The sequence below is a fragment of the Aphis gossypii genome, chromosome X, assembly GCF_020184175.1.
Source record: "Aphis gossypii isolate Hap1 chromosome X, ASM2018417v2, whole genome shotgun sequence".
NCBI lineage: Eukaryota > Metazoa > Arthropoda > Insecta > Hemiptera > Aphididae > Aphis > Aphis gossypii.
The window spans coordinates 21,514,259-21,802,616 of NC_065533.1; the positions used below are offsets into that span (position 1 = coordinate 21,514,259).

The 288,358-nt window shown below is 28.4% G+C and overlaps 17 protein-coding genes and 1 long non-coding RNA gene across 41 annotated transcripts in view; 10 read left to right on the forward strand and 8 right to left on the reverse strand.

The window, feature by feature from the left end:
• Positions 1–679: 679 nt before the first annotated feature.
• LOC114119699 (uncharacterized) lies at positions 680–7,193 on the forward strand. Of its 2 annotated transcripts, XR_003592059.2 has the most exons (3): positions 680–848; positions 6,087–6,903; positions 7,007–7,193. XR_003592059.2 is itself a non-coding variant. In XM_027981367.2 (2 exons), exons 1-2 carry the CDS (start codon positions 789–791, stop codon positions 6,849–6,851), a joined length of 825 nt encoding a protein of 274 aa, XP_027837168.2. In that variant the 5' UTR covers positions 680–788; the 3' UTR covers positions 6,852–7,193. The 2 variants fall into 2 exon arrangements, 1 of the variants encoding a protein (XP_027837168.2); XM_027981367.2 differs by having other exon boundaries at positions 6,087–7,193.
• A 2,908-nt stretch (positions 7,194–10,101) lies between these two features.
• On the reverse strand, positions 10,102–23,629 carry LOC114119685 (synaptosomal-associated protein 25). Of its 6 annotated transcripts, none has more exons than XM_027981344.2 (8): positions 23,366–23,629; positions 18,583–18,744; positions 18,445–18,486; positions 15,012–15,060; positions 13,850–13,967; positions 13,642–13,770; positions 13,197–13,341; positions 10,102–12,939 (listed from the first exon to the last, which is right to left on the reverse strand). In XM_027981344.2, exons 2-8 carry the CDS (start codon positions 18,700–18,702, stop codon positions 12,877–12,879), a joined length of 666 nt encoding a protein of 221 aa, XP_027837145.1. In that variant the 5' UTR covers positions 18,703–18,744; positions 23,366–23,629; the 3' UTR covers positions 10,102–12,876. The 6 variants fall into 6 exon arrangements, with proteins under 6 accessions (XP_027837145.1, XP_027837144.1, XP_027837139.1 ...); XM_027981343.2 differs by lacking the exon at positions 15,012–15,060 and adding an exon at positions 15,768–15,816 and having other exon boundaries at positions 23,366–23,623; XM_027981338.2 differs by lacking the exon at positions 15,012–15,060 and adding an exon at positions 16,670–16,718 and having other exon boundaries at positions 23,366–23,620.
• A 733-nt stretch (positions 23,630–24,362) lies between these two features.
• Positions 24,363–29,723, forward strand: LOC114119704 (probable serine/threonine-protein kinase DDB_G0288147). Its single transcript, XM_027981376.2, has 6 exons — positions 24,363–25,012; positions 25,353–25,550; positions 26,446–26,631; positions 26,759–27,412; positions 28,295–28,445; positions 28,513–29,723. The coding sequence occupies exons 1-6, from the start codon at positions 24,931–24,933 to the stop codon at positions 28,694–28,696; spliced, it is 1,455 nt and encodes a 484-aa protein (XP_027837177.2). The 5' UTR covers positions 24,363–24,930; the 3' UTR covers positions 28,697–29,723.
• Positions 29,724–30,878: 1,155 nt separating this feature from the next.
• On the reverse strand, positions 30,879–43,448 carry LOC114119700 (modifier of mdg4). Of its 6 annotated transcripts, none has more exons than XM_027981371.2 (8): positions 43,334–43,448; positions 35,285–35,541; positions 35,073–35,222; positions 34,795–35,004; positions 34,614–34,733; positions 34,387–34,489; positions 34,097–34,316; positions 30,879–34,037 (listed from the first exon to the last, which is right to left on the reverse strand). In XM_027981371.2, exons 2-8 carry the CDS (start codon positions 35,453–35,455, stop codon positions 33,656–33,658), a joined length of 1,356 nt encoding a protein of 451 aa, XP_027837172.1. In that variant the 5' UTR covers positions 35,456–35,541; positions 43,334–43,448; the 3' UTR covers positions 30,879–33,655. The 6 variants fall into 6 exon arrangements, with proteins under 6 accessions (XP_027837172.1, XP_027837171.1, XP_027837170.1 ...); XM_027981370.2 differs by lacking the exon at positions 43,334–43,448 and adding an exon at positions 42,790–42,917; XM_027981369.2 differs by lacking the exon at positions 43,334–43,448 and adding an exon at positions 42,607–42,767.
• A 5,556-nt stretch (positions 43,449–49,004) lies between these two features.
• On the forward strand, positions 49,005–61,843 carry LOC114119679 (serine/threonine-protein kinase D1). Its single transcript, XM_027981330.2, has 17 exons — positions 49,005–49,172; positions 52,257–52,419; positions 53,099–53,237; positions 53,359–53,499; positions 53,770–53,933; positions 54,019–54,268; positions 55,892–56,031; positions 56,128–56,186; positions 56,277–56,403; positions 56,474–56,609; positions 56,676–56,858; positions 58,900–59,019; positions 59,110–59,378; positions 60,509–60,692; positions 60,756–60,938; positions 61,042–61,127; positions 61,716–61,843. The coding sequence occupies exons 2-17, from the start codon at positions 52,294–52,296 to the stop codon at positions 61,839–61,841; spliced, it is 2,433 nt and encodes an 810-aa protein (XP_027837131.2). The 5' UTR covers positions 49,005–49,172; positions 52,257–52,293; the 3' UTR covers positions 61,842–61,843.
• On the reverse strand, positions 58,901–68,974 carry LOC114119680 (WD repeat-containing protein 13-like). Of its 3 annotated transcripts, XM_050207598.1 has the most exons (12): positions 68,641–68,974; positions 68,286–68,539; positions 67,431–67,486; positions 67,231–67,350; positions 66,656–66,826; positions 66,446–66,599; positions 65,092–65,258; positions 64,877–65,020; positions 64,627–64,808; positions 64,433–64,560; positions 64,168–64,360; positions 58,901–59,033 (listed from the first exon to the last, which is right to left on the reverse strand). In XM_050207598.1, the coding sequence occupies exons 2-12, from the start codon at positions 68,356–68,358 to the stop codon at positions 58,997–58,999; spliced, it is 1,425 nt and encodes a 474-aa protein (XP_050063555.1). In that variant the 5' UTR covers positions 68,359–68,539; positions 68,641–68,974; the 3' UTR covers positions 58,901–58,996. The 3 variants fall into 3 exon arrangements, with proteins under 3 accessions (XP_050063555.1, XP_027837132.2, XP_050063556.1); XM_027981331.2 differs by having other exon boundaries at positions 68,286–68,974; XM_050207599.1 differs by lacking the exon at positions 58,901–59,033 and having other exon boundaries at positions 64,034–64,360; positions 68,641–68,973.
• Positions 68,975–70,289: 1,315 nt separating this feature from the next.
• LOC114119703 (saccharopine dehydrogenase-like oxidoreductase) lies at positions 70,290–75,132 on the forward strand. Of its 2 annotated transcripts, none has more exons than XM_050206712.1 (10): positions 70,290–70,512; positions 71,230–71,501; positions 71,861–72,051; positions 72,305–72,434; positions 72,504–72,565; positions 73,119–73,249; positions 73,793–74,045; positions 74,399–74,581; positions 74,673–74,767; positions 74,830–75,132. In XM_050206712.1, exons 2-10 carry the CDS (start codon positions 71,258–71,260, stop codon positions 74,936–74,938), a joined length of 1,398 nt encoding a protein of 465 aa, XP_050062669.1. In that variant the 5' UTR covers positions 70,290–70,512; positions 71,230–71,257; the 3' UTR covers positions 74,939–75,132. The 2 variants fall into 2 exon arrangements, with proteins under 2 accessions (XP_050062669.1, XP_050062670.1); XM_050206713.1 differs by lacking the exon at positions 70,290–70,512 and adding an exon at positions 70,610–70,909.
• Positions 75,133–79,558: 4,426 nt separating this feature from the next.
• Positions 79,559–122,977, forward strand: LOC114119693 (E3 ubiquitin-protein ligase mind-bomb-like). Of its 2 annotated transcripts, none has more exons than XM_027981356.2 (14): positions 79,559–80,174; positions 80,299–80,440; positions 83,133–83,668; positions 83,736–83,912; positions 84,019–84,396; positions 84,541–84,658; positions 85,314–85,684; positions 85,773–85,973; positions 86,858–87,420; positions 118,424–118,673; positions 118,773–119,270; positions 119,353–120,419; positions 120,699–120,981; positions 121,080–122,977. In XM_027981356.2, the coding sequence occupies exons 1-14, from the start codon at positions 80,094–80,096 to the stop codon at positions 121,227–121,229; spliced, it is 4,815 nt and encodes a 1,604-aa protein (XP_027837157.2). In that variant the 5' UTR covers positions 79,559–80,093; the 3' UTR covers positions 121,230–122,977. The 2 variants fall into 2 exon arrangements, with proteins under 2 accessions (XP_027837157.2, XP_027837156.2); XM_027981355.2 differs by having other exon boundaries at positions 79,561–80,174; positions 120,696–120,981.
• Positions 122,978–125,511: 2,534 nt separating this feature from the next.
• LOC114129341 (uncharacterized) lies at positions 125,512–132,691 on the reverse strand. Of its 3 annotated transcripts, none has more exons than XR_007606148.1 (4): positions 129,943–132,691; positions 129,362–129,714; positions 128,593–129,304; positions 125,512–128,182 (listed from the first exon to the last, which is right to left on the reverse strand). It is a non-coding gene; the product is annotated as an uncharacterized LOC114129341 (long non-coding RNA). The 3 variants fall into 3 exon arrangements; XR_007606149.1 differs by having other exon boundaries at positions 129,362–131,030; positions 131,807–132,689; XR_007606147.1 differs by lacking the exon at positions 129,943–132,691 and having other exon boundaries at positions 129,362–129,528; positions 129,598–129,710.
• A 226-nt stretch (positions 132,692–132,917) lies between these two features.
• LOC114119689 (acyl-coenzyme A thioesterase 13-like) lies at positions 132,918–180,087 on the forward strand. Of its 3 annotated transcripts, XM_027981350.2 has the most exons (4): positions 178,276–178,422; positions 178,505–178,621; positions 179,190–179,398; positions 179,762–180,087. In XM_027981350.2, exons 2-4 carry the CDS (start codon positions 178,535–178,537, stop codon positions 179,913–179,915), a joined length of 450 nt encoding a protein of 149 aa, XP_027837151.2. In that variant the 5' UTR covers positions 178,276–178,422; positions 178,505–178,534; the 3' UTR covers positions 179,916–180,087. The 3 variants fall into 3 exon arrangements, with proteins under 3 accessions (XP_050064023.1, XP_027837150.1, XP_027837151.2); XM_050208066.1 differs by lacking the exons at positions 178,276–178,422; positions 178,505–178,621 and adding an exon at positions 132,918–133,145; XM_027981349.2 differs by lacking the exons at positions 178,276–178,422; positions 178,505–178,621; positions 179,190–179,398; positions 179,762–180,087 and adding exons at positions 132,924–133,145; positions 134,599–134,807; positions 135,106–135,506.
• On the reverse strand, positions 137,334–140,156 carry LOC114119698 (uncharacterized). Of its 2 annotated transcripts, none has more exons than XM_027981366.2 (5): positions 139,982–140,156; positions 139,613–139,910; positions 139,205–139,475; positions 137,897–138,224; positions 137,334–137,833 (listed from the first exon to the last, which is right to left on the reverse strand). In XM_027981366.2, exons 2-4 carry the CDS (start codon positions 139,846–139,848, stop codon positions 137,934–137,936), a joined length of 798 nt encoding a protein of 265 aa, XP_027837167.1. In that variant the 5' UTR covers positions 139,849–139,910; positions 139,982–140,156; the 3' UTR covers positions 137,334–137,833; positions 137,897–137,933. The 2 variants fall into 2 exon arrangements, with proteins under 2 accessions (XP_027837167.1, XP_027837166.1); XM_027981365.2 differs by having other exon boundaries at positions 137,893–138,224; positions 139,982–140,155.
• LOC114119686 (methyltransferase N6AMT1) lies at positions 146,286–150,212 on the reverse strand. Of its 2 annotated transcripts, XM_027981346.2 has the most exons (6): positions 149,849–150,212; positions 148,794–148,849; positions 148,511–148,721; positions 148,359–148,438; positions 146,853–147,118; positions 146,286–146,777 (listed from the first exon to the last, which is right to left on the reverse strand). In XM_027981346.2, exons 2-6 carry the CDS (start codon positions 148,809–148,811, stop codon positions 146,498–146,500), a joined length of 855 nt encoding a protein of 284 aa, XP_027837147.2. In that variant the 5' UTR covers positions 148,812–148,849; positions 149,849–150,212; the 3' UTR covers positions 146,286–146,497. The 2 variants fall into 2 exon arrangements, with proteins under 2 accessions (XP_027837147.2, XP_027837148.2); XM_027981347.2 differs by having other exon boundaries at positions 148,359–148,721.
• Positions 151,077–153,091, forward strand: LOC114119687 (DNA-directed RNA polymerases I, II, and III subunit RPABC5). The gene is made up of 2 exons (XM_027981348.2): positions 151,077–151,293; positions 152,906–153,091. Exons 1-2 carry the CDS (start codon positions 151,199–151,201, stop codon positions 153,012–153,014), a joined length of 204 nt encoding a protein of 67 aa, XP_027837149.1. The 5' UTR covers positions 151,077–151,198; the 3' UTR covers positions 153,015–153,091.
• On the reverse strand, positions 154,328–176,021 carry LOC114119678 (dedicator of cytokinesis protein 9). 2 transcript variants are annotated; one of them, XR_007606384.1, is made up of 34 exons: positions 175,649–176,021; positions 174,762–174,878; positions 174,461–174,636; positions 174,307–174,376; positions 174,087–174,232; positions 173,191–173,293; positions 172,938–173,106; positions 171,536–171,726; positions 171,271–171,429; positions 170,520–170,717; positions 170,112–170,281; positions 169,882–170,043; positions 169,736–169,815; positions 169,166–169,410; positions 168,856–169,097; positions 168,690–168,777; positions 167,839–168,027; positions 167,363–167,548; positions 166,373–166,570; positions 165,068–165,586; positions 163,547–163,677; positions 163,388–163,473; positions 162,425–162,833; positions 161,601–161,869; positions 161,124–161,399; positions 160,765–161,049; positions 159,186–159,394; positions 158,660–159,079; positions 157,676–157,822; positions 157,303–157,525; positions 157,050–157,222; positions 155,963–156,081; positions 155,733–155,874; positions 155,110–155,247 (listed from the first exon to the last, which is right to left on the reverse strand). XR_007606384.1 is itself a non-coding variant. In XM_027981328.2 (33 exons), the coding sequence occupies exons 1-33, from the start codon at positions 175,745–175,747 to the stop codon at positions 155,004–155,006; spliced, it is 6,498 nt and encodes a 2,165-aa protein (XP_027837129.2). In that variant the 5' UTR covers positions 175,748–176,020; the 3' UTR covers positions 154,328–155,003. The 2 variants fall into 2 exon arrangements, 1 of the variants encoding a protein (XP_027837129.2); XM_027981328.2 differs by lacking the exon at positions 155,733–155,874 and having other exon boundaries at positions 154,328–155,247; positions 175,649–176,020.
• Positions 180,088–212,938: 32,851 nt separating the features above from the next.
• Positions 212,939–216,655, forward strand: LOC126551885 (uncharacterized). Of its 2 annotated transcripts, none has more exons than XM_050206265.1 (9): positions 212,939–213,416; positions 213,517–213,738; positions 214,046–214,188; positions 214,783–214,849; positions 214,963–215,134; positions 215,281–215,468; positions 215,572–215,752; positions 216,019–216,170; positions 216,237–216,655. In XM_050206265.1, exons 1-9 carry the CDS (start codon positions 213,339–213,341, stop codon positions 216,570–216,572), a joined length of 1,539 nt encoding a protein of 512 aa, XP_050062222.1. In that variant the 5' UTR covers positions 212,939–213,338; the 3' UTR covers positions 216,573–216,655. The 2 variants fall into 2 exon arrangements, with proteins under 2 accessions (XP_050062222.1, XP_050062223.1); XM_050206266.1 differs by having other exon boundaries at positions 213,547–213,738.
• A 16,258-nt stretch (positions 216,656–232,913) lies between these two features.
• Positions 232,914–233,714, forward strand: LOC126552414 (uncharacterized). The gene has a single exon (XM_050207116.1). The coding sequence runs from the start codon at positions 232,914–232,916 to the stop codon at positions 233,712–233,714; it is 801 nt and encodes a 266-aa protein (XP_050063073.1).
• A 2,484-nt stretch (positions 233,715–236,198) lies between these two features.
• Positions 236,199–236,858, forward strand: LOC126552415 (uncharacterized). Its single transcript, XM_050207117.1, has one exon. It carries the CDS (start codon positions 236,199–236,201, stop codon positions 236,856–236,858), a length of 660 nt encoding a protein of 219 aa, XP_050063074.1.
• A 48,377-nt stretch (positions 236,859–285,235) lies between these two features.
• LOC114131101 (hormone receptor 4) overlaps positions 285,236–288,358 on the reverse strand; it is a 3,960-nt gene continuing 837 nt past the window's right edge. The window contains 2 exon segments of the mRNA XM_027996242.2: positions 285,236–286,723; positions 286,726–288,358. The exon segment at positions 286,726–288,358 is cut by the window's right edge and continues 837 nt beyond it. Of these exon segments, the coding sequence (XP_027852043.2) occupies positions 286,280–286,723; positions 286,726–288,342 (2,061 nt within the window). The 5' untranslated portion in view covers positions 288,343–288,358 and the 3' untranslated portion in view covers positions 285,236–286,279.

Sequence of the window (288,358 nt, forward strand, 5' to 3'; positions counted from 1 at the left end):
TATTTTAAATTATTGTAATAATCAATAAAATTTGTGAACTAAAACTTTTAATTAATTTTTATTCTAAATATCATTTAGATATTATTAGCTTAATTTAGTTAAAATAAACTTTAATTCTAAGTATATACCATGATCATATATAATATATTGCATATAAAAAGTACCTAGGCGCTAGGTTGTTGTTTTATTATTTTGTCTTTAGAGTGTTCATTATATAAAGCACAAACATAATTTAAATATAATAATAGGTAGGTACCTATCTTAATATTTTTTAGAATTTGTAGAATTATAATTCATAACTATCAATAATGAACATGTAAATATATATAAAATGATATTTGTTTAATCATTATATACTCACATTATTTTTATTTTATAGTTACCTACAAAAATTGTTATTTTTTAAAAGTATACTTTTCTATAGTATAAATTCATTTAGTTATTTGTATAATTGAGGTTAACAGGTGGTATTCAGTATTTTCTCTTAAAAAAAACATGGGTAATTATCAGCATATAACAAATGCTTATAGTAATGAGGTAATGCATTGAGTATGTCAATATAAATACTATTATTCTAATATATTAAAATAAACAATGATATTTGAATGTTTTATGTAAAAATAAGAACATGCACATATTTTTTGGAACGTTTATTTCTATGCAATTATCTTCATATATGGGGTACCATATAAAAGTATGTGTTGTTGATGAAATGAAAATATTGTATCAAGAGTTTTTGTATTAGTGAGTAAAAATATAAATTACAAATCTACCCCGGACTTAGCAAGATGAAATTGAACACATCACTTTTTATATGTTTATTTTTTTCTGCTATAATTGCCATTAAGGTAAATATTAATGTTGACATTGTTTTTATGGAAATATGGAATTAAATATTAATATATGTAATTAATTGGTACCTACCTATATTGCGTATTATACTTATAATATTTTAATCGTCTTTAGATTATACTATGAACCATTAAAAATTAATAATAGGTACATGGTAGGTATATAATATTATGTATATCTACTGATTATTGTATAGATATCAGTAAATATATCATATATTACTGCTAGACGTAGATTTCCTTTAGATTTGGAAATGTTGTATCACTAGTATTTAATACGTCTAAAAATCCATAAATTTAATATACATACATACAATTGTTGATATTGTTATTAAAGCTTATCTATATTGTTAGATATAATTTATTATATACCTAATAAAATAATTATAGTTATATTATTTTTGAAAAAAGTGTAGCTCCCTTCCCATCGCAATTTCAGTTCTAGTATACTTGTCTATGGTTATGTGCACGAATGTCCGCAGTAGGTGATATGGTGAATTTTAACATCAGTCACTTTTTACCATTCACCGATGATAGGTATTAGGTATGTTATCGTTTACAAAAAATGTTAATGTTGACCAGTTATTCATTAAATGTGTACTATTTACATGGATCTTATACTATATTAGTATGCTTCATTGTTATAAGATCTATGACTATTTCTAGCTAATCAGTTATCACTAGTGATCGATGAATGTTGATATTTACGTTATGTCATTTTTATGTCCGAATTTTTGAGTTTTTCAACATTTTCCAATTTAGGACGAGTGTGTCGATTATCGACATTCAATGGGTGACTGTCAGCTTTCATAAGTTCCGAACTCTATAGATATTCACGGTAATATACTTATACTGGCATTGACCTAAATATTATATTTAATCAAACCGCAAACTACTTAGGAATTCAAAGTCTATGTCAAGGTGTTAGCAATGCAGTAAGTGCCTGGGTAATTTAATTTAAGTATAAATAGTTGTGATTAATTCTACCGTTTAATGAACTTAGGTACTTTTGAATACCTACTAAATATAATAATAGTATCTATTAATTACCTTCTATAAAAAGTAGATTATAGATATTTATAGGTACCTATCTAAGTAATAAATTAATCATTGTAATATTGAAAGATAAATGCGGGCGATTTTTTGTTTTATTTGTAATTTTCAAATGCACATCAATCATTATCTCTTCGTTCTAACAAAAATGATCTTAATAAAACATGAATGTTAATGATAATTTAAAATACTATTGATAATTGTAATTTTTTGGCTGTAGTATTTTTTATTAAATTGTCATATAGCTATTTTTTAGTTAAACAAAATACAAGATACCTATATAGCATTACTGTAATTTTTCTTTGAATAAATATCGATTATTCATTGGTATTATAATATTTAAATTTTAAAGATGTAATATGTTAATATATAAAATACTTAAGTAGAAACCTACTACTTGGGTAGGTACTAATTATAACTACTTATAAGTTAATATAATATCCTTCTATTTGGTTTGTCTATATTTGTATAACTTTATACCTAGTAATCCGTACAACTATTGGTTATAAGAAGTTGTATAAAATATTATACTGTGTTAAATATATAACCTAACCTATGTAGGTACTTAGATCTTAGAAATTCGATTTATTAGGTTGATGAGTAGATAATTACAGGTGGGTGGTGAAGGGGGCTGCAGTTGCCGCTTCCGTAAATAATCTCTTTCAGCTTTTTGTATTGAATGATTTCTGATTACGTTAATAATATTAATACAATTTTAAATGAATAATTTTAATTATTTATTAATTAATGAGTATTGATAATACTTATTAATAACAAGTTAAATATTTACATTTTGATACATTTATATATTATATTACCTATACTTGTTTATATTATGTGGTTAAAACTATTTATCCATAACCTCTTGAGAACGTAGTACCTATACTAGTACCCATATTAAAAATGGATTATTCTAAATCCAAAATTGTTATGTTATTAATTATAGTAGAGACAACTTATATAAGTATACGCATTTTTCAAAACATATTTATAAAAATAAATATTATACTTAATAATACGCAATTTAAAATTATATTTATAGTAGGTATATAAAGATCGAGTTCATACACATATATGTTTTCACTTTTCAGTTTTCACCCCTTTTTACAAATAGGTTTAGAGACGCATCTACGTCTAAAGTGAGCAAATTCTAAAACTCTTTAAATAAGAAGCCTCTAAAAAACAGGTTCATGTATGACGAGTATTGTTATTTTATGACATTATGTAATAGAAGTATAGAACGCTATATTTAATATTATAAGGCTTTTAAAATTATTTATATAGGAATTAATTTTTATTTTGGTCTAATGTTTGAGCCAATAGTTTTAATCATTATACCACACTCTTATTATGGAAATTAAAACATTTTTTTTTCAGATAAAAATTAAGAAATTTAAATAAAGGTCACAGCTTATTTAATTTATCTATACTTTTATGTTTATTATTACTAAAATTTTAAGTGGAACGACGAATTGATTTTAAAACGCGCGTGGTGTATTTGATTACTGATTACGTATTTTATTTATTTGTTGTGTATGAAGACTTTTTATAGTTGAAAAAATAAATGCTAAAATCATTAACTTTTATCTTTTCTGATAAGAAAGTGAATATAGTTTGTACTTTGAGGTAGCTAGTCAAAAGTAAAAATAAATATTTTTTTAATTAATGGAAAAATGAATACAAATTAAGGAAAAATATAACTTTTTCAAAAACCAATTTTCTCATTTTTTGTAATAATTATAAAGTGAATAATCGTGGATATTAATATTAAAATTGTCTCTTTTTTAGTTATTTATAAACTTTTAAAATTATTGATTTTCTTTTTAAATTTAAATGTTGATGAAAAATGTAGGCCAAAAAGCTTGAAAATTTAGTTGAAAAGTACCTCATAAATTTTTATTGCTTGGAAAAAAAGATTGAACGTGATTCCACAATAAATTGTTTGAATTTAAATCTTAACAAAATTAGATATTAACATGATTAATAACGATTTCTCATAAAATAATTTTAGCTTTAATTTAAAAAATATTGATCATAGAAACTTAAAACTTACTACATGCCACTGTTAATTAAATTATAATTTTTTAAACTCAATAAAATTCTAAAAATATTTATACTAATTTTAAATACTTTTAGGTATTTCTAGGAATTTGAAATTTTGAAATTATTTTAATTATATATTTTAAAAAGTTTGTAAAAATGTATAAGTTCAAAAAAAAGAAAAACTAAATATTTAATACAGTATCTTAGAGAAGTCTTTTTTATCAGAATTTAAATTCAAATTTTATAAGCATTTTGTAAAACCATGAAATTCTACAAATTATATTGTAGTTCAAAATATATAACAAATATTATTAAAAATTTAATAGTTAAGACTTGAAAATATAATACAAGGTTCCTCAGTACTTTTGAGTTATAAATAGTTTATACTGAAACCTAAAAACTTGTATGAACCTACGTATATTATATTTTCTTATAAAAATTTTAAATTAAAATTTTTACTAAATTGAATATTTTAACAAAGAATAATATTTATTTATTTTATTATTGCTTAAAAATATTATTTTTGGGTACTTAAAGCGTTTAGATATTTATATTAATTTAACATACATAATATGTATTATATTATAGATTATATTATCTTCTACTTATTGTTATTGTGATATATAATCTGTAACCAATAGTAACGATTTAAATACACAAAAAAAATTCGAATTTCGTGAGCCAAAACTAAATTCATGCTTAAACCTTTCTATAGCATCTAATAGTGGTTAAAAAATAAGCTATAAACACCCCCAAATTGTCCTATCATAAGAATCTATCTATTATATAACTGTTGTTGAAAATTGTCCATTAATAGTGTTTGATGATATGAAGTACTAACAAACAAACAAACAAACAAACATTAGTTTGTATATGTATTAATAATATACATATTACATATGTATGTATTTATATATTACAAGGATTTGAGATAAGTCTGGGTACATATATTTGTTCAAATAAAAATAGTTTATGGATTTGGTGTTATGTAGGGATTATAGAGACATCATAATATCGAGAAAAAGACTAGGTCAGCTACTCCTGGTCCTGGATCCATTTCTGGGAATACAATTACTGGTATAAATAAGTATAGTAAAAATTCATTTTTACACAGACTATGCGTGTAGAGATACACAAAAATGAATATCGTGATATATACTTACTATATATTGACACTTCAACACTTGTCTTAGAAGTATCACGATAAGTTAGGTATATATAGATACTCGTTAACGGAATTTTACAATACTTGTGGGTAGGTGGGATCTCACAATTTCATTGATTGAATATTTAATTAAAACTATTAACTATAAAAATCAATTTTAAAATGCAATCAATTAGCTACCTAATGATTATTTCTAAACTAGGTACCTATTTATTTGTTTTGTGTGCAAAAGGTTATAAAGATATTTTATTTAAACAGGAGGTAGGAAGTCCAAATAAAATGCAAGCACGTTCATTATCTGGATTTAACGATATAAGTAATTACAACAATTGAATCCCTAAAATATTTCAGTTTATGATAATGAATTACGACAAAAGCTAGTAGGCCATAAGAATGCTTTTAGCAAGTAAAAAATAAATTATATTATTTTGGTAAAAATACTATAATACAGAATTTAATAAGGTATAAAAAATAGTTTTCTAGTCAAATTTAATAAACACATAGTTTTTTAAATAATATTTTTGGAATAGGTACCTACTGAAAACTCAATAGGTACACGGATTAATAAATTGTCTCGATACAATAAACGAATAAAGTACTTACTATTATGCTTATGGGGTAAGCACTAATAAGCATATAGGCAATAACCCGTTAAATTTTTTATTTTGTATGTTTTAAAATGTTTGAGTACATTATGTACGTTTTTAATTTCATTATTTTAACTGACAACTGCCATATTATGTTTAGAGATTTTTAATACGCCCAAGTTCGCACTCTTTAACTATACAATAATATGTACCTACCTATAATTGTCGTTCTCGTGGTAAAAATTTGAAGTTACGCCACAGCCCATTTTATTACACGTACATTATACTCATAATAGATACACCTACACCGATACCGCGTACTGAATCGCAACTATAACCGTACATGATGGCCCGCATGTACTCAATCGTTCCGTTTATGATTTACAGGCAAATGGAGACGACTACGAAGAATACGACGAAGAGTACGACGACGGCGAAAACAGTGAGAACGGGGTATTGTCGGAAGGGGAAGAACAACAGGAAGCTCAAAACCAAGCCGACTACCAGGACGAGGAAGAACCCCAAACGTACGAATTTCAGTACAATCCCAGCCAGCGGCTGGCCGAGATGGAGCAAAACCTGCCGAGTAGCGCTCAGGCGGTCATCCCGGACGGCAAGGTGAAGGAGACCTTTACCGACATGTTCACGACCGCGATGAACACGGACGTGGCCAAGACCGGGCTCGCCAACGTCGAACACGAGTGGCGGCTGATGCTCGACGGTCCGGAAGCGTCCCGGGTGATCGGCACGGTCGGCCAGAACGTCAACAAGATCTTCACGTCCGTCGAGGGCGCGGACATGCTCAACATGCTGGCCACGACCGCGCGCGTGCTGCTGGCCAGGTCCGGAGAGCAGAAGATGTGCCCCGGGCTGGCCACCATCGTCGGGTTGACGTACTCGCTGTTGACGTCGGACATCACGCCCGAGGTCGTCAACAAGGCTGGCGGGCTGACCATCACGGCCGTGAACAAGCCCAGAGCCGCGTTGTTCACCAAGACGCTGTGGGACGAGATCGTTAAACTCGTGAACGAGAAGAACATCAGCGAGAAACTGAATAAGTATTTCAACAACATAGTGTCCATGATGAAGTCCATGGGCGGAATCAACAATCAGAACGGCAGGCAGTTGAGACGTCAACGTAGTTATGCGTAGTCGTAATAAAATGATATAATATATCGTTCAAGTACATACAATTTTATAATAGGTATACATTTTACAAACGGTATATACTTACCTATGTATATATATTTATATGATTTATAATTTATATGACGGTGTGACATAATTATATATTTTGATCTATTTAGATGTCATCGAAATTTTATAAACACAACATCGCGGCACCATCTACACACACAGACACATATACATTTCAATAAGTCATCACCGTTTGTACTTTGTTATAATAATGCAGAAATTATGACTATTGTTATTATTATGATTACCTACTACTATTGTTATGATACAAAAAAAAATATAACATAAGCTATTATACACATGTATTTATATACATTTATACGTATATATTTATTTATTTATTTAATGATTTTTACGACTGTGGTAAGCGTGAGTACATATTATATAATATTATGAAGTTTAGGTATTTAGGTACCTAATATAAACAGGTATATAATATATATACATATATATATATTAATATGTAATATTAAACCCATATCGGAGGGGGGCGTAATTTCAGTACATATTGGTTCAAAAATAATGTCTGCCGATCATTTTTAAATCGTCATCAAGCCATAGATATTATATCGTCTATAGGTAAGCAATCATATACGTATTATATTTGATTGACTAATAATTATTAAGTTTTACGAGATGAAACCTGCAATTTCGTATACACCAAACCGTGCAGCTGATTTTATAAAATAAAGCAATGATATTAGTTCGGTATTAGGAGAATAGTCGCAGAATTATAACTAAAACGTCTTGTTTGTATGTATATTCGGACTATTTATATTATAGTTCTGTAGTGACCTCTTGGTGTCCCAAAGTCACTCGACGACGAATATTTAAAAAAAACTACTCCGGCAGCGGCGAATCGTGTTACGTTGGATCTGTAGAGTGTGTGTGTGTTGAAGGTGAAACAGAATGGAACGCAGTGGTAGAATTTATTAAGTGTGTTTTTTTAAAATAATATATAAAAATTAATTACTTACCTATAAAAATTTGTGGATATAGATTTGTACACAACTCTACCCGAGAAATTAGTTAAATAAAATACTGTTACTAAGTCCTACGGCTTGCAGGTTAATCAGACTAATTCTAATTTAACAGTGCCCCCGGAATCATATTTATATGAAGTCCTAGTCGGAAAATGCACGGTAAAGAAGTACACGCCACACGGGTAGTGGACAAAAATGCAAGCGGCATAGGAGATGGTTGCTCTCGGTGGTTTGATGGGTTTGTTTACCAGTCCCAAATGTCAACGGGATTAGAGTAATATCTGGTTCAAAATAATCCGAGTTAGTATTTCCAAGAAATAGCATAAGGTCCCGAGAACGAGTTATCTACTAGTATTATACGCTATAGAATATTATCTAATATTAATGTGTAGAAATCGAATTAATCGTCTTGTTAAACGGACCCGATGACGAGTTAGCTATTTCTAAGAAATAATATTATATTCTAGTAAGTAAATTTAGTTGTCGTATCACATATATCAATATATATTATTATGTATGCGGAGAAGCCGGTTTACTACCTACAGTTCGATTAGTTCGTGTCTCGCGGTTGCAGTAATTCTGTACAGTACAAACACAATACATACAAATCACGGTTGTAGACAAACAGCCTGACGCTAGTCGTCATAAATGTCTCAATATCTGTCGCCTCTGATACCTAGTAGATTCCTACTCCATAAACTGTGATGGGTTTAAAATTTAAAATATATAAATAGGTAGGTAGGTACTAGGTACTTATATAAAACATACAATATGACTTTTTAAAGACATATCGGTATATTATCGTTTTATAATAAGTTTATTGCGAATACACACCGCATACTCCTTATATTCATAAATGACACCTGTGGACCTATGGCGCACAAATAGGCATAATATGCTATACGTGCATTGTCCTATATATCTACCTATACATATAATATAACTACGCCGTAGACATAGACTCAATTTTCTAGATTTCTTCCTACTTCCCCTGTTACCAACGATGTTATCATCATTATTCATATTTTATTATATTGTCTTTAATCAGTTGCTTAAGTGTATTATTATCCATAATGTGTGTGTGTGTGTGTGTGTGTATGTGTCTAATTAGTAATTAAGTATTTGATTTTAGGTCATTGATAATTGCGAGTTTCAATAATGTTAGAGACATTGAAGTATTTAGTCTTTTACACTAGGATCAGGGCCCTCACAATTTTATGATATTTTAATAAAAAAATATATTTTCTTGTTTATGCATAAGGGGCCCCCACAATGCATTTCGCCCACGGGCTACCACATATACCTAAATCCGCCCCCTGACGAGGATTCTACCTCGTTATAATAACTTAAACATATTATTTAATTGAGCTGTGGGCTTAAATTTAGTTTATAGTTTTATTCTAAATCAGTCTATTTTACATCATTAATTAAATTTATTCCATTGTTATCTTACAAAGTTTAGGCAGACCTTTCTAAAGGTAGGTATATTTGTTTTTTTATCAGATCACCTATGCACTTCTATTGTACTTTTTTTTTTTTTTTTAATGTTTTAGTTTTCGGAAATTAAACGAAAAAATGTTCAAGGCTTATTAAATGGTTTTATTGTATAGTCTATTTTGTTCATGTACATAATATAAGAAAGGTCGTTTGGTTTTAATTAGGTATCCATTATTCATTAAGTTTCTTATATTGTATTATTTGTATCTGTTTTTTAATGCATTATCCTTGACTACACTATCTGCCCATCTAGGCTGATAATAATCAATATTCCCATATTAACCATTCTATAATTTATACACAAAGAATAAATACATCAAGTCTGGATTTTAATGACACCCTATTGTTACCTATATAATACATTGATGCGCAACTTTATGAATACATGATGGTCAATTAAATTAGTTTTATACGTCACTTGAAACCTATTGTACAGCTGAGCCTTGAGTTACCTATTTTCCCCTCTTTTTCCTCTCTCAATAATTGTCTAGATTCAAGTTGCTACTAGACACCAAATCATCTTAAAAGTTGAAGTATTTAAACTGCTATTAAAGGTGCACAAAAAAACAGAGAAAAATATGAATCCTTCCTAAATCAATACTTTAATTTCTCTACTCTAAAAATCTTTCCATTTCACATGATCTTGATAATTATACTGTTATACCTAAGTTTAGTTACAATAATTAACTATCATAAGAAGAAGAAGGAAAAATTGATACTCTAAATGAATCAATAGATGCACATGTACGTTTATTGTTTGTGAATAGGTGACATTTTTATGCTACCTACATAATTTCTGTCACCTGGAGGACCGCCTCAAACACATATTACACACTCCTACTTTCAAGCAATAGCGCAAACTAAAAAAGAAATGTATAAATACTAAATAGATTGCTTTATAGATATAATAATGAAATATTGCCTACATTTTTATTCATGCATAGTATAATGGTTTACGGAAAACGGAAATATGTTAGTTGTGTGTTTTTTTATAAAAAAACCAACAAATTAAAATTTATAACACAATAAAATAATGTAATTAATTTAAGATTACATGCATATTGCATACTGCATAATATAGATGATAAATATAAGATATTGAAGTTATTACACACTCAAAGATAGATAGATAAAAGATAAGTATATAAGTTACAAATGAAAATTTCATAGTAGCATAATAATACAATATTACACATCTAATAATAATTGTTTTAAATAATATTTTACAGGTATATTTAGATAAAAAGATTATAATAATATTTTAATAGAATATATATTTATACTTATACAATCAAACATATCAGTGTCCTAACATAGATTATGAAAAGTATATAATAATGTGTGAAATAAAATGTGTTTTTGATAAAATTAAGTATAAATTAAAAATAGTATTAAATTACATTTGTTAACAGTCGGTACCTACACAACAATGAAAATAATATGTACTATTTGTTTAAATTTTAATGCAATCAACTCGTTTTATGAAATAATTTGTGAAAAGTTTTAAATACCAATTGAAGAAAAATTGTGTACACAATAGTTATATATTCAGGTTTATACCAGTCTAATTAAATATATAAGTTTTAGTCAATACAACTTCTTAGAAAAACAATAGAATCCACCACGAGTATCAATTACTTATTTTCCTAATAGACTAAAAAAAAAACAATTGTATTAAAATACCTACATTTGTAACTTTATGTATTGTAAAATTTAATTGGCACGCGTTTAAGTATATTCATTTTTTTATTTTTATAAATTGATTATTACTCAATACGTGAATAAATATTTTTAAATATGATATTGTTTTAAGTTTATTTAAGTGATATTATGTTTATAGATAAGAATTTAAAAATAAATACTAACAAGTATAATAGATTTTAAAGTGTAATAGTACAACAAAGCAAGTTGAGTATTAATTGAGAAAACTGCTACTACCTATTAATTAATATTAATAATACATGGGAAATAATATTTTAATCATCTTCAACTTAATAATATTTTGAAATTAGAGGGTAAAAATGTACACAGCACTTAATACATACTAATCTTAAAAAAAAAAAATTAAATAACAATATAAATAATTTAAGAAGTAATGCATGTTATTGAAATACCTATTGTTTGTAAAACTGATGGATATTAATATCATGTAAATGAAGATATGTTTTTGAATAAATTTTATAAGGAAATGTATGTACCTATATTAAATACTTATCATTAAACGTTATAATAATCAGTTTTCATCAAATATAACCAAATTTTTTTGATAATAAAAAATTGTAAATGAAATAGTTTAAGAGAAAGTTGGTAAAAATCAATAATTAATTTAATGGAAATTAATTAATAGGTTCAACAACAAAAATAATTAAATTTAGTCTAGTTTATTATCACTTTTATTATAAAGAAAAATGACACTAACAATTTTAAATCTATTTAAATATTATTTATACAAAATAACAACGTTTTTAACCATATCATAACTGTGTTATAACAATCGGGCAAACCAATAACCTGAAAATCAATAATTATTGAACTAAGAATTAATTTTAATAACAATGTACATAAAGCACAATGTGGTAATATTTTGAGCTATGACAAAAGTATAAAACAAGTATTGCACTTTTCTAAGTTAATAATTATAATAATAATACGCAAGTGCACTTTCATTATGTAGTCTAATGTAAACAATAAATATTATACTAGATGTATTATTTTAGTAATAAAATACACAAAAATGTTATATAATATAAATATGCGAAAAAAATATTTCAATTGTTTTAATAATATATCATTAATAATTTGGTGTATAATTATGTATATTATGTAGAGAATAGACAACAAATATTAATTTTTTTCTCATAAATTAAAATTAATTTTATATCACGCTATGAATTAATGGTTTGATATTTGCTTCAAGAATCAACAATAATACATATTAAATTTATAAATATCATTAATAAAAATAATAATATTTTGGTTAATTGTTTAAATACCTTAAAAATTTAAATGTTTACATAAATGATGATAAGTTTAATGAGAATTACCAAGGTAATTTGGATCTTTCTAAATATATTATTGCTGTATTTAATTCTAATAATAATATTTATATAAACGATGGTTAAACTAAAAAAAAATTTAACAGTAAATGAAAATTTAATTGTTGGACCACATAACACAGCTATTTATCTCTGTTACCAAATTTGCTGCCAGCCTTTTATTCTTAAACAATATTAACAATAGTAAAAAAAAGCTAAAAATTATTAAACTAACTAATTTTATATTAATCAATAAGACATAAAAATGTATGTAAAATATTTATAGCTATAATAATACATAACAATAATTCACGATAAATAAATTATATATATTTTTTATAAATACAATTTAAAGAATTATCAAATAAAAAAAAAGTTATATTTCTGATAGCTGTAGCAATAAATTAAAACAAATAGCTGTAGTAGTATAATAGCTGTTGTCCTAGCTATACTTTGCATATCAAATTACTTGAGCAGTTCATGTGCTCGTTGATTTGCCACTGAAATTCGCGTTTCATTAGATCCAGCCTAAATAAATACAAATCATCAAAATAATAAAAAATATTAGCAATTATGAATACTTTATATAGTTTTATTTATAAATAAATCTTATTGATTTGGACAATTTTGAAGAGAGAAATTTAAAATGTATATTCTTAATAATATACAATCTATTCTATATAGGTTTGCTAAAAGTATATCAATAATATAATTTTTCCTAAGCAGTAGTTTTTTTTAGACAAAATTATGTTAATTCCAAATAGGTAATACAAATCAAAAAATACCTTCATGTTTATTCGTGAAACTTGTCTATTCTGGTTTTCCAATTCGCTTCCCATATCCAATGCCATATTACGAAGATTTCCAATCATGGTATTAACTTGACCCATATTTTCTTCCATTTCATTTTCTCGAGCGTCATTTGTTATTCTATTAACAATAGAAACATAAAATATTTTAAATAATATATCCTAGCATATTTACAGAAATTAATTATAAATACAAACATAAATAATATCAAAATAAATGGTGTTTTTAATTGAAGATTTAATTAACTAATTAAGATATGTTAATTTTTTTTTTTTAATTTTAAACAATGTATTCATTTATACATGACAAACTATATGAGTATAATTGTACGATTTGAATAGAGTAATAAATTGTGGTAGTAAGTAAATTATAATTTTAAATAGTTTTAATAATTTCTACCAATACTAAAAAAAATCATACTTTGCTATATAACCTCCTTGGGCACCCATTCCATTACGTTCATCCATTACACGCTGTGGTTGGTTGTTGACCACTTTACCATCATCATTACCTCGCCACGTACCTTCATCTTCTTTAAATGAAGCTGACCTTTTAAGTATATATTGGCATGATTAAACAAATAAAACATGACATATATAAAAATATGAAATATAATTATCTAACATACTTGTTACAAGGCAGCACACATATTCCACAACATTTTTCCATGCCAGTTAGGTTCTTTTCTGCCTCTTTCATGTCAGCATTAATTTGATCCATACCTTCTTCAATCCTGTCCAATTGTTCTATGGTTTTTGAAATTTTCACACACATACACACATGTGTAGAACACACACACACACGCACACACAAATAAAAAAATATATTAGATACAAATAATAATATTTAATTTGAATAATAGAGTTGTACAAAAGTGTATATATTTATTGTTTCTGTGTGTAGTGATTTCTCCTATAAATGTGATAATTAGACTCTGAACTAAACGCGCAATGCTTACATAAATAAAATGTTAAAAATATTAAGTTGAAATTGTTATTAAAATTTATGAATAAATAATAATCTGCTATAAAAATAGAATGTTCATATCAAAGAACATTACCGGCAGTATTATATTATTAGATAATTATTATATTGTTTTAATTTTGCATTTAAAACGTTTCCTCAGATTCGCATTTGTATTTAGTTATTACATTTTTTTGTTTTGTTCAAATTATGTTGTTGTTTCGTTAATTTTTGACATCAATAGGTTATAGTAATAGCTCAGTGACGTATGTGATGTTTAATTTAATAAATTTAATTAAAATGATTTTCAATAAAAAAACATTAATTACCTTCAAACTATTTTTGTTAATTTTTTTTTAATTCAACATACTAACATGATATAAGTACTATTTTTAAGTAATAAATATAATTTATAAATTGTTTTAGATTTATTGATTCAAAATTATTTTTAAAAATTTCCATAATATGCCCATGTGAAAGGTCCTAATACGCCACTAAAAAATTAAATTAAAACTTACTATTATACATTTAATTTTCATCAAAATAAAGAAATCTAGTAGTGAAATGTAAAAAGCCTTAAATGTTCTATTATATATTAGCAATTAAATAAGTTTATTAAAGTAAATCATAAATCAAAATTGTTTATTATTTTTATTCCATCGACTACATTAAATTAAATTTAAGGATGATAAAAAAATTACAAATATTTTTCGAATAATAAAATCCAACTCGATAGCATTTATCGCGTTTCAGATTTTAAGATAAATATTATTGTTTTTATAATTTGTTTGTTAACTCGTTTTTTTTTTTTATTTCATAGCTCTTACCCCCTTGTTCATCCAACATCACAAGAGATTTCATCCCGACTTCATGGCTCTACACAAAAAAAAAAACAACAACAACAATAATCACCGACAACAAAGCCTTTGTTGTAATGATCAAGATAGTGTGTCGATGTATATTTAATATTTAATGTCTTCTATCTAAATATATATATATATATATATATAATATATATACATATAAAAATATGTATAAATATTAAAAGTATTTTTAGCTTCTACGGGGATTTATATCTATCTATTTTTTTTATAATATTATGTCTAAGACGATTGAATTAAAATGATATACAATATGAATTAAGTAATTTAAATATAACAGGATAAATAATAATCAACATTAAACAGTTAAGGTTTTATAAACAAACAAAAATAATGATGCCGAATTCATACAACAACAAGTCAACAATAACAACAACACAACAACTTAATTACTACTATAATATGCTATGCAAAACGAGGAAAAACGTTAAATATTTAAATCTTAAGGAATGAAATATACAGTGGTAAAATAATGAAAAAAGTTATTTGTAATTCAAACTTCTACAAACAGTTACATACATATCTTAGATTTATTATATGATTTATAAATCCCTGAATAGTATTTTTGTTTTTCAAATTCCATATGCTATCATAATATAATTTGGCTTTGAGATATATTGTATAAAAATCACAATTAAGGGAGTTTATGCAGGATGAAATTAAAAGCAATTTAATAAAATAACCTTAGGCAACATGTCTTACCGCCTTGTATGTGCAAATTTTCTACGGTTTTTGTGCCAACATCTACACTCTACAAATAAAATATAAAAATCAAAATAATAAATAACAGTGCTAAAAACATATTTTAGAATAAAATAAAAATTAATAGTTATGTATAGAAGCAAAATAATAAAATAATATAAAAATATTATTAAAGCAACAAATAAATTACCATTTTTAATTACTATTACCATTTATTAGTATTAATATTTATCACCAAGAAATATAAATATTACTATAGATCTAATAAAAAATAAATTTTTCTGTATCTAATAAAAATCAAGCTTGTAAGACATAATTATAAAAGGTAACTTTATTAAGCAAATACACATTGTATTGAACTGTATAAAAAATCATTGAACAGCGCCCTTGCTTTTAAGACAGATTAAAAGCCCATAAATGCAAAATTTTTCCTTTCATATTTTAAATTTTTTCATATATTAGTGTTATTACTTATTAGTGTTTGTGTAGTGATGGTGTGATTAATGATATATGTATATATATATATTAATAATTATAAATTTATCAGTTATGTTATTTCATTAATATCTGTGAATCTGTGATTTTAGTGCTTAGTGAAACACGGTCGGTGGATAAACAAAAATTACCACCGCCGGTAATGCTCATAATTATTTATCACCATTAAGTTTATTTTTAATAACTTAAAAATAAAAACAAGTTGACACACAATGTGAGTAGCGCGCGTGCACTATGGAGTGAACCATTATGATATATATATATGTGTACAATGTATATTTGGGTGTAATGGTGTTTATGTATGTATAATGTATATATGTATGTGAGTATATGAGATCATGTCCTTTAAAAGTAGACAAGATTCCGTAGTAGCGGCAACGGCAGCAGCAACAAGAACATCAACTCACCTCCCTGGTCATCGAGTGCAACTAATGTCCTTATTCCAGCCTCCTTGCTCTATGATTGTAGTATTTGAAAGTAGAGTGGTAGTAGTGATGGTGGTGGTAGGTGGTGGTGATCGTGTGGTGTGCGTGTGACAGAAAAAAAACCAATAATAATAACATTATATGAGAGATAGTGTAACCTATTTATTTTTGTATATATAAATTCTGGTGTGTATTATTTTTAATAAATTTTAAATTTTAAAAGTATTTGAACATACTTTTTATTTGCTTGTGTATAATTAAGTTTTTATTAGTTTATTTCTGTTAAATGTGTGTAAATTGGTTCTTACAGTAAATATCTGTAATAATATCTGTATTCATACTTGCTAATTGATAATTTGGAAAATTGAATAGTACAAAATGGAAAGTTTATACTTATTTTTCTTATAAATATACATAAAACAGTATAATATAATGAACATTATAACTTAGATAAATATTTATGATAAAAATATTGTTTATGTGTACAAATATATATTTTTTGTTGTATGTTTCAAGTATATTGTATATGGCTAATTTAAGTTATTTATCTTTGTAATAATGTTTATTATACGACATTGTATAGAGTATCTAAATAAATGATTTTATACTATATATATATATATATACAGGTGTCAGTCAAGTATCAATAACTCAGATTGCCGACATAAAGTACTAACATAGTGGTCACTTATTAGTCCTGTCAAGTGTTATGTAATTAACAATTGCAGTTGAAGAGTATCCACTTTTAAAAAGCTGCTATTTTTCGTAATTATTTTGGTACCCGTTGTACAGAACTTTCACTATACGCCGAAAACATTTTATATTGTATTTCAACCAAAAAAAAACTTGTTACAAATTATTTTTAAAATTAATAAATTAGTTAATACAAAGACCAATACAAAAAAAAATTGAATAAATAAATGTATTTAAATAATGTAATATGAAATTATTTTAATGATTTAATAATCAATTCATAAAAAGTGTACACAAATGTTTATACATTTTCTTCAAAAATGTGTAAACATTTTTTTTTCTGTAGGCTTCTGAGTTATTGGAACTGTATTATGCTTGTTAAGAAATATATTATATGTTTGTTTCAATAAACTGTTGAAGTAGTATTATTTTACATTTTATATATTAGCATGTATTTTTATGAGTTGGCATTTTGTGAAATTGTATTTTACTGAATATTATTGTTTTCTAAATAAATAATTCACATGTGTTTGAAAATTGAAGAATGAATCTTATCAATTTTTAATTTGAGAATGTAACAAGCAAATAATGCACAAGACAAACACACACCGACATGCAGCAGCAGCAGCAGCAGTAAGCAGCACCAGTAGCTTTATTATTATACAAAAATATAATATATGTTATATTTTACACTCACACCTATAAACACAATTTTATTTATGATCATGTTAGTATCGGATTTAATGAAGGAAAATGTACGAGAACAATATTTATAATATTACCCTCGTAATTTAGTCAACATATTGTTTATTATTAAAATATTTTATTGTAGTACTATAAAATTCAAAAATAGTAAATATTTTTTATCAACAATATTTTTGTTTCAGAAAATTGAGTATTATAATTCAATATAAATATTTACACTTCTGAATTTTGTAGGTCCCCACAAGTAAGAATTAAGAATAAAATAATGATTAATGCACAATATTAATATATTTTAAGTAGTTATTAAGTTAAAATAAAGGTTCATTAAATTATACTAAATAGTTTTTAAACAATCTTACCTCTTCGCATAGAGCTAACATTCTTCTGGTACTTTCGAGTGACTATAGTTATAAATGGTATAAAAAAATTATTTAAGTATATTTTAGTATAATATTATATTGATAATAGGGTTAGAAATAAAGGAAAAATTAACTTACTTCATCTGTTACTTCACCAGCTTTCATTTGTAGTTCTTGAAGTTCAGTTTTTGGTACAGCTGGTTGTGGTGCTCCCCCATCTGGTGACATCGCTGCGTTTGATTTTGTTGGTGCAGGCATGGTTGGATTTTTTATAAGGTAGTTTTTTTAGTTTTGCTTCAGCTATTAAAAAAAAATATAATACATTTAATCATGCTACATTACATTTTAAATACAATTTATTGTTTCCCAATAAGGCAAATGAAATAAGAATATTACATTGAATTAAATATTTAAATGATTTCCCCGACCACTAATGAGTAATTTGAAATTTCCAATTGGATATCTGGATGTTCTATGTTTATTTTAAATAATAGAATGTATTGATAAATGTGTATAAATGTCACCATTTAAATATTTTAATTGCCGCCATTAAATTGCTATTTGGTAAATAAACACTGAAGTAATTTAGTAATTATTATTATTAATACATCAGTAATGGAAACGTCATCGAATAAACACAGTCACTAAGCACTGTCTACAAAGAATTAGGATAACTAGAGTAGGTAATTTACCTACTTAAGTATCTATGATTGCTATCGTACTATCGCAGTATCGCTGATACCACTATAGGATATTGTATGATAACGATATAACCGATTAATGAATAGGTAATGAATTATGATTTTCAATTAGTATAATGAAGCCTTTGATTCTAGTTTTCACGGTTTGCATTGTTCCTATTAAATTGTAAATATTGTAGTCGAGATGTAGAAAAGATCGACGACGGATTTATAAAATTCTTCATTTTCTATGGTTTATGATAATAATTTATAGTTATAAGTTATAACATTATGTGGGAAATTATAGAAAGTTGTTAGGAACGTATATTATATTATATAAATATATAATCGATACACTACGTATATTTTTAATAACTTTCATTTAAAAACCATGCAAAAATATCCAAGCGAAATGAAATAGACTTCATTTTCAGTTAAAATATACCTACGTTAAAATATACAAATATATACTTTGTAGCCGGTATAAGGTTTGCTTACCGATAAATAGTAAATAGGTACCCCAATGAATACCTACGAATAAAGAATTGAATTCAAGTTTAAATAAACGAATAATATGTTAACTATTTCAAATATTAATAGTATTTAATATTTCTGTTGACAAATATAGGTAACAAAAATTTGTTTTCACGTTTTAAGAATATGAATAAAATATTTAAACTCGAAGGTTGATTAGCAAAATCGTACTATACAAATATTTACTCGGTAAAAAAAATCTGTGCCGAATATGTTGTATCTGTTTGTCCCCACTCGAAAAATTACATTTGTTCTGGTCATATAATATTATGATGGCTGAAGGTTAACACTTGTATACATCGTTCAGTTTAGTGTGCTCCAAAAATATTCTGTTCTATTAATTATGATTTACGAAACATTCATTCCGAATTAAACTAGTTTTATGGCTGTTTTTAAAATCGATAGCCATATTATAATATATATATATATTATGTACCTATATCGATTTTTGTGATATTATAAACCTACTATATTATGATGTAGAAAGTAGATAACTACAGCTATATTATTATCGGTAAAAGCTAACGTTATTTGAAATTTTTAAATTACTATAATAGGTCTATAGAATTAATTATTTTTACTTTGATAGTTTGATTAGTTAACTACAGGTACTTGAGGTACTCGAGTAAACGAGAATAGGTATTTATAGAGTAAAGGCATATTCATACGTTTAATTAAAAAAAAAATATTCGATAGATATTAGATACCTACCTGTATATAATAAAATTCAAGTACTTTATTGCCGAGAACTCGTATTTAAATAGTCGAAGAGAGGTGGGAGGGAAGAATAAATAAAATGGCAGAAATATCGGTCCACTTTAAAACAAACAAAAAAAATCTTAGATCCGAGCTTTTACCGTATTAAAACGACGTCACAATTGTTTAAGGGCGAAAAAAATGTTTTATTAGCAGGATCGATTCCAATCTTCTTATAGTGGCTTAGTCCCTTGATACAGCCATTATAAATGGCCGGTGTGCGAAGTATATCTACAGTGTACACTGAGCGTCGGTGGTGGCGGGGGCGTCGCGCAACCTTGACCCATAACCGCCGCCGCACCCTTCTATGTTTGTAAGTACCTATATTGCACGTTATTGTTGCATTACGTTGTCGGGATAATGAAAACGGCAAATGTAAACGAAAACAAATTGAGAGACGTTCACGATAAATGAATCAGACGCCTACTACAATGTAATAATGGCTATAATGAGTAATGATTAATGATTGCAGCTTTATCTCCATAATTTCCGGATAAGTGTAGAAAATACTTAGCATTTATACACATTTAGTAATAATGAATACACCATGTAGTTTGACGAGTTAACTGAACCGATAGCGAAATCGGAGAAAATAATTAGATAATTTTTTATTAATATTGGCGCCGGAAAAACTACAAAATATTTATCTAATGTTTATTACTCATCAAAGATTTATAAATAATAATTATGCAAATGTCATTTTAGATTTACGTATATTATACCATATCTGATGTCTAACTAGCATCACAGATAGTTGAGTAAATAAAAAGTAAAATTGTAATTGAAAAACTCGACAATATACCGTCTAAGATATTTATAATAAATTGTCATCATTATAATTTGTACTTATCACAACATTATGAGCGGTAAAATTAAAATTAAAAATATATATACATGTATAATTTATTCGTTTGTTTATAAACATGAATTCAAGATAATAAATGTATGCATGAAGTCACATTAGTATTGGTATTTAAATTTAATAACATTTAAAAATAATTTTAATCTATATTAAATAGATAATATAATAAATAAGTTATGTTATTAGTTTATTAAATAATTTTAAAATCGGATGTCCACACTAAATAAATCGCAGACGAATGTTTTCACAACTATGTGGGAGAGCTGATTATAAACCTAAATAAAAAATTATGAAAATTGATTGAAAAAATCAACGTTATTCAATGTACGTTTATGACGTGTGAAATAACCCAACACATTGTTAGTGCACCCAACAATGTCGACATCTTTATTGCATAACCTTTAATTATATATATAAAAAATGAGACTAATGTGAATATTAAAAGTATAATAGTCATAGGCGAAACAACGGATCAGGCCATGGCCTGACCCAATATTGGCTGGACATCATAGTAGAGTTTTAAATTTAAATTAATAACTTCGATTTTTTTTTCATATTTATCGCTTGGTCTGTCCTAATATAAAATTGTCTTGTTTCGCCTATGATGATAGTTATATCGTATATATTATAGCATGTAGTGGGAGTGTAATAGTATGAGACTCCGAGATTTAAAGGCCCGAGGGTCTGGATTTTGAAGACGAAGGAAAAGATAGAGATATCGGTGAAGTTTTCTATTTTCTATTATTATACGACTACGGTAGAAATTAAATTTGTTCGGTCGGAGTCGGGAAAGTGCTAAACGCTAGTCAATAGACTGCACGAGTCTGCTGCTAATGGCATTTTTGCAAGATAAACGTATTACAGTAGGTACAGAAAGTACGTGACATGAATACTACGAACGATTTTACACGCCGGACGGCGGTTACATCTTAAAATGTTTAACACAACGACACTTTTAACGATACGTTATCAATTTTACGATACACTTTCTCACCACCTATCTGTTCTGTAGGTATTTATAGTGATATTATACACCGCATAAAGGAATTCATTTATTCATCACAATTTACGTAACGCGTGTCTATCTATTTTTTTTTCAACTCGACTACGGCACGTATAGAAAGAATAAAATTCGTTCGGTATCTACGAATATTATATATAGCGCGTTCCGCCAGCCACCGTCGAGTTAATTCATCGCGGAACGGGAATAGAACAACAAAAGAAACAATGAACGTTATACGAAATTTCCATCCACGGACCGCTGCCTACGCACGCCAGATGTATAAAATTAACAATAATAATAGTGTAATATTACGTTATCGTCTACAGCAGGTTACTGCGATGACACACACACAATGTGTATTAATTGGACGAATTTTTGACAACAAACAAATATATATGAAATAATAATCTGTCTGACTATCGTAAAAACGTACACCCTATAACGTACACGACGCACGTGTACACCAAACAAACCATTCAAAAACCATATATACAGCTATATGAGCTATGGTGTATATATTTTACAGAATCGATGCAATTATAACGATCCGTACAATTAGGTATAATTGACAATCGCGTAGGTATAATATAGTATTTCATTGTGGTGCGTGTATACGACAATATTAGAAACACGAGTACCTAGATAATAATATGTGAAGGAAAACTCGAAAAGCAGAACGCCCCAGACTGAAAATTGAAATAATAATATTGTCGCGTTGTTATTGTGTTTACAATCGGTCCCCGCGCGCGCGACGCTTAGGAAAACATTCTATCACCTGCGGTACAACCTGTTCGTATAGAGTTTCGGTAGTATTAAAATAATATTATAACATATAGTATTATTAAAGCGTTTAGGTACAGGAAAACTATACGAGTGCAAAATGCAAATTTAAAACAGTGCTAAAGCGACGGACGTCTGCTTCACGCGAACGTGAAATTAAATCCACAAAACGGATCGTCTTCGTACGAATACATCTACGTGTCCGTAACCAAATCTGTTAAGCGACTGGCCACGAGATGTTTTTCGGCCGAATCAATTAAGTATTTAAAATCTACGAAATGTTTCTGCACAAAATTCGTTACTTACGACGACGACGAAGTCAGATATCTGTCGATCCGCTGAGACACCACCGCTGCTGTGCCGCCGAGTACGATATATATATATAGGTAGAGGTGCTGAGAGACGAGTATTTCGGAAACGAACGAAAGTGGCGAGATGAGTTTAACAATATTATTCGTTTCGTTTCGTTTCTCCGTCCGGCGTCCGTCTGACACTACAGCGAAACACCACCTCGGTCGGTCGTCGCCCAATCGTACTGGCTGGTGGCTGGTGCCTCCCGCGCTAAGCTCATAAATCACGGGCGGCCGCCTGGCGCGTGCGCCGCCTCCAACCGGCGGCGGCGGCGGCGTACAGCGTCGGCGGTTTATCGCCATGCGCCGCGGACGCGCATCAATATAATATTCGGGTGCCGCCGACGCCGCCGCCGCCGTCTTGGTTCAATATTTTCCCAGTATCCCACATTCCCACGCCCGACGGGCCGTGTCGCGTAGACCGTGTAACGCGGTCGGCGGCGCGGCGGACGTACCGTCATCCTTTCACCCCCCCCTCCGCCAACGACGTCTATGCGTATTTCCGCGTCTACGACTACCACAGACAACACCCTACCCGATTTCCCTCCTATAGTAATAATATAGTACAGTACTTACGATTATAAATCGCACGAGCGTACAATAATAATTGCGCGTGAGCGCACGATAATAATTGTGTACGTGTCGTACACAGACGGACGGCGTTTCAGTAGTTCAGCAGCAGCTGCACTTACTGCACTATATATCATCTATGTCTATATATTATCTATATCTGTATAATATTATCTTTATTCTATGACTGCAGCCTTGCCAGTCGGTACTCGGTAGTCGGTAGTCGCCGATAAATGCGATTCTCGTATTTTACTACAGTGATATAGGACATTATCTAGATTCACAGACTTGCCTCGAATTGAGATAATAATAATTAATAATATTATATTAATCCCCGGGGGCTAATAAAGTAAAATTGAATTCCAGATCTGGTATTAATAAAAATTAAAAACATTATACCGTGCTAGGACTCGAGCGGCTAGTAAAACAGCCGTGTTTTTACTACCAGACGAGTAAATAGCTAAATAGTAATAAATAATAACAATTGCTGGTAAAATAACGTCATTGTGCATACGACTATCGCACCTACACGACCTGTGTGGAGGTAGATACAACGTTTTCGAGTATTCGACACGATCGCGTATCGCCGCATCGCCGAACGAACGTACCGGCACGTTCGTTACGCACGCGCACGCGCATCTCCACAAAACACATTTTTTTTGTAACGGACCGTATTGTTTTGCCGCAGCGGCCCACTGTTTTGAGACCTCCTAACCGCTTATTGTGAGGTCTGTGGCGTTCGATCTATCGAAGTATCGAATCAAACACGTTTTTCTTGTTGTATTGTTACTTTTTTTTGTTGTTCAGTAATCCACGATTACTGTAGTTTGAACGACGTTTTTTGTTTTTCAACTCCCTTGGTTTGAAACTCGTTTTTTTTATTGCTTTAAAGTATTGTTTATTATAATTTTTCGGTACAACGAACAGCACTTCTAAACAAAGGAGTAAATCATGGAGACATCGGAAAAGTCGGAGCCGTCGCATCTCGGCGTAGACGAAAAAGATAAAGCTACAACTTCTAGTCCATTGAGGAGTATGTTCCAGGCGCATGTTATTAAAGGCAGCGTCCTTTTTTGTTACAACAACCATCCTTAAGAGTCAAAAATTCAAATATTTTAATCCCATAAATGTGTGATTTTTCTATAGCCTAATACTCATAAGTCTCTTTAAAATTTGAGGGTCAGTGCTAATTGTGCCCAGGCACACAACATTAATATCCTGTACGATCGACTTCTGATTAGGTTGCCATAATATATTATGTTATTGCTATTTTATGTCTGACGTCAGGCGACGGAGATGTATCTTGGTCTTTTATTATAATTTTTTCATTGTCCTTTTATCTAACATGTATTTTATTTTACTGTGTTGATTAGCGTTACCCAGTCCTAAGACACCAGTCCGATCAACATTTTACAGCGATGATGACGATGAATCAGATGAAATGGAAAGCCCAAATTTTCCACATCTTATCCCAGTTTATAGGAGGACTCCTGATGAATATGATTTGGGAGGAGTGCGTATTGGTTGGGATGATGGATTTGGCAGTCCTAATCTTCAAGATGATGATCTCGGTAAGAATAATATTTGGGAATTATCTAATTTAAAATAACCAGGCAGTGTAAGCAGTTTTATAGTCTATACATAATACTGTACGTATTCTTTTTGAAACTTTAATTACAATTGATGGTAGAATTTGATATTTAATAAGTTATTACCAGAGCTCATAAGATCGTGCTTTTGCATATCAATCTTTTTAAGTCATATATTATGTTAGATGCCAGAAATCTATTTTGAGGTACCATGATTAAGTATGTGAATTTTTTTTGGCATATTTATACGTTTTTCTATTTTATTGGATGTATTTAGTGTATTTTTAGCCAACATTTGATGAAAAATACAATAATTTATATTTCTGCATTGTATAAAATATAATATGAGATTTGTTACAACGTAAAATTATTAAAAATAACGCAATAGTCGTTATTTTTATTTATTGTCAATGTATCATGCCTACATAACATTTAATATTTTATATGAAAAAGTTGTATTTTCTTAATACTTTTATGACGGTTTATTCTTGAGTTTCGGCTATTTCAATTTTTATTGTGAAGTGTGTTATTCTATATTACTCATGATTTTTTCTTTTTTTAATCTGCATAATTTTATATTTTTAGTACATAAGTGCATGCTTATTTAGGCATCTTTTAGGGCATGGATTTACCAGCCTTAGTTATTACTTTTATTTTATAACACATAAGTTTTAATATAAAAGTGAAGTATACAAATTTGAATTATTAAGTTAATAATTTTTTCTTGTTTAAATCAAAGATCAATTGTACACATTCTAAATAAATACAATAGAAACATCTCTTAGATGTACACCTACCATATTAAAGCATAGCTTGTGATGATAGAGTTAATATTAAAATAATTTATTTTAATTTTGAATTTGATTTGATTCTTTAGTTAATGATAAGAAGTCAAGGAGGAAAAAAAACCGATTATTCTCTGAACGCCGACATCGATCATTCCTTAGATCAAATCCCTTTCATTCAACCGCGGATTCACCTCCGAAGAATTTCGAAAGTCCAAATCATACAGCTATTCAAGAGGAGTTGAATAATTATCTTGAGTGTATATTAAATTGTCTCAGTAAGTAATACAGCCAATTTTAAGCTTTGTATTTTGTATGTATGCATAGGATTTTTTTTTTAAATTTTAAAATTAAATCAAATAGTAAATAATATATAATAAAGACTTTGGTTATGTTGTATTATAGGTGCGAAAAAGAGAAAACGACAGTTATTGAAAGCTCAAATGGAAGCTAATTCTTCTGCAAATAGTTCAACAGAAAATAATAATGTTACAGAAAATAATAATGTTGGTTGTTTATTAGATGACTCTGCTGATGATGAAATGATGATGTTGTGTAGTCAAGCTATTGAACAAAAAATAGCTGCTGATGCTAGTTATAGTACCATAAATAAAACTACTAAAATAATTGTATCAGATTCTTTGTCAATTAATGGTATAAGTCCATTGAAAGATACTAACAATTCAACAAATAATAATGTATATTACCATGCTTCCAAAAAGTTCAAACCAGTACAGAGCAGACTATTTGGCGAGGAGCAAAAAGACAATTATTGTAAACCAAAGTGTCACACAGTAACTTCAAGTACAGCAAACAAATCAGAAAATAATAACTCATCTTCAGCTACTACAACTGTTATAAATTGTAAAAAAGATGATTCCTCGTCATCATTCTTAGATACTTTTGCCAACGACGATGATTTTTTTTTGGGTATTGATTTTTCGGAAATTGAGAAGCAAATTATGGCTGATGTTAAAAAAACTACTACTGTATCAGTGACTCAGAATAATTATAAACAGCCAAACGAAAATGTTGATAAACAATTGGAAAATAAACCAGGTATTATGATATGTTTATTATAAAAATTACTATTAACCGTACTATATTTTTAATTTAAGATTTTGAGCCAATTTTTAAATGCAAATGTAAACAACTGAGGCCATGTTATTATTTAAAAACTTGATACATATATTTTTGTTATGGTGTTATTATTTTAAGTTAATTACAAACTGACTTATCTGGCTTTACCCTGTTGAATGTTATTATAGTACTCTTATAAAATTTTTAAAAAAAATATCTAAATAATCATATTTATTCTACTTTTGTTTATTTATGTCTCAAGACTCTGGATAACTCTCAATATTAATGTAAAACACTAAAAATATAGGAATAGAATATTTTGATATTTAATGTGTAATAAATTATGTATGATACTTGCTTATTACACATTTGTATAACTAGACAAATAAGGAGGACTTGTAACTTTTTATGACCATTTAAAATGTATTTTTCTTTAATTAAATAGGTGGATTATATATTAATAATATATTATATTAATGTGGTTTTCACTTATTTAACACTATAATGTAATTTTAAAATATCTTAAAAATCACAAAACATGACGTATAACAATTTAGTTAAATTTTATTCTGTTACAAAAAAATATTAACAAATGAACAAATATGCTTCATGGTTTTAAATTTTATTAAAATACATAGTAACTGGGATAAGAAAATTTTGGATGCAGGGTAAAAATTGATCTAAAATAATTATAATTTAGAGTTTCAGCTTGGAAGCTTAGTACACCAATGTCAAGTTTCAAGTGATTAACTTGAAAAGTAGCCCATTTAAAATAAATGTGGATAGTTCAATTTTCATAATTTTAATTATAAGTAAAGTAATGTATTTTAATATATTAATTATATCATTTGTTTTTTCTAGCTTTAAGCAATCATGCTTCTACCAGTAACTCAAGTCCTAGTTCTGTACTTTGGCGTAGATCTACTTCAACATCATCAATTGTTAACAAGCAACAACAATCTATACAACAACCTAAACAATTCAGCAGTGTTATTGGGACGACAAATAACTCGTAATAACTTGATATCTTCTTGATTTCAATACATTTTTTCTTATTATTGATTTTTATTTATATTTAGTGTTAATGGTGGTAATGCCAAAGCTACAACTACAGCTTCTACTGCTACTACTACTACTATTACTTCTACTACTACTACTACTACTACAAGATATTGCACACCAGCTGAAATAGAAGCAAAACGTGAGCGGGCTCGACGCACTCTTTTACTTAAATTCAAATCCAAAAATAGAAGTGTTTCATAAATTACTATTATTATTTGAAAATGTACAGTACTTCTTAATGAATGTATAATATCTTTGCATCTATGCATTATTTAGAACTGATAATATTAATATTTTTTTTTCTTGTTTGTAAATCAGATTTAATATTATTTTTATTTTATATCTGTGTTTATAATATATAATTTAAACATATATTAATATCTGATTTATAAAAACTTAAAATATGTAAAATTACTGTTTTTTATTTTACATACGTTGTAACCATTTAAGTCTCATTTGTATTTTAACAAAAAATGTTGAATGGAAATAATATTAAAATTGACTAATTAACTCAATTAAAGTCTATAAGAAAAACGTGTCCTAGTTAAAAATAAATTTTGATTTTTGATGTAAGTTTAATTTAACTATAATAAGTTTTAAGGAATACTTACTAAGTAATTTTAATTATTCTAAATATTATAGATTCATAAGAAAACAATGTGATAATATACAGTTTATTTTAACTATTGTGTTGTATATTTAATGAGATGAGTGGATTAAACAATTTTGACACTAACTAATTTATTATAATGCTTTAGTGTTGTATCCATTCTTGGATTAAATGAATGATACTAGTTGAGTGACAAATTTTTTTGTTTTATATCAATAGAAAAATTTAAAAAATGTATAAGTTATTGAAATTCAATTTAAACTGTAGAAATTCTAAAAGAACCTTTATGTCATATAAACTATGTTATATTTTACCTACATTTTAAGTAGATTCGTAATAGTTATATGAGCTGATTAAAAACAGAACATTAAATATTTATTTTTGACTAAATTTTAAACAGTTATAAATACAGTTTTATTAGCTCAAGTCTTAAATGTCTGATCAATGACAATTTTTATTAAGAAATTAAAAAGTATGCCAATATATTACTTGTAATGAAGGTTGGTGTGTGAAATCCTAAGAGAATGTTAGTGAACTATAACTTCCATCAATTACTGTATATTTTTTTTAGTCTTAAATTGTATAATTATATAATATTTGTATTATTTTGAAAAATTACTTATCTGCTTTTTTTGTATCTATGTAAAGTATAAGTTATTAAACTACATTTAATGTATTACTTAGGCAGAAAAATCAATCAAATTCAGAATTATTAAGACCTAACACGACATGTTTAATGAGTTTGACTATTATTTATTAATTTGTACACTAAATTTTAATTTTAAATTACAAACCCCAGATTTGGCAAGAAAACTACCAAGAAAATTTCAATGGGCTACTTAAAATATAAGCTAGTTATGAGTGATTGGTCTTAATTTTATTTTTTAAGACCAATGACCATGATAAATTAGTATAAGCATCAATGGGAAATATAATATAATTGAATTATTAAGCCAGATAGTAGCTGTAACTGTAATCAATTGTTAGTCCTAAAACTCAGTAGGTCGATGCCTTGCTAATCAATTAACCATGAAAAACATTATTGCAGTATTTATTTTACACATACCTCTTAATTGTTAAACATAAATATAAAGTGTACATTAGTTGCCTGTTTCTCAGGATACTAATTAGTTATTACTCATTCAGGCAAGGTAAATTTCTACCATACATATATAGTTGAAAATATTAAATAATCAACTAAAATTATTATTAATTATTTGTGGAGTAATTTAAGTTAGTCGATAGAATCAACCAGCATAATATATTACAATAAAATTATTATTTTAATTCCATTTATTTTTAACTTTATAAGAACATATCAATAGATTTATAAAATTATAAATATCTTGCATACAAGTTACAGTTGAAAACGAGTTTCACTTAACATTTTATTTAATAGGTACAAAAAAATTTCTTTTACAATATCATTAAATGAAGTTGCAAATATTGAATTATAACTTAGATATATTATGTAGTTTTCAAATATATAACGTATCTGTATTATATTATAATTTATTATTTCTGTAAAATATGTGCGTAATAGAATAAGTTGTTGGTAAATTGTAATTTCATAATGTTATATAAATTAATATATGAATATGGTAATGTGTAATTTTGAAGTAACATAATTAAAAAATAATAATAATAATAATAACCAAAAATTCTATTTTATAAGTAGTGAATAATAGATTTGACAATTATAAACAAATATTTGAATACATTGAAAATATAAACAATTTTAATATAGGTACATATAAAATTAGATGCTCAGACTATTCCACTGTAAAAAGTAATTATTATTATTTATTGAAAATTAATAACATAATATAAAATAACCCAGTTATTAAAATAAAATATTTTTAAATAAATAAAGAAAATTTATTTAAACATACCTGACACTTACAAAAGTTGCTTAGTGTTTTCTTACTGTTAACTATTGTCAGTTAAAAAAAAAAAAAATAATAAATAATAATAAAATAAAAATAAATAGTAAAAAAAAAATCACACCTTAAATAACAATATTTTTGAAACAATATAAAACATTAATAAGTTAACTAAAAAATGCAGCTGAATAAAATCTTTTTTCTTGATATAATAAATATTAAGTAATAGTCTGATAAAAATTGCAGTTTTATGAAAATAGATTATTTATTTAGTGTGAAAATGTGATAATATTCAGCCACATAGTTAATTATTCCATAATAAGTTTATTTTAACAAAATAATAATAATTAAATTCTAGGAACGCGTAAAACAATAAAAAAACTTTATATGCATGTATTGTATATTGCAAATATGGTTGTGATTAATTAAAAAATAAAAGTGCAAAAAGGAAAAGGCTTTGTTAAATTATGTAGTATGATTATAACAAATTTAGGTGAACCTAAAGTCTATTATAAATACGTAAATATATATACACAATATATTTAAATTGCTTAAATATGTATTTTATAGTACCATTGTACTATGGAACAGTACCAATAAAATAAGTAAATAAATTAGTGTATAAATATAGATATCTAGATAGTACATTTTCAGCTAGTCTTGGGGTTTCAAGTCTTCAATAAGATATATATATTTTTTTAAATTACATATATTTTAATTAATATTAATTATATTATTTTACGATTATAAACACTGATACTGTTAATATTACAATAATAATTATAATTGCGATACATAATATATTTACAGTAATAATTGTAATAATAATTATTTTTATAATTATAAAAATCATATATTAATATTCTCGCTAATAAGTAAATAATATATTTTTATATTCTTGATCAGACTTAACAACTATTATTTAGGACTATGATTGATATTGCACAACAAAATTCCTATAGTATTTTTGTCCATTAATATTATGTTCTTTTCTATTAAGTTACATGAATAAAATTCTCGGCATTGATGTTCAATATAAATTAACATTATATAAAAAAATTTATCTGATTTTAAAACAATCTAATATTTGATACATCACGATGATAGAATCAAAATAATGAAACAATGTTACCATAAATATAATTTGTTAAATTATTTTAAAATAGGTTTTATATATATATATATATATATATATATATATTTGTACACATTTGTAAATATTTTGGTATTAATAATTGCACAATTAAAAACAATACCTAAACCTTAGATTTGCAGTAAATAAATATTTCATACATTGAACAGCAAATATTAAAAAAAATTACTATGTGTTAAATTAATATTTTACATAGAAAATAACATGATAGGTTAATTTTTCAATGTGAATTAGCATATATATTTAATACATTAATATAAATTATTAAAATATTAAAACAAAATATAATATTATACCTCAAGACCGAGAATTTCATATCATTCAATTATATTAAAAATGTGTCTTGCCAATAAATACATAAAATATTCAATTCATGTATAGTTTTACATACTATATATTTCAGTATTTTTTAAACATACTTGATTTCATTAGGAGTATTTATTTTTAAAATTAATTATAAACAATCAATTTTCACAATTATAAACACTAAAGCCCACATTACATTATATATGTTAACTAGTTTCTTAATGAAACATCTTAAATGTTATTTCCGTGTTTGATCAATATTAATTGTAGTGTAAAAAAAAATAATAATAATGTTACAAACATAGTTAGAAAATATTTTATCTAGGATGTATCTATGTATATTTTAATTTCTTATTGAATACTTGAATAATATTAGAACATAAATGATAAATATACATAAAAAACTAACACATTTCATTTAGTTCTATAATAAACACCCAATAAAATCACAATATATATAATAATAATATTAATATCGATAATATCAAATTTTTAATTGCATATTCATAAAGATTTTAGTTAATAGAATAACTACTATCTAAATAACTATTTGTTCAAACTTAAAATATTACTCTTAAACTCCAATCTTTTATTTAATTACACAAACAATAATATGTTTACTATAATAACATTCATGATTATGACCAAAAAATCTAAGGGTTGAATTTAAATTGTGATTAGAAAATCACACACCAGAAATTAATAATATTTTTAAAATATTTTTTTGAAATTAAGGAATAATATAAATTGATGTTTCTATAAACTTAAATATTTTTATAGGCGTACAACATAAATAAAATATGTAATAAAAATTTAAAAAAAAAAATAATAATAATTTTAATAGAATAATTTGACACTAGAGAGCTAAATGGAAGAATGCATTATAGATTAGCACCAATTTGAGTAATATTGTAACTTATTTTAGTAACAATAGTACTATTATCAGTTAATTTAGAGTAAATATTTTCTAACAGCGGTCCGAATGTCAAGAAAATAAATATACTAATTAGGTGAATGTAAGTATATATGAATAAAAATAAAAACAATAGATAAATAATAAAAATAAAAATAAAATAAAACAAACAAAAACAAAACAAAAACAAAAAATAAAGAAAAAATTGTCGTCAATAGAACCGCCGTTATAATTATAATTTAGAACAAGTTTAAGGATTTCTACTTTCTAGCCAATAATTTATTTAGGTGTAGCGCTAGTTACCATTTAGATTGTTCACTTTAGATATTGAACCTGGCGATGTAACAAAAGTGATGTCTGGTTTATTTTGTTGAGATTGAGTGGTACTACTTGTTATAATATTATCAATTTCATCATTGTCATCTTCGTCTTCATCAGAACCTTCTTCTCTATCACTTTCAGACATAATATCTCTAAATGTTGTTTTATCAGTAGCACTAACAGTAGTATTAGCTACAGTAAGTGAATTATCTCCTTGTCTCATTGTTGACAAGTAGTTTGCCAATGTGGTTACTGTGACATTTAATATTTCTGCTGCTCGGAATAGAGTTAATTCTTTTCTTTGTAATTTAGCCAATACATCAGCTGGGCCTTGTTCCAACCAAAAATCTCGAACTCTGTATAATATAATTCCATTCAGTAACTTTTAATTAAAGAAAAAATGTTACTACTATACCTGTAAGGATGTTTTAAACAACCATAAGCATCTCGATATCTACCATAAAGGGTTCCATAAGATACTCCCATTAACTCTGCGGCCACTTTCATTTCTAGTTCTTTATTTTTAATTGCTTCCATAAGTCTTTTAGTAAAAGGTTCTTCCCAAAATTGTGGACGGCGTCCACCTGATTCTAGATAGTCATTCATTTTCATTACATCAGAAAATTGGCTTAAATCTATTAACACAGAAATAATTAAGTATAAATATAAATAGTACAATAACAATATTATAATTATGGATTATACCCGGAGCATGTGCTGGTTGTTCACTGAATCCTTGGCTAACATTAGTGACACTACTTGTTCTTTCTTCTTCAGATGGAAAAGTTGTTACATTTACTGTACCAGTCTTAAAAAAGTCATATAGATGTTATTATATTTTATAAGTATTATAGTATATTATGTATTTATAAATAATATAACATTTTTATTACATAAATATTGATATAAAAAAAATTGTTAAACAGACTCACTGTTGGTTTAGGTAGCTCTACGTTGTCAGTATCAACAACATGTTGCATTTCTGGTTCCCATATGGACTGATCAGGTTCAGACTCATCTTCTACATCTGCTCCATCCATATCATCATTTTCCTAAAAATTATTATCATAATTAAACAACAATATTAAACACTTTTATCTCAATTACGAGTACATTTACTAGGTGTTTATCTGTAAATTCTTTTTTTATATTAGCAGTAGTTGCTAATGTTGAATCTAATTTTCTCTTCTTGCTGATATTTGCCTCATCAGCAGTTACATTAAAACTTTGATTTTGCTGTTCTTGATCTGATCTCCACGATACTTCAGCCAAGCCTTTAATCTTAAGTTCTTCTGCAGTTTTTAACAAAGAAGAAAGCTCAGTCTGAAAGACAAATAAGTAATATAATAAATGAATGATATTTATAATAAAATATAAATCTTAAAACTTACATTTTCAACATTAATTTCTCCTTTATACATAAAACTAACTAGGGCTTGAATATCAGAGAATTTAACATCTTTGAGAATAACTATTGCTTTATTCTCATCATGCTGTGATAATATAGTATCAAAATAAGTACTACAAGCAGAAAGCATAACCTGAAAATATATATAAATATAATTTATGTTAAAATGTTAAGTTAGTTGTATGTAATATATACCTTATGAGCTCTAAGGGTTTTTCCCTCGCAAGCCAATGTAACATCACAATAACTCTCCCGTTCTAAAAGTTGGGAAAACATTGCTTGTAAATTTGAGTGATGATACTTCCACCGTAAACAATATTGTTGTGGTGCTAATGAGTTCATATTGTCCTCAGTTGTGGGCCGCATTGATATTCTCAAAAATGTCTGGTTTGAGAACAACCTGACAAAATATTTTAATCTACCATAACCCTATAAATACACAAGGTAGAAACCTGAAAAATTAAATATATTATTAAAATTTGAATATTTTGATTTAAATAAATCACTTATAAGTTATATATTTTTTACAAAACGACTGCTTTATATTAAAAAAATATAAATACATTATAGGTTTTTCTCTAACCCGTACCCAATACAACAAAGTTTACCTTTAGTTGAACTAATCTTGTGTTATTAACATAAATTTAAGAGTGAATTAAATGATTATCAAATTAAGGTCTACAAAATTATCTATGTTTGTACATAAGCTTTTTTTTTACAATATTTCAATTTATACCTAAATTATGATTATATGAAATACTTAAATTAAAAAAAAACATTGTACAAATTAAAATATCATAAAACACAAATGTGCAAATATAGATAATTTTTGGAAAAAAATCTTAAGTTAATGTAAATTAAATAAATAATAATCATAGTATATCGTATAATAACAGAGTTGAAAAACTCTTTTATACAGTGCCATATTTATAAGAGGGTGTAAAAAGGATCATTCTTTTTTCATTGATATGAGTTAATACTTAATTTATATTTTTTTTCATTTTAATAATTCTAATGATTAATTAAATTCAGTATCTTAAATATTGTAAAATGTATCAATTTATTCTAGACCTAATCAATTAGTCCTAAATAGGTCAGATTCTTTTTAAGTTTAAAGTATAAAACTTATTAAAAAGAAAAAGAATGTCAAAGTTAAAACATTAGTTAGGTATAAAAAGTTATTGAAACTAAATACTACAAAATAATGATTAATATCAACATATAGGGACTAAATAATTAATACTTAAATAAAAAATCACTTGGATTTAAATTTACTACATATAGACATAGAGTATCTCATATTATACTAGTATTATAATGTAAGATGTTTAAACAACGATGAAGGTTCTTAATAATATTAGTGAAAACCAACATCAAAAATTAACATGTTATATAATATAAAAACTGAATTTGAATGACTAAAATAAATAAATTAAAAATGTAATGAAGGCACAAGAGTGCTAAAAGTATTTAATATGCAAAACTTAATACTATATTATAATCTCAACAATAAAATAATTTATTTAAATAATTTTTTAATAGAAAAAAAGACTATAAGTAATGAATCATAAAAATTTGCCTTACATAATTACATAGCTTTTGCCTTTCATATTAATGTGTATTACATTATTAATAATCTCATTTCAATGATGAACCATCATAATTGTAGAAAACTAATTAGATAGCGCTAGGACTTCTGATACACCAACCAATTTGAGCAAGGATTTATAATTCCAAGTTAATATAAAATATGAAGGTAATCAAAAGAAATTCAATAAGCAATAAGGATTTATTATGTTAATTTATAAATTGCAACAAATTTAAATTTCATTAAATAATGATATTTTGTAATCAAAACTGTACCAAAATTTATAATTTTTAATATGTGAAGAGTATAATATAAACAAAAATTTCTGTATTGAATTTCCTAATTTATTTACAACACAATATACATTTACCAATTATTTTAATTATATTGTCAATTAAACTTAGACAGAACACAATATTCAAATAATATAATTTAAAAAAATACACATATCTTAAATAATATAACTTGATAAAAACAAAAAACCTTTATACCATAAAATAAGAAAAATATTTTGGAATTTTAATAGCTTTATGTTTACTGCCAAAATATAAATGAATAATGACTAATTTAATTATTTGGATGTCATTTATAATTTAAATGTCAAGTGTATCAGTCTACAATATTATTTAATTTAACATAATTATGAAAAAATTCTTAGTTAGTATCAATTAATTTAACTGTATTCATCTCATATATCATACCATTATCCTTATTTATATTTGTTATTTAATATCTCTTTTTTGTATTAAAAATATCAATATTGGACTGAATAATGAATATTAATCATTTAGTATCATTGAATTCACGCAAAACAAAATTGTTAATTAATTTTCAAAATATTTAATATTATAAAAGCTTGTATAATTGTAAATTATACAAAAAATAGCTTTATATTTTTAATTTTTTCTATTTAATTGGGAATACTTTATTTTTATAATTTACTTGATTATTCTATAGATAATATTTTAAACTTTTAGTGCACAATGTAATATAATTAAATTATTGAATATTAGATTGAGTAGTAAGTAGATTCTAACCTTACCATAATATATTTTATTTTGAAAGGAATGATGGATAAATTAGATCAAGATTATCTAAAAAAAAAAAATTGAGAAATAAAAAAATAATTTAAAATTCTTTAAGATACCACTTGTAATATTTAAGTAGTATTTAATTATTCAAATATATATTACTTTTTTGTGATATATTTAAATTTTAAATATTGTTCTAAAACTTAAAAAAAACTATTACGAATCTTTTTATCAATTAGTAAATTACATAATACAAATAGATTTTTCGTTATTTATGAATTATAGATATCAATCAAGTTTTATTTGAGACTTTTTTTTTATGACCAAATTTAAATTATTTACACAAAATAGTAGTTAAACGCAATTATTAATTGTAGCTCTATATGGAAACTTTTTGTTGATATACCTCATTATTTATTAACTATTAAAATACCCAAATTTAAAATACTTATCAATATGAACACATTTTATTGAAGAAACTTTTATTATTTAAAATAAATCAAAATTATTATATATCATATCCATTTTACGATATAATGTTTGTTACATTTCAGAAATATTGTTTAGTATTAGAAAGCTGACAAATATTTTGGTGATAGTCATTTATACAATTTCAAATTTTTTTAAATTTTTTTTTTAAAAATGTATTTGAAAAACTATTCAATAAAAATACATAGTACTTAAAGTTTTTGACTACTAATATTCAAATACTATACAACACTGCTACACCTTCAACAATTAAATAATAATTATTAATTAACTAAAGAAGTTTAAGATAATATATAATATTATTATATGATAAATATAATTGTTTTCTTGTTCTTTATGTTTATTGAAAAATATTTCTAAATATGTCAAATCAAAAATTTTCATATTATCTTAATTAATAATGTAATAATTTTTATTAAATAGTTTAATAATAATAAGCTTATCAATATTAAATTATATTTGTTAATATACAGAGTATTTAAAAAAAATTTTATTCTGAAACACTTCAAGCAAATATTTAATGAGATATGAAATAAAAATGCAATCATAATGATTTTATACTTTAAAGTAATAACCAGAAATAGTTAAAATATGGAAGAAAAATAACTTAATACATATATTTATGATTTTAGACATAACATATGATATTATGATTATGATAAAAGAAGATGGATAAAGATAAAAACATTTTGTCAATTATTATTTAGTAGTTTAGCTCATGATTGATTTATCTTCCAAGAATGTTATTTAATTGTATACAAAAATAACTCATTTAGTTAAAATGATTATTAAAAAACATAAAAAAAAAACAATACATTCTATCCTCTATATTTTCTTTGTATCCCTATAAAGCCAATATAGATACCAGAGAGACCTACCTTACATGATAAAAACTATCATAAAGATAATTTAATTATCAAAGCTCCATATTGAATTTCATAAATATTGATGTGTTGTACTATTAATATTTATTAATATCACAACTAAGAAAGCGTACTATATACCAATAATAAAAAAGTGTGAGTAATGTAAATAAAATATAAATAAAACTTTTGTATAAGGTAAAATATAAAGAAATAACAGTTTCCATTATCCAAAGTCAATTAAAAATAGTTCATAGTTTAAAAATTCTATTACACAATTATTTATTTAAATTTGAATATCACAAAATAATATTTAATAATTTTATAATCTTTAATTAAATAATTTTCCTGTAACAGGATTGTATTAATACAATTAAGGGTTTTGACTAAAAATGAATTTTAGTATTCACACCTCTTCACAATTTTTCTTCTCAGTTTACAACAAGCCTTGAAATTTGTTATCTTATAAAATAGAAGTTCTATTTACCATACAAATAAAGTGTTTTACAAATCAACAAATTATTACACAAACTATAGTTTATCAGCTGTGTCAACATTATGCTTGATACTTTGATTAAATATATACTGTATAGTAAATACTATATACTGTGCTTAATCAATGGTTGATAACTATTTTTACTTTTATGAATCTTATACTACAATTCAGTCTATTAGAATCACAAATAACTAATATACTTAATCCATGTTATAAAATATATTATGTTAAATATCAATTTAATAGAGGGTAAAATATTAAATTAGTATAACTTTAATCCTTAAAATAAAAAATAATATTTTTTCTACATAAGTAGTTTTCCACACAACAATTAATTGATACATTGATATTAATTACACATATAATGTCTTGGAAAAAAACTTAGTTGATAATAAAAACTTTTAATTTCTTCAGCATCCCTAAATCTGTTGTTATAGAAACATCTTATAATAAATACCTGCAAACTTAACCAGATTTCTCCAAATAATTAACTAAATTGTATTTATAAAGGGAATAACATTTAAGATTTGAAAAAGTGGATAAATATTATGTATAATTATTAGTTATTCATTTGTATTATCATATTTGTGGAAATATAAATAAATAAGAAAGTAATGAAAAGTTTATAAAATACACAAGAACCTACTAACATAAATAAAGATTGTGATTGAATAGAAAAATTACTGATTTACATAGGTACATAATATTACAAATTTAAAAATACACTTTTTTTTGTTATTAAAGCATACACCAATTTGTAACATTTTAAGGTGTTTTAATTTTTTATTTCTTTTTATTAAATTTTCAAGTCTAATCAAAGATATCAATGTTTTAATTATTATTCTTTTAAACACTAACAATAAATATTTATCTACTAATTTACTGTCATATATTTCCAGTACCCACATTTATAGATAAAATTAATTTAATTATAAAGCCCAAAGCTATATCTACTCAATATTATAAATATAATCTACATAATAATCTTATTTTAAAGGATAATTTATTTCAAACTAAAAAGTTCACATTATTTTAAATACATATAAAATTGTATTAGGTATTGGCTGTATCTAATTGTATTATGAAAGCTGATTATAAATTACTCTAAACATTGTCAACTATTGAACAAAAAATTTATATTATATGTTTATAATTATGTCAAGATAATTAACCCAAACACTATTTTTCAATTTAATATTTGAAAATACTTATTTTTAAGAATTACTAATTTTAATTTTAAAAAATTTGCTAGAAAAAATTTAATTTGGAAAGATATAATAGTATATTACATTTTTATACTCACAGATATTCTTTAGTAATTTTGATAATGCACACATTTTTCTTAATTATACTAAGTTTAGTGGGGAAACTTATAAAATGTGTAAAATATTTGTACCTATATACTATTAGTATTGAAGTATCAGTATTTTTTTAAAAAAAAACATAATTCTTTATTAAGCAATCTGTTGCTCTGTTGCATAATTGAACAATAAACTTATTTTATGAAAAATAATACAGTACACATGAAACACAGAACGTAGAGACCTCCCAGTGAAAAAAAAGGAATATTTAAAAAATAATATACCTAACAACTGGTCTACTATTTCTATATTTTACAATCTTACATCACTGAAAACATTTAATTGATAAATTTATTTTTAAGTTAGAGTAGGATTAGTACCCCTACAAGGTACTTTTAAAGAATTAATTATTCTCTTATCAACAATTCACTTAACATTCATTGTCGCTAACAATAATTTAAATAATAGCAATATTCCATTAAAAATTCATAACTAAGTTAACAAAAAAATCATTGTGAATATTTCTTACATTCTCCTGTCATTTTTAATATGTAATAATATACTTACAATTTATAAATAGTAAATAAAATGCAAGGTTATTAAAACCAAACTGATTAATTAGTTATTAAAATACTCACACACGATACTAAAAAATTTAAAAATTAATATTTTTATAAAATACACATGGAATTTGATTTAAGTTATACTTCAAAAATACAAATAAATAGTTTTTTAAATGTTTGATTAAAAAATAAAATTATAATTTACTATCAATTATATCATTAAAGAAATAGCTGTATTAATTATAATAAGTATAGCTATTAATATTAATGATATGATGTAATAGTTCTAACATTCAGGCTTTTAAATTTAGTGTATTATACAATAATTATTGGTTAAATTAATTAAATGAAAACATATAAATTATAAATATAATTGATTCAAATATTAAAAACTTCCTACGATTTTTATGTAAACCAAATATATTTCGATAAAAACTTATATGTGATAACTATTAAGTCAATAATATATACAAAAAATTAAAGAATATAAGTACTTAATATTTTTAGTTCTAATAGTAATATATAAATATATTTATTGTAACTATAGACATTTTTAGAATGTAATGCAGTTACATATAAAAGAAAAAAATATTGAAAATTAATTATCTAATATATTTCCACACCTATATTACACATGATTTATACACTATTTTATGGATGTATGTCAAATTATACAGAAGGTATTAATAATTGATAAAATGAAAACTGTATGTTAAATTTCATCAAATTGCATGATATACTAGTAAAATTCAATAAGAACGAGTATGTTAAAATAAATAATTTAGTAATTTCTATTGAAAAATCTTGTTAACATTTACAAATGCAGTCAATAAAAATGTCCATTTTAACAACAGATATGGGTAGCTTACCAGCTTTTTTCGGTTTTTAGTGGTTTGATGCTTCTTCGATGTCACTCCAATCACGAAATAACAATTAATTGTTAATGTAAGATGTAACAAACACAAAATTAAGAAAAACCCTCTATTAAAATGATAAATTGAGCGATAAGAATAATGCGGGGATAAGTAATTAATGACTACTCTATACTCAAAACTTGATACACACCACGGTAAATATTAGAAAAACAAAAAAAAATAATAGAACATAGTTATCATAAAAAAAAAAACAAATTGAAAATAGATATCAATAAGGTCATTAAACTGTAAAACGCAAAACGCTAGTGTACCGTGTTAATAACATTTATTCGGTATAATATACTTCTCCGCAATTTTCATACTATCATATTATTTGCAAGTGCAATTTGATTCTGATAACTGCAGACTGATTCATACGTGAACTACGGGATACAGTATTTTTTTTTCGAAATTTTTTCTTATAGAAAAATAAAAAAAAAAAATTGTAGAATTACCAGAATGTAACGAATGTGTAGTAGTAAAACAACAAATGTTAATAATTATCAAGACGAACGGGAATATTTCTGAACACCGTCCGAAAGAAAAACGTTTTGTGTACCCATTCCCCGGAACATCGGCGAGTGCACCACCCAGTCCAAAAAACCAACAGTGTCAGTGGAGTGGTGGGGAAAACTTAGACGTACAACAATCTGTCCCAATGTCAACTGCGTCGGTCGTTCGTTTCGTACACCGCGGTCTATCGTATACACACTACACACACACACACACTACACAGTCAGTAGTCACACAGATATATACATAATTATAAATATATATATTATATAATAACGTATATCTGTGAGTGTATTAATAATATACTACCTATGGTTCATAGATACGCGGTTGTTGCATTATTAAACATTTAAATTATAATTTTGCCATTATGTGTTATGACAACTACTACTGACAATAAGTGACAACTCGCTAGTTATATAAATTAAAATAACTAAGTATAAATTATAAGAAATACCTATATATATATATACATATAATACGTACAGTTAACTCGTATCGTACAGACTGCCGGCATCTTATAATACATCATTACCTAATAATATAACTAATATTATAATACATATTCCTAATGCCGTACATTATATAACCGATGCCATACACTGTACGTACCATTGACGTACACGAACATTTTCGGAATGGAGGGGCAGTGGCGTAATTTGGAGTTAATTTACTTTTTTGGGGGAGGGAGCAAAATATGAACAACATTTTTTACCTATCGACTAAAAGTGTAGTGGGAGTGGAGGTGACGCCCTTATACTTCTCAAATAATTTACCAATAATAAATCTATATATATATGTAGATATATGAATGTATCAGAGTGTTCTAAACAATTTTATACTATAGAATTATGTAAAATTAGTGAAAATATAGAAAATATCAAGCTATTAGATAGGTAGGTAACTATTACAATAATATGTAAACTATCAACTATCTACCGATCCTCGTTACAATGTGTATAGATGGAAGTAATTCTATTCGAAAAGATGGTCATTAACTATAGTTAAAAAAAGTTAATGTTTTTAAGCTTTAAACTTTCTAACTGGTTAGTTTATTCTCCGATACATGTAATACAATAATTATATTAACAGTTTGTTGCAATTAGATAGGTACCGTGCTTTTTTTCAGTCAATTTAAAAGATAATAAGTTACCTATTATTTTATAGGTACCTATAACGTACATGGTAAAATGTTATATTAAAAACATGTTTAAGTATAAAAATCGATACCTACCTAACTAGTAACTATAGTTGAAATTACATGAAATCATCAGGTATATACTTTTTGTTTAAAACAAAATAAGTAAACAAATATAAAATGCATTGTTTGATTCAATTCAATTATTAATACACTTATTGCATAAACTTTTAATTGTTTATGCACTATACGGTTTACTTTATATAAAAAGGAATATTTGATTAAATTAATAAAAAATGGATAAGGAGTTAATTGAAAAAACTGTGCCGTACAATCACTTTAAAATTTAATCACAAGTGCATAATCGTTGTGCCAGGAGGCTTTTAATATCTCAAAAAAACTCATATAGTCCCCTCAGGCCTCAGTTGTTTATGATATTTATGTTTCACATAAAAGTTTCTAAAATATATATAAGCATGATTTTGATTAAATTGAGAAGAATTATTTTGCACTTGTGAATAAATAGGTATAATAGGTACATGTATAAAAGCATAGGTATCGTATTATCATGGTTATCTGTTAAACATTCAACACATATTTTTTTATCTCTGAATCATGTATAAAATAGTAAATTTGAGTTCTATAGAAACGATTTTCTGTGGATAGCTTTAATATTATTTTACATGTATACCTAGTTAATTGATACATACGTATTATTAAACTTAAAAGATAAGAACATTATCTGTGTTTGTACTTGTACGTTGACTTTTTTCCGGTATTTCAATTTTTATGTTAATTATGACTGTTATGAGTATGTAAAATATTACAATTTATTATAAATTATCAATGTATCGTAAATATTTATCTGCAGTAGAAGAGTTCTAAAAAAAAAAAAAAAACAATGTACCTATAAACATAGACACTGTTCTTATCTTTAAGTTTGATACAGGTCAATTCACATTCACTCTAATATTAAAGCTTACAAGTTACAATACAATAAATAGGTTCTGGCTGAATATAAATTTATTTGTTGCGATACGTGTTTTAGACTGGTTAGAGATATGAAAGAAAATACAGAACCTACCTGACTATTCAGTCACTCGAATAGGATATTGTAATATAATACAATAATATACTCATTCACGGTATCAACCATTAACGATTATTATCTTTTTGATTTTAGCAACCATTTTTCCTTATGGTGTATTATTCGGTAGATAATTTTTTATTCTGTTGTTAACATGTGTAGTGACAAATCAATCTCGACAAAAAAACCCCGAAAATAAAAACTAAAACACAGAAAACAAGGAAAAAAAAAACCAAAAGAAAAAAAAAATACATGAAAATAAGAAACAAATTTGTATAATAAATTATTATATCATATTTTATTAGAAATAGGTTAGTATATTCATATAATACAATATAACACATAATATATACAACAATATAATAAAACATAAACATATTACTGAATATAAGAAATACATATAATAATATGTTTATTACCCTACATAATATGTATTGTTGTATACCTATATTATGTATTATGCATAATATGAATGTACTAACATTTCTAATAAAATATGATATAATAGCATAATATATAATATTAACACAGGTACACACACTAACAAAACACAAACTAAACTTTCCTACCACAAAAAAACTACTCCCAAAACATAGGTAATACTGTAATAGAATAAGTAAAATAACCTTTATTAAAAAGATAATTAAGTATAAAAAATAGTTTTGTTTACATATATTTATATTATATATATTAGTTATTTAAATAAAAATTATTATTGATCTCAATTTATAGTTAGAACTATGATCTAATAAATTATGTCAATAGCAAAATATACAATTTTGGTTTTTGTTTTTCCTTGTTTTTTATTTATTTATTCTTGACAACTTCTATCCTGCACTACCAATATGTAAAGCCAACAAATGACAATTTTTTTCAAAAACAAAACTATTGTACTTATTTATTGGGTCATTTTATTTTTACTTCCTTTTTAATAGGTCTAAAATTAGTAAAACATAATTTTATTTAGATTGCCAAAAAGAGTTTTGAACATCATGTAGTATTTATACTCTATAGGTACTAAAATATCACACTGAAATTCTGAATACTAGAAAAATAAGCAATAAATGATATATCCTTATAAAAAAAAACACAGTATGCAATTATGGCACTATTTATATCTAGTAACCCTAGATTAACTGATCAACAATAGGTAAACACAGTCTTAATTGGTGTAAAAACAAATATAAATAGGTAATTGATTTATCAAAAAAAAAAAAAAAAAATGGATTTTTGAGATAAATTACTAAAATAAGAATCGAAAAATTATTGAATAATAAGTAAAACCAATTTTCCCGACATTTAAAATATGATAGTGGATATTGTTTCACTGTAGCCAAGTAATAATTAAATAGGAACGGTAGGTAAAATATGAAGTATGTACTTAATTAACCTTGTATTTATATAATAAAGTAAAAAATATATTTATTATTAGATAGGAGACAATGGATCGATTTAGGGTCAATTTTACTTTTGTAAAAACGGTCTAAAAAATTTAGGAACATAATAGTATCGACTTAATTTTTTCCGGGTAAATTGTTGTATGTTTTTATTTACGACGAAAACAAAAAACGTTAAAAATCAACAATCGTCAAATACCGTTATTCTCAGTACTTATACATACCTACGTCTGTAATAATATATTTTATACGATTATTTAGTCAATACGCACTTATACACACGATTAAGGACTTATTTATTGCGTTAAGTCTTAATGTGTTACTTATAGCATAGCTATACATACATAATATACTTTTATATGCCATATAGCCGTATGATCGGTTAAATACCGTTATATCTTATATGTGTAAATAGATGGCTAAATGAGATGTTGTAAAAAGTAGCAATATTTAATAGTAATTCGGTATTACTTACGATATTTTTATAACGAAACCAAATTTTTTGAAAATGAACTGTAAATTATGTCGAATAGTTTCGAATAGTTTCAGTTTTTACTTGAAATTTGTTTAAATAATTTCGTATTATTATACAAAACAACTCGATTAGTGTACTATAGCTACTGCACTATCGCTAAAACCAATATATATTTGAATTTCCGCGCGTGTAAGTATTTGATATTTGATTTTATTATAACATATATGTATTATAGTTAAAATATTTAGAAGTCACCTATTTTATTTTATTCAATTTAATTAATTCATAATCCTAAAAAATGTCTATTTACCTATAATTTTAATTATAGTTAACCTTGTAGGTAAAAATTATGTAATATAATGAACATTCGTTATTTCGTAAAACTAGTCAATTTCGTCGCAATTCAAACTTTATGTGTAATAACTAATGAATATACTAAACTAGTATAAAGTATAATACTATTATGGTAAAATAGTTATTATTTTATTAATTGTACATACATTAACTGTCCTTTTAGAGAATTTTAAGAAATAATATCATTAGGTACCAAGGAAATTAAGTGGGTATTGCAGCTAAAAAAACGTACCTACATACCTATATTTTTTAAACCCTTTAGATGACAATTTTATTTTATTTGAAAAGCATAATAGAAAATTATGGTTAAGTCAAAATTTAGCAGAAGAACTTAGTTTCGAAGTAACAACATTTTGTTTGTTATTAAAATAATCTATTATCTAATACTACTTTGTGTAATAGTTAGCTGTTTACCAAAATAGAGCACAAATACTGATTTTCTGCAGTTCTTTTCTAAAATTCCTCAAAATCATTTATTAAAAAATATATTTGTCAATTTATATGTGTCGTTAATGACAAACTAAGTTCGTAAATAACGAATTTATATTTATAAATTCCTTAGGTTTGATTCCCTATACTTTATAAATATGACCTAAAATAAAATTACAATATACCAAAATATAATATTATGTACACATGGTTATAAGTAAATTAGATTTTTAATCTAACAAAAAAAAAATACATACCTATTAGTATATTTTTGGTGGTGCAAATCGATGGGAAAATGCAGTTAGGTTATCAAATATTGAAATATAATACCAATGCATTTAATTGTGTTTTTTTAAGTTCGACGCAGACACGCAGTCAACAGTTGGTTATAGTTATAACATTAAATAGAATGTATATAAAAATAAACGCATACGCATAGGCGTCTATATAAATGTAATTTACATTTAAAAAAATTCGAATTTAGACATTCGGAAGGGCGCAATAGTTACACTGATCAAAAATCTCTCGCATACAGCCAAGCAATCATTATATTTTATCCACCTGGATGTTATATAATCACAAATTTCTCAACATTTTCTCAGTGGCCATACGCCGCGCTTCTGTTCTACAATAATAATTGTCTGACGCACGAAATTCATACGATAAATCGATGAATAAATTACCGTGTCGGTATCTGAAAATAAACGTATATGTATATATTTAAACGTATAAACTACACTTACGCAGCCGTGACAGACTGACGGAAAATAGAAATCCGGATACGTTTAAAAAACGTTGATTTTAAATTTTAAAATAGCACTGTGGTCGTGTTCGATTGGATCGGACGTCCGCCACAAGCACTACGATTTATGGTTATTGGATGTTTTCATGTTTAATCTACGTTTAATTAATAATGGGAAAATGTTCAAATAATATTACGGACTGAAAATTATTGCGGGACGAAAATATTAATCGACACGATATTTTTTAATCAAGGTAGGTATCGATGTATCGTTTGTAGCGTCCTCGTCTTCGATAGTACGCGGTTTTTATCCAGTTGCATCGGGCGACCGGGAACCGCTAAAATTAGACCCGAGCGGAAAATTAGTCGGAAACGCTTTCTGGCATCGTTCTGTACCGACAAATGGCGAATCCAGATGTTTGAGAATAAATTCGATTCGACGGCCGTCTTGGGACGACGTCATCTCTTCCTATTGTGTACAGTATATAGATATAGAAGATAAAAAGACCAAGTGATAAGATGATACTTGTCCTTATCATTTGTTTCGACTGAAATTGATTCATACTTGGGTGAAAGTTGTCCTTAATATTTCTATTGCTCTGTAAGAAATATGGCGAAACGAGTAAAATACGTTTTACGTTGTAATTATTGTGTTCGTGAATAATCGTATTAAGACCCGTACATTAAGATTGTTGCTATCCAGGTACGTTAACTTTAAGAACCAGAATTATATAAGTATTTTCTTTTTGGTTTTTCAAATTTAGCAAATTGAAAATGGACACATTCATAAATACCTATCTAATCATTATTGGCTTAAATATATTAAGTACTGGGTTAATATTTTTCCTTGTATAGCTAATATGCAACAAAAGCTGTATAACTAATTAGTGATAATTGTATACTAATTTATTTATTTGTCTTATTCAAACATAACTTTATAATATTATTACCGTTAACGTTTAATGCATTCAGAATTTTATTTTGTTTTTAATTTTAGTACAATTTATACATCATTGTTTTGACAGTATATTAATATATACACCTACTAAACTACATTAAGTATTTTAAGTCACAAATAAATATTAGTCAGTAGGTCAAACATTAATTAAATTAAAAAAAAATTGTAAAATCTACATTATAACCTTGTGACATAAACTATAAAGATAATAGATGTCTAAACTTAAAAACTAGCATACAAGTACCTAATTTAATTGAAAAATCATAGGTTAGTAGGTACCTATCCCAAGACAATTAAATAATTGATAAGGGTATAAATATATAAATATGTGTAATTTTTTAAAAATTTCATATAATATTATATTATTATTTAAATATTAAAATAAAATTTTATTTTGCACATGAAAGAGCCAGGTTGGCTATATATTTGAATTAATTTAGTTTAGGATAATAGTAATCAAATGACCTCTGAAATAAAAATTGTATTTATTTCAAAACCTTTTTTAATTAATATGAATTTTTAGTAAATGATAACATGTATTTTATTAAAACTGATTTAAATTTATGATAATTCATAAGAGAAAGCAATTCAAAAAGAGAAAAACCAACTATAAGACAATTTATTTTATTGGCAACAGCTACATAATTGATATCTATTAGTAAGATTTATAATAGTGTAGCATGTATTATTATATACCCACATATCATAAATGTGTTCAAAATAAATGGAAAAACTGTATATAGTGGCTACCCAATTGGCAATTTATTGATGAGTGAATTTCAGAAATTAGCTTTCAATTAATTTATGTGGAATTCACATCTGAAATCATCTAATTTGTCTCTTTTTAGATCTCAGACTGTAGTATTAGAAATTAAAAATTGTTCTCCAACATAATTATTTTAAATATCTGTTAAATATTAAAAACTAAAAAAAAATTATATTTTAAATAGGTTCTCAATCAGAATTTACTAACTTGAAGTTTATTGTTTAAATTTTTATTTTGATTTGGTTGTTGCCTGTTGGGGTAATTTGTTTTCAATTTCAAGAATTTATAATTTCAGTAAAAATAAAATATTATAACGTCAACTATTACATTAACACTAATAAAACAACTAAAATGTGTTAGTTCAGAATATTTTCTTACTATTTTAAATTTTAATGTTAAAGTATACTGTTATAGTGATTACACTATAAAGACAAAACTGATTTAACGATTATAATATTATTATGCCTTAATAATATAATTATTATTGTTTCATGATAGTGTATAATATATATCCATGATTTATCAGTTATTCAATTTTTATAATTTTATTATGTAGTCAGTAATAATTTAGATAATATGATTGATGTATTACTTTTTATATTTAAGATTGGGTTAGTCAGTTAGTCAACTTAAATATAAAGAGAAATATATGTTAAAATAAAAAAAACAATCCAGATTATATGATTTTTTCAAGTCAATTTCTCATTGTTTAAGTTACAAGTTTTGAAAAATAGAAACAACATTTTTGTTACATCAAAATTTATTTTAATTGTAAATTATATATTTATATATCATAATGAATATTAGTTGATAAAAATAATAATTAACATTTAGTTTATGTATGTACAATAAGATTTTTGGTACAAAGAAATTGATTTATAAAAATCATGTAACACAGATTATTATTTTTAAATGTTATTTTATTTTGACTGAAAATTGGGTTAAAAAAAAAATTTTTATAAACATAATTAGATTTTGAAATAATGAGTGTTGTTTGATAAAAGAATCATCCAGTAAACTTACAACTCCCAATTTTTCAATCTTTTTAAGTTGTTATAATCAATTTACTCGATACTTTTTTTAATGTATTTTAATATTTTTTCATATGATACTATATATTATATTATTATATAGTATAAACTATGTTGACATAATTAATTAGTTTAATTATTTGTATATTAAAATTTTTTTTAAATGTGTGAACAATCGAAGAAATACTTAATTATTTTATTGCTTTATTTTGGGGCCAATAAATTAAGTGTTTGATAGTTACCTAAATAGTTTTTATACCAAGATAGTCCTTTAAATTTTACTAAAATGATTTACGTATTTTATTGTTTCCTTACTATGCTAGCATTTATAGATTCAGCATTAGTTATAACAAGGAAGTGAATTAAAAACAATTAAAAAAATTGTTTTGTTATTTAATATAATTAAATTTATATAAGCAAATGCTGTAAAAAATATTAATTTCTCTCTATAAAGGTATACAAATAGTTTAGTAAAATGTTTTTATTTAAATTCTTGCCAAGTGCTATCCTAATGTATTGTTTTTTATAGTCTTATGACTTAACTATTTTAAAAGTTGTAAAAATTTATAACTGTTATACTTTTAAAGAAATTTGTTCTCAACATTGTATATTTTAACCTATTTAATCTATAAGTGAACAATAATTAATAATAAGTTATTAACAATAAATAATTAATTATTAATCAATTTACTATAAGTATAGTTAATATACTTCCATTTATTAGGTATTAAAATAATTTTTTGTAAGTCATTCCTGAATATTTCTTTGTTGAGTTTACTCAGTAATAATACTGCATATTTGAATGACAAGTCTAAAATAATTTATGACATAAAATTATTATGTTTTATATGTTACTCAATTAATTGCTTTTCTCATAGCTATTTCTTAGTCTTAATTTATAGTTATATTTAAAATTTAAAATTGAAAATAAAAAATTATGATTATACAATATTAAATTTATTAATTACATTAAATCATTAGCCAGTTATTTAATTAAATTCAATTATATCTGATGTATGCAATTTCTTTTAGTTTTAATGTTTGAACAATTTAAGAAACATTCAGTGACATGGAAGAAAAAGATGTAACATTCATTTTGCAACTTGGGTTGATTCGTGATTCTGTAACATTGAATGCATCTTCTTTTACTTTAAGAACTTTAAAAGAAGCAGCATGTGATTTTATAAACATAAAAGTAAGTAGTTGCAATGTTTTTTTTAAACATTAAATAAAAATTTTATTACAGTACTTACTATTAAATTATTTTAGTATTCCACCACATAGAAAACATTTTTAAATACTAATATGTGTGTAAAACTATTTGAAATCTGTTTAAAAGAATTAGAAGTTAGACTTCCATGTTTTTTCTTTGATTTATTTTCATCTCTGTCTAAATATTTTTATTACTCATTAGTTGATTATCATAAAAACTATTATTTAGATTTTAGATAATATCACAAATTTATGTTTGTATTATAAATAGATTCTAAATTATGTTTATTATTTGTTTTATTTTTATACAATTTTTATTATTTACAAAACATAGGAGCTTAAAATTTTTGATGTAGTACTATTAGTACTATTAACTTATAGTTTTACCATTCTTTATAGATTAGGTGGATAATTTTAAGGTTTCAATTAGTTACTTAACATTTTGTAAACACTATAGACATGATAATTTTTATAAAATTTTAATGGTTCTTTAAAATAAATCAAACATCAAAAATTATTTACCAATTCAATAATTTTTATCAAACTAGTATGGTTTACTCAATTCCTTTATCTCATGTTTGTAAATTATAAAAAAAATAAAATTAGTTCACTTGTATAATTATCAATAATGTGAATAATGTTGTTTTATTACTTATTTATAGTGTCCTGATCATAGCCTTACTCGATTAGCAGAGAGAATTTTACTATTCCGACATAATTATTCATGTGATCAAATTCTTGTACCTGTAAATAATGTTATTGATATAAGTGATGAAACTATAATTGAAATAATTCTTTCAGGTAATTATAGATTTATTATAGTTCTATATTTTGTTTCTATGTATTCAATAATTTAAATATTATATTATACTTTTGTAATTTTCTATATTTATTGATTAATATTTATTTAAATTATTTTTAGGTCAATCATTATCTGAGGAGTATGAGAGCTCAGTTATTAAACCACATTCTTTAACAGTACATTCATATAAAACTCCAACATTTTGTGATTATTGTGGTCAAATGTTATTTGGGATAGTTCGTCAAGGTTTAAAATGTTCAGGTATTTAGTATACAAAAATAGTTTCCATACAAAAGAACCAACTTAGAAAATGATCGGAATAAATAATAACTTTTTTTTTAATTTATCAAATTTCTACTCCTTAATTGTACACGTATATATCAGCTTCTGTGTTTTTGCTATTTAAAGGTTCTAACCTTTGTTTTACATTTTTAAGATGGAACTTAATAGTGTCCACTGACAAGGAGTATATAAATATTCATAAACACATATTCATATCCATATTTTTATATTTGTTATTACTGTTATTAGGTTGTAATTTAAATTATCACAAAAGATGTGTTGTTAAATTGCTCAATGATTGCGGAGGTGGTAGCAGACATAAAAATAGACATAAATCAAGTTCTTCTAATTTGAGTGTTTCAACTCGTAGTCCATCAAATGTTTCATTAATATCTGCAGTATCAGATGAATCGGTATGTTAAACTTACAAGTTAAAATAATTTTATAGCTGTTCTTAGAATCTTCTGTGATTATATTTAATTACTTTTTCATTTTTAGGGAATTAGTGGAAATTTGTTGAATGTACCCTTGAAGAGTAAAAGCCGATCACCCTCTCCTGTCAAAATACCACACACATTTGTTGTGCATTCATATACTAGGCCTACAATTTGTCAACATTGTAAAAAATTGCTTAAAGGAATTTATAAACAAGGAGTGCAGTGCAAAGATTGTCATTATAATGTGCATAAAAAGTGTATGGACGATGTACCAAAAGATTGCATTAGTGATTATCCAATTGATTTAAATGGTTAGTGGTAATTAGTATTTTTTTTATATATTTAAATAATAATCCACTTTAATAACTAGTGCATATTATAAATATTATACACTTGAAATTTAAATTAAGCATTTTTATTTGTAAATTTCTAAAAAAGTTAAAGATTTTATTTAAAATTAATTGGTTATATATAAAAAAAAAAACTGAAATAAAAGAGTAGGTATACTGTAAGTATAATAGATATAAGTAAAATAGGAAAAATAAAAAAAAATAACTCCAAACAATAAACTATACTGGACAAATTTTAAACTTCTGAAGTATTGTAAAGCCCCAACCACCAAATGTACCCTAGTTCGACAGTACTTATTTTTGAATAATGAATTACCCATTTTAATTATTTAAAATATACTTTTCAATAAATTACAATTTTATTACACAACTATTGATTATAATTTTAATATTTTGATTAGTTTGAAAAAAGTACAGTTACTTATTTTATATTGTTGGGTACCTACTTACATAGTTATACATTTATCTAACAACACTGTTAGATAAAAACCACTGTAAAGTATAGTCACTAATTAAAATATTTTCAAAAAATGAAATTGATCTATTATACCTAATTTAACTCAATATTCTTATTTGATTTTGTGTAGAACAGAATATAGTCTACCAACTATTGTTTTTAATATTTTTAAACACATAACCTTTGGGTATTTAAATTTAGTAAATTCTTGTAAAATGATGAGCGAAGTTTTATTTGTTTCTTTATTTTTGTTTCTCAGGATTTTAATATTCTTAGTTAACTATTCTTATATTTATTTTATCCAACTGATTCAACAATTTGAGTTAATTTAGTAACATTTTTTATTTTTAGCAAAAATTGATAAATATTTTAAAACTTTGTGACTATACTTTGTAGCGTGATTCAATATTGTTAAATAATTGTTGAACATATATAAATAATGGGTATCACTTACTTCTTCAAAACTTGTTATGTGAAGAAAATTATGATGTAGATATATTTTATTCTTTTTACACTACTTTTAAAATTTTTTTAAATATTAGTTAACTTTTTTGCATGCAATATGATACTGTTATTATATTAATTAAATTTTTACTATTTAATTTATTATTTATTAAAAAAAAAAAAAAAATTATACTCTAACTTAAATTGAAGTCATTAAAATAATTTTAGGTTTCAATTGACTTAGATAATCATTTATCTGTTAATATATATATATTTATATACATTTAATGGTAATACAATTAATACCCATAAAATAATTAAAATCATCAAAATAGTTCTTTGTTATCTATGACTCATACTTTTTTTCAATGATATAAGTCTGATGATTATAAGTAATTTATCAAGATACTCCTAATCGTTTTTTAATTCATCTTAGTGTAATATATTTTAGCTTATTGCTATTTTGATATAAATAATAAAATCAATTGAAATAATACAAATAATATAATATAATATTCTTTTATTAATTTTGAATATTATTCACTTTAATATCAATTAAGACAAAATACATTTTTTTTATATTTTCTGATTTTTATTATTGTTTGTATAATTATGATGTAGGTATTTTAATTGGAAATTTAAATTATTTATATAATATATATAATAAATCTTTAATTATTTAGAAAGCGGTGTAGGCAGTGAATCTGAGCATGAAGGGTCTGGCAGCAAAGGTGAAGACGATAGCGATGGTGAAAATAATACACCATCACCTCCTTATGTTGTTCCACCAATGGTAACTAATTCTCAGAATGGACAAAATTTGGTAAGAGAAATAAATTATTTCCATAGATTCTTTCAAAAATTTATTTCTGTTATATACATAGATATATTTATTCAGTATGAATTATTATTGTTTTAGGAGACTGTAGGACATTTTACAGATAATCATACTCCTCAAGATGATTTAAATTATGTTGGGTAAAGTATTTGCTTTATTTTTCTTGCTAATCTATAATATTAAAGTTAATATTGTTATGAATTATGATTGTTAACAAAATTTTATTTTAGTTCTACATCTAGTAATAATATTCCATTGATGCGAATAGTTCAATCTATCAAACATACTAAGAGACGATGTGGTTCAAAAGTTATTAAAGAGGGTTGGTTAGTTCATTTTACTAACAAAGATAAACAGGTATGTGGTTCCTCATTAGTATAATTTAATATAATATCTATACAATAAGTATAAATTTTTTTTCCCATAGAGAAAAAGCCATTATTGGAGATTGGATTCAAAAGCTATTACACTATTTATAAATGACAAAACATCAAAGTATTACAAAGAAATTCCTTTATCTGAAATACTGTACATTGATAGTGCACTTGTTCCTCGAGCTCCTGGTAATTTTCTAATATATATTAAACATTTTATCATATTTTATTTTTTATTGAAAATTAATATTTCAGGTCCAATGCATTGTTTTGAACTTAAAACTACTAACCTTGAATATTATGTTGGTGGTGAAGAACAAAACTTATCTGGAGGGACAAATGTTGAAGATAATTGTAGTGATACTTGGACCAAAGGAGAAAAAGACTGGGAGAGTATAATTCAACAGGCACTAATGCCTGTACCATCCAATCCTACAAGTTAGTACTCTTATAATTATCCAGGGCTGTTCGCTAAGCTACTTGCTATCTTTTTGCTCAAACCTAACAATTTTTCTCCCTAATTAACATTAACTCTAAGAATTATAAAACTAATTGAAAATAATATTTTTTTAGTCCTTTAATTGTACCACCAATGTGCAATGTCTTAATTTGTTTATAGTTTAGTGACTGCCCCGAATTATCATTTGTTTATAAAACTACTTAGCTTGTGTTCTCATATCATTATGTTTGTGTGTTTTGTGTTACATGTTATAGTCATAATAAACAATAATAACATAATAAGCTTCACTTGTGTATATTAAATTAATAAATTGTTTATTATTTAGAAATAATTTACTGAAAATATGTAATATATTAACTACACTTTTACTTTTAACACTATATTATAACACTGTTGGTATGCCACTGTATTTTTCACAAACGCATGAATGTACTTAAATGAAAATACCATAATTTCAACTGTGTATTATCTAATGTTCACAAAAAAAGATTTATTTAAAACCAATCCTCACTTATAAATTATAGTTTATAATTTACAAGTTAAATAAAATAGTAGAAAAATCTTAGTATATACAATGATTTAGCACAATATTTCTTGTATCAATTAGCTTATATAATATAATAGTTTTTAAATTACTTGATAAATTTTATAATAATTTTTAAGTTTTGTGTTAATTAATATATAATACTTAATAGAAGTTATATTTATACAATAAACTTATGGTAAAGTTACAATTAATTTCAGTGTTAACTGATTTTTTCCTGGCAAAAAAATTTAGTTAAGTTACTTAAAACTGAAAACTAATTTTCATAATTTAATTATCATATTTAAATACTTATACTTATATTGTGAATTATTATTTATTAATTATTAAGAATTAAGCAATTTATGTTCACCTTTTTTTTTTTTCAAAAGTTTGATAACTGTATAAAACCTCAGACTAATATTGTATCCAGAAATGAGAGGTGGGATAGGCAGTTAAAAATTATATTTACCCTACTGACTGCATTACACAAGCTTTCAAACTGCAGGGCACTAGTTTTCATACTGCTAAAAATGATAAAATACTTGAGTAAATTTTTATTAATTGAAACTATTTAAATTTTGATAGCATTTCTGTGGGGGAGGATTATAATTCCTAACCCCATTTACTACTAGATAATCCATTGCCTTATACATATATATACATTATATTATTGAATGTATTCAATATAACTTAATCTTATTGTTAAAATATTACAATGAAAAATAATTTTATAAAGCTGTTCATTTATGTTAATATTTCTATAATTGTTATGTATTTAGTGATAAATATGTTTGACAAATAAGCATGTTTTATATTTTTTCATCATCATTCAGCTACTTAATATACTTTTTTTTAAATTTAATTTATATTGAGATAAACACATACATGCATTTAATTTAATTTTTATTTAATATACCTAATACTTTAAAAAAGGGCTTATTATTATTTTTGTTTTTTTATGAAGTTGTATTATATCATAAGTGTGTCTTTATAAATTGAATTAATTGTGCATTCAATTATAAATTATAGATATCTGAAAAGAAAATACCTTGTTTAATTAAACATCAACTAAAATGTGTTATCATTTTTTTCTAGCAAAAAAAATATATATAGTATTTCAAATAGAACACAACATCCAAAAAATTATCTATGCTGCTTGATGAAAATTATTTTGGACTTGTAAGTTATATTTGTGTTTGAATAACAAAAGTTTTTATTTTGTATAGGTTTACAAGTTGTTAAATTAAAATATAACCAATATTAATGTTGACTTAAATTAAATATTTATTATTATAATTCAAATATAACACACACACAAACATAATATTGGTACATTTGCTAGTAGATCTATATTAGATAATAAATAAAACATTTTTAATGGTGAAACTTAATTATTTGTATAAATATATTCCAAAATTACAATCATTAAATAGAAGTTTGTGGGATTTGTAATTGAAATTGAACTTTTAAATAATATGTATATATTAATATAGTGTCACGTTCAGTTAATGAGACTAATGAGCAACAACAAACTGTCACAGATATGAGTCAATTGTATCAAATATTCCCTGACGAAGTGTTGGGTTCTGGTCAATTTGGTATCGTATATGGAGGTATGTCCTTGAACCTTTTTAACAAAAAAATACATTCTTTGTTTATTTTTAATTTAATGATATGATTGATGTTTTCATTATATATTTCAGGTAAACATAGAAAATCAGGTAAAACTGTTGCTATTAAAGTAATAGATAAACTAAGGTTTCCTACTAAACAAGAAGCTGCTTTAAAAAATGAAGTAGCCATTCTTGGAAAATTAGAACACCCTGGTGTGGTGAACCTTGATTGTATGTTTGAGACAACAGAACGTATTTTTGTAGTCATGGAAAAATTAAGAGGAGATATGTTGGAAATGATATTATCTAGTGAACGCAGGCGATTGTCAGAACGTATTACTAAGTTTTTGATTACCCAAGTGAGTACAGTTATTATACCGCGTGTTTGGCCAATTTAGGGTATACTGAATTTCTTGGCTGGATAATATTGAAATAAATCTAATTTTTTTACATGCTAATAGTATATAAATACATTTGCAATTTTTTTATTATTTGAGCATGTTTATACACAGTTAAACATGTTTTTTTTTTTTTTAATAGCAACACCCATTTTGAACACCATATTCAGATACGTCTATTTTTAAAGTAATTTTGATGAATAGACTATGGTTTTAGATTCAAAATTGACTGAATAAGAGCCATATGAATTTTAATAAATTATACATTTTTATTTATTGACATTATACATCCTGTAATAATTCATATTTATATGCAATAAATTCATATTTTTATTGTTATAAATCATGGTTATTTAGTATTTAATTATCGGTATAACTATGCCAATTAAAATTGGCAGTAACCCGTTAAAATTAATTAAAACCTCCATAATTTTATACCTTATAAATAACTGCTGTAATTGATTTTAATAAATAATTTCATACCAATATTATGTTTATCTTGTTTATAACATGGAAATAAAAAATTCAAAAAGTGATCAATAATAATTAATTATAAATGGTTTTATGTATTTTAATGAATCGTAAAAAGGTATTATTTATTAATTTTTAATAGCTATTTTTGGGTCAATTTCGAATATAGAACTATACTTAATTCATCAAAATTTCTTTAAAAAAATTGGTCTGTCCAAATATGGTATTCAAAACAACATGTTTTACTGGGCATGTATATATCGAAATGATAACAATTTTAAAATGTATTTATATATTACTAACTTGTGAAAAAAATTTAATTTATTCCAATATAATTCGGCCGAGTATTCATTGTTCTCTAGATCGGTGAACACACGGTACCATCTTATCATTAAAATGTGATTGTATATTAAAAAATAGTATTTAGAAAACTACTATCTATTAAAAATAATAATTTATGTTGTTTTTTAAAATTCATAATTGGTTTTTTTATTAATAAAAAAATAGACCTATTGTTAAAAACAAATTATAAACATTAGTTAATTTCAAATATCTCCTAAACACATTCTATTTTTTTTTTTAATAAAGAAAATTGATTCAATTTTTATTTATTTTTATAGATATTAATAGCACTTAAACATTTACATAGCAAAAACATAGTTCATTGTGATCTAAAACCAGAGAATGTACTTCTTAGTTCAAATTCTGATTTTCCACAAGTCAAGTTATGTGATTTTGGATTTGCTCGAATAATTGGTGAAAAATCGTTTCGTCGATCAGTAGTTGGAACCCCTGCTTATCTTGGTTAGTATAAGTTATAACTAGTAACATTTTTATGTTTGAATTATTTGAATAATATGATTTCAGCACCTGAAGTTTTAAGAAATAAAGGGTATAACAGATCTTTAGATATGTGGAGTGTTGGAGTTATAGTTTATGTAAGCCTAAGTGGAACATTTCCTTTTAATGAAGATGAAGACATTAATGATCAGATACAAAATGCCGCCTTTATGTATCCAAGAAATCCATGGAAAGAAATTTCACATGATGGTATTTATGATTCATAATTTAGTAAAAGTTGTAAATTGATGTAAAATAATTTTCTCAAGTTTTTACTATAACAATATTTCTAAAATCTATTTTCATTTTTCAGCTATTGATCTTATAACTAATTTGTTACAAGTAAAGCAAAGAAAACGATTTACTGTTGACAAATCATTAGTACACGTGTGGTTGCAGGTAAATGTTTTGCTTTTTTTTTTAACTTGTAATTTTATAATTTTTTGCAAAATACAATTCTTAAGTGATTTGCTGGCAATAATTATATTATATACAATTATTACATGTATATTTATTATTTGGCCTATGAACTTATAATGTTACACATTTATTAGCACATTGTTTTTATATAGTCAAATAAAAATTCTATTACATATAGAATATATGTAATATATAGATATATATTTTGGGCTATCAGTAACAAGACACTATATTTGCATATGACACATATTAGTATTTTTTAAAACCTAGAAAATCCTAAGCATGTATTATTAATTTTGTTTGAAATTCAAAGAATATAATTAAATAATATAATAATCTGTAGTTAAAACGATTCTAAGTATATTATTTGTTTGAATAAATTATTTTGACATTAATAACTCAATGAAAGAACCATATTGTTATCTAGCTTACTGTTTAGGTATTTCAACTATAAACAAAAATTGTTATGAAATAGCTATTTTAATTTTATTTATAATAATTGTATTATTTTTAAAATTGATACAATTCTTAATTTACACATTTTTTATTATCAATTTTTTTATGTAGGATTATCAAACGTGGTGTGATTTAAGAGAACTCGAAAAATCAACAGGAAATGGAACTCGATTTTTAACACATGAATCTGATGATGCCCGTTGGGAATCATTTCAAAGGCATTCAAGATTTTTATGAAAGTAATCAATTTAAATATAAGAAGTTTTAATCTAAACATTCCTTCTATTTCAAATATATCTTTTTAATTCATTCAATTTTATTTTAGAATAAAAAATAATATGCAATAGATGTTTTATTTTACAAAGCATATATTTGAGATGACTTCCGTAACTTTAATAATATATATTATAACTGTTCAATATATTTTTGGTTAGGTACCAAAAATATACTGTTTTTTAAAAAACTTGCTTGTTTTTGTTTTTTTTTTTTTTTTTGATTAATTTTAGTATTTAATCGTTAATCTTTATTATTGTCAAATGATTTTTTTCTTTTGAATTTATAGGAACAGATTTATATTTATAATTAACAAAACCTCATGTTTTATATTTATAATATTTAGTATTATATGAATAAGTTTTTTTTATACTTTTATTCAATTACTATGTTTTAGTTATGTATTTGTTAAACCATGTATAAAACATTAAAGTATTATTATATTATTAATAATTTTCTTAAAATCGGACAGCTAATAATTTTATAAAATGTTGGTGCTTTAATGTAATACCAAATTTGTATTAATTAGTAATTATTAATTATTGAGTTAGTTTATATTTTAATTAAGACTTAATAAAGTGCTATACATGTCAATTTAAAATAATAAATGCTTGATTTCTACTAAATTAGTATGCAAACTATGTGTCTTATATACATGAAGTACTTCAATATAAATAACTAATATTTTATTTATCAATTTGTTAATCTTGTAAAATATTAATAGTATTTTAACTTATTTATATAAGTATATTATAGTCTTTAATTGATCTTATATAGTAATCATTTTATGAAGTTTTATTATTTTCTTTTTTTAAGTATAATTTGAATTCATTTTACGTATTTAATTTTTTCTCAAAGTAAAATACGATAAATATACCACAATATCGTTATGGTAATTTATTCTTGATTCATGATTTAATTAATTTTAATATTTGAAAAATGGAAAAGTTGTATTAGAAATTAAACATTTTTAGGATATTGGTATTTTTGTATATTATTAAACTACCTATATTATAATATAATCATTAACTAGACTTGAAACTGCACCTTCTGTATGGAAAATATAGGTATTTTTAATTATTGAAAGTTCATTATTGTGTTAAAAGCTGTTTTAGATTGTAAAATTTTTAAAATTTTTATTTCTTTCTAAACTGGTTATTACTTCTATTTAAAACATTAAAAAGACTCAACGTATGCATATTTATTTATTACTTTTATAATATGTTAATAGATTTTTCTATCTGGTAAATTGTTCATGCTTGTGTTTTAAATTTATTAAAATATTTTATTTATGTTATCAAAACTCAAATATGGTGTAAATGATATTATTATTTTAATTATTAAAAATAAATATGTAGCCAAAATAAATTGTATATTTAATAAATATTAGAAAGATCACTTAAGTATACAGTACAATTCACAACAAAATATTTGAATAAAATATTATTCTTTTATATCCTATATTGGTATTAATAGTACAATATATATTCTGCTCAATTAAAATTACATAAAAATAGGTTTTTCAAAATATCTCCTTCTCTCTTAGAACTACTTTGGCATTATTATATTATTTAAGTTGTTTTCCTCAATTTTAAAATCAATTAATCATTAAATTGTATTTTCCTAATAAAATAATTAGTGTAATCAAATTATTCTAGTATTCCAATTATTGGTGTTATTTATCTGTCATTGATATATTCTATCATAGAAAATGTTTTGAAATTACTGCCATGTAACATTGGTTTATGATATTTTTTTCTAATAATTATTATTGAATCTTAAGTATTTTAAATTAGAATATTAAATAATTATGTGTAGATAAATGAAGTGAAGAATCATAGAGTATTTTTTTTGCTGTAAAAAGATGTTATTGAGATTAAAAGGTAGAATTTATAAATTAGTTGTGAGAATAGACTTATTATACAGATAATGAATCGGAATATTGTGTAGTTGTGTAGTAACTAATAAAACAGAACATAGGTTGAATGTAGCATAGGGATGAGAATGTTAAGGTTAATGTATAATGACGGGGAAGAATAAAATAAGAAATGATAAAATGATCGGAATAGGTTAAGATGGTTCATTCATGTTAGATGGCTTCAAGTCATGAGAGTTGCTATAAAAATTAATAACAGAAGGAAAGTTAGTAGGTAGACTGAAGAAAAGAATAAGAACTATATTTTACAAAAATACTGTCAATATTAATTATAAACTTTTTCATACTGTTTCAGTTTCTATATGGTAAATTTTAAAATAAAAATTAATATACAATATTATATAAAATTATTACAATGGTTGTTTTTGACATTGTCGAGACCAGATAATAATTATCCCTTGTACATCACTTGTTGCTAATATAGTCTCGTCATAATTAAATGTAACACCTAAAGTCACACAAGCATGTCCTTGCAATTTATTGACTGCATAATTAGATTCCCTTTCTACATCAACAAAATAAACGCAAGAATCTTCACTGCTTGTAACTGTAAATTTAAATAGAACACTTATTTATATCTACACATTTCTGACAATTTAATATTAAAACTAATACATACCAACACAAGCACCTTGTCTGAATGACATTATAGGACAAAATGTTGAACGTAAAAGGTTTTCACTAAGAGCGTGATGAACCAAAAACTTCTTTTTTAAGTATAATGAGCCACCGTCATTTTCAGAAACCCTATATTATCATAATGACAATATTAATCTTTGGTTATTTATTCCAAATTAATTTTATAAAACAAACCTATAAAGACATAATATATTGTTTGCACAATTTGCTAGTAACATCGGATCTCTGGCTTCTCGGCTAATCCATGATCTCCAGCTCAAACAAGTAATTGCACCACGATTTGGTGATGTTACAATTCGATGACACTTAGTAAGACTGCTATCACTACTATTTAATTTGAGAGACACAATTTCACTCTATATGTAGATTACATTAATATTATTAATTACTTTATCAAACCCTATACTTATATGAATATTATTACCTTGTCATTTCCAACCCATATTATTTGTCCACTATTATTAACTGCCAGAGATAATATTTGACCTCCAATTTTGTGCTTTCCACCTTTTGGATACATACCCGTTGATACATTTAATACACACACAAATCCAGCCTTGTTACCAGTCTACAATTATATATTAAATCATATTACATATAATTCATATTATCTAATAATAAATATTATAAATACCATACAATGAGAATATTGTTGTTGATAGGATTAAATAAACAGACTAAAACAGATGAATAAAAAGGATCACTGACACATCTTAAACAACAATGTCGAATTGCATCCCAAAAGCAAATAGTAGCATCAATAGAACAACTCGCAATTAATTCATCCGAAGCTGACCAATCACATCCTAAAATAAATAATTTTTATTACTGATTCATATTGAAAATATTCATATCTAATTAGAAATTGTTGTAAATAAATAAATAAATGTATAAACAATGTGTATAATAATACATGTGTATTGTTATTTATAATAATAGACAAGTCCTGTCTATTCAATTAATTTACACTTCATTATTACTAGAATATCTGGTTGATTATTTAACATAATAACCTATTAAGGTCATAATTTGTTTATCAATTATACTTTTTTTTTTAATACCTTTTGGTTTTAATAGCTGTAACTTTGTCTAACTATTTCTCCCTCAAATATTACTAAATTTTTTTTCATTGGTTTTTGTTTAAGGGTATATCTCATGGGTATACACATACAATCTACGATGCAATTGATTTAGTAGGAACTTCATATAATGCTATTTTAGATTTTTTTGATAGTGTTATGGTACTAAAAAGGGATCTTGACATACTAAAGCATTCTCTATATTAATCTTCTTTGCATTTCCTCATTTCTGGCATTAGATTTATCCTGTCCAATTAAAAATATTTAAAAGTTTTAATCCTATCAAAACTCATTTGTTTTACTATTGATTTAATTTTTTTGTAGTCAAAATTTAATAATTGTAAGAACATTTTTAACTTCATTAATTTTCAAATCCTTATTATATTGTTCTCTGTTAAATCCAGTTTTGTCACTTAGGTTTGCTTTTGTCATTGCTATTATCATATCCATTACGCTTGTATAAATTATTTTGTTTTATTAATTTGTCATTGTTTTAAATTTTAACCTTGTTTACTACTAATCTTTTTCCATAAATTATGCAAAGAAAGTTTTGGATTACAAATCTAACTGTTATCAATCTATTTGTTTTATTTTTTGTTATTATAATTAATAGTATATAATTATTAGAGCTCAGAAGTTTGACACCATATGTTTTTAGTATAATCAGAATTACACCAAAACTTGACTAAAAAACTTGACTTTAACATATTTTTCACATTTTAATTTATTGTAAATTTCATGTATTTATTTATGTAGACTTGTGGCAAAGTAATCAATAATCATTAATCATATTCAATAAATTTAAAGGCATATAATTGCATATTACGATATTTTTAAATGCGTATTTTAATAAATGTGCGGCCATTAAAATTTAAAATTTAATAATAATAAAAGCATAATATTATATATATTACCAGTTACTGGGCCTGTATGACATCTTAATATAGCTTTTACACATGGTGGTGAAGTCAAAACATCACAAATACTGAGAGTTCCATCATTTGACGCACAACATAATTTTGATTTATCATTATTAGCAAACTTCAACATAGTTACTGCATCTGAATGCTAAATCCACAAGAAAATAATCAATATAAAGAAATTATAAAAAATAAGGTAAGTACCTGATCATAGATGTGATGAACATTATTAAATGCATAATTTTCTTCCATAGTACTATTTCCAACAATAGCTTTGGAAGCTTGAGCATGAGTGGTTGGAATAGGTGATGATAAAAAATCATATTTTCGAGGTAATAAATCTATTTCAAATTGCTTGTCTTTATTTAAGCTCATCTGTAAAAGTTAAAAGTATGTAATAATTCAAATAGTTTAATTTATTTGAAATGTATACTATAATACATCAGAATATCCAAATTTTATCCATTAAGACACAAATATTACATTTTTACTATAATTTATATTTTAATTTTTAAAAATAATATATATATTTATTACAAAATTTAGTTAGTTATTGATTTGCTGAATTCTCTGAGTATACTCGCAAACCAAAATTTACAAAATTCTTCAATGGATTATAAGTTTTGTATAAACTATACTCTAAACCTTAAAAATAACCATTATTGTGTCCAACTTCCAATTTATAGAAATATATCATGATATTTTATTGAATTCTTTTACTACTTTTAAGTGCACTTCATTTTGAAACCAATAAATTATATATATATTTATATATTTACCAAACTAGTACTTTGGCTACAGGCACTGTTAGACTGCATATCAACATTTACATTATATCTGTTTTGTAAAATTGCAGACCTAATACGTAAATATTTTCTTCTCATACCTGGAATCATATCCTTTAAAAGAAAAATCATAAATAGATATGTGTACTTAGTATTTTAGTTTTAAAATCTATACAGTTAATATTAAAACTTACATCTTGTTTAGATTTTTCCCTGAGAAGTTGACTTCTCCTTCTAATGTACAGTGTTCCTAAAAAAATAGATACACAAAAATGAAAAATATTTTAATTATTTTTAACTTGATAAAATTAATCAGATGTAATATTTTTATTTAATAAGAGAATAATAATAAATAATATAGTCATAAGTTAAGAAAATGTCAGCACACTGTTTATTTTCTTTCTGACCAATATGCAACATCATTTATGTATAGTCATTTTTTTTTTATGTTATATAATATTAGAGTGAAATCGTCTATTACAAAAATGATAGAGAATAATATTTTTGAGAATATGGCATATCAATTTGTTTAAATATTGACTCAAAACAATTTAAGCATCATTTAAATTCAAATTTTTTTCTTATTTTGAAAGTCGAAAAAAATTAAATAACAATTAAATAAAAAACACAACTTTGTAAATATTATCTTCTGTACATTGTACAAATGTAATTTTATAAATATAACTAAAGCATAAGTAGTTCTGTTATACACCAAACTACTATACTATAACATCTCATAATAATAAACTAACAATGGTTGGTAAAGACATGAAATTATTTATAAGTTATTTTGAATTATTTAATACTTAAATAAATTTTCAATTAAAATTTTTTATAACACTATTTAAATATTCTGCCTATATCAATTCTTAACAAATGAATGTGTGTTTTCCTCATAATGATATAAATAATATGATGTAATATACTAATATGTAAAAGGTATTTAATAATAGATTGTAAAATCATAATCATTGCTAGAACAGTAAAACTAATCGAATTTGATTTGATTATACATTTTTCAATTTATTTAATTACAATATTAAACTTACTAAAGTTTGGATGGTTTGAAGTTCTATAGGCGTTAAATTTGGAATCCATTACAAAAGCTTGTTGTTGCCACATTTTGTTGTCAAAAACTGAATCCAAATCACTTAAATAACATTTGATGTAAGTACATTAGAGCATATATGGCTCAATTATGTAATTGAAATTCAGATTAAGATGAATATTAATATTTTTTCCTGCTACAAATTTGTCACAATATGAAGTTCCATTTGTTTAATTTCTTCATGAACAGTGGAGTCTAGTTAATTTAGAAGTTTATATTAAAATATATAACACCATAGGATGTTTTTTAAATAGAGAATAAGAGTTGTATAGTCAATAAAGCCATCCAGTACCTACCATTAATTTGTGGATTGTTTAAAATAAAACATGAAATCCTCCATTTTTATATAATCTATATAAATTTATCATTAAATACCAAATACCAATGTCTATTTCCCACATAGAGTACTCTATGATTTCCGAATACTCATTATTCATTATCACTACTTCATTAGCATCTAATTATTCTAATTTATTACACTATTGTCTTATCTATGCAACGAATGTATAGTTATAGTAGCGATAAGACGACTATAAAATCAGCTGTGTTGACACGTCGTGAATCGTGATCGATGTTTTTGTTAGCGAGTTCAAAAATATCGTGCGAAGAAAAGTTACTAAAAATGTTTGAACATTATTCAGTAATAAAAGTATAGCTATTGTGCTATAATATTGTTATCTGTTTTTTTTTTTTTTTTTTTTTATAGTGCAATATTATCTACTTCTGCTGATAATAATATTATGTCAAGTCCAAAGAACTGCCTAGGTATTCGATGATATTTTAATAGTAGACATGGCTTGTTTAACTGACTTAAAATTCAATAAACAGTCCAATGTTGTTATTATTGATTGATTAAAATGATTAAAATATTAAATTTATTTAGCATAATTTATATAAAATCTGCATAGACTTTTCTACTTTATTTTTACTTTTTTTCCCAACAAAAATATCAAAATAATATAATATAAATATATTAAATATATCATAACTATCAAAATCGATAGTTTCTTCTAGCTTACATGTTCCTGTCGTTGTAATTTTTACAAGTTAATGTTTATTTTATATTTATCCAATTATCTGGGTAAATAATTTCTTGATGACAACTGTTGAAACTTATTTAAATCAACTATTTTCAATTCTATAACTTCTGAATTATTAAATTTCAAAATGTAGAGATGACTTATTTTTCAAAACCTCAATAAAATCCGGAATAAAATCATATAGAAAATATGGAATAATATTGGATCAGATTTTTCGTATTTAAACTTTGGCAGTTTTATTGTACAGATTAAACATTTTAATTCACAAATGAACTCATAAAAGGTTGAAATAAATAGAACATAGAATCAATCATATTAGAAGAAATAATCAATAATTAGAAAATTCACAAATCTATGACAAAATTAACGTGTAAGTATTCGAAAGTCGATATAAATTAGAATTTTTTACTCCCCGAATACAATAACACTACAAAGCAAAAAAGTTAATTTTACAAGAAAATTAAAAATAAAATAAAACGTATCATTGTTAGGTAGTTAAGTATAAAATTCAATAAATTAATAGAAATAATTAAATATTGAATATAACGGTGCTTAAAACAAAATTATTTCAAGAATGCAAACAAATCGTAAAGATTGTTGAAACAATTTTCGTCAGATCTTAAACTACAACTAGGTATGAATAGGCTATTCAGCCTCATTGTAATTTTTAAGCATTCATTCTACCTGAAGTATACGACATACGTTCATCTAATTATTATTATATTACCATAAACTTCAATTTTCTGAACTTTCTGAACTTGTTACCTCCATACAGTCCATACGTCATTAGTACCCCCATAAGTTTCTCGTATTATCATTGATATTACTTGATAACAGAATTACTGGTTATTATCATTAAATTTTATACTCGCCGATTGTAGTTAGTGAGTGGGAAGGGGGACGCCGAATAGCGTCAATACGTCATTGCCGTAATGCCGTCATTTCGTCACAAACAACACACGTGCAATTGAGTATATACATACTTAACAACTTGTAGTTTTTCCGTATGATTTTTTATTTTTTAACGTGTCACTCTTGTTTGACGTTCGATTCCGATTGATCACCCTCAGATCTTGGATCGACGCAGACACGTCCTGTGGTCATTGTGTTTCTAGCATAGCATACAAGGTGAGTACCACATGATTTGGCCTTTAACCTCTTAAAATGGATTGTCCTGGTAATGTACCATAGCTACGTCGTCATAGTGTCATACACGGTTTTTCGATAGCGTCCGGTCTCTGTGCGTGATACTTACACGGAAAGAACCATGATGTTATCAAACATCAAAATCGAATGGCGAAATAATGTTAAATGTATTATTTTTTGTTTTTGGTTCCCATGCCAAAACGTGCGTGATGAAATTCGTGACAATTATCTCTCCCACCTGCTTGTATATCCGTTGTGGTTAGATTTGATTCGCACAGTTATTAATGATATTATTCACTATCACTTCCGTTTGGTCAATGTGACCTATGATCAGAACTTTATTATTATCCACCAAACGAAGTAAATATTGTTTAAGTAGGTAAATCGATTTCAATGATAATTAACAACCACTTAGCCATACAGTGAAGTACCTAGCTATTCTCTATTCCACCTAAGAGCGAACCACTTAGCCGACCAAAACTTGTTTTGTTTGCACATGTTTGTTGCTACAAGAGCGCCGACGACAGCTAACGACCAATCATAGTGCTCCTGACACTTGTTGGGGGGTCGGTCGACTGCCGGCAACTCAGTCTGCATGCGCGAAAGCAGTTCACTCTTAGGTTGAAAGAGTATAGACCATTAAACATTTATTAGAATCTGTTTATAAAACCATTAATCTATATTGTTGTATATATTTAGCTTACCAAAATAAGACTTAGTAGCAAAAATGGAAGGAAAAACACTCAACCAGGAAACCATTGCTAAACACGGTCCAGCTGATGAACAAATTACTAATATAAAATCAAAACGCCAATATGATATAATCGTTTTTGGTGCTTCAGGATTCACTGGACAATTTGTAGTTATGGAAATGGGTCGCTTTTCTCAAATATACAATTTGACTTGGGCTATTGCTGGGCGTAATACTGATAAATTACAAGATGTATTAAATAAATTGTATAAAACTGTTGGTAAGTTTCCTTATTTTACTATAACAATTACTGTAATTAATTAATTTAGAATTTACAGATAACAGCTTTCATTTTTTAAGGAACGTTAAAAACCATTGTGTACGTGTTTGAATCCTTAACTATTAAAACAACAATGGTGTTTTTCGTTTCTATAAATGATGTTAAGCACTGTCTTCAGTAATAAAGTTATTTTAATGTCTAAGAGCATAAAATTAAATTGTATCCTTTTTTTTTTTTAGTTTATATAAAACATTTTTTGTTTTAAGTAAGATAGACGATGAACAATAGGTTCTAAATATAACAATAGGTAATATTACATATCTTAGCAATTTTTAATGTATGTATCAAATATTATATAGATGGTTATGAAGATAAAAAAATTGATATTATTTATGCCGATGTACAAGATATTAATACTGTAATGAGAATGGCTCAAACAACCTCTGTGGTTATAAATTGTACTGGACCGTACTATATCTATGGAGAAGTTGTAGTCAAATCTTGTGTTTTGACATCTACTCATTATGTAGATGTAACTGGAGAATCATTAGTAAGTGATATATAGGTTGTTAAAATTTAGATTTTTTGATATTTGGGATCTTGAAGAATCTACAAACATTTTTTAATGTATTTCTAGAAGCATGTTAAATATTTATAGAATTAGGTATATTGTATTTTTGTTATATTATTATTGTATGGTTGAAAACTAAGTAGTATAAAAATGAAATTATACCTAAAAATATTATTTTGATATATATTAATTGTTTGTACTCAGTTATAATATAACACATTGCTTATTATAGTTTATGGAGAAAATGGCATATATTTATAATGGACAAGCTGAAGAAAACAATTCAATAATTGTTAGTGCTCTTGGTATGGAAAGTGTACCTGCTGACCTTGGTGTAGAATTTTTATACAAAAATTTTAGTGGTATTTTAACAGTTAATAGAAATTAAATAAATAATATAGTTGCCTGAATTAATTATGTTTTATTTTCAGGTGAATTAAAGAATGTTGACATGTACATGAAACTTTATAGCAGTTCATTTGTATTAACTAATGTAAGTATTACATCATTATTTATATTTTAATAATTAATAAGTAGTATAAATTGTTTATTTTTATGATACACCCAACATTATTGTTATTTTTATAATGTATTAGCCTTTTCAATTTGATTGTTTTAGTGTACTTAAGTATACACCAGTATAACCAAACTAATTTAACATTTTAAGGTAATAAAAAATGACAAAATTCCATGTACACTTGTGGGATATAGTATCAGTACTTGAGTAGTGTGAATTAACAAATGACAAATATTATAATGATTAAAAAATATGAGATGTTTTATAATAACTAATAATGATGATAAATAAAAAATAATAATATTGTATTTTCCTTATGTTTTATTATATACAATCTAACTTTTAGTTTCATATCAATTAATACATTAAGATTGTATGTATAATTATATAATTATTTATTTTTGAAATTAAAACATCGGTCATTAGTATTTTATTTTATAATTAAAATATTAAGTTTTTCAAGATAAAGACTTTTATAATATATTGGTAATTTTATTCCAAACTCTAATAAGCTGTTATTTTATTTTAGAGTGCAATGATACATGATGGTACTTGGAAAAGTGCTATATTACACATGGCTACTTATAAACAACGAAAATACTACCGAAATCTTTTAGATGAGTTAATGGGAATAACTAGAGTAAAACCAAATGTTTCCAAGTATGTGTTATCTTAAAATATTTGAGTTTTAAGATCTTATCACTAAATTATATAAAAATGAATTTTATTTTTACATTTCAAATGTATTATTCTTTTTTTTTTTAATAGAAGATACAGAATATTTTAACAACACTTTAAACTTACATAATATTTTTATTATTTTATGTTGGTAAGCAGGAATTATTCAGTATGTGCTGTTTCATTAAATGCAAGTCTTATAATATTATAATTTATTCTTTTTTCTTTATTTGATAATAGATTAATCCAATCTAATATTAAAATTAATGGTTAAATTTATTATTCTGAACGTAAAATTTGTTTTGTGTGTTTTTAATATGAAAACAATATTTTCATGCTAGTATTATATCTTAAAAATATCCTCAATTATAGCCAAGGCATTATAAAATATAATCATTCAAAATTGTGTTACTTTTTTTAATGTACTGCCATAGAAAAATACCTTGTTTCTATCAACTATAAACATATTTTTTCTCTTTATATGAGAATAATTATTGAATAATAAATATAAATTTTAAATTTTAGGATATTGCATAGACGGCAAATCAATATGAAAGCTGACAAGGAAGAATGGTGTTTAGCTTTTCCAGAACCAGATCAAGCTGTTATTGCTAGATCAGTACATCATGCCAAAACTAAAGATAATTTACCGTATAATTTTAATGTTCGAAATTATATGGTTTTTGGTGGTTTAATATCAGCTATTATTGGTTTATTCGTATTTGTACTGCTGTCAATCATGACCTCGTTTAACCCTATTAAAACTCTCCTTGTTCGGGTAGGATAATCAATTCATTATTAGTAGAGCTATCTTAAGGTTATTTAAGTAGTACTTTAGTAATTTTCAGGTTCTTTAATTACTTTGATACAATTATGAATTCTTTATTTCTTAACACATTATTAATTCTAATTTAGATATTCATGATACAATGCATATTTAGATATTTATAAGTAGTGTGTGGTGTGTAAGTGAGCATTTATCAGTTCTATAAAATTAATTTTTTTAAGTTTTTTATATTTCATTATAAATTGGGTGTCCTTAGAATTTCTGGGATTGTGTCTTAAGATAGCTATAATTATTAACTGTAGAATTTTGTAAAACAAATGAATATAATTTATATATGATTGTAGTATCCAAAATGGTGTTCATTTGGAATTGCGACAGAAACAGGCCCAAATGAAAAACTCTTAGAAAATTCACGCATGTCATTAACTTTGATTGGTCATGGAACAACATCTGAAAAGCCTCCTACTGCAAATCTTAAGGATATAACCCATAAAGATAATACTTATAAAAGACAAACTATTATTAAGGTAATTTTTGTAACCATTAATTGTTAACTATAAATTAGATGTATCTATAACAATATTTATAGATTATTTTTAAGTTTTTTCATATTTTTAGGTCAAAGCTAAAAACCCAGGTTATGGATTCACTAGTAAAGCTGTTATCTTAGGAGCAATTACTATAATAAAAGATCAAATTAATATTCCCAAAGGGTATACAATATTTTTATTAGTAGTTTAAAATGTGATTAAAATATTATGTTGTATTTGTATAGGGGTGTTTTAACACCGGCTTCTGCATTCCGAAATACACTATTTGTGAAACGTTTAATGGATCATGATGCAGCAGTTTTTGAAATTGAGTCTGATTTAGTTACTTACTAAGAACAATAATAATTGTTTTAAATATATTCTTACCTCTTTAGCTTTAGCTCTTTAGTTTTTGATAATATTCAATATATTTTCTATTATTTCAGGATGTTATAATTTATTTTTTTCTGTTTTAGTTGTGTAATTGTGTTACCTTTTGGTCTTATGTAATTTTGTTTAATTAAAATAAAAACTTTTAACGGATCTAATATTTTATGTTTATAAATTTCTCTGTATCTTATGTCATACACCTTAATTTTAAACAATTATACTTAGATATAATACTATGTAAGAATTATTAATTGTTATTTTATATAACTACTATAAAAAGAAACTGATTTACCAATTGTTTAATATATCAATGTATAATGGAATAACCAAAACATAAGAATTGTATGTATTCATACTTCACGACCTATTTATTTTTAATAACTGATATATCATATTATATTTTACAATCAAAATAAAAATTCTACATTGTAAATAAAATGTTGATTATTAACCAGAAGTAGAACTATACGATTAAGCTGTTTGTGTTTTATTTTTATACTTATATACGTGGATATAAAGTATTATGTAAAACTTTTTATACATTTTATATATTATAGATTTTTATACTATTTTTTTATAAAATATATTAAAATGTAATATTTACCAAAATTGATTTAATTGGTATGGCTAATAAATTTATCCAAAGTATTGGACAATTTTTAACATAATATTTCATATTTTAAATAAAATAATTTCAACTTAAATCAGTCACAATATTTGTTAAACCTATTATTGAATTCTTAGAAAATAATATTTCTATAACAAACTTAAAAAAACCGGATAGATTCTGTAGTAACATTATCTTAGAATCAATAATATCAAATATGATGATATTCTTATTCCCAAAAGGTACAATATTTTATTTAAAAGAATATAGTTAAAATACCATTAAAATATTATGTTGTGAAAGGGTGTATTAAAGTAAAGTATTAAAGCATTCTGTATATCTTAAGAAAATATCACATACAAGTAATATTATATCGAGTAAAATTTATTATTTTAATGTAATTTTTAGTAACACTAATTGTTAATGCATTACAGGATTTACTAAAAATATTTACAATCATTATTGACTTAATTTTGATATTGTTTTATATTTTTAGGTTGAAGCTACAAACCCAGGTTATGAATTAATAAGTAAAGCTGATATTTTAAGAGTAATAATTATAATAAAATATGACATTATTAATGTTCTCAAATGGTATAACATTTATTTTTAAAAATTATATAATTTAAATATTATATTGTGTAGGAGTTTTTAATGTTAGCTGCAGCATTCCATAATCCTCAATTTTTAAATCATTTAATGGGCTATAAAGCTGCCGTGATATTTTAATTAAAGTATGGCTGGAATATTTAAAGACTACAATAAAAATTAATTTAAATCTATTGTTATCTACTTAGTTGATTTAGTCTTTCATAATATTAAAAAATGTTCAATATATTAGTGTAAAATTACTTAAATGTGTTATTTTTATTTAAAATAAATTACAACATAAACAAAGTGTTGGCAAAACCAAGTGTATATTATAAATGTATAACCTTATAATATGAATATTAGAGTTAATTTGTTTTCTTTAAAATAAAGGTTATGCAATTATTTGAAGCATTTTTATTTATTTTTATTAAATTAAATTAAATTTATTAATAATATTTATAATAAATTTATTAAATTATTTATTTTTATTTTTATTTTTTTATTTATGTTTCTATTTCGATATTTCAATTTTATAATAAGTTTGTTAACCAATATATGTGGGTATTATATTTTCTAACTATTATTAATTTTAAACCATTTATATTTGTAAAATATATTTTTAACTTTGATTTTTCTTTTATACATGACACATAATACATGGCATCTAATAAAAAAATTTAAATGAAATTAATAATTAGGTACTTATTTAAATTAAAAAATAATTTGTATTTATGTTGTTTTAAAATGTATAAAATAAAACAGAATAGTTTGCTATGAAACAAAATTAAAAGTATACATATCAGTCCAGTATATTGATTTTAAAATGAAGAATAATAATATAATGTACTTGAAACATGTAGTTTAAAAATCTTAATTTTTATTTTATTTTAAATCCACGGTCATGGCGGGAACTAGGTAAAAATTAAATAACTGCACGACGGTGTGTATATAGTATATCTAAGCAGGAATTGCCCATTTAAACTGTGTACAATACAGACAAATTTGTTATACGACATTACTCATTTTCTAATACATCAATTAACTCCTAGTAAACTCCAAATCATCTAAAAATTGTGTAAAACATGCTTACTGCTTTTATAAAAATCATCAAAATCGTACGTTTAGAAATTAAGTTATAAATGAAAAAGTGTGAACTTTTTAATAAAAATGTATATTAAAATCAGAATCACGGCAGCCATTTAAAGCAGTTGTTGCCGTATATAATAACAAAAAAAAAAATAAGAAACATTATTATTATTTTTATTGATGATAAAATTAGTGATATCACAACAAGAACCCTTCGCAAACTATGTGTAAAAATGGCTAAGTAAAAGAAAAACATTAGATATTTAAGCAAAATAAAGATTTTAGATTTCATATCATAAATAAATGATAAGTAGTAAGTACATTGAATTTTCGTAAACTTATTTTGTTTCGAGAATTTATTTACTTGGTGAGGAATTATTTCTTAAAAAAAACAAAGAGTGATGAACAATAGTTAATTAAAATAAAAATTATTATTATTTAAAAAATATTACCTATTATTAATATTTATACATCTACTATCCTAAATAATTCATTGCCAAGTAAATAAATTCTTGAAACAAAATAAGTTTACTAAAGTAAAAATTGTATAGAAACATATTAAGCTAAAACTAAAGACTCTTGAAATGCATTGGATTTATTTCTACTATAATGTCATATTATTATATAGTAGTTATTATTGTTATTAATGGTGTAAATCAAAATTATAGCAGCGTTGGCTTAAAGGTAACGTAACGAAACTAATAATTTGTAACTGTGTACAACAGTCAACTACTACGACAACACTTTGTATGAATTGTTTCCAAGTTATAAAAATATATCTAATGAAAAATATTTTTTTGTCATGCTTGTTCCAAAAAGTTGAATTTTTCAACATTAGTTTAAACTTAAGGAAAATCCATAGTGTCGTACTAGTAAATTAGATAGATTTATATATTTTCTATACTGATATAGTGACATGTATTAATATTGTTATTAAATATTTTCATACTTAATAACTATGGACTGGATATTTGGGTATAATGTTAATGTATATAAATAAATATTGCATAATAAATGTAATGTATTACATATATAAGTATTATATATATATATTGATTATTTGGTATTGTCCTATAAACTGACTAAACTCCTAACTTTATAATCTTTTAAAATCTAAAATATAATGTTTTTGACACATCTAGAATGAATACTAGTAATTTTTACTTATGGGTATCAACTTTATAACTTAAATGTTTAATTGTTTATCTTTCCAGTTACGTGAATAATTACTTGGATTAGTTTTTTTAAATTCCTTTTCTATTTCAAACACTTTTTTTTTTTGGGGAACAAATGCAGTTTAGTACCCACACGATTTTTTCGATTTTTTTCCCCCAAAATGTGTGTTTTAATTTTAAAGCACTGAACACAAAAGTCTTATTCCAAAATTCTCGCAAATTATTATGTTAGAAGTTTTACCAAAAAAACTATAAAACATTAATTTTTTCAAAACTACGTGATATCTACGATAAAAACATAATTTTTTTTTTTAATTGTATATTTTTTAAGATGGATGGAAATATGCATAGATTTTAATATTATCGTACTTGCTGTTTAAAAATTCAAAAAAATTGATTATTACAATATGCCTCGGCAGAGACTGCGCGTGTATCGGCACTCGTCGCTATGCTTCTCGGCGCCGTTGCTACGCTCCACGGCGCCGTCGCTTCACTCCGCACAAATCGAAAATATCCCTCGATTTATTATGCAAAACCACCACATATAGGTCACAGTATAAAAACTGTGAACTGAGAATTTTGGAAAAAGACTTTTGTGTTCAATACTTTAAAAGTTTAAAACACACATTTTGGGAGAAAAAAAATCGCGTGGGAACTAAACTGCATATTTTATACCTTTTTTTTGTTTTGGGACTGACAATTATTGTAGGGCATCCAATGCGGCACGCTCGTGTTAAAAAAATAATATTAATTAGGTATTAAATATCAACAATAATAATTAATAGGTAGATAGGTAATTATTAATTAACAATTTTGAACTCGGTTATTTTACCGGACGGACATTTTTGTATTAATTGAAGCTAGATCGGTGAGATTTTTCTTTTAAAAAGTTGGTAATTGTGATTTTCTGGACTTGGTTTTTTTTTTTTCCATTTTCATAATTTCGAAATTTTTATATTGTAATTTGCCTACGTTGTGGAATCACGGTTGTTCGTAATATTATACACCCATGGGTGGAAGTCACTGCTAACGACCATCTGTTGTTGACACTGTTATGGTGTACAGTGGAACACTGATATGCCCAACGATATGATGATACGAATCCGCGTTCAAACAGCAACAGTAACTCATACTATATTATAATACGAGTATACGGTATTTTTCTATAGTGCTGCTTCATTGGCTGGCTATGGAGGTGCGCAGATAACATACATGGCCGCCGTACCATAGTTTTGACATATTATACGATATACGCGTTTGTGCTTGCGCGTTTGGCTCTGCTCACCTTAAGTTTTTGTTTTGCGCGCCCGTGTGTGTGCGCGTGTGCGTCCATGGGTGTATGTGTGTGTATTTCTCGTCAAAACGTCTATTGATCGATGAGACGAAGGCAATCGTCGCAATAATTGTCGGCGGCGACAGGTGTTCGCCCAAACTAGTAAACGACGGCGATTTGCGTCCCGTTTACGGTTCGGTGTTCGATCGTTGTTGCGGTTTCCGTCGATTCGTATACAAACGAGGTTTAGCGGCTCACCGTTCGTCGATAGAAAACTTTTCAGACATTCGTTCGGCGTTGGACTGCTACAACAGTATAGTAGTATGGTGACTGGATGAGAGCGAATAATTACGACATTCCGAGTAGCGTCTGATTTGGACTTGTGCGATGTCGGTAGTTTGCCCGACATTGTTGAATCAAGTAGGATCTCGTGTCATACGGGGTCCTAGCTGGAAATGGAACAAGCAGGTAATTTCAAATCGAATTGTCGCTAATTCATTTATAGTATAGGTTGATTACTGTTTAGACGTACGAATAAGTAGCAATGATAACGTTTTATAATTAACTATTATTGTTGTGTTGTTTATATAAGGATGGAGGAGAAGGCTTTTTGGGAACGGTCAGGAGTTTTGAGTCTCATGAAGAAGTCGTTGTAGTTTGGGACAATGGAACAGCGGCCAATTACAGATGTTCTGGTCAATATGACTTGCGTGTTTACGACAGCGGACCAACTGGTAAGCCATTGTCTTTAATAAATATACTTTAAATTTCAAACATCTGTTTGGCTTTTTAGCCAATAATGTCTACTAGAAATAATCAATATTTGGTATTCAGTTTGATTTAAGTAAACGATAGTTTTACATTTTTTGTTGTTGATAAAATTTGTACTGATATCAACTTAAAGTAATTATTAATTTATTTTATTGTCATTATTAACTAATATAGTAAAAGTAATACAATTTAAAACATTAAAAACAAGCTTGCTTCCGAAGTAATAATTATATATGTGTACTATAAACAATTTTCGAAAAGTTATTTTAATTTTTTAAGTCAGATTTTAATTTATTTCATTGGATTTTTTCTGACTATATTCTCATACTATTTTATAAGCAAAACAATTTATTATTTGTGTCTAAAACAAAAGAATAAAAAAAGCTATATTTATAGATAGGGTGATTCTTTTAAAACAACACTTAATATATTAAAAAGTAGAATATTTTTTTGGAGTTTTCGATACATAAAAATCAAAATTTGGACAAATAATTTTTGAGTTATTTAAAGCTAAGGTAAATCGAGCGATATGGGAATATTCTGCTAAATTTTGGTCTTCTACTTTGCTCACCTTAACTTTAAAAAACTATTTTTAAAAATGTTAACAGATTTTGAAATAATGAGTGTGGTTCACTAAATTAATCGTTTAATGTATAGTATTGTTAAACTTGATTAACTCAAGTCTGAAGAGACTGATAAAAAGTTTTGAGTCATCTAAAAATTCAAGTAATCAATAAAAAACAAAAACGAAATTTCAAAATATGTATTTTATTTAAAACAGTAGGTACAATATATTAAATACTATATATTTATAATTTAAAAAAGTATTTATTTTTATTTAAGTCTTGCTATTGATCATATCATTTGCAGTGAATCATTCAACTTTATTTAAAGCTTTAAACAATTCATCACTGAGTTCTGGTTTTTTTCTCGATAAATCACCTCAATAGATTATAATATATCTATTTTTGTGCAGTTGTGGGGATGAGGGATGCAGTATATTGTTGAGAGAAATATCATGATTTTATAGTTAAATAAAAAATTGAAACTGAGTTATTCACAAAAATATTCAAGTTAAACAAGATTTTTTCATTGTTTGAATAAGAAATTCTAAGAATTGATAAAAAAGTTACTAACAATTTCTAGTTAAAGAAGTTTGAGTTAACCAAGTTTGACTGTATATCAAAATAACTACATTTTTTATTTTATAGCTAAATTTCCAAATTGCATAAAAATGCTAATCATGTGTTTTTAGTTAGACTCTTTCAAAAACTTTATTTATTTTTATAGTTTTAACCCTAGATTATACCTATTAAAAATATTCACAAGATTCTACCATAGATATTAAACATATGGATACGGCATTCCTTTATACATTCTACATACACTGTTTAGGCTAATATAACGGGGAGAGAAACAACGGTTCTCACTCGCTCACATTGTTTGTGTGACAAGGAAAGTAAAACTTTTGTAAGAGGAAGATAATATAATATGTATAGATAATTGTTACAATTTTATCAATTATGACATCTAGCGCATTAATATTAGTATCAATTATGTTAGCTTACAGATTTTTATGTTATGCCACATCCTTTAGTTTAATATCAATGGATTCTACGCACAAGGTCTTTTTGACCGTGTGTTAAAACATATCAATTAAAACTTGATGAATTGAAATAATCATTATTTTATTGCTTTTAAATAAATAAAAATTGCCAAATAATTTTATTCGGTAAAATATGATTCAGAACGATACCATTGAGAACATTATTTTTGGTAACACTATTGAGAACACACGAGTTTTTTATTTTTTTCTAACGTTGCTAAATGTAATCAATCGTTAATATAAGCACAATAATTTGTTGATATTTATCGGACTTTTATCAGATTTTCCGAATATTAATAGTAACTTACTTAGATACCAGATACGAGAGATTAGATTTGCAGTTGTGTAGTTATGCAGTTTGCAGTCCACGCACAAACTATTCATCACTTAGTAATATAATATACTACGTTGAAAATAAGAAATAACAAAATTAAAATTATAAGAATTAAATGAGGTGAAGATCTAAAATATTATTAGACAGTTATAAATTTCGTTTTATTCGGAAACCTTAAGACAGTGATTTTTTTTTATACATATATATATATTTCATAATTATATAAGTTCTACTTATTTTACATTTTTTTTGTACATATTATATACACTAAACAGAGATATTTTTATAAGTTCTACATATTTTAAATTTCTTATTCATATTATTAGACGCTTATTTGTATACAATTATAATTATTAATTTATGAATTTTTTCAAGAATATTTTATGTATACTTTTATGTATTTGATTGTGATGCGTGTGGTCTAGGGTTAAGTAAATAAATAATAGTAATAAATTAATAATTTAAGTGTTAAAAAATCCTTTGTATGGTATTAGTTTAATACTTCTTTCACAATTTATTTAATTTGAATATTTGGTTAGAAAATTAATCAGATCTTAAGCAAAATTACCTGGTTACCTGGTTAACATGTATTAAAGAACCAAATTTTGTATATTCAATATCTGTTTCTATTTTTCTACTTTGGTTTTATTTTATTATTATTATTATTATTATTATGTCAAAAATATTTATGGTTTGAATTTTTGATTATTTATAGGACACAGTAAACATGAAGGAGTTGTTTGCAATGGATGTAAACAATCTCCCATCATTGGACATCGTTTCAAATGTATGAGCTGTCCTGGTAATGAGGTTTCAAATGAAGGTTCAATTGATTTGTGTTTTACATGTTATCATGGTGATAAACACAATGTCCGACACAGATTTTTATTGATCCAACAGCCTGTGCCAAAAGAATTATTAAAAGACCCTCGTAGTCTTGGTGAAAATCCGGTTATATTAGAGCAGAGGAAAAAATCTAAAAAAATAACATTGCGTGGTATATTCCCTGGTTCACGGGTTGTGCGGGGTGTTGACTGGCAATGGGATGATCAAGATGGAGGATCTCTTAACCTAAGGGGTATGAACAATGCTGTCTCTCAACCAATTGTTAAACGTGGTAAAGTATGTGAAATTCAAGACTGGTCTGCTGAAAAGGGTAGTGTTCGTTCGGCCGCTTATGTTCAGTGGGATATTAATGGTGGTACGGCTGGGTGTGCCAAGAACTTATATCGCGTTGGATTTGAAGGAATGGTATGTAACTATTAGTTAATGAAATTACATCAAATTTTATTAATTAATTCATATATATGTCTACTAGTCTGATTTGAAATGTGTATCTCCATCCAAAGGATCATTAACTGTGTATCGAGACCATCTACCTTTGTTAGGACAACATCAACATCAACAGCAGAATGACCAAAACAGCCAAGGAGTATTAAGTTTGAATCATTTACAAAACCATCTACAATATCAACAGCTAGAAATTGGTGATCGGGTAAGAAAAATTATTGTCTCCATTCTTTTCTCTTATTTTTTTCAATGGTATTTAGTGAATATATAAAATAGTTCGGTGTATTAAATATAATAAATGTTTATATTAGGTAAGAGTTAGTTTGGAATTGGACGTTGTACGAGCTATGCAACAAGATCATGGTGGCTGGACAGATGGCATGTATGAAGAATGTTTGGGAGGTGGAAATCTAGAAAGTGCCTCTATTGGATCAGTGGTTGGTATTGATGAAGATCACGACATTGTTGTTTTATATCCAAGCGGCAACAGGTGGACATTTAATGCGGCCGTACTTACAAAAGTGATAGTTAGTGATACGCCAGTGGCAAGTAGTTCAAATTCATCTACACGTCCATCACGTGGTGGAAACGTTATCAGAGTAGGATCAACTGTAAGGATTTCTCATGACATGGAATTTGTGCGTCGATTGCAAAAAGGTCATGGTGAATGGGCTGATGCGATGTCTATGGTATGATATAGTAATGTAGTAAATTCTGCATTTTAGATAATTAAATAAATTTATTAAATTTGTATAATGTTTTCTTAAAGGTGTCATTTAATTATAGTATGAATTTACATATAAGATTATACAAAATAATTCTTTATTTTCTAGACTTTGGGTGAAATTGGCTATGTGCAACAAGTATATGATGACGGTGACTTGAAAATAGTTGTGTGCAATACATCTTGGACATATAATCCACGAGCAGTTACCCTACTGAATTCAGATGGTGCGTGTGTACTGTGTATTGTATAATGCAACATTGATAAATTTAAAATACGTAGTGCAAAACCAAATAATCAAAATTTAACTAAAAAATAAAATTAAAGTACTTGATGATATTTTAATTAACATGAATACTCTGTAAAAATATGCAAATATGGGCAACTAAAAAAAATAAAACAAGTAGTTTGCAAGAAATACTTCTAGTAAACTAATCAGTAATTATTAAATAACATTATCTAGTTTATTTAACCAATAGCTTTTGGTTATTATCATATCTAAATATAAACTAATTATAATATAATTTTCCATACATATCAGTTAATGTCTATATGACAAATAAAATATAATAGTATTAAAATTATCAATTTTATGATTTATATTAAATTTGGAGTAGTTGATAGTTGTATTCAAACCTATATACTTTTTTTTTTTTTTATAAAATAAATTTATTTATCGATAAATTGTAGGATCAACAGTTGGTATTGATTACATAATATTGGTATAGAAAATTGATTTTTATTTTAATATTTTTTTGTGTAATTTTGATAAATATTAATAAAACTTTTTTTTACATCTAATTAAAAATGTATATTTCATTTCTCATTAAATAATATTTAAATCTAATTAAAAATTTAACTTAGTTATTTAATATTTATTAGGGACTCAAATAGAAACTCAAAGCGATAGACGGCGAATTCGTTCTAGAGAAATAATAGGACGTGAACTGGTGACATCAGCAGCCAATGGTGATGTCCAAAACTGTCGTAAAATTTTGGAGAAAGAAAAACAAGAGATAATAAGGGAAATGAACGACCCAAATAGAGAGACGCCGATGACACTCAGTTATGCTCTCACACCAAGACTAGCCGCATTATGTGCAAATTACACTCCTCCACCCACTGCTGAGGAGCTGATATTGACAAATTTTGTGAGTAGTGGGCACACGTCTTTGCAAGCTGCTGCTCAAAACGGTCATGTCCATGTTTGTCAAGTATTAATTGGAGAATTCAATGCTGATGTTGAATTTCAGGTGCAGGAATTATTTAATTGTTAATTCATTTTAGCTATTAAAATATTCTTCCACGACACATAAAATTATATATTTTAATTTTTTGTAGGATAGCGATGGTGATCGTGCAATTCATCATGCTGCATTTGGCAACCAGCCACAAGTGGTACATGTGTTATGTGTTTCATTTGATGCTGATGTGAATGCACGCAATAAACGAGGACAGACTCCTCTGCACATTGCTGTTAACCGTGGGTTTGCTGATGTATGCCGTATTCTGTTGCGTCTCAATTGTTTACCAAATTTACAGGTTGTTATTGATTGATTTTAATAATATACAACCAACAATTATTTTATATTTATTCAGGTTATAAATTAAAAGATATTAACTTAGCATAACATAAATAAAATTATAGTTTCTATTAAAATAACTATAAAATAATATAATTACTTTTAAGTTAAATAAATATATATGTTTAAATTCTTTAATGTTACAGTAATTAAAATCATATAATAGTATAACACATAGTATGGAATATAGCTTCATTACTTATACCCTTTATTTTATAGGGTTTTATATTAAAGAGTAGTCAAAAAATATCCAAAATACATTATACTTGAAACTTAATTGATACGTTTAAAAATAGTATCACAAATAACTAATTGTGTATTATTTAGAAAGATTTTACAAATATTTATATATTTGTTGCGTATTCCAAACTTGGTGAATTTTAAGTCCAAATAATATTATTCTGAATCATTTATTATCAAGTTGATGTACATCTGTAAATCAGTTTTAACAGTAATTTTGTTAAAAAAAAATAAAAAGTTAAATTAAAAGATTAAAAAAATTTTTATGTATATATATATATATATATATATTAAATATTTATTCTCAAACCTCATTTTAAAATTAAAATAGGTATGGAAAAGACTAGTAAAATCATAGATTCTACTCTCTTTCCACAGTTGGACAAAACATAATTATAGCCAAACCCTATAGAAATACAGAAATGTTCTTTATATATTATAGAATTTTGGAACTGACATGTGTGGTAAATCTTAGTGTAATATTTTTTTAATTGTTTGTATAATAATGTGGAAATTATAAATTATTATTGTTTGTTAAATGAAAACCAAAAAATAACAGTAATATATTTTTATTGATAATGCTTATTTATTTTATGCTAAAAGGATAACGAGGGTGATACACCATTACATGATGCCATATCCCGTAGACGAGATGATCTTGTAGCCATGTTAATGGAAGGTGGAGGTGGAAGCATTGTTATTAATAATATACCTTCAAGTGCTGTTGTCGCCAATGTTATGAATGGATGCGAACGTTCTTATGAACGCATGCTGTCACCATTGTCTCCGGTTAGAGATTTGTCAACTTCTGTCTCGAGAAATAATTCAAATGCATCAAATACTGCCTCAGCAACCAATATTGCTGCCAGTGCTTCTACAACAAATAAGAATGACAATGTTGAAAACTCCGTTGTGACCAAAGTGCAAGGTGAAAAAAGTGCATCTTCAATAACCAATAATCAAGAAGAGGGTGTTGCTGGATGTTCTGCTGTCGCTGGATGTTCTTCTTCTGTAGAAACAAGTGCTGTAGATACAGCTGAAAATCAAATTACTACTGCTACAGAACTCGGATTTCCAGCTATAGGATCACCGTCGGCTGATCTCATGGTGGTTAATACAAATGGTTTCAATCCGTTGCAACACGCAGCTCTACGTGGTAATCCAGGGTGAGTAATAAATATATTTATACTTATAGTTTAAAATTTTATTTTAATTATTATAGTAAGAATTAAGAATTAGAGTAGAATAAGTGAATTCACCTGAAGAACTGCATTTAATTAATGTTGTTGGGCTCAGATTTTGCAATAGGGTAATGGGGGTCCAATATTTTATCTATAAAAAGAAGTAGTCTTCATAAAATCATCGTATAAATGGTAAATCATCTTATAAATGGGCTTGACATTTTTTATTTTTTTATATCTTGTTTAAACCATGATAAAACTATTAATCATTTTGAATTGATAAAATAATAGTCAACATCCTATAATTATGAATAATTCATGTTTACATGTTTCGAGTACCTATTATTTTTTGCATATATTTTTTTGTTAATTGTGTATTTAAATCAGATAATAAAAACGTAGCCAGAAATTTCGGGTTTCGGGTTTCGGAAACGTTTTCAATTTTTTTCGAGTTTTGGGTTTCGTGTTTGAAAACGGTTTTAATTTTTTCGGATTTCGTGTCTGAAAATGGTTTCAATTTTTTTCGGGTTACCTGGTTTTCAAAACCGTTTTTACTCCCTGATTTAAATGATTTGCTATTTATATGAGCAGACACATGATTTTTGGCCAAGTAGTAAACAATTAATTAATATTGTAGGTATATTAGATTAGTAGATTTTAATATTCAGTAGATAGCATATTGGATTAAAAAATTGTTGGCTTATTGAATGTTAATCCGCTATCTGCTATAGGAATTGTTAGATTTAATTGGAATAATTATGAATTCATTTTTTATTTTTTTATATCTTGTTTAAACCATGATAAAACTATTAATCATTTTGAATTGATAAAATAATAGTCAACATCCTATAATTATGAATAATTCATGTTTACATGTTTCGAGTACCTATTATTTTTTGCATATATTTTTTTGTTAATTGTGTATTTAAATCAGATAATAAAAACGTAGCCAGAAATTTCGGGTTTCGGGTTTCGGAAACGTTTTCAATTTTTTTCGAGTTTTGGGTTTCGTGTTTGAAAACGGTTTTAATTTTTTCGGATTTCGTGTCTGAAAATGGTTTCAATTTTTTTCGGGTTACCTGGTTTTCAAAACCGTTTTTACTCCCTGATTTAAATGATTTGCTATTTATATGAGCAGACACATGATTTTTGGCCAAGTAGTAAACAATTAATTAATATTGTAGGTATATTAGATTAGTAGATTTTAATATTCAGTAGATAGCATATTGGATTAAAAAATTGTTGGCTTATTGAATGTTAATCCGCTATCTGCTATAGGAATTGTTAGATTTAATTGGAATAATTATGAATTCATTTTTTATTTTTTTATTTTATAATTTATTTTATTTTACTGAGCTACTTATTTTTAACCAGGATTTATTCAAGGGGGGGGGGTCCAGGAAAATTTTTTATTTATAATATATTGTTTTTCTGTTTTCTGGGTAACTTTTAAAATATAAAATAAAAATAAATACTAAGACATTAGCCAAGGGGGGGTCCGGACCCGGGGTCTATCCCTCTGGGTTCGTCACTGTATCAGATGTCAACATAATGTCACAGATTAATTAAGAGTATTTCTGACTATTCTTTACCTCAGTGTTTTTTAACCTAGGGGTCGCGATTACCTTCATTTGGGGTTACGTAGGTCAAAAATAACAAAACAAAATCAAATTTTTTATTGAATAAAAAAAATACTTGTACCTGTAACAAGTTTAAATTAGGTACTACACATGATATTTATAAATGGTATATTTCCTTTGGGTAATGATATGATATTTTTATCGTTTAAATTTGTACTTAATATATAGGGGGGTTGCGAAGTGATTTACCATATTTTATACCTATTTTGAGTGGTCGCAACACTAAAAAGATTGAAAAACCTTGACCTTTACTTTATCTGACCTATTTTATTATTTTTTATTTAATTAATACGATGGGTATTGGGTACTGATTATATTTAGAAATAGAAGATATTTAAATGCATAATTGAAGCAATCTGAGTGAAACATGAAAAAAACTTAAATGTCGAATAATGATTATACGTTTTGAATTAAAAAATTTGTTTATAATGAATATTAAATTTTTCATATTAACAATACAAATTGATCGTTTTATAGCTGTGGATTAAATTAGTACTATAAAGAAGTTTTTTTACTATTTGGATTACAAATTACAATAATTATGCATTGAGAAATATTATTTTATGTGTAGGTAAAAAAAAAACATTTTACGAGGATCACTATTGCAAATCAGTATGTAAGGTTCTCAAGTATATATATAATTAGACCATCCCCAAATTTACTTCGATATGTATATATTAATTATATGTAAGACATTAGGAGTGAATGGTAGGCAGCATAAAATAAAAAGATAAAAAGTTCGACGTCTACTCAGAAGATTATTATATGGGTGTGGTCATGAGAAACTTGGCGATTGTGCGGAATGATATATCGGTATTATTTGTGAGCTGGTACAGTGGATATAGGATCCATGACCAGTGGTGGCGTGTTCCAAAACGGGATAAAACCTGGAAAAAGGGCCCCATATCGTATGTTACTTTCAGCCGCCGTAGCATTGCACCAGCATCGGACGGAAGCACTGACTCAAATCACCTCTTTTATAGTGGTCGAATAGCGTAGGGGGAAAGAGACTATTCTGAACCATTCTGATAATTACGTTGTTGTTTAGCATATCTCCATACCAGCAGTACTGTTAAAAATGTACGCTAATTGTCGTTCCGACACTGTTCTTATCAACACCGCTTTAACTTTTTGATTTTGATAAAAATGGAGTTCTATAATATATCCGTCTATGCTCATTGTTCAACTATAAAAATATTGTCGTATCAAGCTAAATTACGCATTCGGTAAGTGTAAGTAGTGGCTTTGCAGCGAATTATAAGCTAACATCAGTGATTGCAGCGTCCACGTGAGAGTTCTTATGAAAAATTATCTTTTACATTGTCATTTGAACATTTGGAGTTAGGAATTTTGAAAATGTCTATTACAAACGCAATGTGTCAACATTTGATGCATATATTTCGTAAATCGCGAATATGTTTTCGTTCTATCTATGAGTATTATGGTTCTCACGATTAAAGTTTTACACTACTCTAACGTTTTACGTGTACATGTTTGTATACAATTGCATGTTATTACTACAGGTTTAAAATGCTATAGTCGAATTTGAAATGAAACAAATACATTATTTTTTTAGTGGTGATTAACGTTTACAAATTTAACTCTATCATTATTTATTATTTTAAACTAATTACGTGATGATGTAGTGTCCGAGAAAAGGAATTCTGTGGGTTGTTTCGCGTGTTTTAGTTTGCTCAAATCTTGCATGACTCAAGATAATGTTTAAGGGTGGCATCGTTCAGCGCTCACAAAATGATTCTATATGTATAAAAAAACTACCGCTAAATACTATTATATATATTGGTGGTGATATAAACATTGCATGTACATCTATAAATTAAAAATTACAATATATAAAACTGATTGATATACATTACAATGAAAAGTACATAAAATCGTTTTAATAAATTGTTACGCGTGTATTTTACTACATAAGTATAATTTAAATATTTATTTTTCATTAATTTACATATTTTAAAAATATATAGTATAAACATAATATTCAAAGCTAGAATTACAATACGATTAACTTAATCTTAAACAAGTAAAGCACATTATTGAGATATAAGATGATTTTCTGTGGAAATTGTAGTTTTTCGCGTGCTGGCTACAGCTGGTTGAAGGGGACCAAATGTGATTGCAGCAGTAACAGCAAAGGCATCGTAATCACATGTCCAGAAAATTATGTATAAGAGTACACATAATTACCGGGAACACAGTGAATCGTATAAAAACTGCATTTGTCTTTAAGCACGCTGCCGTTACCGCACACAATTCGATTAATACATGTGTATTTGGCCCAGATCCAACCAGCTACAGCTACACGCGTTTCTCAGTTGAAGTAGTAGTAGTAGTAGTAGTGTAGTATCTCGACGCCGAAAAGTGATTATCTCCATAAAGATGCTGCAATTGTACCGCTTTTATGACGAACGAAATTCTATTGAACTTAACTAATTAAAATGGACGTATAATGACCATCAGAGTAATTATAATAAGGATGTGTGTAATATTTTATGTATAATAGTATCATGTATATGAAAAAAGTACAATATTTTTGGTCCATAGTAATAACCACCGTTGTTGTCGTCGGAGGCAGTCTATTTATATAACAATTTAGCTACCTACTAACTATAACTATTACTGTCGTCGTAATATCCGTGCCAACAATTTATTTACGTATTATAATGTAAAAGACATTCTGTTTACAATAGCGATGTACACATTTTTAGTAATAAGCCAATCACTGCAGGCACATTTTATACTTAAAACTACTTATACAACTTATAAGTAATATATAATTGTATTCTAATTATTATATTATATTGTATACTACGGACATTACGACGATTACAACAATATTCAGACCATTATGACGTTATCATCATCGTAGTGTAGATTCGACGGATTAACCTCTGCGTTGCCCCCTCGTACATATCTAGTGCAGGCGGTGTTCCATCATCGCGGGATCGTGTTTGCGGTTATAATATCATAATAATGGTAGAAAAAAATAAAATTGAATGTGGACGACGTTTCGCTTTAGGTCAGAAGGCCGCCGAGTCTATACGCGCGCGTTTTTTTATTATAATATACTACTATGAAAATGTACTAAAGACCGCGAGTGCTCACTATATATAATATTATTATAATAATGTTATAATATCATAATATAGCGCTTGCACATATTATCATGAATATTATGTCCAAACTGTATCGACTTTGTGAGATTTTAAAATGTACGCGGCACGAGTGCACGGTCGTCGCGATGGCCGGCCGCGGACTGAACGGACTACCGCGGAACCTCTGGCAGCAGCAGCAGCAGCAGCAGCCAGCAGCCAAGCAGCAGCAGCTCGGCGGCGGCGGCGGTACGCTAACCAGCAGCTAGCGTTACGCGCGGGCCGACGGGGGGGTGGGTGGGTGTAACTGGTGCAGCGTACCGCCGCCGCCGCCGCCGCCGCCGCCGCGTACGATATACCGTCAAGCGTATATATTAGGAGGAGCGTCGTCGTCGAGCGGCGTCTGCGCAGCGGCCGCGGCACTCGCGCCGTCGAAAATATCCCCGGGACTCGGTCGCCGGTTATAGCGTAGTCGCGGGTCGCGGGGCTGCAGCGGCGGCTATTCGGCTGCGGCCTAAGCCCGGGCCCCCGGGCCAGTCGGTCGACCGCCGCCGCCGCCGCGGAGCTCTGGCATCCTGCTAGCCTTCGCGCGGCCTCTCGCCGCGCTTAGCGCGTGACGCCGAAGCGGTGAGGGTGTGGCCCGCGCTCGGTTGCAGCCCCGTTTCCTCCGCACCTCTGTCGTCGGTTCCGCAGCGCACACAACGACAACAACAATTGTCGCCACCGTCACTGTGTATATATATATATACATATACTTTTTGCCCGGCCGGTCTGTGCGATGACGACGGGGCGGCGGGCGTTATTTGGCGCGACGAGGGGGGTGGGTCGGGGATGGCGTTTGGCCGGGTGAGCGTCGGCGGTGGTATTTAAGCGCCGTGCCACCAGCTCGGTCGACGATGCGAGGGGTGATAATAGCGGCGGCGGCCGCCTCCCCTCGCGCGCCCGTCACGACTAGAGCAGAAACGGCCCTCTCCTCCGTCGGCCATCTGGTCGTAACTACCCCCCCCCCCCGTCCGTCGATGCCTTTTTATCTGCAGTGAGGCAACGCACACATATATATATATACGTATATGCGGGTGTGCGGGTGTGCGGGTGGGTGTGTGGGTGTATAGCGTTCACGTCAAGCGTATATAGTTTGCAATCTCGTCCCGTTATACTGCCGCCGTTACGGTCGTGGCCGGGGGGGCAGGGTGTTTTGCGCATCACCGGCGGCTCTCGGGCGGCAGACGACCGACCGTCGGGCCGGCGGCGGGTGGACACGGGTGAGACGAGGCGCGAATAATAATAATAAATCGCGCGGTCTCCGCTTTCCCGCGACGGCCTTTGCCGCCGCCGCCAGCCACTATATTCTCGCTGAACTCGTTTTCTGCGTTGCAAACGACCACGTCCTGTACCCCCCCCCCCCCCGTCCGTCGATGCCTTTTTATCTGCAGTGAGGCAACGCACACATATATATATATACGTATATGCGGGTGTGCGGGTGTGCGGGTGGGTGTGTGGGTGTATAGCGTTCACGTCAAGCGTATATAGTTTGCAATCTCGTCCCGTTATACTGCCGCCGTTACGGTCGTGGCCGGGGGGGCAGGGTGTTTTGCGCATCACCGGCGGCTCTCGGGCGGCAGACGACCGACCGTCGGGCCGGCGGCGGGTGGACACGGGTGAGACGAGGCGCGAATAATAATAATAAATCGCGCGGTCTCCGCTTTCCCGCGACGGCCTTTGCCGCCGCCGCCAGCCACTATATTCTCGCTGAACTCGTTTTCTGCGTTGCAAACGACCACGTCCTGTACCCCCCCCCCCGTTATGCCAGTGACTTTCTCGATATAATACACGACGTTATATTATTGTTATGGTTGTATATTATATATTATTATCGCCGTTACATCACCATTGCCACCGCCGTGTCTACACACGTACATTATCCTATATACACGCCAATTATTATATATATATATGTATTAATTGCGAACCCGCCAATTACCGCGTGTCACATAAATATAATGTTATTATTATGGTTATTATAATTGGACATTGAACTTCAACCCCCCCGCCGCGCAGTCGGCGGTCCCTTTTAAAACGATATTTCCATTTGCCATTACTGCATTCACTACACGTCAGGGCCTAATATATATATAAACGCTGTGGTGCAGCAGCCGCGCATGCTATACGGAATTCAATTAACAGGAAATGTAAAAAAAAAAAAAAAAAACCGTCTACCGTCTACCCCGTTTGATTCTAAACTAATTTGGTTTTTTTACTGAAAAGTTTCTCCCGTTGTACAATTATTGTTGTTCGTTAATATTTACTTTTTACCTACAGAAAGTCAGTATTTTAAATAATCATTTTAAGCCGTTTGCCGCTTTTCCTGATTGCTATATTACCTAGTTTAGAAGGCTAAAAGGCTGACATTTTTTTTATCAAATCCACACGTGAGCTTAGAATAGGAATATAGGATGAGTGTATGAACGATTTTGTTTAAAATTTTAAGAAATATATCTGTACAAACTCATATATATTTTTAATTTATTATACGTGTGTGTGTGTTTTTATGGTAGTATTTAATCACGATTCCTTTCAACTAATTGTATATCATAGTTTCATATATATCCATCCCTGATTATAAATGTGTAGTATGACAGTATTCAATTTGGAAAATTATTATTTAGACATTGCGGGGTTGTGCATCGTTTATCTTAATTTTGGAACGTTGAACTTTTGTTGAAATAAAATCAATCTAGAATTTATTTATTGTAGTAATTAGCTATTTTTTTAGTTATAAATTATAACTTATTATACTCATAATATTATGATACTAATTGCAGAAAGTATAAATCATTTATTGAATCTACAAATTTGAATTTAAAAATAATATATTGTGATATAAATATTTGATGATTTACATGATATTTTTTTTTTACGATTAATAATGTGTGCATTTATTTTTATTTAAATTTTCCGAACAATGACATTAAAGTTCTTTATATTTGTTTTAGAATGATTTATATAAATGTTCGTTATCGTTTTTTACGAATTAATACTACTGAAATATTCTTGTATGGTTTTTATAGAAAATTTCCGTTGTCCATAATTTATAATTCCATTTCTTTAGTAGTCATCTGAATAGTATTAATATTTGAATTCTTGAGATTTTGTATGGTATTATTGTAATACTCATTAGATAAAAAATAAGTAGCATACTAAAGATTATTGAAAGTTGAATTAACTTAGTATTTGAATGCTTTAATTAAGTACATAGATTTATATTATATTCACATAAGCACATAACAATTACTCCTTCTTTTATATTTTTTATTTTTAAATCTTAAAAATGTAATACAAAGTATACATATATTCAGAGTATATTAAAAGTGTCAAACTGTCAACAATCTTTTAAAATGATTTAACTTCGAAGTTCAAAGTGGTTTAATATGTATACAGATATATTAATAAATATGGATTAATTATCTACCATTTTATTCTGACAATAATAATTATAAAATCGCTAACTTTTTTAAACATAATTTAAAGTTTTAAAATAACACATAATTTAATTTAATGAAGATGGTTTTGAATTCTGAGCGGTATTATCTTACAATGAAGTGTGTTACTTTTTATTTTGTTTTGTGCCTGTCCTCAGCACTAAAGCACAACTTTAAGATTCTTTCTGTTATAAATTGGATTAAAAGTAAACACCTTCAAAATAATTGAAAAAACTTTGGAAAAACGAGAATATTTAAGAAAATGTAGTTTTTGATAAAATTAATTTAATTTTTTTATGTTAATTCAAAATATTTTTCAATTTTGTTATGTTAATTACGGATATTTGGGAAAATTTTTTATTTTTATTAACTGTTCGTTAATTAAATTTTATCGAAATTCGCAAAAACAAGAAAACTTATAAAAAAATTATTAGTCTAAAATAGCATTTAATTTTTGTTTTATTATAAAAATGGTTATAAAATGTTTAGTAACTCATAAGTTTTATTAGTACTGAAATTAAAAAAAGTATATAGTTTAGTATAAAGCAATATTAGTTTGTGTAAGATCATTTGAATCTCAAATTTTTGTAATATTGGAACGATATTCAAAATTATTATAATATAATATTATATTCAAATTACATAATATATTATAATTTATAAGTATTTACCTATTCTCAAACAATTTTTATCATTTTGTTGTTTTAAACAAAAATATTAACCGTAGTCACTTGAAACATCTGAATAATTTTATCAAAATAATAAAACTATTCATTCGACGAATTTATTTTCATCGTTTTACAGTATGTGGTATTAATTTATAAATTAATAATTATAATACCTATATTATATAATCATAAATTTATTTCAATAAAATAAAAAAATAAATACATAATTAATAGTATAATATAATGTGCATCGTTGTTTTTGTAAAAATTAGTTAAGTATCGATATACTGTACTACTGTAGATTCTCGCTATCTCAAATCTCATGGGTTAGGCAAACTAACAGGCAAAAGTTTGAAATATTGAAAAATTTGAAATAACGAGTTAATATTAAAAATTTTTAAATTATTGAAAGAATTGATATCTTTACTAATAAACTTTTATTAGTTACAAAAATTGAAAAATTCATTTTAAGATATCTTATATATTATTCTATATCTTATATTCTTTATAGGAAAAATACATAAAGGTACATTGTCTGTAGCGCTCAGAATTATATTTCGTAAATGCAATGTTTTATCAAATTTAACACATTTTGTACAAGTAAAAATACTTGTCGATTGCTAATATTTCTTATTATTCTGTTACTACATAATATTATAATTACATAATGAATATACTAGATTTTTTAAAATATTAATTATTAATTTTTATTCAGATTATAAAAATATGCACGCTTTTTGATCATAACAGTATTGTTACCGAACTACAAAATAATATACAGAATATTGGTTTTATGAATTTATTGTCGAATGTACGATATCATACAACAATATCATCTATTTTGACTTTTAGATTAGATTGTTTCACATGATTTTTAATATTTTTAACTATGTGGTTATATATATATTACTGAATATTAAATGATGATAGGTGATAATATTATTAATATTCATAAAAATCACCAAGTCATTATACTATCATAATTCCTAATAATTTGGAAATCATATTTCGTTGTATTAGAGGTATATTATAAAATTGCAACATTTTTATTGACTATTTAGGTACTAGGTACACAAAATTTAATTAAAACTATTGAAAATGTTTACACAAACCCTGGAATAATTTATTTCAATCAAATTGTTAAATAATATTTTTTTAAATTTTTAATTACTTCTTAAACAATAATATATACTTAAAAAACTTTGTTCAAGTATAAGTTTTTACTCTGTGTATTTTAAAATAAAAATATATTTTAAATATTTTTATCGTTCCATTAAAATATTAAATCTTTATACACTCACTTATGTTTTTATCGAATTTAAAGTTATTAAAAACAATCAAAATAATAAGTTGATTTATTAAAATTATTCAAAAAAAAAAAAAACAAACTTAATTTATCAGTATTAATAATTTTAATTAAAAATTATAGCGTTTTTAATTTTAATTTAGGTAATATTTTACTAAAATACATTTAAGTGTGTATACGCGCTATACAAAGAAATAAATTATAACTTATATAAGCTCTTACACAAATATTTGATGTTCTTGAAAAATATTCCAGTTTATATAATAATTATTATTTATAAACATCATGTAAATTCATAAATATTTAATATTAAGAGTTAAAAATGTGATTTCCGGCTTGTAATTTATATTATACATTATATAATATCGGAACTAAAAATGTCCAAGAAAATTGCTTTTTGTATTATAATTTTATAAGCGTTTAAAGTTTGATATTACCATACTTTATATACAGCGCATATAGCTGCTTGGTATAGAATTTTTTTCCATTACATTCAAAGTACTTTTTATATCGTATTTTTCACGGTACAATAGCTATATCGATGACCTGGACTCGTGGAGTTTTTTCTACGCTTCATCTATACCTGTATAATGTTGCAGCCACGATAAAATAAAGGTAATACTGTACCACACCCCCATGCCGATTATGATTTGTGCGATATGAACGATCGTGTGATCGAGCGATTTTAAAATTGCAAATATTTAAACTCTACATATTTTATATATTTAAGTTATATAATTTTGTTTATATAGATATTTTGATTTCTATATACGTGATAAAAGCCATTTATCGTATAACATAAAACACGCTCTATTTGATGGGACGAAAGTCATGAATTTTCCATGTAGTTTTGACATAATGGTAAAAACGCAATCGCAAATCGCTTACTATATATATATATAATGAAGTTATACCTTACGTGACGAACGCACTATCTACTTATATATATTATATAATAATAATATACTCAGATGACTTACTTAATCTAAATATTTTATACTGTGTATTATAATAGTATTAAATTATATTCAAACCACTAGGCAACTAGGATACTTAGATTGTTATAAATTGTAATAACTGAAAACTAAACTTAAACATTTTTGGGGTGGTTGGTAAATTTGTCATCAACTCTATGTATAAACAACTATCTACGGCTGTCGTTAACCGGGCGTTCTTAAACACCACCGTCAATATATTAGTATACTCGCGCTGTTCGTCCTTTCATCTACTGCCGCTGTGGCTTTTCGGGTCAACTGACTATGTATACACTGCTTAATGCATAAGGTGACTGGCGGGCAATTTATTTTCACGTTATTCCAGTCAACTATACTATAAAACCACGGTGCCTCTAAAGTACAGATAGATTAGATTTTTATATGGAAGCAAAGGCAGGCGATCTCTTGGGTGATTTATTTATACATATTATGCGTGCAATAATGACGTATACCTATTAATAATTGTTATCTGATATTTTAAAAATTATGAATACATCTTACCTAACTCGTATGTACTGCATGGGACGACATTACATTTTTCGTAAACATTGTAAACTATTTATTTATTATTTAAATGATTTGCAAACGATGTATGTATTTTGTTAACGGGAGCATATATATGTGTTTTTATTTCCTCTTATACAGGTTACAGGTATAATTATTATTCTTGAAATTAGGGTTACACTTATATATATATAATATATATTATAACTATAAACAAATACACAATGTCGGTTGCGATTTCTGATTTTCTTTTTTCTTTTCTAACTATTTTATTTCAATCCCCCGTCTTCCATGCGTACATACAAAATCGTCATCGTCATCACATATCATATTATGTGTGTGGGTGTATTTTTCTACGGAAATCGTCGTTGGTGCACTACACAGTAGGATTTGATGCTATAAATGGCCATCTATCTATCCTATATGTATATTAATTTATATTTACTCTTTTCATTTTTTATTTCCGCATTATACTATATTTTTTTGATTAATTTGTTTTGAAAATATTGTATATCATGTTATTTGTGTGGGTGTATTTTTCTACGGAAATCGTCGTCGGTGCACTACACAGTTGGATTTGATGCTATAAATGGCCATCTATCTATCCTATGCATATTTATTTATTTAAGTACTCTTTTCATTTTTTATTTCCGCTTTATACTATATTTTTTTAGGTTAATTTGTTTTAAAAATATTGTATAGTCAATAATTAATTTAAAATTATTTGTTCATAATTAAATACTTTAATATATAAATATAATTTTATTAATGACTAGAATAGAAGGAAATTAAAGTGGATACAGAATAGTAAGTGATTTGAATGTATGTAGATTATATATTTGAATGTATACGTATATAGAAAACAAAAAATCTAAAACATAGGTACAATTTATTTTATAGACATTTGAAGTTCAAATTATGTGTAATGACTTATCGTTGAATTCGAATTTAAGTATTTAACACATTCATCACAATAACTTCCTCATTGACGAGCTATTATACTCAACACCTATATTATATTACAGATAAGCGGTTTCTTTATTTTTTTAAAAAAATATAATGCTGGTCAATTTCGTGTTTTGGTAACTTAACGCATCATTTATAAATACAACTTAGAATTGTCTTATTGAATATTCTTTATATTCTTTATAATATTTCTTGAATATTTTATGTATAAAATCTTACATAAGTATGACATTCTCAAACAATAAGTTAATGTCTAATTTTATGCGACAAATGCACAAATGCTATTAATTTAATTAAACGAATGACCATTTTATGAAAAAGTGTATGTAAAATACGTTTCTATTTAATGAAAAGATAGATTTCACGAAGTAGTAACAACATATTATTTAAGTATTAAAAATATTTTTTTAAATTATTAGATTGTGAAAAAATAGAGTAAAATAAAAAAGTATTAATACATTTAAACATTTATTACTTTCTTGTCAGAACTGTAGCGCATATAAAAATAATAAATGAGTAATTATACTTGAAACTGACACTGTTAAAAAAAAATGATTAATTCATATCGTGTTAAAAAAAAAACAGAGACAGCAGTCATCGGTTACAATTGTCTAGACATTAGTTATCGTGCGTTCTGGGGTATATTATATTAATATGTATATATTATATATTTACAAAAAAATATTTGTGACCAGAGTAGGCATATAGACATTTATAAATCCAATACAATAAATACTAATATATAGGTTTTTATTATTTATTTCAATCCACAGTCATGTATATACATCCCAATAAAATAAACGCATTTTGTTAGCCATAGAATGTTTACCAAGTTCTAACTCTCAATTTTGTTATAATATGTATGACGTAAAGACTAAATAGTAATAATATATTATGATACTTATAATATTTGTTCATCCCACTGTTTTAATTTTTCTAGTGTGCTTAGCTTAGAACAGGGATACTTTAAAAGGGAGTTTCATAGCGAATATTTATGAGTATGCTGTACATATCAAACGATTTAACGAATAGTATTTAATTTGCTAAGTTTTGTGTTCGAGATCAACAACTAAAAATTACTAATAATTATGAAAATTATGAAAGTTTTAGGTTACTCATGCCACTGCAGTTAAAAAAGATAGTTAAAAAGATGCGCGATGACTGGAGAGTTCGGTATATAATATATACACCGAGCGTTAGTATTTCGAAGGGACATTAAATTACAATATACTCGGGTATTGGGGGGGGGGAGGAGTGGGAACCGGGCTTCAAAGAACGAATAGTTGTTATTAACTTCGTTGTATGTGTCGTGTTTACGTTTTAAAGCACGCATCGTGATGCTGCCAGTATAGTCCTACGACCGTGTCTGGTTGCTAAGGATCGGGGTCCCACTGGGCAATCGGTAGTCAAGAATAAAGATCATATTATTATTATGTTATAGTCTGACGACCCTGCGATTCATAAATATTTATATATTGGTGCGATGGCGCGGAAAAACTACGGCCACCGCCACCGCCGCCGCCGCCGTTGTACTGCTCTTCTCTCGTCATCGCGCCGTGGCGTTGAAACAATACGACGGTTATTCGCCTCAAGCCTATTCCCGACACCGCTCGCGAGTCTCTCTCCGCCCGTACAGCATTACAGCGTACACGGTCCCGGGCCCGCCGCCGACACTACGCATCGCTGTTACGCTCGCGCCAGCTCTCTCGCCCACCTCGCCGCTCCATCTCCTCCGACCAGCATCGGTCCGCGTCGACGATCGTTTACCGCCGCCGCCGCCACTGTGCAATCGATACCACCGCCGGTGGTGTCGTCGTCGACGCCGTCGTCGCTTTATGGGATGGGCCCCGGTGCGCGCGCGCGCTCTCTCGTGTGTGTGCTCGGTGATTTTCGGGGGGAGGGTAAGGGGAAGGGGTAGTCGACGACGACGACGACGACGACGACGATGAAGAAGATGTGTATAAACTCTCTGTGGCGTTAACGATGCGCCGCCACCGCCACGGTCGATTTTCGCGCACGGAACGGATCACTGTACCCCATTTATCGTGCCTCCGTCCCTTCTTCGCGAGACCCCCTCCCCACACTCGTACCCTACTCTAGGAACGCGCTCGCCGTACACGTATATGTAGCGTCTAAGACGCGCGTGGTTATAAATACTTTCGGCCGCCACCTCCGGCACGCCTTATCCGTATCGCTGAATCCTTCAATAAAGTACAACTCACACACACACACATATATTATAGACAAAAAAAAAGAGGAACCGGGAACGTTATGTATACCTAATATAGTTCGTACGCATGCACGAACGGTTGACGTTCGTGAGCCATTATTTCTGGTAGTTATCGTAAAACAAATCCGTAGCTGTTATAATATCAGGGGCGGCCAAACAGTCGATCGTGTTAGAATTTGTTTTTAGGGCCACCAGCCCTTTACGTTTCTTTATAATTATAATTATTCAATAATAAAACAAAAAATTTCTATGAAAGTCGATCCTCAAGGATGAAGTATATTTTAGTAGATCGTGACCAAAAAAAGTTTGGCCACCTCTGTGTTACATCAATGTCATGTATTATTATAATATTATATAAATTGACAGATTGTGTACAAATAATAATTATACTCGATTGGTTTATTTGTAATATGTACATGTATAATTGTATCGCGCACTCGCTCGGGTATCTGTTTGTCGACCTATAAATTGATCATAATCACCGAGTCATAGTTCGTCTATGATGATTTAGTGTAGTCGTCGTGTATATGTATACGAGTCAATATTACCCCGAGTAGACGCTATATACGCCTGTAAACGTGTAAATACACGTATTATTTACACGTAACGTGTACTCGGCATAAACTAAATGTTAGAGAGCATAATAATAATAATCATACGAATCTCTGAAGTGTACATATACAAATATAGCTAACTCGCAGTAGCCGGTATAACTGTGTGTAAACTTTGGCTCTCGTGCGCGTTTACCGGTGACGGGAGTTAATAATAACGCAATAATTATAATCATCGTAGTAACGTTATACGCGATGACAGCCGACGCGCTCGCTTCACGTGCCAACCATCCGAAAATTAAATTATTAACCGGTATTAAAAGTACGCGTCTATAAATAATAATCGTGGTGAAAAGCTACCGTAAAATAATTTTATTGTTTTGTAATAATAATAAATCATAAGCTAATCGCGAGAGCAATATATTATAACGTTTACAAACTTTAAATAAATGTATCTTTTGTAAAAAAAAAAAAAAGGTTACACGTCCTTTCGCGTATACCTGTAAACGGAAAACCTGTGTCATACACACACACACGACTCTTTATCGTTATTCATGACATTACACAATACATAATATTATTATAATTATTAAAGGGACGCACACGCGACGTAATATATGCAAAGTCGAACCCCGTGAAAACCGTACATTTCGGGGCCTCGGGGTCGCGTTCCTATATTATTATTATTATTATATTGCGAGTGCCTCCTATACGAATAATATATCATGTTATTGCTGAGAATACCTCGGAACACGCGTCGTATCACGGTTTAACGTCACACTTTTACCACCTCGCCGTTTACGCCGCGATCCCTATCTTATATTATAATAATATATAGTTTGTTACAACGTTAAAACAGTTTACATCACGGTATATACACAGACTTAAAATTTACGACAACATCCGGATCGCACATATAGGTATACAATATTAGTATATTAGTTTATTACATATTTTTTCAATTATTATAATATTATATTAAAGTCGCACTATAGCTGCAGGTGGTGGTGGGTGGCCGGTGCAGATGTGTAGCCCGGCCCGTCGCTCCATACTTCTTTACATTCCATACGTCGTTAAATTCGGCCAAACGGCTCGCGCACACTATGCGAACATACAAGAAGTACGGAACTCTGGTGCCGGGGTTTCCGCGTTCCGGCGTGATGCTGTGGCGGTGTCCTGTCCGGCCGATGAATCCCTCGTGACTCCGCAGCACTTAATATTATTTCCTCTACATACGTGTACTTTAACAATCGACGTGTGTCCCGCCTCTTCTATTCGATAGCCGTCGTACCCGGTGGCGCGACGGCCAACCACTTCCTCTACTATATACGTGCGGCGCGGTGCCAACGGCCCCGCGGATCGTCGCTAAAAATAATGTGGCAGCTCGCTGTCGCTATTATTAGACTGACCAGAACGATCCCCCTCCCGATCGTCCGCCGCGTCCCGTTTTATCCCGTCGGCGCCACGGCCGCCGAGTAGCTCGCCAAAATCCGTGCCACATCGCCCATTATCTATTTATAGCGTACTACGTGTACGATCCGGCGACGCGTGTACTTGTGTATTTTTAATTATACATCGATATGCAGTTAGTTGTCGCCGTACAGTGCAATGTAAATCGTAATGCCTACGGGCTGTAATACCATAATGTACTGTGTCGGAGCATACATTATGTATTGTAATTTGTAACTGCGGCGATAATACCACACGCGATTCGCGTGTAAGCCGGGAAACGTATTAATTATCGTTATAGGTATTAATATTATATTATATAATAATACGATGTACACGGAATAGTATAATAATATTGTAATCGTGTCGGGGGCGCTGTGAATTCGGGCTGCCGCCGCTATATAGTCACCGGGCTAAACTCCTCGTGCGTGGGTGTGTATGTGTGTGTGTGTGTGTGCTTCATGTACCGAATAATCGAATCGACTACGCGCCGTCGTGTACCGTTTGTGTGACGACGACGACGCGTATAATTATTTACGATTCGAAATTCCGTTACACTGTACGCGTGTGTGTACATAGTACATAGTATTGCATATTATAATATGCATTGTGTGTGAGTATGTGGGTGTGTGGGTATGTGTTGTGTGTGAGTATGCTGTGTGATGACGATAGTACTATATATGATTCCGGTGAGACTATATACTGCGACGCGCCGCGTACAGCGTCCGACCGACTTTGTTATATATACCTACCACTAATCGATTATACAATATTGTGTTCAATTTATACGATTTGACTGTGTTACAATATGTTGCATTGTATTATATTATAGAGATATAGATTAGATATAGAAATGTACTATAAAGACGAAAATTAAAAAAAAAAAAAAAATCTAAAAACTTATCCGAGACAAACGATTTTCAGGGATCAGAGTAATAGTAAACTTTAATAGTAACGCGTCAATTATATAACGTACATTGTTAGTGATCGGACCGAAGATGTGATATTACTTATATGTTGTGAAGTCGTCGTCGTCGTGACCGATCTCGTCCTGTCGTCGCCGCGTTGGTCGGTCCCGCCGTCCGTCGTCGCTGCTGTCTACAGTGACCGCGGTGTTTACCGCCGCCAAAGTTGTTTCGACCGTGTCCGTACATTTTGCCTCTCCGGTCGCTGCTGGTGTTCGACTGACGCCAAAAGCCGGCCTGCCGTGGCACTTATACGAGCCGTCCGTCCGACTATTGGCACACGCACCAGGTTCTCGAATCCGTAGCTGTTGCTTGCCTGGCCGTCGTCCCTCGTCTTCTACCCCACTCCTAAAAGATCGGACCTCCACCGTTGCCGCTTCTACCACCGTACACACGTTAACTGTATGTGTGTGTGTGTGTGTGTGTGTGTGTGTGTGTGTGTCTCTCTCTTTCTATACATAGAAGCATTCACATATAGCCCGAATGCGTGCGGCAGGAATGCGACGTCTCCTCGCCGCCGCGTGTGTGTGTTTATAATAAGCGCGGTACACACATGGCACACGTGTGTGTCGCACCGGTGGTGGCGGCGGCTCGTTCTTCCGCTGCAGCCACCGGTCCCGTTCTATAATAAAAACTACTCCTTTGCCTTCCACACCCGCGATCCCGAGACCCGCAGCATCGGTGACGTGAACGGGGGGCCCTCCGCGTTGGTCGTTCTCTCGTCGAGTATATACCGGAGGCGGTGGCGGCGGTGGCGGTTTGCTGCAGCTGCGGAACGTCGTCGTAGCAGTCGTTCGTTCGCGGGCACCCCGCGCCGCAAATCCCTCCCGCACCGTCGCGTATCCCTCCCGCCGCTCGCCATTTACGGTCATCTCTCCGAAGCTGTTCGAGAAGAGTCCGCGCGAGTATACGCGTTTATATACATGTATATACTTATACTTATATATATATATAGAGGTACTCGTACGTATAACATGTAAATGGGCAGGACGACTGTAAGCCGCTCGCGTACCGAGTTTCTAAAAATAACCGCCGCCGGTGCACCAGACTCCCGCGCATAAGTCGAATTACCGTTGCCTGTACGCGTGCCGCGTTATACGCGTATATTATTATCGCCCTTGCAGTCCCTCGCGTGTATATTTAAAACGCCCGAATAGACGCATCGCCGAACGAGGTGCGTGACGATTGGCAAGGGGCGAGAGGAAGCTCCGGCGAGGGGGAGGCTTGAGCGGCGCGCGTGTGTGTACGTGTATAATACGTGTCTGCGCGCACAGCGGCCGCAGCGACGGTGAAATACAACACCGCCGCCGCCGACGGTTGGTCGCGCGCGCACATACCACCTCACGTCGTCTGGTCGTCGTTACACTACGTGTGCAGAGCGTTTTCGCTGTTGACTGCACCGGGCCGGGGTTTCGGAAATGTACGTTTTTTTTTCCCATGTATACATATTTATGTTCAATATACATGCGAAATCGACAAAACTGAAAGTTTAAAAACATTTTACGGCCGCGATGACAGTCCGACCGAGACGAATATTATTGTCAACCCGCCAAAGTTTCGTAAAGCGAAAACACCGCACACACACACACACACGCGTGCGCTTACTCGATCGCACACACTTGCACACAAACGATGGCGATTCGCCGATCCCGTCGTATACGCGAGTATAATACAGTCTTCGCTATACAATATCGAGTGTATAGGGGGACGAGACTTTGGATTTTATTTTATTTCTTACAACCGTCTGATGTCATTAGTAGGCAGTAGATTTATGCACTTTTAAGATATATTATGTTCATGGACATTTAAAATGTCGCCGCAATAAATATACGCGCTAAATCGTGTATTTAATGTGGCGCTCATCAATATTATTATACAATAACCTTTAGTAAACGGACTTACTACAAATAATATAATATTATTTTTACGAGATAAAAAATACAAATAACATTAAGAATCGTTATTCATTTATAAATATGTTTTCATGTGTATAACCGTATATTAACATATATATTGGATTACACCAATTATATAAATATTATAAGCTGTACATAGGAAAATAATATGTAGGTAGTACATTTTATTACTATGTAAATATGAATCTTTGGAATCTATAAAGCATCATCACATCACGGTGTAAAAATATTAATTGATTTTGAAATAAAGTTGAATATCTGAAGTCAACTGTTTTAAAAATAATTATGGAATGTCATGAAAATATTTTTATGCGAATTCAAATGTTCTGTGTATGAAATGCTTTAATTAAATCGCGCTATCTATTTATGTTTACGTTTTAGTGTTTTACATATCTAAATCATATTTTTATCCAACGGCTTCTAATGAAAAAATAAAATGAATCTGCATGTTTAAATCCACTTTCTATTTATCGTTTACTAATAGCATCATTGCCGATGTATTGTGCATTGCAATTAAAAATATTTCGGTTACAACGATATCGGCTTAGAATTTAATATGCAATGAGTGAAATATCGGTAATCCTGTACACCTGGGAATACACCACCACGACTACTGTAATGCAAAAAAAGTAATTTATTACCATTTAGTTCAATATAATATAAACAAAAAATATTTAAAAAAACAACATACCTAAATATAATCTACAAATCTCTCTGTACGGACATTTGTTTTTTTTTTTTGCTTTGTTAAATAAGAAGCAATATTTGTCGACCTCACGCGATTTTTAAATGTATAAATATTGATTTTTTTTGTTTAATTTCTAACCGCTTTACTGTATAGTACTAATAATATCACGTGTACGGTCACGGTGCATTAATAAAATAATACATGATATTATTGATATTTATTTGTATTATAGATATTGTTTGTACGTGTATGTTGAAGTAGTTTGATTATAGAAATGATTTTCTTTTATGGTCGTGTCCACAAATTGCATCTGAAATAAATATAAAAATAAAGTACACACAATTTAAACCTAACTGAACTTAAACATATTTTAAGTATATATTTTTTCAAATAAGCACGTTTTTCAATGAATTATTTTTATAAAGGATTTATTTTCCCATTATACACATAACGATACGATACGATTGTGACTAGCAAGGGCGGATTCAGGGAAGGGTCACAAGGGCACGTGCCCTCAGTCAATTTTCTATCGAAAATGTTTTTAATGTAACTATGAGTATCATATAAATGAAAAATACAGTAAATAAGAATATTTATTATTATATTTATATAATATGTTCGTGTGTGATATTATACAATCGGAATTAAATATTAAATATATTACCAATTTTTTTTAAAAGTAATAGTATGTACTAATTGTGATTCAAATTATACAATTTATATGTACCTATAATTCCCCCCTATAAAATATCCAAGATCCGCCACTGGTGACTAGTGTGGACTAGAGAGCCCATATAGTATATAATATTATATTATTATCTAGGCTCTCTAATATGGACAATAGCTATTGTCTATAAATTAATGGCAAGGTCTATATGTAATATGTATTTATTATAATAATTAACCATCATTATCGTATTTGAAGTGAACATTTAATTTATTTTTCATTGGTTATCTAATCTATAATTGTCTAAAATGTATTTTATAAAATGAAAATTTCACTATAAATTATGGCGTAGAAGATATTTCCAAATTTATAATTTAAGTACTCGATATCAGGTAAATTTTCCATATTATCGTTTTAAAATTTAAATATTTTTTATCTATCATCTATGTATTAATAATAATTATATCATATTTTGATAATATGTTGGTTACATTAATAATAATATGTTACATACAATAACAATCAACAAAAAGCCAAGAACATAAAATATTATTTTCTCTGGAAAAGTCCTGATCTCAAAAACTATACAATATACGCATATAGGTACTCTCAAAAGTAGTACTTATTGATTTTTAATTTCTTTTATTTATTACTTATTAATTTTATTCAATACTAGAACACTTGTAATTTGGTGTGTAGAGTCCATAATAGGTAATATAATTTTTATTTTCAATAACTACCTACCTATATACTATAACCTATATATGTATATTTTTTTTAGTTATTCGCTATCAATATAAAATATATTTATTTTAAATAGTCTGTAAATTCATCGCATAACTATACGCCGTTTAAAATTACTTTTATTTATTTCTTCACTTAATAGTTTCTAATTGTATTTTTGTAATATTGTATAAATTTAAGAGAAAAAAACTCACATTAACTATTATATGATCCAACTTTTACAACAGATGTGTAAAAATAGTAATCTTAATACTCTTTTTGAAATTGGAACAGGAAAGACTTTAGACTTTTATGGGAAATAATGTTTCTTACTTTTGAAAATAACATCTTGCAGGCCAAATGATACTAATAGTTTTCCTTCGTCTCCTGCAGCTGTTGACAATATATACCTACGTACGCGCACAGTCGTTGGAACCTAAATCACCGGTGTGGTATTTATTGTAAAGGTTATATTTTAGAAAATATTGAAATAAATACAAAACTCAATTATACGTGTTAAGTATTTAAAATAAACTACTTGAGGATTATTGTTAGCATAAATGCGATGTAATAAAATAATCAAATAATCTAATACTCGAATACTCGGATAAAAATGTCCTTGATAACCTTGATTGGAAAACAATTTTTATAAAAAAACCTATTTCGATAAAAATATCTTTAAACACTGAAATAACCAATTATTATTCGCATTATATACCTTTTTTTCTTTTCTTTTTCGATACTTGACATTAATTTTAATTATAAATAACAATGTAAAAGTTACAAGTAAATCAAACAAAATATAGAGTGTTTTATTTGTGTTAAAAACAGCATAAAATCGTTTTTAAGAATACTTCAAACGATTTATATATAAAACAAAAAAATCTAACGAGCGAACACTCCATAAAGTATTTTGTATTTGAACTTGTTTAACGCTATAACTTCACGCTGCACGCACCACACATGTATAACACGTTGGCTATATAATATCGCTGCCGCCTTCGCGTGTTTATAATATTTAATCGTCGTACGCTTAAATTAGTGATGTTTTTGGCTGTGTATCGAATAATGTACTATAATAATATTATGCAGCCGAATTCCTGTAAAAATTATTTTTATCGTGCCTAGATGATACTTACATTGTATTGAACACCCCTGAATGGCGCTTATAGAAGCAGAAAAGAAAGCAATTTCTTGTCACATACATTTTAGTGTAGACTGTAGAGGCTAATTACAAAGAAAACATAATTCAAAATTCGCTGTATTTATGAGTGATATATTATGTAGACTGCAGTAGAGTGACCTTATTCCAATCCATAATGGTGTGGAACCTTTGTTTTGACCCTTTCTCCCTGATATTATTTGCAAAATAAATCAAAGTATATTCGTGACGATTTAGTACGAGTATGAAGTATGGCTTTGGATTTTCGATTTTAGCTTATAATATATATTTGCTATTGGCAACACGTCACTTGAGTTTATAGGGACTATTCGTCAAAAGTTGTTATCTCCGTCCCCAAAAAAAAAAATCAAATTCGGTTGGTGGTTGTGTAAAATCGATTCACTAATATGGTAAGTTATTCGACGGAACAAACCGCTATCACTGCAAGTTTCCCATCTACTCTATATACCAACTGCTGTATATCCAACAATCCGCGGTCACTTCATCCCGGCTGCGGTTTTGATCCAACTAAATCCTTTTCGACCGTTATAATCTCCTATATCTGGATGGTTAGCTCACAAACTATATAGACTAGACTAGATGATATTTTATACTACAGTGGTGACCGCGTCACTGCTACTATATCGTATATTATGTTCCGATATTCGTTCCTTTTATAAAGTTCTTTCTATATTTTAAGTGTTAAACCATTTTTTTAATTACATTTTAAATAAGATCCTTAGATCATTTATAAAGTAATACACGTATAAATTATGTAATATGTATATAAATTTAAAATAATATTATTAAATGTCCGACCACCAAACTTGATCATTTTCTAGGTTTCTATGTATTTTTTTTAAATAGTTATTTTATTCATCTTAATATTGCACCATTAGGGTATTTATTTGTATTAATATTATTGTCATGTTAGATATTTCTTATAAATACCTCATCATTTTTAATAATAATAAAGAGTAATTTGGGCACCGCTCTACTATAAACGCAGCAAATGCTTATAGAATAATATTATATATCATTGTTTACGAAAAATGATTCTGAGCATAAATGGTAATGGTAATGTTAAATGGCCATTTAACATATATCACTAATTATATTTTCTGATATGGTTTTTTGATATTTCTACATTTTTTTATTTTACCTATAGTATTATAGTAGGTAGATTTAATTTTTGCAGAAAACCGAAGTTTTCTAATTGGCCGAACACTTTTTTATCGACATAAAAAAAAAAAATCAATAAAGTGTTAATTGTCTACAAATTACATAAAAAGAGCCAAAATATTTTGTACCATTTATAGGGTTTCTACGGTTACTCATTTTTGAATTGTAACAAAATAAAGAATCAATTTTTTCAAAAACTGATTAAGCGCAAAATTTCCCATTTTTCCTTAATAATATTTTTGATTTTCTTGATTATTTAGAAAAGTACCTACTGAGAATTTTACCTTTGTCTTCTAACCCTTTAATGTACCAACTAGATCCAATATTCTGCCAGAAGTCAACCTCTTACGTCATCACTTTTATTGCTCCAAGAAATTATGGGTATATTAAATTTAAATTCAATGGTAAATCATTACATATAAGTAAAACAATTCTGAACAGATATGACGGTATGTTAGAGACAGCCTCTGTTTCTAAGGATGTTTTATAATATATTATACTATTAGGATAAGTTGAACTAATTTATGCCAAAAACATCGCCTGTGTTTATAAGTAATTATTATTAAAATATTATATTAATTAATTTAATATTATATTCTTATTAAAATATTAACTGTATAAGCTAATAATTTATACCGTCATAGTAAAATGGTAATAATAAACATAATTGCATGTCAACAAATTTTTTTCAGTAGCTTGTGTTGTAGTATAGACATTATTTAAACATATAATACCAGCTTAAGTTTTCCTATTGTAATAATGAAAAAAAAAATTTAAAAGTTAAAATCATTTTCAAATAGACTGAAAATATATAAAACAAACTAACCATTATCGTTAAATTCGTTTACCACTCAGTTTCAGGTTTAATTACAATTCCGGGGTCAATTTACTTTTATTTTTGCTCAATGTTTACGTTTACTATTTTATTTTATTACGGACTTGGAAACTACCCACAAGTTGTTAATTAAAGCTTATTTTGATTAACTTTATTACAAATTACATTTTTTTATTTTGGCCACGTGCTATAGTGTCGTATTTACTTAAAGGATTATGAGTTTCCAACTCTGATCTTAAAGAATTTTTATTTTTTTGTTAACATGAATATCTTAAAACTTTGAAAAATCTACAAAAAATATGTATATTGTATAAGTATAGTTAAATTAGAAATAGCTCTTGTATAGTTAATTTTTATTTTAGTGCAACAGTTATTTTGTTACGATGATTTGAAGAAATAGGAAAATAGGCATTGTAATAATACAAAAAAATTGATATTGTATTTTGAAAGTCAGAACAAACATTTAGACATTTTACACGTTTCTATGATTATGTGTTACAACTAGCTTGTCAAAAAAGTCCAATTAATATTGTGGCTAAAAAATAAAATCGAGTGTCATAGAGGGTACCGGATTTTCTGTATTCGACGTTAATAAATACTTTAAGTACATTAGAATTATACACGACTAGTATTCCATGTCGTACGCGAAAAAATAAATGTAACTGCGGCAATTCGATCACGTTGCGTAACTACAACGACCAAGAATTGTTTGTGCAAATGTATTACTTAATTTCTTTATATTTATCAGTTATTACACCGTGTATTTTTTTTTATTTTTAATCATTTTAAAATAGTAATAGTAGTTGGTATATTATTATCTATAATATTATATGCTATACTATATGTAGATACTCGCAACACGTATACTGACACGTTTAATATAATATTATATTCAAACTTAATTATTACAATGTTTCCGACGAGCATTTTCAGTTTCTTTTTGAGAACAGGATCCCTGTAGGTCGGTAGGACTACAACGATGATGAGTCGGTAACTCGATACCACCGCCAAATCCGTCACGCCTCGCGGTCATTACCCCTGTTTCTGCTGTTGACTTATTTTTATAAGTCCCGTGCGCGCGGTGATATATATATATACAGCCGTACATCCATGTATATGATACACTGGTCGCGTACTGCAGGAGATGTGTCTTCTTCTGTCTGAGACGATATCTTGTACACATACTAAATGTAAAAACTCATAGATACAATAGATACACGGTGACGTTGAGTTTTGTTGAAAAAAATGGTTGAATTCTAACTAAACCCACCACTGCCCGCATCTATTCGCGCGTGACCCGTGGGGTGTATATCGATTTCGCCAATGCCCAATTTTGTATCGAGTTCGCCGTCTGGTTCCGCTGAGATTTTAATTTATAAAAAAAATAAAAAGCCACTTACAGTTTAATTTATATTTTAAATAAAATATTATTATTAATATTATTACAATTAGACTTTCGCCTTGTCGAGATTATTATAAAATAAAAACGTAAATTATGTAAAAATTGCTAAATATACTTTAAACGTATGTCTTTTTCAACCATTTTTATAAATTTAAAGTTTAGTAAAATGTAGACTCGGTAAATAGATATTATAATTGTTGAATTAAATAGCCACCTGAGCTTATATATAATATGTATTTGGAAATAGGATGCTTTAACAGAATCAATAAATCCAAAATAGTAAAACGTGTTAAAATACTATTTTCACCCTTATTCTCAGTAATATCGTTAAAACAGGAATGTATCAAAGGTGGCGAATACCATAGGGCATAGAGATATGTATGCCGACATTCTAATATTAAACATAATTTTTTTTTAACTAATTGCGAAGGGAGGAATGTGAGGTTTGTCAACAAATTACAAACACTATATATTCAAGAACACTTTTATTTTATGCCCGTTTTATATATAAAAGCCGAACTTCTACGCCCACTTTCTTAAATTTTTAATATGATAATTATTCCTATATTTATCATTGGATAGTTTTTAAATATTGAGCATGTGTTCTGTTATTTCTAATAAAACGCAAGCAGTATTAGTTTCATCCATTTTTTTTATGATTTAATCGCAGTCATCAAGAAAAATTAACTTTCACAACTGTGTGTAAAAACGAATATGGATAGATTTTTAGTAAAAAATATGTCGAAAAAGTAAGTTTCTAACTTACTTTTTATAATTGTGTAGAAACTATATTATTTAGAAAAAATGAATATTGATGGATTTCGCTATTGTTTTTCATTAAAAGCAAGATTGAAGAATGAAATAAAAATATTTTTGCGTGTCGTTAAAATAACATGCTACTCTTCCATAGAGTCGATTCGTAGATAATATACCTAACGTAGACTTTCTACTAATATAAGATATTGATGATGATTGAAATTATCTAATTTTCGAAAAGGTTATGTATGGAGGTGTTTATTTAGATAAAATATATAAATATATATATTTTTAATTTTTTATATTTTTGAATAGAATTACGAAATTGAAATTAAAAAGAACATTGCTTCTATGACTTTTAATTTAATTGCTCATATCCAAAAAATAAACTGCATTTTTGAAATTTGTTACTGCCCAAATTAAGTTTTTGCCATTTCAAAACTTTGAAGTGTTATAATTGCGATGTATCTAACTACTAGCTGTATACGAGTAGCAAGAGTACTTTATTCATATTAACGTTAACATATTATTTTTTTACCCATCTACACCCTCAGGTTATTTTAGACGGTTTAAACTCATCACCTTTAGATAAGTATATCATATATTGCTTTGGTTATATTAAATAATATACATATATACGTCAAATACGGAAAGTTGTGGGGCATGTGCGTGTATAAAATAAATATTAATTAATAGTTATGTCCGCGCGCATAAAGACCTCCGTCCCAATCCGTAGGCGGGATAGGGTCTCTTCTCAAAAGCCCGAAACATCAAACGAATAACATGTATATTATATAAAAGCCAATTATAATATGCATAATATAATACATGTATGATGTGATGGGATATATATGTGTGTTGTGCGCGTCGATCCGGTGATGGCGGTGGCGCAATTTATGATTACGATATGTTTTACTATACAATATTGCACGTACTACATCTATCATGTGTACACATAAATAATAGTATATTTATATATATTGACATAAAGAAAACGATAACCCCGAGGGGATGAGAAAGATTACCCGGATTCAATAAACGTTTCAATAAAAAAAAATTATATATATATATATATATTTATATTGAATGATTCAAAATGTATGTTACAACCATTTTATCATATACCTATACAATATATTCATAATAAATAAAAATGTTTTGTACTAAAGTTTTTTTTTATTCAGAAGTATTTAAAATGATCAGTAATTTTATGTATATTTTTTTACAATATTTTAGGAGGGTTTTGGGGATAAACTTAAGAAATTAAATGAAAACCTATAGTTTTTGCAACCTCAACGTAAATAATTTTTTCGGAATATTTCGATACTTAAAAATTAAAATTTGGACGAGTAGTTAATGAGATATAAAGTATTTAAAGTTAGTTAAACGGATTTGCGTGATAAAGAAATACCCCGCAAGACATTAGTCTACTACTCCACTCACCAAAACTTTGGATTTCTTAAGTTGATCCTCAAACCCCAAATATTGTAAAAAAAAAAAAATTATAAAAATTACTAATCAATTTAGGTAAAAATTGTTGTCTATTGTGAATAGATAATTATATAATGTATATATTATGATAAAATGGTAGTAACATAAATGTTGAATCACTACCTATTCGATTATAGTCTCGATTATAGATATATAAATTTATATACGATTCGAGTGCTTTGGCACTCCACTTGCAGTGGTGACGATAGCCCCTATCGTGTATAATCACTCTCGCGCATCATGCTTCTTTTTTTTCGTCCAGCGCAAATTGAAAACACTGTAAAGCTCTCGCAACCACGTATTGGTATAATATAATAATTTATGCACGCATAACCTGTGGCGCAAGCTGCAGCTTTCAATATATTTAATATTAGTCCGCTATACATCACTATGCTATTAACGCATCTATAACTATTGGGTGGTGTATGTATTCCCAAGTCCTTATACCATAGAGTAAAACAAATGTGTACAATACAAATTTTATCTTGGTTCTTAGATTCTGAACGGAGTGATGAATGTATTGATTTTACAATGATGTGTGTGTTTTTTTTTGTGTCTGTCATCACGTTTTGGAGCAGTAAAAATGCTTCGATTTTTAAACTCAGCCCGGTTTCTAATAAGAAAGTGAATCCAGTTGGTACTTTGGGGGGTCAGAAGTAAAAAATTTCCAAAAGTTTTCAAAAGCGTCTGGAAAACCTCTAAAAAAGTAACAGAAAAACAGGCATTTTCTCGCAAAACCAGTTTTTGACAAATTCCATAATTTTATTTTACTGTAACTCAAAAAATAATAACTGTAAATACTTAAAATTTTCACCAAATTTTTATGTTAGTATTATCTATATACAGTTAAATTTTCAAAAAATTTTGATTTTTTTTTGAGTTATTTATAGACAAATAAAATTTTCAATTTTTCTGAAAATTTTTTTTTAAAGTGTCAATAAAATTTTTTCGGTCGAGTCAAAATACTTGAAAATTTAATACAAAGTTTTTCATTAGTTATTCTTAAAGTGATTAAAAAATTATAAGAACACATAGGCACAATTTTTTTTTTAGCATGTGAAGTTCAAATATTGACAAAATTTCGTCAAAATCATGAATATTTTCAAATTATTTTGTAGGTATAAATCATAAAAAAATTTGCAGAAGTAGCTAAGAGTTGAAAATTTAATACAAGATTTTTCATGAGTTTAGCTTATAATAATTATAACAGAACTTAAATTTTGGTGTATTCAAGCCATTAAAACATAAACCACCTTTTTCACCAACCACTGGAAATTATATCCTAGGCTGACAAATCATCTTCGTTTAGAATCGTTTTTCGTATACAATGATACCTATCATTGGATTCAAATTTAACACTCTTATAATATATAATAGTGATCCACACTGCACCTAATGTACAACAGAACGGTAACCACTTACCCGCTTTTTCTAGTGCTGTACATACTATTTAATAATTAATAATCATGCAGATGATATTCTTTAACTTATACAGAAATATAAAAAACCACTTATGTTTAATAATATGTATTTTTATTGGTTTTTTTTTTATTATTATAAATAATAAATACCTATACATTATCAAAAACCACGCAGTCAGCAAATTATAATACCACTTTAATGCAATAAAGTGTTATAATAATATTTCAACATGTAATTATGAACATGCAAAACAAAACTTCGTGTATTATAAGTCACCTTAAATTAAAAAACATATTGCTAAAATCAAAATTTAATAAACAAATGTATTATTTTGTATATTTTGTGGCGTACTCACGACAGTTTTTATTAAATTATTGTTTGCCGTAGAATCTTATTTTAAAAGTATTTGGGAACAAATATTTTAGAATTTGAATTGGGACGGACTATTTGTTTTGAAAATAGGTTTTTGTATATAAAAACGTGTGTGCATACGACTTATGTTCATAAATAGATGTGTTTATACCGAGGATTATTTATACATCAATAAAGCTCTCACAGATAGCAAACGCTCTGTCGAACCCTTCAAATTTGCTTGCATCGTATTCGGCACAATAACTAAATAACCTAACATTGACATCGATATTAATACATTTTGATTTATTATAGCGTACCGGGTAGAGGCCACCATATTTTCCCACGAGCAACCTAACACGGAAAAACGGGAAAATGCGGGGGCTCCTTAAGTCTCAACTTATATACATAATACATATTACATATAATATTATTTTAGCACCGAGCTAATCATGTTTTTATAAAAGTATCACGTTGTTATTATTCTTTTCAATTAATCTTCAACGATTGATCTTATGTCGTTACAGAGCTACCGCTATTATATTGGACTGGATTGCCACAAACGGCGGCCGTGGCAATAACGGTCATCGCTTTTGGGTCGTGGATGAGCCTAAGGATGATGGATACACCGCTTTACATTTGGCTGCTCTTAACAATCATCACCGCGTGGCATCGTTGCTGCTGATTCGTGGCCGGGCCGACCCGAATAAACGAAATGTCAATAAGCAAACGGCTCTTCACTTAGCCGTGGAACGTCAACACGCAGATATCGTCAAGGTATATAGGGTCATATACAACAATGATTTATCTATGTACTCGTTTTACTTGCTATTACCATACTTATATGCATATTTTGGTTATATTATCTTTCCGTAGCTGCTTGTTCACCATGGTGCTGATCCAAACATACCCGACAAGGACGGCGACACTCCCATGCATGAGGCTTTGCGCCATCACACATTACTGCAACTTAAAGCAGTCGGTGCACCACCTCCGCCTGGGGTGGGCTATGGAAACAGTCGTAGGGATCCCAACACCAAATTCCGTACAGACGGCGGCGGTGGCACGTTGTTACGCAACTTCCTTGCCGGTAACAGAGTCGTACGTGAATTCCGGGAAGTAACAAACGAGATCAATCAGCCGTATACCGTCAGCGTAACTACTACTACTAGTCCATGTCCCGTTGAAACAGCGAGGACACTTTGGGCGGCCAAGGGTCCCGCGTACATAGAAATGTTCGCTTCACCAATATCCGCGGTACAGAGATTGATGGCCGAGCTACTTGGAGCAGCCGATGAGTTTAGACGATTACGCATAAGTACCAATGGTGACGTAGATTCTGATGATGATAATACAGACAACGATGTTACCCAGGTAAGGACTATATTTATACATACAATTTACTAATATCAAAACAAGCTAAATCGTTTTATTTATTTTTTTATGTATAATATAGCCTGCTCTGAACAACAGACCACAACCGATTAAAAATAATAAATCGAAAAAAGTGATCAACCATCGTCGGATTAAGAAATCTCCATTGCGTACTATACGGCAGCAGACCGTTGACGATCAAACTGGTCCTCGGTTAGCTGGAGAGGCACGTGCTGCTGCCCTGGAAGCCGCTATGGCTATTTCCGGTTCCAAAAGTCGAGATCTTAGAGAACGACCTACACGTTCTGATCAACAAGTAGCTGGAGAAGGAAGCTCTGGTATTCAGACTGCAGTTTCTGGACCAGGTAGCCGAGATATTTTCGGACGGCCCACGCGTGGCCCAGTGTCTCGGTCTGCACCAGCTTCACCAATTAATGGAAACGTGATTCCTCCACCACCAAATGCTACCGTAGTTGTTTGCGTGCTCGCTGGAACAGGACGCGCTGATTTGTGGGTGCGTAACAACCGAGGACAAACGCCTTTGGATCTTTGTTCAGCCGATCAGCCTTTGCGCCAAGCTTTGATCAAGTGCTGTGTTGCTGCCGCTCATGCTCGAGTCGCTCAAGAAACTAACGTCACCACTGCCACTGTGGAGGAAGCCCATAGTTCCAGGGCACCGACTCTCACTGAAGAGTGTCCTCAGAAATCCCAACTAATGCTTCACAACATGCCGCCCGATTACTCGATTAATGCGCCATATCGCGATGCATATGCTCCAATGATGTCAAAAGAGACAGATACAAAAGATTGCACCAAGACATTCGCAACTCGAAGTAACGCAGATTTCCTTCAACTATCGTCATCAGTGGCAAATCAGTTTATGCGTATCGGCCTTCCTCCCCCGTTACCTGGTATGATGATGTTAGACGATCGTACTCCAGCGGTGCTTTTGGATGATGGGCCCTCTACTTCCGGAGCTGCGATGTCCCAAGGTGGCATTACTGGAGAAAGAGTGGATAACAACTTAACGAGAGAGACAAACAATCAAGTTGATAACAATGATCCGGAACCAGATTTTATGGACGATGACAGTATTTTAAGCATCACTAATGATAATGGAAATATAACGATTGAGAGTTTTAATAACAGGTAAAGTTTCAACGTTATAAATGTATAATTTTCTAAGACATGTTTTGGCTTAATTTTTCATTTATACTTTAAACTATTACTTCAGTAATACCATGATATAAAATGTAATTAATATAAATTATATGCTCTGATAAAATGTAATTTTGGAGTCACACTTTAGAAATAAAAATTTTTGAATCCTAAAATATATTTTTATCTTAATATTATAATACATTAAATCATTACTAGTATAATTATTATTTTAGTTAATCTCCGTCCTCTTTTTGCTTATTGCAGCAGATCACCTGCTGCACAAGATCAGTTGGATATAGCCGCCGGTGGAAGCAACACTAGCACACCTTCTACTTCGTGTGATCTGTCAGTTATAAATAATACCATGTCCCGATCTCGAGGCAAACGGACTAACGAGCTAGAACAGAAACAGATAGACATTGCGAATGCACAAGTACAGGAAGAACGGCAAAACCCTCCTATGGATGTGGCAGCGGCAAACCCTCAAAATGTTCAGGATCCCGGACTAGTCGAAAAACTCATGCAGCAGCTGAATGATCTCAAGGAAATGGTACGAGTATAAAATGATTAGTATAATAATATAATTAATAACTTTACTATAGTCATGATTTACATAGATTTTTTTCTTATCATGCATTTTTTTTTAAGAATATGTGCCCCGTGTGTCTGGATCGATTAAAGAATATGGTGTTTATGTGCGGACATGGAACCTGTCAACTGTGTGGTGATCGTATGGCCCCTGGTCAACCATGTCCTATTTGCCGTAAACCAGTTGCACACAAGATATTATTATACTAGACTCAAACAACAGAATCATCAATAATGATATAAATTATGATTTTCTATACTCTATTTAAATAAGACCGTGACCAGTCGGCGACCAATTTTCGTCGGGCAGCGGTCAGACGCTTAATTCCCATCACTGCTCGAAATTCCAATCGGGTATGCTAGCGCTGCGAAACAAGGCTACCCATGCGTAGAAGTCGGCCGCCTGGTCACGGTCTTATTTTGAATAGAGTATAGACATAATACCATTTATTTTAAATTCATATTATACTTTCACTAGATAAGATAAGATTTTGGAGATATCATTTCTAGTGTAACCTATCAATTGATTTGATTATTCAATTATTATTTATTTTTTTTTTTTTATTTATATAGAATTTATCTCTCATCATTAGATCATTTTTTACTTTTTACTGTAAACTTTTAACTTAATATGCACTTTGATTTATCCAAGTAATCCAAAGACATTTTAAACATATACAATAATAGTAGTATTATTATTATATGACTAATGCACATGTTTTTTTTTTTTGTGATTTTTTTTTTACTTAGTTTTATAGATTATAGTATTATAGATAAAATATACTTTACTCAATAGCAATGATAAATTGATTTTATATTGTTTTAAAGTTATTATTAATTCCAAAAGTTTAATTATTTTTATTTTTATCAAACTATATATTTATTGTTTGTCCAATGTTTATTTTTAATTTACAATCATACTATTTTATAAAACATGGTTGTATGGTCGATCAATTAAATTTATGACATCATTAACATTTAATCATATTAGTTTTACTTATCTAATATTATAATAATATATAATATTGGTTAAGTTTAATTATTATTATTTTTTATATTAATTTGCAATAATTATTTGGAATCAACCATTATAGTATACACAATATTATTATTAGTTCATAATTATTTAATTTTAGTTATGTATTCCTGGTTTAGTTTACTAGCATTTATTATGTTAATTTCTGGAAGTTAATAGTAAACAATGGAAATAAAACTTAAAATTATTATTATTTTTGCTATTTTTAGTAAACAATTTCTATTTTCTTTTATAATAGGTAAAATTTACTATTATTATTATTATTACTATTATTCATTATTATATACCACTACTACTCATTTAAACTATAATACATTTATAATAATATTATCTTTAGTAGTTGAGTCATAACTCATGATTATTAAAATCAGTAATAGTTTATTGTAATAGATTTATAATATTAATCTTAATAGCTTTATAATATTTATTAATATTAGTAATCGTTTATTATGATACATTATAAACTGTAGTAAGTAGTATAGAGGTGTGTTATACCAGTAGTATAATTATGGTATGCACCACCAAAAGTAGAAACATTAGTTAAATCTATAATTACTGATTTAAAATTTTAATTATATAATCAAATTAAATTGAATTCATTTTTATTATAATAGTAGTTTATAGTTCTAGAACAATAATCAACTTCAATGTATCATTTTTTTTTTTTTTTTTATTGAAAGTACAGAAAATTTACTATGTAGTCTAAAATGTTTAGGTTTTTAAACCAGTTAATTATTAATCATTATATTATTATATGCAGTTTTAGAAATTCTTTTATATAATTGTTTTCAATATTTTTTGCTAATATTTCTAGTTTAGTCTATTATTATTATACTCAAACATTTATAGCTTTCAATATTCTTATTCAACATTTTATAATCAACATTATACATTTATCTTAAAATATATCACTTTAATCAACTGCTGGTTATTTTTCAATCATACATTCTTCCTTCTTATTAGATACCTCTGAAAATTTTAGTTACCTTAGAACTTTTATAATCATTATCAATGATTATTAAATTGTTTCTACATGGCACTTCAATATCTCAATGTTAAAAGTAAATTGTTTTAGTTTTCAAAAGAAAAATATTATAGATTGTAGAAAATTGTCTTGATATTCATTGAATACAATCATAATCGTTGTTGAATTTTCAAAAAATATTATCAAGATAATTGTTGGAATTGCATACTTAGATAAATTAGATGCCATTTTAATATTTACTTAAGAAAAAAATTTATATTATAATGTATTTGATTATTATTTTCTGAATTAAAACAGAATATTAAAGTTGGTCATAATACGCAGATATATACATTTCAGTGTTTGAAATACATCTGTTTATTCTTTCATATTTGCTTTTCTTTTAATTTTTTAATTTTCTCATTTAAACTATACTTCACTTTTGGTCTGTCAATATTTAATGTAAATAAAGTAACAGTCTTCTTCTATAATTCAACCAAGTAATCCAAGATTTCCTGTCGATTTATCTCTTAGTACTCTTCTAATCACCATGTTAAACTTCTTTTACTAATATTTTGAATCAAAATAAAATTGTAAAATTGTTGATGTTGTACAACAATAGTATTCAAATTTTACTATTATAACTTCTCTTTTTTTTATGGACTGGATTAAAGAATGCTCTATTTAATAAAACTTACTATCTTAACGCATTTAAATAATAAATCAATGGTCATGAGGTATTTTATATAGCTATTGTACCACTGCCATCAGACATCGGTACATTTCTCTTTCATCTAAAATAATTAAAATATTTTTTAAAAAACATTTTCAATTATAAAATTATATACACGTGGTATTATGATGGGCTTCTTACAGTAGGCACATCACATTCTAATGTCCCATCCATTTGCCTAAATTGAAGGAGGACAGAATACTTCTTAAAAAATATGTGTCTATATCTTTTAGTTATCTTTTAATTATTAAACATTTAAACATTTAAATACGCACATAATTTTTTTTTACATTTCTCATCCCTCTTCTAAATTGTTCACAAATATTATTGCATTAGATATTTTAACGATGATGCCAATCTCTATTGAGCATTAAAATATATTTTACATCATACATATTATGCCGTTATAATTAAATATAATATAATAATAACTTACTAATACATTATTATAAAACACAAGCTGATACCGCACGGCGTTGCCCATCACTAATTAAATAGGTAATAATATCTGGGCTTCGCCTATGTGCAGGTTTTTGTTTTACGTACCTATACATTTTTTTTTATCAGTTTTTATATAACTGGTTGCTCTTTGATGTCTCGGAGAAATGTTAAAATAAAATATAGCCTATTAAATTATAACTTACAGTACTTATAGATTTTTATTTGAAGAAAATATTTTTGAATCGTTTTATGTATTACTAATGATTTAAATTTTTTTTTTTTTTAAATAAAAACTACTTTTTGTGACTTATATATAAGTCAGAATTTTTTGTATGCATTATCAAACTTTTCTCTGCTACTCTCTAGAACACAATCATATATATATATCATCGTTAAGGCAGCGTTCGTAAGAAATGTTTTCGTTTGACCGTTTTTCCTCCGACTTATTATACAAATCCGACTATCACGAAAAAGTATTTTCATTTTTCGGGTTGATGTAAAACCTATGACACTCACAAATAATGTGGCTTTCTATTGGTAAAAGAATTTTCAAAATCGGTTCTGTAGATCTAGGGATTACCCCCTACAACCTCACAAACTTTTCCTCTTTATGATATTAGTATACCTAGATATAAAAAATACATAAATAAGAGTTGAGCAAGGTCTACTGTCGATATAAAATATAAAACTAACTAATTTCTTGAGCAGAGTTATTTCACACTTCCCAAATATAGTTATAAAGTATTTAAAATATAATATACTATTATTATTTATTATATTTAATAAGTATAACTACTTATTATTTTACAGCTATTCACTCTGTTTACCTTCAATCTAAACTCCAGATCCAAACGTGAGACCGTCAATCATTATTCATTCTCAGAGGTTTTTATTAAGTGAAGTGCGAGAGCTTAGAATTACTACACCTTTAACATTGATAATAGATCAATTCACTCTAGTATTAAAACTAGCAAAATAACAACACAATCGATTCTAGTAAACGCAAATTTGCTGTGCCGAACAATATAGGTATTTTTGTAAGACAGAACCAACAGGTATCTACATGGAGACTGGAGAGTGTCTTTATAACGAAGGAAAATCGTAGCCAAGTAATAATTAACATTTAACATGTAGGTATAGGTAGTAATAATTAGTAATAATTACTTATTATTATATTTACTACGAAATTATTACTAAGATCCTATGCAACTACGTATACTGGTATACTGACATATTATATCTAAATATCAGGTATGTGACAGCTTACCATTTGATTTACCTATATCACACGTGTTTATTCTCTTTGATGGTCAGTCCTCTACATCCTTTTTAAACTATTATTTGTAGCAGTCATTTATTTGTAGTGCACTTACTACTGTTATCTGACATAAGCACCTTTTACATAACTAACACTAAATACTTCATCTACAAATCTATAAAATGTAGACATAATAATATCTCAGCACGACAAATCTTATATTGGATGATTCTTTTATTAAACAACACTCATAATTTCAAAATGTATTAATCTTTTTGAAAATATGTTTTAATAATTTCCAATTAAAATAAAAACAACATTTTATTTAAAAAAAAAAAAACTCATACTATTTATCGTTATAATTTTTAAGCTTTTTACTTTTTGAACGACAACATTTATCTTTAGTTTCACATTCTGGATAGAATATTTTTTGAAGTATTTCATTACAATATGAAAATTGAATTTTGAAGAGTGGTTTATGAGTTATAAGTTATAAGTTATAAGTATTTAACGTTTAATTGAACCGAGTAGTAGACCAATATTTTGCGGAGTATTGCCGTACAACACCAGTGCTTCAACTTCAGACATGAAAAAATAAAATAATGAAAATACAAATACACATAATTTATTAACTATTGTTTGATGATTATAGGTTATTAATAATTATGTAATTTGTTATTGTTATCATCATTATTATTTATTATTTAATTAATTTGATATTTTTATTATTCAAAGTAGGTATTTGTAATTTGTATATAATTATGCTAGATTTTAATTTTGAAAATTTATATTGTGTTTTATAAATGTTATGATTTATTTTATTAATGATTTTAATTAAATATAAATGATGTTTTAATTAACGTCCAAAAAATAATTATTCAGTTATTTGCATGTGATTATGTGTAATTTTAATACCAGGATCACCAGCATTTACCATTTTTTATACTTAAAAATAAGAAAAATAAATGTATTTTATCTTCATATATTAAATGTGTTGTTAAATAGGTATACCTATCATAATTTATATTTTATTGATACATATACATTATACATTCAAAACGTAATTATCCCTTTGTCGACCAACGGAACTTTTGAGTCCTCTGTGTATTTTATCCATTTAAACATAGGTAAAATAAATTAAGTACTATCTGACCATAGTGACTTATAAGTCACACCATTTTTAATCGATAATATTTCCTGAAAATTTTCTGTGAAATCATTAGATGACGTTAAATATATCACTCAATAAAATAAATATAGTTGAGGCCATAAAATAAATGTCGATATTTAAATAAATAGCCACAGCGCGAACTATTATAGAAAAGCATTGGGTTTTGTTATTATTATTTTCGTTATAATCCCGAGAACCAGAACGTAGGTACTATTGGTACCAGAGCCCAATTTAGGGGGGGCTAGGGGGGCTGCAGCCCCGGGCCTCGATATTATTATAATTTAAGTTGATAATTTAGAATTTAGATAATAATTAATTTTGGGGCCCCATTAGAAAATTTGACCCGGGCCCCAAAATTCCTAAGTTGGGCTCTGATTACTATTGAATACCATTATTATTGTGTATATAAATATGTGTTTATTGACAATAATCACGACGGACTTTGAAGTCACTATGGTCTATTGCGACATTTTTATTTTGTATAATTCGTGATAGTTTTATCAGGGTATAGTTTTGATGAATATTCTCATTTCTCATAGATAATAGTCATGCGATATGCACTCGCACGCCAAGTTTATTGTTATTACTATAGTTTTGGGGTATTATTGATATAAATTTTGTAATTTCATTTGTAATTAATAAAAAACTTAATGATACAAAAGTAAGTGTTCTACAATTTTGAAGAGCAGTAGCCCAAGGATTAATTACACAAGGTTTATGAATTACAAATGTATAATATCGAACATAGTAACCACTCTATGTTCTAACTAGAGTTTACAATGTAAAAAAATGTCTGTGCTTTATAATTATTATTCAAAAGTGGGTAAGTGGGTACCGCTCTGCTGTACATTAGGTGCCGTGTGGATCAGTGGATCCAGTGGCGTAGTTATGGGGGGGATATGGGGATAGATCCCCCCCCCAGAGCCTTTTTTTTTAATGTTTAAATCATTGACTTATTGAGCCCCCCACTTTATGTTTAACCAATAAATTGTATATCCCCCCCCCAGAACAAAATCATAACTACGCCACTGTCCGAGATCGCAACTGGCAGGCTATCATCCAGATTTCAGTTATATAATATTTCATGATTACACGATACCTCGTGACAACTTACTGAAAAGTGAAAACTTTACTTTTACAGTAAAAGTTTTACTAACGTCTGACCGTACGCCATATTGTACTATGTAGTATGACTATTGTGGTAATCTTGTGAAGCATAGAACATCAGACATCAACATTATAATAAAATAACATGACATAACAGTCAATATTATATTATATTAATATTATTTATATTATAATAATATGTCAAAATGTGTTGTTTATATTATATTTTATTTTGTTTATTAATTTAATTAAACATAGAAGTACCTATTTAAATTAAGAGTACGCGTGTGAATTTGATACTTGGAAAGTCCTATTAAATATTGGTAAGTATTACTTATTTTGTGGTTATATGTATGGTGACCGGGTATAAAAATTTAAATCTTAGCTTCTCCTTTGTCGTAATTGCCAATGCATACACCCATTTTGCCCATATAGACCATAGGTCATCTCCTTCTACAAAAATTGTATTTTTTAAAATTATTATTATTACCTAGGTAGGTACTATAAAAAACTAATTATTTAAAATTATTATGTCAAATCGTTAGATGTGTGTCTTATGATAACAATTCTATGAAATTTAAGTAAACTTAAACTAAAGTACCTATAAATATTTTAGTTATTTTTTTAAAGGTAAAATACCAAGTGGAAAATTTGAATAAATTAATACAAAACTTTGTTAAAATATAGGAAACATTAACAAATTAAATTAACTATGCTAACAACCAATTACATTGCATTAGCTCGAACCATAAAATATAAATTAATACTAAATTATAAAAAATCATAAACGTGTAGTACCTAATAATATTTTCAAAAAATTATTGCAATTTCATATACTTAACACTATTTTTAATTATTCGTACATCATACGTGACTATCTTGGTGTCATTTTTTTGTTTTTTTTTAAATAAATCATATAACATATTAAACACTGTGTTCACTTTGTCCAACTACAAGTGACCACGCAATCAACTTAGACCGGTGAACCGCAGATATCGCTGTCTCCGTGTCAGAGTACTCAGACTATTTGTCGAAGAAAATAGTCCACTATATGACTATATACATGGCTAAAATTCGCCGCTAAATACTATTAAAAAAAAATAAAAATAAAAAATAAATAAATACTATTAATACTATTTAGCAATGACTATATAGCTTTGGTCCCCCGACTTTACACACGTTCTCGAAGGCGGCTTTCAAACAACCGCGATCGAATTTCACCGGTCCCTATAGCATATAAATAAAAAATCATAAATAATAGTTATTGGCATTATCATTATTTTGTTTTCTGGTTTAAATAATAATAATAATAATAATAGTTTGTTTATAAAATATACAATATATTTTATCTAATTAAAATACTCTAGTCTATCACCCGAAATTACAAAATAGTCAAAATGAATTCCATCAGCACATTCGATAAAACAATAAAATGGTCTTCGGCTGTTGTCAGTGTGTCGGTATTTGCGACATTAATGCTACCATTATATGATAGCTTACGAACAGGAGCTTACAGACTTTCAAATTATCTTAACAAGGTATGGCCGATAAAAGTTTCTTAAAATTGGAATAGTGCTAAAATAAATTGACGGAAATAATTAGTTGTTAAGTAATGAGTTATTACAATTATACTCATGTCTAATGTCATTCCAGAATTATAGTTTGTCACCGGATTACTTTCAGTCATTCCAGGTGTTGGCTGATAATCATGTGGACGGACGTCTTATTTTTAAACTCTGACCTTTGAAATTAATACCATCAAAAGCCATTGCTTGAGTAGTTTCGTCAATAGATCTAAACTATATTTGAATAGCATTTACATTTTTGTTCAATTTTATAGTAACATTAAATACAACACATGTATATACCTCCAAAAAAGCAAAATGTTTAACTAAATTAATTTGGCATGCAAGCACAGGATTACCAGCAGCTTGAGCTAATCGAGACAAATGCATCTGCTGATTAAAGAACACCATCATTTCATCCTAAAATACATTAAAAATATGTTAATTTGTAGTATATCAGTGGCGGATCTACGGGGGGGATAGATCCCCCCGTGGTCGTGGAAATTAAATCTTATTTTGTAAATTTAGTAGAATAAAGCTTAAAAACCCATACATGTAATGTAAGAAAATATTTTATATCACCCCCTATGAGAAAATCCTAGATCCGCCACTGTAGTACATTATATTAATAAGTAATGACAATAATACCTCAGTTACACCAAATGGTATGTTTCCAACACAAAACCGTCTCGCCTGGCATGTAATAATAATATTAAAAAAAATTATTTACGATTTTCATGGAATATTCATTATGATGTTAAAACGTACATAAGATATAATTATATAATATAATATATATTATACAGGGTGATTTTTTTATCAAACAACACTCATTATTTCAAAAAGTATAGATTTTTTTTCATTTTTTTTGTTTTCAAATTTTTAGATACATGATTTTCTACAACTGTATAAAATTTTAATTTTTTTTGCTCTTATATTTAATAGTAAAATAACTATCAACTTTTGATTTTCAAATGGCAACCTATATTAATAATTGCATAAATTAATAAAGCCATTTTTTTCATGAATTTTCACGTTAAAATTTTTAACTTTCATTGATCCGTCGGCGAGTTATAGCTGCTCAAAGTTGGTTGGTTTTAGAAAGTTTTAAGTGTTATACCTACATCAGTACTAATTAGTCAGAATTGGGATTTTTATTTGTTAAGTCCAGTAGCTCAGTGGCGTAGCCAGGGGGGGGTTTTGGGGGTTGAAACCCCCCCCTTGGGCCGTATTTTTATCAAAAATATAATGTTTATAATATAGAAAAACAATCATTTATTCGTGGTAAAATGTATTCTGTTATGCCGTATTCACGTTATCGACTGCACTGGTGATAATAATCATTATCATTCAATTATTTTATTATTTCAATACGGTTGTAGATTTATTTTATTTCATTACTAAAAAGAACCCCCCCCTAAAAAAAATCCTGGCTACGCCACTGCAGTAGCTATAATAGTAATGAATTCGATATCAACGATCCATGGTGTAGCGGAGAGTGGTGATAATATTAAATTTGTACCTGTTATTACCTAGCTGTTTTATTGTCAATTGTCATATAATTATAATATTAATTGGACTAATATTACTACTATAAATACTATTATTCGCTTATCGCTTTCGATTACCGACTCCGACGATGATGCATAATACGTCATTCTAATAATAGATACCGATTAGTGATTATGAAAAGCCAAAAGTTAAGAATACCCTTGTATTCTGTAACTCCGCCCCACCTAGAACATTAAATTATTTAAATTTATGAAGCAAAATAATAATCTTGCGTTCTGTATAATCACAAAACAATAATTCCAATACCATAGACCTTATACTTATTACCTAGTATAAGGTTTATTATTACCTATATTAATATGTACATATCCGAGAATGTGGATCACTATTATATATTATAGGAGTGTTAAATTTTAATAAAATGATAGATATCATTGTATAATGCATACGAAAAACGATTCTGAACGAAGATGATTTGTCTGCCTAGGATATAATTTCCAGTGGTTGGTAAAAATGTTGGTTTATGTTTTAATGGCCTGAATACACCAAAATTTAAGTTATTTTATAATTATTGTAAGCTAAACTTATGAAAAATCTTGTATTACATTTTCAGCTCTTAGCTATTTATGCAAAAATTTTTATGAATTATACCTACAAAATAATTTGAAAATATTCATGATATTGACGAATTTTTATCAATATTTGAACTTCAAATACTAATAAAAAATAAAAAAGTTGTGCCTATGTATTCTTATAATTTTTTAATCACTATAAGAATAGCTTATTATTATATTATATTATATTATATTATTGATCTTATTATTTTTTTAAAAAAAAATTCATATAAAATTGGTAAATAATACGTGAAATTAAAAATTATATTATTATTACCTATATTATTGGAATTGTATTATTTAAAAAAAGGTTTGGCGTTTGGCGTTTTTACACAGATGACGCGAAGTACAGTATTAGTTAAAAATACATCAAAATAATCAAATACCAATTTCGTCAATGAAAATAACACATGGCTGGAACTTTTGAATCCTCAAAATTACCGAAACCGTCTCCGCCGACTAGACGACCAGCGATCCAACAACTAGCGAATCTGCGTCCGACCCGCGGCCACGTTCCTTGCCCCATCAACGTCCATGTTTGACTGAGCAGACACTCCCCGATAGCTCCTGACATCTATAATATTGTTGATCTTCATATCTGTTATTACATGACTGCAATGTCAAAACATTGCTTTAATGTTTTATGTAAACTTCTCGAATAATTTACGATTGCGAATCAACTCAATAGGAATATCGTCCGAGTGTCCGACACCGTGGGAAATCTCCCGGGCAACGGGTACAGCGTCGTTTATTTTCTAGGTGGCCAACTATTAAATTTAATTTGTTTACTTCTTCTCTTAATTCTTTCATCTCATTTTATAATTTTGTTACAGTGTTATTTTTTCATTTCATAATCACATGCCACCTTCCCAGGTAGCAAAAATACAATGCTAATATCGTCGCTGCGACAGATCTTACGACAAAATATGCATTTTCTGCCGCAACTTGCGCAGATGATAGACGGAAATGAGTGACCAACTTATAATTTATAAATGTACACAACTACACAGAGTATAATGGTTTCAATACAATATATTACTGCAACACCTAGCGTACAGTATATACCTATCTTAAATCGTGATTATAACACGCAGCAATCAAAAATTAAGCAGTTATATTTTTAATATTGCCGATATTGGTATCTACCTACAAGATTATTTATTAATTTCGTTAGGTAAATCATTTAGTTACAATTATTTTATATTAATACAATAGTCAATAATACTTATTGGAAGTTTGATTGTGTATCACATCGTATTTTTATTTTACCAAATTATATGTACCGTACTTTTTACTATTGACTTTTTAATCACTGACTTTTTTACTCGAACTTTTTTGCCTAGGACTTTTACCTACACCTCAAGGCTCGGACTTTTGGGGAGTATACTGTAAAGGTTGAGAAACGATGCTGTAAAGCTCGGTGTATATTTATGACATAATAGATATTATTCTTGTGTTATCACTGCGGCTCTAGATTATCTTAAGCTATGGTTATCACTGAAAGCAGTGAAAACAGTGAAAACTGATTAATCACTATAGGAAATCAAACGAATTATGAATTATTACTTATAGTTAAGATTTTCTTATGGTATATATCTTGTTAATCCGATATAATTATTGAATGCATACAATATTATAATGAACAGCAACAAAGTATTAGAATCAATACGAAAAATTTTGAATTTTTCAATCAAACGTGGTGGACTTGATAGAGTTTTGGAAAAGGTATAATTAATTGCATTACATATTATTAACAGTAGTGACTTACATTCTAATTAATTATTGTATTATGTCGTACTACAATATTCACTCAGTGTATTTAAATATTTTAACTCGTTAATATATTGATATTATAATTTTGACTGTGATAGGAGTAATAAATGTATGTGAATATATATTATAGGGAAATTGTAGGTATTTAATGATTGGATTTAAATAAAAGTGACACAGAATATTATGTACCTACCCATGTATATCATGCACAAATATGGTGGGGCTTGGGGGGCTAAGCCTCCCTGATTCCAGATTCCATCTAAGCCCCCCCAATATTTACTCTTATATTAAAATTACATGTACCTAATAGTAATCAAATGTTGTTTTAGACTGCTTGCTCCCTATGACTGTAAAAGTGTACAATATGGTCAATATAAATTTTTTTTTTTAAATTTTAATTAAAGAGTCAATTGATTTATGAAATATTGGGAACATAAATATCATGCGATATTTCGAAAACAGTGCATCATGACTTAACTGCACGGTAAAAATGTGCGTTAAAATAATACCCGTGTGTTTGGAGATTAAAAACATGGATAAGATCAACAATGCTCCAAGAAATATTCAGGAGTTTAGGGTTAATTAATATTAAAAAGGATATTTATATTGACATGGTATCAGTATTAAATGACTTTGTCAAATTCAACAGGAGAGTAAATTTAATACTGTAGTTACCTATTATCTAGTTAATAATAAATATAATATGTGCATTGAGTAATAATTTTAAACTAGAAGCTATTAAATAATAAAAAAAAAAGTAATATTTTAATTTTATGTGGAGGGGTGTGGGGAATTTTTGTGAAATCTATTAAAGAGCTTAAGCCCCCACCAATGTAATTCCCTATTTGCGTCCATGATCATATGAACATGATAACTAATAAGTATTAGAAGCATTTACTATACAAACTAAAATACCTGTTGTACATTTAAGTAAATTATCTAAGTACTTAAAGAAATTAAAAAAAAAAAAATATATATATATATTAATTAATTTTTTTTAATTTTAAAGAGGAGGAATAATTTCATATTTTCATTCAACCTCCATAACTGTCATTGTATTTTCCATTTTATGTTTTCAACAATTTTCAGCACTAAATTAAGCTATTTTAAATTATTAATATAATTTTGTGAAGAATAATAATATAATCTTAACTTGTATATATTAACCAGTTTATAAGTGTTAAATAATATCCAACAATATCATAATAGTAATTGATTAACTGAAAATTCTAATTTGATCGAATGCAAAAATATTAATGTTAGTAAGGTATATGTGGTTTCTTTTGTGACTTATATTTATGGCATTAGATAAATGTAAAATAAAGTATCTATTTAAAATATTATATTTTTAAGCCTAATAAATTAATAAATAAAAAACAAAAAATTTTATTCTATATTTATAAAGGTGGATTTAATATCAGCTGGAAATGGTCAATTAATTGCTGAGATGGTTATTGAAAAACAACATACTAATGCATTTGGTACCCTTCATGGAGGTTTTACAGCTTCCGCATTAGATATTTTGTCTAGTATGGCTCTATTGACTCATCCACGAGTTGTTGAAAACATTGATTCGGTACCTAACAGAGGTGTTTCAGTTGATATTCATGTTTCGTATGTATATTTTTAATGTTATAATTTAAATTATTATGGTGTTTAAACTATGAATAATAATCATAAATATTATGTGATAATTCCTCCACACTAGGCTGTTCATTGAAGTCTCTAATATTTTTTTGCGAGAGTAACAAAATGTAATAAAATGTAATAGATAAAATCATAAATATTTGAAATTATTGCATTTGTTTTGATCGATATAATTACATTTATTATCAGTTTTTAGACATTTTAAATATATTAAACATATTTATTGTGTGTAACTTTTATTAATTTTGTTATTATTTGTTTTTAGGTATTTAAATTCAGCAAAAATTGGTGACCGAATAGTTATTGATTCTGAAACTATTAAACTTGGAAAAAATTTAGCATTTTTAAAAGTAACATTTTTCAGGAAAGATGATAATGTTATCTTAGCTCAAGGTACACACACTAAGTTTGTAGGATGATTTAAAATATTTGGTACATTATGTAAAAGGGATGTGTTTGAAAAATAAATTTCATAGTTATTATTTATTAATAATATTAAAAAATATATTTTAGTTCATAGTCATTAATCAAAATGGTTTCTTTTTTATACTTACTGTTAGGTTGTTGTATTGATTGTTATTAAATATTAATAACATAGTTTTTGCCATTGATATCATATAGTTTTGTGTTGAATCTTTTCAAAATATATATATTTTATTAAGTTTATTGTTTTTTTTTTTTTAGAAAATATCCGACCTTAACAAAGTAGTATAATTTTATGAAAAATGTTTGTAACTTCTTAATAAAATACAATTATATTTTGAATTATTTAAATTTGATTACCAACACATAAAGCATTCAGTATTTGATGTATATTTTTTTAGGTTTATTATATATTTTTTTTAAATTTTATACTATCTGAATAGTTTATTACATAAAACTATGTTAACTGATAAAATACAATTGTAAAATCTTGTAGCTTAGCACTAGCTTTTTTTGTTCTTTTACTTTGCCCAAAATATAAAAATTGGTTTCAGAAATAACCTTATAACTTCTACAGAAAACTTTTTTACTCAGATGCTAAGCTTTAAAATTCATAAGTTACTTAAATGCTCTAATTGCTTAATTAATTAATAATCAATACACGTTTATACTTTATATATCAATCCTAACATAGTCCATTTATGTATATATGTATATCAAAATGTTTTAATTATTTTTTTAATAATTTATTCAGTTGACAGTTTTAAATAATAAAGGTAAATGTTACATTTTCTAATTATTTTTAATTTTAATAGCTTTCATTGCCTAAATATACTATAATAATTTATATCTTATTAATACATATTGTCAAAATACTAAACGCATAGAAAAATCTTCAAGTATGAAACTTCAAACTTCATTTAATGAACTCAAATGGGAATTTTATCCATGAAATTATTAAAGTAACAACTATTATTATTATTATGCTGTATTTAACTCATAAACATAAACTATAATATTATTATTTATATCATTAATATAATACATCCATATTTGGACGTAAATCTAATATAATGATAAACTGATAACTGTTGATGAAAAAAACAGATAAATATGATTATTTTAATTAAAAAACCGACATTAAAAATAAACAAAATGAAAAACAATTATATTATAAAAGTCTTGAAAAAGTACCAGATAGCCTACAATATAAAAATTGTAACCAATGATTTTTAATTTTTTTTAACGACAATAAGAACAACTGATGTACACCTTGTATTAAATTTTCAAGTGTTTTTGGACATTCAAAAAAAAAAAAATTGAAAAATTGAAAATTTCAGTTGTTCATAAATAGCTCAAAGAAAGCCAGATTATTTTAATAAATTTACATTGTAATTATATTTTATAACACTACTTAAACATTTGTGAAAAATTCAAGTATTTACAGTGATACGTTTTTGAGTTACAACTATATTGAAGTATAATTTTTTTTTAAAAAAGCTTTTTATTTTTTCTCCTGACACTGAAGTTAATATTATAATTTTTAATAAAATTGTTAAAATATAACTACAAACACCATAAAAAAAATTAATTTTAATAAATTAAGCTAGTGTAAATTCATCACAAAAAAATTATTGTCTTTATTTATATTAAAATATTGTGCAAGTTCAGAACTATATTTTAAAAATATATACATAAATAATAGTATATAATGTACAAATAACTATACGTAAAATGATTAATAGGCCAGTTATGAATCATTTTTCATTATTAAATTGAGCAGTTGTTTGAGATATGAAAAAAAATTAACTAATAAATAAATAAAATAAAATCAATAACATAGCAAAATAATAAAAATATGGCAATTCATATAATTTAATGATTATTTAGAACATTGGAAGTAGGTAATAAAATTAATTTAGGATTATAATTTATTATTGGAATACTGTTTTTTCTATGATCTTAACAAAACGAATAAAATGTCTACATTGTCAATATCAGTTAGTATGATACTTCACGGGGAAGGAATGAATTATTTAAATTTGAATTTGATAAAAATAAAATCTCAGGTTTTAAATTTAGCAGAGACAAGATAAAATTGTATTTCATAAATCAAATTGTGTTAAAGTTAAACAAACAAATTTATATTATAACAAATATATTGAAAAAATAAATATATCCAAAAAAAAAATTTAACACATTATTCATACACGTGATATAACAATATACTATGTTTATAATAAATTATGTTTTACATATTCTGATAATAACAATTACATAATATTTACATACATATTGGAATGATAATAAAACACATGTACTGTAGTATCATACAATTCAGTCCTAGATGCTGGTTCATCTGGTATCTACTAGACTAATGGATTGTAGGTCATGTTATGGTCCAAGAGCTAGCACCATGCCAAGGATCTACTCATAGAGTTTCCACTAAACTAAATTATTAATAATAATTCATAATGCATTTTGAATGATGGTCTCTATTGATAGCAACAACAAACTTAGGCTGCCACATCAACGTCAGCAGATCACAAAACATTACAGCTATCTAATGCCTATACATAATACACAAATAAATATTCTGTTTATAATATAAAAAGTAAACCATACACACCCACACTTAGACACCATTGAGCCAGTACGACTTATGATTCATCAGGATGTTTTTGTTAATTCTGATGCTGCCGGTGATACTGTTATCACTGTAGCATCTTCCCCAGGTTGTTCTTCCTCTTTATTATCGTCATTAGAATCTATGAGATGCTCTTTTGGTTGATCTTTCTCATTGTTATCTTTTACTTCCTCTTCCCCATCATTTTCTTTTTCATTTTCTTCTTCCAATTCCAGTTCATCTTCTACACCGGTTACCACAGTTTGAGGCTCTAGGAGTGATCGTCGATTGTTGTGCTCACGACCTATTCGATGAGAGAGTGCACGTAAGCGTTCCTGTGTTATTAGCATTATAAACAAACAAAAATACATAAATAAATAATTTTATCTTGGCTATGAATTTACTGCACCAAGCATTTTACACATAAACATACTGTAATAACTAATATAAATTATTACATGCACAAAAAAAAAAAAATTAAATAATAGTAGATAATGTACATTATAATACATTTTATATTCTAACAAGTAATTTTCATAATAAGATTAATAAACTTCTACATTATTTGACTTAAGAGGACGTGATACCCGCAGTGTTGTCTCTGTCTTATACATGCGTAACATAGTTAAAAATTGTTTTGCGCGGGACAACATTACTCCCTCGATATTTATATCAAAATTACCAAAATTTTAATTTGCATTGAGAAGAACTTTACCAGTGATGTAGGGTTTTTAGTTTTTTGATAGTACTAACCAATAATTTTTAATAACTATTGGTTACTACTAATTTCTTAATAATTAATGGTTACTTCTATCAAAAAACTAAAAACCCTACATCACAGGTTAAGTTCTTCTCAATGCAATTTAAATTTTTGGTAATTTTGGTATAAATGTCGAGGGAGTAATGTTGTCCTGCACAAAACACTTTTTAACTATATTACGCGTGTATAAGACAGAAACAACACATGCGGGTATCACGTCCTCTTAAGAATCATATACAATAGTGATTAAATTGGACATAAGGACAAAGTTTCACTACCAGATGGTTGACTCTGAGGAGATTAAGAATGGATATTACTTGACTATCGCTAAACATCTATTTTACAATATTGATAGTTCAAGTGAAATACAATAACTAAAATAACTGAAATAAGCAGTAATATGTAAGATTTTTTCAAAGGTAATACAATTGTTTCAAGTACATTCTCAAAATAACCTAACTACTTCACTCAGACAATAATGGTATAGTTACAGTAAAAGAAAGGAGAAACTAGAAATAGTAGTATATATAGTAGTACTAGTAGCAGAAATGATACCTGTGTAGACTCCAGTATATTTCCCACAACGGCTATCTTGGCACGTGCATCACACAATCTACGAGCATACCCATCTAGTAGGACACAAGTGTCAGTAGTGGTTTTCGTTGTACCAGTGGCTGTAGATGAAATGGTCTTGTCGGCAGAGACTGGCAACTGTGGTGATGATATCGACGCTGTAGCAAACAAGTAGTCGTGCTGTGCTAACGACAGGCGCTTGAGCTCGGTAGCCAACGAGTCAAGCTGCAGTTTCAAGTCAAGTTGGCTTAATCTAACAATAACATAAATAACAGAAACGGTAATAAATTGTACAATAAAAACTATTAAGTGGGCATCACTATTTACAGTAGCCTATTCTTGTTAGTTGGTTTTTAGTGTAGAATAAAAATATTATCATCACATATTTACCTAGTGGACTGAACGGATGCATCCAAACGGTCAACACACGGCCTGAGCAAACTGGCAACCAGGCCATCAGCTAGAGTGTCACGAGTTGCCTCTGACGCGGCGGCAGCAGCAGCGGCTGCTTCGTCCAAGTCTTCATCATCTGGTGAATAGTCTGTTGTGACTGTTTCCGAACAGTTCAACGGCAAGTCCAGGACGGTGGCACCGACAGTCCCAGCAGCAGAAATTTCGTTATCCATGGACTGCACAGATCTGGGTTGGCTCAAGTGCGGTTGTGAAGTTCAACAATAGCGCAAGTTTTCTGTACACCAAACGTGTTGAATGATGTATTTAAATAGTCAATTATATGACAATTTATGCATATATACTTACGAGATGAAATGCAGATATTAGAACTAAGTTAAACTTGGACTGTGAACGTTTACACAAGGCGTGGCAACAAGTACTAAAACGTAGTTAAATAATTAATATTAAATATGGTAATTATAATATTAAAGTATCGTCAAACGCGTGTACACAACCAGCGTTTCTGTCAATTCGTCTGATAACTGATAACAGTTAAACAACATTATCGCGATAACGAAGTCATTATCAGCGGGACTATGAAGGTATGACGACGAATGACGATCACGATGACGAGTTATAGGTAGTAGGGAGTAGGGACGACTATTATTATCTAATAAGCTTTAACTTTAAATTTGTATTAAACTTTGAAATAATAATCACATTTATTTAATTAATGAAACTCATGAGTAGGGTTCGAAAATTGTAGGAGTTACTTATTATATTGCATGTTATACATCCACTGATCCACTTGATTTATATCAAGACCAAGTTTTAAATCTAATCTATAATATTATGGTAAATTTAAAATCGAAAATGTAAAATGCATATTATTTTGTCTATTTTAGGGAAATGATGCATATTTCATTGATTTTCATACGCTGTAGGTATGTAGTTAAAATTTTCTATAAAACTGACTAGACTATACAACTGAAAATCATTTTCGTAGATGATTAATAAATTATCATCATTGAATATCCATTTGACGACAATGGTGCTATATACATTTAATTTAATTTAAAATATTATCTAGTCGTCGATAATTCATATCGATAATTTAAAACATTTTTTTTTTCGAAACTGAACAATTTTTTTTTTTGCATATTTTCATATTTTACATTTTTTTTATCGCATATTTGCACGGGTATATATTTTGCCTGGTTTTGCTCATATAACAATAACTTCCGACTTCTACTCGTGAGTCATGATTTATGATATTTTAATACAACCTAAATCCATAGAACATAATTACTATCTCATAATAAAATAAGTCGAATTTTGCCGACATTCCAATTTATCAATATTATTATGACAATATTTTGGTTATGATATAATATGATTTGAGACTCGACCTACAACGTAGGTACTACATCGTGCAGGCCTTAACTGCAATTTTCTATTAAATACTAAATTATTGTACTAGACTACTAGAGCTTTAATATTTTTTAAAGAATTATGTCATTCCTGTGTCTTATCTATGATAATGTATATCTAGAGCTTTTAGTGTAGAATGTTTATTTACTATTAAGTGGTTAAGTCTTGCACCAACATGTCAGTGGTGAAATATGTAACATGCGTGTACGGTGTACCGTGTACCTATATATTACGTTTATGATTACAGCCTTGTGAAATGTGAATTGTGGCTTTTAAGCTTAAAAATGTACTTTATATAGGTACAAGGTACCTATTATAGATTATCATTTATCAACATTCAAGGTTAATGCATTATAAAGAATGCTTTACTTCTAAACTTAAGAAAAAACAGGAGGGAGAGTAATACAAATAATACGGTTATGGTATATCATTGCTGGAAACACCGTTGACCGTCGTAAAGTATGTTGCCTCAATTAGTAATTACAGATGGTAAATAGAAATTTTACATAATATATTATTTTTAAAAATTAATAATAAGCTTTCATAATAAATATCTACTAATTACATCTTCTAGAAAATTAATTCCATATCATCTGATTTAATAAATACCATGGATACAGCACCGCATGTACTTTGTTCAAAGTTACGTATTATAAACTAAATATAAAAGAATTAGCATCAAAAATGTATAACAACAAAAATCACATCAAACGAATTAATAAATACTTTAGTATAATTTTAAATACTTATATTACTTATATTAAATACCTATCTTATCTGTTTACAATACTTAAATACATTTAAATTGGGCAACACATTAAAAAACAAATTTTTCTTATTTATATACTTTATATATTATATATAATATTTTTATAGTTTAATGATACAAAAGGTACAACAAGAAAACAATCTTCCACCTTTGTTGTACTATGTAGTAGGTATAGGTAATTTCTTATTCGTGCGCAGATAGTTTTCAACTTAAAAATGAAGAGTACATAAACTATAATTTAAAAACAAAATATTATTTTGTTTTTTATAAAATACACATTGAGTGTGATATATTTGGGGATGTAATTATAATGCATCACCTATTTAACAAAGTAAAAATAATTCAATTTAAAAATGTATGAAAAAAGATAACCTGCCTTATTTAACAAATAACTAGAATTTCTAATCAATTCAAAATTATAAGATAAGTTTATTTGCGTATTAAACAGGATGATTTATAAAATTATCGATAAATAATGAAAAAAATTATTAAATATGCCTCAATATAGCAAATAAATTAGAAATATGCATAAATATACGACATTAAATTTGAGAATTTAATTTTTTTACTATAAAACATATTAATTGAATTTTTATATCACTACTAGGTATGTTTTACTATATCTAAGATGGATATAAAAATGCTATAAATAAGTCCCAAACATTTTTCACATCTATGCAGTATGAATAATTAAATACTTACTTTACATTGTAAAAAAAGTTATAACATAAATTAATGTAACTATGTATTATATTTATATTTATATTTTTACTAAAAAAATGCGCGTTTAATAACTATTAGAAAATAACCACTAAATTTTGAGTTTTATATTATTTTTTCTTTTATGTATAATAATGTGTTTTGTTTATTAATTAAATAAAATTATTACATGAACAAGATTATAAGCTATAAAGTAAAAAAAAATCAAAAAAAATCGATCAATATTTGTTGTTGGCTTTTGAAAGCAAACCATTTTTAAGGGGTCGTATTTAGGCAATATTCGATGTCCTCCGTGAGTTAAATGTAACTGTGTGTTGTGACTGATCATTAGTGTGCGTGAGTTCTTCGAACGCTTTTTGTAATTAAAGATAGATTACGACCAAGATTCTTGGAAGTCAGTAACTACATACGCGCAGTCACACATGACTAGATTTTGCGATAGAAAAAGTTTTTACATTGAAAATCCCAAAAAGCGGAAGACAAAATCACCCAGTATCAAGTACGATTTTAATTTTTAAAAATTTATAATTAATTGAATTCCTTATTCTCTCTTCTAGGTTTTGTTTGTAGGAAATGGATCTTCTATTTTTTGTGTTGTATAATTACTGTAATAACAAATGAATTATATTCATGTATAATTTTTTTTCAACATTCACCTTTTTTTAGTTATTAGTGTTACAAAAAAAAAAAAAATTAAAATCCACTTCCTAGAAAAGCTAGAAAAGAGATTAGAGAATAAAGAATTCAAATATGTTTTCAAAATTGAAATAGGAATTTTGTTACTGGGTACGTTTTTCTTCCGCTTATTGGTATAAACTTTAAATGCACAAAAAAACGACCCGCTTTCAACAGCCTTAAGGAATTATAATTTGGAAGAGGGTTTAATAAAGTTATACAATCATACAAATTTATCTAATTCTTCATCCTAATAAATGTATTTAAGTATTTAACACGTTCAACATTTTTCATAAATCCAAAACCACCGATGTCATAATTTTGTGGGATTTATGCGTATTTTAGTGAAGTGATTTTCAAATTTTAAATATTACACGTTAAATTATTTTACCAGTTGTCCAGTTGTATATAATATTATTTTTCGGAAGTCGATTACCTCATCGGTATAGGTACTTGCTTACGACGAACATAGACATGGTTTCCACGTATTTGTAAGTCGTACGATTTAGTATTTATATGCGCAATGCGCAATAACTTATAAACATAACATACCTAATAAGTAGCGGGCCTTGGTTTCTTTCGATTCAATTCCAGTAATTCCACCGATAATTATTTTACAAATCGTCGGTTTTCTACTCATTGTACCGGTATATTGTATTCATATTTAAAGTACAATATTAGTTTGAGTGTACCTAATAACTAACGTTTATATTATTATTCAAATATACAGGCACATTTCGGTAAGCACCTATATAGCGTATACTGTATAGTATATACTTATATGACGTGAAACGTATGTTCAGTTTTTGTGAGGTGGCCCTATTAGATTTTAATCATTTATTTGACTTTTATACTTTTCATTTTTGCAACGTTAAACGTTTATTAGTTAAATTGGTGTGTAATTATATTTTTCGTACATTTGTATAAAGAATAATATTATTTTATTATAGAGTTATAAATGTGACCCGCCATAGAGACGTAGAGGGAATTTAACGCGTTGTCGACAACAATAATTCTTAGAACGCTCAGTTCTGGTTATTAGCTATGATTACAATATTACGAATTGAATGGTGCATTTAGTTTTGCGTTTGGTCTAAAAATACATCTGTTATTTCAATAATTTTTCCCGGAATGTAAAGAAGGAACCGATGTGATTTTACGTTTATTAATTTAATACCAACGTAATATAATATACTGGATCGTCAGTAATAAATGGAATTTAATTAAACCTAGAAGATTTTAATTAAAATATTATTTAAAAGTTATAAACAAATATATTCATAGTTTCTACAATGATATTATTATACAGCAACTCACCGACAATATATAAGATTAAACTACTAATTAATATAATATAATATTAAATAACATAATATTATTAGTTATTGAGTATACGAAAATATATGTGTAGGTTGTAAAATGATATAAAGAGTGTAACGGAAATAAATGACAATTAACACAAATTAGTAATTACAGCAGTCGACCGGAAATCGTTGCGGCGACGCGGTAACGGCACGGTGAATAGGCCGCGGTATTGAACGTGTTAAATGGATACCAAGAGGAACATTCTCAGAAATAGTCTAATGTACACTATATAATCATATTATATTATTATACATAATTAAGCGGAAGTACCTTAAGTTTATTATTATCTTCTGGTATTAATAAAATGAAATAATATTGATAGCCCTATGTTCAAATAATATTAATATGGTGAAAACAACTTAGTGGTTTTCGATTACAATATGAAATAATTGAAGTGTTAACTATTCTTTTCCCAGTTTTTGAATTTGAAATTATATGTATCTATTTTATGAATAAATCTTGGTAAAAGCATTTCATTACAATTCGTAAAAAAAATATACATAAAATTATATATTGGTAAAATAGCTGACGAATAAAAAAACCAAGGTTAAAAATATGATTGAGATAGGAATTATTCTATATTATATTTAAGGTTTATCTAATTTAAGAAGATGAACATACATTTTTTGTGTCAAACCGGGAATATTAGAATGTATAATAACGAGAAATTAAGCAAAATAATAATAATATATAATTTTGTTTTAATTAGTAAAACATCAATAGAAACAAAACTAGAAGCAGTTTGTTCTTTGCTAGAAGTAATCTAAAGAAACTTAATACCAACTAAAATAATATGAAACATGTAGTTTGTTTTAATAAAACATAAGGTACACAAATACCTTTAGTGGCAAATAATAAATAAATAAGCGGTCGGGCAACACAAATGCGTGATACAGTTGTAGTTAGAAGTTATAACACACAAAAACTAAAGTGAATGACCATATTGAATTATAACACTGAATCATAATAATTATAGTACATGTATTCTATGTTAAAAATTCTTGTATACTCGTATTATAAAATTAAAATTAACTTATCTATTATTACAAATTACAAAGGTTAGCTACATGAGTGCTTTTCATGTGGGTTTATGGAGCTAAAAAAAATAATAATAATACATTTCAACATTACAAATGCATATTTTAAAAATCCTATTTTATAAAAATATAAAAATTAACCGAATAATCACTATTTCAATAATATGAACAACAAATTATTAGAGATCGTTATTCACTTAAAAATTAAACATGCCAACTACTCAAAGATTATTATAATTTTTATTAAGTAATATAAAATATACTTGAAAACACAGTAAAATGCAGTAAAAAATACTTTTATTACTTAACTATGTATAAAATATACCACAAAAATATTTCAACTTTATCCATTGGTAGTATTTTACAACTTGTATAATTCTTAATAAATTCATACATTTATTTTAAATTAGAAATTAAATATAATTACCGACTTGGATTTTCAAATTTTTTATATAAAATGAATAATTAACAATATAAGAGTATAAATGAGTCATAATAATAATGTTTTCATTAATAAATTGGCTTCAAAGTTTAACACAGTATTTAATAAATAATGAAATAGATAAACAACAACAAAATAAAAATAAGTTAAAAAGTTAAATGAATGGTCTTTTTTGTAGCACAGATATTTTATATTCTACAAAACAGGAAAAAATTTATATTTACTTGTAAATACTAAATAGACTCTGAATTAATACTTTAATTGAACAGACTTATATAATACACAGTATTACAGAAATAAAATGGATAGCACAGCAAGTGCACATAATTAAATAAAATGATAACAATATGTTAAATATTATAAATGAAGTATAAATATAAAGGAATGTTAATAAAATAAATACACAATGTTAGTAGTCAGTCTGACATAATGTGGGATAAAAATCAATTAAAATCAATAGGTCGATATATTCGGTATACAGATAAGTTTTCCCCGGGTACTTTTCGGGACAAAATGTGGGTGCATATTAACGGTCTGTTAGCAGGGCTGCTTCCAAAAGTTGTCAACTCAACACTATTTAAGTCATCATGATAAATATTCTGGTCAGTTCGGTCACGCCGGGCTTGCATTTCATCTCGCACCAGTGCGTTATAATTGTAATCAATCATCAGTGCATAGAATACTCCATATTCTGACAGAAGATCAGCTGCCTGATGCAGGGCTCTAGTTAAAAATTATACAAAAATAATTAAAAAATTGACAAAGTTATTAAGGAGATGATGAGATACTCATACTAACCTTTTAAGCACATCTACACCATCTGGGCCACCACCCAGCCAAGCACCATCTTCTATTGATGCTAGCTTTCGATCATTAGCTTCCTTGTCTTTAGCATCAATTACTGTAGGAGTTGGAGCTTGTTCACCTTCAGGGCCTCGGACATATGGGGGATTGAATAAAAGTATATCTATGGGGCCATACACTTCTTTGTTGGAGCCATTATTAACATTTGATGTTTCAGGATGTCGCATCCATGTGAGTAAGTCGCCACGTATTGCATCCACCTAGATATAAAAAAAGTCAGTTGCAATAAATATATTTAGTTTGTAACAGTCTCACCATTCAAGTTTGTTATCTCTCACCATTCATAATAATAAATACATCATATAATTAATATAAAGTAATGAGTTTTTTTAAAGATGTAATATAAATTAAAAAATTATCAAGTTTTTTTTACAATAAAATTATTTGAGGCAATATAATATAAAACATGAAAGGTTTGAATTAAAGAGTTATCCTGCAGTAGTAACACTTATGTAAAAATAAATAATATATAAGTGATAATAAAAATAATGAGTCGAAAAAAGCTTTCATGAAATTCTGAAATTTTTTTTGAGCTATTTATTGATAACTGAAAATTTTGATTTTTCTGAGAATTTTTTTTGAAGTGTCGATAAAAAAATGTCGGATGGCCAAAAAAACTTGAAAATTTAATAAAAGGTTTCTTATTGTAAATAAAAAAAATCAAAAATTGTTGGTCACAATTTTTTTTTATTAACGTTTATAGTTCAAATTTAAACGATATATGTCAAAATCGCGAATAATTTGCAAGTAATTTTGTAGTTGCAAAATCATTAATTTTTTTTGGGGTTTATATCTAAGGTTAAAAAATTCAATACAAGTTTTCCTTCGAATAGCTATAGAAAAAACTCGAAACATCATGATAGGAAAAATTTTAAGTGTGTTTGAATTTTAAATTTTTACGAAATACCTAGCGTAACAATAACAATTTATCCTCAACAATTTTAAATATTTGTTATTATTCTCAAAAAGTTTAAGTCGTAGATACTTGAAAATTTTACCAGTTATTAAGATTGGCACTTTCTTTACATGATGTAATTTTCATAATATTTCACTTATTTTATTCTATTTATAGGCATTTGAAATATTGGTAATTGTTTTTTATTTTTTTATTAAAGTATCGAAAAAATTTATTATTAACTGGCAATTATATCCTAGAAAAATTATAGAACCATGTTTAATATATTGGTTAATGATAATATGATATTTTCAATAGTCATTGAGCAAATTAACTATGAAACTTTCCTTAATTAAACAGCATTTATCATTGAACATCTATTTTTCAGGAAATATGTGTGTCCTGCATTATTTTTAACATATAAAGCTTTTCAACTGCTTTAATTAATAAATTGGGATAAAAATATTTTTGTTAGAATAAATCAATTTGGAGATAATAAACCAATATCTAAATATTTAAAAATGGTTAAAAAAATATTTACTCACTTCAACATCATTAAGTTTGCATGTCATAATGGTTTTACGACAAGCAGTTGGGTTCATATCTATAGCAATACAGTGAGCTCCTACAGCAATTGATGAAAGTGTATCAGAGAAAGCCTTTGATATAGCAGCAGTAAGGATGCCAAAACCACTACCTAATTCAACAACCAGCAGTGGTCCACACTTGGCAGTCGAATCAACAACCTTGTTAGTTTTTGACAATCGAGTACTTATCACTTGCTCCAGATCTAATTCCAAAACATCTAACATCAGAAAGGTATCTTCAGACGGTTCATACACTGCAGGGGCGGTAATGAATTCCTCATTGTTTTCGTCTAAAGGAATATTATCCGAAACCGTGTAAGCCTATACGAACAAATCAAACGAATATGATTAAATCGAGAACCTGAACCAGTGTCAGATGTCGGTTATACTTACAGGTGTGTTGATAATCATATTGGATTGTATAGTGGCCCTCGATCTACTTCTTGTCGCTAGAAATTAAACAAATACATAAATAAAAAATTTAATTAACCGGTCACGTGTTAGGTACATAGCCAAGGGGGCCTAAGTGGGCCCGGCCCACCCTAAATTTGCTGTGGCCTTGGGCCGGCCCATCCAATTTAATATTAATTCTTAGCTCAATCTTCTCGTAGATTACTTAACATCGATTTAGGGAGTAAAAAAATTGTTCACTTAATTTGACAATAAATAATAATTAACACAGTTGTATTATTTTATTGAGAAATCCATTTAGTACCTAATCTGCATTACTGTGATAAATTGTGTACTATGATATGTGTATTGTCAACTATTAGTATATACTATTATAATAATATAATATTGATTATATTCATGAAAATACTATATATCAATACTATATTATCAAAGTCACTAAAACTCTAGACATGGATATGTTTAATGACAGATTTTCTACAAATCATATAAATTGGAAGAATTATTTTATAATAAATTTAAATTAGTAGATAATTTGTCAAGTATTATTTATACAAACTGTGTACAAATATAACAATAACATTGAATATTTTGACTGATTTTTATTTATATGCACTGATGTGTTTTTAATACCAAAGTACTACTACATATTGTTTCAATCTGTTTATTTGTATTTAATATTAGGTTTCATAAATCAACAAATAACTGCCACTTGTCAGCAATATAACCACTTTTTTTTTATTTCTTAAATATTTTATACCATGTCATACATAACAAACAGTAATGATAATAATGCAATAATAATAATAATAATAGTAAGTAATAGGTTTAATTATAATTTATAAAGAATCAATAAAAAGTTATTAATTTTTATTAAGAGGAAAGGTAAATGATAGGCACTTTTGTACCCCAGTAAAAAACGTAGGGCCAGACGCTCTTTTTTTGTGTATAACGGGCTAAATGAATTTTCCCACCCGACGGAAATTGTCTGGCTACGTGTAGCTGATCGCGTTTACAAATTTCAAGGATTCTATTACCTGGTGTACGATGACGAGACGATTGACGTACTATCCACCCGAGCAAGTAGTGCGGCGGTCAACCGACGCAAAACGTCTGGCTTAAGCGGCAGCAGCCGTGCGATCGGCCAACAGTTCTTCTTCGGCCTGCAGCGCTTCGGCTACGATCTCTGCCAACGCTTCGGCGGCGGCCGCTGCTGTCGCGGCTGCAGTCACCGCTATCGACGCAGAGATGTTGGCCGCTTTGGACGCGTCCGCGGCTTCCGCCAAAGTGGCGGCGTTGGCTGCTACGGTGGCTGCGGTCGCTGCTTCTTTGGCCGCGGTCGCCGCGAATATGGAAGCCTCGGCAGCTGCAAACGCGGCGTACGATATGTCTTCCATTAATGATTATGTCACCGTGCCGGACGGGACCGACAACGCTCTCGTATTGGTCACAGAACGGATTCGTGCGGTTTACGCGACGATGTTGTCTGTAGCGATCAACGACGAGAGAGATTAATAATAATAACAACGATAATACGCCAAAGATATTTTACGTAGCGTTCAGCGGCGCAACGGACCGAACGACATCGACAGACGGGCGAAGAACCGGATATGCGAATGCTGCGGCAGTCGTCGACGACGCTCACGATCGTTAAAATGGCCGACCGACGGGAAAACCGATACTGACCCGAGTCCAACGAACCTGTCCTCGCCGGTCTCGATTCGGCCGGTCGTTTGAATATTATTATCGTAATCCGTCGGCGTCGGTCGGCGCCGGCAACGTTCAAACGATCCGGTTTATACACTGGCTCGCGGCTTCCCGTGCGATCAGCTGCTGTGGAGGGGAACACGTGATAGGGATACGATTATATAATTAATTATTCCACTGCGTAATAGGCTTGGAGGTGGTGGCTGGGCTATGCTATAGTTGTTGACGTTCGCTTATTTTGTCGCCGAAGTCGTATACCACGTTTTCGTCGGTGCGCCGCGCCACCGGCGCCGACAGCTGTTCACTCGTTCGAGAAACGGGAGCGGCTTAATTCTTCCAAAATACGGTTGTTCCAACGTCCGATTTTCCCGATTTTGCGAATAAATAAATTGAGAGAATAATTTAATTGCCGTTTAAATAGTTTTTCAAAGAAAATGTATTTTTCGGAATGAATATAATCAGAGAATTAATTTTTGCGTAGAAAAAAAATTGGGAGAATCGGTAGCGATCCGTTCGAAAGGGAACGTATCGGCCGCAACATTGATCCCGAATTCTATATAAGTATATAACCCGCGTTCGTTGTTCGTAGATAACAACCGTAATATTTTACGATTGTGTGTTTTGTGTTTATTCGTGTAATTTAGCGAATTTAAAAAGTTATTTGCCATAAATCTATCAAAATGATCATTCCGATCCGGTGCTTTACGTGTGGAAAAGTCATAGCAAACAAATGGGAGAGTTATCTGGGCTTACTACAAGCCGAATACACAGAAGGGTGAGTTGTATAAAATATCTAATGTTAAGTATGATAGTATGAATATTGGTTAGATTAATATTGTGTATGTGTCGGTTTAGAAATGAGCAAACTTTACCGGTGGAACCCCCTACGTCATTATTAATTTCTGTTTACTGAGCACCTACTGAATATAAAAATATTATTAGTTATAGGTATACAAAATTCCTTTTGCATACTAGTGAATGTCTAACACTATTAAACTGCTTTTGCTTTTGTCAATTATTGAAGTGTCTTAAAACTTTCGCTTCTTTATTTTAAGAGGATGTCAGCACATAGTTAATTTTCTGTCTTTGACCCATGCGCAGTATAGACTAAATGCATTTACGGAGAATTTTTTTTTTATTTTTTGAGTAATCAAAGAGTAAATTTATCCATTACAAAAACGATACAGAATAATATTTTTGAGAGTATGACTTATCGATTTATCTAAATATTGTCTCAAAACAATCTAAATTTACAATATTTTGATTTTTGATTTCAAAAGTTGAATACAAAATCAAATAACAAATAACAATAAATATAAAACTGATGTGTCGTACTCTCGAAAATATTAGTCTTTATAGTTTTTGTAATAGGTGATTTTACTCTAAGATAACTCAAAAACCATAAAAAAAAAACTATTTTATGTGAAAGAGTTTTATCTTTGTTGCATGTGGGTCTGAGAGAGAAAACAAATATTACCCTGACATCCTCTTAATGTTTTATGCTGGGTTATATTAATAATCGTTTAACATTTAATGAATCAATTATGAGTTGAAGTAAGATTGTTATACATCATGGTCTGGGACTGTATTGGTTTTAAATATAGAGCTATAATGTCCTAAAAAGTGTTTTAGGACAGCTAGTTATTCCTGAGTAAAACTTCTATAATTTATCTTAACATTTTTTCTTAGAACTAAATATTTCTATAGTAGATAATATTGTTTTGATAGATAATTGATAAATAATCGAGATGATTATTTGATTGATTGATTAAATTTATTTTTAAAAGTATTTTCCTTGCTTGATGATTTATACATTATTTATTATGTATAAAATCAGGATTGCATTATTGATATTTTCCATCCAGAAAATTAAAGCACCCACAATAGCAATTTATTTTCTTTTTTATGTTCTCCAGTATTTTTGTAGATGTTTACCAATAACCCAATAACCATTCTATAGATATTATGGCCTTAAATTAAAAAGTTATAAATGCAGTACAAATTAGTTAGACTATCAGCTAAAAATTAATTTAAATCTTATACCTAATTTTATAGTTGAGCAATGCAATGTATATTGTCTAACAATTTAATAATATGTTAATTATTTATTTTAAAACATCTGACATACAACTTAATAACTAAGCTTCTTGTAAAGCAACTTACTTTTAATGAAATATCTGTCTTAAATATTTATAATGTGGCCTATAGAGTAGGCATCGGGTAAGTTTCTGATTTTTCAGTATGTAATTTTGTCCTTGCATATATTAGATTATTCATTATTTCTGTATTATTTAATGTGATTATATTACATTCACAATTAACCAACAATAAAATATGTGCATTAGTATGATTTATCTATCATTTTTATGTATCTTTATTTTTTTCAGTGATGCTTTGGATGCCCTTGGACTTAAACGATATTGTTGTAGACGTATGTTACTCGGTCATGTTGATTTAATTGAAAAACTTCTCAATTATGCGCCGCTTGAAAAATGATTTGCTAAAACAATTTTGTACTAATTATAATTTTTTTTTTTTTTTTTAATAAAATAATGTCAATATAAAAAATGTAATTTATTGTGTATTATTTATTCACGTATATTAAGCAACAATTTTTAATTAATAAAATCTAATCTATGAATATAATATTTACTGGTATATGATGTTTTTTTAAAGTTATTACAAAATTATGGCACAACCAGAAGAGCTGTCCTTAGAGAATGTATGTGAATTAACTATATAATTTAATTGATTGATATAAAATATTACATAGTGGAAAAAGTTAAAGCTACTTACTTTTGCTGTCAGTGTCAAACCCTTACAGTAGGTAGCATACAAGATGAGTACCCACCAAATTTTAATTTATGATTTACGTATATAAATGGATTTGTTCTTACTGACAGTGAGTCACTATAGAGCCTTATAGTTTATAGGCACCATAGACTTGGCATTTTGACAATACTGTAGAACTTTGATTATCTGAACTTCAATCAACCGGACGAGAGAAAAAAAAAGCAAAAGTCGGCTTTTTTTAGTTTTAAAATATGTCACATATTATAAATAAAGTTTATTTTGTTTCAGTTAAATATTTTAGTAAAATTATTTGATTATGGTTATGAATTTTAAATTATATACGTGCATATTAATAATAAATACATACACACAATATATTCATACAATTATATAACCTTTGGTGTGTCATATGTCAATCATCATATTTGCTTATCAGGACCACCATTGACATTAATTAGTTCGGATAATCGGAGTACTACTGTACCTTTATTTTATAATGTAAGTGCATACTAAGAAAATATTAGCGAAATATGTATTTTAAAGAGGTACTTACGGGTTTGTGTTTAGTTAGTAAAGGGTTGCCATTAGTTTTAAAAATTAAAATAGTTATGATGAATACATTTTAGAGCTATATTTTTATTTGGTCAAAACCATCCATTAAAAGTCGCACTCAACATGTAATGGTACAGCTATAGCTATGATCGTGTTTTGTTTGGTTAAGTTATTTAACAAGTCATTTTAAATATGTAATGGTTAACAATTTTCGTATTAACAATAAACTTGCCACCATTGACAGGTAAATGAGACTTTCTTTTACCACTTACGATATAAATTGTAAGATAATCATTTTTTTTTTTTAAGTTATGATTATCAACACATCGAGTATTAAATAACAAATTGAACAAAACTTAAATCATAGATGATGTGTCATTTTTAATGGGCAACAAAGTGCAAAATATATAAGACTTAGATAGGTATATTAATATATTATTATGATTTAAAAGTTATAAAACAACTTAACAACTTATATTTTATTTATTTTTCAACAGGTGTATTACTTCTTAATAAGTCATAAATTTCAATACTTTATCATTAAAATTATTATATAATAATAATTAACGTATTTTTTTTTTTGTAAAAAAAGCATACAAATGCTATGTATAATAACATGCCTATAATATATTTGTAATACGATATAAAAATTAATTTTAAATGATCTTATTCTAGAAAATTTCATTTTAATAATAATTGTAAACTTAGTGCAGAAGGATAATTGCATCCATAATTTTGATTAACACAATACGGTGTTGAACAATATATTTAAACTGAATAAGCCTAACCTAATTTCAATAAGTATAAATATTTTATTACACCTTACAAATTACAGGTAAGATAGATTATCTATATTAAATACTTTAAAATTATCTTAATGAAATAATAACAAAGCCTCTATGGCAAAAGTTGGAGAGGCGATAGTTATACAATGGCGGTAGTCATAATAAAAATAATATAAATAGTTATATAGTAATAAATAATAATTATAATATTTATAATAATAATAATAATAATAATAATAATAATAATAATAATAACAAGAAATAATTTAATATTTAGGTTAGTAACAATTTGAAGAATAAAAATGAATCCTTATGTAAATTATACTTTGTTTAAATTGGAGCTGTATTTCAAGTGTTATGCATTTGATGAATCTTGACTCGCACCACTAATTGCAGTAAACAGCGTTCGACTATCGTTACCAGGAGATGTACAAGATTGTAACACATCTCGCCACAAAGAATCGCTTTCAATGCACTCTGAAAGTTCCCGACACATTTTCAAAAAGTTTTCTTGCATTACGTCTTGATATTCAATTTGATCGGAAGACACTAACATTCGATTCAACTTCAACGCATCAAAACATGCGCTGATAAATTCTCTAAATTTTTAAAAACAAAAAAAATAAAACAAATAACGATTAAAAATTATAATAATCAATTTTTTTCAAACAAACTGGGAGATTGTCGTGCTTGATGTTAAGTAAAATGTAAAAACTAAACGATCGAGAATCAAAATAAATGGCTGTTAATAAGTCGGATATGATAATATTAAATATTACGGGTGATAACTATAATTATACAATATAATTATATAACTATACTCATTGTTAGAGGTAGGTAATTGTATTGAGTTTACAGTTATTCTTAAAAAAATCGCTAACTTTTGGATGTTAAGTTTTAATAATCGTTTAAGTTAATGTTTGTGCAATTTGTGCTCAGACTACTAGCTGCAGTAATTTTTTTCATAATTTACCTACATAATATGACCTATATACTGAATACTCACAGCTAGTATCTTCTATTTAGTCTGATAATTATTAAAAAATAAATTATAAAAAAAAAAACAAATTTCAATAATCACTACTTCGACAATGTCTTTTACAGCCAATACGTTCACTTCACGTGAAGAAAACTTGATTAAAATAAAATATGGTTTGGCGCATCATATATCCACACGAACTCCTTCTGCCCTTGGATCAGAATAATTTATGCATTTATTCTCGTACCTTTTATACATTTTCGTTATAGAATATATTTGAATATATTATATTATATACGCATAATGTTTGTGTAAAGTGTATTTTATAAGCTCACCTAAACGTATCTTTGAGGTCTTGAACTTTATCCGCCTGCAACTCAAGAACAGCTTGAGGTTCCAAAAACGCTCTAGCATATGCCAAAGGACCGGCATTGACTTGCACACAAACACTTCCCTGTAAAGTAATTTAAATTATATTTTATACTATACAACATAAAAAACTATAAAAACAACACAAAAAGAAGAAAATAAGTATTATAAAAATGTCTTAAGCCTTTTAAAAACTTAAATCCTTTATGAAATTGTGTCATATACTAATATAATTATAAGTAATAATAAGTATGCAAATTGTCTAATTAGCAATAAAAAAATCTCGCAAGCGAACAAATAGGAGATGTTGTAAAAAAGAAAATTTATGCTGTTGCAGAAAAAAAATCAGGATATATTGATTTTAAAACAATCAATGAAATAATGATTGTCAGACTCCCTTCTAAAAATGTTAGAATTATCGCCTTCAGATAGTATGTTCTTCAAATATGCTTCAAATACAGTGGTTGATGTGAAACGATCGTTTAGTCATTAAAAAAATATTTTGGCAACATTGAAAATTTAATAATTTAAAAGAAATTGTAATTATTTAATGCAACACATCATTTTTATGATTATAATTAATGTAGTTTTTCTATACATGCGTATTGTCGAGCTTATACAGAAATATTTTGATGTTTTTAGTTTAAATTTAAAAATTATATTTCTATATGTATGTAGATATTTTTTCATTTGGAATGTTTGGTTTGAATAAGACCCATAGTTTCTCTCCGTAATATTGACCTAAACGTGTATGTTAAGTGAAGATATTTAGATATATATTCCAATATCCATACATGTATAATAACAATGCCATATATCCATGCATCAAAAATTATATAATATGTTAACAAAAAAGAATTGAATACTATACCTATACTATTTTTCACTTATATTAGGTAGGTAGTATTTAAATTTATCAAAAACCCACGAAAATTACAAAAACCTCAGAAAAGAAGTATAAGTAGTAGGTACTTAACGTTCTTTAATTAATATGTTTTTAATACTATTATATTATATGTTGAATAAAATATATTATTAATATAAATTTTGTACTTGTAAACGTAGTTGCAATTTTTTTACATCCGTTGGCTGAGCAGAAACAGTTTGTCTCAATTCTCGAACTCGTTGGCACATTTCATCTATGGCTACTTGTATAGGGCATTGTTCTATTTCACGTCTAGCACATACCCGTAAACGTTTCTTGACATATGGAAATTTATACTCAGCTAGAAATATTAATTATTGACGATAAATTGTTTTGCTCTATTTCTACTTATTTTAACTATATAAAATGTTGAAATATTACTTTTTATAATAGTCTGTCGTTTCCATTGCTCGCGCGGACCACTTTGAGATTGGCCGCCACCAAGTGTAAACGGTGTTTCGAAAACAAAACTATCAATGTCGTGATTGCGTTCAAACTCAGAAATTGAATCGTTATCGATTTCCATGTATTTTTCTCCATGGTATGGCACGACGTGAGTGATTTGTATATAAGCAAACTTCGCGTCCAATTCAGAAATGGAAATCTATATAGACAAAAGCATTATAGTAATATTACAAAATCAAGAAAATCAAACTAGGTAATTTAATTATTCAAATATTCAATGAACTAGTAACTACCATCTATAAACGTACATTTTATATTTATATTGGAATATTTTTTATATAATACTTACGGTATTTGAATCCATAATTATGCGTACGTTGTCCCGGCCAAATTTGTCACCGTATTGACATAGTAATCGTTCAGATATGTCCGATAAAGGTGTTAGTTTTGGTTCTTTATATACAAATTCAACGCCGTGTTGGTCACCAAAATATGCCTTAACAAAAAAAATGTAAGCCAATAAGGAATAAGTTTTATTAAGCTTCAGTATAATGACAATAATAGTATGATATTGAACTTTGTGAAATATAAATACATAATATATATTTGATATTATATTAGGTATATTTTATAATTTATATGATATACCTACGTATATATAAAGGTGTTTATGCTTCCAATAAGTAGGATTGTAGCAGTTATATACTTTAATATAAGTATTACACTTATACCCTTAAAATTAATAGTATAATAACTAATATAATAAGCTCGTTAGTCTTTAATATATATATTATATATTAATAAAATAAAGTACTTTATTCGTTAAGTTTTAATTATTAAACATAAAATATATATCAAGAATATTGGTACCTAAGAAATTCATTATTTTTAATAAAAAAAGATTTCTCAATAATTTCTTACGAATTTTAAATTGTTTTAGACTAAAAAAATTTTGTCAACGTGTTAGGTAATTCTTCGATTCTAAGTAAAAAAAAAATAATGATTAAATCATTACTTTAAAATAGAGCGTTTAATGTAAGGTTGCAGCCTAAAGAATCGATTAATTTAAATGGCTATAATATTTGACCTGCACTATATCGTGTTTAAAGTACTACGTTAGCCCAACAATATTAATCAGTAAAATGTTAATTAATTGTTTGTGCAACCCAATACCAATTATTTAAACTTAAAAGTTTCGAAAACCAGAATATCTATTATTAAACGTATAAATACCAAAGGATAATATGCAGTGGCGAATCATCCCGATTTTAATATTAAAGAAATCGCATTAATTTATTAACATAGTTTCGATAACACTGAATGTACACTATACCTGTCCGAACAGCGTGACCCTATAGTAACGGCCGAGCATCCGGCGGCCCGACTGACGGGCTGACACGGCCGTGTCGTAAGCATTGCCGACGGTCCGGTAACAGTCAGCCAGCGCATGGTAGTCCTTGCGGTGCTCGTACACGGGTATGACCAGCTTGTACAATTCGCCGAAACATTCGTACAGCTCGGCCCGGCGCAGACTGACTGCGCACGCTTCCAGCCGTTCCAGCAAGGCCTGCTCTCCGTACAGCGTGTCGTTCGCCGCCACGCTGCCGCCGCCGGAGTCCAGCTGCAGGCCGGTCTCGTCCCTGGCAATGTTTGACGATATTTTCCCGAACGCTTCAGCGCCCCACGACTGCGTTCCCTTCAGTTTCCGGTACTGAGCCACGAGCGCCGCGATGTGAAGCCTACAACAGGCGGCCTGAAAAAACATAAGCTCGATAGTTATAACACATTATAATACGTAGGTAGTTAAAAAGTATGATTATTTACAGTTGCGTATAGTTATGTGTGTGTGTGATGCGTACCTCTGAAAAATCTCCGTTTTCATCATGATTTCGAGCCATGGTCTGTAACCAAGTTAAACGCAATTCGGGTGTTGACGCATACGAGTTTGCCAAACTGTGCTGGAGATCGGCCAGCATTTCGGGGTCGTGGTTCAGATCTTTCATACGGGCAGTCGCCATCAGAACGGTCCTTACGCGTCTTGTTAAATCCTTCACTTGCATTGGAAACCCTAAAGACCCAAACTCGTCTAATTACAGTGACCGGTTACTAGTAAAAACGGTATAGGTATATGAATACACTTTTAAATTTTTTTAACAAACATAACTATTTTAGTATAAATAGGTACATAATGCAATTGATAAATAAATAGTTGATAAGTTCTATATGTTAGTAATTTTATTGTTAGGACTCAAAAGTAGTGTATAAAGAGATTTATTTTACATAGATAAAAATTTAAGTACAGATTATTGCTACTAAAAAGTAGTATTATTGGTAGCTTTACGTAATACATGGTCTTATTAAGAATTTTAACATTTTGGAACACTTATGGAAATTTAACCCTCTTTAGCGAAATGGAGTCAGATTACTATATCGTGTTTTACTTAAAACGAAACAAACACGTTTGTTTATTTTTATGAGAAATTCTTAACATTGCTGCACCATCTTACTGTAAAACAGCGTGAATAGTTTCACGGAATAAACAGCTTAAAATAATTTTAATCTAAATACTTTGAAAATATAATTGTGTATAGGTAATAACTAATAGGTATCTATAGTAAAATTCATTGTAATTTCATTGTAAATTCTTACGAATAATGTTTTATGAGTTATAAGTTATAACAAAATAATTGTTTGAATGTAATTTTTTCTAAATTGGAAATTAAAATATACATAAAAAAATTATTTTCAAATATTTATTAGATTTTTTAATTTGAAAATGCTCACGAGGAACTTTGTATTTGTCACCTAAGGCTTTTTATAGATAATTTTATACATTTTCGTGATTTTGACAAAATTTAAACTTCAAATGCTTATACAAATAAATTGCACCAGTCTATTTTAAATGTTTTAATACAGCTAAAATAACAATGTAACTATGTATAAAAACTTTCAATTTTTTTTTTATAGGGCGAAAACATTTTTATCGACATTTATAGAAATAAAACTTAAAACTTTAAAATCTCTATAAATATTTTAAAGTAAGTCAAATTATTTTGAAAAATATACTTTTAGTGTAGAAAATGGAAAATGCTAACATACAATTTTACATATTTTTGTAAACTGTTAAGTAGGTAACTAAAGTTATTAGTCCTTAAGTTCATCAAAAAAACATTTTGTCAAAAACTAAAAATTTCCGTTTTCCTCAAGTTTTAAGAAAATAAAATAATATTTCAGTTAATAATATTATTGAACTAAAAATTGAAAAATTAACTTCTAAAATAGTAAGATTATAAGAAATTCTAATTAAAAATAATAAGCTATGTAAATTTACAGATATTTAAAATATTTTAATAATGAGTGTAGTATGTTTTTCATAGAATAACACACAAAATTGTTATTTATTTTTATTTTTTATTAAAACTATTAATTTGTACTTACCAGTATTTTTCATTACTTTATCACTATTGGCATAACTATTGATTAATGAGAGACTTTCTTGAAAACGTGAGTTATTAAGACCTGCAGATGTCAAGTCACCTAACAATTGTGACACAGCAATGACAGTTTGCAAATGAACTCTGGTAATGTTTGACGAAGAAAGTTCAAAATTGCTGCGCATTAATAGATAAAGAGCAGCACAGGATTCTTGTCTTACTTTGGAAGACCGACTATTACACCCATTTAATAATTGGGAGCAAAGTTTGCCAACTAAATGAGCAGTACCTTAACATAAAATGGTTACATATATAGTTTCTAATAGTTTTAAATTAGCTAGATAAGTTACCATATTTGAATACCTTTAAATAATACACAAGAAAAGTTATTAATAAACGATCTTAGAGTAGCAAACACATGTCCACAGACTGATGTAGATTGTGGAATGCATAAGAACGCCATGAGAGTGGAAAAAACACTCTCCATGATATCATTTTCACCATTGTATGCCATTAAAGTATCCTTAAAATGTACACAATAGGATGAAAGGGCATCAAGGACAACTAAACCCACTTCTGCTGTAAGATTGGCTTCACTTTGTACTCGAAATGCCATGTTGTCATCACTGGTCGAGTTATCTAAAACAGATACATATATAAATACATAATAACTAATATAAACACCTAAAACACCTAGGTCGTAGGAACCTAATAATATTAAAAGGTGATTAAAAAGGTTCTCAAATATTATTAATGTAAAAATTTTACAAATACTTAATTAAAAAGTTTACTGATTACACTAAAAAAAAATACTAAATACTATCAGTACTAAAGTATAACCTTTCTTTAAATTTTCCACTCGACCAATGCTGCCTGTACCATTACTACTTAATATGGGAGGAGTTAATTGAGATATTTGTGTCTGACAATTTAAATTAGCTGTAGTATCCACATTAAATTCAGATGGTGGTTGCATTCGGGCAGGTAATGTCATGGATTTCTTTGTAGTAGTTGTAGAAGTTGGTTGAACATTGTCACGGTTATTTGCAGCTAATGTTTCTTCCACTATGTAACGGCGTCCCATATACCGAAACTCTTGTAAACTTAACCTGTACATTAAAATACATACATTATTAAAGATTTATATAGATTCATATGTTTGATGCTCAATCATAAGTTAACAATATAAATATATACACTATACAGTATGTTATTATTGTATTATTATTATTTATTATTATTGTTGTACAGTGAATTATGTTATATTTAAAATAAATTAAACTATTATACTTTATTTATGTTGAGAAAGAACCTCATTAGTGAATAGTCTTCATTAGTTAGCAATTAGGATCATCTATCAGGTTAGCCTAACCCACTCATGCAAATTTGTTATGCTATGTGTTTGTTAAACGGAATAAATAATACATCTGGGTGTAACATCATTTTAACATAATAATATGAATGGAGTTTTTTCACTAATTTTTAAAATCACATCATAGATAAATAATTTAACTTTACATAAAACAATAGGCCATAAAAAATGAAGAAATGTGTTTTTCATTCTAAAAATATTATAATATGCTTTAAATAATAAACATTAAAAAGATATGTACCATGTAAAATACTAATAAAATTAAACCTTATAAATTATAAGTTTCACTTACTCAATAATTTTAAAAAATGCTACAATTTCTGGTTCTGTACAGTAACGCCACCAGGATATTAATTGATCTTGGGATGAATATTTCAAAACAAACAAAAAACACACAAGAACATCTTTAACTTCGGCGGGTTCCAATTTGCTTACTACATTTACTGAGGTGTCTGTATTAATGTGATATGTTTGTGTGCCACTAATAGATCTAGAATGACGATTTTTATTTGAAACATCCGATTCAGACACGTAAGAATTTTTTCTAATGGCTGTTTCTTGTGAAAATATTGACAAAGAATTTGTTCGATCGGGAGAAGATAAATTGGAAGCACAGGAATTTATACTTAAATTAGAATCAGTTTTAATCAGTTTTTCATGTTGTTGATGATCCAGGTTGATTAATTTTTTAGATGGTGTTACTAAAAAAAAATATAATATATTATTACTATTTATCCTATATAAAATATATATACTACGGCAAAATAGAAAACTTGGCATTTTATAAAATTATGATGGGGCAATAGTATGACCATTGTTAAATGTAGGTGAGTAATATTGAAGCTATTACATAATAGTCTAGATATTTTATATAATAATCAAGATGTAGCAGACATTTTAAAGTATAAAATTTTATCACTAGTTCTATAATATAGAATCTATATAATTATAAACTAAAAAATAAAATTATGTCGTAAGTATACAATTAAATGTTTGTTATTATAGAATAATTTTAAATATTATTAATTTTTATTGCAACATGAATTACTTTAATGACATTTAAATTTATATAAAATCATTTAGCATCTCTTTCTAATATTAAGTAGCTCTAATTTAATCGAATTATTGTATGCAAACATGTATTTTTGTACTCTTCAGAACATTTTTTTCCCCATAATTGTAGCTACTTATTACATTTCCTAAGCTTTTTTTTTTTATTCTTAACATATTCAAAATTATATTAAGAAAAACTTACAGTGACTAGCGATGGCTGCAAAATATGTAGAATCTCTCAAGTTCAAAGACATTCTTGGACCAATATCATTAGGAAGGTTTTTAGGTCTAAAATTCAAAAGTTTTAAAATTATATTATTCAATTATATATTTGTTTGTATAAATATGTTAATCAAAATACCTCGGGGAAGATAAATGTATAGGACGCTTGATTTGATTAACTATTCGTTTTCTATAATCTAAGCGACCAATGTTTTCTATAACAACTCCGAGCCAAGGTAAATACAATGATGCAATTCGGGCCATTTGTCCCTGTAAAATAAACAATATATTATCATATCATGTTTAATATATTTAGTAATCAAATTTTACTACAAATAATAAATATAAAAAAATAATACATAATCCTAGGGTTTGGGACTTAAAGCATTTGCATATTTTTTCTATTTATTCCAAAAAATAATAGAGTGAGAAATAAATTCATTTATTAATACTGTGATATTCAATCTGAAATTTGAGTGTGCATATTTTTGCATATTTCGTTTGGATTGAAAAAATTGGAAGAAAATGCTTACTTGAAATTTCTTTTTGCATATTTTGAAAAATTCTTCAAATTTAAATACAAAAACTATATCTACATACTTCAATCAATCAAACAAATAAAGTGAAGTGCTGAATTGAAAAAAAAACAGTAATACAATCAATACACTTCATATATGTTTGCTATACTCACAGCTTGTTATAATTTTTGTGTAAGTTAAAATAATCTTATTTTTAGAAAAACGATGGCCGCTATCATCTTTTTTATTTTTACTACTAATAATAATGTTTAAATAATACATATTTTAAATGCATATTTGAAGTGCTTTAAATCCCTAAAGCTAAAATATATGAATATAAATAGTAAACTATTTATAAATATTTATCATTTTTAAAAACAACACATTGGAAATTATTTGTAAAAACATGTAACTAGTTTGACAATATGATAAAGTCAAGATCCTAACTTAAACTTAGTATTTTGATCTATGTTTGATTGTTGCTATTGTAAATTGTTGCAAATAATTTTCCTATAATTATTATGATAATTGGTATTAAAGCAATAAAATACGGGAACTGGAGATGAATTAATTCAATCAATATCAATTATTGTCGTGTTAATAAGTTTGTTTAGTAAAAATTAAGGTATTTAATTGATGGGTATTAGAGATTAAGAGAAATATAAAAAAACCTTTTTTAATTATTGTAATGCTGGTATTATTTATTAGTTTGATTATTGCGACAGTATGAGAGTGAAGTCATGGGTTGGGATCAATCTTAGGTAAAAACTCTGTTAAAATATTGCATACATTAATATTAATAGTTAAATTTAATATTAGAGTGAATTGACTTATTGTCAAACTTAAATTATAAAACATTATCTGTGTTTGTGTATTGATTTCTTTACAATATTGAATTTTTTCCTTAATATGAATGTCAGAGAGAAAAAAATAAAATAGGATCCTCTGAACCTAAATATACTTTTCATGATCTATAGACATATTTTAAAAACCACATATAATTAAAAAGAATATATTTTGGCTCAAATTCAAAAATATATATATTATAATAGTCATTAATGGTATCATTTAAAGCTAACGTATACCTACTAGCAGTAAAAATGAATTAAAAAAAAAATAATAAGAAGAACTTTATTATTTACCTTAGATTGATATCGATCATCAAGTTCATGTTTGGCAAGTAAATCACGAAAACATGCAATAGCTGAGTGACGGTATTCATATGGCAAGCAAAACGAATTTGAAACTTCACGCAACAATATTGCCGTTAAGAAATGATGACGACAATATTCATCTGACATGTAGTATTGAGAATGTGGTGACCATCCTTGTGGCGTTTGCCCATTTTGGACTGGTAAATTAAATGAGACATAGTGTTCGTGTGATATAACTATCTTCATGAATAATAACTTTGCACTTCTAACAAAAGTTGAATCACAAGTTGACATGGTATTAATATATACATTTATCAGTCGAAATACGAATCCCCGGTCCATGAATGTCAAACATTTCTTTAAGAAATGACCAGTAGCCATATTCAACTTGGCGACTTGTGATGGCATTTCTTTGTGTTTAAGCGTGATATATGGCAATAGTACTTCTATTAACATATGATGAACACGAGACTGATATTCAGAAGAAAACCTTTCATTACGACGCATCTGTAAAAATATATATTTGTGTTTGCAAAACTGATACAGTTATATTATATATATCACACATTCAAGTATACTTTTTTTTAAAAATTACAATAGTTAAGAAAATATTTATTATACTAATTAAATAACAATTTGTTTCTGTTTATGATCTTTAAATTCTAATAATTTTATTACAGTTGGTTTGGTAATTAAATATTAAATATTAAGGGAACATTACATTCTAAAAAAGAAATACTTATATTTATCAACTCATATTTGCAATATTTCCATAGCATAGCATCATGATATGTTTGAAATTTATGGGGAAGGAAGGCTGACCTAACCTAACCTGGGCTACTTAATAAAACATTTATAGAAGTAACAAAGCTTTAAAAAATTAACTTACTAATAAGTTTCATAATTCATATTTGAAGAAAAAATATAAGTTAGAAATAGTTTGATAGAAAATGTACACTAGTGCACAACATATATTAAAGAATATATACAAGTTATGAAATACACATTATAATACTAGGGGTAGATAAAAATTGATGAAATAAGTAATGGTATAATTGTATTAATATTATAATATTAAATTTTTATCCAGCAACCACTAAAATAATCACTATATCAATTTTAAATATAGTGACTTTAATGACACAGTAATTTTAATTTAATAACCATGGAAGAATATTGTTCATATAAGTTTCTTATAATTTTATTATTTCTATTTGACAATATTAACATACTATTACCATTAACATACCTTTAATAAAATTAAAGGCATTTTTAATAAAATTATAATTGTACCTTAATTCTGTTTGATGTCAATAAATATTGTCCCATACTCTTTATCACAATTTGAAAGAAAAAGTTTGAGTTGACTAGAAATTTATTGATTAATAAAAAATCTGTATTATCCGGATTCAGTAAACTTGGTAAATGAGCTAGGAGTTGATCGTGCACAGTGTTATTAGGTGTATTTGTTGCAGGAGTAGTAAAAACATACTGAAAATTTAAATCAAAAAGATTTACATTATTATTATTGATCTATTAAAAAAGTCAGTATTAAAATATTATAAATAAAAATTATCTTATAAACTATTTAACTAATATTTAAATTTAAGTACATTTTTAGGTATTCTTGACAAGATAGAAAAACGAGAAATTATTACGCTATTATTTTTTCATGGGCTTTGTTATATTAATTATTGATTAGGTTGTTTTTGTGATCTTCTCTAAAACATCTGGTTAAATGATTACATTTAAAACAATTTCTCAAAAACTTTATACCATATACAACCTAAAATTTGGTTTAATTTTGGCATTTTTATTATTAATTTTAAAAACTTATAATTTTTAACTGAAATGAAATATGTAGATTTACATTATTAGTTACTTATAAATGTTAACATCTTAAAAATAGTTTGTTTTATTCAAAAGAAAAAAAAATAAATACTGTACTTATTTCACAAATTCTCTTTATTGAGAAGCATCTATCTAACTTAATTTAACTTTTATAAATTAATTTATGGATCAATGAATATACTAAAAAGAATACATTCTAATAAGCTTAAATTTGTATAGTACTTGTACAATAAAAAAAAAAAGAATATTTAACATTATCAATTTACAGAAATTATTTAGAATTTGATCGTATAATATAGTTATAAGTTATAACATAAAGATATTGTTATTATAAAATAAAGAGATTATTAATTATTATATGTATTATATGAATCGTTTATTGTCTAATAAACTAATAAATTAATATAATAAATAACGTAACTAATCACATACCTTTATGTAAATGTTTAATATGTCACATCGACCAGATTCTTGAATTGAATCTACTATATGAACCAATAACCTAATTATATTACTTGCAATATTGGCACAAGAAGTAAATGCCAGCAGATTAAATAACTGATTGAATAATGTTGGTAAAAAGTTGATTACAGAAATTAAATCAATTGCGTGCGATGCCTAAGAAATACAATATAAAAATAATTTATGTTTGTTTATATTATGTTACCAGAAATAATTAAAACACATAAATTAAATTAAAATATATATATATAAAAAAAAATTAAACTAATAGTTATTATATTATTTTTCTGCTATTTCTAAACATATTATTGTATTATGTAATGTGAATCATTATATGATATTATTAGAAAATTAAAACATGTACAGTGATATTATTTCCTTTCCTTAATAAGCATTGTCATTAATTCTGGTAACACATATTTAATTTTAATAGAAGTCTATATTACTTTTAATATTTTACATGTTTCCGTTTCAGGGGGTATGATGGTAGTTATTTTACTATGTTCCAAACGTTCTGCATGTGCAAAAAGGTTTTGCATATGATTATCTGATGAATAAATACTGGATAACAAATGGCACTTGAATGAAAATAAAGGCTTTTGTCCGTCTATCCAACACACTTCTGGCCCACAATACTAAATGAATTAAAAAAAAATAAATAACAAATATAATGTATAATATTATAATAATGTTTAATTATGATTATTAAATAGAGAAGATAACATCACTGAAAATTAGATTAATCTTCAGAATGAAAAATCATTAATTCTGAATTATTTTTAAATCACCCACAGTTAAAAATTGTGCCTTGAGATAAATAAAAACTACTTATAAATTTATACTATTTAAAAGTATTAAACTTTATAATTAATAGTTAGTTAAATTGTATTCATTTTATTTTGATACTTTAGTTATTAACTAAATATAAAATCCAATTTAGTTTTCTAACAATTAAAATTGTCATTTTTATAAAATTAAGTACAACTAATATTTAACCATGTGTTTTAAGTCTAAACAGATACTAATAATTTATAATTTATTCAATTTTATTGTAATATAATTAAAAGACAAAAATATACAATAAAAATAGGCAATAGTATAAATAAATAAATATATAAGTATTCATTCACATGTTCTTATTAAAGTAATTTAATTTAAATTTTATTATAATAGTTAATCATTAATTACATATAAGTATAACAGGATGATTGATTTAGTGTAAGAAATTCATTATTCAAGTTATATTGTAACATGTACAAATAACAATTAACTGTATTAAAGAAAATAAATCGCTTACTCCTTTTCCAAGACCAAATGGCTGTACTGATAAATACCCAGCTGGTAAACCAACAGATACGGGTAAACATTTGGTATCCACGTTGATTCTAAATAAATAAAATACAATTGAGATTATAATACAATGTAAAATACTAATTAGACAAGATAAATATGATTATTATTACTTAGATTTGAAGATAAGAGGTAGCCATGAGTATCCCACTATTGTTTCTACTGAAATATTTGATTGCTTTTTACGTGAACCATCTACCGAAATATGTTTGAAAGTAAACAATAGGTGATGTTTTGGAGTTATGTGTACTGGAAGTCTTATTTTAATTTCATCATACCAAATTGGATTTGTACTATGGTATAAGACATTAGTACACATGGAACTCAATAATTGACCGTGTGTTCCATAAATACACTATAATATATTGAAATAATATTTAAAATCATTTTTCAAAAAGAAAAATAACTTAAATATAAAATTACCTTAATAGGCTTAGAGTCAATATTATCACTATCAAATAGTTGAACCATACATGTAATGTTTCGAGCTCGAGGAATATGCTTTTGTGTATCGAATGCCAAAGACAGTGGATACACATAAATATGATTAATATAAGTTGTTTGTGGATGCGCTTCTGGGTATAATTCTGCAATTTCAATGATTGGATGATCTCGACTAGGTGGAGTAGGAAAAGGTTTAACTGCAGTCCAACATGTAGTCAATACATCTAAAAAAAAAAAAATTATATATAATTTAAAAACTAACATAAAATAAAACTGGGTTGGATATTTATATAATTTATTAAATCAACTGTTGTGATGATAAATTTAGTTAAATAATATAATAATATTTTAATAAACCCATCATTAAATATTATAATATTGAAATATTTTTATGCAAATTTGTTTAACAATAACAAAAAAACTATAGGAAAAGGTAAAAATGAAAGTGGCACGTATATGACTAATACCACCTACCTTACCTACCTAAAACTTTAAAGGACACCAATGATTACGTGTTTAAAAGAAATATAATTAATTGTTGATTCTTACTTTCTGGAAGACTGGTTAACTGTTGAATTTTTATTTGGACATGACCAGGAATTATAACACATTTGTTCATTTTTTCAGGTCTTAAAATAAATTATTTTTATAAAATCATCTAAAAATTTAAATTAAAAAACTATAAAAAAACTCACTTGCGATATTCCATTAGTATTTTAATCATATCATCATCTCCTAGTTTAGAAAGCTCCTGTCTATACAATGTCATATAATCGGAAGACGTATCTAGTTCACAACTATATAATCGAAACAAAGGTCGAGCACACCAAGCGAATGGCATTCGGTAATTACCTAACCTAAAAAATAAAAATAAAGTGATAATTTATTATAACTATATTTAGTTTCACCATTTTTATCTACTTACCTTTGACAAATATTTTTAACAGCTTTGAATACTTTTAAACCGTTATCTTTATTATTCGTTGTTGCTTTAATGTACGGTTCAGAAACACGTACAATACTACCTTGAAGTACTTTATCTATTCTTAAAACTAAGAATATATCTGAATGAGGTTTTGAGATACACATTATTGCCTAAAAATATAAAAAAACACTTAACATAAATAATAAATATGTATAATAGAATGAATAAATGAGTGATAATTCATTAATAATTTGTATAATATTATATATTCTTTTCTAATTCATTCTGGAAAAAGACAAACAATTTAAATAATACTAAGAAATGTTATTATTATTTATCATTATAAAGGAATTTCTCTGCATTAACCTTAACAATTTTTTTATGTTTAAAGTTATATAAAATAATTACTTGTTTTTGTTTGAATAACCAATTCTTTGTCACTTTACAATTTTTTGATATCTCAATAAACTTATGACCGTCAATTTGATTATCATGATTAAGTAGGTTTGTCATACTGTCATGGTTAATATCAAAATGGAAATCTTCAGATATTTTTTTACCAGAACGTACATCAAACAATGCCATTGTTGTAAAATATGGTTCAACCTATACGTAATAAAAATATTAAATTAAAATTTTGTTATAAAATATAACACTTATAAAATCTTAATAATGATTGATAAGGAAAGCAATTGTATATTGTTCAAATATTTACATAGTATTAATATACTTTAAAGAATAAAAGAAATATATTATAATTAATACAAATATCTACATTTTATTGAGAATTGTAACTTATGAAATTAATGTATAACATATTATATTCTCAATACTATTTTTTAAATGAACATTTTTAATGATTAAGATTTAATATTTAAGATTTTTGAAATATTGATCTAAATTTTCTATTTTTTTAGTTCAATTTCATCATATGATAAATCTTAAGTTTTCAAATAAAATTGAACTAAACAAGTAGAAAATATACTAATTTCATATCAGTATTCAATCATTAGTACTAAATAATATATTAAATTATGTTAAATGATACATTTATAAATTTTTTTCTAGCTATTTAAAAAAGTATTTTTAAAATAAAACTCAATATTTTAAAATAGAAATTACTTTATGCAACTATTTTATAATACGCAACAATTATTACTTGATTTGCGGAACCGTTGTTTTCATCATTGTTTATTTGTAATCGAAAGCTCAATGCTTGGCATTCAATTAAAACTCTCTGGCCAAATTTTTCTTTGTATGGTTCTGATATAGTATCAGCTGGTTGATTTAAAACATCTTGTCTAATATAACTACTAGGCTGTAAAAAAAGGTTGTATATATTATAAAAATGAAAATTGTTAAAAAAAATTATTTTTATTTCTGATATCCGATAATAAAAATTGTATACTAAGAATATTATTTACTTGTTGTACAAATGGATAAACTGCAAAAATTCTTCTTCTATTTTCTTGACGTACATGTGCATTTAACGAATCGGTTTCTCTTGCGTATCTCATCAACTGAGGATTTACACTATGTTCTAACCCTTTTAATGTACCAAAACTATCATTAGGTGGTATAATTGGCATGTTCTTGTCACTAGGAGTGATTTCTTCTAAATAATCCAGTAGTAAAGAATCAATATAGATTACATCATAAAAAATATTTAGTAAGGTACATAATATGTACTTAATATTATGAAAGATTTAATTAGAGAGTAAAATTTAAATATACATATTACATATAGACAAATAAAAAATAGAAAATATGGCATAAAGTAATATATAAAATATTAATATTAATATTTATTAATATTCATATTAATTTAAAATTATAAAATAATTCATTCATAAAATATATTATGTTATTGATAGATTTTTCAACTTAAACGAAATAAAAGTGACTAATCGCTTAAAAATGTATTAAATACAATAACACATGCCCCTAGTTAGCTTCATTATTTCATACCAGGTCTATTGGTTTTATTTTATTTTAAGATAGAATAATTATAACTCTGCAGTATACTACCAAAAACATGCATTTTTTAAAATTCTACTTCAATATTTAACCTTATGTCATACAATAAACTCTCAATTATTAGTCTCCTTTCATTGAACTATAAGAATTATGTATATATGTTTATAATCATCATTATAAAACTCTTCAAAACTTACCAAAAAAAGTTCTTATTTAATAAAAATGTTCCGTCCCACCCAGGGGTAATAAAATCAAAAGATGGAAGAACTTTCTTGTTAAGTTTCCCAATTTGGGAATTTTTAAATTTGTTATTCCGCAGATAATCAAAAATTTACTGTATTTTCTACTAAATAAAGTAAATCAACTTTTGAACAACATTCGAAACTTTTTCTATCTGATTTTGATATGAAATGCATTGTTTAACCAAATCTAACTTAATATTTTAACACTAATAATTAATATAATAATTAAGTTGCAAATGTTAGCTTTAAAATTAAACAACATTTTCTTCTTTTGTTTATAATAATTAAAAATACGTAACTGATTTAAGAAATGATTTAAATAAACTAAATAATAAATAGAATTTTATGTTTGAATAAAACCAAATTAAATATGCAATTTTTTAACAAAATAACTATATGAATGAAACTCAAACTCAAAATTAAACTAAATGGCAACTTTAAGAATTATAACCAACTACTAATAAAATGAGTTAATATGTTTAAATATTTAAAACAAACTGAATATTATGAAGATATTCTCTCCATTTTTTTCAATAGTTATATAATCCAATAACAAATTCTATAATGCTCATATTGCACGCGTTTTAATGATCAAAATGGTTCATACTATTATTTTCTGGTACTTTATCTTCTCGTTTGTCACTATTATGCTGCAAGGCTAATTGTAATTTGGTCATCCAATCCATAAGTTCAGGCTCTGTATCTGAAGCTAAACAATAGCTTTTGTCAGTATCAGCCATCCGTAATTCAAAACAAAATCGGCCTTTTTTACTATTCTAAAAATTTAACGACAATGTATGATAAAAAGATTATCAAGTATGACATAATATGTTGATCATTAAATTATTAAAAATATTTACCCGAATTACTTTGTCACATAAATCCATAACAATTGTTGCTTTGGTATCACCTTTTTTATCATCTTTATAAACTTCTAATATATATGTGCCATCCACTTGTTGTCTAAAAATGTATAATTTGTTAAAATTAAATATATTTGTATTTATAGCAGATAAGAAAAAATTTATTTTAGCTAAAACAGTATTATTTAAATAAAAATCTAGTAATGATATAAATAGGGCTAGGATTTATATGCAATAAAAAATTGTAAAATATGCATTTTATTTACCAAAATATGCAAAAATATGCAAAAACAAATTTTTATTATTTCTAGAGTATTATTATTTATCATAATTCAAAATTGTATTATTATTACATTAAAATAATAAATATTAGTTTATATTACATCATTATTACATGCTACTATAATGTGTTGTTTCAATAATTTTCAAATACAAACATCCAGCGATTTGAAAGTAAAATAGATTTATACTGACTAAAACTCCTTTCCACATCACACGAGGTTATTTGTGCATATTTTAAATAATGCGATTTATCCTAGAGTTAATCAATATCGATTTCTTAGACAGATAATAGTAATACTTTATATTTACAATAATTCGACGGATAAACCAAAAATTATCGATTTTATGAAAAAAACACCATTTAAAATTAACAATAAATTATAAAAATTTGAAAATTTAAGTTAAAAAAAGTCAAAATTCCAAAAATCTATAAATATGCAATTATATGCATTGTGTTCAAAATATGCAAAAATATGCAAAAATAAATTGGTTCTATTTAAACGAGAATAAGCCAAATCGTGGACAAATCTGACAACCATTAAATTTGGACTTAAGGAAAAAAACATGCAAATGCATATAAATCCTAGCCCTAGATATAAATATAAATTTACTTCAATATGCAATAACGTCGTTTGAATGATTTTGAACCAGCTAAATTAGCAAACATTCGTTCTGAGGCGCCTCCTCCACCATCCGGACCTTTATACAAATACCCTTGTTTGAATAAAGCACTATCGTTTTTTATTGTTTTCCAATCCTTATGAATAAAAATGAATTTAATAATTGTTAAACAATGTAATAATATCATACCAAATAACAATAATGTATTACTTTATCTAATCCATCTAGATCTGTGTCAATCTCATAAATTTCTTCTTTGAAATCGTCATTTTTAAATACCCTAAAAAAATTAAAATAAATACTGAATATACAAGTGATATATAGTGTTTAAATTAATGCAGAACAATTTTATAAATATAATTACTCTGATGGAAATTGAATATATGATCCTGAATATGCACTATATTTATAGTGTATAACATTCCAGTTTGATAAGTAACTTTCTATACATCTTTTTGTTAAAAGTGAGCAATCTGTAGTGTCTGCATTTGAAGGAATACTGGGGTCCATAGTACGATATCTTCTTGGTAGTACCACTTGCTATGTATAAAAAAAAGTTTCATATTATTTAAAAATATATAAATATAAATAAACTATCAAATAAATATTACATGATTAATCAATGCAATTAAAATTTAAAATATTTGATTTAGTTATAAACTTACAGAAACATCATCAGAAGGATAAAGTAATAATTCTCTTTGAGGATCATTCTGAAAAACTGTTTGGTTCTTGGTAATATAGTCTTCAAAGTCTAATGGATCTACTTGAAAACATTTTTGCTGCCAAAAACAAAATAATATTATTTATTCAAAGTAATCACAACTTCTAAACATTTTTGAAAAAATAACTATAAAGTAACATTGTAAATTACATTTTTATTTTATTTTCTTTATAATGTTAATAGATAAGAATTTGTTTAATTGGGTAAGCAACTTTTTACGAATAATTAGATAGTTTACCTGCCTATGACATTTTATTTTTTAAATCAAGATAAACTCTAAAACTAGAAAAAACTAGAACTTAAAAAAAAAAATAAAACTAAAACTAGAACTTTTTAACTTCTTAAATTTTAAAATTACCTGTATTAACTTTAAAATGCAAAATCAGAATTTTATATTTAATTAATCATTATATAGCTACCATAAAGTGTCAGTAGAGAAAATATTAATGTTAGATAAATAGAAATTAATGATAATAATATTTGAAATTAGGACAGTAATGGCCTGAGGTAGAGAAATATTTGTTAACTGTCTAATTATTCTATATTGTATTATCTAATTAAAAAGCTGAAGTTAAGGATTAATTACCCCAAATAGTTTTATTATTTAACATTAAAAAAAAGTCTCATCAATAGTACACTCAAATTGTTGAATAATATGCAATATGCGTAAAATCATTAAAAATTAAAACCTAGTAGATTCACCAATAATAGATTAAAAATTAGTTCCAAAACTACATAAGCAATATTAAGTTGCAAAAAAAAAGTTTAGATAATTAAAAAAAATAATTACAAATGAAATAAATTTACAAATTATTAATTAAGACTTACGTTATTTGAGCTATCACGGACAACTTGAGATACAGTTTCTCGAAGTTGAGCTGCCATTCCTGGCCGCCCTAAACCTTTGGTGAATTTTCTCTCTCCCATACTTACTCTCAACTCAACTATTGTTTAAAGTTAAATATAAATTACAAATAACATAAAAATACATTTTTAAATGCATAATAATTAATAATTAATTTTAATAATGAACATGGAAATTGTAAACGTTAGTAATGCAGTAATTTTGAAACTTAATGTAATATTATTAATAATACTGTGGTCTATGAGCAATAAAAAGAAGTTTTCAACTAGCTTTATTTTAAAATGTTACTGAAATTCGGCTATCGCCTCTAAGCCTTCTATAATTGCATAATTCATTAATATATGCCGCGTACCGATAATGATAGCGATAATGATTGTTGATAAAATGTATGATAAGGCATTAAGACCATTTTGAGTTTTCAATGATAATATTATAAATAATTGTATACTTACTTAGTACTTAAAGATAACCGATTAAAGATAAAAATTGTTTGGTAATTATAAGTAATGAGTATAAGTGAAAAAAATCCCAATGAAGTGGGAACCGAAGCCCGACTGACACTGTAACCAAAAAACATAATTAATAACTACATAAAAAATGATAAAAAAAAGTGTTTATAAATGATAAATCCCTATTATAATCCGTATTATTGTGTCCTTGGTTTGTAGTGGGCATTTTTATTATTTAGGATTTGGACTTCTTGAATTTACATATATTTTTATGGTGTAGATTATTCTTGGCAAGATATAGGTAAATTTATTTTGTAAAATGGTAAAATAACTAAAATTAAATACAAATTTTAACTGCCGTGTTCAGAAAAAAAGAGCCCCATACCAATTAAATACATAACAATTTTTTTTTTTAATTTTACAATGTACCTATATTTTGATATAATTATGTAAAATATTTTTGACATAAGTTTCTATAACCATTTTATAATATATATTAAATCATACACAAATGATAATTATTTTACTTTTTTTACTCTTAAATTTTTTAAAATTATGTAGGTACAAATGACAAATGACAATTATCGACAATGTGAAATGCTGATTGCAGCTATACTTGCATATTTTATCATATTTATAATATTTTATTTCATATTTTATTATATTTAATCATATAAATCATAATAAAAGCGAATAATGTATTTAGTTGGTACGGGGCTATTTTTTCCGATGAATGTTATTAGGGGATTGTTTTCCTAGATTCTTTACTGCACATTAGACATTAGAGCATATTTTGGATTTTTTTATTTTTATTAACGTAATTTTACTGTCCATAAATAACATATGTTTGGATAACTTTGGAGAAAATCAATTAAATTAAATTTAAATTGTATACAATTTTCAATTTTTAAATAGCTAAAACTTGATTAGGTTAGTTTGGTTATTTTTGTTTAATTCAATAGGTAGGTAACACTATTTGCAGAGACTGTATTTTTTACTAAACGCATTATGCTATTTCAAAATATTTATGTATTGCTTATAAATCATACCACGAATATTTTAACGCTGTTCTACAGTAAGTCTAGGCTAAAATTTGGGCAATAACCATCATAATAATATATGATATAAATTATAAATACTATTATATACTATTTTAATAATTTATAAATATTAAATAATAAATGCTACATTTTCGAAAAAAAAAACAATCTACGATAACGATATTAATATAATAGTAAAATAAATTACTATAATAGCAATATAATTATTTAATACAAATATTTGAGTATATTATACTTAGTAATAAAGGCTGACCTCACATAATTTATTATGGAATTTAAATTTAACACATTTATTAGGTGGGTACAACACTACGCAGTGATCTGCTCAATGCTCTACAGTCTACACTTACGACTGAACACCACAGTGATAGCTATTTGTCCATTTTTAAATACATTATAAAGGGAAGGTAGGTAGGTAGAAAGTGTCATAAGCGGGCAGTGGTCACTGGTTATATACTCATTACTCATATTATAGTCGTATGGCTAATGGTCATGTGAATAAGTACTAAAATTATTTGTTACTCATTTATAAATAGGTAGGTATTGTTTTAAATCGTAGAAAAAAAAATTTAAAAACCATTTAAGAACTCTGGCTTGATAGGAAATAAAATGTAATTTATTTAACAATTCAGCAGGAAACATCATCACCTAGTGAATTATTCTAATTTTTTAAATTTGCTTTCAAAGTATATACCTATAATCTAATACGGACTTTGGTTATTTAGGTATATTTGCTATTAATCAATACAAGAACAATTTGATTAAAATTTTACTAAATTTTACTTTATTTTTATTTACTTTTTTATGAATTTGATCGTGCAGGTCCTGTATACACGACATTGACAGACGGTCTAATATTATTATTTTAATAATAATACATAATAATATATGATGGGTCATAGAATAAAATATTTAAATTTGAATTAAAATCATAGATTCCGCCCAGTAAAATGTTGAACTACATTTCGTGCAATAGGTTTGGGACGTTTAGACTTTAGATCGTTAATTCTTTAATTCGGCCTCCTTATCTGTAGTCGTCATGTTCAATCACTATGGTAACACGAGTAGAGCACGGTGCATTTATGGCGTGATAAATATTTTTGCGTTATCACTGAAAGCAGTGAAAACATTGAAAACTAATTAGTTACTACAGGAAATCGACGAATTGTGAAAAATTGAGATTTTAAAATAACTTTCTTAATCGTTTAAAATATTTCATCCGTCTTTGTAAGATATTTACGTATTAAATCATTTAAATTTTACGTTTCAATAGTTTTGATTTTCTTATGATGTATATTTTGTTAAACAGGTATGATTATTGGGTGCATATAATATTATAATGTGCAGCAACAAAGTACTAGATTCAGTACGAAAAATTTTGAATTATTCAATCAAACGTGGTGGACATGATAGAGTTTTGGATAAGGTATAATTAATTTCATTGCATAATTATAAATAGCAATTAGTAACTAACATTCTAATTAATTATTGTATGTTATACTACAATATTCACATACCTAGTGTAGAACTAACTAACTAATAAGTATTGGAAGCATTTACTATGGAAAGTAAGTAGGTACCTATTGTACATTTTAGTAAATTAACTAGGTAGGTACCTAACATTAATACATTTTTTTTTTTGAATTTCGAAGAGGAAGCATCATTTTATATTTTCATTCTTAAAATAAGCTATTTTAAATTATTAATACAATTTTGTGAAGAATAACAATATAAACTTAACTTGTATATATTACCCAGTTATAAATTTTAGATAATATCCAACAATATTCTAATAATAATTGATTAACTGAAACTTCTAGTTTGATCGAATGCAAAAATATTAATATTAGTAAGGTGTATATGGTTTCTTTTATGACTTATATTTATGGCATTAGTTAATTGTAAAATAAAGTATCTATTTAAAATATTATATATTTAAGCCTAATAAAATAATAAATTAAAAATGAATTACATTTTATTTTATATTTATAAAGGTGGATTTAATATCAGCTGGAAATGGTCAATTAATTGCTGAGATGGTTGTTGAAAAACAACATACTAATGTTCTTGGTACCCTTCATGGAGGTTTTACAGCTACCGCTGTAGATGTTTTGTCTAGTATGGCTGTATTGACTCATCCACGAGTTGTTGAAGACATCGATTCGGCACCAAATAGTGGTGTTTCAGTTGATATTCATGTTTCGTATGTATATTTTTAATGTTACAATTTATTATTTTGGATATAATTATTGTAAAAATATTTAAATTCATATTAGTTTATTAATTTAAATTATTTTGGTGTTTAAACTATGAATAATAGGTATATAATCATAAATATTATGTGTTAATGCCTCCACACTAGGCTATTCATTGAAGCCTCCAATATCTTTTTGTGAGAGTAACAAAATATAATAGATAAGGTCATAAATATTTGAAATTATTGCATTTGTTTTGATCGATATAATTATATTTATTATCAGGTTTTAAACATTTTAAATTTGTTAACAAATTATAATTATTAATATTGTATGTAACTTTTATTAACGTTATTATTATTTGTTTATAGGTATTTAAATTCAGCAAAAGTTGGTGACCGAATAGTTATTGATTCTGAAACTGTTAAACTTGGAAGAAATTTAGCATTTTTAAAAGTGACATTGTTTAGGAAAGATGATAATGTTATTTTAGCTCGAGGTTCACACACTAAGTTTGTTGGATGATTTGAAATATTTGTTATATTATGTAAAATGGATATGTTTGTTAAACAAATGGCATACTTAATTTATTTTAGTTTAGTAGTCAAAAATTAAAATTGTTACATTTTTATACTAATTGTTTGGTCGTTATATTGTTTGTTTGTTATCATATATTAATAAGATAGTTTTTACCATTGATATTGTACATTTTTTACGTTAAATCTCTTTTAGTATTTTTTTTTTTTTTTTTTAGAAATAAATAGATGCTTGCTTTAATTTGTTCCATTCAGTAATTAATTTAGGTTATTTAGGTTTATAATAATTTTTTTAAATTTTAGGAAAATTTTATACAATCTGTATTTATTACATACAAATATGTCAACTGTGATAGTACAATAATTGTAAAATCTTGAAGCATAGTGTAACGTCCCCTCTCCATGTATTGGTTTACTTGCAGTTCTGTTTATATTAACGAGGTCTCAGGGACTTGACTTTCGAGGGTGATACTATTACTGAGGATCAGGGTTACCTTATGTGAAGCAAGACTCAACGTATATATATATATTACATCTGTGTATATATAATATATATATATATGATGTGTTTTATACTACTTAATACTAAAACCTTAAAACTTATAACAATCTTATAATCTATCTTATTAAATAATATATATATATATTACGTATAATCTAACTGACGGTTACCGATCGGGCGTAGTGTTGTGTCGTTGGTCCTCTTCTGATTTTGTCACTTCTCGACTGCCGCAATTCACTACTGGTCATCCACTGCTGTCCCGGTCAGTTATTTAAAGTGTATGCGATGTGTAAGAACCCTTGTCAGCATAATTGCTTGACCACATTTGCCAACACTCACTATTCAGCATATTAACTATGTTTTACATATAGAGTAATGTACAATGTCGATGATGACAATCGTTACAGCAACACTAGCTTTCATTATTCTTCTACTCTGCTTAAAATATAAAAATTGGTTTCAGAAATAACCTTACAGCTTCTACAGAAAACTTGTTGACTTAGCTGCTAAGCTCTAAAATTCATAAGTTAATAAAATGTTTTCTTAATTGTTTAACTTGATAATAATCAATACAAGTTTGTACTTTATACATTAATTATCAAAATGTCTTAATCATTTTTAAGTAAATTATTCAGTAGTTGATAGTCTAAAATAGTTAGGGTAAAAGTTGAACTGTTTTAATTATTTCTAATAGTTTTCATTGTATAATTACTATAGCTCAATGATGACAACTATTTACCTGTATACGAATAAAAGTAATAAAACAAAAACCAATCGTTACAAAATAAGTATAGTATAGAAAACTACAACTGAACACACACATCAATAACAGATTATGAATCCAATAGATTCCAAAATTATTTTTAATTATCTACTTTTAATTGATTTATAAAAATTTAAAATTTAAATGTTACAAAAATGTTATTTATAAAACAGCATTAATTGAAAAATTATCCAAAGTGAAGCTTAAATAGCCTAGCAATAAATCGTCATTCTTAAATGTTTAGTTATAACTTATAATTTTGCTTTGTCACATATATTCTGTACAATTTTATTTGATATTTCAAACTATTCAAAAATTATTTCTATAAAATATTTAATGTGTAATAAAAGTCCTTACATCTGTATTAAACATAACATTTACCTTAAAATTTTTATAATCTCGATAAACGGATAAAATATAATATTAATGTACGTTGACATATGTATGCCATATTATGTATAATTCCGCTGTACTGACAAATCCAAGTATAACTAATTATTATGTAATAATTTTTCCGCTACTTATAACAAACAGTATATAATGCCTATCTAGATAGTTAAAGGCGTAGCTAATGTAAAGGAAAGAAATAGTATTTTTTTCCCTCCTTAAGGGGGTTTTAAGCGATTACATTTTTCATACATTTGTTATTTAGACCAATATAAGCTGGCAAAAAATAAACATACTTCTAGAATTCAAATTTTAATTTTTAGCCCTTTTTCTATGATTACACGACAAACTTTTTGATTTTTTTTTTTTTTTGTTAGTACTTTCAAGTGCAAGTTAATTTTGAGAAATCGAGTAAAGTTATTTGGAACCCCAAACCGAACTATGCAAACTGTTCAAAATGTCAAAAATCTATTTCCTACAAAACATCGAGTAAATGCTATCAAATTAAAATAATTTTTCAAAATTGAAATTGGATTACTTGAAGTATGTTAGTTTTTACCAGCTTATAGTATTATTTATTGTCGCGTGTACATAAAAAACATTTTTCAAGGGTGCCACGATGACTTATACATGCGAGTATGTGTGCTATAGATTATAGAACAGTCGTTCCGTTCGCCCACAGTATTCACACTAAAAATCACTTACGACTAACACTAAGTTACGGGCGACGACGACAAGACAAGAAATTGCCTACATTTTCCCCCTTAAATAATGCTATAAGAGCCGCCTTAAATAGAATGTGTTTAATTTTTTCTCATATTGTTCTTATAATCTTATTTTCAGTTTGCATAGAAAATAATTGCGCTTTTTATAGATTTGTAATCCTAGAAATAATATATTTATTCTTAATAATTAAGAACTACCGAATTATATACATAATAATAGTTATCATACATGATAATGCATGTTGATTATTTTATTACATTGGTTTGCATTTATATTGTTAACATTATCATGTAAATACAAGCCTTAAAATGAACGTTTGACCAAAGTTTAAACATAATTTTGGATCAACTTTAAAAATCATTATCATAATAATAACAAATATACCGATCTAAATTATATGAATAGTCTTATTTCTATATATATAGTATAATAATTTTTTTATATTTTGTGGTATTTTAATTAACAACACAAAAAAAGATAATGATTGATAATCAGCTCAGAAAGAGTGTGCTTTTTATGATTTTAAATGAAACACGAAATCTTAAATATTTTATTCTTAAGAAGATAGAGCATATAAAAATAGTTGATTTCATAAATTCTTTATGTTGGATAATACTTTTTCAATTTAATGTTATAATAATATTTAAATGTTTTCTATGATTTTGTTACTTAAAATATGCGACTTACTTATAGTTTCGATAAAAATGTCACTTCCAATGAGAAGAAAATTTGAATCTTTTATAATTATAAAAAACTGTTCATGAATTTTTGATATTTTCACATTTCTATGAGAACAATTTATATGAGTTCTTGAATTAAATTTTAATATTTTCAGTACTTGAAAAAATTGATAAATCGATGAATATAAAAAGCAAATGATAATTGAAGTAAAAATATAATTTTTCAAGTTTCCATGTTTAATATTTTTTAAATTACATCAAAATAATTAAAAAGTCCTTATTTTTTCTATACATATTCAATTATACCAAAGTGTTTATAGAAAATTCATTAGAAACTTGTTTTACGTTTGGTATTGATTGGCTAAACCTAATTTTAAACGTCAAACTTTTTAAACTAAAAATTGAAAATCGTCATCATAAATCGAATGAGGTCTAAAATTTCAAATTTCTAGACTTCTAAACTAGAAAATACTCATATAGATGTTTAGTAAAATATTTGAGACTACGTGATTTTTTTATTTTTGAAAAAAAAAAAAATCAATTTTGCCGAAAACGGGCGTTGTGTAAATATTCCTATATAATCTAAACCTATTCCTATTTTTTGTAATTTTATACGCGTTCTTAAGTAAAAAAAAAAAAATTAAATTCAGCTAAAAGAAAGATGTTTAATTAAAAAAAAAAAAAAAATCAATATAAAAACAATACATTATCATTCTGTCAAGAATTTAAAATAATATCTTACTTGTATATACCTAATTCTTTTATTAGTATTTCTTAGCTCGCATTTTGTATTGGTATCTAAGTAAATATACTTTTGTAGAGTTTCGATGCTTTCTAAATAACTGTTTATAATAGTAACTCAACACTTGAATTGAATTGTTTATGGGTAGATTCTACCTATAATATATACCTACTATTTACTAAATCGCGTTAATCTACTTTCCCATTTTGTTGTTGTTGTCAATATCGCATCTATTGATTGTAGGTGCCTACCTATAGTTGTTTGAGATTTGTTATAGGTTACATGTATTATATCATAGTCTCGACTCTTTACTCTCAAGTTTATTAATTATTGCTGCCTATAATAATTAATATAATATTAAATGCTTTTTGTAGATACCTAAATACAGGTATCTATAAAATATTATTTATTACTATTTGCTACACATTCATTAGTCATTACTCATTAATATACTAGGTACCTAGTCTATTATGTTTAATGTTTATTTGTAAATTTACAAATGGATTTTAGTGTTTGTTTGATTAAACATTAAATTAATGATAATGTTTTATCATTTATTTATGTTGTAGGTATTTTTTTTCTATTAAAAATATCGTGTTAAATTATTTGGTCTATCCTATGATATAGATTGATACAATTAAGTAATTAAATATATTGAATGTGTACTTATGGTACCTATACAAGTTACAAGTAAACATATCATATAATATACACATCATTTTCTAATTAGAAAATACACGGATATAATATTTTTAAAGCGTTTTTAGATATCTCTACACCCTATCTTAGTTTAATTTTGAAGTATCATAATTCATTTTTATTAATAGATAGGCATACGAACTTTATTTTGTAGTTATTTAATACCCATTTAAACTAATATTTCAATACCCACCATATAAATATATACGTATTAATATAATAACATAAAATAACAAAGAGGTGTACGTTCCGTTATTATGTGCAAACAATAATTCAAGGTGGAAATTAATAACAGTAAACAATGCAGATTATTTAATTAAAAGGTAGGTAGTAGGTACATAGCGAAACATTCTAAATAAACTTCCAAGGGGTAGTCGTGAACGTCTGAAGTTACTTTATTTTCGTTTTCGCTTAACCGACATATCCATTAGCAAACGAAGGACGAGTCTTTTATGTGTACTCGACTAGACGGAAACATGATACCGTACTCCCATCTTTGTTTTTCATACGAAACGGAAATGGCTACTATTATCCGCTTTGCAAGTAAGTAAATATTACCAGGTTTCTGTTTGATTGGCTATTGGCGTGGTCGATTATATATTAGTTGTATTATGAATGACCCTTTTTCAATGTATGTAGAAGATAAAAGCTTGCAAATAGAGTACCACTGCGTTATTGACAAACTCCCTTTCTCTCTTTATATGTTATAAACGTTTTCAGATTTTTATTTTAAGGCATTTATTTAATTCGAAATATTTATTAGAATATCAATGTTAAAACAGATAACTCGATACATACCTACCTATATGTTTTTAAAAAGGAATTTTTAAGAACAAAGTGTATTCGGTGTTGGGCGTGCAGATAGTATAGATGAATTAATACAACTGAAAAATCGTGTGATGCGCGCCAACGGTCATAATTTAATAAAAAGCATCAAGTACTAAGGTAGGGGTGTCCCGTTTCGAGTTTTATTGTTATTAGTGAGGTATAGAGAAGTGTAGAGTGACTGTGTAAATAATTTTTGAGTGCCCGAGTGTCCAAACAAAACCACATCCTCGGACTAGGCACCTGGGACCTCACACGACGTTGCGCCGGCTTCTTGGATTCAGTCCGTTCATGTATAATGATAATAATAATAATAATAATATTATAATATATAAAGTGAACCATTATAAACCTATTTCATTCATAGTTTTTATAACGTGTACCTGAATTAACGTTTTAGAGCTCTCCCACCTTTTCGATGACATTTGAAAAAAAAATATTCATGTCTCGAGAAAGAAATTTCTCTGTATTTCTATAGCCCTTATATAATATATATACCTATATATAAGCATATAAATAATATGTAAATATATTATAGTCATCGTCATTTAGTGTATAAAGAACGTTAGAGTGTAAATATAAGGTGTATATTGAATTTATATGTACCTACCTACAGAAGCATATAAGAAAATATAACACTCAAAATATTATAATTCATTTAATTATAATACAATTTAGCTACTGCTTACTGTAGTTGTTACTTAATTGACAAAATATTGGACTCTTTTCTTCAAATGTTGGCTAGGCCATTGTTATAAACATACTTATGTCAATTGAAAAATAATTTGTACTCACAAGTTTTTATCAAATTGCATGGCAATCATATACAAAATTATAAAAATATTATACAATTTATCATAGTTCTATATGCATAATAGTACAAACAGATAGTTTGTATCTATATTTTAATAAATTATAGAATCAAAATTAAATTGTATCATGATTCACGAATATATCATATTATATTTTCATCTCATTTGAGAAAAAGAAGTTTGTATTGAAATTCTTTAAATGGTAAAAACGAACCATAAGTATTTAGTTATATTATGGTGCTCAAGTACACTAATAAATTACAAGTATTAGAATTTGGATTCTATTATTATAAAAAGAAAAATATAGATGAGTAGGTATTTATGCTTGGTGAATCACATACCATTCGTCCTGTATACGAATACAAGCATCAGTATTTTTCTATTTGATAGATAAGAGTAAAAAATAATAGCACGCACTTAATAATACAAAGATAGATATAATACGTTTCACACTCATACAACTTCTTAGTTCTTACATATACATTATACATCTTATATACAGGCTCATCTGAATAACTATCTGTTCAACTATTAATTTATTATCATTGTGTTAATATGATTTCCTAGTTCCTACACAATATTATATTTTTTAAAAATTATAAAAAAAACCCTAGCGGCTGTCAGCAAAACATCGATTATTCGGTGATTTTTAAAATCAGATAAAGAAATCTCCCTTCAGATACCAAATTATTTCATTGCAGGTATAGTTTAAGAATATGTAAATCAAATACAGTAAAGTACTTAACTTAAATTTATACATAGGTACGAAAGTTAAAATTATCTCTTATTTTGAAGATCATTTACAATAATTGATTACCCATATTAATTACTAATTTTTTCTTAACTAATTTATAACATTTGTTTTCAAAATCTTTTTTACAAAATATAGTTTAAATATATTTTTTTTTTTTGTAGAGGTTTTATTAATTTAATTTCCACTTTCATATAATATTATGTTATGCTAGTAATGCACTATGTATGTACCTACATATGCTATATTCTACAATATTTCAAATTTTTAGTTATTTTTATAAACATTTCAAATAATTCGGATATAAATTAATATCTGTATGTATATATATATATGTAGGTATAATAAAATATTTTTGTTTTAATTTAGAAGGTAAACCATATTTCTTTTATTGATTAATGGTAAATATTATACACAAACGTAATTGTTCACTAACAATAACACAATGTGACATTTATGAGACGAGTGGGCATTTTATACTTTTTAATATCCGGTACTTACGCAAATGCACGTGACTGACACGTGACCCAATGCCACCACGCTATTGCATCCACCCTACAGTTTGCATAAAATAATAGATACTTTATTAATAATTATAATGCATAAACCTTCAATTACTATAATTCAACATAATTTTTTTACGTACAGACATTATTTTAAAATTTATTGAATATTGTTATTTTTTTATATTCTCTTACTAACTAATTGACGATTGATTATTTTAAATATTATTAAGGTACTTAATTTAATAAAATATAAATTTTTAAGAATGCATTCATTTGTTAAGGTTGATCTGTGGAAATTATCCTAAAATCGCTTATATAATACAGTACCTAGTTGTGCATTATACAAATATTAATTACATAAACAAAATCGAATATATCTTTAGTAAATATGAGTTTACTACTATATTACACTACAACAAATAACAGCTATACATCAGCAATAATAATTAATAATTTATTATACTGTAGTGTAGACATAATTATTGAATAAAAAAAACCATTAAATAATAGATATCGTTTCATTTAAATCAACTTGAGAATTTAAAAAAATATGATTATTAGTTACTTATTATAATTATTTATAAATTTATCTATAAAAAAAAATGTAAGCTCTTATAAAAACGTTTTAAGAATTGAGATATATTAGTATAGGAACCTATGTTTTTTGTATACTTGATAACCAATAAACTTATAAGTACAGTACCAGTTCAGTTTCAATGGTATTGATTATACTTTCTGGGAATTAGAATATAGGTACCTATCTATAGTTTAAATTCTAAAATTTAGTTCAGCGTGCATTACAGTGTAAACAATAGTTTAATTAGTATTCTGTATCAATAATCTATTGATTAAATTAGTCATGATGTTGTTCTCTATACATAAATCGTAGTAGGTACGTGTTTAAATTTTTTTCAACCACAATATTATGTATTAATATAATATTATATTAAGAAATACTTGAAAATGAGAATATAACAATGAACTGTTTAATTAGTTAACTGTTATATACTATCTTATAATTTTATAAAAATTAAAAAATGTACAGACAAATTATTTATTTTGAAGTTATATTGATGAACAAATAGCTGATTTTCAAAAAAAAAAAATCTTTTCAGTTTAAAATGTATAATAATAGCTACATATTAATAGGCAAATTTATTTTATTGACTATGAATAACATATAATTTGTAAGAACATCGATATTACAATACGATTGACTTATAAAAATGTAGTTTGTTTTAGTTTTTAGTTTTTACTAATAAGTAAAAACTATTATTCTTACAATTACAATTTTAATTAGTTTTTTTTTTTAAATAACCAGGTTAAAATAACTATTTAAAAAATTAAATTGCACATTTTTTTTAGTCAATACCGTAATTGGAGTTTTCTTATTTAGGTATAGGTATCAGCTAGTATATTACTGATGTATATAAAGCCCAAATTAAAATATTTTGTTATTTATATTGAACTTTTAAACATGTTAGTTATTTATTGATATTATTAAAGTGTACTAATACCTAAATTGTAAGCTTATATCTTTAAAATGAGTTTTTCAAAAGCAATTTTTTTTTGTTCTTAAATATAGGTATGTATTTGTAATATATTTTATGCTAAAATAAACAAAAACAATTAATTTTAATAATAACGTCAGGTTTATAAAACAAATCACTTTAAATGTATAACTTGTGTAAAATTTATAAGATAAATACTCTAACATTTTAATATTTAAATAACGGAAATTATGCTTACCGGATATTAGAGTGTAGACACTATTTGTTTGGTACACATTTATTTGCAGTTCGTATCAATGGTCAACATTAATAATGCTCACCTTTAGTTTTAAAATTGATTATAATTCAATGACAATTAAATATAAAATACTGATTGTCAATATCTGATAACTAAAGGTTGAAATACCTATCTGATATTGATTTAAACTTAGGACAAGACAGTTACAAATAACTATATTTATACACGCATACCTAAATATAATTTTAGTTCTTTAATCACATTCATTAAACAAAGATTTTGCTTCAAGAGTGAAATTAATTACAAATGATTTTCATCTGATATTATATACATTACTATAGAAATACCCTTTCGAGGTCAAACAAAAACATTTAGTAAAATTAGAACAGTTTTAAGTTTTAACACTTATAAGTTATAACTTATTATAAGTAATGTAATAGGTAACAGGTAATTTAGGTATACAATATAAATAATAACCAGGTGAATATTCTAAATAATATATATAAAAAAAAAAGTACATAATATACGATCTAATTATTATAAGTAATATCTAATATTGATATTTATTTAGGAATATAATAATAATAATATACACAATTTGTTAGGTAGGTCGGAGCTCATTATAAAATAAATAAAAGATAGTAGTTATGTTTTCGTCATGGTATTTTATTTTCAACAATTAATTATTCTCTCTTTCTCAAATGATTAAAGTTGAAGTCGATGCTTTTATTTTGTCATATAAAGTTAGATTTAGAATCCCAGCTTTCTGTTCAAAAATCCTTTACTTATTTTGTGTTTTGCTATTAGCAATTAATAACTATGATTATTTAAACAAACATTCTATTGTTAAAATAATTAAACCGGTCAATAACATGGGTCTATAATTCTCTATTTTTTGTGTATGTACCTAATTAGAATCATTAGAAATGTTACATAAATGTAAAAGTATTAAAATACATAAACACATTAATTTTTATTTTTAAATATTAAATTGTATTCTATATTTCTAAGGACCTAATGTAATATTTATAAATGTATTAAAACTTTATATAAGTGCCATGTACAATTGTCTACTTGGTACCATTCAAGATCTATCTATATTTTGTTTATGACATTTTTTATTATAAACCAATATAAATTCAGCGCTTTTGAATCTATAATATATTCACGATTATTAGAAATAACTATAATATAATAAAGACTCGATGTTGTAAAAACATAAATGATCGAGACTAGACGATAAACAGAGAAAATAGAAAAAAAAATTTCAATAAATGATCAATATAGATTTTGCGTAGGTATGTGGTTTACATTCTAGTCAAGATTACACCATGGGCACTTGGTTGTACAATTAAAGTCGGAGACAGTATTGTAGCTATATGTCTACAGTGACATATATATAAATGTATGGAAATATTAATTGTATTTAGTAAATACTTCAGCAATTAACGACTATCATATTATGGAATGTTAAAAACCTGAAAAATTTATTTAAAAAAGATTGTAAGTTGATAATCCCTCCCCCCTTCCAAAAAAAAAATACGTAGATTATCTCTACAGATATTTAAGTAATTAAGTATATAAATCATGAGGAATAAACACAATTAAAAATTCTAATTAGGTAGGTACATTCATACATTTTTGTTTATTACCTATAATATTTATAAGTTAAAAATTTGTGTATTAGGGATTGTACGAATATGACACTTATAATATATAAATGTTATATCTACTAGTTACTATAAAGTAGATATAACTATATAAGTATAAATAGTATGATTCTAATATTTTGCTGAAATAATTATGAGTTTTAATTTTAATGTCATTATAAATTGAATACAGAAAACTTAATAGGAATTGTTATAGGATAAAATAATTTTGATAAATTATACAAATTGATCGAATTAATTTGTGAAATTAAATTGTTAAAAAATAATTATTTTCATAAGACTGGCATGTCATAGGATTTTAGTTTGTACATCGTATGTAGTAGCGTGAATCGTGTAATATATTTTATACAAAAGATATAATAATTTGAGTAAAAAAAAATAAATAAAGGTATAATACCAGTCATTAGTTATTATTAATCACAGTATAACACTTATCACGAATGTTTAGTTAATGTTCTTTTTAAATCACTCATTAAATAAACAATTTTAAAATATTAACCAAATAACAACGCAAGTATACCATTAAAAATATTAAATAACATAAAGTGAAGATTGTATTAAAATGCATCAAGGTATTCATCATAAATTGTACGTTATAATACCAATTATGACTTACACATTAAACACAACCAATGTTTAGTATGAAACTATGAAATACTATTACTCCAATGATAGAGTTAATAATAATAATTACCTTTGTATAATAATATTAATGATAATTGAATCAATTAAACTAAACAAAACTTGTCCAATACGTGCAATTTATTATTTCTTTACGATTAGTTTTTATATTTTTAAATTTTTTATCGTGTAATAAATTATAACATTTAAATGATAAAAATGAAAATAATTTATTATAAGTAGTAGTTAAAACCTCTTTTACGTACAAAATAAAACCACTATGCTGGAAATATGATAAATTTATATTTATCTTTATTTGTTTATTATGTTCAATATTATAATGATTTGATTTTTCAGATTATATTGAATATAGGTAAATAAATATAGCTATACACTTAAAATTTTAATTAAATCCTAAAAACAATGAACTAACAATGATCTGATTTTATTAGTCAATATCAAAATATTAGAATTAGATAATTAATAATTAAGAATACCTCATAAAGGTATACCATAAACACAATACGGGTACCTATATAATACATAATACACGTATAGGTAGGCCGTATGTAGGGTATTTACTGAAATGTGTATTTTTCTTTCGTTATTGTAGGTTTTTGAAAAATAATAAACGTTATTATAATGTTATTTATGTATATTGCGTTTAAAAGAAAACACCTGGTATGTTGTATGTATGTAAGACCAACACTTTTTATATGCATCAGTTTTGTTCCTGTTGTATTTTTCTGTCAATATGATGTATAGTCGGATTTTCAACATGCGCACGCTAAAGTTAATCTGGTTACAAAACACGGGTAGCAATAATGTATTATTGTAGTCAAATGACAAATAATGCAACGGTGTGCGTTTCCCGTTTGATATTGTTATATAATAATGTGTCAGTATAACGACGCGTGGAGATGACTTCTTGTTGCTAAACTGATATAACTAGCCTATTACATGTACGCCGATTATAAACGCGGCTTATAGCGACACAATGGGTACGAATTTTACGGCCAATTGTAGATCGCCACCCTACTTTTGTACGCGAAACCCCGCAATAGTAATAGTAATAATAATAATAATAATAATATAATACGTGTTGGACATACATACAATATGTATAAGTAATGACAATGCCGGATGCAAGGAGAGCACAATGAGACCATAAATTTCTGTCAGCCGTGTTTGGAATACCGGAGATATAAAAAAAGTATAAGCGGATGCATTAAACCACAATATAATAGCATTACGATGTTCTGAGAAAATAAAAATGAAAAAAAAATACGTAAGATTGAAATCGAAATTTGCATAAATTTTAATTTTGTTAATTTTATTTGTTTTATCCACTATAGATGATGCGTGCGTGTAATGATGATGTCTATTACACCTATTAGCAGAGAATATACCTCAGCTAACAGCACATAAAATTACGTTATTGTATATATGAGGACTTAACGTCGGTAAATATAGTATCGTTACATAAATATTTGTATTTATTCAACACAATATTTACGAATTAACCTCGGTTATTTTAGATTCTGTGTGTGAACATTTAGTGATACATTGGTTTTATCACGATGGAGTTTTATTTGAATGTGTTTCGGTGTTTGTGTACATTTTTTTTTTTTGGACCAAAGGCAATAGGCATTGTGTTTATAAACCTCCCAACCGAGTTAAAAATTAAATAGGTAAAAAGAAGTATAGTATACTCAAGTATCGAACTTTTTTTTTATTGGTAAAAGTCAAGAGAGCATAAACTAGTCCTTTAAAATCATAGTTTAGAAGAGCGCATATACTGCAGTTCTCAATTTGTTAATTTAGTTTTATTTTTATGTATAAAGTTTCGCAGCAAATATCGATTATGACTACTTATCAACTGTATCTAATTTAATTACCTATTGCAATTAACACTGCTAATTATTACAGAATCTGATTGTGTACACAGGATCCAGTTGTAAATTGATATAATTATTAAGTTATAAACATTAAAATCTAAATTATGGTTTGTAGTATTTATTTATGTTTTTTGATGAAATAATTATTGGATTACGTTGCGTTACCTACATATCCTCAGTGGCATATTTGTGATGTTTTTTCAGGGGGAGTAAAATACAAAAATCTAAAATTCACAATACAATGAAATTCGAATGAAATACTTTATTTATTTATTTGGTTAAGTTATTAGACACTGGTTCAAACTCGTACAGTTACAATCCAAAAAATCTTCAACACAATAAAATATAGCACCTTATAATATATTGTTCAAAAGTTTAAATTTTAATGAATAGTCACAATTAAAGTCACAAAATAATTAAAATATAAGGTCTATATTTCTTTTTCTTTTCGTGGCAGTAAACATATCAATTATATATATTCTAATTATTATTGGTGTACGATCTGCAGTTTAAATAAAAAGTTGCAACCCCCTCTGCAAATACGCCATCACTGCTATATGTATATATCCTCGCACATATATAGCTCCATACGTAAGTTGTTTAATAATACCTAATATATAATATGCAGTCGTTGGGAGGTAGGTATATTTGGGTATAGTGTACGAGTATGATACAGCACTCGTATTATCCGTGTAGATAATAATAATATAATATAGGTAGGTACTATAATATATATTGTATAGTATATACCAGCTACGTCGTATATTTCGTGCGTTGCTGCTGTCGTCGGTTTGGAAAACCGTATAATATAGGTACGAGATTACAAACCGACGTGTATATATTTATTATTTTGTACGATATTATAATATTATGGTAATATATTATATTATAACGCCATCGGTGAGATGATATTAAACGGCGGCGCACATCACGAGGTGTGTTAGATAACCACCTAGGTACCTACCTATATCTGTTACACAACGCATACCCGTACGTAGGTATAAGTTTAAAAATCGCCAGTTACCGTATACACATATTATAACACATAATATATTATATCTATATATAGGTACATCCGAGTGGTGTATTTACATAAGTAAACACGTACGTATATTATCGTATATATATAGGTGTATCGTGTGTGTAATTTGTGTGTACGCGTCGCGATACCGTCGTGCGTGCGTTTGTGTGCGCGCTTAGGGTTAACTAATCTTCCGAAGCGTTTCGTAGTCATGCTGCCACACTGCTGCACGGTTTTAACAAACGACATCCGTCAACCGCGCGTTATCCGCCGCCGCCGCCGCCAACGGCCCCCCGTGCGCGATATAGGTGAGGCGCGCGCGGACGATAAGAGCTAATCACCGGCGTAAATACAACGCGTTCGGAAAGTCGGGTCATAATAATAATAATAATCGTCGTCGTCGTTGATAACGCGTCGCGCTATCTCCGTCGCTCGCCCCCGACGCCCCGACGCTCTCTCCCTCGCACTCATCCATCATCGACGCTCCCGCCGACGTCGACGACGCCACCGCCGCCGCCGCCGCCGTCGCATGGGGTGCCGCCCGGTGTTTACCCAATGATTCACATTATCTCGTCAGCTCGCACACACGCACACAGACACACATAAGCGCGCGCGCACAAACGAGCGCGTGCACACGCCCGCGCGCACACACGTCGCGCGATATTACGCTGAATATAGCGGCGGCGGCGGCGGCAGAGCACGTCCGCAGATAACGTTTTTGGAAAAAAATAAAATGTTCTTTATTAATATAGAATTTAATACTCGAAATAATACTCGAAATATCATCACGGTGACAATATTAATATTATGCGACTATAATATATTATGATATCGCATCGATCATAATAATATGAAATAGGCGCTGCGGGTGCGATGTTATATACCTATACGCGGGGTTTATTATAAATATTTACCATCGCGAGTATATATATATATATATATATATATCGTATATATAATATATTATATGGTACTATTAAGTATTAGGTTTTTTTTTTCGAATAATACGGTTTCTAGATTTTGAGCGGCACGGTGAATGTATAATATTGATTTTATAACGATGTGCGTTTTTATTTATTTATTTATTTATTATTTGTTTGTGTATACGTGTGTACACTGCGATAAGTAGTCGATAAAATACTTCCGTTTTCACCTTTGACAATGCAAAGCGGATCTGGTTTGTACTTTGGAGAGGTCAAAATTAAAAGTATAATATTTCTAGTACTTTTATTTTACAATCGGGAAAAACAAACAAAAAAACAAAAAAAATAAATAAATAAGGAATTCCTACTCTAAACCTGCAGAGTTTTCGACTAAATCGATTTCTTTATTTTATCGTTTCTTTATTTTATCGTAATATTCAAAAACGACGAATAATCGCATAGAAACTGTTATACAATAATTTTCTTTTTACATTTTATACATACACGATATTTTGACTCTTTTTGTGCAATTCATATGCAATTAAAGTTTTAATTATTTTTTTTAATGATTCTGTATGAATTTCGAAAATTTATAGTTACAATATTTGTTATTAGCACTTTTACATTTTGGGATTTTAACAAAATTTTGAAAATACAAATTACAAATTATTTTGTGGTTAGAAATTATTAAAAAATTTCTGTTTATATATCTCAGATTTAAAAATGTAATTCAATGTTCTTTATACGTATGTATAGTTTATACTATGTATAAAAAATAAAAAATGTTTAACGGAGAAACAAATACCTACATTTTTTAAGACCGTTTGAATTTAAATTTTTTATTACAAAGACTTATACTCCATAAAAGCTTTTTTCTCAAATTATTTCTGCGTTTTTTTTTGTATAATTCAAAAACGAATATTGATTTAAATATGTTTATATTATTATTTTCTATACATGGTATAATTTATGGTATATATATTATATATTTACAATATTCTGACTCTTTTTGTGCTATTTATATGTATGAGAAAATTTCAAATTGTTTTTGTTTCTTTTCTTTACCTAAATATTATAGAATTTTATTATTTATATTCGTCGGGTTAAAATTGTCCAAATTGTATAATGTATATACAAGATCCAATATAAGTTATTATTATATCTATTTATAAAAATATTAAAAATATAATAATTATTAAATATGACTTATTCTATAGTCATTTAAAGTGACAATTTTTTTCGAAATTCGCCAAATTCGCAAACAATTATACTAACTATTTTGTAATAAGAAATTCATAAAAACTTTTTTTTGTACCTAACTATTAAACATTTAATAAAATAGATTCCTCATTAGTATAGTTTATACTGATCCCATCAGTATAAAAATTATACAGAAAGTTATTTTTTATAGATATTTTAAGTTAAATTTTAAACAGATTCACTCATTAAACAATAACGATATGTATTATATTAATTTGCTATATAAATATAGGTACCTAGGTACCTATATGTATTTTTATTAAAAATTTGTAAAAATTGTACACATATATTTTATTCTATACAATAAGCTTCTTGATTTATGGAGATAATAGTGTGACTGCATGCTTCAAGAAAAGGGCATTGCCTATTTGTACCAAAAAAAAAAAAAAATCATTTTGGGTATAGCCTATATTTACGTCAAAATAAAGAAAAGTATGCTCTTTCCAACAATCTATTTGCGTCAAATTTACATGCGTAAATATTTTACAACAACAACTTGGTACAATTCATAAATTTAAAGACGTAATATACTTATAATAAAGTTATTTTTATAAGGAATAAGTCTATAGATTTTAAAGTTTTTTTAAATTATTGCATAAGATTGAAAACAAGTTTAGTATCAGTGTTTTATTATGTTGTACAATGTAGTTATTCCGTTATAGCTTATATAGGATATCGTTATTCATTATATCATCATATATAAGATAATGACTACAGTGCGATTTGACTGATTTGCCATGTTGTTATTGTTACATTACAATAATATATAAATTTTAATAAAATTTAACAATATTTCCATCTGTGATTTATTATTAGTTTTTTTAATTCTTTAAATTATAAACTATAAGAATGAAGTTTTCGACAAGCACAAGAGAAAAAAAAGGATCATAGAAAATGACCACAAGTATATATTATCGTATACGTCTTCTAAAAATGTTGATCGGCATCGTTGTTCAAATAAAATATGCCCAACAAAGATATTTACTCAAGATGGAAACATTATTAAAAGGCAGGGTATGTTATGTTGCAAACATTTACTTTTATTTTTATATAATATGTAAATATAAAATTATATATAAAATATAAATATTAATATACCTTCCTAATATACAAAACAAATAAATAGTTCTCTCAATATTCGATTTTAATTTTATATTTTATTTTCCAACAATTTCAACTACTCTGATAATAACAACAAAATGCACTTAAATTATAAAAGATTTTAATGTTAAGTTTATAGATGCAGATAAACACGAATCATGTAAAACTATTGTGAGATAAAATAATATATACTCGTGACTGAAGCATGCAAGCGTGTGGCTGTCAAAAACCTTAATATTCGTCACAGGAAAATTATCTTATCAGAAATGAATAACTAATTATTATTAATTCAAATTTTAATATACCTGATGTTACGGTAATATCAAAGAGTATTAACCATTCTCGTAAAATACCTCTTCCTTAAAATTTTAAATTTGTGTCTGATGTTTATAAAGTACCTATATATACTACATGCAGCATAGATTTGACTATATTTCTAAAGACGAAGATTTTTTATTATAATTAACGAAGAATTATCTAATATAATTATATTTATTTGAGGTGAAAATTTATAATTTTTAAGTCGGAAACAATCTATATACCTATTGAAAGAACCTATTTTTACGGCAGTCATTTTTTTAGATGGGTACCAAATATAAAATTGCGTGGCACTAGCATATGGGCTTTTATTTCCGCGAGCTGTTTTTTGGAGTTATATTGTTTTAGGATTTTTCAACAGTCATTTTTTCTAACTACTGTATTTTTGATAAGTAACTATAAGTTATTTATCTTTTACCTTTTGGTTAATTCATTTTTAGTTTTCTATATTCACAATCATACTCGTAATTGTTTGTTGCAGCTTATACATATTATAAATCTCATTATATTGTCTTGCGAGTATAAAAAAGCTTTTACAAATTAATTAAAAGAAACCACCGTTTACGTTATAGATATCATAATAATTTAAAGCTTAAAGTGGGATTCTTAATACCCACGATGACCTTTTATATAGCAGCTTTTTAATAGGATCAAAATACCATCTACATTAAAAGGTGTTAACGTGAGGGATTAGATAACCACCAATACGATGACCGCGAACAAATAATCCCTATAAAAGGAGATTATGTGCATATATATTAAACCTATAGGTACCCAAAGGTATCAAAATGATTAAAATGCAGATTTTATTAAGTCAGCTTTAATGCGTTTTATTATTTTGTATATTGTGAATCATATGGTTAATGGTTATATAATGCACTTTAAAGTAAACATTTTATTCAATAAATTAAGCATTTGTAAAAACTACTTTATTATATATGTAAAATTGAATTAATTGCCTTTAAGACGAACTTACGTATACCTACTCATTAAAATAGATTATTTACAAGTTTTGTCATAATTTTAAAGCTGTATGATTCATCTATTTTATTTTTAAAATGTAAATATAGTTTTGTTAATATCGTTTATGCGTGAACAATTTTTGAGAAATGAGGATGCAACGTAAACTTTTAATGATGCCTTTTTTTTTAAATAATATACCTATTAAGTAAAAATTAGAGTCGTAGAAACATTGATCCTATATAGATGGATTTAGGTGTTTTGATTAAATATTACATTTTAACGATAAAAAAGGACTTTGGTCTCCATTGTGTCGTTGATTATAACCATTAACAAACACTAATTTTTATTTAAATAATTTATCTTAACCTAAAACAGTTTTACGTACAACATAGGTACCTATTGTATATTAAATAAGTAGGAACAATAGTTATAATAGTTATATACCAGCCAAAAGTTATCGCATTAGAATAGAGTTTTAAATTAGTTAATTCAAATAAAAAATTATTAAAAATTAATAAAGACATAGGTACTATTTATTACTTTGAATAAGTTAGTTCCCCCCAATAAATAACTAAGTATATTTTCACTTTTATAGCATTTAATAAATCACATTGGAAATTTTCCGATTTCCTAAGCAAAAGAGTAATAAGTACCTAGGTATCCGTATAAATATAAAAATATATGTTCCGGTGTTTCACACAATCACTCATATAACGTACATAATAATATTGTCATAATAACACATAATCACGTCATGTGTACGTATAGGTTCAATAAAATTATAATTTTAACAAAGCTATATAGATATGTTAGACTTGTGTGTTTAAAGTATAATACACGTCATTTTAATTGCAAACAAGACATTACAAATTATTGTTTGAGTTAATATTTCATACTTAATAATTATTGTCAATTTGTATGCGTAACATATTCTAGTTTGCAGACAAATATTATATTTTGTTGTGTCAATATAATAATATCAATACGTATATTTATTTTAAATATTGTAATTATTTATTCTTATGTTTTTACTGTATACACATAATATACTCAATGTTAGTAAATTTGATTAACTTCTCAACGGATAATGAATTATGAATAATTGACATTTAATGTATATAACAGTATAATAAATACAGGTAGGTACTATGTGGGTAAGTGTACTTGTGTCTTGTGTATATTTGTGGAAAATATTATATTTTATTATTAGTTGATTTTCTAGGTACCTATGTTTATATTTATTCTTGGTGACTTCACTCAATAATGATTACTATAGGTGTCATTAATTTTGAGCACTTAATACTATAATCTATTAAGGTAAGATCAAACATCAAACATCAAACATTAAAATTGTATAAACTGTTGTGTTTTGATAAATGTAAATATAATATTAAATGTACCTACCTTATAATTGGTAAATGGTAATTATGAAAACGATCTATGCGTATCCAAGATGTAGCTAATAAGTAAATAGTATAAAATTATTGTAAACAAAACTATAAAGTATAATCTAATTCATTTTATAATTAAACCACTCATATTATTTTATTGCCTACCTACCTTACTATATACCTATTAATATAACAGTGCAAACTAATACCTCTACGGTATATTAAGTCTAAAACTTTAAAATCATGTTATAAACATGTTTATAATTCTTAGTGTATACAAAACATAACTATTTTTATTATTATATTGGTATACATGTATACAGATACATTTGTACTATTGTATAGCTTTATAACAATGTAAAATAATATGTTAACAAACAACAAGGACTGCGTATCTGTTAAAACCATTATTTTTTTTTCTTCAGAATTCACCGAGTCGTTAAATAAACAGTTAGCAGTCACTATATACTGTAGCTGTTTCTTAATTATATTATTAATTGTATTGTTTTTTCCACGACGTTTGATTATAAATGAATACTTAATTTCTTGACGTTTTAATATTATAACAACATTATTATTATAGTCGATTATGAGATGAGATGAAGTTTCGTAATATGATTATTATAAATATTAAATTATAATTGTTTACGTAAAAGCTAAGGTTATTAAATAGAATGTTATCAATTATAAACGAACATTATTTTTATATAGGTACCAACTGCCGACTGAAATATTATGTAGTGCCTACTTATGTCTGAAAAAAAATACACTGATACATTGTTGAGCGTTCAGTAATTTAAGGCTTATAGAATATTGTAAGACTTTATCTTCGTCACCATTAAGCCCATTGTCAGTGCCGATTTACTCACAAACAAACTATATAGACTGTATTATATTACAGTAGTATCTCTTAACTGACCATATTATTATATTAAGTCGTTTTCATCGTGTCATATGCGTGCTTTATGGTTCATGTATAATCCACGTGTAAATATAAATATACGTGAGTTGTGAAGCACTCCCAAAGTTCCAAACACTGCAGGCGTAGACTTTAGTCACAGGATATGTGGATGATAGAATGTGATCCTCAAAGTTATAAATGATCCTTAATACCTAAATGTTCACGCTATTGTCAAAAATATTCATCATTATTAAAATACTATACTTCTTATTAGAAAATAAAAATATTTATTTCATAAAGACTTAACAATTCATACTTTATTATTCAAATTATTGTCACATAATATTATCACCCACTTTTTTTATATTTAAACTATAGTTATTTCGGGATTTAGCTTATAAATACGTTCTAAAAAATGTGTTTGCTCCAACCCGTTGAGTTTGCAAGCAAGTACACGATGTTAATCCAATGCATACGCCTATGCTACGAAATGTCAATGTTTACTGCTGCCGAAGGTACCGAACTATATATTTAAATAACGATAAAAATATATAATATAAGTAAATAGGCATTTTTAATATGCCAATACTGCTGGTATAGCTATAAGGTATATTTTGGTTTAAGAAAACAATCAAAGTACACAATATGTATTAGTACATAGGGTGCAACTCGTCTATTTGACAAATGCAATAATGTCAAATTGTCAAATAAACGAGTTACACCGTGTACTATAGTATTCGTATTTACTTTATTTTTGTCGTATAATAAATAAGTACAATTCCGAGCATTTAAAATTTCAATCAAATATTTTATGATACATATACAACGCGTAGGTGCAGAGTGCCAAAACACACGTAATGGGATCGATTTAATAGCAGATGAGTATAAATTGTTCCGGGTCACATATTATACAAGTTCAGTATTTATTTTGTTGTATACTGCAGACATAAACACATTATTGCGATACACATAATATTATATTGTAGTATTATACGTTCGATTCGCGTAGGTTTTGTCAAAACGTATTAAATATAACGACTGCTACAACAACAACAACAACAACAATAACAATAATATAATATGTGTTTAACGAATTTAAAATTGTATTTATATAGCAGGGAGTGATATTATTATTCCGATGTCCAGCGACGTTCCCGCGAGCGATAGGTATATACCTACATATAGGTATATAAGCGAACGCGCACAATCCAGGTGATGGGCGTTCGGCGGTGTGTGTGTGTACAATAGGAAGAGACGCACGGCGGCGGAAGTAGGCATGTATACGTATATTTATATATAATATTATGTAGTATACACACATAATGTATATATACGTATATATAGTGTGCGCGTGCGTATGCTCGAAAGAAAAGCAGGATATTATATATGGGCGTTCGTCGTGTACGAGAGAGCGGATATATAGAAACAGATGGGTGCGAGAGAGAAGCGACTATACGTGTGTGCACGATGTATACCTACACACACACACATACACACATATATATATATAATATACGTTTGTGCGTGTAGGGCGATTGTGAATGTTTGCAAACACTCCCCGTCACGACCCCTATATGACTTGTATAAACGTCGTCGTCGCCGCCGCCGCACTATATATACGGTCCCGTTTGGCCTGCAGTACGCGAACTTGACGACCCTCCTCGCCCCCAAGTGCGGGGCGTAATGCGGGGCTCTCTGCAAATTGTACGTACAAGTACGATGATATATACGTATAATGTGTGTGTGTGTGCGTGTGTGTGTGTATATATATAAGTACACAGGAGAGAAGAGTCGTCGGATATTGGACGTTTGCGCCGTAATAATAACACAGCGAGTATCGTGTCCCTCCCCTACGACCCTCCAGCCGAAACACCGTTATCAACGACGTGTGTGTGTGTGTGTTTTGGGCGTTGAGGGGGGTGTGTAGGGGTGGTGATCGCCGACGCTTCAAGACAGCTGTGTCGAGCAGCGGTCTGTTTGTATGTGTGTGTGTGTTTTGTCATGTCGTTCTTATATATTGAGTCACAAAGACAACAAAACACGACAAATCGATAATATATATATATATATATATATGATGGTGTATGTTATTTCGATAACGGAGATTTTCAATTTATATATTATTATTATTACTATTATTTATTAAGCTCGTCCAGTAATTTTCTTAGCAAAATTTTACTTCCTGTCTCACATGTTTGCACCGTCATTTCAGCGTAAATAGAGCACAATAACATGCACCTAGGTATTCTACGTATAGTATAGATACATATTATTATTTACACTGTTGCAGGGAGCTTAATATTTTTGTGACTGCTGCAGATTTATTTCGACAAAAATCTATGGCTTGAAAACAAAAAGTTCCGACTAACATGTTTTAAATATCGAATTCACAGGTATATTTGTTTTGATGTAGTCACTAATCTAGTGTGGAATTAACTCGATTGGATAAAACTTATAAATAAGACACATGTATGATGTTATACATAAATCAGTTCTATCTCCTTATATATTTGCATTAGTTATTAATTTGTTAGTATTTAAGTTTCAGTACGATATCAAACAACTTAATTACACTAAGTTATAGTTTACTTTGAGTCAGAAGGTTCAATCATTTCTATCTTTAGATTTACATTATTTTCAAAACTAATTATTAAAATAAATTTGTTTTAAAACTAAAAAAAAACTAAATGCAAATTCGCATTAAAGTTACGTAATCATTTTAATCAATTCATTCCGCGAATAAAACTATTTCATTGTTTATTGTTAAGGTTATATATATAATATACAGATAGTGTGTTATATAATATAATAGTATATTAACAATTCTACAGAGCGTTTAAATTAGGTAAATACGATTGATAAAAAATATGATAAAATATTTATAATTTACTAATTAATACTAATATATAATATTTAAAAAAAATCAATAATAATTATTGTGTTTCCAGATTAGATTTATATTAAATTAACTATTTTAAATTTGCATGTACTCTAAAATAAATATACGTGCAAAAACAGATTATGTTAATAGAAATTTTAAAATTAAACTTTTAATTTTTTAATATTATTAAAATATATATTATATAATACTATATAAATATATTTTTTTTTAATTATACATTTATATAAGAATTAAGAAAAATTAAGAAAAATATAAGCTACACGCTAATATTTATATTGGCTGAATCTTTAAAAGTATTAGGTTTTATAGCTGTAACCTTTTATCTAACTTTCCCTTCTGGATTCTATGTGCGTATTTACTGGGTTACTTTTAACGTTAAGTATTATGTACTCGAGTAAAGCTGGGTCAAACAAACGACAAATATAGGTCGATAGGGGATGAATATTCGTCATAAATGTTATGTTTTAATGGGACAAAACATAATTTTAAGAAATAAAAGTTGTAGATTCAGAATATATTTTTTCAAGTAAGGTGTAAAGTTATCTCAAATAGTAAATTCATTTTTTATTGACTGCAGTATGCCTACACTAGAAATATAATAGGTAGTTAAAATGTTTTTCGTATTAAAATAATAAAACACAGTTATACTAAGGTCTATATTCTATAACCTACAACATTTTATGAATTGCACATAATTTATCAGAAAAACATGACTAATTTTTTTTAATTTTTAAAGACCATAATTTATAATACGTACAATATGTTGATGTATATTACGGTGATCATTATTTATGTGGTAAATTGCGGCGATGTCCAACCCTAACTCTGAAAAGGTTTTAATTAAAAATGGCTATAATAGTATCATTTTTGGTTGAAAAAAAAACGTAATATAAGGTATATTCTATATTTTTATATATTTCTGTATATTATAGTTTTAAGAATCCTATTAATGAGGACCTGTAAAAAGGAAACATTATATTGGGGCCCACTGTAAAAAAAGATTAGGCTTCACAATTACTAAGTAGTCGATTATATATAATATATATTTTAACAGCAAGAGTAAACATTATTAAACACTTTATTCCCAATGGATTACATTGTATACGGTATACTATATAGAGTCCATAAACTAAAATTTATCGAGATAGTATAAATACCTACTATTCCTGTATTTCATATTTGTTATCATCATGCGTTGAAAAATGTTCCTATGTAAAATCTATACGAAATCTTCAGGAATGGCTAGTTTGTAGTTTAGGATAAAATCAAAAGTAAAAATGTAAATCCTATAGTATGTTTTAAAAACAATCAGAAAAAAAACAAAATATAAATATAATTGATATTTTTGCACAAATCGGCATGCCGATTGTCAAAACCTATAACTTAATGTATGAAAATTTTAAGTAACAACTTTCACAATTATGAAAAATTCACATAAATGGATTATCAATTTGATTTTCAGGTTAATCAGTTTGTACTATTAGTTTCCGTTAATACTTTTTAATGAGACATATTCTTGAGTATTGATCCGTTTTATGAGATCCATCGATTTTTCGAGTTCACCAAATAATACAAAAAAAACCTGCGTTTTGCTGCTTCATATTTATTGACTTACCCGACTAACGGATATTAACTTTAGAGTACTTCTTATCAACTGAAAAATTTCATTATCTCTTCACACCACTGTAGTCTGCCAAAAAAACTATCTATTTAATTGCCTTTTACTTTGTATATAATACTTTTGGCCAACGAGGGCTTTGATTTTGACTACGGAATATACGTGAACTATATATAAACTTGTAATTTATATTATTTTAGTTGTTTACTTGTATTTTTATTATTGTTTTGAGTTTCAAACCCGTTTTTCATTATAATAAAATAAATAAATATAAAATTTAAATTTAAAACGTATATTATAATATGGTTTTTATAAATGTTTTATAATTTTTCATCTCCCATACGATTTGTTTTTTTTTTTAAGATATGGCATATATTGCAGAATGTGTTTATTACGTTGAGCAAATATCAAATATAATTATTATAACAAATATACTTCAAGATGGATTATATTTATTACGAGACCAATGACTTTATATCTTTCGATTTTTACGTTATTTTACATTTTTACTCAAAACATATACATAATACAATGTATATAATGTGGTATGCGTATGAATAGAATATCGTGGTTTTCCGTTTTTTCGTAACGAAAATTGTCAAGTTTGTCGAGTTTGCATTTTAAAATACCAACGAAAATACTCGATGAATTCTCCGCTGTATGTATGTATAAATGGTACTCTACACTGTAGAATCTACAACTGTGTGTAATACTGTAATATATATATTATATATTTATATATGTTATTGTACGCTGTTGTGCTTTTATATAATATTTGTACATTGCTCGCTGTTTGACTGTTTGAGTTTTCATTAAAAAACAAAAACCCCGCTTACAGTCGTCGTACACGAATCGATCGTTTTATATTTGTATACGTTTTTCTCGCCTTTTTTTTTCTCCACGAGACCTTTTTTTTTTTTTTGTAACGACGACATTACACACTGCATACACACAAAGAAAATAATATATGTTAAATCATATTATACGTATATTACACACCTCCAATATATACTCTGGATCGAGAAAATAAAATATTCTTCTATGTAGTAGGTCTTTATCTATGGCTATATATAGTGAGTATAGGCACAATACGCATGTCAATAAATATAATTAATAATAAATAATAATATTATTTTATAATATATACGCCTATAATGCAGGTAAAATAGAGACCATGCGTGCATTTTTCAAAACAAAATAACAGTTTGTTGTATTTATAATAAATAATATACCTAGATGAAGAGTTTCCAAACGTGCGATAGATCGCGATCGACTGCAGATTGATCACAAATGATTTCAAAGTGGATCTTTTTATTACACATTTAATATTTCCCCCTACCAGATCTTCATCCAAAAAAGTTAAACCACCTCAAGTATAGATAATACATGGTGTGTATCATAACGTATACCTATAATAGTGCAATAAAATTTTTTTCAGAGGATATAAAGGAGTTTTAATTTAATACCATAAGATGTCAAACTTATTTAGGTATACAAATTATATACATAGGTATATTTTTATATTAATTTGCTTTAAAATATCAAGTTATATTATGACGATAGTTTATGTTAATAAACATTTTTTGTCTTGATTAAAAATAAAAATGAATGTATTCTAAATTGTTTTATTAGCAAAGTACTATACGCGTGCAGTATATGTTCGGGGAAGGGTGGTTTCAACTTTCTTCGGTTTGCCTGCAGCGCACTGTTGCAAAGTATTTTCAATTACGCTGCACTTATACACCCAACATCTCAAACGCAGTCAGATTATGGATATTTTATTGTGTGGTTATGGTAAACCAACAATCGCTGAGGCTGCAGCAATCGTCGAATACAGTAGGTATATATCCCGCAGGCTGCAAGCTAAGAGGCACCTATTTTATCCCAAGTTTATCGTCTACCGTTCGCCCCCCGTTTCGGATTATTATTATAAATTCACGATGATGTTGGCGCCGCGCCATAGTGCGTGGGTCGTGGACCACAGCGGTCTTGTTCCACGGTATACGTCTGGTGTAAGTACGGCAATCTAGCGTCGACGCCGCGCCACAGTCGCGCATTCTTCTCGCGTCGCGTGCACTTGGCCTGGGTAGCGGCGGCGGCGGCGGCGGTTCGTTTTTGGTTTATTACGGACAAATATTGATGTTTGGCAAAGAACATCCATTTGAAAAGTACAACGGCACAAGTACACAAAACACCAAGACGGTTACCTATACATAATATTCCCCCTGGCCGCAATGTCACTGCAGTAATATATCGATGCGCGGCGGTATAGGTATATATACCCAAATTTACCGAATCAATGTTATTATTAAGTGTGTTTGCGTCGAAAACAAAATATAAACGTTGTGTGTATATTATGTGTATGTGTATGTGTGTGTGTGTGTGTGTGTACATAATATATATTATTAATGTGAATAATACATATCATACATACACGCATACACACAGAGCCGTCGTTTAAGGGTGCGGGTAAATAGGATTTTCAAACAGCCAACGCCCGTTTGTATATATGTATAACACATTTTTACAATAATATGTGTGCCTGTGTGTATATAGTAATCATATTATTAAGCCCAATTAAATACATCCCATTATATCTTATATGTATACAGGTACTACAAAAATATTAAATAGCCGTGTGTTTGTATAAATTAACGAAATCGTGTCGGACTAATAATAATAATAATAACAATTATTATCATTATTATCGTTTCGGGTTTAATAATTATGTTTGATTTCAAATCAAATATTGTATTAAGTATTAGGAGCGCTGCACGAGTTTGTATATATAGGTAGTACCGACCGGATAAACATTTATTTGGGCTTTGTCACTATATATTAGCATATAATGTTAATATATATAGTGTCTGCAAAAGTTAAAAAAAAAACAAATCACAAACCACTGAGAATAAATAGACGATTGTTGTTGTACTTTATCCGTACATATTTATATACCGAGTTCCGAGTTGTGTCCACAACAGCGTGTTGTCTGACGACAACATATATATATATTTATACACTACAGTGAATGATAATACTATTGTCGTTTCGCAAACGTGATACAGTGAGCTCGCAGCTTAACGTGACCACTAGATTATTGAATCAGCTATTTATTGAATCAAAAAATAAAGACTTATTATTATAAACATCATACTCGTTTTATTTTTATTCAAATCATCACCGTGCGCACTGTATAGTTGAATAGTCATTATATGACTTTAATAGTTTATTGGATCTATAAATGCCAATAGTTTTTAGTTAAAATCAGAATTAGACACTTTTCTAGTTTATAAGATTGGATCTGGGTGGTATGAAACTTATTGGAGATCAACATTCAAAATTCTCAATACATTTTAAAATAATCGACGAAAAATCAAAAATTTGTTAAATTATTAATATTATTATTAAAATAATTGATTAGTAACCTTATTGCTCTTACCAATTACACCGTCTTCTTCAAATTCTTTTCTAATCAATAATGTATCATTAAATTCATTTTTATACATACATTACATATAATATGTACCTTGGTATAAATTAATCGATGACGAGGTAAACTCGAAACCTATTTTACATCAGAGTGGTATAACTTACTTGCCGGATTTTTATAATTTGTAAATACTATTAAATTAATATAAAAAATTATTTTTGATAAATCAACCGATTAATAGTATATTGAAATACCCTATATTAACATGTCATTATACTCATTAGACATAACTATAATTAATCTTTACAATAAGTAAAACTTGCATAATAATATTATGTCATGGTAAAAGTAGATTATCGGGCAGCGTATATGGTTTATACATTCTCTGAGAGCAGTACTTGCTAATTTGTGTGCAATATTCACATTCACAGAATTTTTTTTTCATTTTAAAATATAATTTATTACAATGCCAATTTAGTATTTACTATCGAGTATCGACAAATTATTCTTTAACTGGATAACGTGTATCTTGCAAGGACAAGCTGGTATTTTGACGAGTTGCTCAAGATCCGGCAATGTATATACCTACATTAACTAGCCATAATGTATTAGGTATGTTGCCCGCAACACATAGGTATATATATTTTATATATTTATTATAATATATTCATTTTAACCTATTTTGGGCGGACCAACAGTTCTCCCACCCCCGGACTTCACACAAGTTCCATCTATGCGACCATATAATTTATGTATATTATTATGTTCGTGCCGCTTATATGACTGTTGTACGTTACATTATTTACGACGCTGTATAATTGGTATAATACTCCTCTAACTATACCCATTAATTTAACGTTGATGCTTAAACTGCGTGTCATATTGTACGAATTGAATTAACAATTATTATATAGTATGTTCGCGACAATAGACTAGTTATTGTAAGTATATTATATTATGCTGCAGTGTCTAACCGTGCATATAATATTATGTACCTACCTATCTACATGTTATACCTAAACATATTGTACGGGCGTATACGGTGACTTAACCTAGATATAATAAACAGTGCGTAATGAGACACACACACACCAATATAAAAACCCCCCAAATTATTGTTTAAAAATTGATGAATAGTCAGTAGTCAGATAATTTGGATGGGAGGGATAGTAGAAGAACAAATACAGGTGTGATGATTACATCTGGCAAGTACATTAGAAGTTTGTTGATTCAAGTGTATACAAAAGAGTCTAATGAAATGCTGTCAACGATTTAAATTCCACCGTGTATGGCTTATATACACCCTACAAATGTATTTTAAATAATATGGTTGTACTTCACTCGTTAAAAATTACGTTAGGAAACGGTAGTTTATCTTTATGTTATATATATCAATACAGGCACATTATTATAGGTACTATATTGCTCAATGCTCGATGACAATTCCGATATCTAATAAAAATCATTGAATTGTATATACCTATTATATAAACATAATTATTATCTATTATTTTAAACATTATGTTACCTATATTATAATGTATGTACACTATACAGTAGGTAATAGGTATTATGTTGTTTTTCGTTATACTCTACAGTCCATATATCCATATATTATCCATATAACTACGGATAATAAATTATTAAATATTAACATAGACAATTTGATTTCTTATAACTGATATATTATAAAGACCAAATAGCGAAATCGGAATTACTACTATTATATATATAGGTACATAATTTATCAGCTATGTATAGGAAAGTAGGTACATACTATATGGTATTTATACGTCTATGGTGTATCTATAGAAGATATTTTTACCATTTTTATGCTTCAAACAGTTAATTAAATGTTGTTCGAAATTTCATACAAATATTTGAATTGAGCTATTAAATTTAGCATATTATAATATTATGTAACTTTCAATTAATACAATTATTCATTGTATTGTTGTAGTAGTAATTTAGTATAGGCAGTATAATAGCAGTAATTTAATGTTTTAAATATTTTTTTAATGTTATGCCGAAAAATAATATGTCTACCTTTACCTACTCTAAACACAATAATTAACACATTAATTATACAGTAAACAACATAATTAAAGTTTAATAAGAATATTGTTAGTTTTAGAACTATTGTACCGTGTACCTACATTGTTTATACCAACATATAATACATTAATACAATATGTGCACAACAGAATGGTATACTTTATCGGAGTTTTATGTTTATCAGCAATAAACACGCTCAAAAACCCGCTGATATGTAAAGAAATTAAGTAAGTACATAATAAATCACGATTAGATTTCCGGAATTTCAAATTAAATTATTATCTTATACGGCTACACAATAGTATAATATAATATTAAGTATTAATATTTATTACGTAGATAGATTTTGGTGTACCAATATGACATATATATTATATATATTATACATTTATTATTATAATATATTGTTATTTATTTTACATTTTATTGTAGGAGCATAATAATCTAATGTAGCTTAAATTTTATGAACATCATGTGCTGCCAACCAGTTGCAAATTAAAATTTATACATTTTCTTATAAGCTTTAGACAATGATTCATTAATAGTACAATGGGTCTTAAATTGAGCCCCGTGGATCCATATAAAGGGTTCCGCCAGAGTAAGTGCTTCTTAGTGAGTGGATACATTCAATTACAAATAAATTCAATACCTATTATATAAATTTTAAGTATTGTAAATTACGTTGATTATTATGATTTCTCATTTTTATTTTATAGCTTAAAATTTATATTCTTGGTTTTTTGGTTCCTTATAGATTTTAAAAACATAAATCCTCTGTAAAATTATCAAATTATTATTTTTTTTTTGAAAAATGTAGTATAATATTTAAAAGTTCAAATTTTCAAAAATATAAAATATAGGTATAATGTATACATTAACAAAATTACCTTAATTTTTAGGTATGCATATTATTTTTATTAATTAAACAATTTAATTATTAAAATAAAACATTCTTTAATCATTTTGAACTTTTACTACTAAATTATTTTTAAATATAAAAAAAAAAAAATTCAAAATGTACAATATACTTAGTTTTTAATAGTAGGTACCTATATAATATGGCAAGGGTGAGAAGTAATAATTATTTTTGATCTGCATTTTTCCAAGACAGAAATTATAGTGTTTCTATTTACGAGCCATATTATATTATATTACTTGCATACAATTTTTTTTTATATTTATCAATCTGTTTCTTAGGTATTACAGTAGTAATAGTATTTTAGAATTTATATCAATTAGTAATTACCTATAAATAGTCACATAACGCATTACAACCATATAATCATGTGAATAAGTAAAATTTCTTTGCTTTGACAGTACTGCATGTTTTAACTTATTGATAGTATTATTATATTGTGTAGGTACATTTTCATAGAACAGCACGAGACTACAGAAATAACTCTCATCTATCTGCAGATATAGCTGGATGCAGGTATAGCTGTATTGCAGTATTTACTGTATTTGACATAATATGTCAAACCTATTATATTATAATAGGTACACACATAGAAATATTGGTGTTGATTTAACAATAATCAAGTAGTTGAATATAAATAAGTTATATTAAGAGATATTTGTAGTACATTTGACGACAATGACGTATTAAATTGAGTTACTTAGAGTAACAACACAAAAGTTTAAAATTATTCATAACTTATATTATTTTAAATAAACGTTATGCTTAAATTTATGTAAAATTTAACTTAAAATAATTAAAATATATATTAATATGACATTTTAATATTATTAATTAAACAATAATTCTGGGTCGAATCAACAGTCATAAATGTAATTTTGACCAACATAATATATTCTACGGAGAGCGGATTTGATAAATAGTATGATGTTAAATCAACTCCATTATAATTAGAAACAATGTGCGAATAAAAAGGAGTAAAATTTACTGGATATCTAAAATTAGCTCAGACTTCCCGTCGCCGTGTCCGTGTCGCCCAATTTTCCAAGATATTGATAACTGCGTTTGTATATCATTGTTCAACGTTCATGTGTGTCTGTGACTTATCTTTTATTTGGTTGTATTAATAGTTTTATTACGTTTAATGTGCTATTTCATACGTATTACGTAACCGATCACCGTCCGTCGATGACCAATTTGACAATGTTATTTCAAATTTTAATTCATTTTCATCTTTGCGTCTTGCGATACTTGCAACCACATACATAAATCGTTTACGTTTATGATAAATGTGCACAGTTATTTTGTATACATTTATGCATCAGCCATCACTACGAACATGGATTTGTTTCAAGATAAAGTACGTGTTAAATTAACTGTGTACCTATTTTTAAAGAGTTCAATTATTAAAGTGTAATTTTATTTTGCGTTCGAATATTTCTTTTTCTGTAATATTATAGTTTTTATATCCGAATTCATTCGCATCACAGACAACTGCAGTAGCACAGGAGTTTGTTGATGAACATTTTGAAAGTACTGAAGTCCAAGATATTTCAAATAATTATTATACTATCCCATCTACATCTATAACGGCTGCATCAACGTCTAAGAACAGTTCAAGACCATCGCCATTGGAACATAAGAAATATGGTAATTATAAACCAATGGAATGGACGATTGAAGTAAGTTAATTATTTAAATATTTTAAATTCATATAGGTTATAGATTTTTAATTCAATCAATTTGAAATAGGTAGGTAGAATTTCATTTAAATAAAATCTTACCTAGATATATTTAGGGTTTATCAAAACATATAAATGTAACATAAATAAAATACTATAAGCTAATTTTTACTATTATTTTATTAACTTAATTAGGTAATTTAACATTTTAAATAACTTTCCTATGCTTATTTATAAACAAACTATTTACACGCTATTTAAATACACAAGTACTTAACATATTTTAAGGACTAAATTTTCTTTATAGACATTATTAGATTTAATACACACAACCAATGACGGTAGATATATTTTAGCTGATGCTAAACGAAATGATGGGTCCTTATCTGATGATTCGCAGAATTTACTCACACAACTTTTGATAAACCATCTGTTTCAAGACAATAGCAAGTAAGAATATTTTTCATAATTATTAGTTTTTTATCCTATTAAAATAGTTAAAGTTTATATTACCTATAATATAGTTTCCATAGGTGCATGTGGGAAGTAAATGGTGTAATTTAATGTTAAATCTTTTTGCTAATAATAAAATCAGAACAACATTAGATTCTATTTGATTTTAATAGTTAAAACTATAAAAGAGTTAATTTCTGTAGGTACATAGAAACACTGGTTTCATCAAATTGGTAGCATAGGTACTTTATACGAATATAATACTTAGGTAATATATTTAAATTAAATATGTTGTGATAATGCAAAATTAAGTATGGTATGTATTAATCATTAAATGTAGAATATTGTTTAATAACTTTTTATTTACTCAGAATAAAAAACTATCAAGTAAACTAATTTGAAAGTCACATATTTAAAAATGTTTAATTTTACAAGAATACAAGATTTAAACATGAACTGAATCCAAAACTTAAGTCTGCACACACCTATGGGCTATGATTATTTACTGTAGTTGCAGAATAAAAAGACATTTGAACACAATATAGGTAGGTATAAGATTGATAATAATAAGTTGTATTGTTTATTTTACAGAGGCACTGATCTATTTTTTAGAAAAATTGCCGATTTAATTGTAGAAGTATTTCCTAAGGAGCAAAAAGTATGAATACTATAATATTAAAATACTTTTCACATTACAAATTTATAAATGTTATGTATCATTATTTTTAATTAATTCTTAGTAAAGTATAATATTTACAATATTATTTTTAGAGCGTTTACTTTATACCTGCTAAAACAGAAGGTCTGCATCAAGCACATGCCAAAGGAAAATTGATAGAACGATGGAAAAATGTGGCTAGACGTTTACGATCAGTTGGTGTCTTAAGTACTGTAAAAAAAAATTCCAAAATTTTGGCAACAGAACAGACAATTTCATTTTCTGGTAAAAATTTTTGTAGTAAACTGATTTAATAGGCTTGTAATAGTTTTACAAAAAATAAATAAAATGCACATAATATTTATGTAAAATTTAAATTTGTTGGTAAAATTATTATTGAATTACTATTAAATTACTTTTTTAATTTATAGAAGATATACATGCTGCCAAGCAATGGTTAGCAAATGATGGATTAACAGCTAGTTTTGAAGATGTTTTATGTAAGTGGCAATATACATTAGAATTAAGAAAAAATGAAATTCTGAATCCTAGTAGTCAATGTTTAACAGACATTTTTAAATCGTGGCCAGTTCTTCAAGGTCCAAGAGGATTTGAATTGGTATGTTCTTTGCATTTTTATTTACTTTAATAAAAAAGGTAAAAATAATATAGACTAAGAAACTTTTATAATAAATATAAAAAGAAATTAATTTTTATTCCAGATTATTAAAGACTTTGAATTATGTTACTCAGACTCACATGAACAATTTAAGGATTGGAATTGTTTTTTGAATAGTTGGGATATATTTACTACTAAGCTCTTAAAAATTAGAAGAAGTTCTATTAAAGACAAATATGCTTTAAATCTTTTATCAGTACTAGATTTGGCTGAATTAAATGGAAGTATGTATAACAATTTATTTTTTACTAAACTACAACTAGTTTTTTCAAGTTCAGCTCAAATTTCTAATTTTATATTTTCTAAACATTTCTTATCTGAAGTAATAAAATATAAGTATTACTGTAGAGGGTTACTTCTATATAAAATATATACAAATACCAGCATACTCTAGTTTCACATACATATTTTTTAAGTTTTATTATTATATTTATTATTATTAACCAAACTATGTTTTATTAAATTACTTTAATTTTTATTTGTTTTTTAGATGTAAAAACAACTCATGCTTTGAAATTACTTTTGCTTCCCTATTTAATTCCAACCAAAACTCTTATTTGCAATATAACCCAAAACGGACAAAATAAATCTTGGAAGCCATCTTTATTGGAATCTGCTTCAGCGTTTTCTTATTATTGCACAGTTAGTATAGTTGTTCTATACAATTTGACACTAATTTATTCTAATAATACCTTTAAATTTGAATAGAATCTCATTGGACTTCAAGAAGACATTGAGAAAAGGCGTTCAAAGTACAGTCAACAAGGAGCCACTATTCAACCTTATATAATTATTGTTGGTAAAGATTATAACTCAATCGATACTTGTTATATTAGGGTAAACGAGAAGTTATGGTCATTTGGTTGTCCTGTTAAAGCATTTGAGGTTTGTTTTAAGTCTTATTTTGTTTTCAATTGTTCGTATCCCAAGGAGTGTTATGATCCTTGGATAGTAATTCAACAAGAGTTGTTTAAACTTGTAACTGCGTATGATAGATCAACTGCAATGACAACTTCAGTTATTAATAAACTAAAATCATTGTAGAAAATAAAAACATTTTCATTTTTTAATTAATTTTAAACTTAACTGTATTAATTAACATTAATATAAAATACTGTATTAAGAATAACAGAAATATATTTACTTTAAATCTCATTTTTATTGTACTTTGATATTTAAATTAATAAAAAGTAAAAGTAAAAATGTATTGCTGTTCATTATGTAATTTAAGATGTTCGTCGATTAATCAGCTTATTTTGCATTTGAAAGTCTATCATAACTTTAATGTTAACTCAATATACACATGTAACCAAGGAGAATGTGTGAGGGATTTTCAAGGATCTGAAAAATTCAGAAAGCACTTAATGGTAGTTCATTCCCAGAATACTGAAACAATTAATTTGGATACTCCATTGTTAGAATTTACTAATAATTTAAATAATAAATCTTCATTCGAGCATGAATCAAATCATATTTGTAGTGAAACTAATATAACATCTAGTGCAACTAATACAACATCTAGTACAACTAATACAACATCTAGTGCATCTTATAATGATATTATTATTAATTGTGTATTAGAATTTATTACCAGCTTGTATACAAAACCAACTGTAACAGAAATCCTAATACAGCAAATAATAGATGGAGTATCCATGTTATTTTCCAGTGAGCTTATTTTACATTTAAAAAATAAAGTCATGTCTATTTTAAAAGTATGCAGTGTTTCTGATAAAAATGAAATTATATCAATGTTTAATGACTTGGAAAACCCTTTTTTAAACTTTAAAACCGAATATCAACGAATGAAATATTTTGAGTCTAATAATTTAATTTTTAAATCTAAAACAATAGTATTGGGCTTTACTCCCGAAAAAAAAAATGTTTCAGGTATAGATAGACAAATTATGGTACCAGTCCAAGGGCACTTGTTACCAATTAAACAAAATTTAAAACTGTTCTTTGAACTTCCTGGAGTTTATAATACAGCCTTAAAGTATACTGAAAATTCTATGAAACAAAAAGATATTCTTACATCATTTTTAAATGGTAGTACTTGGAAATCGATTAAGTGTAAATTTTTTGACAAAATAGTTTTTCCTATTTTTCTTTACTATGATGACGCTGAAATGGGAAATCCATTAGGGTCACATTCAGGAATCCATAAAATGGGATGTGTATACTACACAGTACCTGCTTTTCCACCAGAATATTTATCGTCCTTAGACAACATATTTCCTGCTTTTTTATTTCATTCATCAGACCGAGGAAGTTCAAAGTTTGATAACAAAACTATTTTTGCTTCTCTTATTAAAGTATTTATAGATTTGCAAGAAAACGGAATATCTATTTCAGTAAATTCAGTTAATATTCAGGTATATTTTGTTCTTGGATTAATGCTGGGGGATAACTTGGGTCTCAATTCTGTACTTGGTTTTGTAGAAAGCTTTTCGGCAAATTATTATTGTAGAATTTGTAAATCCCATAAATCAAGCCTTCAGAAAATGCTCTTTGAAAGTACTGAATGTCTTAGAAATGCTGAAAATTATGAATTAGATGTCTTAAAAGACAATGTGTCTGAAACAGGTATACGTGAACTTTGTGTATTCAATCAAATTCCCAATTATCACGTCACTGTAAATAGTGTATGTGATTTTATGCATGACATTACAGAAGGAGTTGCACGTTATGATATGGCATTAATCATTACACACCTAATAAAAGATAAATATTTTACTTTAGAATGTTTAAATAATCGTATAATGTTATTTGAATATGGTTTCTCAGAAAAAAAAAATTCACCACCTGCAATTAACCAAAATAATCTGAATAACGGTTGTATAATTATGTCATCTTCAGAGATGCTTTGTCTAGTTCGATATTTGGATTAATTGTTGGTGAGCTGATTCCTATTAATACTGAAGTTTGGAAATTATATTTAATGCTACGTCAAATTATTGATATTTGTTGTTCGAGAAAAATTCAACCTGAATGTTCTTATTTATTAAACAATATAGTTGCTGAACATAATCGGCTATATTTATTATTATCTAAAAGTACTCTAAAACCAAAATTTCACTTTCTAACCCATTATGGTAGTCTTTTAATTAAAAATGGACCTTTAGTATTGACTTCTTCAATACGGTTTGAAGCAAAACATAAAATTTTAAAAGCTTTTTCTAATTCAATACCTTGTCGAATTAATCTTGGTTATACCCTTACAAATAAGCTTCAATTGCAGATGATAAATCGATATTTAACACGAACTGGTTTAAGACCAGATTTAAAACTAGGCCAATGTTGTATTATTTCCTCAACTGTCGAAATATCATCTAGTTTCTTAAAGCAATTACCTATTGAATTAAAATCTTTTGTATCATGGATAGATTTTAAAGGTATATCCTATAGAGTTGGTATGGTTTTAGCATTAGAAGTAACTTTAGACAGTTGTATATTTGGAAAAATAATAAAATTAGTAATAGGTACCTCAATGATACCTTATATAATATTTATTCCATTAATAACTATTGGTTTTGACAGCCATTTCCATGCTTATCAAGTAGAATTAAACAATGGACTGCAACTTTTTGGTAGTTATTTAACTAATTTACCAGATCCAACTCCTACTATTATTAGAACTTTGGATAATGGAACTCTGTTTGTATCATTAAGATATGCATTATAATGTGTAGATTGTATAATGTATTTAAATTGTAATATTTTGTTGTTTTATTAGTATTAATCACAATAAATTATTACCTACCTGTCTATATATTTTATTTATAATGTTTTAGTTTGCATAAATATATTACATATTATTTATTTAATTATACATGTGACACAAATAAAGATTTGATTTATATACCTAGGTATAAAACAGAAAAAAATGTTAATTTATTTACTTTATCTCATGTATATACCTATAGAACATACCATAAATGAAAAATATCAAAAATCTTATTTGTAATGATTCATAGTACCTATTCAAATTATTGCTTGGTACTTATTACAGTCAGTATTAGCCATATAGATTAAAAATACCTCAAAAGGTAAAAAAATATTAAAAGTATGTGGTAAAAATAAAATACAAGAACACTATTTTGAATATTTAAAATTGTTGATTCAATATTTTCTTTCAATTAAATCAATACCATAAATGAGGTTATTTTAACACTTTCCTAGTGTAATTCTATATTAATTTATTCTTATAAAACAACTACATTAATGAAGTTGAATTGAAGTAAATTTTATTTAATCTACATTATATTATACAGAGTTCATTTTACTAATAGTTGAAGTTATTTTAACAATAAAATAACTTATTATAAACACCTACAATATAATTGTTTTAGATAAGGTTATGGTTATTTTAACCCAGAATTAAAACAGAGATAATAATAATTATGTAATTAAAATAAATGTTATGATCAACATTTAGTTTTTGTTAAATTGACAACAAAATAGGACTGGCTGGAAAATGACGTGCAGTTGTGCATAACATTGACACTTTTACGAGTTGAATCAACTACATTTTTCTATGTGTGTACTACAAGCAAAACGATATTATCGATATATTCATCACGACGTATATTATAGATATTGTTAATTCCATATGTACAGTCACTTTTCCACATACCGAAAATGTTTCAAACCTGTACATACTTTTTATATTTAAATATTAGTAAGTATTATACGTATTTACCACCATATTATTGACCACTATGTTTAGTTTGTGCGTTGACCCCTGTTACGTACCAAAGGTCCTTCTTAATCCGCGAGGCCTGCAGTGTATAATTATATGTAGATACTATATTATATATGTATATATGTCGACAAGTGGCTTAGTCTATCGATAGTTATTACTAATTATTATAAACAAGTAATTAACAACCATAATGATATTATTGAATCTGGACAATGAATAACAAAATGTCAAAATGTCATAGCTACACTGCTACTATATAAAGACTCGGTGAGTACCTACGCATCGTATATATATTCCGTCTTTACGTATTATAGGTATATACATTTTTGACGATAAATAATGTTCGACCACGGTGCATACGAATGACCTCGATTACACACAGGTAAACGACATTTATTGTATATGTGTCGCATTATGAGAACAGGCGTAATAGTTGCGAATAGTCCGACCCGTTGCCTGTGCACTTTGCCGCAGTGCAAACATTGCAAACAGACCGTCCGCCATAACGGCGACGACTATATACCGTGCCGCCACTCGTGACTTTTGTTGTAGGTATAGGCAAAAATTGCGATTATACCGTGAATTCGGCCAATGCCACCGCGAGACGGTAATATTATAATTCATAAGTCTATATTAATACAAGCGAAAAACAATAGCGATTAGTTATTTAGATATTATGGTTCTATATAACCCGAAATACGAACTACCTATATGTAAGCAGGAAACAGAAAATATAATATAATGTTGGATTTCGCGAGTCGCGGTGTATCAAAATATAAAATAAATAATACTGACTTTTGTAACAAAGTACAGTATAATAATATCTACCTATAGCTATATTATATTTTATAAAATAAATAGCAATAATTTATCTTTGAGCTCTCACGTTCTTTTGATTCGTATTGTACCTACCTAAATACATATTATTATATACACATCGCTTTGTGCACACAACGCGTATAGTTGCCACTACAGCGATAATTACAGTGTAAATGGCCGAATTCCGATATACGGCGGAAATGATTTATTTGTTCCGACAAAACAATACATACAAGTCGAGTTATAATAATGTATATCTACGTCGTATCATAGAAATATTTATTTAGACTTATAATATCTCGTTATAAACTTTTGTCAGCGGTAACAAAATATGATGGTAGATAGGTACATATAATATTATTAGGACTACGACTACATTTCAACATTTCGACCTATACGACATTATGATGCTGTAGCTGTTACACATATTATTATATATATTAAATATACAGACGAGATCAAAACTGTATGATGTCTGCGTATACCTCTTATATATATACATAGTAACTACATATATGCACAGTATAATATTATACTTATCCCCGAGTACACAATGATACATATGCATGAGGTCTATATATATAAAATGAACACAACGATAAATAGTAATGTATCATAATTATAATACGCCTATACGATATATAAATATATAATTACAACCGCAGCGCCGAATAAAACGCTCTGTATATATATTATTATTATACATACGCTTTGTGTGCGTATATATAATACCGCATCGTGTACAATGTACAATGTACACACTTATTATAATATAATCAAACCGTTTTTGTTATAAGTCCTGCTTATTAAATTATACTTGTTTAACACCATATTGGTATTTTTAAAGCACACAACTCATACCTATATATAGGTATACTATACGGAGTATAGTTCATTTAACGACACTATGTACCATATTACTATATATAATTTATTCTGACGTTTTTGAAAATATTTTACACGATTTTATGAGTCGTTATACAATAAACAACATTTTTTACTCTTTATTAAATCGCGGTTAGGTACCATTTTTTAAGCTCATATTCGATAATTAAGTAGGTGCTAATAAACATAAATTAAAAATTAAAAAATTAAATATATAAACTACGACAAAAAAAAAAATAGCAAAAATATAAATTTTTAGAAAAATTTTGTTTTTAATACAACAAAATTATGTACAAAAATATTTTCAAAAACATTGATAGTTTTTAAAACGATGAGTGTTTTATGTAGTATTAAATGGATCACTCGGTATAACTCGGTAATAGGTGATTATATAATCTAAATGTCTACACGTGTTAAATATATTGCCGTGGCTAACAAACATTATCATTCTTATGTATATAACGTAGACATAACTATAGTATAAGTAAAATATACGTTTTATAACTACCAATTTTTATATTTTTTTACATTAAATTATTGCAAATAAATTAATGATTTTCAACGACCTCTATACTGTCTATATTATACAGGAAAGGCAATAGGTACCTAATATAGGTATACCTATAGACAACGTATAAACTATACTCGTATATATATGCATAATAATAATTAATGATAAAAAAAAAAAAATGAACAACCAATTAAATGTACAATTTGATTTCGTATAGGTATTTACTACACCTGTAAAGTAATATGCCTAAATGATGATGTATAGGCATGACTATCGTGTGCAGTATACGCGTATTTATACATTGCATAGTAAAGTAATATTTTATATTTTTGTTTGATATAATATTAACGCGCGTGTCTGTATGTTTGTACACGAAAAGAACCTGTAGTCCCTGGTACACGGGCACAAATTTAAAGATCAATATTTTAATGCTGATATACACTAGAGTGCGCGCGCAAGTAAGTGCCATTGGTCCTTACTAGGGACGCCCCAGCATGATGGCGTGGGATTAAACTGCATCAGATCTAACAATGTTCGTTTTATGATTTTTGTCGTTTTCGGTTTTGTCCTGCACACAAAAGATATAATCATTAAATTATCTTTAGAACATGATCTTTAGAATATGATAAAAATACGATCGTTTATTTGTTGTGTGCATGTTTCATTAAAGTCTGATTCATGTATCTATGTGTATTTACGCCAACGTAGCCCTCGAGTCACAATATTATTATTCCTTTATTAAACGTTATGATGTAAATATGTAATTATGAATATTAATAATGCATAATATGCGTCTCTCAATAAATTGAACGTTTTCTGTAAACAAATTAAATATGACATAATGATAATCAGCATAATTATAAGATTATAATAAATAATATCTAACTGCGCGTCTTATTAAAAAATCCATGTACAATATAATCGCATCTTATTAATGTTATTATTTATCATGTTGTTCGTATACAATTGTATATTGAAGTTTAATAGTATATATATAAGTACAATAAAAACAAAATATACGTTATTACGTATACATAAGTCATAATATTTATATTCAAATTTCGTATATATGAAATAAGTAAATGTATAAAGAAAAAAGTACTTGTGTTTACAATAACAATACATGCACTATATGCAGGTATAATAACAAATTGCAATCTTAAGATAGATATGAAATTTTCCCTGTATTTATATTTGTACCCAAGTATAATACTATATAGAATATTGTATAATACAAATATGTTATACGTGCAGTATACTGTATATATACGTTATAAACATTATATGCAGCCCTCGATGGATTTTATAGTATTTCGTTGTATGTATATAGTGTATTCCTATTGATATTAAGACCCATAAACAAATAACAGTTGGACTTTTATTTGTCCATTTATAATTTTTACTATTACTATTTTATTACAACCCCTGTACGAGGACACCGAACTCCCGTAACGTGTCCGCGGGTGTAATGTTGTCTTCAAGTCTTATAAACCTATACAAAATATAGCAAATTTGCGTCTTTATAGTAGAACCGATTTTATTCTGTTAGCTTTGATAATGAAATAAATTAACCTATTATCAAACTTGAAGGTAAGAATATTATCTAAGGAAACTTATGTATATATACCTACAGGTTTTATTGATATTTAAATTTTATAGTGAATTATAAGCATTTCAATATTGTTTTAGTAACTCACTTTAAAATTAAAACATCAATAATAATCTATATGAGCTGTTGTCCTAGATAATATTCTTACCTTCAAGTTTAATAATATTATAGTTTAATCCCAATGTTAAAGTTAACAACACAAAACTATAGGTTCCCTGCACAGTAGCTACTGCTGAGTGCAAATTTACCGTGTTTGTAAAAGATGTAGACGATGGGTTAGTATTCCTCTTATATATGCAGGATTGAAGTTAATTTAAACAAATCGTGTTAAACATGTTTTAAAGTGTTTTAATAAATTTTTTTTTTTTAAAAAAACAAAATTGTATAGTAATTTTTCATTAAAATATACATTTTGTTTGGTCACGATACCTATATACTTACAACCATCATATGCGGTCTAGATGGTTTAAGAATGATGTTACTTTATAATGTATTTGTATATCACTCTTGGAATAAAGCATTGTTATAAATTAAATTTTTTTTATTAAATTGCTTAAAACATTACAAAAAAAAACTATAAATAAAACGTTTGAAACTAAAAGTGCAACCTTTTAAACAAATAAAACGTTTGTTTTGTATATTATTTAAAAAAAAAATCGTCTTTTTATTTAACTCAATATTTTATGTACGTATATCCATTATGTAAACTTCAATGCTGTTTTAATGTTAGTACATACGGTCGCTGCATTGAAAATTCTAGAAATGTGTATACCAGTCATATTATTTTAGGTAGATTTCGGGAAAGTCTTTAAAAACCAATTCCTACAGTGTTGCTTGTTCAAATTAGGGAAAACTGTTTGTATATGAGGCACTTGTATGTATACATATAAGCTTATTTATTTTATGTACAAAAAAATGTACAATTTAATCTGTATGTATAAGTATATTATAAGTTATAATAGTTCCTATTAATTATATACCAGAAAATATTGCACTTCATGTAGAGAAGTAGAAACGTTATCATTTTATTCTTATTTATCTTATAGTTTTATATAATATAATATTACCTACCTATACGTATTTTGTATATATTATATATTAACTGTGTAAAGTCAAATACGCAAATACGCACATTTATTCGTGTACCTAACATATATTAATATTTTTTTTTATTCTTCCTAAAAATTGAATGAAAAATCATCTTGCATTGTTTGTATTTCATCGGGATATATATTTGACCATATAATATATTTATGTATATTCTGTACCTATATACATATATATTATTTCCAAACTGATAATATTATGCCCTTGCAATATTGTGCTCATGTTTATTACTCTATATTCCCTGGAGGTAAATTTACCCTTAACTCTGTCCCCTTGTTTTCTTATACTATATTAAATTCCTGTTTACACAGAGGCCTCTCGCACCACCACCGTCCACCATCACCACTATGTATGAAAGCTTTTTACCTGCCCCCTTTTAGCAGCCATGGCCAAATCAAATAGGCCGACACACGGTCTGTATTGGGTGGCTATTATTATACACATATTATATACCTCGTATATATTCACGAAAATAAACGAGATAAAGGGGCGACGAACCAACTATATATGAAATTTAAAACGTATCAGCGTTTATTTCCGTTTATTATGTGTTCTACAACATATATAATATTGTACATTAGATGTAATTAAATAAATACATTAAAAAAAAATCATTACACGTCTATAATAATTAATAATATAATATATAATATATTGATGTATATTGTATACTATAGTTCTAAAAGTATTTACAATTATTATGACGTGTCACGTGTGTTCGAAAAACGACTGAAGAGCTGCAATATCCTGCAACTATATACGAGTATATAGAACCAGTAAACGCGGGATCAACGATTTCTAGTACATAATATACGCGTATATTAATATTACAAGATGACTTTTAGTAGGTTTTATTTTTTAGAACGCGTACGCATAATAGCCAACATCAAAAATCACTTCGTGGCGGTCAAGTGTTTGTGCGTTCATGCTGATACCCGTAATAATAATAATAATAATAAAAAAATACGTAAAACGCGGCAGATGTAGGAAAAAAATAATATAGCGGCGGCGTACTCGACTTATTCGGTTGTAGATGAAAATAATTGTGTAATGATGAATGAAAACGATTTGACAATAGACCGCGAGACCGAGACGGTATATATTATATTATTATGTGATGCGTGTACGCGTATAATATAATATACAATACAATCGGTGCACGCCAATTGCCGGGGCTATATTATTTTATATATATATTCAATATAATATCATATAATATCTATATGTGCTTCTGTCGGAGACCTGTACGTTTTGATGTACAGAGCATAAACCATATATATACACATTATATAATAACGCGTATATTTGTCTATAGATTTACCTGGCCCACACGAAATCGACGCCGACGTGCATATAATATAATATTTTTTATTTATATATATATTTGAACAGGTTGTCGGTTCGACACTGTTTTGTCAAAATACGTTACGGTCGCTGTCAGTCAGTAACAGCGTTATTGGATTATTTCGTAAATGCCACAACAAACGTATACTATTATATAAATGCGGGATATTATACATACAGACGGTTATTATATTATATATATATTACATTATATACGACCAATCGAACAAATTAACGACGATACATCAAGTCTACCGTTAAGCCAACGAATGTTATAAGCCCACTACTTTAAGAGGGTTGTTGAAACCGTCTCTCATCGCGTACACATAGTATTGTAACCGCGCAAATACATCTATATACACACACATTACACACACATAAGTACACACACACACACACACACACTGAAAAACAAATATATATATATCCTTTTTGCGTGTTATTATATATCGTGTATTTCGAACCACGTACGTATATATATATATAAATGTATACACAACAATAATACTTAAGTAATATGTGTATTTGTGTTCACGTCGATCACATGCGATGATGATGGTGGTGACAATAGTACGAAATTGTATTACTTTTATACGTACTTTTGTCAAAAACCGGGTCATATAAGCTTTAAGTCCCCGCCGCTATACGCTGTGTATGTAATGTGTGTGCATGTGCAGCGTGTGTGTGTGTGTGTGTACATATATATATGCACTTATTGTGCGTGCGCGCGAGAGTCACGTGAACGTGTGTGTACAGACATTTCCACATGATTTACGGTGTACACGTTTATAATACGAGCGAAAATTAAACACAAATTATTATTTATAACCTATATATAGGTACGTGTGTATGACATTACGACCACATTTTCCTCGGCAGCAACAACGTATCGTTGCGTACCTGTGTAAAACAATAATATAATATATAGTTTTGTAGTACACGTTTATTTCTTTACGCGTCACTCGCTGCACATTTATGCAGCGTTTGGAATAAAAGTATTTAGTTTGTGTAGCCGTACCTATATGATAGGTAAAACTGTCTAGCATAATTTTTTTTGCGCGTAGTGTATAAAATATATAATTATTAATCTAATTTATATTCCATACTGACAAACGTATACACTCCGTGTCGTTTCTATAATATTCACCCCGAAAATATGCATATTTTATAATATTATATTTTATACTGCTGCGACTTCGATGAAATCCAATGTATTTATGTGTATAACCGATATGCGTTATATAGCGCAGTATGATCGCATGATGATCTTTTTCACTCTAGTACTCTACATACCAAAAAATACTGTGATCTCAAGTTTATTTTCTTGGGTCGCAATAGTATAATACGTTATGGATATCGATGGGTGTATATACACACACTCGAAATCAATTAAATACCCTAAACATATACGTATTGCAATAGAAGATTAAAAACTAGGTTAAGAATATAATTTTTATCGATAGCATCTTATTATTTACACAACGATATTATTGATTATATTAAAATATAGTTTATTAGTAGTTCTATATTTCGTTAAATACGCAATTTTGATTAAGCTGCAAGCTTCTCTGAACTTTTATCAGTACGATTAGACCAACTAGTTCACTTGTATATTAATTTAAATCAAACATTATCAAATTATATTTATACAATTTATATATTACTATATTTTATTATGTTTAATATATAGAGTATAAATAATAACTATACCTAAAAATTTGTACTTCACTAGTGATGAAAAGTTTGATTAAAAACAGTTCATTTCAACTACACGGTAGTAATGAGTAATTAAAGTAGGTATAATAATATATTATAGACTATAATAATTGTCAATAATTTGTCATTCAATATTGGCCATTATTTATGTGTATAAGAATAATTAATTGATTACAGTCTACTATAGTTTAGGCATAGTATTCATAAATACTTGTAGACAATAATACACATAATATCATTACAATATTCTAACGCTCACTTGACACACATAAAAATCGTATAATATAATAATATAATATATAAATAATTTATAATACCTACTACGAATAACTAGCTGGAAATGTATAAGTAGTTTGCATACATTATTTTAATTATACACTATATTAATATGCTATATTTACAGAATGCTTACTCTTATTATGCGTAAAAACATTAATCAAGTAAAACATCATAGAATCACAAAATGGTGAAATTATAATGACGTTCCCATATAAAACTGAACGACAATATACTGAAAACGTAAGAAATGTAAGTGTTATTATATGAGTACTTATAATTTATATGACAAATAAGTGTCATTTTGTTGATTGTAGAGATATAAATTGTTTACAGCACTGTTAAAACCAAAAAGATAAAAGAAGATTGGGTGGACGTCGTCAGAAAGTATACTCAAATTAGGTGCCTAACCTATCTGCGTTTATTGCGATGTATATACTTTACGATGTAGTGACAGGGACCTGTACATAAAACCAGAAGAGTGATAATATTGCAGGTGTAATAAAATATATAATTTTTTTTTTAATAATATCAATCTACAGGACGTACAAAATACAAATATTGATTTTACAGCAGAGTATAAAAAAAAGTCTGTACCATTTACGTACTTTTTCAAATAATACCTATTAGAAACATTTTTTTTTTAAATATATTATCGTTGTTAGAGATCATTGCATAGTTTCTTCTTTTCTACACAAACATAAAAATCTATATTTTTTCATAAAAAAAAAAAAAAAACTCTATTAATTATCTTATTGCTTATTGTTACTTATTTTATTTTCATGAAAAATTGCCCAAAATTATACAGCTGTTATTAATTTGTGTTATAATTTAATTTATATGATTCGAGTATACCTATTTGAACTGGCATTTGAACTTATTAAATTATATTTAATATACATTCAGGTATTCAGGTAAGGGATATTTTTATTAAGTGTTTATTTTTATTTTATTCTTATAACACGTGTATTATGCTAAATATTATTATTATGATGAAAACTAATGATTTTTCGTATAATACAAGAATACACTGTTTTTAATTAAGCTGTTTACCTATTAAACAGCACTAAATAATAGTTTAAAAATATGTTTTTTATTATTGTTAAACACATTTATATTGTTTTTGATGGTAATAAAATTAATTCGAACATATAGGTTCTTAATAAATAATAAGATATCAAATGAAGAAAAAATTAATTAAGTTATTGTTGTATATATTTTATACATAATTGGATTTACTATATGTTTTAAGGGATTTTGGTAAATAATTATAAAATGAGTAATGAATACAGATGATGAAGATGAATATAGCTTATATATAATGTAAGTAAAATATAGGTGTAATAGTATCTATACTGTTGGTACATAATAAAGATTGGAGATAGTTGATAATTAATACTGAATACCTTCGTCTTAACCTTTTATACAATAATTGTGTTTCTGTATCAGTTGTTTTTTTTTTAATTAAATATTATAATAAAACAGTTTTATATAAAATCAAAAAACGGTCAATTTTAAATTAACATATTATAAGTGTAGAACTTAATTATAGAACAATAATTAACTGCAGTATAACAAATAACAACTTATAAATCTGTGTTTATTATATTCATCTTAGATATTAAAGTGTGTACAGGTAATAGGTATTATAAGAATAATTTTAGGTCTTAGTAAATAAATTGTTATAAAAAATGAAAGTAGTATCGAAAACTGATTATATGAAACAACAGTTTGTATATACAGCATAAAATACACTTGATAATAAAGAGTAATAATCAGATTACAATATGTCAATATGAGTTTAAGAGGGTGCCAGGCATCATTTACTATGTTTGTAAAATGTTTCCAAAAATAAATTATACTATACTTGTTTTTAAATATTTGTATGATTTTTGTTAGTAAATACAAACATTTTGAAAAAGTTATTACCCAACTGATTTTAAGATTCCAATGCAGTTTTGCTGACATAATAAAGTGTCCAAGAGAGTAAGGGATACGTTTATTTATCGTGTGTGTGTTTTAATGAAAATATCATAGGTATAGGTATACCGATTACATATGTAAGGATTAAATAGTTTTCTTATAATTTAGTATTTGCATATTTGTATCTTATATCAATATTATGCTATTGCAATTTCGATTCATATAGAAACAGCACTATCGTCCATCATATCTTTGGGCAATTTAAATATTTACAGAACATACTTAAATTTGTAAGGGTATTTAATACATACCGAGCTAATCAGCTAAATGTTGATCAGTTGTACTAAATACAGGAATTAATTCTCGGATATCCTTATGTAAAATAAATTCAAAGCTGCATTTCTGTGTGAGCTTTGATCTCTATACTGTTATTTTCTGATGGTGCATTGGTTGCTGTGCATAAGACTTATTATAGATGCATAAATACTGGTATACTGGTTAATAATGTTTGCATTTATACAAAGTTAAACACAAAGTTAATAATTAATACTTAGTTATAAGATATTATATAAAATAAATAAGATAAAACAGATACCTAAGTAGTTACAGAAATATAGAATGAATATTTGTGGCGATGTAACTGAATCGTTCATGACGAGTATATTACATTTCCGTATCTATTATATACTGCAGCGTAGTGCGTACAGATGAAAATTAGAGGGTTTAAGCTAGTCTAGTTTTACTGGTTTCATAGACTCATGTTTCTATTAGTCTCCACGAGGACATACTACGTAGGTGGCGTATTATTATATCTTATTATTTCATACACTTAAACTAGTTTGCACAAGGGAGATGACAGAGATGTTATTCGTAATAGAAACTTTTTGATTTTATATAAGACTAATTATGCATCTTTTCATAGGATGTTCATTATTAAAATGTTGAAATATATATACAAGAGTATGTAGTAGTAGTAGTAGTAGTAGAGTATAGTATACTCGTATTGTGAATTATTTTGAATCACAAGACTTAACGACTTATATATAAAACTTTCAATTTCTTTTTTCTATGTGTAATATGAATTAAAAATGTATCCCTCAATGAACTTTATAGTAGTTTCCATATATTTATGTATTATATACGTTTCTTTTGATGAATAAGTGGCTGAAGGCTAGAATCAACGGAATCTTAAATTTTCAATTATTTTTATTACCAAAGTGTACTTGTGTATTATAGATTTATTTGAAATAAACTTGACAATTAATTAGAACATAAACAATATATAACATATATAGCTGCAGGTATACCTTAGGTAATACCTATATAAGTAATTATATATATTTATATGAACTTTATATGTGCCTGCATAAATTATATAAATACATTTTATCATGAAAATTAAAATTTTAAACACTCAATCTTATATAATGTATACCTATATATATGTATATATGTCATGATGTATCGCACGTAAAATGTTACAGATGCATAATAATATTGTAATATTTTTTATAGGTATATTTATCTTTAAGCAATATTGAACTATAAAGCTCACGCAATGCTTCACTGTTTTTTGATATATATTAAAATGTTAAATTCATAATATAGATCAGCGGTTTTCAACCTTTTTACACTCGCGTATACCACACCTTAACAATTAGAACATTTTTACATTCCACCTGATCATTATTATTATTATTATTTTGCTTATTAACAATGGTATACGTTTATGCTTTTTATAAAGACAGATTTTCTTTGCGTACCACCTTTGAGCTTTCCGCGTACCACTACAAAGGGGCGGTGGTAAACTCTCCCGATTTTATGGTAAACTATCCCGATTTTTAAAAATAGTAAACTCTAACGAATGTAAACTCTCCCGGGTTAAAATTATGTTTACCTGAAGTAAATGTGTAAACTCTCCCGGGTCAACTTTATAGTTACCTGTAGGAAGTATGTAAGCTCTCCCGAGTTGTTTTAAATGTTATTGCTACACTACGAGTTGGAAATTTTTACGTATATTTTGTACTTGTAACTTATATTATTATTATTGAATATTTTTAAAAGAAACTTAAATGTATATTGGATTTTTTGAAATTTTATTTTTTATTGTATTTTGATTATAATGTGGCGACGTGAACAATACACAACGAGCCGCCCAAATTATTTACGATGTCGACAGCGTACAATAGGAAAAACCCATGTTCTAGAATATTCCACGATGGTCTCGCTAGAGTATACTCGGGGATGTTCTAGAACAAAGCGGAGCCTATAAATACCAGCTGATCAGATGCTCAATTTTCATTCCGTCAGTGACTGCGTATCGCGACTTACCGTGTTGTTCAGTTCGCAGTAATATTGTACGCGTAATTGGTATTTGTTTGTTATATTTCATTCTTGTACATACATATCACAGTAATATAGTGCTTAATATTTTATAAATTGTGAGTGATTATTTATTACCATAAACCACAAATTGGTGACCTCGACGTGATGGAAAACAATGAATCGTCAGTAGCAAGAGTCGCGGTGAAAATTCCCGAGTTCATTTCGTCGGATCCCGAACTTTGGTTCGCCATGGTCGAGGGAAGTTTTGCCAGCGCAGGTATCAAGATCGACAGTACGAAATTTGGGTATGTTGTCGGCGCATTACCACCCAAATATGCGGTTGAAGTGAAAGATATCATAATGGCACCACCATCGGAAAACAGGTACGTAAAAATTAAACAAGAATTGGTCAAACGTCTCAGCGCATCCCAAGAAGAAAAAACTCGCCAACTATTGGAACGGGTCGAAATGGGTGATAGAAAACCATCGCAATTTTTACGCCATCTTCAAAGCCTAGCTGACACCTCCATTCCGGAAACACTGTTAAAAACGCTGTGGATGGGCCGACTACCGAAAAGTATTCAGGTAGCGCTGGCGATCGTCAAGGACTGCAAACTCGAGGACCTCGCAGCACACGCAGATAATATTGCAGACGCGTCTGGTCCTATGCTACCTCAGATCGCGGAATCAACTGTGAGTAGTACTCTGGAAGCTACGTTAAATCTTAAGCTTTCACAGCTAGCGCTAGGGATTAATCAGGAAATCACGGCGCTGAGAAAAGAAATCGCTGAGATCAACACCCGTCCTGCACGTGGGCGAAGCCCCGATCCTAGTGCCCATCGTTCAAGATCTCGATCACGAAGTCGTAATTCACACGGTGTCAATGGAATCTGTTGGTATCACTGGCGTTTTGGATCCAACTCCCAGAAATGTGTAAAGCCATGTACATATAAGTCGGAAAACTAGAAAGGCAATCACTGATGGCGGCCAGTGAGCCAATGCCATTTCCACGCCGCCTATTTCTAACCGATCGTGTCTCACGAATACAATTTCTTATTGACACTGGAGCCGATTTATGTGTATACCCACGCAGTGTGGTTCAAGGTCAACGAGATAAATCGGACTACTCCCTATCAGCAGCCAACGGGACGACCATTGCTACGTACGGAACTATTACACTTGCTCTTGATTTCGGACTTCGTCGAGTTTTCACTTGGAGATTTGTGGTCGCGGATGTATCCAAGCCTATCATTGGTGTGGATTTTTTAAACCATTATAATCTTTTGGTAGATATACGTAATCAACGTCTCTTGGACGGTCTCACGCAACTCACTGTACAGGGTCAAGCTGCGAAATGCGACATACAATCCATCAAAACAGTTGTCGGAACGACAAGGTACCATGACTTATTACAGGAGTATCCTGAGATAACCCGACCTGTTGGAGTAATCAAGGACATCAAACACAACACCAAACATTACATCCAGACGACACCAGGATCTCCCGTCGCGTGTAAACCAAGGCGTCTAGCCCCTGACAAACTCAAGGGAGCCAAAAAGGAGTTTGAGACTATGCTAAATTTGGGTATAGCTCGACCTTCTAAAAGCCCTTGGTCTTCACCACTCCACCTGGTTTCAAAGAACACTACGGACGCATGGCGACTCTGTGGAGATTATCGTGCACTTAATACTCGAACTATCCCAGACCGCTACCCAGTTCGTCACATCCAGGATTTCACACACTTCCTTCACGGAAAAAACATTTTCTCAACAATCGATCTGGTAAGAGCCTATAATCAAATTCCTGTAGCAGAGGAAGATATCAATAAAACGGCCATAATAACACCATTTGGACTTTTCGAGTTTCCTTTTATGTCTTTCGGACTCAGAAACGCAGCTCAGACGTTCCAACGTTTTATTGACGAAGTACTCCGTGGACTTGAGTTTTGTTTCAGTTATATCGATGATATACTGGTAGCTTCTACTTCTGAAGAAGAACATATCAAGCACTTACAGATCATTTTCAATCGGTTACGTGAATACTCTCTAGTAATCAACCCTTCCAAGTGCGTTTTCGGACAAAAAGAAGTCAAATTCCTAGGTTACCTTATTTCCACAGATGGCACACGTCCTTTACCTGACAGAATCGACGACATCTTGAAATACAAGAAACCGACATCAGCAAAAGGGTTACGACAGTTCCTGGGTATGATAAACTTCTATCGACGTTTTATACCCGGAGCTTCAGAAGCACAAGCACCATTGAACGTCTTACTGGTTCCCAATCTCAAAGGCAAAACTCCTATCAACTGGACACCTGAAGCTACTGCTGCTTTCGAAAATTGTAAAGAAAAACTTGCCTCAGCCACGTTACTTGCTCATCCTCGCGACAATGCACCATTGGCCATTGTAAGTGATGCTTCTGACACCGCAGTGGGCGCGACTCTCCAACAATTCGTCAACACGGGATGGCAGCCTCTCGCATTCTTTTCAAAAAAACTTTCAGTAACTGAATCTAAATACGGAGCCTACGATCGTGAACTCCTTGCTATCTATCTTGCTGTCAAACATTTTCGACACATGGTAGAAACTCGCAATTTTACCATTTTCACTGACCACAAACCCATCACTTTCGCCTTTCAGCAGAAACTTGAAAAGTGCTCACCACGCCAATTTCGTCACCTAGATTATATCTCACAGTTTACTACAGACATAAGATATGTGCCAGGTAAACAGAACATCGTGGCCGACGCTCTCTCTCGAGTGGAAGTTCTTTCGGATACACTGGATTATACTGCCCTGGCTAAATCTCAACAAGAAGACGACGAATTAAAAACGTATTTACGGAGTGACACTGGACTACAGCTTAAGCAAATTCAAATGCCCGGCATGGATGTTCCTGTGTTTTGCGACACTAGACACCAACCGCCCGACCTTTCATTACAAAAACTTTTCGACGTGCTGCTTTTAATACTGTCCATCGTCTTTCACATCCAGGCATAAAAGCCACTACCAAATTGGTAACACAACGGTTTGTATGGCCTTCTATCAACAAGGACTGTAAACAATGGGCCCGAGCATGCATCGAGTGTCAACGAGCTAAAATAACACGTCATGTTTCAGCACCACTTGGTTCATTCCCTCAACCATCACAAAGATTCGAACATGTACATTTAGACCTCATCATTATGCCATATTCAGAAGGATTCCGCTACTGCCTTACGTGTATCGATAGATTTACTCGATGGCCGGAAGTGATACCTTTGGAGAACCAAGAAGCAGAGACTGTCGCCCGAGCATTTTATACACATTGGATTTCAAGATTTGGTACACCTCTTATTATAACGACTGATCAAGGAGACAATTCGAATCAAACCTTTTCAAGTATCTAGGATATTTGACTGGTACAAATCACCTTAGGACTACGGCCTACCACCCTTCAGCAAACGGTATGGTAGAACGAAGCCATCGACAGCTTAAGGCCGCTATCAAATGTCACCAGAACAAACGGTGGACTGAAATACTCCCAACAGTCTTATTAGGCATACGAGCAGCTTGGCGCGAGGATCTGAAGTCCACATCCGCAGAACTTGTATTCGGAGAACCACTTCGTCTACCTGGTGAATTTCTCTCAACAAGATCAGATGACGCTAAGTTTGAGAACGCAGCAGAGTTCATCAAGGATCTTCGACACCAGATTCGCCAGATACAACCGGTAAATGGAACCTGCCACGGAGAAAAGAAAAATTTCATATTTAAGGACCTCGCCACCACCAAACAAGTGTTTATTCGTCATGATGGACCGAAAAACTGTCTACAAATGCCGTACGACGGCCCATACCCAGTTGTAAGTCGCAATCGGAAAACCTTCTGCATTGACGTGAAAGGGAAAAAGATAACAGTGACTATTGATAGACTGAAACCAGCCTACATAATTGCTGATGACATACACGAGGAGGTTAGCTCCAGAAACATGAAACATGCCACACCCGAATCTATCGCAAATAAGGAACCAAAAACAGAAGAACCGACACCAGAAACAAAAGACAGGAAAACGCGTTCCGGTAGAAGAGTCCATTTCCCCGAACGTCTTCAAATAAGTTCCTGCTGACTCCATCACTGGTAGGGGGGTGATGTGGCGACGTGAACAATACACAACGAGCCGCCCAAATTATTTACGATGTCGACAGCGTACAATAGGAAAAACCCATGTTCTAGAATATTCCACGATGGTCTCGCTAGAGTATACTCGGGGATGTTCTAGAACAAAGCGGAGCCTATAAATACCAGCTGATCAGATGCTCAATTTTCATTCCGTCAGTGACTGCGTATCGCGACTTACCGTGTTGTTCAGTTCGCAGTAATATTGTACGCGTAATTGGTATTTGTTTGTTATATTTCATTCTTGTACATACATATCACAGTAATATAGTGCTTAATATTTTATAAATTGTGAGTGATTATTTATTACCATAAACCACAATAATATCATGTTCATAGCAGCTAAAGACATTAATTTATATTGTAATTATTATTATATATGATTGACTATTTTTAAACGCAACTTAAATGTATATTAAATTTATTTTATGATTTTTACTAGACCCGGGAGAGTTTACATATTTCCGTTAGGTAGTACAGGAATAAATCCGGGAGAGTTTACACGTTTCTGTCAGGTAGTACTGGAGTAGACCCGGGAGAGTGTACCATCGGTAGAGTTTACCATCGGGAGAGTTTACAATCACCCCTACAAAGTACCACAGGTTGAGAAGCGTTGATATATAGATAATATAGGTCTGAGTTCCTATCACTGTGTATACTGATACAACATGTATAGGATACTACAAGGGTAAATATGCAATATTGTGAGTAACATACTATATAACATTCCTAACTAATCGATGGGTAGACTTAGTATCAATAACATAATATAATAGTAGAAACATAATACAACTAATATTACAAATACCTATTAAATTACTTAATTGCAGAAAAAATAAAAGAAGACATCCTATATCGCTGTCTTTTAAAGTAGTATATTACAAGACGTACAAAGTAGTTGGGGGATAATAGGGCGGATTGGGCGCTGTTTATGTACAAAATTATGTACTAAAATACGAATTAAACTATCAATTATGAATGTATATAATATACATAAATAGGTGCATTTAGTGGGCCAACGTTACGTGCACGACTGTTGATTATTGTTGTACACAATAATATCAATATATATAAATGGTCAGATGCATGCGTTCGTCGGACGTGTACCTGAATAAGTATATAACTATAGGTATATAATATATGGTATATTGCCGGACTATACCTACCATGCACGTTTATTGTATACTAAACATATATATATATATATATATATACACGATAAGGTGGTTCACGGGTATACATTTTATTGATCTTTTTTTTGCGTGGGTTATGAAAAAAAAATGATAATAATAATAATAATAATAAAATAAAATATTCTCACGGCACATACAAACAAGACCGATACGGCAAAAAAACGGTAATTTTTTCTTCGTGGTTTTTACCCTTCATCGCGATAAATAGTCCGACTATATACGCACGGCGATTTATTGTACGAATATACCTACGTATTGTGTGTGGTAGTGCGTTTATGTATATTATATTCAATGGGCGATGGTCGGATCCACTGCGTGAAATCGACGAAACCGGTAGTCGGTATAATGATACTACCTATATGTACGTATATTATACCTATTATATAATAATATATTATATACATTTTTATACACGTAATGTGGCGCGGGTGCGCGACGGTAATTTTTTTCCGTATATAATATTTTCTTTTAGTTTTTATTTTTATTTTTCAACCACGAACATTATGCACGGGGGACGTTTTCACACGTCTTCGACACTATATATAATATATGAACGATGCACAGAGGGTGTGTAAATGTCGAAATGACGGCGGAAGCCTATACGCTCACAATAATAATAACTTTTTCCACGTTATAATATTACATAACGTTTACAACGCCTTTTTTTTTTTTTTTTTTATACAAAAACGATGATGTGTTTATTATCTAAACCGCTTATGCCAACAGTGTTAACGTTTCTTTATAGTTTACATAAGAATATATAATATTAATGTATAGCAGCTACACACACATATATATACTGTATAGGTAATATATTAAATATTATTGTTATATTGTTAACGTGGACAACGATTTCTTTGCGTGTTTTATACGCAAACTTATATATATTATACCAAGATATAATAAAAAATTGAATATCAATATATATATCACGTAAATGTTATTATTTTACAAATGAATTTTTGTATAGTATATATAATATATACTATTAATATAATATTATGTATGCGACGAGTATAAAATTCAAATAATAATATGAATAGGTAATATGCAATAATATATTAATATTTATATATAAATACCTACATTACACACCTGTGCCTGTACGTACAATTAATCTTTATACAAGACTGACGAATGGCTAAAAATAAGATTTAAATTCTGGTGTAAACCTATATGCGTTTTTTCAGCGAGTTCAAACAATTCAAATATCAATGAAATTTGTTTAAAAAAATAAATTATTATTATAATATATAAATAGATGTACAAAAAAAAAAACATACATATAAATATTTTTTTTCCCTGGTGATCGTCTACAGAGTTATTCCAAAAATTAAGAAACTATTTAGTTTTTTTTTTTAATGATAATTTTCTTTTTTAAATTTACATTTAAAATATGCAAAAATGTTTTTTAGATTCTGATCAGGATGAAGAATGTATTACATGTATTGATTTTACATGGATAAATGTTATTGTTTTTTTTTAACATTTTTTACATCCTAGGTAGGTAGTAAAAATGTATTATCTATTCATAATTGCTAGTCTCAAATAAAGAACAACTGTTTTTATTTGTTTATGAAATTTAAACTTTTTGTTTTACATGCAATATCGACAATACAGAACATAATCCTTGTTTAGAAGATAAACGAGTATGTGCGTCTTCGATATTTAATAAAATGACTAAATCTATATTTTTAGTTATTACTTCATGTATACTAGTATACAGGAAATATAGAATGTATAAATCGTTTGAACTAAAATAAAATAATGATTTAATATGGAACATAAAATCATGATATGTTTTTTGACTTCTCTGCTTTGAAGGTTATGTTAACTTAACGGTATATATATTTTTACTTTATTAACAATTAAGGTATATATTTGCATTATCAATCTATACTTAACCTTCTCGTCCCAATTTTAAAATATAACTTATTGTTTAACTTATTGATATAACTTATCGACTGTCTTAATTATAATGTTTGATGTTTCAATGTGTGTGTATTTACTGTAAATCTATTATACTGTATAATTTGTTTAATTCTTCATTAAATAGTTGTAACGGTATCGAGTTGTAATTATTTCTCGATAAAAACTGAACAAAAAAAGGCTGACAAATACAAACACCGGATGTTTAAAATTCGTCTCAGTTAATAACGATAATTTTATAGTAATCAATAACTGGTCACGACAGTTGTGTGTATAACTTATACTGTGAGATTTTTTTTTTTATCACAATTTTGCAATTGTACATAATTCTTAAAAGTAAAAATCTAAAACATATATGTTAGCTATGAAATACGTCGCATGTATATATAACCTGTATAAAATATTGCGTATGTCAATTCAAAATAAAAAATACCTCATCTTAAGTGTTGTATTAATATGAAAAATTTGAAATAAATTATATAAATCATTAAAATCATTAAATTATTTTGTATATACTATTAAAACTATACCTATTTTATTTTATTTGTAAGTACTTAATGGTTTTTTAATTGCAGATTGATACAACATATTTTACGTATATCTACCAATCTACCATCTATACGTGCGGTATATCAATATAAAAATAGTATGGCTTACAATTTTCCATTAAAATTGTAAATATACTTATTCAAAAGTTCAAAACTATATAAATTCTACAAAGAAAAATGTAACTAAAATAATACAACTCATTTTCATAATATCATTTAAATAATAAACTTCTTTGTCATTCAATATAATATTATGTTTGATTAATTGAACAAAAAAATTTAAAACCTTTTAATAAATAAAAAATTAAAAGATTTTAATTATAAGTCGGAATACGCATTATGAATTCAATTCAATTCATAATATTTAAAATAAAAATGTAAATGTTCATCTTTTAATAACCTGAAAATTGTAAAACTGGGGAATTTATAGTTTTGTCATTATTTAACTATACTTAAAAGGTTAAATTACTTTAATATAAAAGCTGATGGATGATAGTCTCATTATGTTAGAATATAATAGGTAAGTTAGTTTCTGAAATTTATCAACTTTCTAACTTAGTTTAAATGAAAGTAAGAAACATAATAATTATATACGTCACACACACGTTATCGTAAAATCAATATAATAATCGCTCCGCACAAAATCAAAAATTAGAGCTAATTTATAAAAAAAAAATTATGAGCTGTTAAAGTTCTAACTTTGATAACCTTGCAGGATATAAGCATGATTTATTTTCAGCTTATTTGTGTTATTTAGTTATTATTTAAAAAATATTGATTGTAAAAATTTTGAAATATACCAACATCGTTTAGGTAAATTATATCATTTTCTATTCTCAGTGAAATCTTCAAAATATTTAAGAACTTTTAAAGCTATTTATAGGCATTGCATTTCTTAACTTTTTTTTTTTATATTGATAAAAACGTTGGTGAGAAAGTTGGAATATTTAATTTAGTAAAGATTTTTAAGATTCTATATAAGTTGTTGATATAGAAATTTAATTTTTTTTAAAAATACATAGGCACGATTCTTTTGAGTGTTTGAATTTTATATTTTGACAACATTTTCAAATTATTTTATATTTTTTTTATTCGGTCGATATAACCGAAAAATATGAATAACTGAGTCGGCCCGTGCAAGAGACGAGTAATATAGTGTACGATGATATCGCACGCGCATCTTTTATCGAGCGGCCCACCACGTGCCGCCTGCCACCACCGACGCCACCGCCGGCGAGACGTAAATATGGCGCGAGTATTAAAATGTATATTTTAATCGATTATGCCATATACACAGTATACACGTTTGTGGGATGTATTGCGCGCATTTAATAATTATTTACAGTAACGTTACCATATTTTGTTACATTATGTTCTTTAATTCGAATCGATGGCGGATGGGTGGGCATAATAATTTATAGCTTTTCGTCGTCACGTATATATATAATAAATAATATAAGTACTTGTGATATTGTTAACATATTAGGTATTATTAGGAATTATAGTACCTATATATTATTATTACAGTGTACACGCGAATAATACTGCTATGGAATCTAAAACGGTTTTACGAATTTTAAAAAACTAAATTATGGTGTGAACAATAAATCATAATATTATTTACCTACACAATATTATATTATGTAATACATTGTAACTCTTTTTTCCTTTAATGTTACATTATTATACTCATACAGAGTATTAGTATATATATATAGATACAATATGTGAAAAAGTATAAAACAGAGATTTATGAAGGGACGCGTGTTCCCCTTTTCCCATCCATGATCTAAAGCGGCGCTGCAGATTGCAAGCCGGGAACCGTACGAAATTAGACGTCGTGACGCCTGGCCACCATAATATTATATAATATATATAATAATATTTCAAGGGTATTACGCTCGAATCACAGCGTGGCACGGGTTCGTCAATTCGTCCTCGGGCCCTTCGTTTTGCAGTGTTCGCAATGTATATATACACTACGATTCCGAGCGGAGGAGGATAGGACGATGACGGACTATACAGGACGCATGACGACTCTGCGGGGAGGACGTCGTCGCGCACGGCAGCAGCGATGACGACGGGCGATCATCGACGTCGTTCAAAAACGGGTCGTCTGCGGGGCGATTCGTCGACGACGTTATGCCGTCAGGTCGGACGAGGGGGGGGGGGGGGTCAGGGGTTTTGGAAGACGAAGGGCAAGTGGACCGGGGATGTTTTGATTGTGTGCTACGCAGAGAGTGCCCCAAACGCGGGAAACGCTTCGGCGATGAGGAGGACTATAGGGGAAAAAGTGCCTGCGGGCCGGATGCCGCCAAACTATGCGTGCGGATCGACGGCGGCGGCAGCGGCAGCAGGGACCGGGCGCGGTTATGTTTGCCGTTGGGCTTAAGGGACGCGTTTTCGACAACGACGACTACGACGACGGTCGTCGAGATTGCGATTTTCAAGTGTACCTACACCCCTCCCCCTGTAGCCGTCGACTATTATAGTCGTACCGCCTTCGCCTTTGCGTTCGCCGCCGCGGCCCGTTTCCATGGCTGCTCGTCGCGTCTTGCACCGCCGAGAGTTTTGTTCCTTTTAGGCCGTACACTTATATTGAATATATATATACTTGCAGCATCCTATGTAATATTATGTATGCTATAATATATAACTGTGTTAAAAACACCAAGGTCCCGCAAACCGTTATTATCGTTAAAAATAAGTTATGATTTCAACATTGTCGACGTTTGATCTGTCCGGTTCCGTGGATATGTATAGCTGGTATTCACCTCCAAAAAAAATTATCGCCAAAGATTTACCGAGGTGTTCGTCGTCGTCGCGTAGTAAAATCATTTAATCGCGACGCGGCGAAGAATCGTTTGGTTTTTTTCCCAGCGGAAATCAAATCACGCAAACCCCGGTCATCAATAACCGCCACCGACCGCTATTCCTTCCTCGTCCCCTCCCCCCGTATATCAACCGTTCGCGGTAAATACCATTGTAGTGTTTATCGCTCGACGCGCGCGGTCGTTTACTCTTTCTAAACAACGACGACCCTGCAGTGCAGCGCGACACGGCACCACAACGCCGCCGCACAGCACTGCAATATAATAATGATAATAATAATACTATATACTTATACTACTACTACTACTATACTACTACTACTAATAATAATAATAACAATAATAATAATAATATTTAACAATAAATATTTATTTGATAATCATCGTGTTGCGGAGGTGAGTTTATGTTTGCGCCACCGCAGCCACTGCTGTTTGTTTTTGTCGGATAATCACATTACTCGCGAGTAAATTCAACTTACACCGCCGCCACCGTCACCGTGTCCTGCACCGTCGCCGCGCGGTGTTGACTGACAAATATTTATAACGCACACACACGCACGCGCGCGCGAGGCACACACATATACAAGCAGGATCACAAATATAATACAGATATATATATGTATATAATAATAGAGAGCGTTTATTTATTAAAATATTATATACTCTATTTAATGTGTACAACAAAACACAAAAAATGCACAAGAGTACATACATACACCTATAGCAGACGTTTAATTGCCGCCGCTAACGGTTAATAACCCCTCCCCGTATAAATATTTAATACCACGAGCACACACTATACACACGTCTTGTTCCTCTATACTATATCGCCGATACACACACACACACACACAAGTATAATAGTATATTATATATATATTTGTAATGTTCGCGTATATATATACGACTGCTTGTAAATATTATCGAATCGTTATTGGACAAATAACGATATATAGCTCTACAACAAATACAGTATAACATTATTATATGGCGCGCGCGCGTGTGTGTGTGTATATAATAACTGTATCGTGTCGAATCGCGCGATTTAAACGCGATTTGTTTTCACATAAACACTCTGTATACACACACACATACCGACACCCACCCACGTATACCGTTTTAAATCAGTAAATCCTCGTGGGACGGACAGTGCAGTATGATATATCCGGTAGTCGCGGCACGTACGTTAAAGCGTATATAACGACGACGACGATATAACGCCGCCGTGTGCGCGAGTTTTCGTCGTTTTGTAAAGTACCAGCTACTTCGAATCGAATCGCGCGATGTCGCCATCTGCAGACGATGCCGTGCAGACGGGGCTGAAAAAAGCCCGTCGAGCGGTTTTAGAGTGATATTGGTATAAACCAACGCGTATAGTAGGTATAGTATAAAGAACCGCGTTGGTGGTATGCCGATTTACGCGCGCGTGGAAGAGGATTACGAGTGCGTATAATATTATATGCGCGTCGACGGGAGACCGCTGCGGCAAACGCCACCGCTCAGTCGAAATAATATAATATGAGAGAGTAAAAAAAAAAAAAATAAATAAACCGCACCACCCACACCGCCCCGATATTAAACTGGCGCGCGGAACTCAGCGGCAGCTCGCGTATTGTAATACTATACCTAAACACACATAATGGTACGTAGGGATTTTCACTTTCTCGTCGGTGTTTTATAATATATATAATACGGCGCGAGCGGGGCAGCACAACAAGACGTCCGACCGTTTTTCGAACCGTTCAAATAATCCACTCGAACTTTTTTTTTTCCACACACACACGCGCACGCTGGCTGACGACGTACATATAATATAATATATTATAATATTATATTTTACATATATATATATATATATATATGTGTATGGTTGTGGGACGCGTTCGAGTGGCTTCGGCGCAGGCGGCTTGCGGGGGAGGTATAGTAGTGCGTGCCGGCCGGTCGGCGGGCCTTCGAGTGACGAGCGGCATATATACGTACATATTAATAATAGTAATAATGAAAACAACAAGTATACGAGAATCGTCGTCGTCGTCGATCATATCATATATATTATTGTACGGGTAATATATATATATATATATATATATCGGCTGCAGTGGTTGCTGCTGCCCCGCCGCCGCCGCCTCGGCGCGGGGACAAAACGCGTCGAGTGCACCACTCGAAATTGTCAAACAGCCCTTATACTACGCGCGCCTAGGGAAACACTGCGGTTACCACCTGTCAGCGACCGAGCGCGTTTATATATATATGACGACGGCCGCCACCGCCACGACTTGGGTGGTTTTATGTATTATTATGATGATTACTATTACTATTATTGTTATTGTCATTATTATTACTCTTTTTTTCGTATTATTATTATTATGTAGACGCGTGACACAAGTATCGCAAACGTGTGACGTATGTGTCTGTGTGTGTCCGTGAAATTTTCCACAACAATGCGATGTACTTACGTCGCGCAGCAGCCTTTTTGTTGTTGCAACATTGCTGCTGCAGCGCTCATCTTCAAACGGATTACGTCGTGGCCTGCGACGTACACTGCACACAATATGTAATATTATATAATAATATATAATACGTGCGCGACCGTTGTTGTTATATTATTTATTTATTTTTTTCGATTTTTTTTTTTAAACATTATGACAAACGTCGGTCGGCAACGTGGTTTGGCATGTACTCGACGAGATTACGACGACTGGCCCAGCAAACATTTTTGCACACGACAGCCACACACACGCGCTGCACATTGTACGACACGTATAATGCGTGTAACGTGTGCAGTGACGTATTATTGATTACAATAAACGATAATGTTCGGTACGACGTATTGTGTGTAAACGTAGATCGTGAAACGTATTAAATTATATAATAAAATACTTATGTTATAGGTACGAGGGTTATTCGCCCGCCGGCGTAGTAAAGCTTTCGCGGAGAACGGACCTGCAACGCACATAATATATATATATATCGTATTAAATATGTGTAGGCAATATTATTGTATATATATGCGTGGGACACGAGAGATATTTGAAGTAGGTTTATTTATTTTCGGAGAGTATAATATTATATAGGTACGTTTGTATCGATCGGTGTTTTTCAGAAAAGTTCCATAAAGCGTACATTATTATGCGAATTATTATAAATCTAAGTCATACAGTTGCTGTAAACAACAAACCGTATATATATATTATACTGACTTTAAAATTAACTAATATACTGCAGTTTGCCTTGTATCTCATATATAGTAGGTTATACAAACGTTCTAAATCGATCGAACATACAAGTTGATATTATGTCTGCAACAGAATCAGTGTCATCATATTATTTTCCCTTTATAGCAGTCTAATATAATGTATAACGCGCTATCGCATGCTATTGTGACTTACTACACATAAGTTTGCTTGTTGTTATAATACACACAAAAAAGGCAATGTCCTTATGTTTGTAAAGCTTATATATAATATTGAGTATATAGACTCAAAGTCTCAAAAACTAATCGATCGATTTTGACGAAAGTTTCAGAGATTGTTCTGAAAGGCATATGGTATCAGGAAAGTTTGGATAGTAGTTTAAACCACGTTCCAAAAATATACATGAAAGCGCTATAGGCATATCCGGTCTGATACACACGTGATTTTCTCATATCTTTCGAATTATAATTTATAGTTTACAAAACGAAGTACAACACTAACGCCAATTTATATTTAAAGCTACATTAAATTTATATAGAAACTATATACAGGTACATCAATATATAGTACTGTATTTCTTGTTATTTGTTCATTTTTTTTTCAGGGTGAAGTTGGGTTGTTATATATTATACAGCTAGTTATTTAAATTTTACTTTAGGTATATTCATTTTAGTTGAATACTTAAAATATTAATGTACCTGCAGTGTTCGGAAAACATTCAATGCATTAATTTTCATATTGGAAAAAGAATCATGAACGTTACTAATTGTTTATCAAAGAATGCGGTAATATATTATATGATATATAGCCATATAGGTATACTGATGTCTGATAGTAATTTTTGAACACATTTTTGTGTATCCAAACTGCATTTTTTAAATGTTTTTAATTTTTTTTTTTTTTGCACAAAAATAAATTGAATATAAAATTACTAAAATTGCTTTATTGAGGTCTGATGCACCAAAATTTTTGCTAATACTAACCTTCTAGTATTAACCGTGTATTCATTTCCTTACACGACTACACCTGGTATTCACTAAATAATTATGGGCGACTGTAAATCGGTTAATTTAAGTGATCAGAATATGATAATAAAAATTGTATGAAAATAACTTAAATTTACACATAATTAACATTAAAGTATACCTACTTATCAAAATGATGCTAGGTGTATTAACTTTATGAAAATAAAACAAAAATACATTATACAGTGGAATACAAGTTTGGACAATTTTATCACATTATAAATGACAAATTAAAATAATTAAAGTTAACACATCAGCATATTTATGAAACCCATAAAATACACTTTTAAAATATTAACTATTATTTTTTAAATTTTAATTTAGAATCAGAGTGTATTCATTATTAAAACAAAATAATTGAACGTGTAGGTAGGTATGAACGTATACTTATTACTATGAACTATGATAAACAAAAAAATAAATACTTAAAAATTTAAAAATTTGAAAATTGTTATACAGGTTTTCAAAATTTAAAATTCTTTTAAACAAATTTTAATTAAAAAAAAAATAAATAAATATTAATAATACATCAATACATTATTTAAATATTATTTTCACTATTTTCTAACTCCATTTACTTTTCTGGTATTAATTTTTGATTTGTTAGCGTGAATTTGTGAATGACAACAATAATAAATTAAAACTAATATTAAGAAAAATAAACTGAATTCCAAAACCATATTAATTAATTAATATTAAGTATAGGTACTCTCGTATTATGTATACATTTTTAACTTGTATACCTATATATTTTTTTAAAAAACTATTGAAATGAGTCAAATATTATTTTACAATCAGCTTAATATTTGTGATACATCAAAACATAAAACTCGTGTATGTAGTCAGTATAACATATTAACATATTTATATGTTACATTTTCACTATAGAACATATAATAACAATTAACAGTAGGTACGTATATAAGTAAATAATAATTATTTAAAATATTATTCATATAATTTATTCACTTTAATTAGGTCCCTATATAATATGTATTAAAATGAACAATATTATTAAATAATTAAATAAATAGAATAATAAAAAAATGACAGGTTATTTTATTGGATAAACTTACAAATTAAAAAAAAAAAACATGATAATATATATGCTTGCTAAAATTAAAAATAACTATTATAGTCGATAACAATTTTTTTTACATATAGCTTATTAGTTTCTAGAATTATGTACACATAGACATAATTAATCAAACATTCATACATTAATATATAGATAATAATGATGATATAATTCTTTGTATCGAGTAACAAATGTATGTATTATACATATAATTAATTGTAATGATGAACAATCAATGCGTTCATTTTGTTTAAGGAACGCTAAGTGACCTTGTTCATTAAAAAAAAATATGTGAACGTGAACGTGAACATGTTCATTTATTTCTCATTGGAGTGTACAAGAGCATAATATTATGATGTACATTATTTTCGGCGATGAACGTTTTAAACACATTTTATTATAATATATAAGTATTATGAATTATAAATTCGTGAAAACTTATCAGAACTTTTATCTCTGAAAAAAAAACATATATTAATGTTATTTACCAATATTATCTATTTATTTAACTTTTATCTTTTATTTTATGAAAATAATCTTAACATTAAATTTGCATTCTTCTTGTATATAATTATATATAGGTATCTATTTTTGTTAATTTACCGACTCGCTTAATTTATTAAGTATTTATTATGTTCGTATATTATTGTGTGATTGTATAATATATATAGGTATATTACTATTATAACCTGGAACTTGATGAATTTGTATCTTTTTTCTAATGTTTTTATTCGAGCATCGTGTGTATAGAAATTTGACTAAATGTCACGTAAAATTCAGTGGTAAGAACTTTATTTTGCATTTTTTACAGTGATTCTATTATTGGTTTACAAGACTCTCTCTTTTTTTTTTAGCTATTTCAATGCATTCTATACATTTTTCTACTTTTTGTTCATAAACTTGCATTATTTTCTATTAAAGCCTGATGTGTAATATATATTATAAAGAAAATATATACATATATTGTCTATGTTTATCAAGGGAACTCGATCGCCGCGACGGCCAGCGCTAATCGGCTCATAATTTTATCTTGTCACAAGCCTATATTGTATTTGTGTTTTATGTTTTGAAATTATTTCAGTTTGTGTAAAACGGTAAGGTACGACTGTACGAGTGGTTATGAGTTTGTGATGTTCTAAATATTTCTGATTTAAAATCTATTTTATGAAAATTAAAAATACCTAAGTACAAAGAAAACAACAATTCACGTTAAAATTAATTTGTAAAACAGTTCGTTTATGACGTTTTTTCAATTGATAGCACAAATACATAATATTATTTTTTTTAAATATGAAAAATGAAAGTCACAGGATAAAAAATTACCGTCGAGGATTAATAATAATTATATTTATGATTTACTATAACATGGCATTAACAATATTATTCATAAAATATAGGTACTATATTATATCACTATTTCATTATATTAATTTTTATTTTTTTAAATTAATGTAATTTAGTTGTAATAAGTGTATCAGATGACATAATAATTCCAAAAATCCTAAATTCAAATTTATAATGAAGTGTCGGAAAAACACATGCGAGTAACAACTGCATGGATGTTTGTGTGATTTTTAAAAGTTGTATAATACTAATAAATAATTAGGTATTAGATATTATTTACTCTATTTCATATACCTATTAATGAAAATTTTAAATGATAAACTATCGCAATCACTCGTATAAAAAAATATTGAGTTATGTAAGTGTAGTGTTATATTTGTACACAATTATAGTAAAATATGTGATTAATAAAATATACAATTTTGTTAAATTTCACTGTTTTTAGTTTTTCGAAAATTCTAAAAAAAGTCTTTAAAATAGGTACTTGTAATTTTAGATTTTTTTTAATGTTTCACCGTGTTTATTAATTATTTTAAAATATATATATTTATATAGATTAGGTATATATGCATGAATTGTGCAATTCCTAATTTTTATCAAAATCTAAAACCATACGAAATAGGAATGAATACATGTAGGGTGGGTTTTATTTTTGTGTTATATTATTCGAATAAACCTTATTTAGCGAATCAACATTTTATTCTCAGTCCTGAAAATTTGCGTTTAATATTTACCATATATCTACATGCATGTATAGACTGTATAGTAAATAATACATATACATACCTTTATTTTATAATATTTAACGTTTACACAATGTATTTACTAGATACATATGTTATTATAGTATATCTGAATGCTTTGATATTTGCCTCTGCGTAAACACTCGTGGTTGATTTAACAGTTTATTAGTGGTACAATTTAAATATGTATATATCACATTATATTATAAATTATAAAGCACCTATTATGTACACATTAGAATATGAACATTTAAATATGGCAGTTTGTTTAGAATAAATATCATAGAATACCTATATTATAATCATTAGGTAATCAGTGATTTAACAAACGTTTTACAAAAAATATTTACTGCCAAAAAACGTTTGTAAAATTATAAAAGCCAAATTGTATGTATAATTTTAATAAAATACAATTTATATATCTACTTTATATGCCCATGGATATATTATTACATGAATTGTATTGCACAATACATACAATATGCATAAGTGGTGACGTAGATAGGAAGATAAGGTTAACAATAATACTATGTGAATCCAGAAATATTGTATATTATATACTTATACTATTTAATATTTATTAGTTATAAATTATTATTATATACTAAAGATTCGTGGATTATTCTTCAAAATCATCAAAATCATTTACTATAAGAATTAAGAAATGATGTAAGGTAATATATAACGATCTATAGGGTTTTCGCCAAAACAACAGCACCTTATATTGTAACATATTAATCGAATTCGTAATTAATATCATAAATATAAAATAAGGATTTTATTAAAAATTATTCATCATAATGGAAGTATTGATTTAGTATTGATAGTGACGACTTGTCCGACGAGCTAATTAATAAATGAAGAGCACTCTATGCCTCTTCTAACATTACGAATTATGAATCAGTTTCTCGGATTTACGAAAACAATACGAACCTAACGAAGATAATAACAATTATTGTGATGGCCAAATTGTATTGCGATTGGTATGGTCACAGCATACTACTCTACAATTGTATAATATAATATACTTAATTTTATGATCAAATTAAAATTATATCCTTTTACTCCCAACTCCTATACTGGTCATGTACTCATATTATTATTTATTAATACCTATGCGTAGATATTACAAAAAACAAATTCGTTTTAGTGTTCAAATAATATAAATATTTTCTTTTCGTGAGACATCGATCCATTATAAACTCATTAGTAATTTCTAATTATTTATATGATTAATTTTCAAATATAATAATAATATATTTTATTCGTAACATTATCATAAATGTATATTACTAATATGTTTGAAAAATAATAAAAGTAAGTAATACATTGTGTTTGTTTTCGATACTAATTAAAATATGTTAATATTCATATTATTTCCTCGCCATAAAATAATTAACAAAATAAAATAAATTAGTTAATGAGAGTTAAACGCGCACACTTTTTATACCAATAACTGGTTCTGTAACCATAATATATAGTACTATATATTATAGTCGAATTCGCCGATTTTGCATTACATTTTCGTTTTCTTTTTTATTGTCACCGGACGTCCCTCATCGATGATTCATTATTTTGTCATCGATTTTATTTGGTTCAGCGACAATCTTCGTCTATTGTGGTCAAATAACTCAAATATACCTAATCACGCAAACATAGACGTGTGGTTGTGTGAAGAGTGGTGAATATTCCGTTATCAACAATCAACATTAAATTGTCAATAACCTATTGTCATCGATCAAAGGTTACGCGTTCATTGTATTATGTACAAAAGGTATATATAGATGTATAGGAATCACACGTCAACATATCATTATATAGCGCGTGTATTGATCGCAAACTCTAAAGGTCTGCAGACATACTAAATTGTCAGTAAATTGATTATACTACTATCTGAATACTGCTATAAAATAATATAATGTCCATAAAAAGGCAGGATATATTAGTCATCGCAAACCGATAAGATTTTTATATAATATATATAGTACAATAATTATTTACACATTTAACAATAAGAAACGCAATCTGTGTTGAGTGTAAAGTACACGAATAGTATAAGGAAAACATTTTATTCTGAATATATACATTGTACGTCATACTTATTCTGTGGCGAATTTACAAATATCGTATAAAATAAAGTAGCTTATAAATGAAGAACACGTAAATTCTATTATTATATACAGGTATATAATATAAGCATATTATTATAATATACCTAGTATCGTGATTGATAAGTAGGTGATTAACAAAATAAATATTAAATCATTTAAGTAGGTACATAATCAATATCCCATATATACTTAGATTTAATCTACTACACTAACGGATTATCAAAAATAAAAAAAATAATAGGTATTCGTATAGACGAGCAGAATACAATTAAAAAAAAAAAAATCATCTCACCTTCAAATTATACACACACAAAAAAGGATTTTAACATTTTAAATTTCTGTAATTTAAAAAGTAAAATTATTAAGCTTGAATAATAATATATACTTAGATAATCTAACAAATTCATCAAATTACATTTTTTCAAATAAATAATAAAATTAATATGAATAAGTTACAATAAAATATAGAATAACTACAATTCGTACAGTTTTAATACAAATATGTATGTCGATGAATTTTATTAAGGCAAGCAGCTAGTGAACCAATCTTTCTTTTCTCGTGTTTTATTCAAATCTAATAAATATAGTTTAATATTTGATTGCTTGTATTACATGATTGCACTACATGTGTGCAATCGTATCTATAGGAAAAAAACGATAAAGTAAAAACGTCAAATGAATTTTACTTTAAAATTACAAATATTAAAGTGTTAAATAATAAGTATATAATATGACAATTGTTAAATTAAATAAGTAAATAATAGTAAAAATAAATCATAACAAGTCAATTGTTATAAGTTAAGATATATAAATATCCCTCTCAACAAATTTTGAACCCACCTTTATTTGACTTAATAATTTCTATATTTATCAAATTATATCCATATTTTCAAAAAAAAAAAAAAAATAAACTGTAATGTATCGAAATCGAGATCAAGGTATAACTGATGCTTAACGTTTTACACAAATTATATGGAAGTCGTATCTATGTATAATTTATACCAATAATCTACACCGTTTGTGGATGTTTATCCACAGTCGTTATTTAAAAATGTAATATACCTACTTAATAAGTAATAGGTTTTTACGTACAAGGAGAGATATTTGTTTTATTATTATTATTATTATTATTATCGTCGCTAATTCGCACATCGAAACATACATTGTTAACCTATAGCTGGTACCTAGGCAATGTAAATTTAAAGTTTATTTCAATAAGCGTGCTTTCGAATTTCTAATATTTCTATACATCTATATTTAAAAATAATTGTATTTATGACTTTTTTTTACCTTGTCGTGTTTTACCGATTACCATGCAGTCGTGCACTCATGTTGAGTCTAAAATTTCTCATGTATATAATGATAAAAAAAAAATGATGTATAAATGAAATTTATGTATTTGTCAAGTGGTAAAATAAATATATAGATTATTTTTGCACAAATATTCAAGTATATAAAATAAAAAAATATATTATGTATATATTTGTATATATATATATGCATAATATAATACTCCTTTGAAGCGTTAAAAATGTATAATACAGCCTTACTATTCTTTACTAAAATAAAAATATTGTTCATTTGAAAAACTTTTTCGGCTAAAAAAATAAGCTTTTTTCTTTTAATATTCTTACGAAAATAGATAGGTACAAACAAACATGTAAGCATTTAAATATAGAAATGATAAAATAAAAAAAAAATAATGTTACATTTTTTTAAGTTATATCATTTTGATTATTATATAATAAATTATATTATATAATATATTTTTTATAGATTTAAATTTAAGTATTGTATAACATAAAATATACTTTTAAAGACTGCTGTATAATATATATTATATATATTAACAAATAACAATTAAGTATCATTATGCTTTTTATACTTAGTATTACTAAAATATTAGGTAGATACTATATAGATAGATATAAAAGTTGAGCACTCCGTACATTTGAAATTAAAAAATAAATAGGATCATAATAAGTTTTCTATAGATATATCAAATTATAAACGCATTTGAGATGATCGTATAATTAGCAATAATTGCCTACAGCCGCGTTAGGAGTATAAGTACGGTAAACGATAGTGGGTCAAGTGGGTGGTATAATTCAATTTACCGAATAATCCTACTGCGTATACACAAGGGTTTATTTACGCGGTAATGAACACCGAATTTATACTATTAAGTAATATATACACCTGGGTATTATATTAGGTATAGTGCGTCTATATAAAATTTAATTTCGTTTATGAAATCGACTAAAATATTGCAACAAACTGTTTTTAGTTTTTTCTTTTAGGAAAACCTATAATTATTACATTTAATATTGAAAAATCCCAACTAACTCCCAAAATTTATTTAAACTCGTTTTACAATAGATAATATTAAATACAATAAACGAATTTGAATATATGTATACAGATCGTTTTATAGGTACGTTATCGTTAGGTAGGTAAGTAAGTAGGTACTCATTTAATGAAACTTATAATTTATATACATATATAGTTCTAATAATTTAGTTTGATTATATGATTATAACAACATTATATTGTACCTATCTATAATGTCAGCTGTGTATCGTTTTAAATATGAGAAAGGTAAATAAAAAAAATTGTAGTTTAGTATAATATTTAATATATATAAAAAAAAAGCTCTACATTGTATTAAATTAGTACAATATCCCGTTATAATAAACCATTATCGTAATTTTCTCATTATATTTTAATCTAATCTTGAATTACGTCATTAGATACAGTCATATATATTATAATGTTGTATAGTACTACAGTAAAAAAAAAAAAAAAGATCGCACTTTAAAATAATTTTGTGCTGTGTTGGAGTTTTTTTTTCGCTAAAATTTATTTGGCACACTAAACGAACGCAATACAGAATATTGCGTTACATTATACACACGTGCCGCACTTGCACATCGCGGGGCCGGCGGATACCATATTTTTTGTTAGGCCACTGCGATACATATGCCATACGTCTGTATAGCGAACTATATAGCGATGAAAAAAAGTTTTAATTTTTTATTTAATAGGACGTGAAAAATAAGTGTAAAATCTTTTAAACACACAATAATATCTACGTGTAGGTACTTCGTAGGCATACGTTTTGTTACAAACATATTATAGGCGTGCGCTCGGCGGGGCGATTGCAACTTTCTGAAATTATTTTTCCTGCAAATTCAGTATGGGTAAGTATATATTGTAATCGCGTTGGGAAATCTTTTATCCTAAACAACATCGCGGTATTGTAATAGTTGACCACGGCTCGGATTAGGAATTCCTCTCCCTACCACTTATGACGATTATAGCAGAGTATACGCGAGAGTACGACCACTGCACTTCAGCAGTGCGATTTAACACGTCATACATATACACATACACTGCACTATAGTACGTACGTATCAATGTATTATTCGTTAAGCCGCGTCATAAGCTTTATGAAAGCGCTGTACGCGACAAAGTTATAAATATAGGTATATATTATACTGCAGCAGACTATTTAATCGGCTCGGACTCGAGACGGATCGTGTGCGAATTTTAGACGAAATGAAAATCGAATCCTGCCCTCGGGGCACTGGTCAGCTATACAGTGCCTATATAGATCCGCGGCGGCGGCCGGCCGTGCCGCTACACGAGTTCAACGGATTAGTCCGCGCGCGTATACGGTTCGACGTGCGTCCACTACGGTTTTATTGCGTCGGTGCGCCGCGCCGCCCGCGCCGTATCGACGGACAGTCGTTAAAATAAATTGCCGACGGCGATCGAATAATGCCGTAAATCGTACGATAACGCACAGCACATAACACTGTGCTGATGAAATATTATCATTGTACGTCACGATATTATAATGTGTGCAGTAATTAAATCAAAACACGGCGTATCTACACGATATATACGTATAATTATACGCTCCGTCGCCGTCGTCGTGCCGACAATTATTATTATTATTGTAGTACGCGAGTCCCGTCTGCGGGCGCGAGTGATTAGCGCGTAAGAAAAAAAAAATAAACGCCTCGCGAACAAAAAAACAAATCCGCTCGCGCTCAATCGGGGCCCGGCGCGATGACGGTTCTGGGGAGGGAATAGAACGAGGGGGATGAAAAAAAAAAAATCAAAACGCGCTAAATTGGATTCGACAAAACGTTATTACAATACCGCCGCCGCCGCCGCCGACCGATGATGTGTACCATGCGTTTGTTGCCGTTTATTTATAGTCTTTATTATAGTCTTTGACCGTCGATTTAGCGCACCCACCCGTTTGACATTGATCCCATTGTGAGGCAGACACACATACAATTGATTATTAACTGTTGTTTTCCCCTATATTTATACATATATAACGACGACACATCGCGTAGTCGACATTCGTACATGCGTATAGAGAGTTGTAGCATTATAGTCGTATAAATGGTAGTAATAATAATAGTATAGAACAGTATAATAGTAGTAGTAGTAGTAGTAAACTAGTATAGTGTTGTGTGTCGTCGTGGTAGTCGTCATCGTCGTCGAAGCCACCGGCCGTGTATCGACTAATCCTCCGACACCGCGCCGCCACCGCCATCAGCACCCGCCGCGTTTACCACCCGCTCGTTAGTTATTCGCTCGCCACCCCCCCAAAACTACGCGCGGGGCTACACTATCGCGGCGCGGCGACCAAATAGATTTGTCGTCCTCGGGGCAGTATAGTAGTTATATATTATTATTATATATTGTTCCCCGCGGACGAGCCGTCGTACGAATATTATAATCTCTGCCGCTTTATAACATCATATTATGCGTTCTATACGTATATTATTATTATCCAGCGCCGTCGCACCAGTCTCCCGCGTGATGCTCTCTCGCTCACTCTATTAGCCACCCGGGCCGTCCCCCAAAATAAACCGCCCCACGACGAACGCTCAAAACATATTTGTTACGCGCGCGGCTCACCAAAACACCGTACGCACACGCACGTTATGTTATATATTATTATTGTTATTATGTACGAATCTGTTACGGTGGCGGCTGCAGCAGCCGTTTATCATTCAATTATTATTATTCAATCGTCACCTATTATCGCGCTGAGCCTCTGAATTAACTGCATTATTAATATTATTATATCGCCGTATACACACACGCATATGCGTATAAATATATACACTCCGAAGCGGCGACACCTCTCTCCCCTCGCGAGGCGCAGCACTATTATAGCTGTTTAAGTTGTCCGTTATTGTTTAACAGTATATAATTCACTCTCGGGGCAGCAGCCGTGCGATATAATATTATATAGGCGTGTAATTTCACTTTTGTATAGTATAGTAACATTATAATATAATATTATATTATACATAGGGGTACCTACATAGGTACTGCAGCAAGCAATGGTTGTTGAGATTAAAAATAAAAAACGTATGTCATAATATAAACTATCGACAAACCGTGCTGTATCCGTGTGTACGCCTTCTGCTGCAGTACAGCAGCACGATCTTTTCTAGATCCAGAGGCGGTAATAACCATTTTTGAGCACCCTCCCCACTGCAGACTTTATTCAAATATCCCGAAACTTCCATGAATATCGTTCATCGTGCAGACCATATCTAAATGTCTATTTCAATCGTTGCACCATTTTCTCCTTGCAAATAACAGGTGCAGTAGACCTATATTGTTAATCGCGTGATCGCACTCGGATTAATATACATATTATATATATTGTCACCCTAGATAAATAAAAATTCTTTGCACCCTCGCCTTTAAAATAAAAGACCGATTGTACACAACAATGTACAATATTTATTTATAATTATAAACATCAATAGAATACAAAACGTCATTAAAATTATATGTTTAAACTTTGGCTTTTTAATTTCTACGCGTAAGTAATTAACTGTACAATGGCTCTTCTTCCAAATCTAAATATTTAACTTTTAGTAGAAAGGTATTCTATCAAAAATAATATTATTATTGATATTACAACATGCGTCACGAGGTAAATCATAATAAAATCATTTCGTAAATTGTTTTATGCCAATATACATCATCGCCTATAATTCTCTTTAAAATGTAAACAAACACTTTTCAATTAACAAACTTTAAACTAACCATCACAACGGTACACTTTTATACATTTCAATGATTAATAAAGATGAAATAGTTAAAGCATTTTTATCCTCTAACACATAAAAATATTGGCCTATTAGTTTACAATAGTAGAAGTGCAGGTTTGTATAATTTAAATAATTTGATTAACACGTCTAAGTGTTTTAAAACCAATTGGTATTGAGTTTTTTTTCCAAGTCAATAATAATCGAGAAATAAGTTTTGTCGAGTTAAATCCAGTAGTAGTATTTCAATCAAAAATAAAAACAGGAAAATAAAAATACCTAGTAGTTAATTAAAATCGCATGTATATAGTAAATTAAGTCGTTTGCATTTTCGCGCATACGTATATTGTATATACGCGTATCTTGGGACGAATAAACATCAGCAAAACGTATTGTGTGTACATTATATTATACTATATAAACGCATATATACCTACGCGTAGATGCGCTTAAGTAAAATATGAAAAAATAAAGCAAACGTTCCAACACGTATCGAAGGGTGTATATAATATAATCGTATTACATACTCGTCTACTAAATAGTCGCTCAGTGATTTCGTCCTACGCGCGATATCGTGCAGTTCGAGGGGTATACATCTCGGTCCCCGGCGTTAACCCTGCTGCACTCACCGTGCAAGTGCAATGTGCATCGCCGCGTAAACTTCGCGGAACGGTTCTGTGTGATGTCGTCGTCGATTTGTTGCGCGCACACGTCAAGCAGTATATTACATATAGGCGAGTGCCCGAGACGACCGGCGGCGGGCGCACGCACTTAATATATTTATATTATATCTACCTAGGTATAAAATAATGTTTGTGTATAATGTACCTGTATATAGGTACCACGCACCGTCATAAAATTCATTCACACATCAATAAAACCACCCGATAAGCTGTGGCGTACATACGGCGGGCGCGCGCGACTATAATAATATAATATATACACACTAATTGCCAGAGTCGTATTATTATTATGATTTTCGGTGTATGATAATAATAATAATAATAATGTACATATAGGTAATAGCGATATTATATTGTGTACACGTTCGGCGGCCGTGTGTGGTCCGGTCCGTCGTGTCACTTAACACGCGCCGCGTTGTAAAACCGCTGCTGCTGCAGGTGCCGCGCGTCCGACGACGTCGCTGCTGACGACCGACCATAATACTCAGATATATTAACGAATAATATTTAATATTAAAACAATAATCTTACGCGTAATATTATTTTATGATTTAAACCGCTCGTAACGGAAGGTTTTTTTGGACGGCGTATGCGGACGACGAATATAATAATCGCACCGCACCAGTTCCGCGGACTCGGCGCGGCTAGTCGTCGATTTCGCGTGTGCTTTTATCGACCGCGGTCCACGTACGTACTTGGTCGGAGCACGCGCGCGAGCCCGAGCTGTAGTTTATGCGTGCTTGCTTCCAGAGAACTTGCAAGCGCGTATGCATAATATTATATACGTATACGTATTGTGTATATATATATAGTATATATACGTATCGTATAAATTGACGTATATGTGTGTGAATGAATATAGGATATATAACTTGGTATAAAAAACATTTTGTGAGGGGATGGGGAGGGAGAATTTTTACAAAATATAATTTATTCACCGACAGCGAAACCGTGCGTAACCTAATCGTTTGTGTTTCAGAAGTCTTTGTGATCATTTTTTTTTACTTATATAGAAACAAATCGTATAATTATTAAGTTATATTAAATATAGGTAATACCTACTCATATCGTTATAAATGGGTAAATGATGATGGCGATATAACTCATTTGATACACTATAGGTAATAATGTAATTATAATCTTGTAACCATGATTCATGACATAAATATTTTTTGTATTTTTGTGCAATAATTTTATCTTATAAACGGTGTAGGTATATATTATAATTTATAATATTATAGAACTTTTTATTGTATTTATAATTTATTTTAAAATATTTAAAGATTTTTATCGTGAGCACATATTTTTGGAAAGTGTGGGGGGCCCCGGGGGGGGGGGGGGACGATACCTTTGATCTGCTGTTAAAATTTCAGGTGGGGGATTTCCTTATTGATACAATAAAATTACGCCACTGTAATATATATTAAATATATATGTCGAGTATAGTATTGTGTTTTTGTGTGTGCTTATAATATATAATATAATATACGAGTTATATCTAAACATCTACTCGCCATCCATATCGGGTATACATGCAAAGTCCTATGGCAGTTGCCGCTCTGCTTTATACAGCTGACCACTTATATATACGATCTTACAGTATGCAAGTGAAGATAACATATATATAATATATAAGACCTGCACGTCGTCGTCGCGTTTTGCGTTATCCCCTATATATTATACCTATATATATATACATTGTCATGTGCGTGTAACTTCTTGTTAGGGACTGTTTGTGCAGTGGTGTGCTTTAGTGTTTACACATGAGCCCTTTTCCAATCCTTTGCTGCGAAGGTTCTATACTATACACTTAATAGCGGCTGCACGATGGCGGCGCGATTACCGCGGTGTGTCCGCCGTCATCGCTGTTGTCTTGCGTGAAGTGCACCAATAATGATCATAACTATAATATATTCAATATTGTTGTATAATATGATAATATTATAATTATATATATTTATAATACATTAAATATATATAGGAACAAATCTTTGAATCGTGTCAGCCCTATATCGAAACCAAACAAAACATAGTTTAGATTATTTATATTTTATATGCTCCTACATATAGTAATAATTGTTAATAATATAAATATGTTAATTATACATTTGAATTTGTATGCACATATACATATTGTATTATATTATATTTTATATTATCATTTATATTATTACTCTGTGGTATGGAAACTCACTACTGAATACTCCTGTAGCAATGTAGGTATAATATAATCCACAACGGCTGTAGCTGCATTAATGTTTATAATATGATACGTGCAATATATTTTTTAAGTATCCTGCAAACATATAATAAAACATGCATTAATCGATACACGACTTGATATTATTATTATTATATTTATTTTGGACTCTATACGTATATTTATCGGCTATCTATATATAAGGCTATAAAGTATTAAAGTTTTATGTAGCAACTTTAAGTATCGTGAATATAGATACATTGTCTAGGTGTTGTTTTGATAGAATCATTTTCAATTTCTACAATAGTTTATTAAAACGTATAATAGGTACCTAATGAAAAATTTCTGTCAACCGTTAAAACATTTTAAAGATTATGTAACAGTGCGGCTGATAATATGTAGCTTATAATAAATGATATAAGATGATAACTGTTTTGATGGAATTTCGTTTAAAATCGATTTTAGAATACGAGGATTATCATAATAATGTTTTAAAATGTAAGTACGTAATGTCGTAATGTATGCGCATCACCACTATAGATATGAGCTAAACAAATTCAGTATAGGTAAGTACAAATTTTGTTTTCTCTGCACACTATCCAGTTTTTTTTTAGATTCTAACTTTTGATTAAGTATTAAACAATTTATATTTATATATACCTACATTTTAAAGATTTTCAAAGTACATTCAACAGGTATATTACTTTACTTGAAATAATACGTTTTATTAATAGCTATAAATATCATTGGAAATGTCAAACGATAAACAAATAAAAACAATAAATAAATACTATTTAGGTATGGAGAAATAAAATGACAAATTATTTAAAAAATAAAAGGTCTCGATTGTGTATCTAAGTTTAACCTTTTTTTTTTGGTCAAAAATGTGTGTATAAAAAGTAAAAACTATTTGGAATTATTTAAAAAAATATATTCTTTGTTTGATTTTTACTTATAGTTTTATTTTCGTCTTATTTGTCATTTGTCAATATAAATAATTATTATGATTAGGTATAGTTATAATATAAATATAATACAATTTTTATGGTTTAATTATAATTTTAGAGTTTTAGACGGTATGAAATTGTATAAGCCCATTGCTCATATTTTTTTACTAATTAATTTGAATTATGAATTCTGAATTAATCAAAGAAATTGCAATTATTCTAAATATTTCTGTCATAAATGTAATGATAATTTTTTTTTAATTTGTATTTCTATACTAAAAATGAATTTTATATTAATGTTAACTTAGTTATATTGTAAACAAAGCCGTGCGGTGATTAAATAAATAAATAAACAATACATCATTCTGTTATAAATATTTGATATACTTTTATTTTTATTTTTATCGACTCATGTTAAATTGTTTTAATTTATTCTATTCATATAACTTTTGATGTACAGATTAACCAAAACTTTATTATCAAGTTAAATTTAAATAATATATACTTTAATATTTAATATACCTACTAAAAAATATATTTTAATACAATAAATTAAATTTATTATTGTAATATTAGATAAATTATCTCGTACACTCGTATTAATATAACTATTTGTGTAATTAATAATTATAGTCATTATGGATAATTTCAGCCAATAAACTCTATGAAAAGTTTTATTCATGGTAAGTAATTTTCATGTATACCTATAGTAAAATAGTAAAATGATTCTCATTTCGATACAGTAAAAATAAAACAGATTTATAAAGGCGTCTTTCATAAATGTATATTAACATTAAAGGGGGGGGGGAATTAATGGGAAACTTAACTTGAATTAGTTAAGTCAACATTAGAACATTTAGTAATAAGTTATTATAGTCAACTATAGCAGTATATTTTATTGTTGGAGTTAAAATTAATATAGGGAAAATATATTACATTAACTCAATTAAAAAGAACTTTTTTTCTGAATTGTCACCCTGAAAGTCACACATAATATGGTTGTGTTTGTGTAAATTTAACATTTTTAATTAAAAATAAAAATGTTTATTAAAATACACCTATTTATACTATTCCTTCTTATTGTACTGTACTATTTGGTATATTTGTTCAATTATCTTAAGAAATCTTCAAAATGCATAATATAGTGCATAATAATAATATACTTTTATGATCTTCCGAATAAGCTATTAACATTTTGTTACACGTAGAAACGATAATTTTGTATTGCTTGTCAACAAAGCAAGTTTTCTGTTTGAACAAATGTTAATTGATTGTAAAAATTATGTTTGTATTTCTTTAAAATACAAATTCGTCAATATTGGGAAATGTTTACTTCACTTAAACTAAGTCATAATATTATAAATATACTTGTTATATTACGAATTAAATATATTAAGTACATAAATACCTATAAGAATGCATCAAGTACCTAATCTGAAGTTGAATAATATAGTTAATTTTTTTTTATTTATTTATTTAAGCAGTTAGTGTATAGTTATTTACATAGAGTTGTCATATTAATTAGTTTTGAATTTACTTATAATTGGTTGCACATTTAGAAAATTTTATTGTGTAAATACCAGTATACTACGATAGCTGAAGTTCTTTTAAAATTTATTTTATTAAAACCAGTTGGATAAAATACCATTATAGATCGTGAATTATATAAATTATTTATTTTGTTTTACACCTATGTTTTAAATTAACATTATAGTATTATACGATCATCAGATCATTCAGTATAAAGACTAAAGGTATATAGTTTTTAATTAAAGAACATTTTATAAATAGTACAATAATAGTTAGAGTAGGTGGTAGTAATTGATATTGGAAATATTGTTTTTTCAAAAATGAATACGCGTAGTTTTGATTATTATTTAATAATGTGGTTACGTGAATCCTAATTTTATTATTTCTGTATTTCAATAACTAAAACAGTACATTTATTTTCCACTATTGTCACATAATACATACACAGACTGTTTCTATTATCAAACAACACTCATCATTTCAAATCTATTAATTTTTGAAAATATTTTTTTGCATAAATTCCAGTTAAAATAAATACATTTTATATTGTTATAACTGTTTAAGATTCTTACTTTTTTAAATGATAATATACATTTTTAATTTCATATTCCAAAGCAGAATATTTTAAGGAGTATTTTGATACATACAAATTTAAATTTGGACAAGTAGTTTAAAAGTTATAATTATTTAAAGTTAAGGTATTAAAGTGGAATTGAACTTGGGGTAACTCGCAAAATGTTGTTCTATTATTCCACTCATACTAAACTTAAATTCTTATAAAGTTATAATTAATAAGCAGTGGCGTAACAAAAAAATTTGCCCCCCCTGCAAAAATAAAAAATGTTAAAAATGGGCCCCTAATATATTGTTATACCAAATATAACCTTATAACCAAAGACCCCAAATTACCATGGGCCGTCGCCCGTAACGCGGGGTCTGCGAGCCCAGCTTAGTTACGCCACTGCAGCTTATAAGATGTTAACCATTAACTACTCGTCTGAATTTTATGTATCAAAATACTCTGCTTCAGAATACGAAATTAATAATGTACCTATCTATATTGTCAAATCAAAAAAGTATAAGGCTTAAAAAATTAAAATGATAAAAAAAACAATAATAATTGAAAATTATGTAAAAAAAGAATATTTTCAAAAACGTATATAACTTTTAAAATAATTAGAATTGTTTGATGAAAGAATAACTCAGTACCTTTATATATATATATATAATGACTATTCTATCCTGTTATAAAGATCCCGTATGAATTACCTCCATGCCATTTCAAAAAAAATTTATTTTAATGTTTTATGATTTTTGATAGTTCTGTTTTAGTGAAATACCTAATGTCTTTTAGTTATATACTCATATAGAAACATATCTAATGCATACAATAAAACTATTCAATTTTATTTTCAACTTTTATTTCACTGAGTTATTCTGATTTTGATACTCAAACTAAGTACACTATTAATTATTTACAATTGTTTACTTAGCAATATTGCCGTAATTCCGGTTATGGCTTTTTTACTTAGTATATATACCAAAATGGCGAAAAATATACTGATCACTACTAATTGAAGAAAAAATGCCTTGTATTATTTCTATTAATTTTTAATATAATCAATAAAATAAATTTGACAATATTTTAATAGTTCCACTATAATAAGATAGCAAGACATCATTCATGCATACGCTTATGTACCTTAATACCTATAAAATAGTTGATGATCTCAAAAGAAACTTAACTTTCCCTTTTTATCACATATTTTTTATAAAGTTCTTTCTTGTCATATTCTTTACTCCGTTCGATTATACATAACCCAGTGTAATGTAGTTAAGTTATGTGTAAATGTGTCATGTGTAAAATCGTTACTTATTAAGATAAAAACGATCGACTATCAAATTTTATGCTGCCATAGTGCCGCATCATTAGAAAACTTAAACTCTTCCTTAAAATATTTCATAAAATTATAGTATTGTATAAATAGATTATTGCACCAAAGACGTAATATATAGGTACCGATATATTGTCTTCAATTCTAAGATGTAGGTAATACGCATGTTAATATAATCTAACGTGCTAATAATTTGAAATATATTTGAATACATATATATTATATACTAATACCGCAAATACACAATACACCATAGGTTAAGTTATAGGTAGGTGTAGTATACCTGCGGTGTTCGGTCAGACAACTATTTTATCAACCAACTAAAAAAAAATATGCAACTTCTTTATAGTTAGACATATTTTGTCTCCCTTTCTCTGTATACCGCCGTCGTAAATTAAATTCAATCATCGAACAATACAATCACATTGATACGATTTCAGTGCCCGTTCCCAGCTGTATAATATATCATAATACATAAAATATATGTTACTAATGCACCATCATAATAAGGAGCTGTGGACTCAAAAAGATTGAAAACTTCCGGTACATACCTATAGATTCCTTAAATACTTCTTGCCGTTATATAACATTTTTCTTTTTTTTTTTGTAAATCACTACATGGGGGCCGAACTGGTTTTACATTGCTTAGCCCAAATTTTCATATTGCTTATAGTCCAATATTCACATTGCTTGCAGTTATAACTTGCCTGCTTCGTTCATCACATATTAACACGTACCTAAACATAATATTACCAATGATTTTCAAACCACTACGGTTCACATCACGCAACTCCCTGCACATAAAGCAGCGCACATCATATAATATTCATATTATTTTTATATAATATTATTTCCTCCAAATATAATATATTATAAAATACATTTTATACATACTTATAAAAAATATATTATACATTACTATACTTATCCGGTTACGAACGTGAATTTCGCATAAACGACGATGATTGCAGATACTCTATTTTCGTCTGTTGTGCGCCTCGAGAAAATTACAACGTTATATTTTATATACATAGATAAGAATTTGGAATCAAAAGGCGCGTTTAAATAATTTATTTATTTTCATACATTATATAATACACGTTCGTAATGTTCGTATATTATATATTCTATATAGATAGATATATAGTGAAACTACTATGTCTCACGGGGAACAAAAAAAAAAAAAAATCGTATTTTGGAGGAAGAATTCGTTAAGTAGAAAATTTCGTTAAACGGAAGTTCGTTGTATGGAAGTTTCACTGCAGCAGTATAAGTATATAATAATATATGTTTTATCATTATCATAATAATAATAATATACCCGTCGTACAACTAGTTGAGGCTATTTTATATCAATGTGTTCCGTATACACACACACACACATAGAATATTATAGCCTTAGGACGAGGAGGAGAGTTAATATCGCCGCGACGAGATACGCTGTATACGTATATATATGCAGGCAGCAGTTCAACCACCGTGCTAGCAGTTTATTATTGTATATATATATATTATACATCACACACACACACACACACACACACATGAGCGCGCGCCCGCTCGTTCGCCGGGCACACAATATAAAACAAGGTCACCCCGCGGGGATGAAAAGAGAGTCTCTACCCATACTGGTCCTGCAGGTCGCGTCCTCGAACGGCGGCGGCGGCAGAAGCTTAAAGCGCGGAGCACCGCCGCCGCCGCCACTCGCTCTCTCGCTTGCTCTCTCGCGCACGCGATATATAATATGCGCGGCCGCGGCCTGCCAGATGGCGGCTATACCCGTCGCCGCCTCCGCGTCCGCACAAACAGCAAGTATACCGAACAGGGACTTTATACACACTCACACACATAATACCCCTTAAACACCAGCACACACACACACATTGTGTATTCGTTATTACCCTCCCCCCCGTCCCGAAAATCCCTTTAAACTGCTGTTTATTGAGTTTTCCCGCCTCCATCGGCCGCGCATATATGCCTCTATACACGCGAGTGTGTGTGTGTGTGTGTGTGTGTGTGTGTGTACGCGCACAGCCAGCGCCGCTTTACGCGGCCGCCCGCCCGTGCTCGCGCGTCGGCGGCCGCGCCTGTCAATCAACCGCTGCCGCCGCCGCTAAAGCGGCCCCGCCGGCTTATTAACAACATGTCTCGCGTATAGTCGTCAGCGGCGGCGGCGGCGGCGCGTACAACAATAAAACGTTTAATTACACACGCGCCCGCGGCGGTGTACACATGTCCACCTCTGTTGTACAATATATTATAATATATATTTATATAGTGTACATAATATGGCCGTATTATAATTTGTAGTGCATGTGTGTGTGTGTGTGTGTGTGTGTGTGTGTGGGTGTGTGGGTGTATAATATACGCATATTGCATTATATCGTGTATTTATTATTGTTATATAGTGTACCTATTATACATACAATCGTAAATCCTTAATATAGTACAATTTACTATTTATTATATAATATATCCTGTCATCGGACATTATAATATAATAGCTCGTAAGTATAATTCTAATATAACCAAAGCTGTGATAGAGAAGTCGTACTGCAATTGGGGTTGAGAGAATTTTTCAGCAGTACTATATACAATACGAGTCTGAATTAAATCGCGAGTTGAATTTCGATAACACGCTTATATTTGATTACATATAATCATTATTCTCTGACGATTAAAAGGCATATTACGCATATGATGATGGCCCCGAGGTCTTGAGCTTTATTGGAAATCGGAATGGAATAAGTAGACGATACCGAGGCCGTAGCTATAGACTGGCAAGAGGGCATTCGCCAGGGGCGCAATCAGTGCTGGCGCAAGGTTTTTCGCTGCCCTGTGCAAATTACTGAATATTACTAAAATATACTGTCCTTACATAATTTATATATATTTATTTATAAACAATGCCGCCCCTAAAATTCCAAAAAAAATTTGACACCCTGTGCAGTTTCATCGAGTGGCATTCTCAATTAAAATATTATAATTTACAAAAATAAAAATTTGTCGTTTATCTTGTCTTTTTCTCGTCAAGCAATCGCGTATTGGAAACCACGCTATAGGGTATTTATTTATATAGCACTGCCCACGACCGTTGGAAAGTATACGTGCTTTTTTTTTAAATAATGAGCGTTTTATATTTTTATGGTAATAGAAAATAATTGGATGAAGGGCGGGGCAGATTTGGTATTCTTCCTGCAGTTCCTGGGTGCTCCTGGACAATACTTTCTTTAGGTAATACCTATACTATAATAGGTCGAACTCCACGATGTCCAATAATTTATTTATTGCACCAACGGTAAAGTAAGGAATTATGAAGTAATGGATGGGTGACTTTCATTAATTTATCGTAAAAGCGCAAATATAAAATAGAACATTTTTATTGTAATAACAAGTATACATAATTCCATGTATGTACAATGTACATATAAATATATAATACGTATATATATTTTAAATTTTATTTACTCATATAAATGCGCAATAAAATTAAAATAATAAGAAAACAAATACTCAACTAGGGCTCGTCAATAATAATAATAAAAATATACTATAGTGTGGGTGAAGGGGTAAGAACCCTTGAACACACTCGTCTACGCCGTCGTATCGTAGAAATTTACATATTATAATAGTATACTCGTCTACTTTTGTGACATTCAATATTGTACATTTGTGTACGGAAATTATTTTTATTGTACGAATGTTGATAAAATGTAGACATTTTCAAAATGAGTTTATTGATAAATGTTTGCATGGAAAGTGTTGTTTTTAGAACCGGTGATAATATTATATTATATTAATCTGGACTTACATATACTTATCCTTCTATAGTTTCTAAATTATATTTGCATTTCAAACGTAGTGGCTGTTGACTGTTTAATATTAAATTTTATTATAAAACTGTCACTATTAATAATATATGTATAATAATGTTGTATTATACGAAATTTTTACCATTTGGTTTTATAGAAATTAATAATTTATTAATAGGCGAAATCGAATGTAAATATTTAACGACAATGATTTTATTTTTGAATTCTGCGATTAGTTTTTTTATACAACTATTCATATTCAAATAAAATTACTTATAAATAATTGTAATGTATAAATCATTTTTATCATACACAAATACATGAAATACATAATTTATTTATTTGGAGTAGGAACCAAAAGAACAGTTATTTAGAATATTTAAAAAATATTTTTCTATTATTATTTTTAGTAGAATATTGTGTTTATTTGAAAGTTGAAACTTGTGTTTTTGTTTTCTTTAACGATAATGATTCTATAATGATAATTGATCTATATTAGAGGTCCGATCTTGATCGTTATGTGTCACACATATATGATGCGCGTGATGTCACGTCTAATCTGCGTTTTACTCACACAATTTTTATTCTTTATGAATTTTATCTTTTTATTATTTTTACCATCGAGTGGTGATGTAACGAGGGAGAATACAATTTTTTGCGAAACCCACCGCCACGTGCATAATGATAATAATAATAATAACGACGATATAGTTAAACGACTGTAATCCGCTACGCACAGAAGGCGCGTGCGCGGCCGCCGGCCGTCGTGATGGACCCACTACGATCACGATCGCGTTAAAACAACACCACTATAGTACGGTGAATTTCTCCAGCAACCCTTAAATCTGCAGAATTCCTCCCCGCGCACACACGCACGTCTACAAGTCGGCGTGATGAGGTGGCGTGGACACGACGACGACGACGACGATATACGCTGTATGCGGTGACGATGAATCCCGGATGTAATTGAAAAAAAGGCCGCCGTACACCTAACCCCTTTTTTATCCTTTGGCGACGGTGATCTGTTGCCGGCGGTGGTGGCAATCTCGTTAAACAAATATGTAGCGGCCGACGAGCGCCGTCGTCGCAGTCGTTACATATATTACGCGCGGCTTATAATACAAATAAAATGCGCACGCGCGCGTTTGCCATCGTATCGTCGTTGTATATAAGTTCGCGTGCACGCGGAAATTAAATAACATTTTATAAACAATAATAGACACGCGAAAAACGAATTGCGTGAATGATGCACGCGTACATGATTTTTTTTTATTATTCTTATTGCGAGTGTGTTTTTTTTTAGAGCTTCAAACGTGCGTGTACCTATATAGGCTGTATAATATAAAATATATATAAGACCTACCTATATAACCGCTTTGATGCCCGTGCACACGCGTATATTATACTATACACTAATGTCTAGCCGTTTAATACAAAATACAAATATGATAATATATGGGCTGTGGGCAATGTTTTTATAAGTATTTAAAATTCAACGAGTTATTAATCTTTAAGTATGAGATCGCATATATACGCGATACGACATTTATGATGCGTCGGTCGATATTATTATTATTATAATAATCTATTTTACAACTATTATAGATATATATACTACTATAATAGTTGTCTATTACTACCGGTGTTTCTTACATATTATATCTATATATGTATGAGTATATTAATACATCATAATGATGGTTAAATGAAGTCAAACTGCAAGACGACCGGTGTTCACTATAGTTCCGGTCCGGTCAAAAAAAAAAAAAAATTTACATACTAGTTGAGGCACCTCTCAAAAAGACTAAACATACTGATTGCGGTCACTTAATAAAAAGGCTTTTACTCATTAATATAAATTTTTTTTTTTAATCGTATTTTACTGCTATTAAATACATATACAATTATATATTAATAATAGCTACTTAATTTAGAAAAATATATTAATCGACATTTTCCTTCACATTTTTATATCGAAAAAGATAACAGGCTTAGAACTGTATATACATTCTTATTTATTGTGTATACTGTATATATTACAGGTATTATGGTTAAAAATTTTGATACTTGGAATATGTTTAATACTTTAATTTAAACATACGAATCCTAACGAATTTTTCATATGGGTTTTTTCCGTTGGTTTTTTTTTTGGGTTTCAAATGTATATACCTAATATAATAATGTGTATAATGCGTATTATATTGAAAAATATGTTTATTGTATAATCAGTTCCATCTGAAATTCAGATATAATAAATCTGTCACTGCAACTTAAATATTACCTAAAATTGGCGTGACTACCAGTGGCGTAACAAAAAAATTTAAGCCCCACTGCAAAAATAAAAAAATGTTAAAAATGGGCCTTTAATATATTGTTATAGCAAAATATAACCCTATAACCAAAGACTCCAAATTACCGTATAGGCCCCTCCACAACGCGGGGTCTGCGGGCCCTGAGTTATGCTACTGGTGACCGCAATTGTTATACTTAGGTATTTGCACACCATAAAAATCGTCTTGACCGGAACTAATATGCGCGCCTATAGACGAATGCAAAGGTAAGTGTGCGACTAACAGTCATGATTCATGAAGATGATCTGTTCTTTCTTTTTCTGTTTTTTTTTGGCGTTTGTATACACCAAATTTGTCTAACTGTATAAAGAAATTGCATATTTTTTTTATCAAATATATAGTTGTATGGCCGAACACCGCGGGTGTACATTGGATATAGATACCTCTATTATATTCTATACTCTAAAGATCTTTTTTTTTGGTAAATCACTGCACGGGGGCCGAACTGTTTTTACATTGCTTAATCTCCATGCGCAACATCGTTTATTCAATAAAAAATATACAATTTATACAATTTGAATGGCCCCAAAGCGTGCCTGCGGAGACTACTATTATTTCCTCAGCGAGAGCTGGTAATATACTCTAAATAATATGCCTATACCTATATGTATAGAAAATATATAACGACAGTGGGGGAAAATAATACGCTTTTGGAAAACTTTCGTGTATTAGTATAACATATACATTTTATGTATTATAATATACATAATATATATATTATATAAAGCTGCGGACGGGCACTGAAATCGTATCAGCGCCGTGATTGTATTGTTCGACGATTATGAATTCTATACGACGGCGGTGTACGGAGAACAAAGGATATAACGAAACGACGAGTCGGTTGCAACCGCCGCGTACAGCGGCTGAGGCATTTGAAAGTTTAGCGTTTCGCGTTTTACCCACCACCGTGCCATCGCCGCTATATAATATATACCTACATCGTATAGCGGTATACCGAAAACGTTCGGCGGGGGTTTTATCTGTTGCCGGCGGAACTTCTCGGCGTGCTCTCAGATACAAAATGCAAATATACACGCACACACCGATGAAACCGTACAGAGGCGATAAACGAAAACAAGACGCCGTGCGCTCTCGTATAATATGTCCCCGAGATAAGCCTATTATTATATACGACGTATTATTGTTATATATATAAGCGTGTAATACGCGCCGCTCTCGATTTAAACAATACCGTAGCCTTATATTATACGTATTATATACGTGTACGTATACAGAGTATATTATTAAACGTGTCAAGCGTTTGTGTATAACGTGTATATATGGATATGATATATTAGTCGTGTTGCGGTGCGCGTCGTCTTGTGTCACATCGTCACGGCCGTTTAACGCTGCAGCCATTGTAACTATACACATAATATGTAATAATAAATTATATATTATTATATTGTTTTGTTATTACAGTATTGTACGAGGTATCTCTATGAATAGTGAATACTCGTGCGGTGGAGGGATTGTCGTGGTGGCCTGCAAAATATACACACATTGTATATAATATGCTTGTATTGAGATCTTACCGTCATGGCTCTCTCTCTCTCTCTCTCGACCGGGAAAACGTTTGAAAAAAATTTACCGTCCTCCGCCGTGTAAGCCGTATATACGCCTTGTATATCGTTTAATATACTATTAATACTGTATATATCTGTAATATTATATAGTCATCGTGTAGGCCGCCGCTGAGATCTGCAGAAGAGGAGTGGCTGATGCGCAGCAGACCTCACACGGTCCCGCCGCCGTCGTTTTGTCAACAACCATATAGGTGGCGGCTTTATAATATATTGTATATTAGGTGGGTACCTACGTTTTAGTGCGATGTTCATCATCGTCGTCGTCGTCGTCGTCGTCATCGTCATCTTCGTATCTCTACACACGCACTAAAACATAATAGTTTTGAGAAAAAAAAACCACCGGCAAACAGGAAATATCATGATCACACGGCGAGCAAACAAAGCGCGTCGTCGTGTTCGTCATCGCGTACCTACCTACCTACCATCCTATATATATAAACTCGTGTGGCGGCGATGTATAATATGATATTGGGCGTGCGCTGTGGGTTACGGTGGGGTGGAGGGGTACGGCACTCGCGATGGCCGATGGGTGATGGGATGGGTTTTTATTTTTTTGAAGCAGGTGACGGCGTGGCGGCGGGTATAAAGACAAAAAGAAGAGAGATTGTCAGCGGCGTCCCAGGTATAGAAACTGCAGCACCGCGCACACACACTCTCGCTTGCACCACTCACTGCAGCTCGCCGTCACGTAGGTACCTACGTATAGATATATATATATAGGTACGACTATATGCGTTTGTTGTTGTTCAAACAGTTCGTGGAAACAAAACAAGAAAAAAAACGCTCTCGCGGAGGAAAACAGGGTTGGGTTAAATGGGTAGATAAATAATAATAAACCGCTCCGTCGTCGTCGTTTCCCGAGACCGACGACGGCGAGGACGACCGTGCGACCCGGCTTTACGTACATATAGGTACGCATCACCGCCGTTCGCGTTTACACGTCCTAATATTATGTATTACCTATACACACACATATGCATCGATGTGCGATTATATATATATATATAATATATTTAAATATCTAACGTGTAATGTACTCGTACTCATATTATATAATGTGAGAGCCGCGTACACGATGGTTTTTTTTTTTAGGACATGCGTTAATATACTCATCGTACATAACCTAACCAACTATAGTGTGTGTGTGTGTACAGTGGAGCGTATGGGTCATTGAAAAAAAAGACACATGCGGTTAAAAAATAATAATAAATAATAATAATAAACCGCCGCCGCGACTGTGTCGGCGGCCACTCGAAATTGCCGGCAATTGTCGGTGACCGGGGGTGGTGGCGGTGGTCACCCTTAGAGAACGACAGTATACTGTGTATATGTATATATATATACACCTACGTTTGTATATTAATAAAAGACCGATATTTAGGGGACGCTATACAGTATATATATATAATATTATATACGACGACAACAAATACGCGAAGCGGTATTTATTGTTTTTACGCGCCGCCCGTGTTGACCGACTACGTGTATAGTGGTCGCGTACGTCGAAACACACAAAGGGAGAACGGTTTTTACGACGACTATACGCGACTCGGCGTCACGAACGATAATATTTTTCTTATATTAAAGTGAATTCTCTTTCCCTACATTATAAGTAGGAGGAGGTATATGCGCGTGATGTATAATAAATAAAACATAATATACACACGTTTATACCTACCTACTAATATCCTATACATCACAATAAATGGCTGTGGCGTCAAACTTTGTTTTGGGAATTAATTTATTGAAAAAGAAAAAAAATTGAGCAAATAAAAAGCTGATGTTTGCTGCGATATACCTCTATATATAGGTATATATGGGCTTTTTATTGAAAATATACGCAAGGACATCGATCGATTTATCACTTTCGTTGGGATAGCTATCGATCCACCTCAGTCAATAATAAGCATCGAGTTCTTGACGAACGACGAACAGAGTTCGTAACTTGAGAGTTCTTATACACACACACACACACACACACATAAATATTTTATATAGTTAAGCGAATAGATTATATTTTGAAAACGCATTACATATAGGTACAGGTAATAATAGTATATAATATAAATACACGTAAACCATATTGTCATATAATGGTCTCGTGTTTGTTGCATTTTTGTTTATTATAACAATATTGTGTATATTATATATTATACGCTGCAGTACATTGCATACAATATAATTTGCTACCTAAACACGTAAACCTCCCGTCACCGCCGACCTTTAAGTTCGGACTTGACGCGTTGTTGACTTTTTAATTTTTCCATAATTGTTACGAGTCACGATGATTTGTTATTCGTAATTCTCGGACACCGGCAGCCCATATGTCGCGGCAATAACGGACGTGGAAGTGGTCGAGGTGGACGTCGGCGGTTCCGGTCAATGGTTGCATATACATTTTACACACACATATATATACACAAACGACGACACGTAATTTAACTTTATGTACTCAACTCGCGCGAATACGTGCAGCGGTATCGCACCTGCTTGTACGCCTTCCCCCTACCACCACTACCCCCGTCAGTTGTAAAATACTACTGCCGAGGCCGACTTTTTCGAATTGTTTTATAAACACTGCCGCTGCACTCGTCACTCTAATAAATAAATGTTCAAAATAATTATTACAAATCACGCTGTTGTCGTGCGGACATCTGCTGCAGCAGTACCTACCTGCACCGCGCGTGTCGCGGGGAAACAACGACAAAACTAAGCGAATTGTTTTTTTTATTTTATGTTATATAACATATAATTATGTGTTTTAAAATTTTTAATAGTCATTAGTCAGAAATGCAGATAATATTAAACTATTACATACTCACACTTTACAGTATATAGTTTAGTGTGTCCCGTGTACACAAATACTTATATTATCATTCTCTTTTCTTTTTACATAGAGAAATTATTTATCATATAATTGGACTGGGTATGTGTGAAGTATACAGGCTTTGTTGACTAGTCTGAGCTGTCGTTTAATAGATATAAACACTTTTAGAAAGCTTTAATAGATAAACTTTAATAGATAAGTTTAGGTACAAAAGATCAGATTTTCCCCCTATATTTTATGGAGTATAGACCGTATAGGCTTTATAAAATTATATATATACCTATATATAAAAGCTTACCGTGTATTGTTGTTTCTATCAAACATATTACGTAATATACTCCTACTTCTAGTGGATTTTCGAAGCATACCTTTAATAGATCTAAATCATTTTACTACGAGTTATCTCTATGACTATAGCTTTATTGTATAATGATATGGTACAGAATGGGTTAAAGTGTCATTAATTTCTCAGTTTCACTTAACTTCTATAGTGGAAATGCAGTAAATCACAGATAGCCAACAAGTCATCATTCATCACCATCATACTGGTTTTTCATATATATATATATTAATTAATATATAGTAATATTTTATAATAACTCATAGAAATGTAATACTATATACCTAGTATATATACCTATAGTATACATTGAACACTCCCGTATAATCCCATCGTCTCGTGGGCCGGATTCAGCCCATGGGCGGCGGGTTGGGCACAATATAGGTGTTAACCTATATTATTATTATCACGTTATCCTGCAGTGACCTAAACATTATAAGTATATTGTATAGTCTAGGGTTGCCATAAAAGTTCAAGTACTGACCCGGACATTTACGAAAATAATTTCAACAACCTTTTTTTAATTATTTTTAATTATAAAATTTAGAACAAATATGTAATACATACACTTCCTTTTTGACATTGTTGACTACTCGTGAATTGTAAAATTATTTTTAAAAAGTCACTATAGTTATACGTCATCCAAAAGACAAAACACACAATAAACGAGAATATAGACATCAAACACGTTGGTTAGATTCGAACTAATGCATATATTATTATAGGTTTTTTGAATATAAATTTTAAAATATAATTTATAATTTTGGGTACTTATTTTATTTACACTTAACGATTAAGCCTTAACTGGGATTTTTAGAGAGTCTATAATGGGACGACGATAAAAAATGGTAAAAATGTTGAATGTGTGCAAACGAGTTGCAGCGTTCTGAGCGTCTTAAATGTATAGTATAGGTATGCTGTTACAAGTTATTTCTATTAAATACAATACTGCAGTAATCAGGGCCGTATTAGTGTATATATAGACACTATAGGCATTGTGCTTATAGGGCTTACGAAAAATTGTGGCTATGATATTATTATAAAACGTAAAATGGTTTTATAGAGGGTGGTTTTGTTTTATAGTTTTTGATAATTTAATTATTTATATATTTTGGAGTAAAATGAATTGTTTTTAGGACTTGCTAAGACTTAAATCAAATAAAAAGTTATAAAAGTTTAGATTTGATTTTTATACTGTTCTTAAATGCCTATTTTTCTTTTTAAAATCTTAATACAGAGATTCTACACTTTTTCTCCTAATGAGAAGGTATTTCTTAATAATTTAAAATAATTTAAATTAAACACTTGACAATGGCCCTTCAGGGGCTAGGGGCCTAGGGCCTACGATAATGTTAATCCGGGCTTGGTAGTAATTATAATAAAATAATATTTAATTGTATTATAATATTATTAATTTTTATTTAAGAACTATTATACTAATAGAACAGAAAATTTTCACCGGATATACATAACCAGTTTTACAAGTTCATGTAATAGGTATACTCATCCTCTGATTCATTTAGTTATATCGGTTTTAAAAGAAACTGAAGCTGATATCGAAACAGTAATTTTATCAATAAACAAAGGTCGAAAAAAATCGATGGAAAAATACATTTAGATAAAATTAAATTAATTATCCTAATTATAGAAACTATAATAATTATAAAAATGTATTAAAATACTTAAAAACGATTAGATGTCATTACTGCAGAGAAAAATAACTATATACATTTAAATGTTTATATTGAACGCTTGTTTTTTGATTTTGTAATATTTATATTATTGTTTGCAGGACTTTTATAGTTTGATGAATGTGTACTACAGTAAGCGCTTGTAGTGTTTTAATTTGTATTTGTATTATTATTATATAATTACGCATAGTACCTATATATCTTAAACCGGAATACCCGCGGGTTATCGTTGCAGCGAGCTCGGTATATAGCTGTGTTGCACAATTCGGCAACGTTTCACTAAATTTCGACCGGAGTCGTGTCATCTTTTGGGTGCTAAAAAATACTTTTTGTTACACAGCTGCAGTGATAGTTTTCGCAAGCGTGTTTCACCCCGTGGGGCGTGGGCCACAACGTTTTTTCCCAGCATTATCATTGTATAATATATTATGTACTGGCGCAGTGAGAGAGAATACTTAGGTCCGTCCGTGGTATATAGGTATATGGTACATAAATATAATTATATATACAAAAAAAAAAAAAAATAATGAACTAAAGTTATATATAATATCACACACACACGCGCGTATATACAGATATACTACAACAATAAGTATAATAACTGTAAATCCCTAAAGTGGCGACCGCCGTCGCGTTTATTTGCCAAAGCTCGCTCGACAGCCGTTCGGTGCGGCGGCTCCTGTATACGTGTGCGCTGGGATACTCGCACAAATTCACATTCACATTCATATATATATTATATATATACGCACTCATACACACATACGCACGTGTACCACAGCGGCCGAGCGGCGACGACCCGCCTAGGGATCCGACGAGCCGACAAAATGGGTGGAAACGGGTGGGCCACCCCGCCGCCACCCACGCTCGGCTGCTGAAAATCTCAGGCCGCCGCCGCCGCCGCCGATGATAATGATTAGTGGCGCATAAACGGCGACTGCGGGTATATTATTATGTGTATACACGCGTGTATATATATATATATATATTACACTGTAAACGGCGGTGGTGCGTAGTAGTAGTAGTATATTATTATTTTGATCTCTCCAATCTGTTCTGCCGCGGCTGCGGCGGGGGGGTATATTTGACGTCGGACGCGGTGACGGGGGTGCAGTGTGCGAGGCGGACGGGGACGGTGATGAATTAATTATTATCGTCGGAGCGGCGGCGGGCGCGGATAGCTACGCCCGGCCGGCTGTGTACTCGACCGCGGGGCCCGCGGCCGCTTCGGAAAATGGGTCGGTCGGCGAGGGGAGCCGTTTTCTCCCCCCCCCGGCCCCGCGTGCACAGATTCGGATGATGATGGAACCCCCGAGAGACCGCCGCGCCGCCCCGTTTTCTACGTACCTACACACACATATATATATATATACGGTCGTCGTCATCGACAACGGCGGCGCGCATTACAATATATTATACAATAAATCACAGCCACCGGCGGCGGCGGCGCGATGGCTTTCCGTTTCTATGTATTAATATATACGTATACCAATTACTATATTAATTATATTATTGTTGTTGCGCGCGCATCTTCTCCGCACAATATAATATAACGTTATAGACTGTATATAGCTGTAGATATTTGGCGCGTTTCGTCGGCCGCGACGTTTACGAAGACGACCCGTCGTCGACACGGCCCCGCAGCGTTGTACAACGATATTATAATATGTATACACGAATATGACGCGTGTACCGAACCTAACAATATAATAATTCTGTAAATTCTCATCTTTATGCCAGTACGATATGACGACGCGTTCCTATATAATGCGTATTGTTATCGCGTGGAATGCGAATAAAAACGCAATAGACCCATTATTGATGACCGATCGGATGTAGACATACGTCCGTCTATATATAACCGTGCCTGTACCGTGGTGACGTATATTATAAGATATCGTATATTATATATACTTACCTTTATACCTTTATACTAACCTGCACGCGTGTACGCCTTCTGTAATACGTATACTGCTGTTATATAGGTACTTATTCGCTTCGTCGTAAAAAATAAAATATACAGCTAGATAGGTATCAACCTAAAAGTGTAATACCGCAATAACCCTGCTGCGCGTTGACGAGAGTCGATAAAAATTAGTATCTATCAATTAAAGGTAGGTATATATAGTTGTATATTATCAACATTTCACACGCATGTTCTGTGTGTGTATGTATATAAACGAATATCAATTATGACGATTCATATTACATTACTCGTAGTCGTTAATCGTTATGGTAATTATTTAATTATATACGACATTTATATGAAGGTCGTATTAATGGATGCGTATTTATTAATTAGTTTGTATCCCTATATATAATTATATAAAATATTATGCTCTGATTTGTATTTTGTGCGTTACCTATATATCCAACTATTTCTTATATATAACTTAAATAAGTTTAATCTATTATGTTATATAATTTATAGGCTAATGTTTAAAAAAAAAAAAAAAATTATAACTTTAAAATAATTTTTCTCTTTATGAACAATCCGATTTATTACTATTATACCTAACTATATGTCTGTTAGTTTATTTTTCTTATCATTAATTTTAATTCTCACTCTACTGTATTTGAATAGAAATTTGAATCACGTCCAATTTTATGTTTTAATTTTAGAAAAATATATTGACTTTGGTCACTATATTTTACAAAGAATGATAACATCCGGTTATAAAAAATATCATTTTGATACGTATATATATATATAAATAGTTTAAGATTGTATATTAATAATTTTACTATATGTAATATATACCTATACAACCTACTATGATTACCTAATTAGTTCTATAGAAATTAAATTAGGGACGATAAATTGATAATGGTTTAAAAATATTATCTATTATTACTTATTAGTATAGCCAGTACATACTTACATATTAATATATTATGCATTATATTTTATTACTTTAATTCAATACTATATAGATAAGTACAGCAGACATCTGAGTAGTTGCTTATGGCTTGTGAGAAAGATGCATAATTGAGTTTTATTATGTATGCAGAATGATTTAATGTTTTATCAAACATGTTCATTGCTCACCAATTATTTTTTAATACATTTATTCAAATTCTGAATTTTGGAACTTTTTAGTGTACCTATATACTAAACACATAGATACCGATTTAGCTTTGTTATAGATAATAGGTGATGGTATAATACAATTATTTTTTTTTTCAAATGATAACTATATCAATTTATTGTAATTATATACTTAGGCAGGCAATTTTGTTTTCTAAATTTTGACGCATCATCTAAATAATAATTCAAGCAAGTATAGTATCTGAGTTATTAAACTTTGTTTAATAAAGATAATATATGTGTAAATTCCTTAAAATTGATATTTTTAAAACATAATATAGTATGCGTATTATATTAAATCTAATTAGATAAGTATTAAATAACACATTACTATTTAAACTAAATACACAATATAATATATAACATTGATATAAAACGATAGTCAATTGAAGCTAGACTTAAATATTTTTTACAAATTGTAAAATGTTAATATTATATAGGTACTATAATATCTTAACTAAGTAGCTACAACCAACAATTTTCAAATCTAATTAAAACCTATGCTTAACCTAACCTAGTCTATATATTAAAGCTTTAATTTTTTCAAAACTTATAATTATTATTATATATAGACTATTATCCTGAATATCCATAAACTTAAACAACTCAGAGACTACTCGTTTATATTTCAATTTATCCAAAAGACCTTTATGTAAGTAAATACATAAAACATATTAAAAATTAGCTTATTAAAAGAGTATGCAAAAATAGTGGTTAACATATAAAAAAAATGTTCTCAATTTTCCAAGCAACAGGTATCTAGCAATTTAAAAAATTAGAATTTAAATAAATGTAGGTACCTATAATTGAATGAAATGATAATGGTAGAGTATGCTTGATGAATAACTTTGTATAAGTAATGGTTAATGCATATATTAGTTTTCCTTTCAAGTGAGATTAAACTTTTTTGGAGAACAAGAAAGTAAATTTACATTTAAAATAAAAAAAAGTTTGCACAATTTAACACATCATTAGAAATATCATCGAGTGACCTTAATCGAAACTGAATAAATGGTTTTGTAACTTTTCCAGCAATAGTAATGAATATTTAATGAAATTTCAATAGTCATTAGATAAGTATATTTTTGATATTAAGGTTAGACTTTTTATTTTTATTAAATTGTCTTTTTGTATGGCAGTTATATATGACTTGTTGAATAAAATATTTTATCAAGTTCGATTACTTGCTTAAGCTATCCACTTTTAAATGTCTCTTATATGAAGAAAAAGTTTTAAGTCCCTTAAAATAATTTAAAATAAAAAAACTATTGGTATATTTTTATGGAATATTATTGAATAACTTGCCAAAAATATTTCATTGTATTCGTTTTACTTTTAATTGATGTACTGAATTAGTGATCATTTTATTAAAAATTAATAATAATTGTTATAAATTATTTGATGATCATGATTATTATGTAGATACTAAAAAAGTTCAACAGTTGTCAGAAAAATAAAATATAAAATTATATATCTAGTAAAAAAGTAAATAATATATATAATATAAAGGCATATATGGTACTAATATATTTTTTTTTATTAGTTTTTATTTTAATACGTAATAGATAGGCATGTTATAAATTATGATTGATATTTTTTAAATTATAATTTTTATTTACAATAATTTTATACATTCATAATATAATAGTATTACTACTTTAGTATATCTATAGTATATCTATACTATTAATATATTTAGCTTATTTTATAGTATTTGACATCTGTATAATATTATTTTTTATATGCCTGTAAAAATCATTTGTGTTTTTTTTTTTTTATAAATATATTTATTATTCAACTAATAGATATTATGACCATTGTGTTATAGTTACAGAAGACAATAATGATATTATATATGTTACTATTACTACAAATTATAATTTAATGAAGCTAAATTGTACATTGATTCGTGATAAATGATATCTGACGAATGTATATAATGTGCGCATTATCGTATTATAGAATACGCATATTATAATTTAATAAAAACATAAAAATAATAATAAAATAATGTTATTGTGACTGCCGGTTGTTATAATATAAGTATACTTATTATATTGCAGTTTATACAAATTATATGATTAATTGTTGCGGTATGAGAAAATTATATTGTCGATATTTAGTACACATACTAAATAAAATGCTATTATACCTATATGGCAACAGTATGAACGAAATCGTCATTTAAAAAAAGTAATGTTTATTCATAAAATAATTTAAGAATAAATAAGATTTTATTCGTATTTATGTATGTAAATTAAAATTTGATGCTATAGCAACATATATATATGTGGTAGTTTGATATTTATTTATTTTATTTTAGATAATTTTATACTTAGATATGTATCATAGGAATATTATGTACCTGCTCTTACAAAATAATATAACCTATATATGTGTGTATGTATGATGCGTGATATAGGTCTAATATATATTATATTATGATGCGATGGGAATCGTGATGATGCATATTTTCCTAATTTGTTGTGCAGACGCCGTGTTTAATTAAATTTACACTAAACATATAGGTACTTAATGGTAGTTTCATATACTTACAGTTTGTTTTGTGGAGTTGTATCAAAAAATTCGGTTTCCCAGGATAGTGTAAGTTGTAAAGTTGTAAGTAAGCTAAAACTATTGTTACAAGTTAAGTCATTATTACGAATAACATATATAGTTATATATTATTATATAATGTAATATATCACACCGATACACGCGTATACACTGCAATGTTCTGCATATTTCATATAGGTATTACGCGTGTATATACTAATTACGTGTGTAGTATAATTAATTATACTAATTAAGTACCGTTTTCCTGGCCAAGACTCGATGTACAACTCAAAACTCAAAATGCATATAAAATTATATTACTAAAATACAAGTATATCATGTAAAATATATAATATACTAACAGGTATATAATATATTTATACTGTACAGTACAGATAATATTATTTTGTGCGGCAAAAAACCCATCACACTGCAATGCGTCGACATGATAATAATTTTACACGATTTGTAAAAAAGCACGTTGGTATAATTTTGTATATGTTGTCGAATTGAATTTATTTTACTTAAAACCGTACACATGATAAATATTTATAATATAATATACACATAATATAAATATATACATATTATATAGGTAAAATAATAAATATATAGGTACACGGCATATATATTTAGGACACGACAGCAATGTGACAAAGTCACATTACAAAATATATACTTACAATGTACATATATGGTATTGTATTATTGTATTGTTGTATATATATATATATATATATATATACATATATATATAAAAAAAAATACTTAAAGTACAACAGTTTGCTGTGCGTACGCGTATAATATAATAATATATAGTTTAGTGCAGTGGCGGCGGCGGCGTCGTTTAAAACCCGGCTAACACGGCCGTTGCCGCGCACGCGACGACGAAGAAAAAAAGTAATATAAAAAATTTCTATTTTCAAAGTATATATTTTATAATATATTATAAATTTTATAATTATTTTAATTCACTATATGGTCACGCGGCTAAAACGTTCGTATAAGTCGCTCGACGTACCTATATACTGGCACGCAGTGAGCGTCCAATATATTCACAATAGTACAGCTTACTACGTTTATAAATATACATATAATTCACAATATCCACATATTTTATACTTATTTATTCGTATAAAATATATAAATATATTATATATTATATGCATATACGTATTTGGTTACGGGGGAAAAAACGTTACTACTTGCACAATATACTTGCATCACGCATCGCGCATTACTATTTTGTATAATTTAATATTTTATATGTATATAGATAAACATAAAAGGTCGTTTTGTAAGTTTTTAAACGCGTACACACTAACATAAAATATATATACTGTACATACACACGTATATAATAATTAATAATAGGTAATAATAGGTAATAATAATAATAATAATAATAATAATAATAATAATAAATCTAAAAACGAAACATGACGGTAATATCAAACACATATGAGTATAATATAATATATAATAGTTTATAGGCAGAAAGGTACTCGAGAGATTACTAGAAAAAACAAAATAAAAATTACACGTTCGTTGCGTACCTATACCGCGGGGTCACGCTGCGCGCGCGACTGAAATTTGAAAATTATATCGAAGAAAAATCAAACGCGGCCGCATAAATTATTATTGGTTATTACTATTGCTGCTGCCGTCGTTGTTGCTACGCAGGCCCCCGTGCACGACCGACCACTAACCGTTTTCAAACCAGTGGCGGGTATTGGTGCTGGTGGTGCTGCTGGAGTTGCTGATGGTGATGGTGATGTCACAACGGCGACGACGATCCGGCGGCGGCGGCAGTGCCGGACACGGACGATCCGGACGATTGCGGTCCACCGGAAGCCGCTGCCGCCGCGGCGGCTGCTGCGGCGGCCGCGGCCGCGTGATACAGCGACGCCTGCTGATGGTGCGGATGCGGGTGCCCGTGGTGGTGAGGATGATGTGGGTGCGCGTGCGGGTGATAGTAATCGTTGTACCCAGTCGTGCTGCCGTACTGCGAAGCGGCCGCCATTTCGTACATTTTCTCGGCGGCCGAGGCGGCGGTCGCGGACGACGCGCTGGCCGCGGCCACGGAAGCGGCCGACGACGGTTTGTCGGACGCGGACGCGGCTGCGGCCACCGAGGAGGCCGTCGGCGGTGGCGGCAACAATCGCGTAATCGAAAACGGATGGCTGGACGCGGCGAACTCGGCAGCGGCCGCGGCCGCGGCGCCGCCGCCGCTGAAGACTTGAGGTGTTGTTGCAGTTGGAGTTGCTGATGGTGACTGTGGTGCTGTTGCTGCTGCTGCTGGTGCTGTTGTTGCTGCTGGTGGTTGTGGTGCGCGGCGGCCGCGGCCGCGGCGTAAATGTCCACCGGACTGTGCTGCTGCTGATGGTGTTGCTGCTGCTGGTGGTGGTGCTGTTGCTGTTGGTGTTGCTGTTGCTGGTGTTGGTGGTGTTGCAGCAACGACCCGACCAACATTGACGACGACGAGTCGTCGTCGCCGCCGCCGTGTTGTTGCAAATGATGGTGCATGTGGTGCACGTGATCGTGATCACTGTCGTGGTGATTGCCGTTGTTATGGCTATTTTGGTGCTCGTGCGTGTGGTGGTGGTGCAGCAGCAAATGGTGTTTGCCGTGCTGCTGCTGCTGTTGGTGCTGTTGGTGTTGATGGTGCATGCCACTGCCGAATCCCAAGTCTGCCGCGGCGGATGAAGACATGAGCCCGCCGCCGCCGGCGCCCAGTTTTTGATTGTGATGGTGTTGCAGTTGCAGCAAATGGTGGTGGTGGTCGGCGGCGGCGGCGAGCACCGACGAGGACGACGCCGACGACGGCGGTACCGAAGACGACGGTTTTTTGTCCAGCACCATGTCCAAGTGGTGCTGCTGATGGTGGTGGCCGCCGCCGAGTTGATGTTGACCGCTGAGCTGGTGCTGACTGCCGCCGCCGCTGTGCAGCATGGGCGACGAACTCTTCGAGTGATTGTGGCCTCCGTGGTGCTGGTGGTGGTGACCGCCACCGCCGTCGCCGTGTTGCCGGATCGACGAGGCGTCTTTTTTGTCGTCTTTGAAGCGCTTCTGCCGTCGGAGGTAGCAACCGTTCTCGAACATGTTTCCCGAGTCCGGGTGCAACGTCCAGAACGAACCCTTGCCCGGTTTGTCGGGCGTCCGGGGCACTTTGACGAAACAGTCGTTGAACGACAGCGAGTGCCTGATGGAGTTCTGCCACCGCTGTTGGTTTTGCCGGTAGAACGGAAACAGATCCATGATGAACTGATAGATTTCCGAGAGCGTGAGCATCTTCACCGGCGAGTTTTGTATGGCCATCGTGATGAGCGAAATGTACGAGTACGGAGGTTTGGCGTGCGTGTAGTTCCGACGATACGTCTTGTCGGCGCGGACACGTTGCAGCGCGGCGGCGTTCGCGGCACCGGTCGGGTCGCCCCCCGCACCGGCGGCCGCGGCCGCGGCAGCGACGGCGGCGGCCGACGCGTTCAGACCGTACATGGCCGCGGCCGCGCTGGCGGCGGAGTTCATGCCGCCGTACAGTTGCTGTTGCATATTGGCCGCGGCGGACGCGCTGCTGCCGAACACGAGCTGCTGTTGCTGTTGCTGTTGCTGCTGCTGCTGTTGTTGCTGTTGCTGTTGGTGGTGCGACTGCGGGGGCGGCGAGCACAGCGACGGGGTCGACGACGGTCCGCCGCCACCGCCGCCGCCGCCGCCGGTGGTCGAAGAGTTGCCGCCGTACATGGCCGCCGCGTTGACGGCGGCGGCGGCTGCGGCTGCGGCCGCGGCCGCTGCGGTCGCCGTGTCGGAGTACAAAAGTTTTTGCGACGATAGCATTGTCATAGTTAAGCGTTTTTAC

Excerpts from the sequence above, each read along its gene's own strand:
- LOC114119698 (XM_027981366.2), bottom strand. The coding sequence starts at position 139,848 with ATGGATAACGAAATTTCTGCTGCTGGGACTGTCGGTGCCACCGTCCTG. Across the intron at positions 139,476-139,612 it reads GCATCCGTTCAGTCCACTAG|ATTAAGCCAACTTGACTTGA; the intron begins GTAAATATGTGA and ends TGTTATTGTTAG. Across the intron at positions 138,225-139,204 it reads ATATACTGGAGTCTACACAG|GAACGCTTACGTGCACTCTC; the intron begins GTATCATTTCTG and ends CTAATAACACAG.
- LOC114119685 (XM_027981344.2), bottom strand. The coding sequence starts at position 18,702 with ATGCCTGCACCAACAAAATCAAACGCAGCGATGTCACCAGATGGGGGA. Across the intron at positions 18,487-18,582 it reads CTGGTGAAGTAACAGATGAA|TCACTCGAAAGTACCAGAAG; the intron begins GTAAGTTAATTT and ends TTATAACTATAG. Across the intron at positions 13,968-15,011 it reads GATGTTGGATGAACAAGGGG|AACAATTGGACAGGATTGAA; the intron begins GTAAGAGCTATG and ends CAAAAACCATAG.
- LOC126552415 (XM_050207117.1), top strand. The coding sequence starts at position 236,199 with ATGGTAGAACGAAGCCATCGACAGCTTAAGGCCGCTATCAAATGTCAC.
- LOC114119700 (XM_027981371.2), bottom strand. The coding sequence starts at position 35,455 with ATGCGGCCCACAACTGAGGACAATATGAACTCATTAGCACCACAACAA. Across the intron at positions 35,223-35,284 it reads AAACCCTTAGAGCTCATAAG|GTTATGCTTTCTGCTTGTAG; the intron begins GTATATATTACA and ends ATATATTTTCAG. Across the intron at positions 34,038-34,096 it reads TGTTTAAAACATCCTTACAG|AGTTCGAGATTTTTGGTTGG; the intron begins GTATAGTAGTAA and ends TATATTATACAG.
- LOC114119678 (XM_027981328.2), bottom strand. The coding sequence starts at position 175,747 with ATGGGAGAGAGAAAATTCACCAAAGGTTTAGGGCGGCCAGGAATGGCA. Across the intron at positions 163,678-165,067 it reads ATGATCGATATCAATCTAAG|GGACAAATGGCCCGAATTGC; the intron begins GTAAATAATAAA and ends TTTATTTTACAG. Across the intron at positions 162,834-163,387 it reads TGCAGCCATCGCTAGTCACT|TAACACCATCTAAAAAATTA; the intron begins GTAAGTTTTTCT and ends ATTTTTTTTTAG.
- LOC114119680 (XM_050207598.1), bottom strand. The coding sequence starts at position 68,358 with ATGTGGCAACAACAAGCTTTTGTAATGGATTCCAAATTTAACGCCTAT. Across the intron at positions 65,259-66,445 it reads TCATACAGGCCCAGTAACTG|GATGTGATTGGTCAGCTTCG; the intron begins GTAATATATATA and ends TATTTATTTTAG. Across the intron at positions 64,809-64,876 it reads TATGGGTTGGAAATGACAAG|AGTGAAATTGTGTCTCTCAA; the intron begins GTAATAATATTC and ends ATCTACATATAG.
- LOC114119703 (XM_050206712.1), top strand. The coding sequence starts at position 71,258 with ATGGAAGGAAAAACACTCAACCAGGAAACCATTGCTAAACACGGTCCA. Across the intron at positions 72,435-72,503 it reads TTTATACAAAAATTTTAGTG|GTGAATTAAAGAATGTTGAC; the intron begins GTATTTTAACAG and ends TTTTATTTTCAG. Across the intron at positions 74,768-74,829 it reads CAAATTAATATTCCCAAAGG|GGGTGTTTTAACACCGGCTT; the intron begins GTATACAATATT and ends GTATTTGTATAG.
- LOC114119689 (XM_050208066.1), top strand. The coding sequence starts at position 133,059 with ATGAACAGCAACAAAGTATTAGAATCAATACGAAAAATTTTGAATTTT. Across the intron at positions 133,146-179,189 it reads TTGATAGAGTTTTGGAAAAG|GTGGATTTAATATCAGCTGG; the intron begins GTATAATTAATT and ends ATATTTATAAAG. Across the intron at positions 179,399-179,761 it reads TCAGTTGATATTCATGTTTC|GTATTTAAATTCAGCAAAAG; the intron begins GTATGTATATTT and ends ATTTGTTTATAG.
- LOC114119699 (XM_027981367.2), top strand. The coding sequence starts at position 789 with ATGAAATTGAACACATCACTTTTTATATGTTTATTTTTTTCTGCTATA. Across the intron at positions 849-6,086 it reads CTGCTATAATTGCCATTAAG|GCAAATGGAGACGACTACGA; the intron begins GTAAATATTAAT and ends TATGATTTACAG.
- LOC114119687 (XM_027981348.2), top strand. The coding sequence starts at position 151,199 with ATGATCATTCCGATCCGGTGCTTTACGTGTGGAAAAGTCATAGCAAAC. Across the intron at positions 151,294-152,905 it reads CAAGCCGAATACACAGAAGG|TGATGCTTTGGATGCCCTTG; the intron begins GTGAGTTGTATA and ends TATTTTTTTCAG.
- LOC126551885 (XM_050206265.1), top strand. The coding sequence starts at position 213,339 with ATGATAAATGTGCACAGTTATTTTGTATACATTTATGCATCAGCCATC. Across the intron at positions 213,739-214,045 it reads CAATGGAATGGACGATTGAA|ACATTATTAGATTTAATACA; the intron begins GTAAGTTAATTA and ends TTTTCTTTATAG. Across the intron at positions 214,850-214,962 it reads TATTTCCTAAGGAGCAAAAA|AGCGTTTACTTTATACCTGC; the intron begins GTATGAATACTA and ends TATTATTTTTAG.
- LOC114119704 (XM_027981376.2), top strand. The coding sequence starts at position 24,931 with ATGGAGACATCGGAAAAGTCGGAGCCGTCGCATCTCGGCGTAGACGAA. Across the intron at positions 25,013-25,352 it reads AACTTCTAGTCCATTGAGGA|CGTTACCCAGTCCTAAGACA; the intron begins GTATGTTCCAGG and ends TGTGTTGATTAG. Across the intron at positions 27,413-28,294 it reads ACAATTGGAAAATAAACCAG|CTTTAAGCAATCATGCTTCT; the intron begins GTATTATGATAT and ends TGTTTTTTCTAG.
- LOC126552414 (XM_050207116.1), top strand. The coding sequence starts at position 232,914 with ATGGAAAACAATGAATCGTCAGTAGCAAGAGTCGCGGTGAAAATTCCC.
- LOC114119693 (XM_027981355.2), top strand. The coding sequence starts at position 80,094 with ATGTCGGTAGTTTGCCCGACATTGTTGAATCAAGTAGGATCTCGTGTC. Across the intron at positions 119,271-119,352 it reads CAGACAACGATGTTACCCAG|CCTGCTCTGAACAACAGACC; the intron begins GTAAGGACTATA and ends TGTATAATATAG. Across the intron at positions 120,420-120,695 it reads ATTGAGAGTTTTAATAACAG|CAGATCACCTGCTGCACAAG; the intron begins GTAAAGTTTCAA and ends TGCTTATTGCAG.
- LOC114119679 (XM_027981330.2), top strand. The coding sequence starts at position 52,294 with ATGGAAGAAAAAGATGTAACATTCATTTTGCAACTTGGGTTGATTCGT. Across the intron at positions 59,379-60,508 it reads CTAAGTTTTTGATTACCCAA|ATATTAATAGCACTTAAACA; the intron begins GTGAGTACAGTT and ends TTATTTTTATAG. Across the intron at positions 60,693-60,755 it reads TGGAACCCCTGCTTATCTTG|CACCTGAAGTTTTAAGAAAT; the intron begins GTTAGTATAAGT and ends ATATGATTTCAG.
- LOC114119686 (XM_027981347.2), bottom strand. Across the intron at positions 147,119-148,358 it reads GCAAACTTAATGATGTTGAA|GTGGATGCAATACGTGGCGA; the intron begins GTGAGTAAATAT and ends TTTTATATCTAG. Across the intron at positions 146,778-146,852 it reads GGTGTAGATGTGCTTAAAAG|AGCCCTGCATCAGGCAGCTG; the intron begins GTTAGTATGAGT and ends ATTTTTAACTAG.